Consider the following 224,690-nt stretch of genomic DNA (forward strand, 5'->3'; position numbering starts at 1 on the left):
AGGCTGTTCTGCAATTTCACATTTGAGTTGCTTGAAAACTCTGGCGTGAATCCCATCTGGCCCTTATTACGGTTTAATGTATCGATTTGTTTCAAAACCGCCTCTATTGACACCTCAATCTCGGACATTTCCTCCAATTTGTCACCTAAACAGGGGTGGGCATCTTCCTCACATTCTCTCCAGTGAAGACCGAGGCAAAGAATGAATTTAGCTTCTCTGAAACGGCCTTGTCTTCCTTGAGTGCTCCCTTGATCGGCCCAGACCCCGCTGCCTGTTCAGCAGGCTTCCTGCTTCAGATGCCTTTTTTAAAAACTGATGTTAGTTCTGAGTCTTTTGCTACTTGCTCTTCAAATTCCTTTTTGACTAATTATACTTTTGTTTTGACGTGCCAGAGTTTATTCTCCTTTCTATTTTCCTCATAGGACTTTGCCTCCTATTTTTAAAGGATGCCTTTTTCTCTCTAAAAATAGTTTTTACTTTGCTGTTTTACCATGGTGGCTCTTTTGTTTGTTTGTTGTTCTTACTGTATTTTTTATTTGGGTGCATATTTAGTCTGGTCCTCTATTATGGTGTTTTTAAACAGTTTCCATGCAGTTTGCAGGCATTTCACCTTTGCAACTGTTCCTTTTAATTTCCATTTAACTAGCTTCCTTCTTTTTGCATAGCTCCCCTGTTTGAAGTCAAGTGCTACTTCCATGAGTTACTTCCATTTTCCCCTGCAAAGATGTTAAATTGAATTACATGACGATTCAGATGCATTTATGTCTTAGATCAGATCCTGTGCACCACATAGGATTAAATCAAGAATTGCCTCTCCCCATATGGGTTTCAGGACTAGCTTCTCCAAGAAGTTGTCATTAAATGGCATCTAGAAATTTTACCTCTGCATCCCAGTCTGGGGATAGTTGAAATCCTGTTTTATTGCATTTTCTGCCTGTGTTGCCTCACTAATCTTCCGAGGCATTTCGCAGTCACGATTGCCATCTTTTGTCTCTTCCCCTGTTCCCTTGTTGGTTTTGTTCCTAGGACACCAGAGGGAAATGACCCACGAATGCTAGGTTGTATTCCTGGCCCTCCACTGACCAATTTTGGATCAGCCACTTTACTTCCCTTTGTCAGTTCCCCTCCCATGCTCGGTCTGGCAGGTGAGCTCTCTTTGTACAGCACCTAGCACAACGAAACTCGGATCTCCACTGGGGCCTTCATAGCATATAACAAACAATTAAAATGAATAGAACAATAATCAACTGTCTGGGTTAAAGCAATAGCTAAAAATGTCTTGAAAACAAGCAGCTGCCACTGAGTGTGAATTAAACACAAGGCTGCGAGGTGCGAAAGTCAAGAAAATGAAATAGAGGAAAAAAATAGCAATGGATATTGTTTGGGGAGGGTAACACAGGCCTCAGCCACCCCCCTCCTCTTGCTGTCTCAAAGGTCCCTGCTCCCCACCCAGCAAATCTCCCACTGCAATTTGGAGCAAGTTTTCCCCATGCTCAGAACCTTGCGTGGGGCCAGGTTCTCACATCAGTGCCGCAGGGAGGGTCCTGGCAGGGCTGCAATTGTGTCATTAAACATGGGGCTGCGGCAAAACCGAAGGGGACACTGCACCTGCCGCTCACAGCGGTGTCTGTCAATGGGCATCAGGGATCTTCACGACGGGCCCTGCCTGTGTTGAGTTATCTGCCGGGACCCTAGTGTCAGTATTGTACAGGCAGCGCCCGCTCCCCGTAGCCCTGAGCTGCCTGTGTCCGTGGGCCTCTCACCCGCTGAGCGCCTGGCCCGGGGAGCCACTCACCGCCGGCAGCATTCACGCTCACTGGGCGTCAGCTAGTCAGAGCTCTGGGATGTGCTGGGAGGAAAGGGGCCTGCAGACGGAGTCGACATGGGTATCGCTTCCCTGTGGCATGCAGCTCCCTCGGCGGGGGCACACGGCCGCTCTGAACGCTCCACAGCCATGGGGGGTTTCAGCCTCCCCCCTCGGGCGGCAGTGTACTGTGGGCAGAGCAGCAGCCTGGAGACTACGGCCACGATCCTCCAAGGGATTTAGGTGCCCAACTCCCACTGAAACCTATCCAGTGGTATCAATGGGAATTAGGAACCCCTGAGGTCTAAGTGACTTGCCCCAGGGTGCACACGGTGTCAGTGGCAGAGCTGCGGATAGGAATCGGGGAGGGTCTGATTCTCTGCTGCCTGCGCCTCGTGTCCTCGCTGCTGCCAAAGCCCAGTGGGTGTAAAACGCTGCCAGGCCGGGGGGAAGAGGGGGGAGGGAGGGGCACTTCATGCTGGCCATGGAATCCCTGGGGGCTTCTGCCCCTGCTGTCATGGCCACTGCAGAGGGCAGAAGCCCTGGGGTATAAGTTCACCCCAGCTACATGTCCTCCTGCCCCGGACATCTTCCCTTCCTCCCCCTGCCCAGAGCACTGTCCGCACCAGAGGACCCGTGGGCCGGGGGAGGGGCGTACACGCCGTGCTGTGAGCCCTTTGCACCAGGGCTTGGAGGCCTGGTTCTCGGATGTGCCAGGTACCTGCACCTCCAGTTGCAGCCTAGCCCTGGGGGTTACTAGAGAGCTGTGCTGTTCCCCTGCCCTCCCCCCAGGCTGCCACCCGCTGCTCCCAGGGACAGCGCCCCTACCAGCGGAGCACTGGGAGCACCTTGGCTGCAGGGCTGCAGCAGGGATCGGGACAGATCAAGGCCTGGATGAGCCGGAGCAGCTCGGGGGACTCACCTGCCAGCAGCCCTCGGCTGGCTGCTCCTCCCTGCGGCTCGGGGAGAGGCACCCAGGCCTTGCTCGTTACCCGCCCCGCCGATCCCGATCCCCCGCCGAGCCGGCAGCCAAGCGCCTTTCCCAGAATAGCTCTCCTGGGAAGGGGGTGATTAATCTTTCATTGTCAGCCTCGCCGGGGCTTTGTCTGGTGGCGTCTTAAACCGCCGTGAGCAAAACAAGCCCGCGGGGGTCCCCAGTGCCAGTCGCACGCCATGGGGCCTCCTCGGGGGGGGGGCAGTAATTAAAGGCCAAGGAGAAGGGAGAGCATGGAGGTCAGGCAGACGGCTGCCTCCCCGAAAGCACCGAGGTTCCTGCGAGGGGGCTGTCTCCGCCCCGCCCCGTGGAACTCCTGGGGCCAGGCAGTGGTGTGTGTTTGTCAGAGCACGGAGGATGGAGGAATGAGACTTGGGGTGACTGGTGTACTCCAAACTGCATGGAGCTGTCACTTTAAATTGGGGGGGGTCCTAGTCCTGCTCGCAGGTGGGGGAGCTCAATAGGGAGGCATGCAGCCCAGGCCCTGCGGCAGCCAGCCCAGAGCAGGGTGGGGTGACAGGAGGGGAGTTTAGCCAGGCAGGATGTAAGCAGGCCTGGTGTGAGGACGCCAGGCTGCCCAGGCGGGGTTAGCAGTCAGTCCTAGAGCAAGGGAGCCAGAGAGAACCACGGGGCCTCAATACAATATCCCCTTGCCCCTGTGTGGCAGGCTGCATCTCCTCCCTGCCCAGCCCTGACGGGCCCCGCCCCAGGTCTTGCTAGGAATGGGGGGAGAAAACCAAAGGAGCAGGCTCAGCCGTGAGACGGAACCTGCCCTGGGCTCCCAAACCCGCTGCAGCCCCACTCAATCGCCCTGGCCCAGCTGGAATGTCACACGACCCCTCGGCCGCGTCCCAGGGGCGACTCCCAGCTGCCTGGCTCCCACGGGCCCCGTTCCCGGCTCGTTTCCCTGCTCCATATCAAGCAGGGCCAGGGGAAATTCCCGACTCGGCCCTTGAGTGATTCCCTCCCTGCTCCCACCTCCAGTCCTGCCCCAAAACCCCAGAGGCCCTGCTGGTGGGCGCAGCTTCCACCTCTGGGTTTGGGTAGCTGCATGGGCCAGGGGAGGCGGAGCCTACTCAAATAGCCAGATGTGGCCCCACCCACACTCCGCCCCAGCCCCCCTCCCCCCCCCGCTTCCTGCCCTGCCGGTGGCTGGCTCTTCCCTTGTGCCATCGCGGCGCTGCACCGCCTGCCCTCCCATGCCCTCTGGTGCCGGGGAGGCTGGGGTCGTACTGCCAGGCCTTCTGGTGCTCTGGGGAGGGAGCAGGGAGAGCTGGGGCACTAGCCTGGGGCAGGGGCCAGCAGCCTCAGTGGGGCTGGGGTTTGGCAGGCACGGAAGGGACGGGGCTCGGGCAGAACGGGGGGGGCTAACCTCCCCGTGCCAGCGGTTCACCCAGCGGGCCTGCCACTGAGCTCGCTGCACCTCGAGGTATCCGGGACCCTTCCCTGGGAGACACTGAACTCCCCTGGTTTTCAGGGCTTCCCCAGCATCACTCCTAGCAAGCCGAGACCCCTGCGAGGAGGAAAGCAGGCCCAGCGGAGCTCTGGGCACGACCTCTCGAGTCGCTGTGGATCTCATCCACTCAGCGTCTAGCCAGCAGCTGGGGCAGGCCAAGAACGGGATCCACCGAGGCCTAATCCACATGCCAAGGGAGTCGCTGGCCAAACTCCCGATGCCAAGTGGGGCAGGACCAGACAGCCCTTCGGACACCTCGGCAGGTGCCTTCCACGTGATGCCTTCGTTTTATTTCTGCCAGCATCGGAGAGGAAAGATTAGCATCTGGCTATGGCTCCATCCCTGCCCCACACTCCCTGTGCGACTTCGGACAAGTCGCTTAGGCTGAAGCCTTGGCCTTATTCATATCAAAGGCCAAGCTCCCATTGACTTGAACAGGGGCTCAGGTTTCAGCCTTTGCTCCTCGGGGTTTTAGCTCCTCTGGAAGAGACATAAATGCTCTGCGTGTCCCCTCCTAGCCGGGGTCTGTCCAGCCTGGGAGTCCTTGCGGGCAGTGCTGGTTTCATGTACAGCACCTAGCACAGTGAGGCCCTGATCTCACATGGAGCCTCTGGGCACCCCCGTAAGCCCTGGTCTACACTAGGGCTTATTTCGAAATAACCCCCCTTAGGTCGAAGTTATAAGTGGCGTGTCCACACTACCAAGCCGGTTATTTCAAAATAAGAGGCCACTTATTTCGAAATCTGTACCCCAGCTTTCCTCAGGGAATAACGCTAATTTCGAAATAGCGGTGGTGGGGACACGCCGGTGTCGCTGTTTCGAAATAGCTCCTCCCCAGAGTCATTCAACTAATGACTCCCCAGCGCTTCCTGGGGCCCTAACGGCGCCTGCCGTGGGCTCGTTTCGAGGCTTCCCTGTGGTGGCGACAGGCTAGTTCAGTCGTCTCCAACCTTTCTAAGCACGAGATCACTTTTTGAATGTAAGTGCAATCCAAGACCTACCTCACACCCAAATATCCTGGCCCCGCCTCTTTGTACCCCTTCTCCGAGGCTCCGCCCCTGCTCACTCCATCCACCGGTCCTCCCCCATCCTCCCTCCCTTTCAGCACACCGGAGCAGAGGGTTGGGGTGCAGGCTCTGGTCTTAGAGGGAGTGTGAGGGGGGCTCTGAGCTGAGCTTGGGACAGCTCGCTGGGATGTAGGAGGGGGTTCTAGGTGCAGGCTCTGGGAGGGTGTTTGGATGCAGGGCTGCTCGGGACTGTGGCAGGGACTTGGGGTGCTGGAGGGGGTTCGTGCCTGGGGTAGGGTTTCGGGATGTGCTGGGCACTGCTTACCTCAGGTGACTCCTGGGTGGTGGTGCAATGGGGCTAAGGCAGGATCACCCCTGTCCTGACCCTGCACCACTCCCAAAAAGCAGCCAGCAAACTCCATCCCAAGTCCTGTTGTGCCCCCCACTCTGCTCTGTGGAGATAGGATCCAGGGTGGGAGAGGGCTGGGGGCGCCCTGACATCAGCACCCCCCTTCTCCCTCCCCTGCCCTGCACAGCAAGCAGGAGGCTCCTGGGGGTGGGGGGAGGCAGCTCCAAGGCAAAGGGCAGGACGTGCGCAGCAGTTGTGGGAGGGGCAGTTGAAGTGCCCACACTTGAGAGCCTCTTGGCCAAACCAGTCAGGATCTCCCGGTAGATCCCGATCAACTGGTTGGTGACCCTGGCCTCGTCGGGTTTTGTAAAATCAGGAGTTATTAAGTCAAATTTAGTTATTGCAAAATAGTTTCCTCATGGGGGCATGGCCTAAGGCCGCTGTTAACCGCCGGTTTATGCTGCTGCTCCTTAGCACTGACTCACCCGGCTGTTGGTAGCCATTTTGGCTCCCAGCTGGAGGAGCTCTCTGCTTGCTTGGAAGCGCTCGCGCACCAGGAGCGTGTGGCTCACAAGTGTCTCTCTGAAAGCTGTTGGATGTGGCTGACGTGCCGACCCTCGGACGGTCCCGGGGGCTTGTTTCTCTAGCAAATGCAGCTCAGCGGGGCCCGAAATGCCCCCAGCCTGCGCAGGCCGGCTCCGCTCCGTCCCGATCCCGAACTCGTCTGATGGACACCGGGCATGACCCACTGAACGTCATCGGGCCTAGCCTTCCATGGATGAGCTCCTGAGTGACCCCTTAGCCCTTAGCACCTCTCCCCAGTGGCCACGAAATGCTGCCACGCTGACAGGGAGTGGGACAGTCACTTTGCACTGGGGGCTCATTTTTCCTCTCCCCGAGGCAGCCAGAGCACCGTGACTCCGCACGGCCTCCTGCAGCGAGAAGGCTGCTTGCCCCCTAGGAGCCCTCTGCCCCCTTCAGACCCGGAGCACACATGTGGCCCCCAGCGCCTGTTGCCCCCCGCTCCGACCCTGTGTCAAGCCCAGCACCGCACTGACGTCAGCCAGCGACAGCGGGAGCAGAGGTGCTGCCCACCGGAGGGACAACACAAGGTGGAGGGCCACGGGGGAGCAGGCCTGGGGGGTCTGACCCAGCTCTGACCTCAGTGTGGGGGAAATCAGAATCCAGCCTGGCTGCCCTCTGTACAGGGCATGGGCCCACTCGTCCCAGAGTGTGGGGTTATTCCAACCTGGGTGAGGAGTGGTCTCCGTGGCAACACTTTCTTGGGAGTCCTTAACAGCGTGATCTGGGTATCGGTGGCTGATAACCACAGAGAGGCACTAACCCTGTGGCTAACGACCCTGACGCATGGAGTCGGACGACCCCCGGTCTTTGAGTGTGCCTGGTGTCGCCAGCGTCTCTCCGCAGAGCGCCGGGAATGCTGCCTTCCGCAGGCTACGTGGCTAATCAGGGATCTGAGGAATGATCTGATATGTGCCAGGTATCACCAGAAAAAGGCCCCCTCTCCCTCCAGCTAAGACGAGAATATTATAGCTCCTTCAGCCAGTGACAAATTAACCAGGTTGTGAGGAGTTTCCAGCTTCATCAGGGCATCATGAGGGGTCAGAGTTAAGGTGGTTACGGAGCTTCATTTGGGAACGGCAAGCTCAGCTCAGCATTTCCAGTGTTTCTAACAGGGGAGAGGTTTTTAACTCCCAGTTCTACTCCCGCACCAGATTTCCCCATCCAGGTGGGAGGCTGATAGATTTTAGCAAAGGTACCAAATTCTGGCTTCAGATGGAAACTCAGTTGCAGCCACAGGGACCAATCCTGCAAACACCACGGACTTGCTTCACTTCACTGCCAAGAAGGAGTCCATATATACTCATAAGAACATAAGACCATAAGAACGGTCATACTGGGTCAGACCAACGGTCCATCTAGCCCAGTATCCTGTCTGCCAACAGTGGCCAATACAGATGCCCCAGAGGGAGGGAACACAACAGGTAATCCTCCCATGATCCCTCTCCTGTCATCCATTTCCAGACAAACAGAGGCTAGGGACACCATTCCTACCCATCCTGGCTAATAGCCATTGATGGACCTAACTTCCATGAATCTATCTTGCTCTTTTTTGAATCCTGTTAAAGTCCCAGTCTTCACAACATCCTCTGGCAAGGAGTTCCACAGATTGACTGTGCACTGAGTGAAGAAAAACTTCCTTTTGTTTGTTTTAAATCTGCTGCCTACTAATTTCATTTGGTGACCCCTCATTCTTACATTGTGGGAATAAGTAAATAACTTTTCTTTATTCACTTTTTCCACACCACTCATGATTTTATTGACCTCGATCATATCCCCCCTTAGTCTCCTCTTTTCTAAGCTGAAAAGGCCAAGTCTTTTTCATCTTCCTTCATACGGGACCCGTTCCAAACCCCTCATCATTTTTGTTGCCCTTTTCTGATCCTTTTCCAAGGCCAAGAGATCTTTTTTGAGATGAGGTGACCACTCCTGCACTCAGTATTCAAGATGTGGGTGCACCATGGTTTTATATAGAGGCAATAAGATATTCTCTGTCTTATTCTCTATCCCTTCATTCACAGTAGGGAGTGAAGCACATGGCAGAATCAGGCCTGAATATGCCTTGGTCTTACTTCCTCACTGCCCAGGACTGTCTGTCTCATTTACTGATCGGGCGCCTCCAGTTCGGAGTTTACTCCCGATTCACACTGCTATAATGGAGTTTAGTCTTACCCCACTTCACATTCCAGGACTGCATTCCCCCCACAGGAAATAGACGCTACGGGTGCAATATTATTCCCCTCCTCCACCCACTGGCACACAGCACAGGGGTAAATGGTAATGCAAGATACAAAGCAGAGGACAGAGCCTGATTCTGCCCACAACCGAGTCAGTGGAAATGAAGGTAAATGGGAGCATTTTCATTGAGTTCAATAGGAGAAGGATCCATTCCTGCCAGGCCTGGCTTCCACAGGTAGCCACTTGCTGCTGGGCAAAGTGGCTGTAAAACACTCTCCCATCAGAACAGCAGTTTATGGGAGGAGGCTGCCCAAATTGCAAGGGGGTTAGGCCCCTAGCGGTTAGTTTGGTTCATTGGGGCAGAGGGGTGTCAGAAGACAAACACCCTGGCCTCCCTGCCAGAGTGTCCTGGTCATCACAATCTCATTGCATCCTACAGGGCGGAGAGTGAGAACACTTAGCCCTGGGCGAGTCGTATTCACCTTATGTCTGTTCCACTAATATGCTTTGGAATCCTTGGGGGAAACACGCTCTTAACGGCCACTCTTCATCACTTCCAGCCCGGCTCTGATCTGAGCGACAGCTTGGGTGAATCCACAGTGGAGTTATTCCAGATTTACATGAGTGCCACAGATCCTAATTTTACTCCTCATCAGCTGTGATCGCATCTCCCCCACACAAGAGGGAAAATAACCAGCATATTGCAGACATTACTTTCGTCCTACACCCACACCCTGAGAAATCATTCCACCGAAGAGGAAAGGGCAGGAGGTCTCCTTTTTGTCATCTATCCCCTTTCACTCACGTGTCTGGATTTTGACAGCTTTACAAGGATCACAGAGGATGCAGATTTCAACGCGGAGTTTTGCTTTGCAAGATGCCTTTGCTGAACCTTTACGCTTCAGTGCTTGGCAGCAATTTAGCAGCAGCCCTGAGTATTCAGTTTCTAGTTAACATATTAGCTAAGGGGACCCAAGAGTGGTATTTTTAGTTTCAATAGTATTTCTTAAAATGTTTGTTCAAATGCAAAGTAAGAGAATGGTATTTAATCCTCGGGAGCTATCACTGGGGAAAAAGTCCACACACACAAAAATGAAGACAACAGCAAAATCATTTGAAATAGGTTTTTTTGTTTTGTTTTGTTTTGGGGAGGGGGATTCTTCAACTTTCACTGGTTTTCAAAAACTACAAAAAAAAACCCAAGGACTTAACAATGTTGCATTCGAAAAAGGTTGTTGCATCCCCAAAACAAAGCCATGCTTTTGTTTTCTTTTACCATTTCTTTTTTCAATACTGGGCAAAAAAATCATTTAAAAAAAGAGAAACTCCTGGTACATTATTAAGGAGATCTCTGGCGTCTAAAAAACCCCAAAGAACATGCTTTTCCAGTTACAAAACTCTCGATTTACAAAATAACCCATGCTTGAGGTCCGAAATAGAAAGAGACAGGCACATTCATTAGCATGCAGTCTTGGCTTTACGACTCCAAGATCACCCCACTTTCCCTAGCCCCACAAACAATTTGTTTATTTGGCTTTCACGACACATTTTGCTTTTTTTTTTAAATTTGTTTTGTTGTTTTGTGAGGGTTTAAAAAAAGAAAAAAAGCTTAAAGAACAGAAACCAGTATCCAAGGTAACAACGGAACAGATGCCAAACCTTCACTTTGTTTTTGCAAGTTTTCATGCAAAGCATAAAACATTTCTGCATGCAACATCAGATGACAATTTTATTTGTGTGCTTCACACAGACCCGGAGAGATGTCTCCGTCCCCTTCGCCAGCCCGTTTTGCATTCAGCACAGCACAGAAGGGTGGATTTACCCGGTTCACCAGCACGTTGCAAGAAGTCCAGATTCCACACCCGGCACCCTGTTTCCATGGGATCACACCTCTCCACCGGAATTCCAGACCATTCTCTTGCCGAGAGAGACCCTCTCAGTACAGCCCCATGATGGCAGCGCCCACGTCCTTAGACGGTCTGCGGTCCTTGACCAAAAAGTTAATCATGCTCTCCGACTTGATGAGCAAGTTGCAGCCCAAAAAGAAGATCCCAAACACCACAGTCAAGGAGAGGACGCAGAGCACAGCAATCTGCACTACCCGTGTAATGTAGAGGCTCCTCTCGTCGGGCAGCAGGACGGAGGACCCGCCGTCGCTGGCCACCACCGAGCCGGTGCCATTGCAACAGCCCATCAACGTGCTCAGCTCCTGGGTCCTGTTGGAATACACCCCTTGCTCCATGACAGTCTGGTTGAAAAAGGTCCCGTTCATTTTGCCGTTTGAATCCAGAAGCTCCAGCCCCCGGAGGAGAGAACAGCCACTCCGGGGTTAGAGCCAAGAGAGGGTCAGGGAGAGGAGTGTCACCACCTCACTCTGCTCACCATGAAGCGCCAGGTATCGGAGAAACTTCCTCAAGGCAGCAAGGAACTCGGAAGCCAATTTGTGTGGCTGAGAGATGCTCACTCCCTGATTCCTCTGTGCAAGGACATCATCAACACGAGCCCCCACACAGAGCAGAGAGAGAAGGGAAGGGGGATACAGGGAGGGGAAATCGACAAGCAAACAGACAGGAGCTTGCAACTTACCCCGTCCCCGATCCCCCAGTGCTCTAGGGGAGCGAAGCAGAGACGCACATTTCCAGGAGTGGAATTAACACAGGAGGAAGATGCTGAAAACTGCCGGCTGGGAGCTCAACAAATGCAAGTTCCAATCGAAAGTCTAGGCGGTGTTAAAAAAATCATCTCATCAACTCCACCCCCTCCAGTCCCCCAGGACCGCCTCCCCCCCACTCACTGCCACCTCCCCCTCTCCCTGCTGCCCTACCCCACTCCTGACACCTCACCTCCACGGCTGTGATGCCCTCCACCCACACCTGGCCAGCTCCCGCTACCCTCCCCCACTGACAACTGCCCAGATGAGGCTAGCCTCTGTCTAACCTGACACATATGCCCATCGCTGTTACTGTCTCCCACCCACCTTGAGCCTCCATCCCCACGCCTGACCCTCGTCTTCACTCACTGAACATAAGAACGGCCGTACTGGGTCAGACCAAAGGTCCATCAGGCCCAGTATCCTGTCTGCCGACAGTGGCCAGCACCAGGTGCCCCAGAGAGGGTGGACCGAAGACAACGATCAAGCGATTTGTCTCCTGCCATCCCTCTCCAGCCTCTGACAGAGGCCAGGGGCACCATTTCTATCCCCTGCTCAATCACTCCTGCCTCCGCCCAGCTCAGCACTGCCTCCCCCGGGTCTCCCGGGCTTGGAGAGCAGCCTGCAGGGAATGTTGAGGCTGCCGAGTGGAGCCCTCAGAGGTTAGGAGGTTACATAATGAAGGTTGCTCTGTGCTCTCCTGCACATACCCTTAGCTCTGCCCCTTGGGCACGTGCATCATGATACCTGCTTTAACCACATGCCCACTGGTTACTTTGCTCAAAGGAGCCTCGCCCGTCCAGTGCCTGGGATGCACTGGAGACAGGGAGCAGAGACCACCCGAGGCTGGGGGAGAGCAGAAGGCAGAGGGATGAGAGGCTGACAGCTGACGGGGTTCTGTAGAAGCAAGAATTTGCAGGTGGGTCTCAGCAATGTCAAGACTCCCATTGACTGGGAAAGTAGCTTCCTAGCAACCCCCAAGCCCAGACCGCATCCCCACAGGGTCCTCCCATCCCGAGACAGTCCGGCCATGTATGGAGGAAACTCCCGCTCTGGTCTGTGCTGTTGGGAAGATACATTGGCCCATTGACTGGACTCTGCTGCTCCGTTGGCCCTGCTAGGGGCCTGCGATGTCTCACCTGCCCCAGGACAGGCTAAGTCACTGGAATACTGACCCACAGTTCAGAGACTGCTCCCCACCCCTGGAATCCGGGTAGGGACCAAACCCAGGCACAGCTGGCGCAGATGCTGGGGCAGCAGAGGAGAGCAGGGCTAGCCACGGCTAGAGCCTGATTTTATTATAACCTAATGAGAGAGGTTCCTTTGGCTTCGAGGATCCTGATCTAAAGTCAGCCCCTCTCCGACCTGCTTCTCTGCCTACTCCCCAGCGCCCCCCGTGCAGGGGTCCGGCAGGCGTGTGGGATGCTCACGCATGCACCAGCATCCCCTCGGGAGGGGGGACTCGGCGGGCTGGTTGCCAGTTGCTCTGAGCTCATCTCTCCAGCAGACAGACCTGCAGGGTTAATTTCCACGCTCTGGGCTCTGCGTCACAGAGCGCTTTGATCTCCCCTCCTGTCTGTTGCTGAGCCTTGGGAATGGTGCCTCTCAGGAACTGCGCTTTGATCCCTGGTTCCCGGCACGTCTACACTGCAGGAGACCCGCAGTCAACGGAGTCACTCCGGCTTCCCTCACTGGACTAGAAATTGCAGTCTAGACCAGGGCTACTCAACTTTGGAAGCCCTGGGGGGGGGCAGTGATATTCACAGCGCATGCTGAGGGCCACAACTTAGTTGTGGTTGTATATACATGCAAATATATATGCAAATAGCTTCTTTCACACTGCTGGGTGTGAATACAAAGATTAAGCCTTAAGCCGCGGCGCCGGACCCACACGTGGCCAGTGTGAGCCAGTCAGCACCTCTCAGGCTCTGCCCACGAGGCTAAGCAACCACAGTGCCCCGGCGCTCCTGGCACCTCCTCCTGGGGGACTAGAAATGCCGATACCCTGTACCCGTCTGTTCCAGCCAGGCGCTTGCATCTGTCAATGGTCGCCCTGCCTGCGAGACGCCTCGCCTGTGGAGCGTGAGCCCAGGGGCGGCCATGTTCAAAGGATCCCACCCGTGGGTTGAGCCCCACGGAAACCCAGACCACACTGCGGGCCACGTGTTGAGTAGCCCTGGTCTCGAGGTTCCTCGCAGTGTGGACATTCCCCCGCCCCTGCCCCCGCCCCGCTAGGTTTCAGAGCCCAGACTCAAGCCTGAGCCAGAACATCTGTGCTGCTATTTCCAGCCCCATGGCCCAGGCCTGGAGAGCCCCAGACTGTTGGCGAGGGCTATGGACATGCTGTGTTTTGCAGTGTAGACGTACCCTAAGGCACAGAGCCGTTTAAGGCCCGGATTGTCAGGTATGGCCACAGATTTGGGACGTCTCTGTTTTTTAAGGACCCAACTTGGGGTCCCCATGTGGGCATCCAAAATGCCCCCCCCCCAATCACTGCCCACGTTTCAGCCTATGCCTGTGGCTCCAAGGTCATGCAGTGAGTAGAACAGAAGCCGGGGGGCTCCATTCCCCACGACCCACCCCCCAGTGCTCTCGCTTCCACCAGCGCCAAGTGCCCCCAAATGAGACTGAGCAATTTGGCGCCAGTGCCAGGGGTGTGGGACTCCAGCCAATCGGGTCTCAGTGCTCCTGGCGCCCCGACCACTGATCCGACCCTGAAAAGCACATCTGTGCCGCATGCTTGGTCTAGAACCCAGGAGTCGGGCCTCTCGCTGCCAACCCGGCAACACGCCCTGTTCCTACGCGTCTCCCCCGTGCCGGCTGAGCTGAGCTGGCTGGTTAGCATTAGCCTATAGCTACCGGTGAACACGCTGTGGCACCATAAAAGGGGAGAATCCCTTCGGAGCCGTCGCTGGCTGGCTTTGTCGTCCTTTAGTTTCTATTTGCTTGGGGCTGGCAGACAAGTCTCTCTCGTTGCTCTAATTAGTGGATGTCTCTGCCGGGTGCAGAATGCAGGTGGCGATCGGAGCTGTGGGCTTTCAAATAGCATTAAATGGAAATGAATAGCGGGAGGGGCATTTGAGATGGGGCTGAAGCCGACTGGCTAAAGGAGAGTGAAGAATAACTTTGCAGCAAAACTGTACACTGCTAAGGTGTGTGTGTGGGGGGGGGGCTTTTCTTTGAATGGTGAATTGCAACCGTGGGACTCAGTGTCCAGTTTTGCCTCTTTGTGGCAGGTAGTGAACGCCCCATTTTAAAAAGTCGATTTGTAATTGTTTGTTTTTCGGCATTAGCTCTCTGGGCTTCATCTATCTGAGGAACTTCCTGCTGGAGAACATGCAGGGTTGTGACTAGTGCTGGGCAAAGAACTCATGTTTCCATTCGCGGGCCGTAGCGAACCAAACCAGCCCAGGCTTTCGGTCCACCCCACCACAAAAGGTTTCATGTCATCTCTAGAGCCTTTTAGCTTTCAAGTAGAAGGAAAAAACACTGATGAGGTTCAACAAGGACAAGTGCAGAGTCCTGCACTTGGGACGGAAGAATCCCAAGTATTGTTACAGGCTGGGGACCAACCAGCTAAGTATCAGTTCTGCAGAAAAGGACCTGGGGGTTACAGTGGATGAGAAGCTGGATATGAGTCAACAGTGTGCCCTGGTAACCAAGAAGGCTAATGGCATATTAGGTTGCATTAAGAGGAGCATTGCCAGCAGAGCCAGAGATGTCATTATTCCCCTTTATTCGGCTTTGGTGAGGCCACATCTGGAGTATTGTGTCCAGTTCTGGGCCCCCCACTACAAAAAGGATGCGGACGCATTGGAGAGGGTCCAGCGGAGGGCAACCAAAATGATTAGGGGGCTGAAGCATATGACTTATAAGGAGAGGCTGAGGGAGTTGGGTCTGTTTAGTCTGCAGAAGCGAAGAGTGAGGGGGGATTTGAGAGCAGCCTTCAATTACCTGAAGGGAGGTTCCAAAGAGGATGGAGAGAGGCTGCTCACAGTAGTGACAGATGGCAGAACAAGGAGCAATGGGCTCAAGTTGTGGTGAGAGAGGTCCAGGTTGGATATTAGGAAAAACTATTTCACTAAGAGGGTGGGGAAGCACTGGAATGGGTTCCCTAGGGAAGTAGTGGAGTCTCCATCCCTAGAGGTGTTTAAGTCTCGGCTTGACAAAGCCCTGGCCAGGTTGATTTAGATGGGATTGGTCCTGCCTAGAGCAGGAGGCTGGACTTGACGACCTTCTGAGGTCTCTTCCAGCTCTATGGTTCTATGATTCTATGAAAGCACATTCCTATGATTCTATGAAAGCAACGTTGTGTTGCTGTGAAAATGCCAAAGCAAAACACTTTGATTTTCAAGAATTTTAAGTAGATTTTAGTAATTGAACAACTTGGGGACTTCAAAACAAATTCACCAAACTTTTCAGCTTGACCTGAGTTTGCATTTTTCGGGGAAGAAAAGTTTCAGATAGAGAATGGTGCCAGGGATAGTTAGGATAGCACACGCACACAGGGAAGTTAAGAAGCAGACTTCTTCCCCAGGGTTTCTGCACCAGTTTACATTTTCATGTTAGCAAAGTCCTATCCGCTCAGCTGGGGCTTCTCACAGGCATACCCAATGTAGATGTCCTAAATCTTTGCAGGATCCAGGTGTGATTGAGTCAAGTGATGTTTATTCTGATTCTCAGGAGGAAAGTTATGTTGGGGAAATAGCAAACTGCTGCTATGCATCTCTGAGTCTTCCAAGGACACCTCCAATCAAAGTAGGAAATCCCAGTCTTGGCCTTCCCAACAGAAATAAACCCTTTTAAAAACCCCAACCTATCTCCCAGACGTCCCTATACTCTGTTAATCGGGGAGGGGGGGGGGAGTGCAAGCTTTTTGCAAGTCACCTTTAAAGTACCAAGGGGGGAGTATTTTAAAGTTCATAGCAAAGTGTCTAATCTCAGAGCCTCATGAGCCATGCAGAGCAAGGACTTTCTTTGGTGTTTTTTATATGTTGTATAAAATGATGTGTGATCTGGGGAACCACAGATGGGCCAGCCTCACCTCAGCCCCCAGAAAAATCATGGAGGGGATCCTCAATCCATTTTGAAGCACTTGGAAGAGGGGAAAGTGATCAGGAACAGTCAACATAGATTCCCCAGGGGCAAGTCGTGCCTGACCAACCCGATTAGCTTCTATCATGAGCTAACTGGCTCTGTGGACATGGGGAAGTCAGTGGATGTGATATACTTTGACTTTAGCAAAGCTTGTGATGTGGTCTCCCACAGTATTCTTGCCAGCAAGTGAAGGCCGTATGGATTGGATACATGGACTGTAAGGTGGATAGAAAGCTAGCTAGGTTGTCGGGCCCAACAGGTGATGATCAATGGCTCAATGTCTGGAGCGGTCGGTGTCAAGCGGAGTGCCCCAAGGGTCGGTTCTAGGGCCGGTTTTGTTCAACATGGGATGGACTGCACCCTCAGCACGTTCGCAGATGACACTAAGCAGGAGGCCAATCATAACTGGTAATGAGTTGCCCCCTGGTCTTAGAGACCTATCACAGCTTGCAATGCATTACCCCCCTGGCCTGGAGACCTATCATAGCTTGCAATGCATTACCCCCCTGGCCTGGAGACCTATCACAGCTTGCAATGCATTACCCCCCCGGCCTGGAGACCTATCATAGCTTGCAATGCATTACCCCCCTGGCCTGGAGACCTATCACAGCTTGCAATGCATTACCCCCCTGGCCTGGAGACCTATCATAGCTTGCAATGCATTACCCCCCTGGCCTGGAGACCTATCACAGCTTGCAATGCATTACCCCCCTGGCCTGGAGACCTATCATAGCTTGCAATGCATTACCCCCCTGGCCTGGAGACCTATCATAGCTTGCAATGCATTACCCCCCTGGCCTGGAGACCTATCATAGCTTGCAATGCATTACCCCCCTGGCCTGGAGACCTATCATAGCTTGCAATGCATTACCCCCCTGGCCTGGAGACCTATCATAGCTTGCAATGCATTACCCCCCCTGGCTGTAGACATCAGAGGAAGGTGACCTTGGAGCAGTGCACAAGGCAGCATGGGGGTGTCCCCGGCTCCAGGCTGGGCAGTGGGAAGAGCGGGGAGCACAGTGCAGGATCCCAGGAGGGCAGGGAAGGACAGGAACAGTGCCCAGAGGGTGAGCAGAGGAGTGCTTGAGTGAGATGAAAGAGGAGGGGTCCCTGGGAAGCCCTGAGCCCTACTGGTTACTGGGCAACAGCTTTGTGCGTTGGATCCCCCGGGGGGGGGGGAGTTGTGTTAATGGCTTCCCCAGAGGGCGCAAGTCACTGCAGCAAAGCACCTCTCCAGCAGGAGGAGGCTGAAGCTACATGTGGGGAAACTGAGGCAGGAGTTAGGTCACACCTCTTCCCAGAAGGGGAGGACTTGGAGCCACTCCTGCACATCTCTGCAGCCCACCACTGATGGGCACACTGACGGGATGGAGCAAGGGCCCCTGGGCCCAGCCAGAGCCAGGCCACGGGGAATGGCAGAGTCCCTGCGCCCACCAGAGCGGAGACCCCAGGACCACAGGGTGTGCTCCCTTAGCAAGCCTGGTCCAAAATCCCCCCCTCCCTGGGCCAGGCGGAGCAGGCGGGTAAGTCCTGGGCGAGGCCGGAGCTGTCCCTGCGGAATCAGAGGAATTTTGGCTTCCCTGCCTTTCATTTCACTCCCAATTTGAGAAGCTCTTGCCCCCTCTGGTGGCCGCAGCCTGGCACGTTCGTCCTTGTGTCTGCCAGGGAGCCGGCTGGTCAGATGAGCTGGTCCCCGGTCTCTGAACCGGGCTGGGGGGAGTGGAGAGCCCGAGTCCCTCACAGCTCCTGAGGGCAGAGGAAGGCCTCGCGCCAGCAGGCACTCAGGGACACCGGGCAGGGGGGCTCCACCAGGGGAGCCCCAGGCAGGGAGAGGTCAATGCCAATCCAGGTGTTCCAGACTCGCGGTGTGCACCATCCCGCAACACCTGAATGAACAGCTCAGCATAAGGAGGGGACCTGCTGGTGGGGTGAAAGGGGGAGAGGAGTCTCTGGAGCTCTTGGCGCACGACTGGGTTGATTCTCCAGTGGCTATGCTCTAAATCAACCCCCAGGTTATTGGTGGGGCCATGAAATCTGGTCTCCCCCCGTGAAAGCTGCTCTTGTGTGTGCTTTCCCCCTATGCTGTACAGATTTCACAGGGGAGGCCAGCATTTCTCACACTGGGGGGCCTGTCCCAAAAGGGAGTTACGAGGGATCACAAGGTTATTTTAGGGGGGTCATGGTATTGCCACCCTTAATCCTCCTCTGATCTCAGAGCTGTGTGGCCACAGAGCGGCAGCTGTGGGCTAGGAGCCCGGCTCTGACAGCAGCGCCCAGCCAGCAGCAGTGCAGAAGTAAGGGTGGTGATACCGTACTGTGCCAGCCTTACTTCTGCACTGCACCCTACAGAGCTGGGCTGCTGCAGAGTGGCGGCTGCTGACTGGCAGCAATGCAGAATTACAGGTGCCTCGTGGGATGAGGTTTACCGGGACGGTCAACAAATGCCTTTGATGTCGACCGCGGAGCGTCCAGACTAGTACTCTGAGCTGACAAATAGCTAATCGGCTCAGCACAGCAGCCATTTTAATTTAAATGAAGCAGTGATTATTTAAATCGCCGCTTCATTAGGGTATGTCTAGAAAACTAATCTACGTGGCTCTGGCGACAGAGCTATGTGTAGTCTAGACATACCCTTTCATATAACTTTGTATTAAGAGATTTTATATATATATATATATCTTGTTCAATCCTTGTATTGAGAGAAACTTTGTATCCAGTCTTTTCCATAGAAACTTTGTATCAAGCTCTTTATGCTATAGGATTTAGGAATAGTTAAGGTAAAGAAAAATGTCTTTTGCTAGGAGTAGAATTGATCTCTCCCCTTTCCTTGTTTTCCCTGTTGAAATGAATGAGGTGTGACTGGAGACTGAAAGGGGAGCACCTCCAGCAGCAGTTGCAAGGGTGGAGAGGGTCTGGAAGCCAGATCCAAGACAATACCCGTGAAGTGAGCTCTTTGAAAAGAAGACTAGACATACAGATGCCTTGGGAGTCAAGCAGCAAGTGCCTGCCCTTGGAAGAACTCTCTTTGAAGCAGCATTAAGAAAGGCCAGGTGATGACTAATTGGCTGCATGAGAGGGATAAATATGAGGCATCTTGCAGAGGGACCCCGGGTTTTTCATCTCAACATTGGAGCATCGATCCAGATCGGCAGAAGCCCGGCTCCACCCCTCCCCCATCTAACTCACCTGGCCAGTGCAGTTAGGGGGAGCAACTATTGGTAACAACAAGATGGAGTGTGCTTGTGTGTGTGTGTGTGTGAATGAGGAGTGCATGCGTGTAATGTATCAGGTGCATATGATAAAGTATGGATTGATCTATGTATGTTCAATGAATGTGGCGTGTTGCTTTATCCCCCTGAAAAAGATCCCAGATGCTTCTTTTAAGCACAACAAGGCTTCAGGACAGGAAATGAAGCAACTGCTCTGCGACCAAATCAAGAAGAGGATGTGGAGGAGGCATTTCTAGAACAAATCACGAAAAAATCCAGACCACATGGCCCAGCAGTTTAAATGATCGCGGCTTCATTTACATTTACATGGCTGCCGCGCTGAGCCGACAAACAGCTGATCAGCTGTTTGTCCGCTCAGCGCGCTAGTCTGGACACTCCCCTGCCGACATCAAAGCCTTTGTCAGCAGCCCCGTTATTCCTCGTGGGATGAGGTTTACCGGGGCTGCCAACAAAGGGCTTTGATGTCGGCAGGGGAGCGTCCAGACTAGCGCGCTGAGCGGACAAACAGCTGATCAGCTGTTTGTCGGCTCAGCGCGGCAGCCATGTAAATGTAAATGAAGCCGCGATCATTTAAATTGCGGCTTCATTTGACTTTGCCAAACAAACAAATCGACATGGCTCCGTTGACGGAGCCATGTAGTTTAGACGTACCCTCCCAGAAAAAAACAACAAATAATCTGGTAGCACTTTATAGACTAACAAAACATGTAGATGGCATCATGAGCTTTTGTGGAAACAGCCCACGTCTTCAGATGACCGGAGTTTTGAGTTTAGTATATGCAGACCCAAAATAAATACGAGAAAAGGGGGGTTATTACCGATAGTCCACAACTCAGACCCCTCCAGCGCATTATACACAATCTACAACCCATCTTGGGAAATGATCCCTCACTCTCAGAGGCCTTGGGAGAAAAGCCTATTCTCGCTTACAGACAACTCCCCAACCTGAAACGAATTCTTTTCATTAACCATGCCACACAAACACATCATACGCATCCAGGAACCCAGCCCTGCAACCAAACACGATGCCAACTCTGCCCACATATCTATACTAGCGAATTCATCACTGGAGCCAACAACATACGCTTGTGGCGTAGTGGGGATGTCTTGCTGGTTGCTATGCTGAGCACTGGGATGTGGGAGGCTATTTGTAGCACGGCGCAGCAGGACAGCAGATGAGTCACTAGGCAAGGGGCTCCCAACCTGTCCGACCAGTTGCCTCCCAGAGAGAGAGACAAAGGGAGGAAGGCGGGGTCCAACCCTTGGTTGGGGAGCAGGGCTGGAAGAGAGTTTAGTTTCGGTCTGGGAAGCAGGGGAAAAGGGGCTAGGGAGGGGGCTGGGATTGTAGAGCCCAGCCACCCCCCATCTAAAGGGGGGGCCCTGAGGCCTCCTAGCCCCAGTTCCTGTAACCAGATTACATCTGTGCTGTGCTGTGCTGTGCTGTATCTTGGAGAAGCAATAAACTCCCTCAATCCTACTGGCTGGCAGAGTCTGTTTGTGTCACTACGGGCGTGCAGGAGTGGGGAAACCCCAACACGCCGTCACAACGCTACCAAATCAAAAGGTCATTTGACTGAACATCCAATAATTTGATCTATGCCATCAAATGCCAGCAATGCCCCACTGCTATATATATTGGACAAACTGGACAGTCTCTGCAGGAAAGAATCAATGGACACAAATCAGATATACGTAAAGGGAACATACAGGAGCCTGTTGGGGAACACTTTAATCTTCCTAATCACTGTTTAGAAGATCTTCAAGTGGCTGTCTTGTCACAACCCAATTCTACTAGCCGGATACACAGAGAAGCATTGGAATTAGAGTTCATCTGCAAATTCAATTCTCATGCTAATGGACTCAGTCGTGATGAAGGATGGTTGGGACACTATCAGCCTAATAGTCAATGAAGGTGCAAACAGCTCTTTGTGTGGATTCCTATGTCAGGAGGGGTACTATCCATTGACTGATTCTTATCTGCTTCATTTTAACTACCCAAACTTCAGACACTTACTGAATCCCTCTGCCTTCCTGATTTTCTATACCCTCTGCTCTTTGTCACCCACCTGGATACATTTTTCCCCCCGGATACATTTTTTGGCAGACAACTTAGCAGTTAGCTGACAGGAGCACTGTATCTAATTCCTATGTAAAAGAAAAAAAATATTAAACCCACTCAGCTCTAACACTGATTGGCCTTAACATTGTAATGTATATTCTTACTTTGCTACTAACTCTGTGGAGGGAGAGAGATCCCGTCAGGACTCTATCTCAGTTCTGGAAGGGAAGTGGGGTCTGGTGGGTTACAGCAGGGGGCAAATACATTTCAGCTCTATATAAGAACATCAGGATGGCCATACTGAGTCAGACCAATGGTCTGTCTAGCCCTGTGCCCTGTCTTCTGACAGTGGCCAATGCCAGGTGCTTCAGAAGGAATGTATGGTCCGTCTAGCTCTGTGCCCTGTCTTCTGACAGTGGCCAATGCCTGGTGCTTCAGAAGGAATAAACAGAAGAGACAATCATCATGATCCATCTGCTTTTGGCTATTTTGTTTGTTTGAAATCTGTGCCTATACATGTAATTGGGTCATCTTCTTGTGTTATGAGAGTGAAGGAATGAATAACATCTCTTTATTCTATTTTTCCACACCATTCATGATTTGCTAGACCTCGAACACATCTCCCCATCCTTTAGTCATTTCTTTTCCAAGCTGAAAAGTCACAGTCTTGTTAATCTCTCCTCATATGGAAACTGTTTCTTAGCTCTAATCATTCCTGTTGCCCTTCTCTGTGCCTTTTCCAAATCCAATACATCTTTTTTTAGATGAGGTGACCAGATCTGCGTAGAATACTCAAGATGTGGGCATGCCATGACTTTAAAAACTAAACAGCTAACAGAATATTAGGAATCATTAGGGAAGGAATAGATAATAAAGACAAAATACCATGTTGCCTCTATATAGACTGCAACTGCATGTTGAGCAGATGTTTTCAAGGAACTATTCACCAGGATTCCAAGATCTCTTTCTTGAGTGGTAACAGCTACTTTAGATCCCCTCATTTTTGCATCTATAGTTAGGATTATATTTTCCCATGTGCATTACTTTGTACTTATCAACACTAAATTCCATCTGCCCTTTTGTTGCCCAGTCTCCCAGTTTTGTGAGATCCCTTCGTAACCCTTTGCAGTCAGCTTGGATTAGTCACTGTTCATCCCTTTTTCTAGAACATTTATGAGACGTGTAATGGCAGGGCTCCAAATGCAGATCCCTGCAGCCCCAAATGAAATGAATAGGCAGCAGGTTTAAAACAAACAAAAGGAAGTTTTTCTTCACTCAGCACATAGTCAACCTGTGGAACTCCTTGCCAGAGGATGCAGTGAAGGCTAGGACTTTAGCAAGGTTAAAAAGAGCTAGATAGATTCATGGAGGTTAGGTCCATCAATGGCTATTAGCAAGGATGGGTAGAAATGGTGTCCCTAACCTCTGTTTGTCTGGAAGTGGGAGACAGGGGAGGGATTATGTGAGGATTACCTGTTATGATCCCTCCCTCTGGGGCATCTAGTACTGACTACTGTCGGCAGGCAGGATACTAGGCTAGATGGTCCTTTGGTCTGACTCAGTATGGCTGTTCTTATGTACAACACTTATTCTTATGTGTGAACCCTGCACACCTCATTTTTTTTTAGGAAGAAGGGTTCTTTCAAAAAAGAGGTTGTTTTTTTTAAAGAACCACGTCTAAACTGCTTTGTTTTGATAAAACCTCTTCCGATAATGCAATTGGAAGTAGATATGCAAATTAGCTCCAAATTAGCATATCTTCTTTCCGCAGAAGAAAGCAGTCTAGATGTAGCATTGCAGAGGGGGAACAAAGAAGACCCCAAGAATTATAGACCAGTCAGCAAGAGTTTGACACCTGGAAAGATACTGGAACAAATGATCAAACAATTTGTGAGCATCTAGAGGATAATGGAATTACACGTATTGTTGTCAAGGACAAATCATGCCAACCCAATCTAATTTCCTGCTTTGAGAGGGTTTCTAGCCCAGGGGCTGGAGGGAAGCAGTAGACGTGATATATCTTGATTTAAATAAGTTTTTGACAGTCCATGTGACATTCTCATAAGCAAATTGTGGAAATGCAGCTAGATGAAATTACTATGAGGTGGGTGGTTGAAAGACTGTAATCAGAGCCTAGTTATCAATGCTTTGCTGTCAGTCTGGGAATCTACGGGCGTCCCGTGGGGGTCAGTCCTATGTCTGGTGCTATTAGTACCCTCATGTAATGTTTTGGATGATGGACTGGAGTGTGTGCTCCTAAAAGCTGCAGATGACACCAAGCTGGGAGGGGTTGCAAGCACTCTGGTGGAACAGATTCAAATTCAAAATGGCCTTGGCAACTTGAAGAAAGGGTCTGAACTCAACAAGATGAAATTCAATAAAAACACATGCAAATTCCTTCACTTTAGTAAGGAAAAATCAAATGCACAAAATGGGGAACAGCTGGCTAGGTTAGTACTGCTAAAAAGGGTGTGGGAATTAGATCACACATTGAGCGTGAGTCAACAGTGTGATGCAGTTGCAAAAAAAAAGCTCATACAATTGGGGGAGGATTAACGTGCGTGTCGTATGTCGAACACGAGAGGCTGGAGTCCTGTGTCCAGGTCTGGGCGCCACACTCAGAAAGCTGTGGATACATTGAAGAGATTCCGGAGAAGAGCAGCAAACATGATAAAAGGGTTAAAAAATCTGACCTCGGAGAACAGGTTAAGAAAACTGGGCATGAGCTTGGAGTAAAGATGACAGAGGGGGGACCTGATAATCTTTGAATATCTGAAGGGACTATCCCAAGAGGGCAGCACTCCATTATTTCCCAGGTCCACTGAAGACAGGACAAGACACAATGGGCTCAATCTAGGGAGAGTCAGGTAAGACAGCAGAAGGAACTGTTCTAACTCTCAGGGCAGGCAAGCTGTGGGCCAGGTTCCCCAGGGAGGCAGTGGAGCCCCCATCTCTGGAGGTATTTAAGGGCAGGCTGGAGAAACCCCTGCCTGGGTTAATTGGCCCTGCCTCAGCACAGAGTGCTGGACCTGAAGCCCTCTCGAGTTCCCATCCAGCCCGATAGTTCTATGATTCTGTGACCATGGGGACTGCCACGCTGAAGAAAGTTTGGCCAGGACCTCCCCAGTTCTTCAAACACAGGGGGATGGAGTCTTTAATGAGCCCTGGGAAGATACGGCAGAGAGGGGCAACCGAGGCTAGTGAGTGGGTCACATGAGTGTCCCTCCTTCTTCTCAGTGGCCCGCAAGATTGTCCTAGCCAAGGTGGTCTCCCAGGACGGGGTGGTTTTGCTAACGGAGCTTGCGTCCCTAGAATGCGCGGGCTGTGCCGACTAAACCCTAGCAGGGTTTTGACTGGCTGCAGAGGGCGCACACGGCTCTCAGTCAGTACTGTGTGCAATCCGCACGCCCCTCACTTCACAGGCCCTGGCTTTACGTGCATGTCGCTGTAGTAACACCCGCAGGGAAAAACCACCCCGAGAGAAACCAGCAGAATCTGCCAGCCCTGTGCGTGGACAACAGTCAACAAAGTCACATGGGCCACACGTGGAACCCACGTTGCCCTCCACTGGGCTAGGCCTCTGTGGGGCACGTCGGCCTAAAGACTCCACAGACACCAGCCCGCTGACACTGTTAAAGACTTTGCAGTGTTCAGGGCCTAGGGCAACCACCCCCCAATGCCCCAAGTGCAGACCTGGGGGCGGGGCAACATATCCTGCTGAAGGCCCCACCCCTGCTCCATCCCTTCACCAAGCCCTGTCCCCACCTCGCCCCCACCTCGTGGTCAGCGACTTCTCCTCCACCTTCGCAGTTCGGTCTGTGCGGAAATCCAGGGCTGGGGTTCCCAGCTAATGCTGGGGCCAGGGGCTCCCACAGGATTGAAAGCAGGGAACAGGCTCCTGTCAGGCACTGGTGCCATTAGCGAAGCGGGGGGCATGAGTAATATCATAACTGTGACCCCCCAGAAGGCTGTTCTGTGGCCGGATTAGGTGAGCTTTATGACTCAGACTAGCCCAGGCCTGCACAGTCGTAGCTGGAGTATATGGGCTGGGCCTGAGGCAGGCACAGTGCCCTGAGATCCCCAGGGGACAGAGCTGTGAGTGTGCAAGGTTTGTTTGCAGAGGGCAGGATGAAGCTAAAGCTGAGATCATGCCTCAGCTGAAGCCTTGTGTCCTGGGAGACCCAGGCGGGCCCTGATCAGACTCTGAAATGGGCCTTCTTCTCTCTTCCCTTGCACCAATGTGAACGCAGAGCAGTCGGTCAGGTGTGTCTACACTGCAGTGCTATTTCGGGATACTGGAGTATTCCAAAGCAGCTATCCCGTGTCTTCACAGCAAGCCCATTACTTGGGGCTCACTATTCTGATGTCCCTTTATACCTTATCCCACGAGGAGTAGGGGATGTTTCAGAATAGCAGGTTATTTCAAAATTTGGTGCTGTGCAGACAGCACCAAATGATGAAATAAGCTATTTTGAAATAAGCTATTTTGAAATAAGCTACGTAATTTGCATAGCATATCTTATTTCAAGCTATGATGCAGCGTAGACACGCCCTCAGAGGGTATGTTTACACAGCATTTATTTTGGAATAATGTCAGTTATTCTGAAATAACAAAATGCGCGTCTACACTATATGCCTTTATTTCGAAATAGTGTCGAGCTGGAGGACGTCTTACTCTGACTCACTGTAAGCTTCATTTCATGAGGAGTAAGGGAAATTGTAGGAAGAGGGCTCTTCCTTTGACTTCCTGCTGTGTAGACAGGGCCAAAAGCCAAATTAAGCTATTTCGACTTCAGCTACACAATTGACATACTGAAGTTGTGTAGCTTATTCCGACTTTTGCCCTGCTGTGTAGAAGTACCCTCTGATAGTGCCTCTACACTGCAGGGCTTAACTCGAAATAAGCTATGCAAATTGAGCTGTGTCAAATGCGTATCTTATTTCGAAATAGCTTATTTCAAAATAGAGCACTCTTCCTCCGATGTCCCTTACTCCTCGTGCAATTAGAGTTACAGGAGTTGGAGTAAGAAGTCCTCCAGCTTTACAGTATTTTGACACTATTTTGAAAAAAACTGCCTGCTGTGTAGATACGGACTAAGTTATTTCGAAATAGTGTTGCAGTGTAGATGTACCCTAAAGCTCCATCTAGGCTGCAGAGTTAAATCGGAAAAAGAAACGCAATTTGCACTATGCAAATGGTGTATCTTTATCTGATTTACTTTCGCGAGAGCCTTTTCCGAAATTTGGCACGTCTACACAGCACCACATTTCAGAAAAGGTGCTCTTTCGACACATCCTTTATGCCTTGTAGAACGAGGTTTACAGGGATGGCGAAAGAGCAGTCCACTTTTTCGAACAGTTTTTCGGAAAAGCGGATGCATTCCTTGGACTTTTCCGAGATTCCACCAGTGTCCGGGAAATGCAATTCAGTCTAGACGAAGCCTGAGAGAGCAGCATCCGGCCATGTGCCTTCCTGCTCAGCAGCAGTGTGCACATGAGGACACTAGGGGGCAGCACGAGCACACCATGGGAAGCACTGGGGGCAGCTGAGGGAACCAGGGAGGGCTGAGGACACCTATTTTGAAAGCTGGTGCCCCTGGAGAGGAGGCCAGGCCCCTGGGTAGCTCTGCCATGCACTTAGCTCCCACCATCCCCAGCTGTCGCAGGGGTCTGTGCATGCTACAAGGTGAGGATGGCCAGGAGCAGGAACTACAAGGGGATGGGGCAGAAAGGTTTATAACCACTAGTCTGCACTGCCTTGCAGACCCTGGGCTAAAATGCAGGCCCCCTGAGTCTCTGCATCCATTGCCAGCTACTATCTGTGAGACCCACAGTCTCCTCCTCCAATGATGGGTCCATATAGAGGAGACCATCCCACGGGGCGACCAGTTACTCTGTTAGCTTTAAGGCCTGAGCATGCTGATGACCTTTGTGGGCGCCAGTTGGGGTCTGCATGATGGACCTGTTGGAGGGGCCGCATTTTGCTTGTTTAAAATAGTTAGGAAAGGACCCACACAAACTCTGTGCAAGCTTAATTCATCCCCTTAGTCATACGCACTATGCCATGCATGAGAGACATGCATTGGCCGCTGTCGGCAGACAGGACACTATGTCTACACTGCAGGCTTCTTAAGCAAGAGCACATCCACACTGCAAAAGCACATCGGAAAAGCGATGCGCTTCTGCGAAAGAAAGCGTCCAGACTGAATGGACGAAAGGAAACTCGGATTGCTATGCACAGAATGGCCACCCGGGCACCTCTGCTTTTTTCGATTGCCTCTTTTTGTGCAAAGAAAACCCTGTTTCCCATCCACACACCAAAAAGGAGTTAGTCCTGTTCTTTTGGGTTTTTGCACAAAAACGCGCTTGAGGTGGGGACGCTCTGTGAGTTTTTGAGCAAAAACTCTGTAGTCTAGACGTGGTTAGATGGATCTTTGGTCTGACCCAGTCTGGCCGCTCTCATGTTCTTTAATTACATGAGTACACACTAGTTTTCCCACCGGATCCCTGCCTCATTCAGTGCGCAGCAGGAGCTGCCCTCGGGAGAAAGCCGGGATGTGCAAGGATTGTCGGCGGAGGCCCTTGTTGCACAACCTGGAAGGCTGTAGGGAAGGAGGCAGGGGACTGCAGAATCACAAAGGACCGTCTCATGCAAAGGCAGCTGACAGCGGCTCTGGAGAACTGGGTTACGTCACCAGGTTCCTGGCTGCCTGGTGAGTCCCTCGCATCAGACGTTCCACGAATAGGGTGTTCTTTGCTGTCCAGGTGCCCAGCTTTGCACAACGGGGTCTGAGGTGCAGAAAGGCTGAACACTGCCAGCTGCAGATGAAGAGACGGGAGATGTACTGTAAAAACGCTGGCTCCCTGGCCCATATGGTCTCAAGTTGGATGCTCACCCTTAGTGGGCGCTTTTGACAATTATGGCCTTAATCTCTCGTTTTCCGTCGGAAAAATGGGGCTAACAGACACCCTCATGTGAAGAGGTTGTGAAGACAAGTTCCTTCGTGTTTGTGAAGCACTCGGCTGCTGTGGTGAGCCAGAGCCCCTGGGGGAAATGAAATTCGGCGTTCAGTGCAGGCTTGGAGAAAGGGGAGTGGAACAAGACCTGGGCTGCCCATTGAGTGAGGAGGCTCCCAAGAAATATCAAATAACCGTCTCTTCTGCGAGCTGTCTATTCTGTGCACTGAGCGAGGGAGGGCCCGTGGCCGACAAAACAGTGTGGCTGTGTCTAGACTGGCCAGTTTTTCCGGAAAATCAGCTGCTTCTCCAGAAAAACTTGCCAGCTGTCTACACTGGCCGCTTGAATTTCCGCAAAAGCACTGACTTCCTACTGTAAGAAATCAGTGCTTTTTGCGGAAATACTATGCTGCTCCCGTTCGGGCAAAAGTCCCTTTTGTGCAAAACTTTTGCTCAAAAGGGCCAGTGTAGACAGCTCAGATTTGTTTTGCGCAAAAAAGCCCCGATCGCGAAAATGGCGATCGGGGCTTTTTTGCGCAAAAGCGCGTCTAGATTGGCCACAGATGCTTTTCTAAAAAAAGTGCTTTTGCGGAAAAACGTCTGTGCCAATCTAGACGCTCTTTTCCGCAAATGCTTTTAACGGAAAACTTTTCCGTTAACAGCATTTCCGGAAAATCATGCCAGTCTAGACGTAGCCTGTGTGTTCAGAACGGGTCAGTAAGGATTGAATCATCACCACTTTAAGTGCGTGTCTTTGCAACCTGGATTTGGATGCCAGTGTTGTTATGACACTGGGTCCTCATCAGGGCAGGAGCGGGCTGGGTTCTGGATGGACAAAAGGGACCCCACAGGGCAGGTGGGGTGGGAGAGCAAATTCATACAGAGATTCTGACCTGCCGCAGGCAGGGGCTGGAGTGCCCGGCCCCGCAGCTCTGGCTGAGCTAAGACATCCAGCTTTGATTACAGATTGCAAGTGATGGAGCATGCCCAGAGCCGTGTGCACAGGGCTGGTCCCCAACGGGTGGGCCAAGCTGCTGGGGGACCGGCCGATCTCCCTGTGGCTGAGCAGGGTGCTGAGTCCCTGCGCTAGAGCATTTCCGGGGTAAGGCCCTGCTAGCGGCTCATTTCCTTGTCCATGCTGAGGACAGGTAGGCTCCTGGCAGATCCCAAAGGTCAGAGACTCCCCAGATCAGACAAGTTCCCCCCCCTCCCGTTTAGATTCTTCCCCACAGCAGAGCTGGGTCTGCCACCCAACGGTCTGTGGCAACCGGGGCTGTAAAACGTTAACCATTAACCAGCAAACATCAGCCTTCCTCCTAGTCTATTCAGTTAACGTTCAAGAGGCTCCAGGAGGAGGGACCCAGAGCCGAGGCTGGGGCCACAACTGGGGGCAGGCATCAGGCCAGGAGTGGGAAAAAAAACCCGTGTAAAACAAGGGGTTTCTGCAGCACCTCCACACCTCTAGTTCCAGGCCTATGTTGCGAACTCGTTCACAATTAAACGGGTCACCAATATGCTCTTAAACACTTAAAGGGTTGCTTTTCCAAAAGGCTGTCTACTTCCCCAGTCGCAGCATGCAAATCTGGAGTGACTCCGCTCTTGTCAACCAGGTAAAAGTGGTGCAGGTAGGAGGAGAATCAGGCGCAAAGTTCAGAACTAGATCTAAACTTCTTGCAGCTTTGAGACAGCAGGATCCAACCCCAATCCCCCAACTGCAGCATCCTTCCATTCGCTCTCAGCAGCATCACTCCTGATTTACACCAGTATCTGCCAGAGAAGAACCAGAGTGACGGCTGATCTACACCAGTGTCAGTCAATGGTGAACCAGAGTCACGCCTGATTTACACTAGTATCAGCCAGAGGAGAACCAGAGTCATTTGTGATTTACACAAGTGTCAGACAGAGGTGAACTAGACTCACTCCTGATTTACCCCAGTGTCAGCCAGATGAGAACCAGAATCACTCCTGATTTACACCAGTGTCGGCCAGAGGTGAACCAGAGTCATTCGTGATTTACACAATTGTCAGACAGAAGTGAACTAAACTCACTCCAGATGTACACCAGTATCAGCCAGAAGCGAACCAGAGTCACTCCAGATTTACACCAGTGTCAGCCAGAGGCGAACCAGAGTCACTCCTAATTTACACTAGTGTCAGCCAGAGGTGAACCAGAATCACTCCTGATTTACACCAGTGTCAGTCAGAGGCGAACTGGAGTCACTCCTGATTTACACCAGTGTCAGCCAGAGGTGAACCATTCATTCCTGATTTACACCAGTGTCAGCCAGAAGCCAACCAGAGTCACTCCTGATTTACACCAGTGTCAGCCAGAGGCGAACCAGAGTCTGTCTTGATTTACACCAGTGTCAGACAGAGGAGAACCAGAGTCATTCGTGATTTACACGAGTGTCAGACAGAGGTGAACTAGAATCACACCAGATGTACACCAGTATCAGCCAGAAGAGATCCAGAGTCACTCCTGATTTACACCAGTGTCGGCCAGAGGTGAACCAGAGTCACTCCTGATTTACACCATAAGCACATAAGAACGGCCGTACTGGGTCAGACCAAAGGTCCATCTAGCCCAGTATCCTGTCTACCGACAGTGGCCAGCACCAGGTGCCCCAGAGAGGGTGGACCGAAGACAATGATCAAGCGATTTGTCTCCTGCCATCCCTCTCCAGCCTCTGACAAACAGAGGCCAAGGACACCATTTTATCCCCTGGCTAATAGCCTTTTATGGACCTAACCTCCATGAAATTATCTAGCTTCTCTTTAAACTCTATTATAGTCCTAGCCTTCACAGCCTCCTCTGGCAAGGAGTTCCACAGGTTGACTACACACTGTGTGAAGAAGAACTTTCTTTTATTAGTTTTAAACCTGCTACCCATTAATTTCATTTGGTGTCCTCTAGTTCTTCTATTTAGGGAACTAATAAATAACTTTTCTTTATCGGCCCTCTCCACACCACTCATGATTTTATATACCTCTATCATATCCCCCCTCAGTCTCCTCTTTTCTAAACTGAAAAGTCCCAGTCGCTTTAACCTCTCCTCATATGGGACCCGTTCCAAACCCCTGATCATTTTAGTTGCCCTTTTCTGAACCCTTTCCAAGGCCAAAATATCTTTTTTGAGGTGAGGAGACCACATCTGTACACAGTATTCAAGATGTGGGCGTACCATAGTTTTATACAGGGGCAGTAAGATATTCTGGGTCTTATTTTCTATCCCTTTCTTAAAAATTCCTAGCATCCTATTTGCCTTTTTGCCCGCCGCTGCACACTGTGTGGAAGTTTTCCGAGAACTGTCCACGATAACTCCAAGATCTCTTTCCTGATTTGTCGTAGCTAAATTAGCCCCCATCATACTGTACGTATAGTTGGGGTTATAGTATAGTTGGTCAGCCAGAGGCGAACCAGAGTCATTCGTGATTTACACCAGTGTCAGCCAGAGGCGATCCAGAGTCACTCCTGATTTACACCAGTGTTGGCCAGAGGTGAACCAGAGTCACTCCTGATTTACACCAGTGTCAGCCGGAGGAGAACCAGAGTCACTCCTGATTTACACCAGTGTCAGCCGGAGGAGAACCAGAGTCACTCCTGATTTACACCAGTGTCAGACAGAGGTGAACCAGAGTCACTCCTGATTTACACCAGTGTCAGCCAGAGGCGAACCAGAGTCACTCCTGATTTACACCAGTGTTGGCCAGAGGTGAACCAGAGTCATTCGTGATTTACACCCGTGTCAGCCAGAGGCGATCCAGAGTCACTCCTGATTTACACCAGTGTTGGCCAGAGGTGAACCAGAGTCATTCGTGATTTACACCCGTGTCAGCCGGAGGAGAACCAGAGTCACTCCTGATTTACACCAGTGTCAGATAGAGGCGAACCAGAGTCACTCCTGATTTACACCAGTGTTGGCCAGAGGTGAACCAGAGTCACTCCTGATTTACACCAGTGTCAGCCGGAGGAGAACCAGAGTCACTCCTGATTTACACCAGTGTCAGACAGAGGCGAACCAGAGTCACTCCTGATTTACACCAGTGTCGGCCAGAGGTGAACCAGAGTCACTCCTGATTTACACCAGTGTCGGCCAGAGGTGAACCAGAGTCACTCCTGATTTACACCAGTGTCAGCCAGAGGCGAACTGGAGTCACTCCTGATTTACGCCAGTGTCAGCCAGAGGTGAACCATTCATTCCTGATTTACACCAGTGTCAGCCAGAAGCCAACCAGAGTCACTCCTGATTTACATCAGTGTCAGCCAGAGGCGAACCAGAGTCAGTCTTGATTTACACCAGTGTCAGACAGAGGAGAACCAGAGTCATTCGTGATTTACACGAGTGTCAGACAGAGGTGAACTAGACTCACACCAGATGTACACCAGTATCAGCCAGAAGAGATCCAGTCACTCCTGATTTACACCAGTGTCGGCCAGAGGTGAACCAGAGTCACTCCTGATTTACACCAGTGTCAGCCAGAGGCGAACCAGAGTCACTCCTGATTTATGCCAGTGTCGGCCAGAGGTGAACCAGAGTCACTCCTGATTTACACCAGTGTCAACTGGAGGAGAACCAGAGTCACTCCTGATTTACATCAGTGTCGGCCAGAGGTGAACCAGAGTCACTCCTGATTTACACCAGTGTCAACTGGAGGAGAACCAGAGTCACTCCTGATTTACACCAGTGTCGGCCAGAGGCGAACCAGAGTCACCCCTGGTTTACGCCAGAGGAGAGCCAGATGGGAACTTCCCCGGAGTTGGGGCGGGGGTTAGACCAGCGGCAGACCCCCCCCCCCCCCCCCCGCCCCGGAGCAAGCTGCGGAGAGGACCCCGGGGTCGAGGGCGGGCGCCCCGGGCCGGGAGGGGAGCGGAGCGGAGCGGAGCGGAGCAGACAGGCGGGGGCACGCTGTGACTCAGGCTGACGGAGGATTTCCCGTGCCGATCATGCCCTGCTCAGACTCATGATTCATCCCCCAGGCTGCTCAAAAGCGCGGGCCGCCCCAGCCGGGCCGGCAGCGGAGTCGCGACTCGGCGGAGATGGGGGGCGCCGGCCTGGCCCTGCGGACCCTGGCGCTGGCGCTGTGCGCGGCCGGACTCCACGGTGAGTGCCTGGACCACGCGGCTGCCGCGCGCTCGCGGGGGGGGACTGGGATTTCTCGGGGGGGGGGGGAGGCATGGCCCGGGCTGTGTGCTCCCATCTCCGGGTGGGAGGGGGCATTGACACAGCCCGCACATTGGAGCCCTCCGGCTCGGGGGGTGTCCCTGGGGGTGGCTCTGAGCTGCCCTTGCTGGTGTGAATGGCCCCGACCCAGGACACGAGCTTGCGGTGAGCTGCCAAATACTGGGGGGGGGGGGTTACCCTGAGTCTTGTGACGTCCTGGGGCTTTCCTGTGCCTCCGGCCCCCTAGACTAAGGGCTGGCTGAGACTCGCTTTGAAAAGCCCGGGGCATGTCTGGCCCCGGGGGCAGCGGCTGCCTGGAAAAGGGGGCCCCTAAAGAGTGAACAAGAAAGAAGCGCCCCAGAATTGATTCTGGTTTTACAGTCTCACTACTTGAAAGCCAGTGGTTGGATTTTGGAAGGCTGGGGATTGGCCGAGCCGGGGCTACCAGCCTGTGGAATGGATTCCAGGGGTGTCCTAGGAGTCCCTGGGCTTGGGATGTTAAAAGGACGTGAGATCAAACAGTAATGGGGGCGGTGGGGTGTTACAGCCTGGACCCTGGTACGGACTGGGGGCCCGATACCTCATTTCCGTTTGTCTCCCAGCTCTAGGCTCCAGGAGTCCCTCTCTAGGTGTGTGCGTGATGGTGAGCGGCAGCATCCTGGGTGTGTGGGGAAGTGTGTGTCCGGATGTGTGTTGCAGCTGGGGTTAACAGATGTGTGTTTAGTGTGTGTGAAAGTGTGTGGGTGACGTGCTTCCACCGCTGGTGTTAGTGTGGATGTGTGTTTGGTCTGTGACTGCACCCCCGGCATGCGTGTGGAAGTGTGTGGTTGATGATGTGTCGGGTTGCACTGTTGGTGTTAGTAGGTGTGAGGTGCTGTGCAATTGCACCAGCAGGGTGAGTTGGCTGTGCACTTGCACTGTGAGGGGCTGATGTCTGGGTTCATGTTTGGATGTTTGGGTGTGTCTCTGCCTAGCAGGAATATTTCCCAGGCTCAATCCTGGAAAGAAATGCACTAGGAAATGCCCAGTGCACATCCTGCACAGGCAGCTGAGATCCATGCCAACTTTGGGCTTGTCCTGGTGCAAGAAGCCAAAGTCACATGGAAGCTGAATCCAGAATCCCTGAGCTGCAAAGCTGTGTGCAGCAGGCTCAGCCATTCCTACGCCTGGTCTCTTCCAGCCAGCTGGCAAGGGACGGTCTCTCACACCAGAAGCCAGCTCTGCTGCTCCCCTGAGGTTACCCCCATCCTGTCAAGGCCTGGCAGGACTGGTACTGAGTTTCTTGCTGCTGACCCACCTCCCGTGACGCCACGCCTAGCACAAGGGGCCAGGTGCAGAGAGCAGGGCTGAGGGGATGTAACCTGCCCCTGCCAGCCCTAGGTGAACCTTCCACTTCAGCTGAGACTTGCTGCGGTGTTGGTGGATGGGTGTGAGTCAGTGAGACCAGCACCAGCCTGTCTGAATTCCGCCCCCTCCGGCTGTGACTTTTGCAGATGAAATAGACGATAGATGTTTTTATAATGTGTGTGTGTGTCTGTGTGTGTGTGTGAGTGTGTGTGTGAGAGAGAGAGAGAGAGAGAGAGAGAGAGAGAGAGAAATAGGAGGTGTTTTTTATAGGGTGTGTGTGACAACCGCCCAGGTCAGAACACAATGCCGCCGACACCCTTTTGTTTTATCCTGAGGCGAACTGGGCATGGGCAGCCGCAGACTGAGGGTTTACTGCTGACCTTGCCTGGCTATCAAGCAATAAAATTCCCCGGGTCTTGTCTCTCCTGAGAACAACTGTGTGTGTTAATTACTTGGCTGTAATAAACCCCCTTGATGTCTGCAAAGCCACAGCCTGAGCTTAAGGGTATGGCTAGGCGGGAGACACAGGCCCTGCTTTCAGATGCGTTGGCTGCCCTGGATTTTCAATGCAGCTTTGTGTGGAGCAAGCTGTGCCGCAGCTGGTCCTGTGGGCTGGGTGATTCTGAATTAGCCACGTTCTTTACAGGGTGTGTTTTGGTAGGTGCTGGGTGCTGTACAAACAGCACCGCACAATGGTCCCTACCCCCAAAGAGCAGCGTTTGGCACTGGGGGAGGTGGTGACGTGAGGTACACAGCAGCAGAGCATTGTGATGGGCTGGGGGCTCCCCTTGGTGGATGGTCGGTAGCAGTCTCTGCTGTGTGGACCAGGCCAGGCCACGACCTCAGGGAGACCACGTGTGGGGCAAGTGGGCAGTGCAGGCTGGGAGCTAGAGATCCAGGCAGAAGGCCGGGGGCTGTGTGTGTCCAGCAGCGGCTGTGAAGAACCCCCTTTGCACTAGAACACGCTTTGCTAGAAACACGCTCAGGGAAGGTGGGAGTTCTGTACCATCTCGGGGTCTGCTAACATCTCAGACCTCTCCGACTTTGCTTCCTGGTGGGTGCACAAAGCGCACAGCCTCCCTGTATAGCGCAGCTGCTGCTAGCCGTCTTCTGCCTGGGCAGCGTTACAGAACCTGGCCGCAGCTGGGGGACGTGAGTCCTCTCTTGTGGGCAGCCCCTCAGTTAGCCCCCCTCAAACTCCTGTCCTCAGGCAGGCAGCAGCCGTGGCCTACGATACTGCCCCCGCCCCCGGCAAGCTGGCTGCGTTTGCCCTGGGGATAAAATGCCGCCAGCTGTGCCGGGAAGCGAGCAATGAGCACAGCCCGCCCGGCCCGGCTGGGAGAAGGGGCAGCTTGACAGCTCTGCGCTGCGGGCGCCCAGCTGGGGTCTGCTTGGATCCAGGCCTCAGAGAGGAGCGTGTGAAATGTGGGATGGTCACAGGAGCCTAACGGAGTTAGATGCCTGATTCTCACTGAGAGTCAACGGGATTTGTGCACCAACCCGTCCAAAAGGAGCCGGCACCAGGCACTTGGCACGGATGCCAGTTTCTCCCCACTCTCTGCCCGGCCCCTGGAGTTCCGCCAGCACCAGGGGCCGGAGACTCAGCACTCGGCGAAGGGAGACGCGGCTCTCGTAGGGTATGCTCTGCACAGTTGCTTGGGGGCCAGAGTTGCTGGGTCTGCCTCCTGCTCACTGTCCGCGTATAGCCAGCCCTGAAGCCCCCGGCTGTGAGTGTTGCTGGAGTGACTCAAAAGGCAGCAGGCAGGGCTGAGTGGTAGCACAGGCTGGAAACCAGCTGGGCACTGCATGGGATTCATCTCTGCTTGTGTTTGACTTTCCCAATGGGACAGGGAAGGACGGTCGAGGGTGGTCGACCTCCAGCATTTAGCTACAGCTGGGCTCCCTGGCGCCATGCGCTGCCACGGCCAGCTCAGCCCCTCCCCTGGCGGAGGCTGATGAACAACCTCGTGGAGTTCCTAGCATGCGAACCTCCCAGAGGAGGCCTGACCACACCAGGTCTCGGACGTGCAGTATGGGGAGTCGTTTGTCCTTGTCTTCATTAGCCCAGCATGACCCCTCCCACAGCATATTAGAGCTTTGTGTCCGACCAACAGCGCTTCCCCATCTCATGACGGCCTACAGCTTCGACAGGCACGGTGAGACTCGGGATAAGTGATTTGCCCAAGGTGGTACAGGAAGCCTGTGGCAGAGCCAGCCTTGGCACCCACATCGACCTGGCCTAGGAGGCTCCTGTCCCTTACGCAGCTGGGCGGGGCCAGGGAGCAGCCCCAGCTAGCCCAGTGTTGAGAACATCTGGGCAGAGCCCAACATCCACACCCGTCAACAGGCCTGCAACACGGAGGGGAGAAACCCTGCAGATCTGGCGCCCAAGGAGAACGAGGTGCCCCGAGCTCAGTGCCACACCGCAGGAACCGCAGCCCATGAGTCAGCGGGCGGATGTAGGGATGAGGAAGAGGAAGAGAGCACCTTCCCCTGCCTCCATCTCCACAGTGAGACAGGCGGTGCTGGTTCAAACAAACGTTGAGTTACGGGACGGAGAGAGGCAAGCGAGAGGCATCAAACCCAGCCAGGCCCCAGCCAGTGGCCCTCTGCTGGGGCCAGGTTCTGCCTCTTGCACATGCTGCTTGCTGGGCACGCTCGGTGCTGCGTGGCGGGGGCTGCGCTCAGCCAAGGGCCCAGCCCGAGACCAGGTCAGAATGGCCTCGTGAGGCCTACGCCGCTGAACGGCTCCTGCCTGGCGGTGGAAGCTGGCCGGAGCCTCGCTGAGCACAGCCCTGGCCACGCAGCGGGGAGAGGGGGGCCGACTGCACTCCGCACCTGGGCTGCCTCGCAGGCTTTGTTCTGGGGGGGCTGGACACAGGTGAGGCCTGAGCCTCCTTCGCTGTCTAAGACGCCCCCTGTGCTTTATGTATCTCCCATCAGCTCCGGTGCTTCGCGGCACCCGAACACTCAGGACTGCGCAATGGGGCTCCGCTTGGCCCCGCCGGCTGCCCAGCTGATACGCGCCCTGAGGTTCCCAGCACCTCGCTGCTCCCTGCGCCCCTTCCCGGCTGCATTCCCGCCGGGGCAACAGGATAATCCCATCCCGGGCCGGGAAGGCTGATGGGGACGCGACCGGCTGTACCCGTGTATCTATGCACAGGGGGCTGGACTGAATCGCGTGGTACGGACGCCTGTACCAGAGACAGGCGCTTGGTGATGTGTGCTCAGCAGAGACCATCCTGCTTCCTTAGGACGGGTGTCAGGGGCCTGATGGATGCACAGGGCTCTGGGCTCCAGCGAGCCCGGGTCCCGTCCCACTCATGCGGGGCAGGTTATTTCAGCCCTCGGGGCCCCGTCTGTGTCAGAGGGATGGTGCTTGTGACACATGGGGGCTGTGGGTGGAAAGTGCTGCCGAGAGTACGTGGTATCGAGAGCCCTTCCCTCCCCCCGGGGCTGGGCACTGTCCCCCGCGCAGCGACTGCCCAGGGCTTGCTGGGCACAGGGGCGATGGCTTTCCTAGGCAGTGGAATCAGACTCTTCTCGTTAAACTGCCCCCAGGCCCCGGCACCCGCTGCCCTGTGGAAGTCCTGGCCCCTCCAGAGCGCTGGGAGCTGTTGCAGGGGCCTCCGCCTGTCCCCAGCGCCCCGGCCCTGCGCGGAGCCAGGCGGGGGTGCAGCCGTTGGCCCTGCTCTGCTCGCTGGAGGCCCGTTGTGCCCTGGGCCAGTCCCCTGGCTGGGAGCCAGCGAGACACGGTGCAAGGGCAGGACCCCGGCAGGGCAGCCCGCTTGTTGCTCAAGCCACATCCCACCTGCCGTTGCTGCTGCACCCGGTCCCTTTCCTGTTCTGCATTCGCTTCCCTGCCTCCTCCCTCGCCCGCGGCTGCTGCTCAGAGACTGGCCCTTCCCCCTCCCCCAGCTGCAATGCCCAGAGTTGGGCCAGGCCCGGGGCAGCGAGTCACAAGCTCGCTAGGCGGACCAGCCTCCGGCCTGTCATACCCATAGGGGGCGGGGGACCCCCGGGGAGTCACACACCCAGCTACCTCATCACAGCGCCTCGGGAAGCGCAGAGGGCGTCAGGTCCCGGGTCCCCGTCAGCTCCCGAGCCAGCAGCCTCCTCTGGCTCCTTCCCCGCAGCAAGACCCATTTACACGCAGCCTCGCCGCCTGGGGCCAGGCCCGCCAGCTAGTGCTGTCTGTATCGCACCAGCCCCGTCCGACCCTGCCCCGCGGTTGTGCCAGGCGCTGTACGAACCCTGGCGAGAAGGGGCCTGACAACGGCAGCCTCTCTCCCAGGAAAGCGGGTGCGCGCCGACCCACAGAGGGCCTGAGGCTGTTCCAGCCCCGCCTAGCAGGGTCTGGCTCCTTAGCTCACCGCAGCAGCTCAGGTTTCACACCGGAGATCGCTGGCTCTGTCCCCAGTGTGACACCAATCACCCGTGCTTGGCCACCTCGGCGCACGCGCACAAGCAGCCGTGCAACCCAGTGATTCAGGTCGAGCTTGCAAGTGTTGGCCCTGACTTGTCCCAGGTGGGGATGCGAGGCCATGAAGCTGCTTCAGAGCCAACTCGCGGCCCTAAGCAGAGGGTTTCCAGAGAGTAACCGCATCACACCCGCCGGCCAGTAACAGCGGCTGTCAGCCACTTGTACGCGCAGCTCCTCCAGGCTAAGGTGCCCACTGACACAAATGGCACAATGCAGAGGTCTTGGGGGGAAACTGAGGTGCAGAAAGAGGCAGTGACATTGAAATGCCGTGGAGGGTAAGGCCAGAAAGGAGCACCAGATGATATAGTCTGACCTGTCTATCGCAGACCAGCAACACCCACCCCATCCCACAGTCCCCCTGTGACTGGCAGCCTGCCCCGTTAAGGGCTGGGACAATTAGCCATGTCGGGACATGTCCCACCACACCTCCACAGGGCGTGGGCCTTAAAAGGAAGAAAGCTCAGCTGGGAGGGGAGAAGAGAGTAGATAAGTGTGGGGGGGGCGGGGGAGGCGGAAGCAGAGAGTGAGAGAGATGGAGAAATTGCTCTGAAGCTTCTTTTAAGTTAGCAAGGTTAGTTTAAAAAGGATTTAAAAGCGGAATGGCAAGAATCAGTGACCGAGGAGAAAAAGGTCATGAAATAAGCTCCAAAAGGGAGGCTAACGTGCTGCTCCAAAGTGTGCCCAGCTCAGGGAAGGGTTGAATAAATCGCCGGTAGCCTGGAGTCATGGCCCAGATACAGGAATTTCTGTGGGGGGGAGATTTTTTGGTAAATGTGGAGTGCAAGGGTGTGAATGCACTCGCCTGTGGCCCCCAAGCAAGCGAGGAAGTCGGCCCAACCTTGCCCTGTCATGCTTACTTCAGGAACCATGGGAGGGGGGGTGCTTTCACACCCTTCACACACCCCCACGTACGGGCTGGGAGTCGCACCACCGTGGGTTGTGGCTCACCCGTCAGGTCACAGAGACCGCTCCATGGATTCTAACTCACGGAGCGCGCCCAGAGCAGCAGGGTCTGGAGGAAGAGGTTTGGACAGAGACCGTCGGTGACGGGATACTCGAGTATCGGGAGAGGCGCGACACTGACAAGGCTTGACGGTGATTTTTAGCGGCTCTGGCGCAGGGGAAGGGAGCCCGGGGCAGGGCCGCCTGGGGAGTCTAGGAGGTGGCCGTGGTAGCCCCGTAGGTGAGCTCCCTTTCTGAGTCCTTAGGAGAGGGCTGGCTTGGGCCAAGAGCCGGGGCGGGCAGTCTGCGCTGGAGGAGCGAAGGGGCGAGGGGGTGGGTTAGGTCCCTGGTGGCCGGGCTGGAGGAAGGAGTCCGGGTGTGTACAGTGGGGGCGCGAGAGCCATTGAACCAGCCTGTAAACCCTGCCTAGGAGGAAACGGCTTCAAACCGGGCTGCTGTAGCATTCCCCCTTCCCTGCACCCCTAGTTCCAGCACGGATGGCGTGAGGGCCCTGAAGCCAAGTTCAGAGGCTTCTTTACAGGCCCCAGTGAGAGAGGTGGAGAGGCGGGGGAAGGACTGTGGGAGCCGTGACACGGGAGGAAGAAGAACAGGAAGGTCTTGTCTGCACTGCAGAGTTGGGGCACTACGAGGCGGCGGACGCTGTACAGCAACCCAGCTATGGGAGTGCCGCTTCCCGCAATGTAACTGCCCAGCTTCACCGCATGAGGCCTGGAGGCACCGGTATCCTAGAAAGGGCAGTGCTGGATGTGGCTTAGCTGGAGGCCTAAGTCTTCGAAGTGGCCTGGAAGGTGTTGGAGGCTGGGTGGAGTCTTGGAAGACCCAGGGGAAACTGAGGCAAAGGTGTTATGCTGCCCTATGATGTAGCAAGGCCGGGGGCTCCACAGCTGCGAGTTTAATACGTGCACTGGCTGTGTCTGCCCTAGCAAACGTACCCGCTGGTAGGAACAGTTGTTGGCCACCTTGCAGCTGGGCTGGTGCCAAAAGGGTTCCCACGCGCTCCGGCCGGCCCCTGGGGAAGTTTGCAACAGTTTCCCGTGTCTCTCGCGCCGCTGCTGGGAGCCCTAGTGTAGACAGGCAGCAGCAAGCGTTTAAGCCCCATCTCATCAGACCCGATCCCACGCCCAGCATGGCTAATGCCCGAAGAGTGGAAGCCCCACCAGGATGTTTGCAAAGTCACCCTAGTGGAGACAGGACCGAGCAGCCTTCAGGTCTCTCGGCTCCTGGTGACGGAGGGCTCCGAAGGCGTGGCAGCGTGCGAGAGCTTGACAAGGATCCGGCTACACCAGGGCAGGCCGGGTCTGGCTGAGCAGGGGGGAAAAGCTCTCCTGAGCCCCACTCGACAGACAGCCCTGCTGTGCCCCTCCGAGACTGCTCTTCCTTCTGCTCTCTACACGGCCGAAAGACCTGTTTGCGAGCCATGTCGCTCCCTGGGTCCAAGGGCAGTGAGATCACGGCAGCCCAGCTTGGAGCGTGGGTCAGCAGCGCGAGTTCAACCCCAGGCTCGCCTAGGCTACGTCTACACTACGGCTGTGTCTAGACTGGCAAGTTTTTCCGCAAAATCATCTGCTTTTGCGGAAAAACTTGCCAGCTGTCTACACAGGCCGCTTGAATTTCCGCAAAAGCACTGACGATCTCATGTAAGATTGTCAGTGCTTTTCCGGAAATACTATGCTGCTCCTGTCTGGGCAGAAGTCTTTTTCCGAAAGACTTTTGCGCAAAAGGGCCAGTGTAGACAGCACAGTAGTGTTTTCCGCAAAAAAGCCCCGATCGCGAAAATGGCGATCGGGGCTTTTTTGCAGAAAACCGCGTCTAGATTGGCCACGGATGCTTTTCCGCAAAAAGTGCTTTTGCGGAAAAGCGTCCTGCTAATCTAGAAGCGCTTTTCCGAAAATGCTTTTAACGGAAAACTTTTCCATTAAAAGCATTTTCGGAAAATCATGCCAGTGTAGACGTAGCCTACGAGTTTTCTCGGCACAAAATATGCTACCGAGGGACTCATTTGCATGAGTCGCCATCTCATTTGCATATATTCTGCTGATCCGTTTTTGCGCAAAAACAAGCAGTGGGGATGTTTTCTTTTTGCGCAAAAACCCCCTTTTCTGCATAAGAATCTTGCGGGAAAAGGGGGTTTGTGCAAAAAGAAAACCTCCCCACTGCTTGGTTTTGCGCAAAAACGGATCAGCAGAATATATGCAAATGAGATGGCGACTCATGCAAATGAGTCCCTCGGTAGCATATTTTGTGCCGAGAAAACTCGTAGTGTAGACGTAGCCCGACAGGCTGGAACTGGCGCCGTTAACCCTGGCGGCTGGGCCCGCGCCGCGGTGGGCAGCCGAGCGACAGGCAGGCCTTTCTGTGCTCAGCAGAGGTGCCTGCTAGAGGCAGGGCCCTGGATTAGGCGATTGCCGGGGCAGCTCTGAGGTTCTCCGGCTGGCTCTGCGAAGGCTTTGTCCATTGTTCTTTCCCGTGCGCGCTCTCAGGAATTCCTGCCCCCAGCTGCACTGAAAGCAGGGAAGGAATTTAAGAGCCCTGGTGCTATGTGTTGCGCATTCACCTGGGGATTAGACGCCTTGGAACCTGGCCAGGCTCTCTGCTCAGCTGGAAGTAGCCGGTTGTGCTTGCAGCCGGACCGGGCGCCCGGTTTTGGGGTGAGGAGGGCTGGGGGGCGGGCCAGGAAGCCTGACTGCTCATGTTCGCCGGTTGCTGTCGCTGTCAAACCTCTTCCCCGGCCGCGTGGGTGTGTGACTGTCAGCCCGGATTCCCAGGTGGTTTCCAGCCGCACAGCTCCACTGACTGCTGGAGGACCAGCGCTTTGCCCCAGCTAGCGTGTCACTGCGGCCTGTTTCTGCCCCGCCTGCTCCGTGTCCAGCCACATGGCGAGGCTAAGGAGTGTTGGGGGTCACCCGCTTTGCAAGGGGGAATCGACCGCCTGAAGTGCAGGGTGAGCGAGCCAGGCCCTGCAGGCGTGTGGGTGCGCCTGTCCTCAGCTGGGCCGGCAGGGGGGCGAGGGGAATCCGACCGGGCAAGCCTGCTGAGAGGCAGGGGCTATTTGGCACTGGGGACGGAGCCACCCATAGCTCACTGCTCTCCGCAAGGCTGTCTCGGGACACTGCCGGACAAAGTGCCCCTCCCCCTGATTTGGTCACCAGCCCCTGGGTCCGGGAGCCACTGAACCTGCGGGATCCTTCAGCCGCAGGAGTTTGCCCCTCAGTTCACGTCCTTGGAGCGCCTGCCCGGTTCTCTGCAGAGCTAGCCCAGCGTGGCTCGCTCGCCCCTTCTCCAGAGCCTTCCCCGAGGGGACCCCGGCACCATGGAAGACAGGACCAGGGCTGGCACAAACCTGCCCCAGGCGAGAGGGGTGCTGCATTTTCCTGGGCTGTTTCTCCAAACCTTAGGGCTCCCGCCAGCCAGGGCCCCCCTCCGGCTGGTCTAGGCCCCGGGGTGGGAGAGCATTGAAGAACGGGAGCCAGAGGGAGTGCCAGATGCTCCCTTCTGAAAATCAGGCCGTGACGCCCTTCAGCATCTTTATTCCGGGCTCGCGGAGAGTCAGGCAGACCGGACTGCGGACTGCAACAGGGTCAGAGCAAAGCAGAGAGGCAGCGTGGCCTCGGGAGATGGTGCTAGACTGGCATGGAGGGGATGTGGCTTCTGGTCCTGCCAGCTGGCTCTGGGCAAGCCACTTCCCCTCTCTGTGGCTCTCCTTCCCATGGCTGAGTTTGGCTGGAGGCTGTGTGGGGCAGGGACGGTCTGCACAGCGCCTAGCACAATGGGGCCCTGATCTTGGCTGCGCCCTCCAGTTCGGACCAACAGTGACAGTGAGTGGCGGAGCCTTGTCGTGTCCTTGTGCCAGGAGAGCTGCGCCCTTCCTGACCAGCCGCGACCACGTCCACGCCGTGCGGCCCTGGAAGGCGCCTCTCCGCTCCCGCGCATCGGCATCTCGCTGCTGGGAGCAGGTTTTGAGCAGCGTCTGTCTCTCTCTCTCTTCCAGGGAGCAACATCTGTGCCACGCGTGGGGTGAACTCCTGTAAGCAGTGCCTGGCCGTGAGCCCGCTGTGCGCATGGTGCTTCCAGGAGGTAAGGCGACATCTTGGGACCAGCCCGTCTGGTTCGTGCCTTTGCTTGTGGAGCTGCTGCTGCTCACAACCCTGCTCTTCCCGGGGAAGGAATTCAGCTCTGCAGCAGGGTCCTGGGTGCTTCTGACCCAGCCGTCATAGGTGCTGAGTGCTTTTCAGCCTGTGGCCGGAGGGCTGTGGACAGCTGACGTGACAGTGTTCTCTGAGGAGCAGCGAGTGAGGATAAAAACATTGGCTGGGACGCGCAACCTCTGGCTCCGGGGTGAAGCTAAGCTCTGTCAGGGTCACACCCCAAGAGAAGGCCCACGTGCCAAGGCTGAGTCCAGGTCAATTGGCTCATAAGAATGGCCAGACTGGGTCAGCATCGTGTCCTGTGTGCTGACAGTGGCCAGTACCAGATCATAGAATCATAGAACCATAGAACTGGAAGAGACCGCAGAAGGTCATCAAGTCCAGATGCCCCAGAGGGAGGGAACACAACAGGTAATCCTCACGTGATCCCTCCCTGTCACACATTTCCAGACAAACAGAGGCTAGGAACCCCATTCCTACCCACCCTAATAGCCATTGATGGACCTAATCTCCATGAATCTATCTAGGTCTGTTTGGAATCCTCTTAAAAACGTAGTCTTCACCACATCCTCTGGCAAGGAGTTCCACAGGTTGACTGTGCACTCAGTGAAAAAAAACATGGGCCACCGAGCTACAAATAGCAGGGTGGACATTCTGCAGGTTGGAGCGAGGGGGTGTCCCAGCGGCTGGGGTCTATGGAAGGGTTTTTTCTATCCAGGTAGTTAGTCCAGATGAGGCTGTCGCTCCAGACGCATCCACACAGGGGGTTAAGTCGGCCAAACCCCAGTGCTCAGGGTGAGACACTTTCCACAGCCCTGAGCCACCGCAGCTTGGTCAGTATAACATAGGCATGGAGCGGGGCCTCGGGGTTAGTGGGGCTGTTGAAATGCGTGTGCACGTGACATGCTTTGTGTGTGCTTGTATCTGTGCGTGTGTTCAGGGAGACGCCGTCAGGCTGGGTGTGTCTGGCTGGGTGTGTCTGGCTGTGTAGGAAAGGAAGCCGTTGTTAATGGGGCCCATCTGATAACGAAGGCGAGAGCCCTGATATGTTGGTGGTGATTAGTCAAGTTATCTCTGGTGGTGAGTGACAGCTCTTGGGGAAACGTGGCTTTTTTAACTGACTCCAGCACAAGCCTTCCCCTCCCCATTCCCAGGCTGCGGGGGCGGCTTGATGTGCAGTGGGGGCTGGGAGTTCTTTCCCCGGATCCAGCCAGAATTTCCAAACAAGGAAATATTCCCTGTTCCTGCTGGGGGCCGTGTTTACGGAGACGTGACAATTAGGGGGAGAACCGCCTGACTGCCAGCAGCCAGCCCCCGGCAGGCTGGCCTGCGCAAAGCTGGCTCTGCAGCCTCCCACATCTGGGCCACATTGCCTTAATTTAGCAAATGAGCCCCCGCACACCTCTGTCCCACGGCCCACGTTTTTAAAGGGACAGCACCTTTATTTATTTCCCTCCTTCCTGCTGCATTTCTCTCTGTCCCAGCTACTTTCATTGTAAACACAGTTCCCCAGCAATGTTCCCTCTCATTTTTTCCATCTGCGTGTGGAATAAATGTTGCTGTGTGCACCGAGCCATGTGCGGATGTGCACCACCAGGAGAAACACATGCTGCCGGCTGTGGGCGCGCTGCCAAACCAGCTGAGCAGCATTGGAATCTCAGCTGGGCAGCCCCTCAAGCGCTCAGCGAACACTGCTGCCCGGTCACACTTACTCAGGCCTGGCTTTGAACCAGCTTGTTCTGCCTCTGTCATTCACGCTGAGTAGCACAGCGCGTCGGGAGAGGCCCGTCGCGAGCAGCGCGAGAACCCGCTCCTCCGGGGAGCTCCTGCGCAGAGCTGCACCCCGGGACAGTCTCCACAAGGGCCCGGGCAGAGGCAGGATTTGGTGGCTGCCGAATTTTGGCATGTTGCTGTTTCTTCTGCCCCGGCCCCTCTCGCACTGCCCGCGCGCCCGATGAAAAGCAGGGAGTGGGCACTGCAGTGAAGGGCAGGGACTTGCATGAAGACCCAGTCGAGGGAAACGCTGCGTCCTGCCCGGCCTGTGGCATCTGCTGCTGCAGGTCAGGGAGTCGCGTCTGGGGCCGGGTGATTTCGATGGCCGTTGATAACATTGACAGGGACCAACCACAGGCTTCAGGGCGTAAGCTGGTCACTGGCAGCATCAGGACGAAACTCCCCTCCCTACGAGCCGCTGTGTTATGTGGGAAGGACGGGGCTTCTGAGGCTGCGGCTGAGGAAATGGTCTGACCATCATCCAGGAGCGGCTGAATGTTAAATCGCTCTTCTTAGCACCTTCATCCTACACATCCCGGGGGGGGGGGCATTTGAGGGGGGAACTGGAGCAGAGTGACAGGAATTAATACGGGATTCCATGTCAGCCTCCTGGCTCCCCAAATTGGGCCCTGCCCGTAGGAAGACATTGCTTTCAGTTAGCGCAGCACACTATGGAAGGCAGGCCGTTCCCGCTGGTCACCGTGGGTGTATGCTACAGAACCGCATCACCCACACAGCCCGGCTTCCCGAGATGCAGCAAGGATACTGGGGGAGACTGTATCAAAAGTCTTGCTAAAGTCAAGGTATATTCCGTCCATGGCCTTCCCCGTGTCACAGGGCCAGTTCTCTCGTCATAGAAGGCAGTCAGGTTGGTTTCAGGTACGACTTGCCCTTGGGGGATCCGTGTTAACTATTCCTGATCACTTTCCCCTCTTCCAAGTGCTTCAAAATAGATTCCTTGAGGCTCCCCTCCATGATTCTTCCAGGGACTGAGGTGAGGCTGACTGGTCCGTAGTTCCCTGGATCGTCCTTCTTCCCTTTATTAAAGATGGGCAGTACCTTTGCCTTTACCTCCCCCCGATCGCCTCGAGTTTTTTAAGATAATAGCCAATTACTCTGCAATCACATCAGCCAACTCCCTCAGCACCCTCGGCTGCATTAAATCTGGACCCATGGATTTGTGTGTGTCTAGCTTTTCTAAATAGTTGTTCTTTCTCCACCGCGGGCTGCCCACCTCCTTCCCATACTGTGTTGCCTAGTGCAGTAGTCTGGGAGCTGACCTTGTCTGTGAAGACAGGCAAAAAAAGCATTGAGTGCTTCGGTATTTCCCACATCGTCTGTCACTAGGTTACCTCCCTCCTCCAGTAAGGGCCCCCCACCCTCTCTGATCACCCTCTTATTGCTGACATGCCTGTAGAAACCTCTCTTGTTACCGTTCACATCCCTTGCTAGCTGCAATTCCAATTGTGCTTTGGCCTTCTCGATTACACCCCTGCGCGCTCCAGCAATCGATTGATACTCCTCCCTAGTCATCTGTCCAAGTTTCCACTTCTTGTCAGCTTCCTTTCTGTGTTTAAGCTCACCAGGGATTTCCCCCGTAAGCCGAGCTGGTCACCTACCACATTTGCTGTTCTTGCTGCACATCAGGATGGTTTGTTCCTGCTCCTTCCATAAGGCTTCTTTAAAATACTGCACTCCTGGACTCCTTTCCCCTTCATGTTAGCATCCCAGGTGCTCCTGCCCATCAGTTCTCTGCTGCTTTTCTGAAGTCCAGGGTGTGTATTTTACTACTCTCCTTTTTTCCTTTGGTCAGGATCCCAAAATCCACCATCTCATGATCACTGCTTCCCAGGTTGTCACCCACCTCTACTTCCCGTACTAGTTCCTCCCTGTTTGTGAGCAGCAGGTCAAGCTGTGCATGGCCCCTGGTCTGTTCCCTCAGCCCTTGTACCAAGAAGTTATCCCCAGCATTCTCCAAAATCTTCCTAGATTGTCTGTGTACTGGCGTATTGGTCTCCTAACAGATGTCAGGGGGTCTGTCTACACGACAGCACTAATTCAAACTAGTTAATTCGAACTAAGCTAATTCGAATTAGTGCATCTAGACCTAAGAACTAATTTGAATTAGCGTTTTGCTAATTCGAACTAGCATGTCCACATTGAGTGGACCCTGAACCGGGGTTAAGGCTGGCCAGAACCAGTGCCGGCAGGGCATCAGGTTAGGACTTAGAGCGTGGAGCTGCTGCCTCAGGCTAGCCTAGGGCTGTGCTTAAAGGGACCCGACCCCCATTCCGGACAGACAGTTCTCAGGGGTTCCCCGCTTGCTTGTCTAACTCGATGGGGGACAGCAAAGCAGTCCTGTCTTGGAGTGCCCTGAGTGCCCGCACTCGGCACATCACAGCACTCGCCCATCAGCCTGGCTGCACTTGCCGCAGGCTGCCATCCGGGGGAGTCAATCGGGGGGCTGTCAGGATCCAGAGGCCCTGCAGAAGAGCTTCCACCCCGAGGAGACCGCAGAGTCACCCCAATCCGATGGGGCTCGTGCCCCATTCCTCCCTCACCTCCTTCCACTTACCCCTCCCTAGCCCCCCTTCCTGATGTAAAAAATAAAGGACACGTGTGTTCAAAAATAGAAACTCTCTTTATTTAACAAAACTGGGGAGGGAGGAATGAACCTCTGGGGAGACTGGGAAAAGGAGGTGGGAGAGGGGAAGAGAGAGGGTGAGAGAGGGGAGGGGGAAACCTGGGAGGAGGGAGCTGGAAGGGGGAAGCCAGGGGAAGAAGAAGAAGAGGAAGTATAAAACTATGGTACGCCATATCTTCAGTACTGTGTACAGATGTGGTCTCCTAATCTTAAAAAAGATATTTTGGCCTTGGAAAGGGTTCAGAAAAGGGCAACTACAGTGATTAGGGGTTTGGAACAGGTCCCATATGAAGAGAGGCTAAAGAGACTGGGACGTTACAGTTTAGAAAAGAGGAGACTGAGGGGGGATATGATAGAGGTCTATAAAATCATGAGTGGTGTGGAGAGGGTGAATAAAGAAAAGCTCCTCTTTAGTTCCCATAATAGAAGGACTGGAGGACACCAAATGAAATTAATGGGTAGCAGGTTTAAAACTAATAAGCGAAAGTTCTTCTTCACACAGCGTGTAGTCAACCTGTGGAACTCCTTGCCACAGGAGGCTGTGAAGGCTAGAACTATAACAGGGTTTAAAGAGAAGTTAGATAAATTCATCGAGGTTGGGTCCATGGAGTGCTATTAGCCAGGGGGTAGGAACTGTGTCCCTGGCATCTATTTGTGGAAGGCTGGAGATGGATGGCACGAGACAAATCGCTTGATCATTGTCTTCGGTCCATCCCCTCCGGAGTACCTGGCTTTGGCCGCTGTCGGCAGACAGGCTACTGGTCTAGATGGACCTTTGGTCTGACCCAGTACGGCCATTCTTATGTTCTTATGTTCTAAGCTCAGGACTCAGGGTCAGGGATCTCACTGGACCAACTTGATTTTCATGCAAACCTGCTCCTGGGTTCGCATGTGGCCTTTGGTGGCCAGGCTGGCAGCTATCTTGCCCTAGACGGCCGCATTCCTGTGCCTAGTACAGTGGTCGTGGACATTGGAGACTTCCCTGCAAACTTCAATGAGGTCCATGATCTCCACACTAGACTAGGCGGGCACCCGCCTCTTGCGGCCCCAGCCTGGTCCTGGGAAGAGGCGGAGGGCTGGGTGGCAGCGGGTGGCTGGCTCATGTCATGCCAGGTCCAGGGTCTGCTGGCTGGGTGTTGGCAGGCTTGCAATTGGCACAAGCACTGTAGCCAGCCCATGCCCCTTTAAGTGCTCCGGGGTCGGGAGGGGGGCAGAAAAGTTTCCCTGGTTTGGCCCAGAGTGGCCACCAGGGCAAGCTGGGAAGGGCTAGCCTCCCACTAGTTCGAATTAAGTGGCTACACAGCCCTTAATTCGAACTAGTTAATTCATAATTGGCGTTACTCCTCATAGAAAGACGTTTACCTAGTTCGAATTAAGCGCTCCGCTAGTTCGAATTAAGTTTGAACTAGCGGTTTGCATGTATAGACGCTATGAAAGTTAATTCGAACTAATGGCTGTTAGTCCGAATTAACTTTGTAGTGTAGACATACTCAGGGTGATTAAAGTCCCCCATGAGAACCAGGGCCTGCGATCTGGAAGCTTCTGTTAGTGGCCTGAAGAAAGCCTCGTCTACCTCATCCACCTGATCTGGTCTATATCAGACACCACCACAATATCACCTCCGTTGCTCCCTCCTCTAAACTTAACCCAAAGACCCTCAACGGGCTTTTCTCCCTCTATGTACTGGAGCTCTGAGCAATCCTACTGCTCTCCTACGTACAGTTCAACTCCTCCTCTTCTCCCGTCTGCCCTTCCTGAACCGTTTATACCCTCCCATGACAGCGCTCCAGTCATGTGAGTCATCCCACCAAGTCTCCTTATTCCAATCACATCATCGTTCTTGGTGCCAGGACTTCTCATTCTTCCTGCTTGTTTCCCAGGCTTCTTGCATTCGCAGGAATCAGGGGTCCTCCTTTGCTGCACCTGCCTCCTGGTGCTCCTTCCCAGTATCCCACCTCCCTGCTTACCTCAGGGCTTCAGTCACGGCCCCCCGAGAAGGGAGGGGATATATTATACAAGCAGAGGGAATATGGGAGCATCCCAGTGGTCAAAGAGGCTCTGGTTTTCAGAAGGTGACGCCTGCGGATTCTTTTGGAAAGAGGGGCAGCGTTGCCCAGTGGGTAGAGGGGCTGCACTGGGACCGAGGAGACCTAGGTTTTACTCCTGGCTCTATTCCACAGCCCTGCTGTGTGGCCTTGTGGCCGACATTTCACCTCTTGCTCTCCCAGCCCTTGCCGGCCTAGCGCCTCAGTGCTCTGTGGGTTTTAATCAAGGGGAGTTACTCTGGAGTCACTCGAGGAAGCAGACTAATTGGGAATCAGAGTATCCCTCCATGGCATTCAGCGAAATTAAGTTATTCTGCTATAAAGCCCCACCCCCACTTTATTCCGGGTTAATGTCCAGGTGTAGACAAGCCTGAGCTGTACAGCTGTGCACAGTGGTGCTGGAGCAATTGAGCCCTGCTGTGTGATAGAGCCAGGAATAGCCACCTTACCACTGTCTGCACCCTTCATCGCCCCCAGAGCTGCAGGTGGGGCCAGTGGCTGAATGGGACCTGGGACTGGAGGCCGAGCAGTACCCGGGGCCGACTGCAGACCTGGTGTCTGGGACCCCAAGCGGCTGGGCAGCCAGGACCCCAGGCAGCAGGAGCATGTGGCAGGATGCTCAAAACCTGGGTGCCCCCCCATTTCCACGCCTATGGCTGGACAGCCCCTGGCGCAGCACAGCCCTGGTGCTGTTGTGGTGCCAATGCAGCTTGACACGCCTGACTTTTGTCTCTAGCTGGCCCCCGGGCCTGGGAGGCAGGAGCTCCGTTACTGCACTAGCTCCTTCCTGAGACCCCATCTGCCAAGCCGGCAGCACCGGCCCCCGGCAGATTAGACACTGGCCTGGCAGGTTTCTCAGAAATGCCAGAGGGGCTGGAGACGCGGTGACTTTGCCACTTACATGACTGGTTCCTGCTTGAGAAGGGGGGTTCGGGGGGGACAGCATTTCCTCCTGTGGCTCTTTCAGCTCCTTTGCTCCTTTTTTGGTTCTGTTCCCCCGCAGCCCGTGGGAGGCTGGTGTTTGGAGATTAGGCCGCGGTTTCCTCCGCGGTTTCCTCAGCCAGGAATTAACCTTGTCAATGTGACAGGCGCCCCACAAGTGGCTGGCTTGGCCCCGGGGGAATTTCCGGCAGGGGAATGGGAGGGGTTGATACTTTGGAAACCTTCCACTGCTGCTGCCCCTGGAATGGGTGGGGCCCGGCAGGTCAGAATCCCATTTGGCTGCTGCTCCAGCCCGACTTTGTGGCTGCCTCTTACCTTCTCCCAGCAAGCCCAGATGCAGAGAGAGACCTGAGGCAGCAGCGCTTCTGGGTCCTTCTCAGCCCTGGGGACACGTCCCTCTAATTACAGGGGTCAGGAGCCTGGACTAGAGGGACCCTGATCCCAAGCAGAGTCAGAATTGCTCAGGACTCGAGAGCCAGCAGCGAAAGTCGACTGTCCCTTGCCCACAGGGAGCTGAAATCAGCACACACAGCCCATGGATTGCTGGGGATTTGAACCTGGACCCTTTGCATCTAAAGCACAGGCCCAAGCCCAGCCGAAGAGTCCGCAGGGCCAAGGCAGCATTCTGTGCTTGGCTGAGCCGCACGGCCCCGGGGCTACGTCTGCACTGCAGCGTTTTTGCGCAAAAAGTCTTTTGCGGAAGAGTCCTTGCGCAAAAGCGCGTCCACACCTCAAAGCACATCGCTTTTGCGATGCGCCTTTGCCCAAGAGAGCGTCCACACTGCATGGACGCTCTTGCGCTAGAGAGCTCTGATGGCCATTCTGTGATTGGCCATCAGAGCACCTGAGCTTTCTCGGACAGGCTCCTTTTGCACAAGAAACCCCTGTGGAGCATCCACACCTGCCTTTTTGCGCAAGAGCTGTAGCGCAAAAAGGAGTTATGGCTTGTAGAAGGGAGTTTACCTACACCGCCAAAAGCCCTCTGTTCTGCCGACTGACTGTAGATTTTCTTGCACAAAAATGTGCTTGAAATGTGGACGCGCCACGGTTTTTGTGCAAAAACCTCGTTGTGTAGACGTAGGGCAGGGCAGTGAGTGAGCGGCCGGGTGGGCGGTGCCCAGAGCTGGGCAGCCTAGGGACCTGAATGCGTGGGGCCGTGGGGCCATGAATACACAGGGCTGTGGGGCCCTGAATGCACGGGGCCCAAGGCAGCTGCCTCACTCGCCTTGCCCCAAGGCCGGACCTGCACAGGCCTTTACTGCTCGAGCTCCAGGAGCAGCCCCCTTCGAGCTACCCGAGGAGCAGGCTGTTGTGGCAGGGGCGGGGGGCACAGTCACACTCCCTCAGGGCCAGGTTTGTGACAGAGCCGCCCCAGGCCCGAGCACCTCGGAAAGCTGAGCCCCTTCAGCACGTACCGGAATGGGAGCGGGGCTTCTGGGGGTGTTGAACCTGCACAGGGGGGTGGGGGGGCCTGGACCTTGGTGCCGGGCAGGCTGAGGGGAGCACAGGGCGGGAACGGGTGGGTGGGGCAGGGCCCTCGGTGAGCTCGCAGGCCGGAGAAGAGGGCGAAGGGTTTGTAATGGAGCCCATGACGGGCCTGCGTAGGGGCGGGAGGCGCTCAGGGGCGAGAGCGGCGTTTTGCACAGACTGGAGGGGAGGCCGGAGAGACGGCGACTGGGTCCCAACGGGCCTTGTTGCGCCTGGGCTCGCTGCCTCTGGGTCTCTGTATTGCTAACAGTCCCATCCCATCGCTCTCCCCACCTCTTCGCCTCCTGTCCTGAGCAAGGAGGCCTCTCTAGTGCCCCCGACTGGCCCCGCCCGGCTCACCCCCTTCTCTGTGCGAAGGGGTGTCAGCCACAGCGCCTGAGCCTCTGCCCCCACTTCTAGCCTAACCAGTCAGCGCCACTGGGACTTCGCTTCTATCGCCGCCTTCTTCCCCTCAGGACCTGGCGCAGGGAACCTCTCGCTGCGACCTGCGAGAGAAGCTCCTCCAGACTGGCTGCGATCCGGACTTCATCGAGTTCCCGGACAGCACCATGGAAATCCTAGAGAACAGGCCGCTCAGCGACACTGGCTCTGGGCAGACCGCCACCACCCAAATGAGTCCTCAGAGGATCAAGCTTCGCCTGCGGCCAGGTAGGAGCCAAAGAACCCGCCAGGGCCGGGGGGGATGAACTTCAAACCTCTGCTCTCAAACCGTGAGCCGCTACTGCCTGAGCTACCAGAGCCCCCTCTCCCGGCCGGTGGCAGGTTCATCGGGGACCGAGCCGCGCACCGGGGGTGGGTTACGTAGGTCGTGTACCCTCCCACCCTGCAGCCTTGCACTCGGGAAGGCTGTGTGTGTGACAGGAACCCAATGCTAGTCAATGGATGAGCCCTGCAGGCCGGGGGAGCTGTTGAGGCCTTGAAACTGGGTGGTTGGCTCCAGTCCAGACTAGACACCAGATAAAACCTTCCGGAGCACTTCACCGTCTGAGGGGCCTAAGTCCTCATTTCAAAAGCCAAGTCGGTGCTTGAGTCTAAGGGTCTGTCTACACTAGCCCCCGCGTTCGAACTAGGGAGGCTAATGCAGGCATTCGAACTTGCAAATGAAGCCCGGGATTTAAATATCCCTGCAACGAGGAGTAACGGTAGTTCGAATTAGGAGCTTTCATTTGAACTACCTAGCCCGTGCCGCATGTAGCCGTGGGCAGGGAGTTCGAACTACGGGGCATTTAAAAATGGCGGCACCCAGGAACATGCAATTGACTCCATAAAAATAATAAGACCAAGCACCTCTGCAGCACTTTTCGCTGGTAGCTCTCACCAGGGCTGGCCGAAGGGAAAATAGCCAAATGGGGCGGGGCAGCTCCCCGTACCATGACACCTCCACCACAGCTAGGGAGCAATGGGGGAAACTGGGGGGCAGAGCTTCCTACAGCCAGCGGGGATTCCCGGAGGAGGGTCTGAGCTAGCCCTGGGAATGGCCCAGGCAGGGGAAGGGGAAGTCCCATTCCTCCCTAGTCCGGGTGGGACTAGCAGCTGGAGCCCAGCACATGGCAAGAGACCCCCCGAGCCAGGGCACCCAGCAGTGCCACTCCCCAGCTCAGGGGGCTAAAGGAGCCTGGGGCTGGCTGGAAGATGGAGGGGGCTGACCATATTGCCAGGGGCAGTCACACTCCTGGACTTGGCGAAAGAGGTCAGTATCATTATTCCCATTTGACAGAAGGGGAAACTGAGGCACACAGCCTAGGTCAGCTGAACTGAAAGTTGGGTGTGAAATGGGGTGTAGACTCTTAAACCAATTGTCTGCACGTCTCACATTGTCTCCTTTGCTTTTGCGATGAAGAACCCGGCTGCCCCCTTACGGTCTGGGATTCTGGTTCTGAAGAGCTGGGAGGAGACTGCCAGGGACTGAGAGCGGGCAGGGGCCCAGCCGGTCTGTTTAGGTCTCGGGAGGGTCTAGTCTATGCAGGTTCGTGTCTCGCCGTAGTCACCCAAGCGCCATGACTAACACCTGTCATGTGTGGTTTGCTCGTTCCCCCGTCCTGGGGGTTTCCGATTCCTCCTGGGAGGAAAGTTCCCTAACGACATTTCCATCAGACTCGGAGAGGCTGAGTCTCCGTCCTGCCTGTGCCGCTGGGATGATTCAGCAGCGAGCGCTCCTTGTCGGGCAATCCGGACGAGTGAGTTCCCGGTCGGAGCGAGAGGCTCTGTGGCATTGGACGCCAGCGACCTGCTGTCTGCATGTGCAATGCCCCCCACCCTCCGGCCCAGGGCACGAATCCGTGCAGCCCCCGAACAAAATGGCATCTCCAGACAGCAGGACTTCGCACGGACCGGTCGTGCTGCTCACGGGGCCGGGAGGACGCCTGTTTTGCATTCCGACATCGAGCAGCGTGCCCGACGGAAGCTGGTGTGAGAGGCGCGTGCCTTTCGCCCCGGTTCAGTCCCCGCTCATGCCTACGCAGGGATCAAATAATTCGTGGTTGATTGCACAGCCAAGGACTCCCTTGCATAATCCATGCGGGAGCCATGCATGCAAGCTCCTTGCGCTGTTGCCAGTAGGGAGTTAGCCCAGCCCATAGTCACCTAGTCTGGCCCCCTGTACATTGGCCGTGGGACACCCCTGCATTAATTCCTGTGTGATCCCAGGCACTGCGCTATGGTTTTGCCCCTTTTGTGTTTACCCTGGTCTGTCCCCCCACTGGGGTTTTCCCATCTCCTGCACCCCCGAAATGGCACGAACAGACTCCACCAGCCAGTAGAATAGAGGGAGTTTATTGCTTCTCCAGGATACAGCACAGCATCTGTCATCTGGTTACAGGAACTGCGGCTAAGAGGCCTCAGTGCCCCCCTTTGAGATGGGGGGTGGCTGGGCCCTACCATCCCAGCCCACTCCCCAGCTCCTTCCCTAGGCTGTTTCCTCCATGCTCCCAGACCGAAACTAACTAACTCTCTTCCAGCCCTGCCCCCCAGCCAGGACCGCGTTCCACCTTCCTTTGATTCTCTCCTTGGGGGGTAGCTGGTCAGACAGGTTTGGAGCCCCCTTTGCATAATGACTCATCCCCTGTCCTGCTGGGTCGTGCTACAGACAGCAGAGGTCGCCCACAGCGCTAGCAAGTTACCCCCACTACGTCACAGTCTCACCGGTCAGCTCCACCTCCTTCATCCCACGGGGATCCATGGGAGCTCTCCTCTTCCTGTGCCTAACCCCGCGGCCGTGTTCCCTTTCAGATGACTCCCAGACCTTCTCCGTGCAAGTGCGCCAGGTGGAGGACTACCCCGTGGACATCTACTACCTGATGGACCTGTCCAACTCCATGAAGGACGATCTCCTCAACATCCAGAACCTGGGCACCAAGCTAGCCACCGAGATGCGCAAGCTGACCAGCAACCTGCGGATCGGCTTCGGGGCCTTTGTGGACAAGCCCATCTCACCGTACATGTACATCTCTCCACCAGAAGCCATCAAAAACCCGTGCTATGGGTAAGTCCCAGCCCGGAGGAGCAGCAGTACTGGGGGCTCTGCTTTTTGTGGTACATTAGGGCACGAAGCCAACTGACTTTCTGGCACACGGCGCTTTGGGGTAGCCCTTCTGCCAGATCCCCAGCTGGCGTGAATCAAGGACTTGGCTGGTTCACGCCGGCTGAGGATCTAGTTGGTGGCAGAGAACCTGGACTCCTGGCAGTGCCGGCTGAAGCTCTTTGTGCAACATTTTTTCAGTGCAGATTGGGGTCGACTGAAATATTTCAAGAAAGATGGGGAGAAATTGAAGAAGGGCCAGAGAAAAGCAACAAAAATGATTAAAGGTCTAGAAGACATGGTCTGTGAGGGAAGACTGAAAGAACTGGGCTTGATTAGTTGAGAAAAGAGAAGCGTGAGAGGGGACAGTTTTCAAGTATCTAAGGGTACGTCAACACAGCAACATTATTTCGAAATAACTTAGTCCGTGTCTACACAGCAGGCAGCTATTTCAACATAGTGTCAAAATACTGTCAAGCGGGAGGACTTCTTACCTTGACTCCTGTAACTCTCATTGTACGAGGAGTAAGGGAAGTCGGAGGGAGAGTGCTCTGTTTCGAAATAAGTGCCATGTAGACACTCTCAATTTTGAAATAAGCTATGCAATTGACTTAGCTCAATTTGCATAGCTTATTTCAAGGTAAACCCTGCTGTGTAGCTTATTTTAAGGGTAAACCTTAAAAGAGTGTCACAAGGAGGAGGGAGAAAAATTGTTCTCCTTGGTCTATGAGGATAGGACAAGAAGCAATGGGCTTCAATTGCAGCAAGGGAGGTTTAGGTTGGACATTAGGAAAAACTTTCTACCTGTAGGGTTGTTAAACACTGGAATAAATTGCCTAGGGAGGTTGTGGAATCTCCATCACTGGAGATATTGAAGAGCAGGTTAGACAGACACCTGTCAGAGATGATGGTGCTTGGCCCTGCCATGAGGGCAGGGACTGGACCTGATGACCTCTTGAGGTCCCTTCCAGTTCTAGGGCTCTAGGATTTATTGAACTCATTGCAAATTTGCCAAGTTCTCTCAGTCAGGAGGGTAGGGGAGAAGGATTCTGAAAAAATCAAAAGGTTTCACTGTTTAAAATGTTACTTGTTTTCATGGCTCGCCAGCTGTGTGGTTCTGCACGCTGTGCATGCGCTGACCGCGCTGTGCATGTGCTGATCGTGCTGCGTGGTTCTGCACGCTGTGCATGCCAACCGCGCTGTGCATGCGCTGATCGTGCTGCGTGGCTGTGCCGGCTTGTAATCTGCTCGCCACGGGCGAGTAGATTACATTCATTGTTGAGCCCTGCTTGTTTTATTTTTTTTAAAACCCACTCAACCCCCTAAGTGAAACTTTTTGTTCCGGCTGAAGTGAAAATGTGTCAACACGTGTGGTTGACTGAAACCATCTTTTATAATTTGGTTCAGCCGCTGAACCAAAAACTCAGCCATAGACACAGCTCAGCTCCTGGGTTGTGCTGTTCCCTCGCTGTGGGACCGTGGGTGAAAGTCTAAATCGTTCTGCCCTGCATCTCTCCATCTGGAGGTGGATAAAACACTTCAACATCATTTTTTACCTGTAGATGGCCAGGTACCCTTACAAGAGCAAGCAATGTTGCTGCCTTTTGGTAGAACAACACTCTGGTTTTGACTAGTAATGTCTAGAGTTCAGAGCCAAGATGGGTCTCTCTTGGGCTGAGCACTATACAAACCCACTTAGCAAGTCACTATCAGGTGAGAGGACAGAACCCAGGAGTCCTGGCTCCCAAGTCAATGCTCTGTCACTCTTCCATACCGCTGACCTCAGAGGGTTAAGGAAGTGTTGATGGCATACTGCACTCAAACTCAGGAAACTAGGACTGTATTATGGGGCCTGCCAGGTGACTTTCCCTCCCTGTGCCTCAGTTTCCCCATCCCTAAGAAGGTAGTAATCAGATTGGGCTCTTGTGTAAAACACTTGGGGTGTGTCTAGACTACATCCCTCTGTCATAAAAAAATGTTATGGGTGTTTAAAGTAGATGGGTGTTTAAAAACGGCCAGGGAAGGGCACATGTTTGTGGTGTGTTACGCCGTAGTGACCCTGCAGTGGCAGACCCCCCTAAAGGGAGCTACATTCACTCAGTGGGGACGTGATGCCTAGCTTGTAGATGGGATGTGCCAAATTTTCCAAAGAGCTGAGGCCCAGCTGTTCCAGCCCTCTCCGCCCATAAAGAAGGCTTGATTCTCCAAAGAGCTCAGGTCTTGTTTTTCTCATCAGGTTCTTCTACCTGTGTCCATCACCATGGTATCTGGGCACTATCAAGGTGCTTTAAGCCATGTGACTATCTGGGTCTTTCTCCCTGCTGGCACCGAGGGGGATTTTCTGTGTAGATCCAATTTAGCACATGCACTCGGTGTGCCGTGTTTATATTGTGCCTTCCGCATGCAGCGCAGCACAATGCGACTGGGCACTGAGATGCTGCAGGAGTTTGCTCTGCAGCCTGGGACCAGCCCATTGCTCAATTGCTCTGTGTCCCTGAGGTGGGGTGGCCCTGCTTGTCCCCACTGCGACAGGGGAGCAGCCCCCACTAGTGGGGAGGGGAGTCCAGGATGGAGTGGGGGAGACAGATTTTTGCCCACAAAAGCTTATGCCCAAGTAAATTGGCCGGTCTCGAAGGTGGCACAGGACTCCTGGTGGCTCCAGACTCACACGGCCACCCCTCTGAGAGGGAACTGGCTGGGAAGGACACTGCAAGCCGCTCCGTGTGCTAGGCAGCAGAGGCGCTGCACTATCCAGGCACCTGAATGTCCTGCCTTCCCCGCAGGATCCAGCAAACTTGCCTGCCCATGTTCGGCTACAAGCACGTGCTGGCGCTCACAGACGAGGTGATCCGCTTCAACGAGGAGGTGCGCAAGCAGAGCGTCTCGCGGAACCGCGACGCGCCCGAAGGGGGCTTCGACGCCATCATGCAGGCGACCGTCTGCGACGTAAGGGCGCTGGCCCAGGGCGGGGGGTGTTGGAGGGTCCCCAGGAGGGATCCTATGGGTGGGGCCCTGCACAGTGCAGTGAGGCCGGTGGGACGGGCAGCGAGAGCAGATGGGAGGTGCCGGGAGGTGAACGCTGCACGTAGGAATTGGGAGGCGGGGTCGGAACAGCCAGCCCCCGGGTTCAGCCCCTGGGGCCTGTGCCAGATGCTTGGAGCAGAGGGCACAGAACCCCAGCGTGGACGATGGAACAACCTGCCCAAAATGGGAAATTCTTCCTGACCCCAGGCGGTCAGTGCTGCTTGGGCCCTGAAGCCTTATTCATTAGGAGAAGCCCAGACTTCCTCCGGTGCCCACCCCTTGCCAGGCACCACTTGCTGGCTTGCCCGCGGCATGGGTCCCACCTGGGTGCTCCCGGGTCAGGGTGGCCCCTGGGATTGTCCTGCAGCACTAGGCCTCGGGGCTCATCCTGCATCCGAGAAAGGGCTGGGAACCCGCTCCCGTGTTCTGCTGCAGGAGCAGATCGGCTGGAGGAACGACGCTTCCCACCTGCTGGTCTTCACGACGGACGCCAAGACCCACATCGCGCTGGACGGGAGGCTGGCGGGGATTGTGGAGCCCAACGACGGGCAGTGCCACATGGGCCAGGATAACCTCTACTCGGCCTCCACCATGCTGGTAAAAGCAGGGCCCTGCGTGGGACCCCGGGATGCAGGAAAGCGGCTGGGGTCCAAAGCACCACGTGCAAACCTGGACACAGGCGTGGGAAGGGGGGTCCTGGGGAATGTGGCCGGAGGGGCACACGCACACGAGAGCATGCGGGGGGGGGTGCAAACGCAGGCGCTCTGGGTGCAGTTGTCCATACATGGACGGCCGTGGTCCGTGCAGGCGGGGGGGGGGAGGGTGCAAACGCAGGCGCCCTGGGTGCAGTTGTCCATACATGGACGGCCGTGGTCCGTGCAGGTGGGGGGAGGGTGCAAACGCAGGCGCTCTGGGTGCAGTTGTCCATACGTGGACGGCCGTGGTCCGTGCAGGTGGGGGGGGGGGGTGCAAACGCAGGCGCCCTGTGTGCAGTTGTCCATACATGGACGGCCGTGGTCCGTGCAGGTGGGGGGAGGGTGCAAACGCAGGCGCCCTGGGTGCAGTTGTCCATACATGGACGGCCGTGGTCCGTGCAGGTGGGGGGGGGGTGCAAACGCAGGCGCCCTGTGTGCAGTTGTCCATACATGGACGGCCGTGGTCCGTGCAGGCGCGGGGGGGTGCAAACGCAGGTGCCCTGGGTGCAGTTGTCCATACATGGACGGCCGTGGTCCGTGCAGGCGGGGGGGAGGGTGCAAACGCAGGCGCCCTGGGTGCAGTTGTCCATACATGGACGGCCGTGGTCCGTGCAGGCGCGGGGGGGTGCAAACGCAGGTGCCCTGGGTGCAGTTGTCCATACATGGACGGCCGTGGTCCGTGCAGGCGGGGGAGGGTGCAAACGCAGGCGCCCTGGGTGCAGTTGTCCATACATGGACGGCCGTGGTCCGTGCAGGCGGGGGGGGGGGGGTGCAAACGCAGGCGCCCTGGGTGCAGTTGTCCATACATGGACGGCCGTGGTCCGTGCAGGTGGGGGGGGGGGGTGCAAACGCAGGCGCCCTGTGTGCAGTTGTCCATACATGGACGGCCGTGGTCCGTGCAGGCGGGCGTGCTTGTCTGCACACGGGAGACAGGAAACCCTCGCTCCACTGGGAGGCCGTGCACTGACCGCAGGGGGCATGGCCAGTGGGTCTGTGATATCCCTGCCCCCATGAGGCAGTGGCAGGAGGAGATGCAGGCTGCTGAGGGCAGACAGAGCTCCTGCCCCCACGTAGGGCTCGTGGGGAGGGGAATATCAGCTGGGCCAACAGGCCTGGTGAGGCGTATCGTGCGGTGAGGTTGGACGGTCTCAGCAGCTGCGGAGGTGCCCGTCCTCAGGGTGCGACGGCTCGTTTCTCTCCCCAGGACTATCCCTCCCTGGGCCTGATGACGGAGAAACTCTCCCAGAAAAACATCAACTTGATCTTTGCCGTGACGCAAACCGTGGTCGGCCTCTACAAGGTGACTGCTCCTTGCTGGTATCCCGCCGTGGGCGGGGCCACAACGGATGCCCTGCCCACAGCCTAGAAAGCTCCGCCCCCAATGGCAGGTCCCTCCCCTCCCCAACACCTGCGGTGCTCACCCTACCCGGAGCGACCCCGTGAGAGCTGGAGCTGGGAGCTGACCCTCTGGCACCTTCTTAGGCAGCCCCAAGAAACACTCCGGCTGATGATGAAAGACCCTGCATCTGCCCAGGTCTCCTCCCAGGTGGCTAGAAGCCCATTTGCTGGCCTTTCACGACCCTCATCATGCCCGTTCTGTAGCTAAGAGGGCGCCTGCCCAGTCGCCTCGCAGGGCAGCGGGTGAGCCGGGACAGGGCCCAGCTCTCCTGGCTCCTGGACCCGCGCTTCAGCCATGGCTTCAAACACTCTGGGGAGGCTTGGCCCCCGCCCTGGCACACGTGGGCAGAGCTCCGGGCCACGAGGCCTGTGCCAAGCGAGTGCCACGCTCCGGGAAGCTGGTGACGCGAGCTTAGCACCGGGCCTCGCGTGCCAGGCGGCCCAGGGCACCGCGTTCCCCCGAGCGCCTTGGCAACGCTGTGCGTTTTCTCGCCAGAACTACAGCGAGCTGATTCCGGGCACCACCGTGGGGACCCTCTCCGGTGACTCCAGCAACATCCTGCAGCTCATCATGGAGTCCTACGGGGTGAGCGCCTGCGGCACTTTGGGGGGCTCCTACAGAAAGCAGAGCCAAATGCCGCGGGGGCGGGGGGTCCACAGAATCTCGGCCTTAAAGAGGCACCTGCACTTCGGCTGCTCCCCTGCGCCATCACCTCAGCATGGAGCAGCCCGGCCACACTTGCTGGCCATTTGTGCCCTGAGCAGCCTCGCGGGACCCTGCTGGGCCCATTGGCCTGAGCGCTGCCCAGGGGAGTGAAGTCACTGCCTTGGCCCCTGCCCCGTGGCCCCCATCTCTGCCCCTCCTCCCGGCCCACAGGCCGGCCCTCTGGCTGAGGGCTCTGCGGCCCAGGAAGGACCTGTGGCAAGCAAGCCCCTTCCCTAGCGCCCCTCAGAGACGTGCACGGCGCGAGCCTCCCCCCTCGCCGGGCAGCAGCCGATCCAGCCCAGGCCGGTAGCGGAGGCACGTTGCCACCGTGTGACAGCTGCGTGGTGAGCCCTGGGGAGGAGCCGGCTGGCCCTCTGGCGTTGCCGTAGGCCCGTGTCTCCATGCGGGGAACCCCCCATCCCGCTGCTCGGCTGCTCCCTCGCCAAGCCCTTTCCTAAGCCCCAGTCGTGCCTTGTTCCTCTCTCCCCCAGAAAATCCGCTCCAAGGTGGAGCTGGAGGTGCGCGAGCTGCCGGAGGAGCTGTCCCTCTCCTTCAACGCCACCTGCCTCAACAACGAGGTCATCCCGGGCCTCAAGTCCTGCATGGGACTCAAGATAGGCGACACGGTGAGTCCTGCGGGGAGGGGAAGGGAGTGCCGGCGCGGGAGCTGCCCAGAGCTCGGGGGCTGGCCCAGGCACCAGCTTGGACACATGCCCCAGCCACTGCCCCTGCGGGAGAAGCTCACGCGCTGGCCGGGCTGAATGCAAGAGAGGGACGCTGTACGGACCGGGGCCATCCCTGAGCGCTCGCTGCCCCCCGTGCTGCCCCGTGTCGGCCTCCTGGTCCTGGCTGGGTGGAACGTGCCCGGAAGGGACTGGCCGAGGGCCCTGGTGCTTGAGTCGAACCCCGGCGCTTCCCTCCCCAGGTGAGTTTCAGCATCGAGGCCAAGGTGCGCGGTTGCCCCCGGCAGCAGCAGAAATCCTTCACCATCAAGCCGGTGGGCTTCAAGGACAGCCTGACCGTGGTGGTGGACTTCGCCTGCGACTGCGCCTGCCAGCAGGACGCCGAGCCCGACAGCCCAGCCTGCAGCCAGGGCAACGGCACCTTCGAGTGCGGCGTGTGCCGCTGCTCCCAGGGCCGGCTGGGCTCCCGCTGCGAGTGCTCCGAGGAGGACTACAGCCCCTCGCAGCAGGACAACTGCAGCCCCGGCCCCGGGCAGCCCCTGTGCAGCCAGCGGGGCGAGTGCCTCTGCGGCCAGTGCGTCTGCCACGCCAGCGACTTCGGCAAGCTGACCGGCAAGTACTGCGAGTGCGACGACTTCTCCTGCGTCCGCTTCCGGGGCGAGATGTGCTCGGGTGAGTGGCGCTCTCTTCGGAGGGCTGGGGGTCCCTGGGCGGCGCGCGTCCGTCAGTATTGGCACCGCTCCACCATGCCGCATTCGCCCAGGTTCTGTGAGGAAACGGGGGTTCACGCTCGTCAACTTGATCATTCCCCTCGGCCTCCTCCCGCGCAGCTGGATGCAGGGTTTCTTGTGTTGTACGGGGCTGTGTCGCTGCTCCCAGGCCCCACCCCAGAGGCGGCTGCATTTCCTGGATGGGCGGCACGAGGAATGCCCGAGGAGACCCCTGGTGGCAGGGCAGGGGAGCCCCAGTCGCCCGGCTCCCGCCTGCTCCAGCCAGGCGGGTTAACGCTGCATCTGCTTGTGTCCCTTGGCGCCTGTCACGCAAACAGCCAAGCAAAGCTGTGCCGAGTTCAGGGAGGGAGCAGGCGGCGAGTCTGACTCAGAACAGCATGTCCTGAAAGGCGGCCAGCGAGCCCCTGCCCAGCTCCCCGGACTCCGCTCCGGCCTTCCCGCCCCATCGGAGAGGAGCCCTGGCCCCTTGCGCCAGCAGGTCCAAGCCCTTGACACAGGGAGGGTTTGGGGGGCAGGAGAGGCCCCCAAATCCCCCAAGAGGCCTTACCCCTTGCCAGCCCCTGTCCCGAGGGTGCAGACTTGGGGTTCCCATCAGGGCCCTGGGGGTGCAGCCAGCTCCCCGACTCCCCTTCGCAGCCCCGTGGTGTTTGCCCCCAGATCGGAGCCCTGGCCGGATTGCCCTGAGCCCCTGTCCCGGGGCCCCCCTTGCTCTCCGCGCCCGCCCAGCATTGCCTCACCTCCCCCGTCCCGCCCCCCGGGGGCCCCTCTGCCCTTCCTGTGCTGTCCCCGCCCAGCAGGGAGGCGGGACAGGCAGGCTTGCGTGACTCAGGACGATAAGGGCCATTGCGTGGGGCTGGAAGGAATCCCCCCCCCATTCCCTGGGGGGCTGGCCTTGAGCCAGCTGCTCACGCGCTCCCCTGGCCGTTGTGCAATGCAGCTGCTCCCGACCTTTGGCGGGAGATGGGGAAGCTGGTTATCAGACGATGACAAATTGCAGCCTGGGGGGCGGGGAGCAGGCGCTTATCTCCCAGAGGTGGGTCTGTCCGAGGGAGGGAGGGACGGGGCGGCAGCATCAAAGACCCATGGGGGGGCCCTGCTAACACACCGCTGCCAATCACTCCAGAGGGTAAGGAGATGAGTCAGCACCCGCTGGGTGGGGCTGGGTCCTCGCCCCCCCCCCTTCCCGGCCATGGAGCAATTCAGTCGCGGGCGAGAGGTTTATCGTAACGTCCTTTTCTCGAGTGCCGGGTGCCCTCAGGGTGCCGCTCGACCTTCCCACCTCCATCCTGCCCCGCAGCCCCCCGCCCGCACCTGGCTCTCCTGCTGCCTTTCTGGCCAGCGTCCCCCACCACTCACCCCTGGTTCCCCAGTCTCGTACAATCCCCTGTGCTGAGCCGCAGCGGTGGGCGGAAACGGCAGCCCCACGCAGTTTCCCAAGGCAAGCCTAGCCCAGAGCTGTGGTGCAGCTCCCAGCCACAGGCACCGGCACAATTCTCCACTGCTTCAGGCCCGGGCATCCCACGCCACCCTCCTTGTGCATCCAATACGCCCACTAGGTAAGCTGGGCTCCCCTGGGCCAGCCCCGCAGCCCCAGGCTCTCAGCTCACTGCGCCGGAGCCTGGCTGTTCCTAGGACTTCGGAGCCAGGGCAGGAAACGAGCGAGAGTCGGGATTTCCAGCCAAGCGCCTCTGTCCCTCTCCCGGCTGAGTCCAAACTGACAGAGAAACCAAACTCCAAGCCCCCTGACGGCTGCCTCCCGTGCAGCTGAGCCCAGGGGTGGTTTGTTTTACAAAGGGCTGGGGCGTGGGGCGACCGCGGGGTGGCAGGGGGCTCCCCCGGGTGGGATGAGCACGGGGCGCTGCAGGCCAGAGCTAGGGGGCAAAGCTGCTGGAATAGCAGAGGGCGGGGCAGGGGGCAGAGGGGACGGTCAGGGCTGCCGGGTACTGGGGCGGAGAGAAAGCGCAGGCTGCCGGCGGCTCAGCGCGGCGCCCGTCTCCTGACGCCTTGCGTTCGCCCGCAGGCCACGGGCAGTGCAGCTGCGGGGACTGCCTGTGCGACTCGGACTGGACCGGGGACTACTGCAACTGCACCACCCGCACCGACACCTGCATGTCGGGCAACGGGCTGGTGTGCAGCGGGCACGGCGTCTGCCAGTGCGGGAAATGCGAGTGCCTCCAGGCCGGCTCCTACGGGGACACCTGTGAGAAGTGCCCCACCTGCCCCGACGCCTGCACCATCAAGAAGTGAGGGGCCGAGGGCGCGGCCGGGACTCCAGGGACGCTGCTGCTGGCCGGTGGGGCAGGGCCAGAGCCGGCCCCCGGCTCAGACAGGCTCATCGGGGCCACGCCAGGCGGTGCTCCCAGGGCTCTGCCCAGGGGCTCTGTGGGATGCTCCGACCAGCCTGGCTGCGAGGCCAAGAGGCGGCCGATCTTGCGGGTGACATAAGGGTGGGCAAAGGGGGATGCATGCCCTGGGGGAGCCTCCTGCTCACTCATGGGCTTGGCAGGAGCAGGGTGGAGGCCAGTGCCCGTGGCCGGAGCCAGGTCCCGTTGGGTCGGCCCTGGAAATAGAGGTGCCGGGAAGCAGGAACCACAGGACACAGGTCCAATGCGAAGCGGCTGAGGTCATGGGAGGAGCCCTTCCCCCTTTCTCCTGGGGGCTGGGGGAGCTGCCAGCTGCCAGTGATTTTAGGGGAGTCCCGGCCCTAATGGCTCCGCAGGGATCCCTGGAGCTGCCTGTAGCACCCCCGGAGCCTCCTTAACTGTGGTCCCTCCTCAGGGAGTGCGTGGAGTGTAAGAAATTCGAGCGGGGGACCCTGCTGGAGCAGCAAACCTGCAGCCGCACCTGCCGCGACGAGATCAAGGTGGTGGAGGAACTGGGTGAGCGAGGGAGGGGATGGGCTCTCGCCGGGAACACGGAGCCGGGGGGGGGGGCTGTCGGGGGAGGGAGGGGCACATGGCAGAGAAACGAAGAGCAGGCGGAAAGGGCTGCAGGCTGGCGGCGAGCTCTCAGATCCGGAGCTTCCCCTGGAGTCGGAGCCAGAATCCAAACCTCCCTCTGTGCATGCCGCAGGCAGAGGTGCAAGCGGGGGCGCTAAGGGCCGTGTGTTCCCGGGGCGACGCGAATGGGCGTCTCCCTGGGGCTGTATGGAGACCCCCCCCACCCCACTGAGGGCTGCGTGCGGCCCGGCGGCTTCGTGAGCCCACAGGCGCCGCCGAGCTGAGCTCAGGGCGGGCGTCCCACATCACCCGCGCCTGCACCACGTCTCAGCGCCGCCCCGAGGGCCGCCTCCCTTCCCTGGGCCCTGGCCTTGGAAGCCAGTGCAGGCAAGGGCCGATCCTGGTTCTCTTGCGCTCCACGGGAGGTGGGTCCCTGACCCCCATGACACCAGGACCAGGCTCTAACATGAGTGAAACCAGGGGGGAACGTAAAACGGGCAGGAAGCCAGCGAGCTGAGCTGCAAGCCCTGGGGCGAGCATGTGAGAGGGGTCTGGGGCGCCCCATGGGATTTCATGCCTTGCTCTGACACACCGGGCAGGGCCAGGAGCCTGGGCCCCATGGAGCAGCAGCCGCTCTGGGCCGGGGGCTCTCGGTCAGACCCCCAGGGCAGAGGCCGAATGGCTGCCGACGGCACGGGACAGGGTCCCCAGCCCCGCTTAGCGCCTGGGCCCTAGACAAGCCTCTGGGAGAGCTCGTGGGTCCGGCCCGGCACAGCAGTGTCTGCTCGCCCCACGGGCCCCAGCGTTGCGCTGACGGCCGCTCCGCCCGCAGGCGACACGGGCAAAGACGCGGTGAACTGCACCTACAAGGACGAGAACGACTGCGTGGTGCGGTTCAGTATTACGAGGACTCCAGCGGGAAATCCATCCTCTACGTCATCGAGGAGCCAGGTGAGGCAGGGCGCGAGTGCTGGCCACGGAGGGTTTGCCCTGGGCTTGCCCTGCGCCTGCCGGAGACGCGTCCCACCGGCGCACAGCCAGTTGGCACGGAGGTTAAGGCTGCACTTAGCCTGTCCGGGGGGGGGGGGGGCGGTTAAGGCTGCACTTAGCCTGCCGGAGGGGGGGGGGCGGTTAAGGCTGCACTTAGCCTGTCCGGGGGGGGGGGGCGGTTAAGGCTGCACTTAGCCTGTCCAGGGGGGGCCGTTAAGGCTGCACTTAGCCTGTCCGGGGGGGGCGGTTAAGGCTGCACTTAGCCTGTCCGCGGGGGGGGCCGTTAAGGCTGCACTTAGCCTGTCCGGGGGGGGGTGGTTAAGGCTGCACTTAGCCTGTCCGGGGGGGGGTGGTTAAGGCTGCACTTAGCCTGTCCGGGGGGGGCGGTTAAGGCTGCACTTAGCCTGTCTGGGGGGGGCAGTTAAGGCTGCACTTAGCCTGTCTGGGGGGGGCGGTTAAGGCTGCACTTAGCCTGTCCGGGGGGGGGCGGTTAAGGCTGCACTTAGCCTGTCCGGGGGGGGGTGGTTAAGGCTGCACTTAGCCTGTCCGGGGGGGGCGGTTTAAGGCTGCACTTAGCCTGTCTGGGGGGGGCAGTTAAGGCTGCACTTAGCCTGTCTGGGGGGGGCGGTTAAGGCTGCACTTAGCCTGTCCGGGGGGGGCGGTAAGGCTGCACTTAGCCTGTCCGGGGGGGGCGGTTAAGGCTGCACTTAGCCTGTCCGGGGGGGGCAGTTAAGGCTGCACTTAGCCTGTCCGGGGGGGGTGGTTAAGGCTGCACTTAGCCTGTCCGGGGGGGGGCGGTTAAGGCTGCACTTAGCCTGTCCGGGGGGGGGCGGTTAAGGCTGCAGTTAGCCTGTCCGGGGGGGGGTGGTTAAGGCTGCACTTAGCCTGTCCGGGTGGGGGCGGTTAAGGCTGCAGTTAGCCTGTCCGGGGGGGGCGGTTAAGGCTGCACTTATCCTGTCCGGGGGGGGGCGGTTAAGGCTGCACTTAGCCTGTCCGGGGGGGGGGGGCGGTTAAGGCTGCACTTATCCTGTCCGGGGGGGGGCGGGTTAAGGCTGCAGTTAGCCTGTCCGGGGGGGGCGGTTAAGGCTGCACTTATCCTGTCCGGGGGGGGGCGGTTAAGGCTGCACTTAGCCTGTCCGGGGGGGGCGGTTAAGGCTGCACTTATCCTGTCCGGGGGGGGCGGTTAAGGCTGCACTTAGCCTGTCCGGGGGGGGGCGGTTAAGGCTGCACTTAGCCTGTCCGGGGGGGGGTGGTTAAGGCTGCACTTAGCCTGTCCGGGGGGGGGCGGTTAAGGCTGCACTTAGCCTGTCCGGAGGGGGGGGGTTAAGGCTGCACTTATCCTGTCCGGGGGGGGCGGTTAAGGCTGCACTTAGCCTGTCCGGGGGGGGGGGCGGTTAAGGCTGCACTTAGCCTGTCCGGGGGGGGTGGTTAAGGCTGCACTTAGCCTGTCCGGGGGGGGGGCGGTTAAGGCTGCACTTAGCCTGTCCGGGGGGGGGGTGGTTAAGGCTGCACTTAGCCTGTCCGGGGGGGGGTGGTTAAGGCTGCACTTATCCTGTCCGGGGGAGGGGGGCGGTTAAGGCTGCACTTATCCTGTCCGGGGGGGGCGGTTAAGGCTGCACTTATCCTGTCCGGGGGGGGCGGTTAAGGCTGCACTTAGCCTGTCCGGGGGGGGCGGTTAAGGCTGCACTTAGCCTGTCCGGGGGGGGCGGTTAAGGCTGCACTTATCCTGTCCGGGGGAGGGGGGCGGTTAAGGCTGCACTTATCCTGTCCGGGGGGGGGGCGGTTAAGGCTGCACTTATCCTGTCCGGGGGAGGGGGGCGGTTAAGGCTGCACTTATCCTGTCCGGGGGGGGGCGGTTAAGGCTGCACTTATCCTGTCCGGGGGGGGGGCGGTTAAGGCTGCACTTATCCTGTCCGGGGGAGGGGGGCGGTTAAGGCTGCACTTATCCTGTCCGGGGGGGGCGGTTAAGGCTGCACTTATCCTGTCCGGGGGGGGGCGGTTAAGGCTGTACTTAGCCTGTCCGGGGGGGGCGGTTAAGGCTGCACTTTATCCTGTCCGGGGGGGGCGGTTAAGGCTGCACTTAGCCTGTCCAGGGGGGGCGGTTAAGGCTGCACTTATCCTGTCCGGGGGGGGCGGTTAAGGCTGCACTTAGCCTGTCCGGGGGGGGCGGTTAAGGCTGCACTTATCCTGTCCGGGGGGGGCGGTTAAGGCTGCACTTAGCCTGTCGGGGGGGGCGGTTAAGGCTGCACTTAGCCTGTCCGGGGGGGGCGGTTAAGGCTGCACTTATCCTGTCCGGGGGGGGCGGTTAAGGCTGCACTTAGCCTGTCCGGGGAGGGCGGTTAAGGCTGCACTTAGCCTGTCCGGGGGGGGGCGGTTAAGGCTGCACTTAGCCTGTCCGGGGGGGGGCGGTTAAGGCTGCACTTAGCCTGTCCGGGGGGGCCGTTAAGGCTGCACTTAGCCTGTCCGGGGGGGGGGGCGGTTAAGGCTGCACTTAGTTTGTCCGGGGGGGGCGGTTAAGGCTGCACTTAGCCTGTCCGGGGGGGGCGGATAAGGCTGCACTTAGCCTGTCCGGGGGGGGGCGGTTAAGGCTGCACTTAGCCTGTCCGGGGGGGGGGGGTGTTAAGGCTGCACTTAGCCTGTCCGGGGGGGGGGGGGGCGGTTAAGGCTGCAGTTAGCCTGTCCGGGGGGGGGCGGATAAGGCTGCACTTAGCCTGTCCGGGGGGGGGCGGTTAAGGCTGCACTATCCTGTCCGGGGGGGGGCGGTTAAGGCTGCACTTATCCTGTCCGGGGGGGGCGGTTAAGGCTGCACTTAGCCTGTCCGGGGGGGGCGGTTAAGGCTGCACTTATCCTGTCCGGGGGGGGCGGTTAAGGCTGCACTTAGCCTGTCCGGGGGGGGCGGTTAAGGCTGCACTTAGCCTGTCCGGGGGGGGCGGTTAAGGCTGCACTTATCCTGTCCGGGGGGGGCGGTTAAGGCTGCACTTAGCCTGTCCGGGGAGGGCGGTTAAGGCTGCACTTAGCCTGTCCGGGGGGGGGGCGGTTAAGGCTGCACTTAGCCTGTCCGGGGGGGGCGGTTAAGGCTGCACTTAGCCTGTCCGGGGGGGCCGTTAAGGCTGCACTTAGCCTGTCCGGGGGGGGGGGCGGTTAAGGCTGCACTTAGTTTGTCCGGGGGGGGCGGTTAAGGCTGCACTTAGCCTGTCCGGGGGGGGGCGGATAAGGCTGCACTTAGCCTGTCCGGGGGGGGGCGGTTAAGGCTGCACTTAGCCTGTCCGGGGGGGGGGGGTGGTTAAGGCTGCACTTAGCCTGTCCGGGGGGGGGGGGGCGGTTAAGGCTGCAGTTAGCCTGTCCGGGGGGGGCGGATAAGGCTGCACTTATCCTGTCCGGGGGGGGGCGGTTAAGGCTGCACTTAGCCTGTCCGGGGGGGGGTGGTTAAGGCTGCACTTAGCCTGTCCGGGGGGGGCGGTTAAGGCTGCACTTAGCCTGTCCGGGGGGGGGGGCGGTTAAGGCTGCACTTATCCTGTCCGGGGGGGGCGGTTAAGGCTGCACTTAGCCTGTCCGGGGGGGGCGGTTAAGGCTGCACTTAGCCTGTCCGGGGGGGGCGGTTAAGGCTGCACTTAGCCTGTCCGGGGGGGGCGGTTAAGGCTGCACTTATCCTGTCCGGGGGGGGCGGTTAAGGCTGCACTTAGCCTGTCCGGGGGGGGGCGGTTAAGGCTGCACTTATCCTGTCCGGGGGGGGCGGTTAAGGCTGCACTTAGCCTGTCCGGGGGGGGCGGTTAAGGCTGCACTTAGCCTGTCCGGGGGGGGCGGTTAAGGCTGCACTTATCCTGTCCGGGGGAGGGGGGCGGTTAAGGCTGCACTTATCCTGTCCGGGGGGGGCGGTTAAGGCTGCACTTATCCTGTCCGGGGGGGGCGGTTAAGGCTGCACTTAGCCTGTCCGGGGGGGGCGGTTAAGGCTGCACTTAGCCTGTCCGGGGGGGGCGGTTAAGGCTGCACTTATCCTGTCCGGGGGAGGGGGGCGGTTAAGGCTGCACTTATCCTGTCCGGGGGGGGGCGGTTAAGGCTGCACTTATCCTGTCCGGGGGAGGGGGGCGGTTAAGGCTGCACTTATCCTGTCCGGGGGGGGGCGGTTAAGGCTGCACTTATCCTGTCCGGGGGGGGGCGGTTAAGGCTGCACTTATCCTGTCCGGGGGAGGGGGGCGGTTAAGGCTGCACTTATCCTGTCCGGGGGGGGGCGGTTAAGGCTGCACTTATCCTGTCCGGGGGGGGGCGGTTAAGGCTGTACTTAGCCTGTCCGGGGGGGGGCGGTTAAGGCTGCACTTATCCTGTCCGGGGGGGGCGGTTAAGGCTGCACTTAGCCTGTCCAGGGGGGGCGGTTAAGGCTGCACTTATCCTGTCCGGGGGGGGCGGTTAAGGCTGCACTTAGCCTGTCCGGGGGGGGCGGTTAAGGCTGCACTTATCCTGTCCGGGGGGGGCGGTTAAGGCTGCACTTAGCCTGTCCGGGGGGGGCGGTTAAGGCTGCACTTAGCCTGTCCGGGGGGGGCGGTTAAGGCTGCACTTAGCCTGTCCGGGGGGGGCGGTTAAGGCTGCACTTAGCCTGTCCGGGGGGGGCGGTTAAGGCTGCACTTATCCTGTCCGGGGGGGGCGGTTAAGGCTGCACTTAGCCTGTCCGGGGAGGGCGGTTAAGGCTGCACTTAGCCTGTCCGGGGGGGGGCGGTTAAGGCTGCACTTAGCCTGTCCGGGGGGGGGCGGTTAAGGCTGCACTTAGCCTGTCCAGGGGGGGCCGTTAAGGCTGCACTTAGCCTGTCCGGGGGGGGGGGGCGGTTAAGGCTGCACTTAGTTTGTCCGGGGGGGGCGGTTAAGGCTGCACTTAGCCTGTCCGGGGGGGGGCGGATAAGGCTGCACTTAGCCTGTCCGGGGGGGGGCGGTTAAGGCTGCACTTAGCCTGTCCGGGGGGGGGGGTGGTTAAGGCTGCACTTAGCCTGTCCGGGGGGGGGGGGGCGGTTAAGGCTGCAGTTAGCCTGTCCGGGGGGGCGGATAAGGCTGCACTTATCCTGTCCGGGGGGGGGCGGTTAAGGCTGCACTTAGCCTGTCCGGGGGGGGTGGTTAAGGCTGCACTTAGCCTGTCCGGGGGGGGCGGTTAAGGCTGCACTTAGCCTGTCCGGGGGGGGGGGGCGGTTAAAGCTGCACTTATCCTGTCCGGGGGGGGCGGTTAAGGCTGCACTTAGCCTGTCCGGGGGGGGCGGTTAAGGCTGCACTTAGCCTGTCCGGGGGGGGCGGTTAAGGCTGCACTTAGCCTGTCCGGGGGGGGGCGGTTAAGGCTGCACTTATCCTGTCCGGGGGGGGCGGTTAAGGCTGCACTTAGCCTGTCCGGGGGGGGGCGGTTAAGGCTGCACTTATCCTGTCCGGGGGGGGCGGTTAAGGCTGCACTTAGCCTGTCCGGGGGGGGCGGTTAAGGCTGCACTTAGCCTGTCCGGGGGGGGCGGTTAAGGCTGCACTTATCCTGTCCGGGGGAGGGGGGCGGTTAAGGCTGCACTTATCCTGTCCGGGGGGGGCGGTTAAGGCTGCACTTATCCTGTCCGGGGGGGGCGGTTAAGGCTGCACTTAGCCTGTCCGGGGGGGGCGGTTAAGGCTGCACTTAGCCTGTCCGGGGGGGGCGGTTAAGGCTGCACTTATCCTGTCCGGGGGAGGGGGGCGGTTAAGGCTGCACTTATCCTGTCCGGGGGGGGGGCGGTTAAGGCTGCACTTATCCTGTCCGGGGGAGGGGGGCGGTTAAGGCTGCACTTATCCTGTCCGGGGGGGGGCGGTTAAGGCTGCACTTATCCTGTCCGGGGGGGGGGCGGTTAAGGCTGCACTTATCCTGTCCGGGGGAGGGGGGCGGTTAAGGCTGCACTTATCCTGTCCGGGGGGGGGCGGTTAAGGCTGCACTTATCCTGTCCGGGGGGGGGCGGTTAAGGCTGTACTTAGCCTGTCCGGGGGGGGGCGGTTAAGGCTGCACTTATCCTGTCCGGGGGGGGCGGTTAAGGCTGCACTTAGCCTGTCCAGGGGGGGCGGTTAAGGCTGCACTTATCCTGTCCGGGGGGGGCGGTTAAGGCTGCACTTAGCCTGTCCGGGGGGGGCGGTTAAGGCTGCACTTATCCTGTCCGGGGGGGGCGGTTAAGGCTGCACTTAGCCTGTCCGGGGGGGGGCGGTTAAGGCTGCACTTAGCCTGTCCGGGGGGGGCGGTTAAGGCTGCACTTAGCCTGTCCGGGGGGGGCGGTTAAGGCTGCACTTAGCCTGTCCGGGGGGGGCGGTTAAGGCTGCACTTATCCTGTCCGGGGGGGGGCGGTTAAGGCTGCACTTAGCCTGTCCGGGGAGGGCGGTTAAGGCTGCACTTAGCCTGTCCGGGGGGGGGCGGTTAAGGCTGCACTTAGCCTGTCCGGGGGGGGCGGTTAAGGCTGCACTTAGCCTGTCCAGGGGGGGCCGTTAAGGCTGCACTTAGCCTGTCCGGGGGGGGGGGGCGGTTAAGGCTGCACTTAGTTTGTCCGGGGGGGGCGGTTAAGGCTGCACTTAGCCTGTCCGGGGGGGGGCGGATAAGGCTGCACTTAGCCTGTCCGGGGGGGGGGCGGTTAAGGCTGCACTTAGCCTGTCCGGGGGGGGGGGGGTGGTTAAGGCTGCACTTAGCCTGTCCGGGGGGGGGGGGGGGGCGGTTAAGGCTGCAGTTAGCCTGTCCGGGGGGGCGGATAAGGCTGCACTTATCCTGTCCGGGGGGGGGCGGTTAAGGCTGCACTTAGCCTGTCCGGGGGGGGTGGTTAAGGCTGCACTTAGCCTGTCCGGGGGGGGCGGTTAAGGCTGCACTTAGCCTGTCCGGGGGGGGGGGGGCGGTTAAGGCTGCACTTATCCTGTCCGGGGGGGGGCGGTTAAGGCTGCACTTAGCCTGTCCGGGGGGGGCGGTTAAGGCTGCACTTAGCCTGTCCGGGGGGGGGCGGTTAAGGCTGCACTTAGCCTGTCCGGGGGGGGCGGTTAAGGCTGCACTTATCCTGTCCGGGGGGGGGCGGTTAAGGCTGCACTTAGCCTGTCCGGGGGGGGGCGGTTAAGGCTGCACTTATCCTGTCCGGGGGGGGGCGGTTAAGGCTGCACTTAGCCTGTCCGGGGGGGGGCGGTTAAGGCTGCACTTAGCCTGTCCGGGGGGGGCGGTTAAGGCTGCACTTATCCTGTCCGGGGGAGGGGGGCGGTTAAGGCTGCACTTATCCTGTCCGGGGGGGGGCGGTTAAGGCTGCACTTATCCTGTCCGGGGGGGGCGGTTAAGGCTGCACTTAGCCTGTCCGGGGGGGGGCGGTTAAGGCTGCACTTAGCCTGTCCGGGGGGGGCGGTTAAGGCTGCACTTATCCTGTCCGGGGGAGGGGGGCGGTTAAGGCTGCACTTATCCTGTCCGGGGGGGGGCGGTTAAGGCTGCACTTATCCTGTCCGGGGGAGGGGGGCGGTTAAGGCTGCACTTATCCTGTCCGGGGGGGGGCGGTTAAGGCTGCACTTATCCTGTCCGGGGGGGGGCGGTTAAGGCTGCACTTATCCTGTCCGGGGGAGGGGGGCGGTTAAGGCTGCACTTATCCTGTCCGGGGGGGGGGCGGTTAAGGCTGCACTTATCCTGTCCGGGGGGGGGCGGTTAAGGCTGTACTTAGCCTGTCCGGGGGGGGGGCGGTTAAGGCTGCACTTATCCTGTCCGGGGGGGGCGGTTAAGGCTGCACTTAGCCTGTCTAGGGGGGGCGGTTAAGGCTGCACTTATCCTGTCCGGGGGGGGCGGTTAAGGCTGCACTTAGCCTGTCCGGGGGGGGCGGTTAAGGCTGCACTTATCCTGTCCGGGGGGGGCGGTTAAGGCTGCACTTAGCCTGTCCGGGGGGGGGCGGTTAAGGCTGCACTTAGCCTGTCCGGGGGGGGGCGGTTAAGGCTGCACTTAGCCTGTCCGGGGGGGGGCGGTTAAGGCTGCACTTAGCCTGTCCGGGGGGGGGCGGTTAAGGCTGCACTTAGCCTGTCCGGGGGGGGCGGTTAAGGCTGCACTTAGCCTGTCCGGGGGGGGCGGTTAAGGCTGCACTTAGCCTGTCCAGGGGGGGCGGTTAAGGCTGCACTTAGCCTGTCTGGGGGGGGCGGTTAAGGCTGCACTTAGCCTGTCCGGGGGGGGGGCGGTTAAGGCTGCACTTAGCCTGTCCGGGGGGGGCGGTTAAGGCTGTACTTAGCCTGTCCGGGGGGGCGGTTAAGGCTGCACTTAGCCTGTCCGGGGGGGCGGTTAAGGCTGCACTTATCCTGTCCGGGGGGGCTAATGGCCATGCTTAGCCTGTCCAGCCCTCTGAGAGGCCGGCGGAGAACGCGCCTGATGGTTTCATGACATTCAGAGCAGACACTTCCTGTCTCTGTCTCGCTGCTTCGCTCAGCAGCTTCCCGGCTCCCCACGCCGGCCGCAGGGAGCAGACGTCTCCCCAGCCCGGCCCTGCCTCCTCCCCAGAGCTCGGCCCATCGGGTGCCTTCCCACGCGCGAGCTGCACGTCCCTCGCGGCGGGAACAGCCTGTCCGAGCGGAAGAGAGCCCCTGTCGCTCCACGCGCTGGCCGGGGGCGCTGAGAGCAAGGCGAGACCCGCGTTACCCGGCCCAGGCAGCCTGGCCCACTCACAGCACAAGAGCTCGGCTGTCTTCAGTGTCTGACCTGCGCAGCTTCCCAGCACCCTGCCCAGACAGTCTGGGAATCTCAGCCCTTTAAAACCCGGCCCCCGGACCCAGCCTGGATCGGCCTGGTCCGTCCTGCAGACATGGCTGGGGGCTCAGTGGAGCCAAAGGGAGGGAGGGTGCATTGCAGGGGGCTTTGGGTGCCAGGCTGCCTGCACAAGTACCTCGGGGGGCTTCAGTGCAGGGCCCAGCCTGCATGCCGGCACACGATGCTGCCCTCTAGTGGCATAGGATAACAGACCTGCTACTGCTGCTGGCGGAAGGAGCTCCCCTTCAGCATAGCTGCCCCGGGCAGGGTGCAGGAGCTAGAGCAGATGTGCTGGGTAAAGCAGAGAGTATCGGAGCACTGATTCCTTCTCTCCCTTGCCAGACTGTCCCAAGGGACCAGACGTCCTGGTGGTTCTGCTCTCGGTGGCTGGAGCCATCTTGCTCCTCGGCCTGGCCACACTGCTCATCTGGAAGCTCCTGGTCACCATCCACGACCGGCGGGAGTTCGCCAAGTTCGAGGAAGAGCGGGCGAGGGCTAAGTGGGACACGGTAAGAGGCGCTGGCCCCGGGGCTCCTCCATCACAGGGGGGCGGGGTGACTGTAATCGGCTGCCACGCCCTGCTCCCTTCTCGCGGGGGGGGGGGGGCAGGACCCCAGAAGCCCTGGGTATCCGGGGCTGGCGGGTCAGAGGGGCTGTGGGCAGAGCCACGAGGTGCTGAGAAGCCAGGAGATACTCGGTCGGGGGTGCTGGGAGGGGAAAATCCAGGGCACTGGGGGGGGGGGAGGGCCGTCCATAGACATGCCGGTCAGCAGGGCTGCACATGTGCAGGGGAAAGCGTCCCAGCCAGCGGCCTTTTCCTGTCCCCCCCTCCCCTGAGCACGTCTTTCTGACTCACACGCCTCCTGCTTTTCCATCCCCGAATGCCTGCCCGACGGTACAGCTGGAAAGGCTGAGACACGGGGGGCGGGGGGGACTGCGGAAGGCTCAGCCGCCTGCAGGATTCGAGGCTGCACTTCACTTCTCTGGGGCCCCCGGCAGGGCCCGAGCGTCAGCTGGGATCCTCAGGCCCCCTTCTGTGAAATGCAGCTGTCCCCTTGGCCGGACACTGCACAAAGCACACAGTGCTGACCTGCTGGTGCCCCTCACTCCCGACCTGCAGCCCCTGCACCCCAGCCCTGGGCTCCCCACACCCAGCTCTGCCAGTGCCATTCCTGACCAATAGCTCCTACCAGCCCAGTCCTGCCTCTAGCTCCCCTGGTGCCCCCCAATCCCGACCCACAGCTCCTGCCAGCCCAGCCCTGCTCCCCCGCCCCCGACTCCCAACCCACAGCCCCGTGCCAGCCCAGCCCAGGACTCTCCCATCTCTGCCAGTGTCCCTCTCCCCCAGTTCCACCTCTGCCACTAACCCACTCTGTGTCCCTGGTCAAGTCACTCTGTGTCACAGTCTCCCCATCTGTAAAGGGGAGATGGTGCCATTTCTTCCTTGGTGCTTTGTGAGTGGCTGGCGAGCAGGCTGGGTGACACGATGTACATTGTGTTTCTGTTACAGACCAACAACCCCTTATACAAGGGTGCCACCTCGACCTTCACTAACATCACGTACCGCGGGAATTCATAAGGAGGCCTGACTTCCCCTCCCCCGGCACCGGCCATGGGCACCGCTCCAGAGCGTGGGCGATTCATGTTTACAGAGGACCGGGCGTGTGTGTCCCCAACAGTGTGTGTCTGTAATTTAATGACGATCGCTCAGGCTGTCGCCAGGGACCTGGCGTCTGTGTCACTCCACTGTACCGCGGGGCTGGGCCTCTCTCCAGCCTCACCAGGGCCTGGCCGAGGGAGGCCTGCCTGGCGCTGGAATTGGCCTGCCCTTCCGCACACGCTGTGGGCCGGCCTGCCGGGACTGTGAGCTCTACTGCAGGCAGGAGCCTTCGGGCTGAGTCGGACGCAGGATGGACAAGACGAGCGTCCGGCTCCAGCCCAGAAGGAAAAGCGCTGACCTGCGGCCGGGGCCAGGAGCCCAGGGGTCCCTGGAGACGTGCTGGACCCTCCCCACCACTGGCCAGCCCCACTGCTCCCTGCTGGCCAACAGCACAGCCCTGGTGGGATGCTGAACTGTCTCCCCCAATGGGCCACTGGCCCAGCCACTCCCCCTAGGAGCCACGTGGCCCCCGAGAAGGCCTAGGCCCTGCCGTGTGCAGCTCCCTCACCCCCCATCGCCCCGACTTTGTGCCACGAAGCAGATGATTGTAGCATTGGCCCTGCCATTGCCCCAGCTGCTCCCGGACCCCCGGGCAGGCTGGGTTGTGCTGGGCCAAGACCCCACTGACCACAGCTCTCACCTCTCCCGCATGACTGTGACGCAGGGGACTGCAAAAGGATGTGACACCCGCTTCCCCGAGACCTGCTCAATCCCCAGCCAGCTCCACCAGGATCCCCAACCCGCAGGGAGTGGCCGACAGCCTGGGGCCCTAGAGCCCTCCCTGTGCCTCAGTTTCCCCCTCTGTGCCATGATGCTGATGCACCTTTGCAATCCAACGGCGGAAAGTGCTAGCCAGTGTAAATGCTAAGAAATGAATCCGGGGGCGCGCCAGCCACGGCGTGGGGCCAAATTCCCCCCGGTGTCACTGCAAGGGAGTGGGACACTGGGGCGTTGGCCCCTTGGACACAGCCCCTTAGCTCTCTCCTGGGAACAGCAGCCAGAGATTTGGGGGAGCTTCCTGCCAAGGGGCCAGTGCAAGAGACGGGGGCTCAGGACTCCTGAGTTCTCTTCATTCTGCCACCATCTCCCTGCACAACCTGGGCTGTGCCACGCCAGGCCTCAGTTTCCCCCCCACCTTGCACAGACTGGGTCTCAAGGGCCTGACCTACCTCCTGCGTGGCGTGCCGGGCTTTGTGAGTGGCGGTTCATGTGCTTGGAGCTCCTCAGCGGTGCTCTGTCCAGGCTAAGGAAGCATGTCACCCCTGACAGTGATTGGGGGAGGGTTGGCAAGGGGGGCGTCGCTTCCCAGACCCACGCTGGGGAGCGAGTTCCCCTCTGCGCAGGACGGCGGCCAAGGCCTGTTTCCGGGCGGGGCCTGGAACCCCGCCCTGCGCGGACGTGTCGGGGGGACTCGGCCCTTGGGCTGCTCTGCGGATCTAACCGTGGCCGAGCCAGGCGTGCTGCCTCCCGGGGACCACCTGACCGGGCGGGCCACAGGAGAGCTGGGCAGGGCACCTTCCGGGCCTCCCTGGGATACCAGGCAGCACAGCTGTTACTGAGCATGGCTGGCTGGCATCCCCCGCAGTTTGGACTTATGTCCAGTCCAGTGCCCCCAGCCCTCCCACGTGTTGGCTACAGCCCACCTCCAGCCCACGTTAGCTCCTGCGCGCTCCCAGGGGAGCCTCGGCTACACCAGCCACCCCCCACGGCAGCGCAGGATCCCCCGTCCTCCCACAAGCACCTGCAGGGGTTTGGCGCGAGCTTCAGAAATGAGCCCTGGGCACGACTGAGATCGGCCCAACCTCCGACTTTTTATACAGCACCCAATAAAAAGGTTTTGCACTATCGAGGGCTTCGGAGCACGTCTGGTCTTTGGCTGCAGGGCAGCGCTCGGCCCCAGCTGGCCTCTCGGGGGCCGCTCCGGGCAGCAGCGGGTGCTGGGTGAATGGTGGATGTGGCAGGCCGCTGGCAAGTTTGGAAAATCAGAAGAAAACGTGTGTTGGGTCCGACGGTGAATGCTCGGGACATTTTTAGCGAATCGAAATGGGGAAGGGGCTTGGATCGGACACGGAGGTTTTGTTTCAACCAAATCGAAGCAATTGGGGCCGTTTTTAACACGATGTTTTTAGCTAAATGGAAGGGAAGTTGGAACTGAACAGTGGGGTTGGCGGGGGAGGGGGTCTATCAGAGCCCGTCCGGGCATAGCAATGCATGGTAACAAGGGTGGCAAAGCTGCAGTCAGAGAGGAGGCTCCGTCTGGCCCTGGGCCAGATGAACAGAAAGCCCCGAGCTGTGAAGAGAAGCGCCAGATAGGAGGGGTCTGGCCTGCTCCTGCCCCAAGCCAGGGCACTCCTGGCCCCTCTGAGGCGTGACTCGCTTTGGGGCAGACCCACACGGTGCCTGGCAGCCGCGCGCTGGCCCGCTGGAGCTGGTATCGGGCTAGGACGCGGCGAGGCGTTCCACGTGCAGAACGACGGGGCCACGATGGGCAGGTCTGGAGACCACGTAGGAAATGACACTGAGGTCGGGGGCCTATCGCCTCGCGTATTTCAAGGACATTTCAGAAGAGCTTATTTCGTCATTGGCGCTGTCTACCCGGCGCCGAATTCCGAAGTAACCCGCTATTCCGGAACGCCCCCTGCTCCGCGTGGAGCGAGGTTACAGGGACGGCCGCGTAGCGAGCCCGTGATAGCCCGAAATACCGGGCTGGTTTCAAAGACGCAGAATAGCTATTTCGGGCTACTGGAAGTGTCCCCAGCTCGCGCCGCAGCGCAGACGTGCCCTGGGAGTTCCCATTCCCCGCCGGGGCGGAGCTAGGGGTGGCGTGACGTGGTTTCCATTCTAGGCAGAGTTTTGACCGTGTTCCCGGGGCGGGGGGAGAGGGAGGCCGTTCAAGAAAGCAGCCAGTGCCCGGCCCTCACAGCCCTGGCACAAAGGACGAGCCTGGGCCTTGCACAGGAGGGAGGCGTTTCCCGAGACGGAATCCAGGGCCGGATCGGGCCGCTGTCCGTTGGCAAAGGAGACTCTAGCTGAGGCCACTCGGAGACCCGTTTTCCTGGGGGGCCGGCAGAGAAGAGCTTGGCAGGGGCATAAGGCCTGGGCATGCCCTGTGGGGAGCATCTCAGCCCCCAGCCGGATGGGCTTGTGTATGCAGCAGAGCAGAGCAGCCGGTGCGGCGCCCTGGAGAATTCAAGCCCCGTTGCTGGCCACGGGAAACCGAACCTGGCCCAGGGCAGGGGCTGTTGCAGGGTTTATGTACCCTGGTGGGGGGCGGGGGAAATTGCCAGGCGCATGGAGAGAAGGGGAGAGGGAAGCCCCCCATCCACAGAGATCAAGTCAATGTCTGTGTCCCCTTAAACACCTCAGCACCACCTGGGCCCACCCCTCTCCTAGTGGGGGAGGGGATCGATCGATCAGACCGCCCCCCCCCCCCGCTCCTCATTGCCAGCTGGGGGTACTGAGCAGGGACAATGGGGAGCTAGGCAGGAAGATTCACGGCAATCGCACTCGGAGCCAGATCCAAGCCCCCCTACGGCGCCGTCGGTCTCCCTGCCGTGCAGAGCTGGCTGACCCCGGGAACGACACAGCAGGCCCAGCGGCCAGGCTGACGTGGGGGCACCGGCTGTATGGGGGCTGGGCATGGGGCTAGGGGGCGTGGCCACAACCTGTCCATTGGGGTGATGTGGCAGCGAGGTGCAGCTAGGACAGCCCTGAGGCTGCTCTAACGTGCTCCCAGGCTCGGGCCAGCGCGAAGAGGGAAGAGCCCCAGGCTCTGGCGCCTGGCACACTGTGACATCAGCCGGAACAGTGACATCAGGGAGCCAGGCACGCGCTCCGGGCTGCACGTTCCTCCAGACCAGGACTGTCACAAGGCCCCGCCCGGGCCCAGAGCCCCCGCCCGGAGCCAAGGCCGAGGTCGTTTTCATGATCTGGTGGCGGGTGAGTAGTCCTGGGACACCCATCGAGCCCGGCCAGGTGGTGCCAACCCTGCCCCATCGCCTGCCTGGCCACCGTCCCAGGCGGGTCGTTCAGGAGTGTGGGTGCCAGGCGAAGATAGATCACAGTCTTGCTCCTAATCCCAGGGTGAGTTGGGTGCAAAACGTTCACACGAGGGCCCATGGATTTGGGTGGCAGGGCCTTGTCCGTTCTCCCATAGACAGCTGAGGATCTGAGTTCAAGTCAAGGGTAAGAGGCACCAGCGGGTTGGGTGTGGGACAAGCAGGGTGGGTAGCGGGGGGGTGAAGGTTAAAGTTCAGGGGCATTGGCAGAGCTGGTGGGCGCAGGGCTAGGCTGGCAGGGGGCTGTGGGACAGGGGTGAAGGGAACCGAATCCTGGGGAGCGGATGGAGGCCGGGGTGGCACCCAAAATGGGCAGTTGTCATTGGCTCATCGCTGCTTTGCGCACTGGCTGGGGGAGGTGGCTTGAGAGCAGCCTTCTCGCTGTGTCAGGCCGGCCTCTCCGACCACAGCCCGGAGTCCCTGCCCTTGGTCTTGGGCAGGTGAGAGCCTGTTCCCCTCCTGCCAGGGTTTGCACGGAGGGGGGGGGGGGTGCGTTCCTCAAACCGGGGCGACCAGCCAAACGCTCATTGCGAACCCAGGTTTGGGTTGTGCTGGGGCTGCAGCAAACAGCCTGGCTCCATACATTTGACACGCTTGGTCCAGCTTTGACCTTCTCTCTCTTTTCCCTGCCCCTCTCTCCCTCGCATCGGCTTCGCTTTCTGCAAGCCAGAAACTCAGATTTGGTTTCCACTTGGAAGCTGGGGGAGTGAAACTTTCTGGCAACTTTTGAAACTTTTTTGCCTCCCTCCACATTTGAACCGGGAAGTTCACCAAGCCCAGCTCTGGTTCGTGGGCACGTCCTGGTTTGACAAAACACGGAAACGGTCCTGCGCCGTTAGGGCTGGTGTCAAGCGGCTCCGGGGACGGCCTGGCCGGGGCAGTTTCTCTAGAGCAGCCGGGGCACAGAAGGGCCCTCGGAGCGGAGAGGTTTCTTCTGCAGGTCCAGAACTCCAGCGAGCCCAGGGGTGGCCCTGTGACTTCCCCTAGCTGAGGATCTCTGCCCCGGCTTGCAGCTCATTGCTGGACCCAGAGCTGACCTCCTGCCGCGTCTACTTCCCGGAGCAATGAGCGATCCTGGAGCTGGAGGTGGCCTTGGCTTGTACTATCGCTTCCTAGAGGCCCACACGGGCATCTCCCCTTGAAACGAGTGGGAAATGTGCCTCGCAGGTCCTCCGCCGTCGCAGCCAGCACTAGGGATGTTAGATGCCAGTTGTTTCCGTAATCGTGTAGCCGCACCAATTGTTAGCGGTTACACGGTTATTAAAATACCCCCCCCCCCTCCCGGAGGTGGGGCTGGCGGCCAGTGTGCTCCCAGCTCCTGGCCCCACTCCCAGGGAGCCCTCGGCCCCCCCCACTGCTGTCTGTTTAAAAATCAGCTCTCCATGCACACTGGCTCCTGCCTGCTGCCCCGTCCTGCTGCCTTGGACAGAGGCAGCAGCGATTCCTGTCTGTGGGGGCCATCCTGAGCTTCCCACGGACTGAGGCTGGTCCCGCATCCCGCCTGTCGTGGCCTCCCCCACCTCCTGCACTGCTGTCTCCTGGGGGGGGGGGGGCAGCTCTGTGGGAGCCGATAAAAGCCACTTCCCACATGTACTGGCTCCTGCCTACCCCCCTCATCCTTCACGCTGCTGCTTCTCTATGAGAGGCATCAGCGCCGGGGAGGGAGGGACAGGCGGCTCCCTGGTGCTCGCGGGGAGCTGGCTTTTAAACCGGCTTCCCCCAGGCACTGGCTCCCCGCGCTGCTGCCTTTGCGGGAAGCAGCAGGGTGGGAGTAGGTGGCACCGTGAGAACCAGCACCCCACCGGCACCAGCTCCCACCTCGCCCCCACCCCGCTGACTCTAATACAGAGGCGCGGCGGGGGGGAGGGGAGTGCATGTCGTTTGGATTCATTGAGAAGCCCAGGCTTCTGGTTAATCGTTTCAATGTCTGTACGCTGACCTCCCTGGCCAGCACACACACCAGGGAACGCATTCCAGGGAGCAGCACAGATGCTGGCTTGCATTCCTGCCTGTCTCCACAGGGCTCCTCCTCCACTCCCCGCGCTTTGCATCATTAACCTTTCCTGGCCTGCCCAGCTCACCCAACTGTTGTTTAACCCCGGCTGACATTCCCAGCCGCTACGGTCAGCTGACGCTTTCTTCTCTAGCTTGGCCCACGATCAACCCAGGGCCCCCGGGGGCCACGGCAACCGGCCTTCCCTGGACGCTCTGATGGGCTTCTGTCTCCTTCACCCTGCCAGGTGTCTGCAGGAGGAAAGCCTTCCTGATGGGCTTTGCGTCTCCTTTGTGTCTCCAGGGCTGTGTCTAGACGACACCTCTCTGTCGAAAAAGGGTTTATTTTTTGAAAGATCCGCGTCAAGACTGCCGGGGGGGGGGGTTCGAAAAAGCTCCGTTTCAAAAAAAAGCGGCGGCCATGTTTATGCTAATGAAGCTCGGGATATTTAAATCCCCACTTCATTAGCAATTTCGACGTGCCTAATCTACAGCTCTCTGTCGACAGAGAGGTATAGTCTAGACCAGGGGTTCGCAACCTTTTTCAGTCCCCGTACCTCCTTGGCTTTTAGTAAACCTTCCCGTACCCCCTATTCAGTATGAAAGGAAATAAATTCTAGACTCTAGAATCCACAACTTTTTTCACTAACACGACTACTTTTGGAATATTTCAATTAGGATAATCTAGTTATTTACCAAATATTCCCCGTACCCCCTTGACAAGCTTCTCGTACCCCCTGGGGGTATGCGTACCCCAGGTTGGGAATCCCTGGTCTAGACGTACCCCAGGTGGCTGCTGGTGGAAAACCCTCACTCCTTCCCCTTTCAGGCCACTGGGGGAGAGTTCCCAGAGGTGAGGGAACCTTCCTCACTGGAGGCAGAAGAGAAGGATGGGGACCGGGACACGCTAAGGCCGCTCGGGCCATAGCAGGGGACAGTGTCATTAGCAAAGGCCTGGCTCCGGCTATGAGCCTACCCGGGCGAGCCCCTCGCAAGCAGCCTCAGGCCTGGTGTGCCCTGCAGCAGAGCGAAGACGGGAGTGACTGTAACAACTCCCAGGAGGGATCCCTGGAGACGGACAGAGCCCTGGTTCTCTTTGGCTCAGCTTGTGCTCCCCAGTGTCACCGCCCAGGGGCCTGGAGTCAGCAGTCCCAGATGGGACTCTGGTGCCTGAAGCCCATGGGCTGTGTGACCAGACCCCCTTGGGGGGTTGCTCAGAAGGGATGTGAGAAATGGAAGAGTTGCCCTGACAGCAAAATAGCAGAGAGGTGATCCCCGTGACTGTGCTAATTAACTGAGCTCTAAGCAGGGTCGTTACACTGCCAGGCGCTGGCCTGGGGTGGTGGGGGTGGATTTGCAGGCATAGGCACCAGCATGTATGTGCGCACGTGAGCCAACACTGCCCCCTACAGGATGGAAACAGTGCAGCAACCTGCCTTTGTGGGTGTCCATCGGTGAACGCAGGCCCCTGTATCCGCCTGTCTCCTCACATGGCTGCTAAGCAGCTCCAGGACAGGCTGCCCCCAGGAATGCTCTGCCATGTACTACGAGCGAGACACCGCACCCTGCCCCACACCCTCCCCAAGGCTGCTGTGCTGTGGCACATCCCTGGGCGGAGGGTTCCCCAGTGTGCAGACACTGTCTAGCTGCAGGGTCGGCAGCAGACTCTTCTAGTCTGTAAACAAGAACCCTTGGTCTAGGAGAGTTTAGCTTAATGGCTAATATCAATAATGTTAGCCCTTATCTCAGGGCAGTACAGCCTATCAGTTAGAGTCAATGGGGTAGGGGTGGCTCCCCCGGTAGGGGGACCCAGGCCCACCCTACTCCATCTGGTCCCAACCAAGGGCCCTGTGAGCGGCAGAGCGTTCTACCACTCGCTCAGCGGGGACTCCGACCGAAACACGCCGAGCTCACCTGGGTGGGAGATACCTTCCCTGGGTCACTCCCTACCAGTGCTAGGAGGGCGACGTCCCACATGGTCCCTGGGTCTTCTGGCTTCTCCCTGGGCTCCTCTGGTGCTAGGAACTCACAGCGGTCTCCTGGGTGCCCGCTGTCTAAGTCGCTGGCTGGTGCAGCCCTGGCAGTCGTGGTCCCGGTCCTGGTCCTTCGGAGGCCAGCACAGACTGAGCTGCTCTCCTGCCTTTTATACTGCCCCAGCAGTTGGAGCATGCCCAGTCTGGGTAAAGGGGAGGGATTTCCTCCGCCAACCGGGTTTTAACCCCGCCTGCTTCCGTGGGGTGCGCTGAGGTGGGAGCGCGGGCAGCCACAGCCAGGGATGTTCGGTCCTTTCCCCTTTATGCAGCGTTGAAGCGGCCGGGGAGCAGGCCGAGGCAGCCATGGACCTCTGGGAGCCGCCGGACCAGCACATCCGGCGGGAGCCGCCCCTCTGCTCCGTCATGCAGGCTTGGCAGCAGCCCTCCGGCCATGGCGCAGCCGGGGGCAAGGACGAGCCGCCGCTCTCCCCCGCCACCGAGGCGCCGCAGCAGCCCCGAGGCTCTTGCCCACAAGCCAAGTAAGCGGGAGGAGCGCGCGGCACGGATCCGTCCCGTCGTGGGCCTGGGCTGGCGCCTCTCCCGTTCCCCTGCCGCAGCCATGCCCCGGCCCGGGGTGCATCCATCGCACTGTACTGTGAACGCCAGGCCTGCGAGAGGCCGGGGGCGGGGTGGGGGGGTCACTCAATGAGATTCCTGTGGGGCAGGCTAGGGCCTGGCTCTGGGATCCCCTGCTGCAGCATCCTTCCCCGGAGGCGCCAGCTTGGGTCCCACCTCCGGCAGCTGGGGGTGAGGCGCAGGCAGCTAGAGACCGGCCCGGGTAATGGCCTTGAAGCCAGCGGGGCTTCCCTGTCCTTGAGGTGGGGCACCCCTGAGGGGAGGGTAACCGGGCTCCTTCCCCCACCCCCACCTTCCTATCTCTCTCACGCTTGCAGTAGCTGCGGGCTCGCTGGAGCTGCGACGGCCCTTCTCCCTGGGGCTCAGCCGGGGGCGTGCCGCGAGCTGACACGCCGTACGCACAGCCCCCTGGCCATCTGTGGGGAGGGACCAGGGGCCCCCCAACCTGAATGCACCGGCCCCTCCAGCTGCAGCCGTGGCTGGAGTTCCCCATTGCCACCTGCGACCCCCCCAGGGGGCATCTGGCGATGTTCGGTCAGTCCGGCCTCCTCCCTCATCACCAGCCCTTCCGCTCTGCACCGCAGCATGGCTGGGCCGCTCAGGCGAGCGAACCCTGGGCCATCCTCCCCCGTTGCCCTGGGCCTGACTGAGCCCCCGCTTAGCTCTTTGCCCGGAGCGAGAGAGGGGGCTCGGGCTGTGCCCTGTGCGACGGGCCCCGGCTTCCTGTGCAAAGATGCATCTGCAGGAAAGCACGTTCGGGGGTGCAGGCGAAGCTCCCGCTGAGCCCAGGCTGGGATGTTCTGGCCAGAGCGGGATCCCGGGTGAAGTTCCCCAACCGCTCAGGCCTCTGGAGTCAGATTGGGGCTCAGCCTGTTACATGGACAGTCCCATGTCAGGGTCTTGCGCTCGGCCAGGCCCCAGGTTCAACAAGGCCAGATCCAGCATCCTTGCTTGGTCCCATCTCTGATAAAAAGCTGCCAGTCTCTAAAAGCAGAAGCAGAAAATAGCGCCCAGACCCTAATCCCTGGGTGTGTCTCTGCAATTCAGGCCGTATTCTGCGCAGGCGTCGCCGAGGCTTGTGAAACGCAGGCAGCACGTCCCAAAGGCTGATAAAGCAACTGAGGTGAGACCGACACGCGTGTGAGCACACGTTTACACGGTGACGCACGTCGGGTTGCCAGGTGTCCAGTTTTCGCCCAGATTTCCTGTTTCCCTCGGACGGAAACTCAGCTGGAACAATTTTCCTCTGCCACATCTGTTGGGGGCGGAGGAGTGAGGAGTGCGGGGCTAATTAAAGGCACAGTGACCTTTTGTTGTTTTTGTTTAACAACTTTGGTGTCCCCCTTTTTTTTTCTCAACAAAATTTTTTCCCAGTGTTTTTTTGGGGGGGGGGGTGCCTGGTATATTTTGTTAAACCATCTGGCAACCTTAGACTCATGCGCTCTTGCGGGCACATATGTGAAGGCTCCCTGCTGCACCCAGAATCTATTTCCAGCTTTGTTCTCCAAACACATGGTTCTCAGGCACTGCGCCTTCTAATTTTTTCCATCCCTGTGCGGAATAAATGTTTATGTGCACCCAGGTATGTGCAGATGTGCACCACCAGTAGAAACACATGCTCGGGTTGTGGGTGCTCGGTTAATCAGCTGGGGGGCTTTTGAATCCTTCCCGGGTGAGCCGCCCAAGTGCTCAGCTTACAGGGAACACTATTCTCAAGGGCTTTTCCCACTTGCCCCTCTCAGTTGGTGCTGCCAAGGGCCCCTCTTCCCTCGTCCTGAACCCTCCCTGCCTTTTTTGCGGTGGGGCGCCCACACCCGGGCGCAGGACTCGAGATGTGGGCATGCCACGGATTTTTATGAAGGCAACAGGATATTCTCTGTCCCTTTCTTCATGATTCCCCACGTTCTGGTCGCTTTTTTGACCGCCGTTGCCCAGGGCTTGGACGCGCTCAGAGGACTCTCCCCGGTGGCTCCAAGAGCGCTCTTGAGTGGTAACAGCTACCTTAGACCCCACCAGTTTGGACCTACAGTTGGGTGATGTGCTCCAACGGGCACCTCTTTGCAGCTATCGGCACTGAATTTCACTCCTCTGCCACTTTGCCACCCGAGTCCTGCACACAGGTGTGGGCGCCCCATCGCAAAAAAGTCATCTCGCAATTGGAAAGGGTTCAGAAAAGGGCACCAAAAATGATTAGGGGTCTGGAACAGCTTTCCTCTGGGGAGACCTTAATAAGACTGGGACTTGTCACCTCGGAAAAAGAGAAAGCTCAGGGGATAGAAGAGGTCTAAAATCATGACTAGTGCGGAGAAAGTAAACAAGGGCCACACGTGTAAAACAAGGAGAAGGAATTATGTCTTTCCACAGTTCACAGTCAACCTGGGGAACTCCTTGCCAGAGGATGTTGTGAAGGCCAAGACTAGAACGGTTCAACAAAGAATGAGATACATCCATGGAGTCCATGGATGGGGTTGTGTCCCTGGCCTCTGTTGCCAGAAGCTGGGACCGAGTGACAGGGAGGGATCACTGGATGATTCCCTGTTCTGTTCACGCCCTCTGGGGCACCTGGCAGTGGCCACTGTGGGCAGACAGGACACTGGGCGAGACGGTCCTTTGGTCCGACCCAGTCTGGCTGCTCTTGTGTTCTAACGGGCCCTGCTCCAGCGGCTGGCTCATGCAGAGGCCACTGCGGTGCTGTAACTCCCCCTGGCAGTGGCTGGCCCCATAGGCACTGACTTCTGCTTTAGCCGGGGGGGGCCTGATCCCCCTCCGCCCCGGACCTCCCATGCACCTCCCTTCCCCCAAGCCTTGCCCCACCCTAGGCTGTAGCTCTTTGCAGCCCGCTGGGGACGGACCTGCCCTGAGTGGCTTTGTACCTAGATCACGCCCTCCTTCGAGGCAATGCTGAAGCGGCGGGCAGCGAGCCGGAGGAGGGAGAAGAGCGTGGACAAGGGGTACGGCCGGACTCGGCCGAGGAGGAGCACGGCCCACGCGCCCAGCTATCCCAAGCAGAGCTTCTCCCGGGCGCCCAGGTACCGAACGGCGGCTGTCCGCTCTCCCTCCCGGAGCAGGAGATGCTGGCGCACTCGCTCTCTGGCTGGCCTTCAGGGCCAGTGCCTGGGCTGCAAGGGGGGGGAGGGTGGCGGCCAGGGAAGCGAAAGGCAAGAGAAAGGGGCAGAGACGGAGCGCTGCCACAGCCGTCTGCTGGCCTCTGTGCTGTGGGGCTTGGCCCTGCCCCCTGCAATGCGGCGCAGAATGGAACTCGCCGTCGGGGATTCTCCCTCCAGGCAGAGATTGGTGGTTCCCCAGCCCTGCTCCTGGCCCAGCAGGGAGGCCAAGGATTGGGTCCGCCTCCTTCCCACTCAGTCCCTTTGGCAGTAGTCTGGTGGGGGGAGCACACACTCCGGCTTTCACTGCTCCCTGCGGGTGCTCCGCATCAGCGCCCGGGGCTCGCCTGCCTTTGTCCCCTCCAGGCTGTGTGGGTCATGGCGACCAGGGGGGGCTGAGCACTGAGTCACCAGGACCGTTTGGCACCAGGACTCTGTGTGCATCTGATTCCTCAACAGGATGAGTAAAGCCTTGAACAACCTCTACATGCATCTGTACGAGGAGGTCGGGGAGCACGAGCCTTGGGCTGTGCAGAGAGTTGAAGGTAACCCAGATTCCCCCGCGCACGCCCCCGAAACGCAGAGGCCAAGTGCAGCTGGTCAGGAATTGGTTTCCCGGGTCCTCCCACACACGAACGTGCTCGGCGGAGTGGAAGGGTGTTTCAGGTTTTTGTTGCAAAATGAAATGGGCAGGGGAGGAGAGGGAAGGAGGGGAAGTTCACCGTTTGGCACAATAAGAGCTCTAGGTCCCCTGCTCGCAGGCAGTCCGCGCGCTCAGGCCTGCTCGGGAAGATGATCTGGGTCATGTGCGAGTTCCTAAGGGGCGGGGCAATTTGGGAAGAGCAAATGTTCTTAGAAAACCCCATGGCTGTGTCTAGACTGGCCAGTTTTTCCAGAAAATCAGCTGCTTTTCCGGAAAAACTTGCCAGCTGTCTACACTGGCCGCTTGAATTTCCGCAAAAGCACTGACTTCCTACTGTCTGAAATCAGTGCTTCTAGCAGAAATACTATGCTGCTCCCATTCAGGCAAAAGTCCTGCGTAGAAAGCTCAGATTTGTTTTCCACAAAAAAGCCCCGATTGCAAAAATGGCGATCAGGGCTTTTTTGCGGAAAAGCGCATCTAGATTGGCACGGACGCTTTTCCACAAAAAGTGCTTTTGCGGAAAAGCGTCCATGCCAAGCTAGATGCTCTGTTCCGAAAATGCTTTTAACGGAAAAAGCATTTCCGGAAAATCATGCCAGTCTAGACACAGCCCATGGTTATGGGAAGGGGTGGGTCACTCTAGGTAGGGAGGCATTTGGCCTCGCAGATGGAGGCCTGGGTTCTATTCCCAGCTCTGCTGGGTGACGTGAACAAGTCACAGCCCTGCTCCGTGCCTCGGTTTCCTCATCCGTCAAATGGGACTAACGGCCCTTTGTAAAGTGCTTGCAGCTGGACCGAGCAAACGCCAGCCCTAGGGAAGTGCCAGGTATAAGCTTTGCACTGTTGCATTAAGTATCCCTGCTTGTAGCCTCCGGGGTCTGGCACATGGGTTCCTAGAGCCAGCCTTGTGCAGGTCCAAAGCCGGCCTTTCCCGTCACCGACCAGGGCTGCTGGGGGCAGAGTCTCAGTCCCCAGGGCTAGCACCAGAGCATGCGTTCCGGCCCAGAGCAGTGGGGTGCCCCTTGCCATGGGCATGTGGCACGGGGCCTGACCAGCTGTCCCCCGGCTTGCCTGCTCTAGGGTTGCCGAAAGCTTGCATGGTCTTCAGCGCCCTCCGCAACGGGAGGATCCACGTCAACGACCTGCTCCTGACTCTGCACGCGCTGGGGATCCTCGTGACCAGCACGGAGATGCGGCAAGTGCTCAAGGCCATTGACATTGATGGTGAGCGGCCCCGCCCAGCGTCCTGCCGGCCTGCCGGCTTTCTCAGCCCCTCCCCCTCTGACCCACACCCCTCTCTTGCAGCAAACGGGAACCTGGTCTTCACCGATTTCCTGGACGTTTTGAAGGAGACCTCGCCCTTTGCCCAGACTGAGGGTGAGTGAGAGGGAGGGAGCCATGGCAGGCGGTGGAGGACCCAGATGTGGCTGTGGGACAGAGCGTTGCAATTATCCAGCCAGCCACCGCAGTAACCGTGCTCGGTTTTAAGGATGTTCTTTCCAGTACACCCAGTAACATTTCCTAGGGCGATCTGAACACAGCATGACCCCCAGATCTCAGTGGGGTCAGAATCCACTCGAGACCAGCTGGGCTCTCCCGTGGTCGTGGCTCTGGTGTCCAGTCTGGATCATACGCCAACTCTACAGGTCCAAAGAGCCAACGGACTTGCCAATCAAGGAGGAGGGGGTGGAATCTGGAGTTCACCTTCAAGGCCCCATGCAAAAAAGCACTGATTATATGTGTGCGCACATGGCCCCTCCCACAGTCCACACCAGAATTTAAATACCCAGCACGTGGAACTAAAACCCTCCGTTATGCAACTAGACTGGAGCTCAGCAGGAACCGGAATTTCATTGTGCAGGAAAATCCAGGATTTGGAATTGGTTTCCATTCTCATGCAGAACAAGAACCAACATTCTCAAGGTTTCCCCTGGGCTGTGACTCCGGAGAACAAAAATCCATTCCCAACCAATTGAAAAGTTTTGCTTTGGTAAAATCAAACTGTGTTGGCCTGAGTTTGATTTTTTTAACTGGCCGTCATATAATAATGTAAGGGGACTGTTAGCCCCTTACTAAAACTCTGTGGGAGTTTTTGGTTCGCCAGCTCCCTGTGTCAAAAGGGGAAGGGTCCATGAGAAATCAGGGCCCTGAGACTGACAGACCCCAGAGACAATGGAAAGCAGCCAACACTCCAGCTCGGCCTGATTGACAGGTTGGACAGGCCAGTGAGGAAAGTGAGAGGCCAGGACCCGTCCTCCCTGTGAGCTGGGATTTTCCTGGGTCTCTCTGAGCAAGGAGAGAGCTGAGAGACAGCTAAGAGGAGCAAGCTGTGTGGAGAAGCAGCCCTGCAGCAACAGAGCCAGGCACATACAGCCCAAGGAGTACAAGCTGTGCTGAGGGGCAGTCCTGCAGCGACAGAGCCAGACACACACAGCCCAAGGAGTGCAAGCTGTGTGGAGAGGCAGTTTTGCAGCAACAGAGCCAGGCACACACAGCCCAAGGAGCGCAGACCCTGTGTTGAGCAGCAGACTGGCAGTTCTCAGAGAGCCAAAAGTGACAGAGAAGTAACGCAAGGAGCTGGAGACGGACAAGGCAGCACAGCCTGCAGCTGGGTGTGGTGAGCAGCTGGGACCAGCAAAGTGCAGGGAGAGGCTCTGGGCAGGGAGATATCACGAGCCAAGAGGCCCAGCAGGCCAGACTGGGAGAGGGGTCTGGCCACTTAGAGCTTGAGGCTGTGTGGTCACTGCCAGAGCAAGCGTGTCCAGCCTGCAGCCCCCCTGCAGCACATCCAGGGCCTCTAAGGGGCCTCTAAGGAAGAGACTGTGGACTGTCCTTACACTCTGCAGGCTGCTGTTTTGATGTCCCCGTGCTACAGAGCAGGGCTGTGTGTTCTCATTTAACCATTCTCATTGTTTCTTATTCTTTTCTCTTTAATCAGTTGATGTTTAATAAATTGTATTTGCTTTGAACCTGATAAAATGATCACTGGGCCAAGAAGGCCTGCAGTGTGAGGAGAGCACCTCGGAGTGGGGACACCCTAACTCCTGCCCCTAGTGACTACAAGGTCGGGGATTAAGCCCCAGGAAACCTGGGCCCAGCCTTGTTGGGGTTTCGAGGACTCTGCTACTCAGGAGAGTGGAGGGGGAGCCCTCAGGATCAGGGAGCCGTGGGGTAAAGGAAGTGGGAGCGGGGACTCAGATCCTTTCGCTGGTCCATTTCACCGGGGTGGTATAGAAGCCAGGAAAGTTCCCCACAATCATGGGACCATTCCCCCGCTTACAATAAGATGACCACGTGCATTAAAAAGGGAACCAGAAAGTCTTTTCTCAGGGCAGGAAATCGAACCCCAAAGGAAGCTGAGATGCAGGTGTTCAGATTTTCTTTCTCAATCATCTCGCGTTGAAACTGACCCGCGTCTATTTGCCACTTAGCTCTCAACAGCTGGGCGTTTTCTGCTGTAAACTAGACGCTCGGCAGCAAGTTCCTCTGCCAGAGGAGCCACTGGAGGGGGGATCTTGCTGCTGCCCCTGCTTCCTGGGCTTAGTAACCTGTCGGTTTCCTGCCTTGCCTGCAGCCTTCCAGAACACCTACCAGGCTTTCAGCAGGATGCGGAAGGGTCTGATCGCCGTGGACGACTTGCAGCCCTCTCTGCTCTGCCTGGGCGTGGGGTTGAGCTTGGAGACGCTGCAGGAGGCGCTGAAACATGTTTACGTGACCAGTGAGTCTCAGCTGCTGGTGCAGGGACGTGCCCCTGGGTGGCAGAGCCTGTGATCCCTTTGCCGGCACCTAGGGCCAAATGCTGCCTTAGGCTGGAAGAGCAGCAGGGTCCTGCTTGCATGGTCCCTGATGGTGCCTGCTGGAGGGGCGAGCTAGACACGCACGTGCCAGCTGCAGTGGGGCAGGGTCCTCATCCAAGGGAGCAGGCCGGGATGCCCTGAGGGCTCGGACACAGCACGGGTCCCGGTGGCTTTCAGAGCCCCCTGCATGTGCCGAGTAGCCAGCACACGGCCGGAGTGACTGAACCCTGCGCTCACTTACACCAGTGCAAACGGGGAGTGACTCCACGGGGATCCCTGGTGCCAAACCAGCGCTGGTGAGAAGAGACGCAAACACGAGTCCTGCTGCGTGTGGAGGCTCTGGGCCGGAAGGGGGCCGCCCCTCCCCACGCCCGGGGGCGGATGGGTGCAGACTGGACATTACCTCTAGAGGACAGAGTTCTGGGGCTCTCCCCGCCTGGCAGACGTGTCTGGGGAGGCCAAAGTCCCACGCTTAACGTGATCTGATAAAGCTGGGGGAGGGGTGGCAGCAGGTGTGGCAAGTCAGTGCCCGGCCTCCCTCTCTCAGCCCCCCAGCCTGGGTTTAGTTTTTGTGGGTTTGACTCTGGGACCCCCTGCACCCACTTATGACTCTGGCAGGGCTCCCAGCCCGGGTGTGGCTTCTGGACCCTCCTGTGCGATCTTTCCTAGCTGCCCGCTGGCGGGTGGGCATCGGGTTACCGTGCCACGTGCACTCTGGCCATTTGCCTTCATGCATCACCTGCCCTGGGTGTGTCTGGCTGCAATGCTCTGCTGCCTGGGCCCCCATATACCACCGGCCCCCCTTGATAGGCGGGGCCCTCGTGCGAGATGCCTGCTCCGCGCCTGACCGGCTGCCCCCTTGCAGAGGACAAGCAGCTGAACGTCTGGGATTTCCTGATGGCCGTGAGCGACCTCGAGCATCAGTACGAGGACGTGGGTGAGTGAGGCCCAGGCGGGCCATGATGTGGTGGATCGGCCCCGGGGCCTCTGGAGCTGCTGGAGAGCTCGGCGCTGCCACAGACTCACGTTGTGCCTGGCTCTGGTGCACAGAGGGGCACGTGGCCCACGCACCGACACGTGGGCCTGGCGTTGACGCTGCCGCGCTCCAGCTGGCGAGGTCCACGCGCCCTGGCTGTGGGCGTCAGCCCGGGCCCAGGGGCGCTGGGAGTTCAGCTGCAGTTTGCAAATTCACTCAAATCCGGAACCAATTTCATGCACCACAGCATCCGGCCCGGTGCACCTTTTCACAAGGGTTCGGTGCAAACCCGGCTGAGACCCACTGGCTGTCACTCAGCCTCCTGTGGCTCTTAGGCATCAAGCACAGAGCAGACCGGGGCGAGGGGTGCTCAGGAGCTCAGCCCCAAAGCAGAGCCCTGCCAGTGCCCCTGCACAGTGCCTGTGACTCCCAGCCCCCACGCTGCCGGGATTTCACACCAGCCTGTTGATTTTCTTTCCCATCTGAAGTTTTCATCCCAGCTGCTCCACGTTGCCCTAGTTGCGTGGTCGTGCCCGAAGCAGGCAGACTGAGAAATCCGGGCTTGTGCCTGCGGTGGCCTGGGGTTCACGTCCCAAGCTGCAGAACGGCTCCGGGAGTTTGTGGTGGCTTCTGTGGTCTGCAGCTGCTCCCTGCGCTGCCGTGGCTGGTCCTGGCTGCTAGCGGATGGTCCGTGCACCAGGCCGGCCCTTCAAACAGGGTTGGGGGAGCCCATTGTTCTCCCACTGGCCAGAACCCGCTGCCTTCCAAGCCAGGCCAGGCCTCGTGGTCACTAGGTTCCTGGTTGCTAGGGTCCCCCACACCTCAGGCCAGGGTCGGGGGTCCCAGCTGCTAGTCAAGGTCACACCTGATGCTCTGCAACAATAACCCCTTCCCCTTGTTAAACAGGCAGCCCCTCAGGGAAACTGAGGCACACATAGCCGCGCACATACCAATCATGTACAGCTCTTCGGAAACCCCCACTTCATCACACTTGGGTCTCAGATTCCCTCCCTGCCAGTCCCACCCAGGCCTCCCCTCGCCCCCAAAGCCCCAAGGGGAGAACACCATCTGCCAGTCAGGGACTGTGTGGTGTGCTCTGCAGCCATTTCATTCCCCCCTCCCCCCACCCTCCGGGCTGTGGCTGACTCCTGTCTGCAGTCAAGCAACGAGGCCTTCACCTGTGTGCCCCCTTTGCCAGCGAGGCCGAGGGACTCACGTGAGACCCCGCCCTGTCTCCCCACAGAATCCCTGGGCCTCTACGACACTTTGAAGCCCAAGAGGCCTGGGCGTGCGTTAGACTCTGACGCAAAGGCCAGGGCGAGGAGACGGACGCGGTTCTCCTTTGACGTCAAGTACCTGCAGAAAGCTGACGCGCCTCAGCTGGATTCCTCTTCAGCTCGCTCGCAGAAAGCGCCCCGGGCTGGTAAACAGCCGTCCTGCCCCCGGCCTCGGTTCCTGTCCTTCCAAGAGAAGCTTCCGTCTAGACTCGATGCGGAAGGCAGCCCCGAGGAGACTCCCCGGGCTCCCAAGAGGCGTCTGACCCGACAGAAGCCTCCTTGGAGCACTAGCATTGAGGAAGACATAGAGGAACCTCTGGAAGACACGGAGAGCCCTTTTGCCCAGCAGAGGAGCCACAAGACACGGCAATTCACAGCAGCCAAGGGTGAGCATTTCAGCCTGCCTGCACACGTGCTGAGGCTGCAGGCACATGCAGATGCACAAGCAGGTCCTCGTGCACAGGTGAACCACTTGTGCGAAACAAAGTCTGCTCTTTTGGCAACAAAATATTGTGTGGAAGCAATAGCCAGCTGGTTGGCTTGGAGTGGAGAATTGCCTAGTGCAGGGGTCTCCAACCTTTGTAGCCACAAGATCACTTTTTCAATGTAAGTGCAATGTAAGAGCTACCTCAAACCCAAATACCCTTCCCCGGCTTCCTTCCCCCCTTGTCTGAGGCCCCGCCCTTGCTCCACCCCTTCTCCCAGGCCTCACCCTGCTCACGCCATCCCCCTTCCTCCCCGAATCTCATTCACTTTCACCAGGCTGGGGCAGAGGGTTGGGGTGCAGGCTCTGGCCTTGGGCCAAGGGATGTGGAGTGTGGGAGGGGTCACCCTGAAGGTAGGGAGGTGGGGTAGGTTCTGGAGTGGACTAGAGGATAGGGTATTTGCCTGGGGAGCATAGGGTTGAGGGCTTGAGACCCTCTCCCCCCACTCTGGGAGCAGCTAGACAGCCAGCACAGGCTGCCCCAGGGATGGAGATGGCTCCTGCATTAGAAAGTTATTAGAAAAGCAGGATAAGGGGGCTGCTGAAGGTAGGGGGCTGGGTTCTGGAATGGACTAGGCAGATAAGGAATTTGCCTGGGGGAGCACAGGGTTCGGGGCTTGAGTCCTGCCCACCCTGGGAGTGACCAGAGAGCTGGCTCGCCTATTAGGAAGGGCAGGATATAGGACCCGAGGGAGGTGGAGTGGACTAGTGGATGGGACATTTGCCTCGAGAGTGCAGACTTGAGTCCTGCCCACCCTGGGAGTGACCAGACAGCAAACAGAGGATAAGGAGCCCTGAAGGTAGGAAGGCAGAGTGGGTTCCGGAATGCCCTAGGGTCACCTGGCATCAGTGCCTGGAGCACAGGGTGGTGGACTAGAGTTCCCTCCTGTCCTCCTGTCCCTGCTCCACCCGCCACGGTAGCAGCCTGGCAGCCAACCCCAGTTGCCCCAGGGATGGAGCTGGCTCCCATATTAGGAAGGCAGGAGAAGGGGTCCACTGAAGGTTGGGCAGCAGGGTGCATTCTTGAGTGGAGTAGGGGCTAGGGCATTGGCCTGCAGAAGGTAAGGTTGTGGGTTCAAGTCCCATCCACTGTGGGAGTGGCCAGACAGATGCCCCAGAAATGGAGCAGCAGAGCCAAGACAGGCCTAGCACCACTCCGGAAAGTGACTGCCATGTACAGCACTGGCGCCATGTGCTACCCCTCATCTACCGGCAATTGAGCCCACAGCCTCTACTTGCCACAATTCCCCATTACAGAGCTGCAGGTTCAGTGTCCGTAGGCAAGGACAGCATGTGGCTCCAGGAGCGCAATTACCACAGGGATAATCACTCCAGACATGATACCTTCAGGGTTTTAGAACTCACCACTCAAAGCATTACATTCCATTCCATTTCAGCCTGAGAGAGAAATGCAAGTTATGAAACGCACAGACCGGTCAGAAACCAAAACCAACCCACTTTGCAAGCAGTGAAACTATAACAACCCCCCTGCACGTGTTGGGCCAGGAGACGAGAGGGAAGGACAGTGCGTGTTTGTGAGAAGGACAGACACACACACAGTGTGTGGGAGTGACAGAGATTTGCACTGCCAAGCTCCCTCCATCCCCTTCTCTCTGTGAGGAAATGGGGTACAGGAGTGGGGGAAGGAGGAACACCCTGACATCAGCCTCCTCCCCTTCTCGCTCCCATGCCCTGCACAGCAAGGGGCAGCTCCGAGGCGGGGAGCAGGAGCAGCATGACAGTGGGTGGAGGGGCAACTGAAGTGCCAGCACTTGAGAGCTTCCCAGCCAAACCAGTCAGGATCCCCTGTCAGAGGCTCCAAGACCTACTGGTAGATCCCGATCAACCGGTTGGTGACTGGCCTAGTGGTTAGGGAGGGAGTCGTGGCTTTGGGAAGCATTCCCAGCGCTGCTATTGCCTTGCGACGTGAGCTTGAGTGAGCCGCAGCTCGGGATCCCAGATCCCGGTGGCCTCATTCCGAGCCATGCTGACGACGTCGGGGATCCAGTCATGTCTGGCAGGAGGGGGGGGAGGGCACAGAATCCAAGATGCAGCCCAGGCTGCTTGGGAGCTAGGAACCATCCCAACTGACTAGACCTGATGTTTATCTACAAACTGTGCCCAGCTGTGCTAGGCAGGCAGAGCGTCCGAGCGTCCCGGCCAGGTCACCTCTGGAGTTAGTGATGGAAACACCCACTGAACCGGTCCATCCGTCTCTCTGCCCGATCTCGGCTGGGCTCGTCCCAGGCTCTGCTCCCATTGCTGATTTGGGTTGTGGCCGTGCTCCCATTGCTGATTTGGATTGCGGCCGTGCCTCGTTCTGCGTTTCGGCTGGGAGGGGGCCGGGGCGCGTCTTCCCAGAACTGACCTGTTCTCTGCTCTGCAGAACCAGCCGGGGTGAAAGAACCAGGGGTGGCTTCTGCTGGCGGCCAGCGTGTCCCCGACTCTGAAGGTAAGTAAAGGAGCAAAGGCTGAGGGAATTCTCATGTGTGTGATGGACAACGGCGGGGGGGGAGGGGAGGAGGGGGTTCTTTAAAGATGCCTCAACACAGCCTCCAGTTTTGTGAGAGCAGTTTTACACACACACACCCAAGGGCTGTGTCTACACTGGCAAGTTTTTCCGGAAAATCATCTGATTTTCCAGAAAAACTTGCCAGCTGTCTACACTGGCCGCTTGAATTTCCGGACGATCTACTGTAAAATCATCAGTGCTTTTCTGGAAAAACTATGCTGCTCCCGTTTGGGCAAAAGTCTTTTTCAGAAAGACTTTTGCCCGAAAGGGCCAGTGTAGACAGCATAGTTCTGTTTTCCGCAAAAAAGCCCCGATCACGAAAATAGTGATCGGGGCTTTTTTGCCAAAAAACGCGTCTAGATTGGCCACGGATGCTTTTCCGCAAAAAGTTCTTTTCCGGAAAAGCATCCGGCCAATCTAGACGTGCTTTTCCGAAAATCCCGGGCTTCATTTGCAAGTTCGAATGCCTACATTAGTCACCCTAGTTCGAACTAGGATGGCGGTGTAGACAGACCCTCAGTAGCTAAAGATCCTGCCAACCCGTGGGTTGTTACACCCTGAGCCCTAGGAATTGGGTAAGGGTGGGTGTGTGAATTCACAGGGTTGCACCTTGAGCCTCACACAGTAATGTCCTTATCCTCTATTTATTGACAATTCCCAAACTAGCAGAATGCACATGCTAAGCACACAGTGTCATGCTCACCAATCCTGATAAAGGCAGGCAGGCAGACTTCCCCTGTTGGCCAGGCAATATCAGTCTCTCTGGTCTTAGGCTGTGTCTCGGAGGTGAGTTCCTCTTTTCCGGGTCTTCCTCCCTCCTCCTGGTCCTCTTCCAGCCTTTTCTTCCTTCTGTTACTTCTGATCTTCTTCTTCTCCTTCTTGAACCCCAGTTTATATAATGAAACCTGGGTTTTGTTTAGCTAGACCTTAACCAATTATTTTAATATAATTTTACTAACCAATCATAACAAAATGACCTAACCAATCATACCCCACCACCTTAATTGATTTACACCTAGCAAAATTAATGATACAGGAGACAGAAACAGTTACAAGAGACAGAGATCACACAGTCAAACAATAGGGAAGTGTAGTGACAATGATCATAGGGTGAGGATTCCACAATATGCTCTATGGATAAGCAATTTCTTGCCAGACAGACTGGTGTTACTTAAGTTTTCTTTACCCATCTTGAGATCTGTTTCTTTATCTGGTGACAGTGGGGGAGCGATCCGGGCAAAGTCCCCTCCTCACAGCCAGGGGTGACACTTTGTAATACCATTTAGGTGGAAATGTGAGTATGTGACTCCAGGCCTTACAGGAATGGCTGCTACTCTTCAGTCTGGCTGCAGAAGGTGGCTTTGGTTCAGGCCTAGCACAGGCCTTCCAACATGGCTACAGAAAAGCCATATTGTTACACTGTGATTCCTCCGGGATTCCAAGAGGGCCTCGTAATCCTAGTGCACGTCTACTCTGCAATGTAAGCCCGGGGTTTGAATTCAGGTTCAAGCCGAATTCCCTTCCATCCACACACAAATTGTGCTAACCCAAGGATTGGGATTGGAGGAGCCAACCTGAGTCACGCCCTATTGCTATGCAATGCAGGTGCAGCCTCGCCGGCCTTGGGCTCCAGGAGTCCATCAAAAGGATCCCTCAATCCCAGGAGCCAACATCCTGTCTCCTCTGACCAGCCAAGTGTGGTGGACAGTCAAGTTTTCCCACATTGCACCACACACAAAGGACTCAAGCACGTAGGAGGGCACCAGGCAGTCTGGGATCTGGGTAGTTGGACTCGGGGCCCCATTAAGCAGTGTAGCTGTTGGACCCAAAGTTCAATCAGTCCTAACCTGGGTTACAAACGTGTCGCTGTCCAAGCACTAAGGCGATGTCTACACAATCGGTTTTTGCCAGAAGAGGTAATGCAAATGAAGCACTGATTAGCATATTGTCGTGTTTCATTTGCATAGTCTATTCCGAGCCGGTTTTGCGCAAAAACGTGCAGTGTGGACATTTCCTTTTTGCGCAAAAACATGCAGTGTGGACGTTTCCTTTTTGCACAAAAAAACCCTTTTTGTGCGAGATCCTTACCCCTCTCCCAGAAGGGATAAAAGAATACAAGAAAAAGGGGGTTTTCCACAAAAAGGAAACGTTCACACTGCCTGTTTTGCACAAAAACCCCCTTGCACAAAAAGGGCTCGGAATAGATTATGCAAATGAAGCATGACAATATGCTAATCAGTTCTTCATTTGCATTGCCTCTTTCGGCAAAAGCCATAGTGTAGACAAAGCCTAAGTTAACTAACCCAGAGTCTGCTGACTTGAGTCCTACTGACCCTGGGCTTACACTGTCTAACTCGAGACAGACCTGGGCTGTGTCTAGACTGGCAAGCTGCTTTTGCGGAAAAATTTGCCAGCTGTCTACACTGGCCGCAATGTAAGATTGTCAGTGTTCTTGCGGAAATGCTATGCTGCTCCCGTTCGGGCAAAAGCCCTCTTGCGCAAATGCTTTGCGCAAGAGGGCCAGTGTAGACAATGTGGTATTGTTTTGCGCAAAAAAGCCCCGATGGTGAAAATAGTGATCGGGGCTTTCTTGCACAAAACTGCATCTAGATTGGCACGGACGCTTTTTGTTTTTGCGGAAAAGCGTCCGTGCCAATCTAGACGCTCTTTTCCGCAAATGCTTTTAACAGAAAAACTTTTCCATTAAAAGCATTTATGGAAAATCCTGCCAGTCTAGACATAGCCCTGAGGTTTAAAGGCCAGGCAGAGCCATCCTGAGCTTAGTCTGACCCCCTGCAAAACACAAGCCAGAGAATCCACAGCCATGTCATTGTCCCCATCCTGGGCTCTACCCTGTATCGGGGGCCTAGAATCCCGTTGTGGCAATGGAAAGAGTCCATGGCAGTGTTCCAGGGGAGCATGGTCACTACTCTACACACACAAACCTTCTAAGGTAAAAGACTCTATAACTAGACGTGTTACAACTTCTTATTGCTAAAAACCAAAATTGGTAACTTCAGCCAGAGCTGATCAGAAAATGTCTGGGTTTGTTCGCATGAGAAATTTCAGTTGCTCAGCAAAAACCCAGAAGCTGAACTGTTTTACCCAAAACATGTTGATCCCAAAACACTGCGGCTGTGTCTACACTGGGCCACTTATTCCGGAAAAGCAGCCGCTTTTCCAGAATAACTTGCCAGCTGTCTACACTGGCCGCTTGCTTTTCCAGAAAAGCAAGGACGATCTACTGTAAAATGGTCAGTGTTTTTCTGGAAAAACTATGCTGCTCCCGTTCGGGCAAAAGTCCTTTTCCAGAAAAACTGTTCCGGAAAAGGGCCAGTGTAGACAGCACAGAAGTCTTTTCCACAAAAAAGCCCCGATCGTGAAAATGACGATCGGGGCTTTTTTCCGGAAAAGCGCGTCTTCATTGGCCACGGACGCTTTTCCAGGAAAAGTGCTTTTCCGGAAAAGCATCCTGCCAATGTAGACGCGCTTTTTCCGGAAATACAACGGAAAACTGTTCTGTTTTAAGCATTTCCAGAAAAGGGTGCCAGTGTAGACGTAGCCTGCCATGGTACCTCATTGGAGCTGTGGTTCAGGAGCTTGCTGCTCCCATTCTCCTCTATAATCTGGGCTCCTGTGTCAGACTACACCTCCTGTGATGCATCATAGTCTCTCCTTGTGGTCCATCATGGGAGTCCTTGACTTTGGTGTATCATGGGAAATGTAGTCCAGCCTGGAAGTCTAGCCCATAGACAAGAATATGGCACAAGACAATGAGTGCACTGCGATGGGAGAGCTGAGGAGATATTATTTGGTTTGGGGACATGGGTTTTTTGGTGAAAACAGTCATTTTTCAGGCCAAGTTCAATGTAATCAACAGCCCGATTTTCTGTCACAGTAGAGTTGAGGCAGAACATTTTTGAGCAGCCTTGGAAAGCAGCTAGCGTGTAAACGAACCCCACCAGTGATGGACTGACCTGCTGTGCATTCTCCGCCCTGCAGCCCTACAGGATGCCTCTGAGATTGTCAACAAGATCAAAGCCGATACCATGGAGGTTGCGGAACTGCGCGGCATTCTGCAGACCATGGGGATCCCTTTCACTGACCAGGAGTTCCAGGAAGTGCTGCAGAAAGTGACGCTGGAAAGTGAGCCTTTCAAAAGGCTGTCCGTCCGTCTGTCTGTCTGTTTTAGTGGTGCACGTGTAAGGAGGGGCACATACAGGTCAGCATGTAGCCAGCTGGTGCGTGCCAGGCTTCCAACCTCCATGGGACCCCTTTGACATGAGTCCCAGAGCTGAATGCTAATGTCAGGCTAGAGCGTTATCCCAATTGACAGCGGTGTCGCTGAGAGCAGGACTGGGCCTTGCCCGTTCACCCCCAGCTGCCATCGCTAAATTAAATGATCCATTAAAACATCGTCTCTACACACCGCCTGTTCCTCATGTGGACAGAATGCCTTAGGGGTGCGGGGACCACCGGAGATTTGTGGGGGTCCTCCGGGGGGTCCGTGAGTCATGGTCAAGCCACTGATCTGGCCAATCAGATCCTCAGCTCCCCTGCCCTAGGTTTACAATAAGCAGTGGAGCCGACAACAACCATGGGCTCCGGAGCAAGGTGGGGAAGGGCTGGCTCCGCCCCCGGGAAGGGGTGGAGCCCCGGGTTCCCTCTAAGCTGCACGCATGCACGGCCACGCACCAAGAAATCGCTCACCCCGCTCACCTGCTCAGCAGCACGCCCGACCACGCACTTTCCTGCGGGACAGGAAGGTGAGTGGTGGCGGCGGGGGCAGCCTGGTGGGTTCTAGCAGGGCCGTGTGCGGAGAGCGGGGGCCCTGCTCCACCCCCATTTGCTCTGAGTGGAGCCAGGTCGCGGTGAAGCTGTCCCTGCTTAGCAGCCTCAACGGACCCAGTTCCAGCTACTATGAGTGGGACACAACAGCCCGGCCGGGACCGGAGCCGCCGCATGGTGGGAGGTGATTGCTCGGGTGGCCCCGGCCCGTCTCGGAGCCAGTGCGTGGCCCCCAAGCCTATCCCCCTGGCACCCTTACCCCAGGAACAGCTGGCTGGGAGTTCTGGGCAGCGCCGCCCCAGCTCCCCCCTTGCCCACCGGTTGAGGGACCCAGGAAGCCCACCCCCCACTTCCCCTCCCAGTGAGCAGCTTCCTGGGGGGGGTTGGGCAGCCCAATCCTGGGCCAGCCTCCCCCAGCGAGGAGCTGTCACTTCCCCTACCTCTCAGCCCCCCCTACTGAGTTCCACTTGCCCTGAATCTTGCACCCCCTGAGCCACCCCATATCTCCCACCCTCTGCCCCCTTGATTCCTGTACTGCAGGGTCATTACCCCTTGTGAATTACCCCTTGTTTGGTATTTTTTTCTTGTGTAACAATTTAAGTGTGTGTGTGTGTGTGTGTGTGTGTGTACATACATGTTGTCAGTAACTGGTTGGTGCCATGGTGGCACACATGATGTCAATGTTGATGGACAAGACAGAACTCACTCTGCTCATGGATGGGAAATCAGAGGGAACACTGGCAGAGGAGGCGGGACCTCAGTCAGAGGAGGCGGGACCTCAGTCAGAGGAGGCGGGACCTCGGTCAGAGGAGGCGGGACCTCAGTCAGAGGAGGCGGGACCTCGGTCAGAGGAGGCGGGACCTCAGTCAGAGGAGGCGGGCCCTTAGGCAGAGGAGGCGGGACCTCAGTCAGAGGAGGTGGGACCTCCGAGGCACACAGAGCACCAGATGTGGAGCTCCAGCACCCCAGCAGCAACTCAAAGGGGCCTTGGACTCCAGCTGGCGCCACTGGCAAATGCCACGACCCATGGCAATTGCCCCCCCACCCCCACCCCGTGGGCAAGCCTGACAGGAGGCCTCATGCACATGTAAAAAGCAGCACTTTATTATCAAAATAGGCTTTGATTCGGTCTAGTGGAACTTGTGCAGATCTTTAATGTTGATTCACTCAGTCCAGTTTGGGTTTGGCTCAAGTCAGAGTTTACTGGTACAAGCCGAACCGATTCAGACAGGTGGGAAAGGGTTAAGTGCCTTAAAGATGTGTGCTCCGAATCAAGGCGGCGAGCCCGCTGCAGGCTTTCTGATTTAGACCAGGTCTAGATTCTCCTCTCCCGGCGCTTTCATCCCTGTGTAACTCTGTCGATGTCAGCGCGGTGACTCCTGATTGACTCCAGTGGGGGACCTCATCCAGGCGTGGAGATCTGGATTCTAGGCACATGGCTCATTTGAGCAAAGAGCTCCGTGATTGCTCCATCAAAATCTGATCCCAGCACATTCCGCAGCCAACCCATCTGTTTCTCTCTTCCCTTGGCCCTGTGTCCTTCCCTGGCGCCTTGGCCTTTGGATCCTTCTTTACGCCGCAGAGGACGGGACGGTGAGCTTCGATTGCTTCCTGGCGGCTGCGGCCAACACGCGGCGCTTCTCCGAATTTTCAGGTGAACGGGGGCCTGATAGGGCGGGAAGAGGACGAGTCAAACTGTGCTGGGCTCCAAAGCCCTGCCCCTCTTGCACTCGGTCACACTGGTGCGAAGTATCACGCTCACTGTGCGCTGGTGAATGGTGCCACCCGGCGCAGGTGCTCAGTCGTCACTGGGTGCTAGCCGGCACTGCCTTCTTCTGAGCCTGCGTCCAGCCGCTGTGCAGCACGAGATCGTCACAGCGCCCGGCTCTCTGGGATTCACGGACAGGGTCATGGCTGGTCAGGCTCCATGGCACTTGCATTCTCTCCCTGCAGTGTGACGGGTCCTCATTAGAGGGGCAGAAACTTGTTTTAAACGGTAACTGCATTACCGCTAGTGACTGCAGGGTCACACGCTGCCTTGCACTGCAGAGCCTGCCGCCAAGTCTCCCCAGGAGCGGGCCCGCCTCCCAGGGAGTGGAGCCGGCAAGGGCGCCAGCCCCGCTGCCTGGGAGCCAGTATTGAATCTGTGATGGGGCCAGGCCAGGCCTGCCAGGGACAGGGATTACCCTGGCCAGCCAACTGGTGCAGCCCCTGCCTGCAGTGGGCCCTGCAGGGCTGGAGCAGCCCCCTGCCCGGGAGACACGGGGAGCTGCTCCAGCCCCTACCAGTTACCCAGAACCGATAAGCCTCGCCCGTTTAGGTTAACCTTTCACATCCTGAGTCCCCACACCCAGGCTCTGGCAGGGAACGGGTTAAGCTCGGGGTCTCGATTCGCTGGCAGTCGGTGTCTGATTGCCTGCGGGCAGGGTGCTCTGGCTGGGGAGGAGGAGCCGGCGGGAAGCCGGAGGAAGAGGAGCTGGCTTAGGGACCGCTGGTCTCTCTTTGCTTCTTCCTTCGCTGGGCCCTAAGAAACGGGACTTTGCAGCCACTCCCCTTGGAGCATCACCCGCACCCAGGGATGCTTGAACTGAGCACGGAGGCATTGTCCTCTCTGTAGCCCGGGACTAGGATCCCACTGCCAGATTGGGCAGAGCTCGGCTTCGGGGCCTTGTCTAAAGGCTGACGTGGCAGCCGAGCCCTTTGGGAAGCCCGGCCCCACCCGAACGCCGGGCGCTCTGTCCCTCCGTGTGTCTGCAGCGCTGAAAGGGGCCGTTGCCGCCGTCAGCAAGGTGCAAGGCGACAGGGTGGCTGCGAGCGACTTGCTGTCCTGGCTGCGGGACATGGGGATCCACGTCTCGGATGCAGAATTCCAGCAGGCGCTGGAGCAGGTGTCTGTGGATGGTGAGTGCGAGGGGTCAGACTCAGGAGCACAGTCCCACCTCCGCATGGGCAACTCTCGGGCTTCAAGTCCTGGGACCGGGTGAGACGCCGGGCGTCTGCTCGCTAAACCGGGAGGCTTCCAGCCCTCGGGTCTGCTGGGGAAAGCTCGAAAAGTGGCCAGAGTGCAGCCCAGAGCAGCGGTTCTCAGCGGGCCGCATACTCGGGGCTCCACCCCCTGCAGGGGGAGGGGTAAGCCCTGCGAGCCCGATCCAGCTTGTGGGGGAAGGAAGCGGCTCTGTGCACTGTCCCCCCCTCCCAGCTGCTCACCTGGAGGCTTTCCCTGATGCTCCCATTGGCCGGATCACAGCCAATGAGAGCAGCCGGAGGCGGTACCCAGGAGCAGCAGGAGGCACTGAACCAGGTAAGTGCCTGCCCATCTCCCTCATCCCCCTCACACAGACCCCTCCTGCTGAGACCCCCACCCCACTCCTGCACCCTCCCTCTCAGTCCCCCCACTCATGCTCCCAACTTCCCTCAGACCTTCCCACCCTCAGCCAGGGCCGGATTCAGACCTTTAGAGGCACTAAGCACTGAAAAGATTATGGTGCCCCCCCCTTATGCAATTCAAAATAAAAACAACACTAGACTGTCAAATCTCTCTCTTTTTTTGTGTGCCCCTGCTTTGCTGGTGCCCTAAGCACGTGCTTAGTCTGCCTATTGGGTAATCCAGCCCCGCCCTCAGCCCGCTCCTGCACCCAAACTCCTGGCCAGACCCTACCCCCACCCCGCACCCATTTCTGGCTGGTGGTCCGCAGAAAGGTCTGCATTGAGCGGGATGGGCCGTGGACCAAAAACTTGGAGAACCACTGAGCTAGAGGCCTAGAACCCAGAGAGGACATTCAGACCCCGAGTGCCTCACCGGCGGTTGTGTGGAGGCCAGGAGAGGAGAGGAGTGAGGTGTGTGTGGCTTGTGCCACGGGGGGGAGACGTGCCTCGGTGTTCCGTACAGTGGGAGGGACTGCGCGCTGACCGGAGGGACACTGCCGGCTAGCTTCCTGTGAGCGAGCAGACGGCATTCGACAGGCCGGTTCTGTTCCAAACTCCGCCACGCTGCTGCATGGGGGCCCTGCACGAGGCGCTCCCTCCGTTTCTTCTCCCACCCTTCGCTAGACTGTAGGCGACTCTCCCTCTTGCTGTGTGTCAGTGCAGGGGCACCAGCACGGCAGGGGCAGGGGACTGACCGGAAGGGTGAGCAACGGAGGGAGGGAGCCAAGACGAGCGAGCGAGCGGCAGACTCTTGAGGGAAAGAGGCAGCGCAGGAGGGCTGTGGGGGAAGGGGCAGTGTGAGAGCAGGGCCTCCGGTGGTTTGGTCAGCCTGGGAGAGGGGCTGTGAGGGGCAGGGCCACTGTTTGGGCCCCTGTGGGCCACTTTTAGGGTGCTTCTTCTGCTCATGCGTCGGTCTAGCGCCTCGAGGTGCCTGGGGATCCACGCAGCTGACTGAGCGCTTCTCTCCACTGCAGCTAACGGAAAGGTGAACGTCAGAGCTTTCATGGAAGTCCTGTCCAAAAGTCCGCGGCTCTGCCAGCTGCTAGGTGAGTGGGGGCGGACGGGAAGTAACACCAGCCAGGAACGTGGGCTCAGACGCTGGCTTGATTAGCAGATCCATTTCCCGCACTTGGGCACACGCGAAGCCAATTCCGTTAGGTGCGTGAACCACCAGCAGGCTGGATTTCCCTGCGGGGCGCGCCGCACAATGAGCGGGGCTGAATTTGGCCATAAAAAACAGGTCAATTTTCAGACTGCGGATGCAATCTGATGGATGCTCCTGGGGCCAGAGCTCCAGCTGGGGGAGGTCAATGTAGCACCAGTCCGGTAAGTAGCACCACACCGATTTAGGCATGATTTACAACCTGCCTTGGGGCATGTTCACGCCGCAGCATTATTTCGGAGTAAGAAAATGCGCGTCTGCACTGCAAACCGTTATTTCGAAGTAATGGCGAGCTGGAGGAGTTCTTACTCTGACTCCCGTGACCCTCCTTTCACGAGAAGGAGGGGCAGGCCGAGGGAGAGCGTTCTTCCTTCGACTTCCTGCTGCATAGACAGCGCCAAAAGCCGAGTGACGCTATTTCCGCTTCAGCGATGCAGTTGACAAGCTGAAGTTCTGCAGCTTCGTTCAGCTTTTGCCCGGCTGTGTAGAAGTGCCCTGGGAGTTTAAGGGTGTCTGTTAGCCAGCAAAATGCTTCCTGCCCAGCCCCAGTTCCCCAGCAGGACAAGAGAGACTGCGGAGCTCTGGGACCGCACGAGCAAAGGGAAGCGGGTGAGCAGAGGCACGTAACAGACCCGATGGTGCACTCAGTCACAAATCAGGCCTCACTTTACCAGAAATATCCCTGAGTCGCACCAGTGCACAATCCAAATCGGGCCCCTGGTTTCTGAGAGCACGAGGCGGTGGGAACTTTTATTGCTCTTCCGTTACATAGCCAAGCAGGGAAGGTTAAAAAGGTGGATGCCTTCGTTGGAGGAACCTGTGGTGTGTTTACTTGTCACTGACGACAAGCGGCGAGCTTTGGGCCTAATACAAAAATGGGCTCTGAACATTCCCAGCTCTCTGCTCCTGGGGTGACTGCCATGTGCATGTGGCGTGTACACGTGCCACTCGCCTTCTGCCAAATGGTGCAGCTTGTGTCTGTGTGTGTATGTGTGCGTTCGTGCACGTGCACGTGTGTGTGCACACGTGTAAGCATGCGTGCATGCAACAGTGCGTGTGTGTGAGCATCCGGGTGTTCTCAGTCCAGTCCCACTCAGGAATCCAGTGTCTTTTTCTTGGAGACCCAGGGTGGCTGTGATTGACGCGCTGGCTAACTCATGTTCTCAACCATGACTTCAGCCCCATTTCACCCCTAGCAAATGTATCCAGCAAGGCTTCTCTCCACGTACCCCAGAGGCAATATGGTAGCTAACACGGTGTCAGCCCCAACTCCCGTCCCCGGTCAAGACCAGGCCTGTACTGTGCGGCTGAGGACAATAAAGGCCGCATCAAGGGGCCAGATAAGAGCAGAGAACAGATTGGCCATAGTGAGCTCATTGGTGTGGCCCCGACACGGACACGCCTGTGGCGTATCGACTCTGGATTGCCTGCTACATTCTAGCTCCCACTCGAGGGGGGGAGCGGAGCCGTCGTGCCGTGACCCAGCCCCCCAGCAGAAGCACCCCACGAGGACTGGGGAGCGGCTGTGAGAACGTGCTGATTCAGCGCTCCCCACGGAGGGCCCTGTCCCCTCCCTCCTGCCCTTCCAGCAGCAAGGTGGGAAGAGGAGGCTGGTGTCTTGCCCCAAGGCATAGGTGTGCAGCCTGGGAGGTGTGACGGGTGCCAGCGAGGGGGGGTCTTGGGACAGGAGCCCTCACGTCTCTCCCATCCTGCGGCCTTGCAGCGGTGCAGGAGGCCCTCAGGGTCGTCAAGCATGTCAAGGAGGACGAGGTGGAGGCGAGCCGCCTGGACACCAGCCTGAGAACCCTGGGGCTGCGCCTGGCCAGCGACGTGATCGGGCAGGTGCTGCAGTCGGCTCACGTGGACGGTAAGCAGAGTGGGCAGGACCGGACCCGTGTCCGGGGGGCATCCCCTCCCGCAGCGACCTGCCCTCTGCCTCTGCCGTGTTACCCCCCCCCAGTGTGCCTGACTAAGGCTTGCACAGAGCATCTCTCACCAGAGGTTTGCAGACCCTGTGCCCACAAGGCAGGCGTCACCATCCCAGGTGGCCTGTTCTGCAAAGGGGCCAGTGGCCTGGAGTCCTACCGGGCCATCTCCTGCCTTAACCTCGGCTCCCCGGAGTGCAGCTACGGCCGCGCCAATCAAGCCTCTCTGCAGCCTGTTTGCAGTCCCTGTGGAACGTTCCTTGGGCTAAGAATGGCAGCCGGCGTGGTAGAGACACCAAGTGATGTCAGGAGCAGGACCAGCGCCAGACTTCCCCTGGTGATCCCCGAATGTGAAGAGAAGGAATTGCGGGGGGCGGGTTGGATATAAGCCAGGAAAGGACCCGAGTCAGGGCTGTACGCGTGGGAAAGTCTCCTAGCTGCCTGTAACGGTTCCTGGGAAAATTCTGAGAACAGAACTGCAGCGCCGGGCCACTAGGTTCTACTGCCAGCTTGCCACTGATTTCCCGTGCAACCCCAGTCAAGGCACCTCGCCCCAGATCCTCAAGGGTAGTTAGGCACCGAACGCCCATTTGAAATCAATGGGAGTTAGGCACCTGAATACCTTTGAGGATCTAGGCCTCAGTTGCTCTGTGCCTCAGTTGCTCTGTCTGTATAATGGAGGGGATGATGCTGGCTGATCCCCCAGGGCGCCTCTGAAGTGTTACGCGGAATGGGAGCCCCTGGACTAGAATGCAGGGGGGACCTTCAAATGTGTGAGGCTGTCGTTTGGCCTCCGGGGCCGGAGGGGGCTGAGAGTGTTATCAGACCGGCGGGACAAGGGTTTCCTGCTACAGAGCAGCATGGAAGAGGGTGCCTGGGGGAAAGGTTTGACTCCATGGATAACTCGGGCAGCAGGACATTGTGGGAGATCGGCCAGGTTTGTTCTCTTGTTGATCCCGGGGACCCGATCTCCCTGCTTTCTATCCAGAGCTGCCTTTGGGCCTCCCCAAACTCGGGGGGGGGGGGGGAGAGTCAGGGTGCTCAGTGCAAGCACAGGCCAGGCAGGGCAATGCCTTCTCCCCAGACACCTGCCTTCACGAGCTAGTCCTTGTGCCTGTTGGCCGCGCTGCCGGGGCCCAGCCGGGGCTCCTGTGCTGGCGGCCTCTTCCTTGAGGCTCTGGCTGAAATTCCCAGCAGGGCAAGACAGGACTCCAAGCAACGTAAGTTCCAGCCAGGGCGATTGCAGCTCCCCCCAGCCTGGTGTGCTCGGCACTCGCTGGCTGGGGAGATACTGTAACTTAGTCCCTCCCACGAGACTAGGGCGGCGGCCAGCAGGCTGGGCACCCCTGGGTCACACCAGCCTTTCTGCTTGCAGGGGCCGGGAGGGTGAAATTCGCCGATTTCATGACGGCTCTGTCCCGGAGCCAGCATTTCATCCTACCTGCAGGTGAGCGCCGGTCTCCTAGTGAAGGGTGGGCGAAGGGCAGGGAGGAGAAAAGGGGCCAGGCGTGTTCCTGGAACCGCCCTGATTTTAGTACGGGCAAGTGTGTGCCACATCCCTTCACTCTGCGGCACCAGGAGGGTGTGATCTCCACAGACCTCCAGCTGGCCAGGCAGAGACGGACGGGGGTCTGCAGCTCAGCCCTCCGTGCTCTGTGCTTTGAGTCTAGCGCAGCTAGACAGGCCAGAAGGGACCATCTAATCTGCCCCTGGCTACTGCTGACCAGAGTATTCCGGGGCAGCGCCTGCCATGCCCCTGCCTATCCCCCTAGAGCTAAGGTGGCAGCAAGAGGTAAGTCCTGGCCACTCGCCGACTCCCTCCGGCCCGTTCTCTGTGCCCGCAGCCCTGCAGGAGGCCTCCAGCATCCTCAGCAAGCTGGAGGGGGAGAAGATCAGCGTTCAGGACCTGCAGACCGTGCTGAGCTACCTGACCGTCCGTCTGTCCGGCGCGGAGCTCGCCGACGTGCTCCAGCTCTGTCCTGTGGATGGTGAGAATTGCCCCTGAGGCGGGGCGGGGAGAACAGGCTGTGTCTGCTCATCCACGTGGCCGTTCAGTGGCCTAGATCCCGCAATGCCGTGCGCTTCCCCACTTTACCATCCCCTCCCGTAATGGAACGCACTGGCAGCGGGCGGGGTCACTGCTGCAGAGAACAGCGCTGCCCTGTAGTGCCGGATGGGCTCTGCGCTGCTGAGGAGATTCCCCGGCAGTCCAGTGGCTGGGCTCTGAGTGTCTGATTTCCGTCGCTGCGCTGCCATTCTGCGCTGCTGCAGTGCGCAGCCCAGCACTGGCTGTGGATGCTGGGGAGCGGCCAGGACGGTACCATTGGAGCATTGGCACGTTTGCTAATCCCAGCCCCCACGTCCTTCCGTGCCTGTATCTCCCAGACAGCGGCAGGGTGAACCTGAGCGATTTCATCAGGGCAGTGACCTCCAGCCGGCGTTTCGCAGAATCGGTGGGTGAGTGAGCGCTGCGCTGCGCTGTGCTGCGCGGGGACCTTCGCTGGCTCGCCCTGCAAGGCAAAGCGGCCTGGAACGTGCTCCAGCTCCCAGCTGCTTTGTGAGGAGAAGCAGCCCAGAGCAGCAGGGGAATCCAGCGTCTGGACTGCGATGTCCGTGTCATGTCGTTGGGGCTGAGTTCGCACGGGCAGGCGCTGCCCCGCCCCCGCCTGCAGCAATATTTGTAGCCCGGCGCGCGCCTGGCAGGGTTTCCAGAGCCAGACTGAACAGCTGCCCTCTGACCAGGTGGTGAAGCCGCTGCTCCCCCGGAGGCCTGAATCGGCTTCTTTCCCTTTGAGGCCAATCCGGGAGGGCTCCTTTGGCAGGTGCAACGCCCTGACCATGGAGCCAGCCCCAACCCTGCCCTCTCTCCCCCTTTGAGTGTTGAGCCACTGCCGAACTAAGGGCCTGATCCGGCACTCGTGGGAATCTTGCCATTGACGTTTTCATGCAGCTGGCTTGTGGGGGAGGGAGGGAAGCTCATGCACCCTCGCTGGCTCCCCCATAGTCCAGGAGCCAAGGCCTGGCACCCCCTTGGGTACCTGGTTTCTGTGGGGCAATAATGTTTCAGTTACAGGTTCCTGGTAATTTGTAAGCATTGGCAGAAAACGCTCTGTAGTGTGCATTGGGAAGCAGCCGGTTACAAAATTCCCAGCAACTTCGGCAATGCAGGGTCAGAGGCTGGGGGGGGATGCTCCCCCTGCACAGGGCCCAGCATGAGGGCTGTGCATCGCTTCACCCTCGGAAGCCCTCCTGTGTACACAGGCCTGTGCACAGGGTGAATCTCACCCGCACAGCAAGAGCCAGTCTTGGAGCCTTTCAGCAGAGCACCCGGGCATGAAAACCTCCTTAACGGTCAGGGTGATTAAGCACTGGGATAAATTGCCTAGGGAGGTTCTGGAAGCTCCATCACTGGGGATATTGAAGAGCAGGTTAGAAAGACACCTGGCAGGGATGATGCAGACCAGGGCTACTCAACACGTGGCCTTTGGGGCCCCATGCGGCCCACGGCCTGTTTGTAGCAGCCCCCGGTGCGGTTCGGGTTTACGTGGGGCTCAACACGCGGCCCGTGAGTGGGATCCTTTGAACATGGCCTCCACTGGGAACACGCTCCACAACGGCGAGTCAATAGACTGGTCTTCTGTTGAGACGTGTTTTAGTAATTACATTCCTGGACTGTCATTGCTCATTTATGGTGCTGTCATATGAGTGGAAATTGGGTAGCTGTTGCATTTTATTAACATCAGCAGAACTGACTGAAATGGGACCTGTGTTGTGTCGTCTTGCCGTAATCTTTGTACTCATGCCCGTCAGTGTGAAAGAAGCTATTTGCATATATTTGCATGTGTATGCAAGCACACTTAAGTTGCAGCCCTCGGCATGTGCTGTGAGTATCATTGTGGCCTCTGGGGCTTCCAGAGTTGAATAGCCCTGATGTAGACAGTGCTTGGTCTTGCCGTGGGGGCAGGACTGGACTCGATGACCTCTCGAGGTGCCTTCCACTTCTAGGGCTCTATGATTCTGTGTGCTTTCCGCATGGGACTCAAGCGCATGCTTACGCACCTCCACGGGGGCGTGTTGCTGATGCCAAGGGCTGACTAGATGAGAGTCGGAGGCGTTTCCACCCCCACGCCCCCCCCCCCCCCGTGCAGACACAGAATCTCTCAGGACAGTGGATAAGAAGCTTCCTCTAGGCCTGGCCACCCCTTTCTCTTTGCTGGCCCTGAAGCCGCCGCAGTGACATTTACTTGCCCCTCTCCGTGCGTCGGCTGTGTGTCCGCAGGGCTGCAGCTCTCCTGCCTGGCCATCAGCACGCTCCAGGATGACCACTTCGACCTCCACCACCTGGAGTCCACCCTGACCAACATGGGCCTCCGGCTAGCGAAGGAGACGCTGGCGGAGGTGATGAAGGTCGCCAGCGCGGACGGTGAGCATTCCAGGCAGCGGCCTCTGTGTGTCCCTAAGGTGCCACGGGGGGACTTCTCCTTGTGCCAGCAGCTACCAACTAGCAGGGCGACCCCTGCGGCTGTCACCAGGCAAGGCTCCACATGGAGCTGTCGGAAGTGGGATCCATCCTGTGTCTGTGCTATCCACTCCGAGGCTACGTCTACACTGGCATGAATTTCCAAAAATGCTTTTAATGGAAAAGTTTTCCGTTAAAAGCATTTTCGGAAAAGCGCGTCTAGATTGGCAGGATGCTTTTCCGCAAAAAAGCCCCGATCGCCTTTTTCACGATTGGGGCTTTTTTGCGGAAAACAGTCCTATGCTGTCTACATTGGCCCTTTTGCGCAAAAGTCTTTCGGAAAAAGACTTTTGCCCAAACGGGAGCAGCATAGTATTTTCGGAAAAGCACTGATGATTTTACATGAGATCGTCAGTGCTTTTCCGGAAATTCAAGCGGCCAGTGTAAACAGCTGGCAAGTTTTTCCGGAAAAGTGGCTGATTTTCCGGAAAAACTGGCCAGTCTAGACACAGCCCGACTGTCTGACAGTGGGTTTTCACCTTCCGCCCCCATCAATCTGTGTCTCTGGGGGGCACAGGGCTTCTTGTTGTTCAAGCCTCAGTGGCATGTCTGCAGGTAAGTGCAGGCAGGTCCAGTCCCCTGGGGCTGCTGTGGACACTGGGGAGGCCACGTCTGGAGTTGTGTCCAGTTCTGGGGCCCCCACTATAGAAAGGATGTGGAGGGGCACCAGCGAGAGGCAACCAAAATGACTGGGGGGCTGGAGCACATGACGTGCGAGGAGAGACTGAGGGATTTGGGCTTGTTTAGTCTGCAGAAGAGAAGAGTGAGGGGGGATTTGAGAGCAGCCTTCAGCTCCCTGAAGGGAGGTTCCACGGTGGATGGAGAGCGGCTGTTCTCAATGGTCACAGGTGGCAGAACAAGGAGCAATGGTCTCACATTGCAGTGGGGAAGGTCTAGGTTGGATATTCGGAAAAACTATTTCCCTAGGCGGGTGGGGAAGCGCTGGGCAGGGTTCCTTAGGGAGGGGGTGGAATCTCCATCCCTAGAGGTTTTTAAGTCCTGACAAAGCCCTGGCTGGGTTGATTGAGTTGGGGTTGGTCCTGCTTTGGGCAGGGGGCTGGACTTAATGACTCCTGAGGTCTCTTCCAGCCCTGGGATTCTATGCATGGTCGTAGGCCGGGCCTACACACACACTGCATGTGTGAGACTGGGCTGAATTTCAGCCATATATATCTGCCATTATGTGTTTGGCCCTGTCTAACCGGAGAAGTCCTCTTGTGAGCTCTGCCCTTCTTAGCCCTGTGGGGTTTGCCCGTCCAGCTGTGTTCCCCAAATCACACCGATTGCAAGGCTGGAAAGAACACCTCGCCTGACCTCCCGCCTAACCCACACTGGAGCAGAATTTGACCCGCTGGGTCCTGGCTGGGCCCTTCTCCTTCCAGAAAAGAGTGTGTTTTTGGGCCCAGGAACTCAGTGTTAATCAATGGGAACCACCCTGCAGGCCCGGAGGAATTTCCAGGCTACATGGCTGTGTAGTGTAGGGGAAGATTTTCAAAGGAGCCAGGAGCAATGAGGGGACCCAGTTCCCACTGGAAAGTGAAGGGGAGCCAGACACTGAACTCCGCCTGGCACACTGGAAAATCTCCCCCAAGCTCTTTAACATTCCCCCTCGTTCACTCTTTTCCTCTTGCTCCATCGCTCCAGTTTCTGTCCATTGGTTTCTGTCCATCGTTCTTCCCACATGTGAACTTGGCTTTGCCTTGCAGACCACGGGAAGGTGAATTTCAGAGAATTCATAGCAGTTTTAACCCAGCTGCCTCACTTTCCTGACACTACCGGTGAGTCAGAGTTTTCTCTAGAAAAGAAATCATTATCGGGACGGGAGGTCAGGCGTGGAATTTCGTTTCGATCGTTTGGGGCCAGATCCTGCTCCGTGGCCCCCAGTGTGGATCAGGAGTAATTCCCACAGTGGCAGCGGAGTGCGACAACTGAGTTCCCAAAACTCTCCCCTGTACGCTGTCAGCTGTGGCTGGTGCTGCTGGAAGAGGACTGAGCAGAACACGCTGACTCTCTGCAGAAGGAGAGGAGCGAGGGTGTGGGCTGAGCAGTCCTTTGGGAGGAGCCCAGGCAAACATGCAGGGAAGGCTGGAGCAGAACTTGATGAGTCTGACCCAAAGCCCTGAAGTCTTTCCATCTGCTTCAGTGGGCTTTACATCAGGCCCTTTTGTTCTTTTATGGCTGGTTTCTTTGTGGAAGGTTCTCCCAAGGGGCCGGTGACACCATAAAGGCTCCTGAATTTCAGCAAGTGCCAGGCCCCTGCCCTCTGATAATCAAAGAATCGGTTTTCTTCTGGACACCTTTCCCTAAAACCAGGCCTCAGGCCGGGGAGCCGTCCAGCCTCGGCGCAGCAAGTGGGGGGGGTGAATGTGTCAGTCTGTAGAGGGGCCTGCGCACATGGATCCGTCCCGATCCTCTCAAGAAAGGCCGCGCCGGTGCGGACAGGACTCTTAGCCCTCTCTGTGCGTGTGCGTTGCAGTGCTGAAGGAGACCTTCGATGCTCTGAGCAGCATGAAGGACGCGAGCGTCCGTGTCGATGCGCTGGGCTCCACGCTGGCGAGCGTGGGGATTGTATTAACGGAGGAGGAGCTACGCGAATTGCTGGCATCCGTTGCCATCGCCGGTGAGTATGCCAGTTGGCTTTGCCCTGGTGAGCTGCGTGCTGGGGCCGGCTGGAAACGAGTGTTGGGATTTCCCGATGTCTGTGTGCGTGAGAGCTCGTGCCAGCCCCTGAAAGGGCATTCCCGCCATAGATCTCGGAGCGCTTTACAAGGGACGTCAGTATCATTATCCTCATGTTATGGGGGCAGGACTGCGGCACACAGAGCTAAAGCGACTGTCCCACGGTCCTGTCGTAAGTCAGTAGCGGGGCTAATGCTCAGCACGCCTGAGTCGTAAGCCAGTCTGTCTCGCTAGAGGGCCGGCAGGACACATCTCCTGCTTATGGAGGTCTTCACTGTAGCGGTGACTGCACATTCACGCAGCCAGAATTCTGGGCCTGAGTCCCTCTCGCCATGAGCCAACTTTTATGCAGGTGCAAAAGGCAGCCATTCACTCGCACCCCCCTTCATACACCGCTAGCTGTCTTCAGCCCTCCTGCGCCTGGCCAGCTCACTGCTCAACAGAGCAGGTGATCACACAAGATCTGGGGCATGCATCAATGGGCCTGATTCTCCCTGGAATGAAGGCCCCTTGAGCTGCCCCTGGCAGCAGTAAAGGGAGATTTATTTGCACTCCCAGCTCCCTCTGCCCTCCAGGGTAGCCTGGAGGGACCTCCATGTCACTGGGACGTGAGCCCTGAGAGAGGCGAATCTGGACCTTCCCCCAGAAATTAGTGATGAGGATTCTAGTGCGGCGCGACCTGCATCTCTCTGCATCCCCCGGTAACGTCTGCACTGGGCTGTGCCTTGCAGGAGACGGGATGGTGCAGTTTAAAGACGTCCTGGTGTCCATGACGGGGACCCGGCGACTCACTGAGTTTGAAGGTGAGCCGAAGCGCACAGGCGCTGACAATGGATGGAGGGGGATGCTGAGCTGGGGGCTCTCCCAGAAGAAGCCCTGGGAGACTCCAGGTGGGGGATAGCAGCAGTGCTCTCCGAGCAAGACTAGATCTCTCTCTAATGGCCGGTTGTCGGCCATGCGCTGGCCTCCATCCACTCCTGCAGGCTGGGATTTCCAAAGCCACTTGGAGGAATTTGGGGTCCAATTCCCATTCAAAATAAACGGGGATTCCAAATCCCACAGCAGCTCCTCTGCTGTCAGGGTCGGGAGGCCAGGACAGACAACACATTGTGCTCCAGACCTAAAAGCGCACGGTCCCTCGGGGAGGCTGCAACTGACTCCGTGGCCCAGGTGTAGAGCTGGGAACCTGTAACACCAGCAGGTGAGGTGACACAGGGATGCAGACGGAGGGGCGTGGGACATGGTTTGCAGCCATCCAGACCCGTGGGGGTGAGATGAGTGTCACAGTGTTGCTGGTCATGCAGCCAAAAAATAAAGATAGCACAGGAAAGGAGGGGAAAGCAGGGAAGAGGCAAAAAAGAGCAATGTCTCTGCTTCCAGCTGCTAAGAATTCACCAAAGGTTGCTAAGAGGGGAGGCCAAATCTCTGCAGATTAATCGTCTCCAATGCAGGACTCACTCTTGCTGCCAAGTCGCTGTGCCAAGCCGCTATCCCCGGCGGCTGTCTGCTCCTCCGACTAAGTAAGCAGAGCTAATTGGCTGCAAGCTCTGGTCTAGAGAACCACGCTTTCTGCTCGCTGGCACGCTTCCAGGAGGCGGGAAAAGCCAAACCACGGATCTGGGAAGCTGAGTCTTTCAGGAGGAACCCTTGACACTCTGTATTTGGAACCGTAGTGGGGTTGTCTGGCCCCATGTCTCTGTTGATGTAAGAGCAGAGGAATTCCCAGACTGGATTGGACCAAGCGTCTGTCTAGCCAAGTGTCCTGTCTCTTTCAGGACCTAGTATCCGATGCTTCAGAGAAAGATGCAAAAAAACCTAACAAAACCCATCATGAGTGACAAAGTAATCCAGGGCATTCCTGCCTCGCCCTCTCACTCGGTGCTACCTTCTGCCTGCAGCAGGCGGAGATTTAGTGCTGAGACTAGGTGATCCTGTTTAAGGGAAGAGTCAGTGTTCCCATCCATTCCCGGCTCGCATCCAGGACGTTTCTCACGTGGCTCATTCATTGTCTTATGGGCTCCGCTGTGCGGGGAGTAATTCCTGAATATGTTCCTGCTTAGCGCTGCCTGTGAACATTTTTGTTCCAGAATAAGAGCATCCACACATGGAGTTAATCAAGAATAGTTAATCCACTTTAAAGTCACACCCCCACATTACTCCAGATTAAATTTCAGCTGTAAATACATGTGATGGCGCATTGGGGTTTCCCATCTCCTGCACCCCCGTAGTGGCACAGACAGACTCCACCAGCCAGTAGACTAGAGGGAGTTTATTGCTTCTCCAGGATACAGCACAGCACAGATGTCATCTGGTTACAGGAACCGGGCCTAGGATGCCTCAGACCCCTTCAGATGGGGGAGACTGGGCCCCTAAATCCCAGCCCCTTTCCGTAGGCTGTCTCCTCCATGATCCCAGACAGAAACTAACTCTCTTCCAGCCCTGCCCCCCCAGCCAGGGGCGGCATTCCACCTTCCTTTGTTTCTCTCCCTGGAGGGTAGCTGGTCGGACAGGTTGAGAGACCCTTGCCTAGTGACTCATCCCCTGTCCTGCTGGGCCGTGCTACAGACAGCAGCCAGTGGGGGTCACCTACAGCCCCAGCATAGCAACCAGCAAGGTACCAACACTGCGTCACAGTACACCCTTACGTGGCTTTGGCTTTTCGAAACTGAGCCTATCACTGATTATCCTTTTTCTATACCAACCGTATCTCCGTAGTTAACAGAACCTTTCTTCTGGGGTCGTTTGCAGCTTGTGCCAAGCGAGTGTAAAACGCTGCCGGGCCGTTGCTGATCTAGTGACCTTCCAAGCCCACTGCATCAGCAACTGCCCCTGCCAGGCTAGCAGAGAGCCAGGCTCCGAGACGCACTAGCTGCCTCTCTGCTCGCGCAGCCTTGCAGGACGCGTTCACTGCCCTCAGCAAAATCAGCGGAGACAAGATCGAGGTGAGCAGCTTGCCGGCAGCGCTGAAAGCCTTGGGGATCCAGTTAACCCCTGAGGAGCTGCAAGAAGCCCTGCCCTCCTGTCCTGCTGACGGTGAGCGTCTCACGCACTCGGTTCTAGGGCTTGGCAGAGCACTGGGGGATGTTCTGCCCGGCCTGGGGGGATGCGGTACTGGCTGTGTGTGAGAGTGGGTGGAGGATGTAGGAACCTCTCATCTCCTGGTATGGCCAGGGGGAGGGCTGGGGGGTTTCTGGGACCCGAGGAGGAGGAGGAAAACCAGTGGGAAGCTTTGGAGCTGGGACGTGCATCACTCTGGTTTGCTACGGAAAAGGCAGGACTGTGGGAGGCTTAGGGAAAGGCTAGTGCCGCTTTCGGAGGCAGGGGCTGGGAGCATGCACACCTGGGAGGGATCGGTGGATTCTGGGTCACTGTGGCAGGGCTCTGCAGCTGGCACAGCTGTTGCATGGGCTGCTTGTGGCAGAGATGGATTGTGGAGGGGTCTGGAATCTATGGGTCCATTCAGCACTGTCCTTTTAACCTGGGCCTGACCTTAAACTTGGGAATCCCCCGGGAGGGGCCTTAGACAGAGGCAGATCCCAGCAGCTATGTGGGCTTATTTTTCATGCCATCCTGCAGCTGTTAACAGGTTCCCTGTTGCCAGCCCTTGCTCCGCCCCCTGGAGAGGCAGAGGTTTCCGGCCATGCGATAGGGCTGTGAACGTGCTAGTCCAAGTGCCTGTCTGAGCTCTCCAAAGCGGGGTCAGACTCCCAGGGAGAATGGGACTTGGGTCGCTGCACCCATCTTTCCGGAGGGAGGGGGGAGGGTATATCCAGACAAGACCCTCTGGGTCTGATTCTCTCCCCGGTAACACCAGGCCAGTGCTGCAGTAACTCCCCCAAAGGCCTGGGCCTTATTCCACCGGTGCGAGTCACCCCCGAAGGCGCCCACCTGTCTGTCAGTAGCGTTGCCCAGCGGTGTCTCTGTTTGTCTCTCTCCCTTCTGAGCCGTGCGCTGCCTTGCAGGATCGGGGAGGGTGAATGTGCAGGAATTCATGCGGCTGCTGAGCCGCACCCCGCGCGTCTCTGGAAGTGCAGGTGAGTGGCAGGGGATGGGAGAGGAAGCTCTGGGCTGGGGGGGTGACAAAGCGTAGGCCTGCCCCCGCTTGGCTCTGTTACGATGAACTGTTTGCAAGAGCCCAACCCCTACTCCGTGGCAGGCGGGTTTATCAACGTGGGGCAGGAGAAACGTTCGCCACACGACTCGGCATCTCCCAGGAGCCATCGCTGGCCCCGGTGTGAATTCGCCTGATGCAGGAGGTGTGCTCCCCGGGTGACTTGCCGCCGATGATGATTTTACAGGTTACACCTCACTAAAGTGCAGCCCCCAGCTTGGGCCAGTGCCCCAAGCCATTGTCGTGTTCCCACCTTCTTTGTTCTGGATCCCGGCGTTCCAGGGCCCGCTCCTCGCTCGGACTAAAATGTAGAATCAGAGAATCCTGGGGCGGGAAGAGCCTTCAGGGTCATGGAGTCCAAGCCCCTGCCCAAAGCAGGACCTCGAATGAATCTATCTTTATTTTGACACGGGCGAGGTTTTCAAGCTGGAGAGGCATCTGGCCATCAGCCCTGGAAATCCATCCCTCTGTGGAAGGGACCCGGAGAAGCGGGAGGACCCCCAGGCCCTTGACGACCTTCGGGCCCGGGGCGCCTTTGTTCGTCCTCGCATCTATCTCCTGCGGGGAGATACTTTCTTTTACACCCTGGAGAAAAAGAGGGGAGCTAAAAAAAAGCACTTCAGCAAATGCCAGGAATTACGGGATACTCCGCTTCCGTCAACAGGATTATGGGAGAGGCCAATTCAGGCTTTCTCATTGTTGCCGGATTTGTGTTTGTGGTTATTGGCACTTGATGCATATTATAGATATGTGGTGCAGATAATACAATTACTATGAGATATATTTATGTGCTGGCAACACACGTCAGTCGTCTGACATATGCTTAGGAGACCTGGGCTCTAAACCCAGCTCTGCCACTAGCCTGCTAGGTGTCTTTGGGCCAGTCACTGCCCTGCTTTGTGCCTCAGTTTCCCCTTTGCCTTGTCTCGTTAGAGAGTAAGCTGCTCAAGGGAGGGACTCTCTTACTACCCTGCTGATTGTGTCCGGGAGCTCTAGACAAAACTGAAATGAATTCCTGTGGAGCAGTCGCTTGCCTAGTCAAGCTTGAAGCCAGTGTTTTATACCCACAGCCCTTTAAGTCCGTTGTTGTTTAACAGTTTCCTTTGGGCAGCCTTGCTTTCATCAGCCATTGGTACTGTGTGTCTGTGTGTGCAGCGCTGCAGGCGGCTTTGGAGACTGTCAACAGGATCAAAGAGGAGAAGGTCCCTGCTTCTCAGCTGGAGCAGATGCTCAACAGCTTGGGAGTGCACGTGGCCAAAGAGTCACTCCTGGAAGGGCTGAAGGCTGCGGATGGTGAGTATCTCCCACATCAGTCCTTCTGCGGGAAGGGAGCCGCTGCTCGGGGGTTCCACGTCTGTACACAGCTCCGCGCCCGTGTCCTCTTTTGCCACACCTGCCGTGATGCTGGGCCATATTCCTGCCAAAAGCTGAGCCCGCTGGGCCCCGATCCATCAACATGCATGTGCATGCGCTTGGTATTCAACACAGAAACATGAGTCCCACTGCTATTATCCAATCCATACACCGCGTGGGCTAGGGACCCAGTCACCCCTGCGTGACAGTCAGATGCCAGATGTTCCCAGCTAACACCCAAAGGTCAAGAATTGCCCGTAAAAAATAATCAGACCTGGTTTATTTGCCCAGCAATTGCTGAGGATGCTGTCTGCCTGGGACCTTCTCAAAGGCCATCTCTGAATCTCCCAAACAAAAACTGTCAATACATTAATTAGGAGGAAAATGTGGGGGTAATTCTATAACTACTGTATGGCAAAAAGAGGCATTATGGCCTGACTGAGAGTCAGGAGGGCCGAGATTTAATCTATTTGAGCTGTTGACCTTGGGCAAGTCATGGCACAGCTATGTGCCTCAGTTTCCCCATTTATAAAGTGAAGATGATTGTAGGTACTTCCTTTGAAAAGTGCTTGAAGATCAACCTGTGAAAAGTAGTGTAGAAGGAGAGAACCTGTCTCTCTTGCACACCAATTTCCACAGATGCTGTAGCCTCTTTAAGAAGCACTATGCAGTAAATAGCTCTGTTATCCGGCATGTTGGGGGAACAGGAGGTGACAGTTAATCAAATATTCTGGCTAACTGAGAGTTTTTCCTTACCAACAGAATACCAGTGCTAAGAATTTGTAACGGGGCATCTGCCCATGGCCACACTGGCCCTTTAGGGGTTAAAGCCGAGCCCTAGGAAAGGACTGAGAGAGTGGAGCCTGCAGCTGAGGCAGATACAGACAATTAGGGCCCAGCTGGAGCTGTATAAATAAGGGCTCCTGGAGGGAGGATGGGAGACACACTCTTGCCCTAGCTGGGGGAGCAGTAGGGTTGTTAGGTGTCTGGTATTGACCTAGACAGTCCGGTATTTTTGCCTCCTGTCTGGTAAAAAAAATTCAGAAAATACCAGACACCTAAAATGTCCAGTATTTTATGATGTTTTTTCCCAGAAAAAATACCAGACACCTGGCAACCCTACACACACTCAGCAACCAGGCCCAGCCTCCACATCCCCCTGGTTCCACAGGGAAGCTGCTCTTTGGCTCCGATCAAGAAAACAAGATGGCCACCAGCAAAAAGCCTAAAGACTTTTCTTAAAGGGGCCATGCTGTTTTAATGCTGTTTTATTTTTTGTTTTGTTTTTTTTTGTTTTGTTTTGTTTTTTTGCTTAACTCTTGGGGTCCTTTTTTTTTCCTCAACAGATTTTTTTCCTGGTGGTTTTTTTTTTTTTGAGGGTGGGTGTTTGGTATTTTTGGTTAGACCATCTGGCAACCTTAGGGAGCAGGAGGGACCTGGCTGCCAGGGAAGCTGGAGGCTTCCTGAGACAGAGCAGGGCTAGGGAAAGGCAGGCAGGGCTGGGGAGCTCTGGCCTGACCACACTCCCAGGCTGCAGGGCCTAAGGCAAGGCCCGAGGTAGTAGGGCTGCCGGGAGTCAGCCAAGGCAGGAAAAGGCAGCAGGTCCACACCCCCTTTCCAATGCTGAGTGCTAGACTGCTAGATGATGACTGGCCATGGGTCACTGAGGCAAGGTGAGCACGGGGGGGGGGGGCGGGGGTTGGGGATTCCCTGGGAGGGGAGAACCCCAGAGTGCAGGGGCCATGACACAGGGTTACACTAGGGGAAAGAGCACAGTGGGCAGGAAGGCGCACTGGGCTGAACCAGCAGAAGACCTGCCCCAGGGGCAGGGGCACCGATCAGCAGAGGGCACACTGAGGTGGCAGAGCTGATTGCCGAGTGACCGACCGGAGGCGCGGGGGGGATGAGTTTCCGCCCCCAACAGAATTAGAATTCAGTACGTGACTAACGTGTCAGCATGCAGGCACTCACCAGTCCAACAGCAGTGCAGCGCTACCGAGTGGCTGGTTTCTTAACCGCTCGGGTGGCCACAGTAGGTTGGCTACCGCTCTGGGCAGTGCGTGGCAGACTCCCCGATCACTACTGCACACTACTGAACACAAATTCATCTCTCTTCCTGTTTCAGGAGCCCCGAACGCAGGCTCTTGCAGTGTCTCAGGGTCATTATTATCAGCCTCCGTTCCCACTGGAGATGTGCAGGTGTAGGAGATGGGGCTGCAGCTATAATGCCCCCATGACACAACCTGGACGGTGCTTTTTTGAATAAATCGATAGCTGCTTGCTTACTTGTCCTCTGCCTCCTCTGCAGACAAGCAGAGTGGGCAATTGCATCCCTCCTGGGCAGTGTCCTAGTCCGAGTTATGAGATAGAAGATTTGTATTGGGAGCAACCAAAAATGCCAGTCAATTGCGTTTTTTGGTTAATTAGGTGCCAGGTAACAGGGCTTTTCCTCTATACGAGCCTGGCATTGTACCATCAACAACAGTAATAGCCGTCCATTAAAGTTTAAATTGTATTTTACAGGGGATGGAAAGGTGAATTTTGAAGACTTTCTGACCTCCTTGGCCAATCCCCAGAACATCTCTGAGCTGGAAGGTAAGTGAAGGCTCTAGAACAGTGTTTCTTCAACACTGGTGTGCCACGGAACACAGTTTAAGAAACACTGCTTTAGAAGAAAGGAGGGGGAGAGGCAAACTGTATAAATAGAAAATGATCCAGTCCATTCGCTCTGACAAAGAACATCTTCTACAATTGCCCATCTGCTACCAGCAGTTTACATCGGCAAAACTGTCTCCACTGTGAACTTCAGGAGCAAAATGTGAATCTGATTTTAAAAATCAGGCCCGTTGGATGCAATTCAGCGCCGCAAAGGCCAGCAGGCCACCAAAATCCCACTTCCACTCTCGAAATGGCACTTCAGCGGTGCATGGACCCTGTGTACAGGATGAATTTCTCCTACGAGTCACTTGGCAAGGAGCATTGAAACCTTCTCACCCCCTTCGACAACAAATCCTGTCACGGCCAGTGCCCTGACTCACAGGGTGTGTCTAGACTACAGGGTTATGTTGACAAAAGTGACTTTTGTCGACAAAACTATACCTGCGTCTACACTACCGCCGAGTTCTGTTGACATAACGTCGACAGAACTCGGCAGTTTTATCGACGTATGTAAACCTCATTCTACAAGGAATAACGCCTTTTGTCAACAGAGTTCTGTCGACAGAAGGCGTTATTGCATCTACACTGTCCTTTGCGTCTACACTCTCATGTCAACAAAGCGGCTTGCTTTGTCGACAGAACTGGATGCAGTCTAGACGCTGTTTGTCGGCAAAAGCCTGTAGTCTAGACGTACCCCCAGAGTCTGCTCTTCATTATTACACACAGGAGCTGTGGCCATGTGTAATAAATCACTAGCACCTCGTGCGATGGCACAAGGTAGCTGGACCCCTTTGCCTGTTTAGCTGAGACAACGAACCTTCGTGTGCAGAAAGCTCCTTCGTCTGCACGGGAGATGTGGGACGAGTGAGAGGGGAGTGAACTTGGGGAGGAGAGCACCCAGCTTCCCAGTCACCCTCTGTGACGTAGTGGGGGTACTTGCTGGGCTGTGGTGACCTCTGCTGTCTGGAGCAAGACCCAGCAGGGAAAACCTTATTATGCAAAGGTGACTCCATACCGGTTGAACCAGCCAACCCCCCATGGAGAGAAACAAAGGGAGGTGGAATGCTGCCCTGGCTGGGGGCAGGGCTTGGAGAGGGGGAGTGAGTTCCTGGCTGGAAAGCTGGGGAGAAGGAACTGGGGAGGAGGCTGGGATTCCCCTATCTCAAGGGGGGCACTGAGGCCTCTTAGCCCCCAGTTCCTGTAACCAGATTACATCTGTGCTGTGCTGTGTCCTGGAGGAGCAATAAACTCCCTCTATTCTACTGGCTGATGGAGTCTGTTTGTGCCATTTCGGGGTGCAGGAGACGGGGGACCCCCAACGCGCCGTCACACCCTCCTTCTTCCCAGGGGTAAAGCAGGGACCTTGCCGCCCCCCAAACTTTAACCCTCAGCTTGAGAATTCCCCTTCCCTGTGTCTGGAACTGCTCGTACTGGTCGGAAAAGCCCACAAGAATTTCCATGGATCCGACTGTTTTATCCCACACACGCTGCTTTAGCTTCACATCATTAGCCATGTCCAGGAACTGTTCCTGAACAGCCAGCTCACACATGCCTCCCGAGCTTGTGATTCCTTTCCCCCTCACCTCCTTCTCTAGCCGATCTCTCATTTGGTTCATATAAGCCTCAGGGTACGTCTACACTACAGCGCTAGTTCGAACTAACTTAGTTCGAATTAGTTAATTCGAACTAAGCTAGTTCGAACTAACGCATCTAGAACTAAAAACTAGTTCGAACTAGCGTTTTGCTAGTTCGAACTAGTAAGTCCACATTGAGTGGACTCTGAACAGGGCTTAATGATGGCCGGAAGCAGTGCCGGCAGGGCATAAAAGGAGGACTTAGAGCATGGAGATACTGTCTCAGGCTAGCCGAGGGCTGCGCTTAAAGGGTCCCGACCCCCACCCCGGACACACAGTTCTAAGGGGTGCCCCGCTTGCAAAGAAGTTCTGGCTTGGAGTGCCCTGAGTGCCCACACTGGGCACATCACACCACTCGGCCATCAGCCCGGCTGCACTTGCCGCAGGCTGCCATCTGCGGAGAGGGAGTAATTGGGGGGCTGCAGGAGAGCTTCCACCCCCAGAAGCCCGCAGAGCCAGCCCAGTCCTCCCCATCGGGGGCTCGTACCCCATTCCTCCCTCACCTTCTTCCACTTGCCCTTCCCTAGCCCCCCTTCTTATTGATGTACAAAATAAAGATAACGTTTCTTCCAACATTGACTCTGTCTTTATTGAAAAAAACTGGGGGAGACTGGGAAAAGGAGGTGGGAGAGGGGAAGAGAAAGGCTGGGAGAGGGGAGGGCAACTAACATGATCAGGGGTTGGGAACAGGTCCCAGATGAAGAGAGGCTACAGAGACTGGGACTGTTCAGCTTAGAAAAGAGGAGACGGAGGGGGGACAGGATAGAGGGCTCTAAAAGCAGGGGTTGGGTGGAGAGGGTGCATTCAGAAAAGTTCTTCAGGAGTTCCCATAAAGAAGGACTAGAGGACACCAAAGGAAAGGAATGGGTAGCAGGCTTCAAACTAGTAAGAGAAAGTTGTTCTTCACAAAGCAAATAGTTAACCTGTGGAACTCCTTGCTGCAGGAGGCTGTGAAGGATAGAACTAGAACAGAGTTGAAAGGGAAGTGAGATCAAGTGATGGAGGTTGGGTCCATGGAGTGCTATTAGCCAGAGGGTAGGAGTGGTGTCCCTGCCCAAAGTTTGTGGAAGGCTGGAGAGGGATGGCACGAGACAAATGGCTTGGTCATTGTCTTCGGTCCATCCCCTCCAGGGTCCCTAGGGTTGGCCGCTGTTGGCAGACAGGCTACTGGGCTAGATGGACCTTTGGTCTGACCCAGGACGGCCATTGTAAGCTCAGGGCTCAGGGTCGGGGGTCTCAGTGGACCCCCTTGATTTTCATGCACACCTGCTCCTGGGTGGCCAGGCTGGCAGCTCTCCTGCCCTAGACGGCCACTTTCCTGTGCCTAGTGCGGAGATCGTGGACGAGGTCCACGATGTCCGCACTAGCCCAGGAAGGTGCCCGCCTCTTGCGGTCCAGGGCAAGCTCCCGGGAGCCGCCAGCCTGGTCCCGGCAAGAGGGGGTGGGCTGGGAGGCATCGGGTGGGTGGCTCTGTGCCGTGCCAGGTGCAGGGTCTGCTAGCTGGGTGCTGGCAGGCTTGCACCTGGCACGGGCACCGTAGCCAGCCCGTGCCCCTTTAAGGGGTCCGGGGCCGGGAGGGGGGCATAGAGTTTCCCTGGTGTTGGCCAGAGTGGCCACCAGGGAAACCTGGGGAGGGCTAGCCTCCCACTAGTTCGAACTAAAGGGCTACACAGCCCTTAGTTCGAACTAGCTAGTTCGAACTAGGCGTTAGTCCTCGTAAAATGAGGTTTTCCTAGTTCGAACTAAGCGCTCCGCTAGTTCGATTCAAATTCGAACTAGCGGAGCGCTAGTGTAGCGCATAGGAAAGTTAGTTCGAACTAACGTCCGTTAGTTCGAACTAACTTTCTAGTGTAGACATACCCTCATTGCTTAGCCCAGCCCCCCATCTGAATTTCACCCTGTAAGTTACAGGTGTGATCCAAAACTGTTTTACACCAGATCCCTGCATTTACCATCATTTGATGCATCAGCAATCAGCATCGACTATGTCCACGGCTCACCCTTTCAGGTTTGCAACCAGAGTGGGCATTTTCCGAGTCAGGAACTGAATAGATGACGCACAGTCTCTCAAAGCGGAAGTATCTGGCGATGTCTGAGGATTCATTATAAACTGGGCACAGTCGATCCCACTCCCGGATTTTTGGAGGGAGGATCCTGTTGAGTCGGGGTGCTGACTCTTCCAGGCCAGTTCACGCAGTCTCTCTTGCTCCCTCTCCTCTTGAGCAGCGCGTTAGGCTGCTGCTTCTTTGTCCTTTTCAAGCTTTGTCAGTTCCAGGGCTCTCTCGGGGGCTTCTCCCTGGGCTTCTAGGGCTTCCTCATGAGCAGCCTTTGGGCTCTCTCTTCTCTGTCTTTTTCAAGTCATTTCGCTCCATGGTGCTCTCATGGGCAGCCGTTGGCCCGGCAGCTTGCACTTCTGTTTTCAGCTTCTTTAATTCCATTTGTCTTTTCTGTTCAGCCTCCTTCCCTGCCACGTGGGCTCTGTGACGTGCCAGTTTCTTTTGACCCTCGCTCTCGCTCATTTTGTGGCTTTTCCTGCCTCTGTTTCCCTGACTTGAAATAAGCCAATAGAAAAAACCAACCCAGTAACGGCCCTGTCTGTCCTCTAACCACCACTGCAGGTAGAACTAGTCTGGCACTCTCTGGTCTGGCAACAGCCATGGGCAGCATGAGGTCCACTTATCATGGGTGTGGCCAAGTTTTCCATGGTCCCATAAGGTTTGTTTACAGCCACCAGTCCTGGCTCTTAGTGGTCTATTATTTAGCTCTAATTTACTCCTCAGAGCCCAGTAAGGAGGGAAATGTTGAGATATTCCTATCTCAGGGAGAGAGACAGGACCTTGAGAGGTCATCACGTCCAGTCCCCTGCCCTCATGGCAGGATTAAGTACCATCCCTAGCAGAGTTGCCCCAAATGGCCCCCCTCAATGATTGAGCCCACAACCCTGGGTTTAGTAGGCCACTGCTTAAAGCACTGTGCTACCCTTGGTTTGGCAAATTGCCCCTAGACAATATTGACCTCCTGTGGTTTGGCAAATTCTCTGGTTCAGCACCAGTCATATCCCAAGGGGGGAGGACTAGAGAGGTTCAACCTGTACTAGCATCCAGAGCACCCAGCTGTGCACATGCCCTGTTCGCTGCGCCGCTGTGATGGGGTGTGGTCACGAAAGTCCCCTTGGGATTGTTCCCCAGTGTGCTGATCTTGTTCTCTGGGACTCCCCATCACCTGGTCCTGCTGGGGCAGATCATTTAGTCTCCCCCAGACAAGGCACAGAGTTGGGGTTACAATCCCCCCGCAGAGCAGCATGGACACTGAACCACTTCAGCTTTGGGAAGACTCGAGTCTAAGGGCTCGGCATCCAGGAAACCGATCCCCAAATGGGACCAGCCCTCCCCGCGACACACACACACACACAAACACACACACACACACACACACAAATCCATCTTTCTCCGTGAAAAAGTTCTGTACAGAAAAATCTCCTAAGGTGTCTATCCTCTATCAGTGAAAGGGAGAGATGCACAGTGGTTGCTCCCCACAGGTAACAATTATTTACACTGGGCCTGATAATAAACAAAAGTGGTTTTAGTAAGTGCAAAGTGTAGGATTTCAGTGTTTGTAAGTGAAAACAGTCAAATCAAAGTTACTAAATTAAAACATAGAAAATACATACCTAGTTCTAATCCACTCAGAAACATATTACATGCAAATTCTTACACTAAACTGCTGTTCTTATTTCATATATATGCTTCAAATCAGAGTGGATCTCTTACTCTGAGGCAATGTCTATACTGTCGTTTTTTTGGAAGAAGATACGCAAATCATGCTCTCATTTGCATATCTTCTGCCGATCCTTTTTGCAGAAGAGATTTTGCGGCTAAAAAGCTCCGTGTGGATGGGGCCATTTGTTGGGGAAAAAAAAAACCCTTTTTCACAAGATCCTGTAAACCTCATTTTTTGAGGAATAAGGGATCTCGCGGAAAAGGTTTTTTTCCCAACAAGTGGCCCTGAGTACATGGGGCTTTTTAGTGTCAAAACCTCTTCTGCAAAAAGGATCGGCAGAATATGTGCAAATGAGAGCGCGATTTGCGCATCTTCTGCTGAAAAAAAATGCCAACGTAGACATAGCCTGAGTTGGGCCTACAACTTCTTTAAAGATCTTTTGTATCTTCTTGGGGTGGGCCAGGCAGTTCCAAAAGCCAGCTGAGGACAAAAAGCTGATGGCTTCCCAACGCTTAAACAGACTTTCCCCCAGGGCAGGAATCCTTTGTTTTGCATCTCCCATCCCCATGGAAAATTACCGGGTCCAAGTTGGACTCCAGTACCAGGTGGCATGATCACATGTTTTCCTAGAACCAACCATCTTTTGGACTTACAGGACAAACAAGGCTATTTACAGTCATTGAGCTGATCATGGAGCCATTGGGATTCTGGGGCACCAGTAATGCCATTAGGGCTATAAATAGATCCACACGTCCTGTTTCTAACTTCACATACAAGAATGAGACAGGCACAAAAATAGGCTATACAGATCCAGCAGACTGTAACTGTAAAATTGACAGGTTACATAAGGTATCTTCGAGTTTTGCATATTCACATTCACATGCCAATTTTCATGAAGCATGGGGGGGAGGGTCACAATTTGCTCCATAATCTTTCCAGGAACTGAAGTTAAGCTGACTGGTCTGTAGATGGGTATTCTGTTTGCCCTTTTCCAGTCCTCTGGAATCTCTCCCATCTCCTATGACTTTTGAAAGATACTAGCTAATGGCTCCGATATCGCTTCAGTCAGCTCCTTGAGTATTCTCGGATGTAGTCCATCAGGCCCTGGGGACCTGAAGACATCTGACTTGTCGAACTAATTTTTAATGTGTTCTTTCTCTGCTAGCCTCTGATCCTACTTCATTTTCACTGCCACGGTAGGACGCACCCCCTTGTGCTGATGCAGAGACATGGACCAGTTAACGTTTTGCTTTTTATTCTCTGCACATTTGCAGCGGTGCAGGGGGCCTTGGATGTCGTCAGTAGGGTTGAAGATGACAAAATGGAAGTTTCACACCTGGAGTCGGCTCTGGCTGGCATGGGCATCACGTTACCCAAGGGAGAGCTGGAGGAAGCCCTGAGACACGCTACCGTTGATGGTGAGCACCCTGTGTAGGGTGTCTGTGTTTGTAGGAGGCTGGCTGTGTGTATGGCACAATATGTGGGGTTGGATAATTTCTCTTTGGCTGGGGATATGTAACCGCTCAGGCCTAGGTATTGCCCAGCACCGGGGTCTGGAAAGGGATGTGTATGGGGCATGTTCCGCTGGGTCCTTTTGTAGCTGTGGGGAGATCGAGGAGCAAGCCTCCCCAGTATGCACGGCCAGCTCTCCCTAATGCTGGGTTCTGGGGCACAAGGCACCTGCGGGGGGCCCTAGCCAATGAGCAAACGCAGCTTTGCTGGGGTACGAGTGGCAGGGCCAGTCCCTCTGTGTGGATCCGAGCACGGGCCTGGGGCCGGGTCTCTCTCTTGGCCATGCGGACGCTGTGCTCTGGCCAGTGCACAGTGAATGGAAAGCGGCTGGAGAGATGTGCTGAAGAACCCCCCCACGCAGGATCACTCTGTGATGGCACCAAGCTGGCGACGGCCCCTCCTGCCACCGCCACTTCCTGCCCCAGACTCCCCTTCACTCCCGCAGAACAGGTGGCCAGAGAAGGGACGTGTCCGTGGATCAAAGGGCGCAGTGAACAGCTGAGAACCAGAGAGCCCTGATCAACCCCCCCGTGTGCCCCGGCCCAGAGGACTATTGAGCCCTGGTTCTAGGTTCCAATGCTACTGCTGTGGATGTGCGAGCAATCCCACTGAAACCCACGGCACTCACGGGGGAGTCAGCCGAGCGGGGGGCACGGCAGATCAGCTGTTCACCTGGACCTGGAGGGTCAGGAGACCTTCATTCTAGCCCGGATCTGACCTTGGCTGCATGCGACTTGCCCGTGCTCTCAACAGTGGCCGTGATTTCGGGCACCTGACTTGAGACAATCTGGGTCCGTGTCTCAGAGGTTTGAACTGCCCGGGCTCCCGTGGGCGCTGCACTTTCAGAGGAGGTTCCTAAGAACAGAGAGCCACAGCGGTGAGCCGCTGGTGGGCGTGTCTCACAGGACTTCTCCATAGCTGATCCACAGGGGATCTGAGTCTCTTACCGCCCTGGGCCTTGTGGCTCTGTAGCTCAAGGATTTCGCTCTGGAGGTCTGTGAACGGGTTCAGTCCCAGGCGTGTTGGCTTAAATGGCAGCAATCCCACAAAGTCAGTCGCTGCTTCCGAGAATGAGCTTCCCTCCCGGAGCCTGTTTTCCCACGTCCTGTAACTGACAGGCCGCTGGGCTCTCTCCACATCTGACCTGCGCGTTTTCTTGCAGGAGACGGGAAGGTGAACTTTAATGACTTTCTGAAGGGTTTGACCAGCACCAAACGTTTCTCCAGAACCCTCGGTGAGTGAGGCGCTGAGGGCAGGGCAGAGATGGATGGAAGATGCTTTGTGTCATGGAATCCAGGCTGGGTTTGCAAGGGTTCCCCAGGTCTCTAAAGCGTTGCATGTGCCCTGCTGCCATCTCCTGCAGCATTTGGGGCCAGATTAGAGACCGTTCAAGGACTCCTGTGCCCAGTAGATCCACGAGCGGCCAGTGCAACTGGTTCAGGGCTCTCCTGGTGGCTCCCTGGTGAATGAAATTTGCTTGCTATCTGACCAAGCGCCCAGGATGTGAAACCCGAGTGCCACACTGCTCTTCCAACTGGGACTGAGCACCAGGCCGGGGGCTTACAGAGCAACCTGTCTCACCCCTGGTTTCATATCGAGCTCCATTCGCCCACAGACAGCATGTGGCCCTCTGGGAGCTCAGCTCTCCCACAGGAGCATGTTGCAGACACCCGGCACACCCAGAGCAGACTCCTGTTGGCAGACTGGACAGGCGGCCGGCGTTAGGGTGCTGGGCTGTTGTCAGGGTGCACACCCCACCGTGCCTCAGTGCCCCCTGACCGTCCTCATCTAGCCCCTCTCAGGGCAAGTTACAGTCTGTATGGGTTGGTCATCATTGGCATCGGGGTTATCTCTACTGCCCCGCTTACCTAGGCTGCATCGTGATCCGCCTCCAAACCCTGGGCCTTGCCTCCGGCCCCTAGCCGGGGAGAGTCTTGGCTGGCCCTCTCCCAGCCCTAGCTGGCTATCCCCAGCTGGTCTCCCTCCTGGGAGCTCCTGCTTCCCCTGCAGTCAGCCCTTCACTGGCTCTCCTCTCTAAGCAAACTGTGCTTCTCTAGCAGCCAGCTGGGCTCTCACTAGCCCTAACAGCTTCAGCTGGCCTCTCTGTTCCCAGTCCCGGCTCAGGGCCTGAGTCCTGGTCTTAAAGTGCTAGTGAAGGGCAGGCGCCCTGTCACAGCTGTTCTTAACCCAAGCGCTGCTCTGTGCCCAGCAGGCTGTGCTATTACAAGGCGCTGTGGCTCCTGGACATGCCAAAATTATTACTCAGGCCCACCCGCTAGGCTGGGCCTATGGCCAGGCAGGATGCATGGCCTTAACTCCATTCCCCGGTGACTGCTTCCTGAGAGCTGGACCCAGAGAAGAGTCAGTGAAGGAGAAAACGCACTGAGCCGAGTCACTCTGAGCTTCCCTACAGCCCAGAGTTCACCCATCTGGTCAGCACCCCTCCCTGCGTCAGGCCGGGCAGACTGGAGTTCCAGAGAGAGGATGGGGCTGAAAATGGGCAGGACTCCAGGCAGCATCTGGCTGTCTCCATTCGGAACATCTCCCAAGGGGACACGCCAGTTAGGCTTACGTAGACAGGTCTGCTTCCAGGGCCTGAACCAACGTCCCTTTGTACGTGTGGCCGTTGCCTTGGTCGGGACTGGCTCAGGCCTCTAGCATTCGGTGCCGCCTTTGGAGCTCCTGTTGCGTTCTCTTCGGAAGCTAAGAACTTGGGTCACGTTTTCTTCTTCCCCAAGCAGCCTTCCCGACCAGCCCCCTCCTCTCTCCTGCCCAGGAGATGGCTGACTCTGCGGACCAGAGTCCTCACTGCACCTTCTTTTCACGCTCACAGAGATGGAAGGGGCTGTGAGAGCCATTGGTGCCATCAAAGAGGACACGGTGGACGTTCATCACCTGGAGTCCATCATGCGCAACATGGGAATTCATTTAACCCCCTCGGAGATTGAGCTGGCCCTAAAGCACGTGGCCTGTGAGGGTGAGCATTTCAGTCGCCTCTTCCTTGCTGAGGCTGTAACTTTTGCCTGGGGGCAGAGGGGCTGTTTGTACGCTTGGGAGGATACCTAGGGCTACTCGTTCCGTTTAAAACTGGCCCCAGGGCTGTCATGAGACACATCCCTTCTCTCATCATATTAATCTTGGACCTCACGCCTGTGGCTCCAGCGGTCAGATGAGGTCTGCAATGACTGGCCTATGTGACACAGTTGTCCTGTCCCCGGCTCAAGGATTTTCATGGACATGCTGACATCAGGGGGAGGCCTTGTCTTCCTCAGGGTCAGATCTGGGGTTTGGAGAAAGGCCCTTCCATATCTCAGCCCCTCAGAGCTCCACGGTTGGGGGACCCAAAGAACATTCAACAGCTAACGAGCTGATTCACCACAGTGTAACTCCAAGGTGGTGTGGACAGAATTCCATTGATCACAACAGACCTAACTAGTGTAAAACCAGTGCAACACAATGCTGAATCCAACCTTAAACATTGACTGCGTTTGCCTCCCTTAGGGTGTGTCTAGATAGCAAGGCTTATCTCGAAATGAGCTATGCAAATTGAACTACGTCAATTGTGTAGCTTATTTCAAAATAGCTTATTTTGAAATTGGGAGCATCTGTACAGCACTTATTTCGAAATAGAGCCCTCTTCCTCTGACTTCCCTTACTCCTTGTACAGTGAGGGTTCCCGGAGTCAGAGTGAGAAGTCCTCCAGCTTGACAGTATTTCGACACTATTTCAAAATAACTGCCTGCTCTGTGGATACGGACTAAGATATTTCAAAATAACATTGCTGCGTAGACGTACCCTCGGTGTTCATGAGCTAAACTTATCCCTGGTGTAATGCTGTCAAGCTCAATGAAGATGCCACAGGGATAAATTTGGTCCTATAATTTTAAGATTTTCAATAATTTAACTGAAGGTTTTCATCCAAAGCCCTTTGACAGCTTTGGAAACCTCCACTCCTACCCTGGCTCTGACTTTGCTCATCATTTTTGCCTTCTCCCTGACCCGGATATCTCCTCCAGAAGATGGGAAGGTGGATTTGAAAGATTTCATGACAGCTTTGACCAAGAGCCGGCGATTTTCCCAAGCTGAAAGTAAGTGGAAAATGTCATGTACAGCAGCGCCCAGCAGCAGGACTAGGATCCCACAGGACCTGTTGCCATAATAGCAGAAGCGGGTACTTTGGTGCAGGTGGGATTGGGTGGGCAAAAAAGCCAGTCTGTGGGAATTTGAGGGAAACTACTAAATCTCTTGGGAATTTGTCCTAAATAGAATTGCAGCAACATAAAGTAAGTTGTTTTTAAATTCAAAGTTTTAATACTTTTATCAGTGAGGTTGGGGAAAGATTTGGATGTTTTTCTAGCAGGCATTCAAGGAAACCTTGATGTGGTTTGAGCGAGAGTTGCTTTATGCATTTTGAGGTAAAAATAGTGTCCAAATTCCATGCATGTGTGTATTAACTGACCCCTCCACCCTTTTCTTTTTTCAACAAAACCATGGGGCAATCTGTCTCCCTTGTGGGATTTGCAGAATCTAAAGTGTGAGTGGGATATAAATGCAAGAAACAATGCGGGAGGTGGGAGTGAGTATTGCAAGGCAGAGTTAAAAAAATAGTCCGGTCCAGTGCTCTAGTATGATGGTTCTCACCTCAGCTTACACACAACCCTGGGGGAATGCAAAGGTTTGCCTGGGGGGTACATCAATTCATCTAGAATAGATATTTGCCTAGTTTTACAACAGGCTACATTAAAAAGTGCTATAGTGACATCAGTACAGGCTTTCATATGAACAGTAACTTGTATAGCTCTATAGACTATAACTATATAACTCTAGTAACTTATATGCGTATATATATATATATATATACAGGGCTCGACAAACTGCTGTTTTTACTCGCCCGTGGTGCGTAGATTTCAGCCAGTCACTCCGTGCACCCCATTCATCGGTGCTGCACGCATGCACAGTGCTGGTCTGGCACATGCATGGTGCGGGGTTGGCGAGTAGCTCTCGCTGCAATTTGTTGAGCCCTGTACATAGATATATAAAACTCTAATAATTCTGTAGACTGTACACTGAAGCATACGTGCAGTATTTGCATGCCAGTTGCTTTGTTCTATAATTATGTGGTCAAAGTAAAATGTTTTCAGTATCCGCGTGTTGAGACACTTTTGTATGTTTGTCTGATTTTGTAAGCAAGCAGTTTGTCAATGAGGGGAAACACGGGGGTCTGCCATACAAATCCGACTCCTTTGTATGGTAGTCTGGAAGGGCTGAGAGTCACTGCTCCGGAATAAGGAATTATAGATGGGGAGCCCTCTAGTGGCTCTCACCATATTCTGTATTTCGAGACGCTGTAAAAGCACCAGGATGTATGTTGCTAAGTGGACGGCGGGAGGGGGGGGGACAGAAAATTTTGGGGGGGTTGGGAGCCACACAAAAATGAGAAACAAAATTAAAAAACCTCACTGAAAAAAGACACTCCCCCATTCCCCTTGCACTCCAGTCCCGGAGCCTAAGGTGCCCCCCCCCAGGCTCTGGGGTGGGGCCAAAAACGAGGGGTTCAGTGTGTGGGGAGGGCTGCTGGGAAACTGGCTGGGTGGTGCGGGGGCTGGGTGGGAGGGAGGGTGCAGGAGTGTGGTGGAGGTGCGGGGTCTGGGCAGGGGCGTTGTGGGAGGGAAACGGGGGCACTTACCTGCACAGCTTTTCGGGGACATATATGGCTCTGTGCCCCCCCCCCCCCCCCATCACTCCCAGGCACTGCCTCCTGCTGCTCCTTGTGGCCGCAATTCCAGCCAATGGGAGCAGCAGGGGAAAGCCTCCAGGCGAGCCGTTTCCTGCACTGCTGTTCTCCCAGCCAGCAGGGAGGATGAGCAACAGTGCACAGACCCGCCTCCTCCCCCTGCCAGGCAGAGCCCGCAGGCTGGATCTGGCCCTCATAGGCTGGAGTTAGGCAGTCGGGGCTCGGGGCAAACCCCCTCCTCACCCACAGCAGGGAGCCGGCGCTGACACTCCAGTCACACAGGGGAGGGCCCGCAGAGCTGGAGTGCCACTGGGCCTCCCTGATGCTGGGGGGAGGGGAACCCTGAGCCTCGCAGGCCGGAGCTAGGCAAACTGGGGCCAGATCCCACCCGTGGGCTGTCGGTCCCCACCCCTGAGCTGAGCCTTGTACGTTTGGGTTGTTGGTAAAGGACCCAACAAAGCCTTTATGGCTTCTGCATAGTATTGGAGCCCCAAGAATTGTTCTGGGGAAGTTTTCTGGCCTTTGTTCTGCAGGTGGGCAGGCAACTTATCACAGTGGTCCCCTCTGGCATTGGAATTGATGAGTCTGCTGGGGGATAAAAAGCAAAAGATTCAGTCAGCAGAAACTTTACTGTACACGGAGCTGCTTGAAAAACAGTTTGGGGGGAAATTTCCTTGTGTGTGTGTGTGTGTGTGTGTGTGTGTGTGTGTGTGTGTGTGTGTGTGTGTGTGTGTGTGTGTCCATTTGGGGGGAAATTTCCTCTCGTGTGTGTGTGTGTGTGTGTGTGTGTGTGTGTCCATTGGGGGGAAATTTCCTCGTGTGTGTGTGTGTGTGTGTGTGTGTTCATTGGGGGGAAATTTCCGTGTGTGTGTGTGTTTGGACATTTTCCGAACAGCTGCTATTGATGGCTGAAAACCAAGGAGAACAATTTTGAGAAGAAAGGGGTGGGATTTTTTTAGGCCATCCCTTTGAAATGTGGATGCGTTCAGGAATCGTCCACTCAGCGAGGTCAGGGGGTGGAAGCTAATAGACAGAGCCACGTCTCAGCATTTCAAATGGTGTTCTCAGCATGGTAGCTGTGGTGTTGGTTTTTTCAGTGCTATGGGGTTTTGTGTGTGGTTACCTGGAGCTGGCAGTCTTGTAGAGTTCGGGTGCTGTCCAGACACACAGCGAGAGGCAGGCCCTCCCTGCCAGCAAGGTGTCTGAGTAGACCCAGAGTGGAGGAGAAACAGAGGTGCAGAGAAGGCCTGGAACACAACTCAGCTCTCCAGAGCCCCATTTCATTGTCCAGCACTGACTCCTGGCTGCTCTGACTTCATTGGTGTGATGCAGGCTGGTCTGGATCCCTTGAGCTCAGAACATTAAAAACTGCCCAGACGTGAGGGCCGCCAGGCCAGATCCCATCTCACTAGCCACAAGGGTAAAGAAAATCCGGCCCAATCAATCTCCTCCCACCAGTTCTCCCTGTGCCAGACTTTCAGGCATCTCCTTCTACTGAGTCTACCCCTGTTTGATTTCCCTCTGCCCAGCCTGCCCTGTGCTTACATGAGCAGGTCTCTGTCTCTCTCTGTCTCTCTCTCTCTCTCGCTCTTTCACACACACACACACACACACACACACACACACACACACACACACACACACACACACACACACACACACACACACACACACACACACACACACACACACACCCTTCTCTGCACAGTGCCAGGCTATGAGTTGGCTTCCCGGCCCGTGGCAAGAGCCAGCGGATTTTAGCTGAAGACTTGCTGACCCCTGCAGTCCCTTCTCACCCTGTGGTTCCAGGATTCTGTGCCGTTTGCTGACCCGTCTCTTTCCTTCCCCATCCAAGCGGACAGGGTCGATGTCCGGAACCTGGACTCCATCCTGGACAGCATGGGTATCTACCTGACGAACACGGAGCTGCAGGAGGTGCTGAAGCAGGTTGCGGTGGATGGTGAGTGTGGCAAACACTCTGGGGATGTTGGTGCAAGCGAGCCTACCCGGGGGCCTCTCTCTCATGACGGAGGAGCCGCAAGACCAAACCTGAGTGACCCCCGGGTGCCTCGTTCCACGGCCACTCACTCGTTTTGGCTCACAATGGGGAGCTATGGGGAAAACATGGCCAGTCAGTGGGGCACCCAGTGCTGCTGGTCCTCCTGCACCCAGGGGCCAGCCCGGCCTCATCCCACGTCTAGCAGCCCATGGTCCCTCACAAGGATGGAGAGTGACACTGTACCTGGGTGGGCCAGGCTGCAAGGCAGGGGCCGAGTGTGGCGTCGACTCAGTGGGCGAGGTGATAGGGCCAGTGGCTGCAGTAATGTTTGCACTGGGGGGAAAATCTGGGAGTGCCCCTGAGCTCCTATAGGTGGGGGGAGGTGTAGGGAAGTGGGTGTATCTGTGGGGGAGTGTCTGTGTGGGTTGGTATGTGTGCGTGTGGGGGAGTTGTGAGGAGGTGTCTTTCTGTGGGTCGATATGTGTGGGTGTGGGGGAGTTGCAAGGGGAAGTGTCTGTATGGGTCAGTATGTGTGGGTGTGTCTGTGGGGGTTGGTATGTGTGGATGCAGGGGGCTGTGTATGTGTATCTGTGAGGGTGGGGAGGTTATGGGGGGTGTCTGTGTGGGTCATGTGTGGGTTTCAGGAGGGTGTGGGTGTGTGGGTCGGTATTTGTGGGTGCAGGGCATTGTGGGGGTATGTCTGTGTGGGTGTGGGGAGGCTGTGGGGTGGGTGTCTGTGTGGGTCAGTATGTATGGGTGTGGGAGGCTGTGGGGGTGTGGGTCGGTATGTATGTGGGGGGGGTTGTGGGTGTTTATGTCTGTGTGGGTCAGTATGTTTGGGGGGCTGTGGGGATGTGGGTCGGTACGCGTGGGTGTGTGTGAGGTTGTGGGTGTTTGTGTCTGTGTGGGTCGGTATGTTTGGGTGTTGGGGGGCTGTGGGGCTGTGGGTCGGTACGCGTGGGTGTGTGTGAGGTTGTGGGTGTTTGTGTCTGTGTGGGTCGGTATGTTTGGGTGTTGGGGGGCTGTGGGTATGTTTATGTGCGTTACAATATGCGCAACTGTTGGAAGAAAATAGGCAATCCATTTAAAACAACCCCTCCACAGCGCCCCCCTGTGGAACTGTGGGTGAGTCCATTGGAGCCACAGGGCACGTGCCCACAGACCGTTCTAGTCTGCAGCTCACCCGGCAGGTGACTCGCACCACCTGCGTGGTCCTGGAGTGGGCAGGGTGAGAGGGGCCATCCTGCAGGTACACGGTAATAATGCTGAATATCTCCTGTTTGCTGGGTTTGTAAACAGCTGCACGAAGGAGACGAGAGAGAAACGGGCGCTGCTCCTTCAAGAGCTGGGAATCCCAAATGAACAAAGTTTTCCTGGACAAGCTGTGTCTTGGGATTGAAAGTGTAGCCTCGCAAGTCAGGCTTTGAGCCAGTTTAGAGCCATCTCGGCCCCAGGGCACCCCACAATATGTTAATGTTAATGGCCATGCCCCCTGCCACTCACTTCTGTGCACTCTGATAGGCACATGCAGTGGATCTGTCTGGTGGCTGCAAAGGCAAAATGCAGGTGAAAAAATGCCTTATTTGCACGTGTATCACCAGCAAGCAGATTTGAACATGGGACCTCTGGAGCTTAATGCACGAGTCTCTACTGCTCGAGCTAAAAGGTAGCTGGCTCGCAGCAAGGGCTGTAGAGCAAACTCATTCTTTCTCTGTAAGTGGTCTCTGTGCCAGTGCACGGGACTGTGAACCACACCCAGCAGGTGAGGAGGTTACACATGCACCGTTGAATGGTTCTCTTGTGCAGTTTAGAAGCATTTATTTAGAGATGCCAGCCACAGTGCCCCATCCCCTGGCATGTAACCCTGAGCTCTCTTCCTTGCACAGCGGACGGGAAGGTGTATCTGAGCAAGTTTCTGAAGGGCGTGAGGGCTCTCCGGAGATTCTCCCACGGTGAAGGTGAGCACCATGGACTCCCCATCAAAGAGGGACAGATCGCGATGCGTACAGCACCCTGCAGATGTACGTATTTTGAACAACAGTAGCCAGTCCTACAAGGTGTCCGCACCCTTAACTTCACTGGCAGCTGACGGCACCAGCACTTCACAGGATCGGGCCTATGTACTGGGGATCAGTTGCATGGTTGGTACAAAGAATCAGTAAAACCGGCCCCCTTTCCAATGGACCCTCCTGACCCCACCTCCTTCTCCGCCCTTTCCCTCCAGGTCCTGCCACATTCCCCACCTCTTATCCTTCAGATCCCGCCCCCTTCTCTGCCTCTTCCTCCAAGGTCCCACCCCCTTTCCCTTAAGGCCCCACCTCCTTCTCTACCTCCCCCCCCCCAAGGCCCCACCACACACAGTGGCAGCCTGTCAATACAGGCGAACTAGGCGGTTGCCTAGGATGCCAAGATAAATGGCCATTGAGGGCTTTGGAGGCGGGGGTGCTGATCACGCGTTTCGCCTCGGGCTCCAGTTGCCGGCAGCTCATCTAGGGCCGCTCCTGACCACACACCACTGCGAGCAACTCGAGCAGCCTGGCCCCTGAAGTGCGTGGGCTCCAGAAAGAAGACCTAAATCCAAGGTCCTGATGGGCCAGTGCTCCATGCCGGCTGCTATTTGAGATGCGGTGTCTGCTTTAGGGAGCCTGTACAGTTATGAGCAATACAATAGGTTCTAGTTTTTTATGTGCAACTAGAGCGTGACCTTTCTATCTGCAAATTGCGCCTCCCCTGTTCTAGCGAAAGACGCCATTGGCTGTAGACAGCTCCTGATACACGGATGATATTCAGCATTTGTAAAGGATTACCCAAATGCTCTGGCCAAATTACACTCTGAGGCTACGTCTACACTGGCATGATTTTCCAAAAATGCTTTTAACGGAAAAGTTTTCCGTTAAAAGCATTTTTGGAAAAGCGCGTCTAGATTGGCCACGGACACTTTTCCGCAAAAAAGCCCCGATTGCCATTTTCATGATCGGGGTTTTTTGCGGAAAACAAATCTCTGCTGTCTACACTGGCCCTTTTGTGCAAAAGCTTTTCGGAAAAAGACTTTTGCCCAAACGGGAGCAGCATAGTATTTCCGCAAAAGCACTGACAATCTTACATGAGATCGTCAGTGCTTTTGCGGAAATTCAAGCGGCCAGTGTAGACAGCTGGCAAGTTTTTCCGCAAAAGCAGATGATTTTGCAAAAAAACTTGCCAGTCTAGACACAGCCTGACAGTCTACAAGTCCTTTCTGGTGGCCTCTGGGGAGAGCACTCCAGCTTTCTCCTATAGCTTGCACCCACCCTGGCTGCTTCAGGCTTGTATGGGCCAAGTGAGAGCAGAGTCGGGCTGTCTAATTCCTGTGCACATTTGCTACAGCAAAGAACAGGAGTTTCTGTTCTTACCCCACATTTGCACCTGGTCATATCTGCCTCAACCTTCCAGCTGCCCAGGAGAATATTTTGGAAAGGTCATACCAATGTAAAGTGACTGCACAATGCAAGTAGAGCTTCCCCACTAAATTAAATGCTAAGCAGGTTTATTTGATTGTTAATTAGGGCTAATTAAACTTGCTAGGTTTGTGGGGGTGAATTATGCACAATTGTAAAATCATTCCTGAGGGTGCATTAGTGGCATTGGCTGTGGCTTTTTGCAGGACTCGGTTAAGCCTTGACCCTTTGGTGACATTGTGGGTCATTAGCCCTGCCCGTTTGACAGGAACAGGGGCTGCTGCTTGGACCCCTGGCATGATGGTGCAGAGCTATGGGGAGCCAGAAGCACAATGTAAAGGAATCAGAGAACCCCAGGGTTGGAAGAGACCTCCGGAGTCATTGAGTCCAGCTCCCTGCCCAAAGCAGGACCAGCCCCAACTCAGTCATCCCAGCCAGGGCTGTGTCCAGCCGGGACTTAAGAACCTCTAGGGATGGAGATTCCACCCCCTCCCTAGGGAACCCATCCCAGGGCTTCCCCACTCGCCTAGGGAAATAGTTTCCCCTAATATCCAACCTAGACCTCGCCCACTGCAACTTGGGACCATTGCACCTTGTTCTGCCATCTGTCACTACTGTGAACAGCCTCTCTCCATCCTCTTTGGAACCTTCCTTCAGGGAGTTGAAGGCTGCTCTCAAATCCCCCCTCACTCTTCTCTTCTGCAGACTAAATAAACCCAAATCCCTCAGCCTTTCCTCATAAGTCATGTACTCCAGCCCCCTAATCATTTTCATTGCCCTCTGCTGGACTCTCTGTAATGCATCCACATCCTTTCTGTAATGAGGGGCTCAGAATTGGATGCAATCCTCCAGATGTGGCCTCACCAGTGCTGAATAAAGGGGAATAATCACTTCTCTAGATCTGCTGGCAATGTGTAGTAGGTTTAAAACTAATAACAGAACATTCTTCTTCACACAGTGTGTAGTCAACCTGTGGAACTCCTTGCCAGAGGAGGCTGTGAAGGCTAGGACTATAATAGAGTTTAAAGAGAAGCTAGATAATTTCATGGAGGTTAGGTCCATAAAAGGCTATTAGCCAGGGGATAAAATGGTCCTTGGCCTCTGTTTGTCAGAGGCTGGAGAGGGACGGCAGGAGACAAATCGCTTGATCATTGTCTTCGGTCCACCCCCTCTGGGGCAGCTGGTGCTGGTCACTGTCGGCAGACAGGATACTGGGCTAGATGGACCTTTGGTCTGACCCAGTACGGCCGTTCTTATGTTCTTAACGCTCCTCTTAATGCAGCCCAATGTGCCATTGGCCTTCTTGGAGCATTAATGTTTATGAGGCTCTGGCCCTGTGACTCCATTTGTCCCTTTCAGTGTGTAGTCTGACTGCTGCCTTCATGTAAGTTTTGTGCCTTCAGTTCTTAGTACTGCCAAGCCTGCCAAAACCTGCCAGTGCAGCTATAGCCAATTGGAGATGCTTTCGGAGAAAAGCTGCAGGATTTAGTTCCACATTTGCAATGATGCAGAGTGACTCTGTTTCTAAACTCTTGGTGATTAAATCCAATGTCAAGCCACCCCCTTTCCAGAGTGGTACAAGCCAGAGCGTGAATTTCTAGACAACATGCTATGAGAATTCAGGCATTTTGCTATTATTTTCTGTGTTTCTCTCCATCTATCCCAGGGAAAAGGGTGGATGTCCGAGACCTGGATGCTCTTCTGGCTGAAATGGGGATGCACTTAACACAGGAGGAGCTCCAAGAGGTGTTGAAGCACGTCAGTGTGGATGGTGAGCTGTTTGGCACAGCAGTTTTCTCCGTACACCTGAACAATCGGATCCATGAGCTCCAAGATTTGGGGAGGGATTGTTCAAAATCAGCACAAGAAGCTGCAATTTTAAAGTCTCCCACAAAAGGAAAATTCAGAAAAATGTCAGTTTGGGACCATTGCAACATTTCATCTCAACATTCCCATTCTGGTTCACCTCATTTTTGCTCTTGCTCCAATAGCTGTAACACAGAGGCCCCTTCCAGTTCTATTCTGGGATGCTATGAAAAGTGTCCAATAACATTTACAGTCGCACTTTAATACCCCCGAAGTCGTAAGAAAAAACAACCCTCCGGCTCTTTCCCTTCCCATTAATACTCCTGTTGAAATTGACACATTGCCGTGAAAAGCTTTGATGTCAACAACCCCCGTTTGCGCTGTGGAAAGCCAGCTCAGAACAGACCACTGTCTCTTTCTGCCTGCCCGGCGCTTGCCCTTTGCAGGAGACGGCAAGGTGAGCGTGAGCGGCTTTACGAAGAGTGTGATAAGCACACGGCGGGCTTCCCAAGCTGAGAGTGAGTCAAGCCCTGGTGAGCCAGCTGGCTGAAACATTGGGGGACCCTATTTCCCAAAGGTCACCGCGTGAGGCTAGCTTGAGCCTTCACCACCCACCCATGGGCCTGGCTAAAGACACTCGCCTGAGGCCCCCCTCCCCTCACTCACTCGAACCCCATGCCTGCATGCGGGGCTGGCATTGCTGCTCGCCCAAGTCTTGCCTCCCTCCTGCCTGGGGCTGGCATCACCCCCCTTTTCTGTTTTGACAAGCGGGGGCATTTGTCCCACTGGCTCTTGCCAGCTGCCAAAGATCTCAGGATGGCCAGGAGATGGCTTCAAGGAAGGAGCTGTCCTGGGCAAAGCAGGACATAGGGTCACCCTAATGCAACACAGTAGCCCTCCACCTTCCTCGGATTTGTCTCAGCAGCGCGTCTGTAACCCTAGCTCGTTCACCGAGGCTTTGCCCATAGCCAGAGAGTTAGGATCTGCTGCAGCCGGGGAGCTAACAGATCTAACCCTTTAGCACGACTAGCGGAGGCTTTATGCCTTTAAATCGAACATTTCCAGGGTCACTAGTGCCGGACTAGTCACTTTCCTGGGTGCCCCGAATGTGACGCCTGTCTCAGTGCCCAGCACCAGGTCTGAGCAACAAGTACGTTCTATTTAACCCTCCACCGAGAAAGCCCCCTGTGTGCCCGGGGGGATTTCACCCACATCCTTGCGGGGAATCCTAGGGATGAATCAGCCCCGTCGCCCCATGGATTTACTGAGCCAGCAGCAGTTGCAGATCCCATGGCAGCCTATGTATGCTGCATTCCAGGTGTGACTGCCCTCCCGTAAGGATAGCAGAGCAGCTGCCGCAGTTACACTGTGGGTGGCAGAGCAGGGATTCCCTTCTCTCCCGTGTCAGTTTCCAGCCACGGGAAACCTCGCTAGGATCTTAGCACGTAATCCTTTGTCTCTGCCCATCCAAGGGGACAGGGTTGCGACGAGTCACCTGGACTCCATTCTGGGCAACCTGGGGATCTTTCTGACGGAAGAGGAGCTCCAGGCGGCGCTGAAGCACACGGAGATAGACGGTGACGGGCTTTTGTCCTGAGGCTTGCCCCAAGCGAGGGAGCTGGGGGCATCTGCGTGAAAGACCCTACTTCCCTTGCGAGTGCAGCCCGAGAGCCGGTTCCTGCTCACTGCACTCGCCCCGTTCCTGCTGGCTCAGCCAGATTTCCCCTTAAAGCCGTGCTAGGCACGTGTATCCTCTGCACTGTAGTGCAACGCACAAGTGAGTGCCCCTCTCCCCACGTGCGCCTTCACTCACAAGGGCACAGGTGAAATGGGCAGGAGTAAGCAGGAGCACCCAGGCTTATGCAGGATCCTCATCCTTGAGCAACATGGTCTCTGCTCAGGCTACCAGTCCATAGCTCTCGGTAACGCAGGATTTGTCCTTTGCATGTTTAACCTGCTGCAGAGTCCAGCCCAGAATGCCCAGGGCATGTGGTGGTGATGGAAATGCAGCTAAATCCCTTACAGCCATGGGCAGGGGTCAGAGGGTCTTTCCCATCCCCGGCCTCTCATCCCAGGGACAAAGGGGAAAGAGAAGAGAAAATTCTAAACCACATGATTGAAATGTTTAATGCTAATTTCAATGGGCCCGACCCCCTTGCATTCCACCCCATGGAGCCATTCACACCAGTAATGCGTGAAGTGCTACCAGTTACTTCCAGCCACTTGGCAAAGGAGAACTGGGATCAGTCACCTTCATTATTTGCACAAATGTAGGCCAAAAATTTCCACATTTTCCTTTCTGCAGGAAATTCCAGCATTTGACCAATGCAGGTTTATCCCAAACTGGGAGGAAAATTTGCAATTTGTTGCAGAACAGAAAATCTGAAAACATTCTATTCCAGAACTTTGGAACACTTTAATCATAGAATGCTGGGGCTGGAAGAGACCTCAGGAGTCATCAAGTTCAGCCCCTTGCCCAAGGCAGGACCAACCCCAACTCAATCATCCCAGCCAGGGCTTTGTCAAGCCGGGACTTAAACTCCTCTAGGGATGGAGACTCCACTACTTCCCTAGGGAACCCATTCCAGTGCTTCACCACCCTCCTAGGGAAATAGCTTTTCCTAATATCCAACCTAGACCTCTCCCACCACAACTTGAGCCCATTACTCCTTGTTCTGCCATCTGTCACTACTGAGAACAGCCTCTCTCCATCCTCTTTGGAACCTCCCTTCAGGTAGTTGAAGGCTGCTCTCAAATCCCCCCTCACTCTTCTCTTCTGCAGACTAATTAAGCCCAAATCCCTCAGCCTCTCTTCATAGATAAAACTTTGGTTTTATATCACTTGGTTTTACAATGTAAAAATGTTTTGGTATGGTAAAAATATTCACTTTGATAATGTCGGAACATTATCACATTAAATATACTGTGTCTATATATTGAATTAATATCTAAAACAATGTAAATGCCTAAAGAAAATGAACTGAAATGATGTCCAAGAAAAGTCTTAGCCTCACTGCTTTGAAATGTTTTGACAGCATCGAAACAAAAGGAGAGTTAAAATTATTTATTTAGATCAGTTTCCAAATAGAAAATGTCCTTGAAACTGACATGCTCTCATGAACTGTTTTGATTTTGACAAAACCACCTTTTCCACCGGGAAAACTGTTCCCTGTGAATGTGCCAACCCGCTCCCCCGGCCTTCGTTCAACGTTCTCTCTGCCTGTTCTCCCTGCAGCGGAGGGGAAGGTGAATTTGAGTGACTTCATGAAGAGCGTCCAGCGCTTGACGGAGGCTGCAGGTGAGTGAGGACTTTCTGACGGAGATGGATGGCGGATGATGACCAGACGGTGTCACGTGCTAGTTAGGGTTAGTTGCCTTTCTCCGGGTGTATGTAAGAGAAATATATGGCACGCCATCTCCTGGGCCTTTTCTCTGTACATAGCTGCAGAGCTGAGTGTAACCAGTGTAGGCCTTTTTATTTGCCAAAGTCACTTGATGGGTGGATGGCACAAAGGTTAGCTGGGCTACATCCTTCCCCCTTCGGGATATGTCTAAGCTGCAGTCCGAAGTGCAATTGCCGCCCTGGCAGACACATCCATGCTAGCAGTGTCAAGGGTGCAGCTTCAGCTGCAGCCAAGCTAGCACAAGCCCATCCAGGGTGCCAAAGCTTGTGCTGTTCGATCCGCACCCTGGTATTTAGCCGTGCTAGTGCACATACAGCTAGCACAGACCTGTCTAGCCAGACCACAATCCCCCCTCTACCAGCAGGGTGGACACACTGGAAACCAGGCCTGTCCTGATGTCTAAGCACCAGGCTCGGAAGAGATGCTGGGGATCTTTCCCAGGGATCTTGGCTTTGGCGGTGCACACAGCTCCGTGATGGAAACACCTCGGGGCCAAAACTGGAAGGGATGGGGCGATGCCTCGGATGCATGAGAACCGGAGCGGTCTGAGTCAGGAATGCTGAGCAACCACCACTTGAGCTAATATCACTGATGGGTCCTTTGGGCTTGATTCCAGTTTCCATCACAGTGGTTTTACACCACTCTGATGGGTCAGAAAGGCCTTGAAATGAATGTAAATGAAACAAACACCTGCCTGGATGCCCTTTTCTACCACCAGTGAGGTGTCAAGTGGCCTTTGGTCTCGTCTCCACACACTTCATGCACTAAGTTAACCTGTTTGGGAACGGATTAAGTAAAATTAGGGGGCTGGAGCATATGGCCTACTAGGAGAGGCTGAGGGAGTTGGGTCTGTTTAGTCTGCAGAAGCGAAGAGTGAGGGGGGATTTGATAGCAGCCTTCAACTTCCTGAAGGGAGGTTCCAAAGAGGATGGAGAGAGGCTGTTCTCAGTAGTGACAGATGGCAGAACAAGGAGCAATGGTCTCAAGTTGCGTTGGGAGAGGTCCAGGTTGGATATTAGGAAAAAGTATTTCACTAGGATGATGGGGAAGCACTGGAATGGGTTACCTAGGGAAGTAGTGGAGTCTCCATCCCTAGAGGTGTTTAAGTCTCAGCTTGACAAAGCCCTGGCTGGGTTGATTTCGTTGGGATTGGTCCTGCCTTGGGCAGGGGGCTGGACTTGATGACCTTCTGAGGTCTCCTCCAGCTCTATGGTTCTATGATTCTATGATAAAATCAGGGCAGCTCCCGAGTGTGGACACTCTGAAATGGGACTGAGAGTCTCACAGTGGTTTAGCTTATGGGGGTATTTTTTATTGACTTATGTCCTGTTTCTATATAGCATTCTTAATCCAAAATAAGTGTCCATCCATGGGAGCTGCATCAGGTTAGGGTATGTCTACACAGCAGAGTTTTTTTCAGAAAAAACAGCCATTTTTCAGAAAAAACTTCACTTACGTCCACACTGCAATCGTGTTCTTTCAAAAGAAAATCGAAAGAACGGGGGCTTTTCCGACATTGGTAAACGTCTTTCTACAAGGAAGAAGCCTTTCTGCAAAAGAGCTCTTTCAGAATAAGGCGTGTGTGGACGGGGAAGAGGGAGTTCTTTTGGAAGAAGAGGGAAGAGGAAAAAGCACAGGTGGCCTAGTGGCCACTCCGCCCATAGCAACCACAGCTGAAATGCGAGATAGTGTCCATTCAGCGTGGACGCTATCTTTCGAAAAAGCAGATCACTTTTTCGATGCGCTTTGGCAGTGCGGACGCTCTCTTTCGGAAAAGGGTTTTTGGAAGATCTTTTCTGGAAAATCTTCTTCTGAAAGAAGCCTGCAGTCTAGACGTAGCTTTAGTTACGTCAATGCACAGATAGTGTCTTGCCACCCCTTGGATCTGCGATGTTTTGTGGCCATACAAACCATCACGTGCTAGAATAAGAGCATGCAGTGAGCTGGCCAACTCTGGGCTGGAAAAAGACTTTCCAAAGCCCTGGCAATTCCTACCGGTGCACTGAGAGAGAGGACGCTGGGTGATGCCTGTTTTTCCCCATCTCCAAAGGGGAAAAGGTTGATGTCAAGAACCTGAACTCCATTTTAGCCAGCATGGGCCTCCCTATAACTGAGAAGGAGATTCAGAAGGCCCTGGGGAGCGTCGCTCGCAGTGGTGAGTAATGCGGCATGTCGCTCCGTGTGCTGGAGTCTCGGCTGGGGCTGGAGTGCGCGTACGCAGGTGCTCAGTGACCGGGACTGGCGCAGTCGGGCTCAGTGGTTGGGGCAGGAGTCAGGAATCAGAGCCCAGGGTCAAAGCCGGAATGAGACGTCAGGAGCCGGTGCCGAGGGGCGGGAGCAGGTCCTCTTGAGGACGCATCCCTGCAGATGAGGAACTGCTGCAATGAGTCCCACAGAGCCAGGGCAGGGTTTTGAAGCAAGGTTCCCTGGACGGCCGGTTTCATAGCGCAGCTCCCAGAACACAGAAGTCCTGCACTCTCTAGACCCAGCCACCACTGGAGGGGCTGCTGGACACAGACTCCCCCGACCAGCATGGAGCACAGCGTGGAGTCTCCACGAACACCAGGCTGGAGTGAGTCAAGGCTGGGACCATGGCAGGAGCAGGAGCAGGAACGGGAGCTATCACTGCCCTCAGCGAATGCTTTGGAGTCTGTGTCCTCTTCCACCCAGGCAGGCAGTAGCTGCTACAAGCCGACTGCACCTGTTGGTTGTCCAGAGCCTGGCTTGATCCCAGGGTTGTGTGCATGCATGAGTGTTCTGGCAAGTGCATACGTGTGTGCAGGGCGGGTGTGCACACACATGTGTGTCAGAACACGCAGGGCTGGTGTCAGTCTGCCTGCAGGATAGCTGAGCGTTTCAGCCCCTCGGTGATTGTTCACTCTTGCTGCGTTCCTCTTCCCCGGCACACGCTGCTGGCACTTTTCCTGCTTTTCAATACAGAGGGGAGCAGCCGTGTGACTCAATCCCTAACTCCCCCTGCACCAAGACGCAGAGAACTCGCCCTCCTTCCCAGCCCCACCTCCCTGTCTGGGAAAAGATCAAGGGGAAATGCCCAACAAATCATGCAAAATCCTGACTTCCCTTGGCAAATTCTCATGGGGTTAGTTCCAAATACCCCGAGGCTCCGAATCGGCCATCACAGAGGCCGGGGCAAACCCTTCCTGCACTGACTGCGGCCGCGTCCCGCCTGGCTTGTCCTCCTCCGAAACGGGCCCACATCCTTGCGCTCCTTTGGCCGCTAAGGTCACCTTTGATGTGTCTGGGCTTTGGATCCGGCCCTTGGAGCCGCTGGCTGGGGTGGGGCCATGGCGAGTCCGTGCGAAGGGGCCCCAAAGTGAGTGTGAATTATATCGACACTCACTTTTATGCTGCCAGGCAATGTAAACGGGCCCTAGCTGTGGGCCTGGCTGCCCTGCGAGCTGAGCCGGGGTGTATCCCAGCTGGAGGGGAAGTTCTCACAGCAGCTCTCATGGAATGTGCGAGAAATACTCTCAGGCGCACTAACAGCAGTGCAGCCACGGGTGGGAGGTGCTAGCTCCCCGGGGACAGGCCTGGCGTTTCACAGGGTCACTCGGGGTGGCTGGCCTCGCCCGCTGGCTGTGCTGCTGTGGCCACGCTGTGTTTTCAGGGCACAAGCTCAATCCGCACTGGCTGAGCCTGTCCCCCAGACTGTCTCTCAGGGGGGTTTCCTCTTGCAGCGGATGGAAAGGTGGATTTGAAACACTTCCTGCAGAGCGTGCTGGGCTCCCGGCGGCCTTCCCAGTGTGAAAGTAAGTGTGGGCTCCTGGCCCCAGGCGGCTAGGGACAGGATGGGAGGGGCAAAGCAAAGCTGCGTGTCAGTGGAACCGCTCTGAGACCAGCCGGCGTGACATTCCACACGAGTGGATGCCACGTGATTCCTGCTGTATGGCTGGCCGGAAACCCGGCCTCGGTGCTGAGACCCCTGCGGCTGGTGGCACAAAGATTCATCCTGGGATTTTCAAAGGGACCTAAGGGAGTTGTTGGCCATTGGCGTCTAACTCCCTTAGGCACATTTGAAAACCCAGGCCCAAATGGCAGCCCCCAGGAGGCCGTTGGGAGCTGGGAGCGTTCGACACAGCGGGACGTGGCCCAGAGACAGCCCAGAATCAGTCCCGCAGCCTGGCTGTCAGGACCACTGAGCGCGCTGCCTGGGCCCATGTCTGGAAAGAGACATTTGAAGGACGGCCAGGCCCCGGCCCGAGAAGTCCCTGCTCTCCTCTTCCTCTGGCAAGCCTGCCCAGTGCTTAAATCTTTCCCACCTGTCCCAGGGGATAAGGTGGATCTCCAGAACCTGGACTCTATCCTGGACAGCGTGGGCGTCCATTTAACCAACGCGGAGCTGCAGGAGGCGCTGAAACAAGCTACTCTTGATGGTTGGTCTTTCAAATCTCACTCTGTTCTCGGGGCCGGCGGGGGCAGAGATCAGCAGAACTGACCGCGAGGACGGGAAATCCTGCGTGTGCATCGTGCCTGTCAAAACGCAGCCGTGTGATGGGTGCCTGGGAGCTCACCAGGACAACTGGGCCGTTTCAAATAAATCCGGGGCCCACTTTCTGCTCCAGCTCACGCAGGGGTAAATCGAGGCTACCTGCCTGCCACCAGCAGAAGGACTAACTCCCGTTAAGGCAGCTTTACTCCACCTTGGCTGTGGAAAGGAGCCTTACACCTGCATACGTTGATATTTGCACCCACAATTGGAGCAGTGTAAAGTGAGCATAGTGACAGTGTAAATGAGAATCTAGTTTCGTGGGGTTAATCTGGATTCACGCCCCTGGAAAGGGGAGTGTGAGTCTGACCCTTTTACATTTCAGACCCTTCCCTTTCCTGATCCTTGCGCTCTGACTCCTTTCAAAGCTTCCAGCTATTTGTCTTTTAGAAAGAAGAAAGTTCTTAGTCCCCTAGGGTGCGTCTACTCTGCACCCTTACCTCAAAATAAGCAATTCCGGAAGAAATACTCTGAAATAGCTTATTTCGAAATAGCTCGTCTACGCTGCAGGGAAGCTGCAAAATTAGTCGGAGGCAGGTTTCCCTAATATGGACACACTACCTCGATTTAGAGCCCCAGGAGTAGTTACTTTGAATGGCCCTGGGAAGGGGCTATTTCAAAATAGCAGCAGTGAGCATCCACACTACGGCTCTTTCGAAATAACTATTTCGGAAGAGGCGTTATTCCTCATGGAATGAGGTTTTCAGAAGTCGGACTAAGCCATCCGTTATTTTGAAATTATTTCGAAATAACAGAATCGCTGTGTAGATGCTCGCATTAGAATAACAGCCGTTACTCCGAAATAACACTGCTGTGTAGACGCACTGTGTGGCCCACACTGAGAGGAAAAGTGAAGTCTGCTCTGCAGCCTTAGTTAAGGAGCAGCTGGCTTTTAGCTTGTGGGGTAGAGGCTCATGGTTTTAGCCCTTAAGGTCCCAGGTTCAGTCCTGACTGCCGACAACCCAGATCCATTGGCTTCATGTAGGGGAAAGTTGCTCCTTCTTCCAGTGCCAACTGACCTGATCTACAGCAATCTTGTCAATTCCCAGCTGTGCCCTTCAGTGTGTGTTATGCCCTCTGACTCCGAGCTCTTCTTTACCTTGCAGCTGATGGAAAGGTGAATTTGGGTGAATTTATGAAGGGGGTGAAGACTGTCCAGAAACTGCCCCCAAGTGAGGGTAAGTGGGGGTCTAATACTACAGCTGGATGGATGAGACAGATCTGGATGAGGCAGGAGATGCATGGGGAGAAGGGGGAAGTGCTATGTGATCAGGTAACTAACGACCATCCTATGAATCCACACAAGGGGGCAAAGTTAAGGCTGCCTCGGTGACCTCGGTTCCCCTTTCCTGACTCTAGAGTATCTGACTTAGTGCCCTTAAGCTTTGATGCTGCAAATACGCACAGGCTCCACTGTGACACAGTAGTGAGTTCTCCAGATACAAACCTAAGAGAAATGCACCGGCAGACAACTGCTTCTCTAAACGGGGAGCCTGAGCCATGGAACAACAGAGTGTGAACGAGCTTGGGAAAATTAGCCAGAAGAGCAGGGTTCGGCGTGGGGGGATTCTTTCCACTTCCGTTTTTATCATGAACGTTGAAAGTTCTTGCTCCGTTGGGTGCAATGACATGAGGTAAGTTCCCTGACTATTGGCAAAGACACAGAACGATTTCAACACGAGTCTCAAGAATCCTCCTGCCACGTGGCCACACCTAGTGAATGACCAACACCGAGCGCCGGAGTGCTTAAAAGCACAAGCTTATAAGGCGTCGGTATCACTTACCGTGTTGTGCAGACAGGAAAGATGGCTTGGAGCCAAATGCTAGACATAGACATAGATTTGTACCCGCCCTCTCTGCTGCAACCTTGGAGCCAATCACCTAAGGCCGTGTGACCTGGAACAAATCATTTAAAGCGCCCCTGTGCCTCAGTTTCCCTTCCCAGCGTGAGCGTGAGATTTAGTTGACCAATACGCGTCTAGCCCCTCCCATGGCAGGTGCCGGAGAAAGACAAAGGGTGATTGTTGTTGTTTCTCTACCATCCAATCTCGCGCACATCCTGGCTGCCGAAGGGGAACAACGCTTGCTTAGCTGTTGGGGGTGGCTGTTAAATGTACTGATGCGGATCCCAGTGTTGTTTCCTCTCCCTTCCCAGGGGACAAAGTGGACGCGGGGAGCCTGGGCTCCGAGCTGGCCAACCTGGGGATCCATCTAACCCCGGAGGAGCTGCAGGAGGCGCTGCAGCGCAGCCCCGCTGACCGTGAGCATGTCCTCTCCCGCTCTGGCTCTGGGGTGTGGCCGGAGCCGTTGCAGGGCCCTGCGGTGTGGGGCCAGGCCTCCCGCTGCCAACGTGGCGGTGGGCAGAGGCAGCGGGGGATTCAGAGCCCAGAATCTGAGGCCCAGCACATTCGGCTGCCCCGCTGCCCATGGCCATGTCCAGCCGCTGTCTGAGCGGTGCTTTCCCTCGCAGGAGACGGCAGAGTCAGCCTCGGTGCCTTTCTGAAGAGCGTGACGAGCGCGCGGAGGCCCTCCCAGGCCGAGAGTAAGCGAGACCAGACGCGCTCTTTGCATCCATTGCTGATGTGGCCTTATCAGGGACGGGCAGCGAGTCTCTCTCCGCTTTAGAGGACACAGCTTCTCCTGGAGCTGCGTGGTGGGCCGGCCCCTCCATTCCCCGGGGCACAGGATGCTGGAAAAGAGCAGGAAGCACTGGGGTTGTGGGGGCCTGATTCAGCAAGAGCCGGCTCCCGGAAGCCGTGGGAGCGGAGCCTACAGGACAGAGCTCAGCCTTTGGCACCATGGACTAGTTTAAGAGCCAGATGCATCACTAACCATGAGCATGTGGCTCCCAGGGCCTGCCCAAACTCCTATTAAAACATGAGACCCAGCCCAGACTGGCTGGGTTTGAGTCCCCGTGGCATTAGCAGTCTTGTAGCTTTGCAGGAGAGGGAGGATGGTCCAGCGCTCAGGAGACCTGTGGTCAATTCCCTGCTCTGCCCCAGACTTCCTGTGTGACCTTGGTCAAGTCACTTATTGTCAGATTTTAGAGGTGTTTAGGAATCTAAAGGAGACAGGCACCTAGCAAGAGTTAAAAAAAAACTGCGACTCCCAATAGACCCCGGTGTGCATCTGTAAGGCCCTGAGTGCCTTGTAAAAATACGGCCCTTTAAAAAAAAAAAACCGTTGGTGTCTCAGTTTTCCATCTGTAAAATGGGGATAATAGCACTGCTCTGCCTCTTCACTGGTATGAGGAAGAATACAGCAAAGATGGCAAGCACTCCGATAATCACTTTAAATCAACACGTCTGGCCCCGTGCATCCCTTCCATGCAGACCCCTAGGGCCGAGCTCACCCCCAAGCAGGGGGCTTGCTCTGTGTTAGCTGGCAGCCTTTCATGGGACTGAAGTGGCACTCCACCCTGGGACTGACTCTCTTCTCCGTCCGGGGCAAATCCCCCAATGCCTGCAGCATCTCCAGCCCAAGCCAAAAGGATCCTTCCCTTAATTCACTTCATTATTCATGTGTAGCAAGTCACCAGTGTGCATGGGTGGGAATCCTGTTCTCAGTTTCTCCAGCCACAGGGGTGTAGCTGAGAGCAGAACTGCGCTCAAGATGGGTGTGTTGGGGGCTGGGAGCGCAGTTACACTGGTGTTACGCCATTTTAATTCACTGACGCCAATGGAGCAACACTGGTTCTGGGGATGTGGCTTCAGCAGAGACTTCTAACCTGCACCGGTGTCCACAAGGGCCTTACGTGAGATTTTTTTACCTCTCAAAGAGGAGATGCCAAAAGGTCCCGATCTGCTTTGCGAAATTATGGGCTGCCGGGCAGCAAGGAGAAAAGTGCACGGGCTCAGAATTCGGAAGGGGTTGTCATAGCTACAAGAAGGAAAACAGTAACCCCCTCAATCCTTTTATCCACTTCAAGGGGATAGAGTTGATACCCGGAACCTGGACTGCATCCTGGCCCACATGGGCATCTACTTAACCAATGAGGAGCTGCAGGAGGCGCTTAAGTTGGCGACGGTGGATGGTGAGTCTGTCGGGCCCGCGGAAGCGTTCGCCTCAGTTCCACAACCCTGGGCAAACGCCTGAGCCGCGCTTTCCCTTACAGCCGACGGGAAGGTGAATTTGAGCGAGTTCATGCGCGGAGTGAGCGCTGCCCAGCCTTCCACCCAAGGATCCGGTGAGCGAGCGCCTTATTACCATGCCTGTCTCCCTCGGTCTCTCTGGGCCGGGTCCCCCTCTAGCCCGATCTGAAACCAAGTGTGTCTATAACTGGGCCCTTCTCTGGCCCTCCGTGCTGTTGTGTCTCGAGCCGGACGGCTTAGGCCGTGCGGCGCTGTGAGGTGAACTCTCTCCAACAGGGCGCCATGCATAACATGTGACGCCCGAGCTGTAGCTTTAGTACATCGACGTTTGCTTCATCCTTAGAGGAGAAGGTTAATGTCCGTGAGCTGGACTCCATCCTGGCCAGCCTGGGGATCTGTGCCGCCGACGAGGAGCTGCAGGCGGCATTGACGCACACTACAGTTAGTGGTGAGTGTTGGGAATCTCTCTCCATGGCGGCAGGCCCACCGACTGGGCAGGTGCCCTGGGGCCCGGCGATTCAAAAGGGTTCGAGGCTCCTGGCCACCGCTGCTGCTACTGTGACAGCGGTCGGCACGCTGGGCCCTTTAAATCACGGCCGGAATGCCACATGGAGCGCTCCAGGAGGCTTTGAGGGCTGGGGGGGTGCGCCATGGGCTGGATGGTGGTCCCGCCCCTTCCGCCTGAGGCCCCGCCTTGTCCAGGAGCGCAGAGCTGGGAGCCAGCAGGCGAAGCTGTCGGCCACCCAGCACGGCAGCCCGCGGATACACTGTCCCAGCGGCGCTGTGTGCGCACGTGCCCAGGCGACTCCACCTGGATCCATTTGGAACTAAATCCTCAGGGGTGGGGCCTGGGCTCCGCTCTGTGGTCAATAGACTTGAAACCCGCCAGGGAGCAATTCTCCCGCGACAGCGCGTTTTTGGAGGGAGCGCGTCGCTGTGATTGTCTCCTCGCCCCATGCCCGTCCTCTGCTTCTCTCACAGCTGCCTGTGCACGGTGGGGCTCTGCTCACACACACACACACACACACACACACACGGTGGGGCTCTGCTCACACACACACACACACACGGTGGGGCTCTGCTCACGCACACACACACACACACACACACACACGGTGGGGCTCTGCTCACACACACACACAGTGGGGCTCTGCTCACACACACACACACACACACACACACGGTGGGGCTCTGCTCACACACACACACACAGTGGGGCTCTGCTCACACACACACACACACACACACGGTGGGGCTCTGCTCACACACACACACACAGTGGGGCTCTGCTCACACACACACACACACACACACGGTGGGGCTCTGCTCACACACACACACACACAGTGGGGCTCTGCTCACACACACACACACACACACATGGTGGGGCTCTGCTCACACACACACAGTGGGGCTCTGCTCACACACACACACACACACGGTGGGGCTCTGCTCACACACACACACGGTGGGGCTCTGCTCACACACACACACACACACACCGTGGGGCTCTGCTCACACATACACACACACACACACACATGGTGGGGCTCTGCTCACACATACACACACACACACACACACACACGGTGGGGCTCTGCTCACACACACACACACACACAGTGGGGCTCTGCTCACACACACACACACATGGTGGGGCTCTGCTCACACACTCATATACACACACACACAGTGGGGCTCTGCTCACACGCACATACACACAATGGGGCTCTGCTCACACACTCACACACACACACACCGTGGGGCTCTGCTCACACATACACACACACACACGGTGGGGCTCTGCTCACACACACACACACACACGGTGGGGCTCTGCTCACACACACGGTGGGGCTCTGCTCACACACACACACACGGTTGGGCTCTGCTCACACACACGGTGGGACTGCTCACACACACACACGGTGGGGTTCTGCTCTCACACACACACACACACACGGTGGGGTTCTGCTCACACACACACACACACACACACACGGTGGGGCTCTGCTCACACACACACACACACACACACTGCCTGCATTCAGGGCCTGGTCACAAAGCCAACAGAAACTGGCTTCCTCCACTGTATCCAAATGGAACGGCCCAAGCCCGTCCTCAGTGGGAAAGCCAGCACTGCCATCGGAGGTGCGATTCCACACCCGTAGGCATCCCCACGCTGGCTGCTAGCTAGGAGGGCTGAAAACCACAGCGAAGACGCAGCAGCAGCTGCTTCAAGCCAGGAACATGAATATGTACCTAGAGGCCCAGGCTGGCTCGTGCAGCCCACCCTGAAACTGAGCTGCTGTGACTTTGCTGCTGACTTTCAAGCCATCTGGATGGATTGGAGCTAACATGGGGAGCGTGGGCTGCAGCTACACCTCTGCCTGCAGCAGAGACGTACCCGGCGCTATCCCTGGCTTCTTCCCAGTGTGGCTGCTTCTGCTGGCGGGTAAATGCCCCACTCTGGGAGTTGTGCGGCGCCAAATGTATTGTCCGCGCTTGGCAAATGGTAAATATCATCCGGGGCTCAAATCTGACTTGACCCGAAACATGGGACGTGCCAAAGTTATGGGGCGGAAATTCCAGTCAGAATCCGTGACCTGACTGCGGTGGTTGAAATACCTCCACCTGGTCGGGGCCCCGGCTGCCTCCTGGTGGGGGAACCCAGCCTCTCTTTCCTTTCCCTGCCTGTCCCAAACGGTTCGGTGCTTTGCAGAAGCCGGAACAGTGAACCTGACGGACTTCCTGAGGGCGCTGAACGCCACACGGTGCCACGCCAAGGCTCGGAGTGAGTGGTAGACACCAGGGCTAGTGAGGGGGTCGCGCGAGTGGCCTTCCTTCATCTCCGTGGGCCACGAGATGGAAATCGGGCACGTGCCCTCACCATGACCCCAGAAATTAGCTAAAATATGGTGCACTTGAGTCTCCTTCTTTCTCAACACCAAGTGATCCGTTATTAGGGGCCAATTAAATTGCCGGCAACAGTAACACCAAGAAGTGGTGGGAGCACGTGGCGCTCACAGTGCTGGGTGCAATCAGCATGCACCTCACTCTGGCCCTTGCTTTAAATGTGTGTCCTGTCTCATTTTGCCTCCATCCTCCTCTCTGCTGCAGGCCCTGCCCCCACGCCACCTCTTCCCTCAGACCCCCACCCGCCTCTTCCCTGCCTCCTCCCCCAAGCGCATCCCATCCCTTCCCCTTCCTCTCCCTCCTCCTCCCAGCATTTCCAGAGCAACACAAATTGGCCACTTCAAGCCCCGTCCTGCTCCTCCTCCTCCCTCCCCAGAGCTTGACTCCACAACTCAGCTGATTCAGACACTGGAAGGACCCAGGTTTAACTCTTTACTCTGCCACAGCATTCCCGTGTGGCTGTGTCCATGTCACCCAGTTTCTCTGTCTGCATTCCCCATCTGTCCTTGCTGACCTCCCAGGGGCTGTGGGTGGCTCTGCTACCCCAGGGGTCGGGGGCAGCTAGCTTGCAGCTAGAATCCACTAACAGTGGGCTCTGCACCCAGGAAGAGGAGGTGGTCCCAAGAGGACAGGGCCAGGACAGACCCTGCCTGGAAGCAGTGTTGCTGATGGGAAGGCTTAGAGTTCATCAATTCCCCTTGGCTCCATGTTGGATTGGCAGAAAGCCTGGCGTGCTGTGGTCACAAAGGGCTTTGTCAGCCGCGGTTACCCTCACTGACGGCCTAATTCCCCTCCCAGCCCCACGGGCGCGAATCGGGAGTCGCTCCAGAGTCCGTGGGCTGACCCCAGTGCCAATCACATGCCAGCAAGATCAAAACCAGGCTCAGAAGCAGAAGGGAGAAGCTAACACTAAGCCCCCAGTCACACATGGGGGGGGGTGGTGACACGTGCTCCCCTCAACAGGTCACCTGCCCCCCAGATTTTAATTGCTGACGCTGGGTGTCCTCACTCTGCACCCCCTCACCCTCCGACCCGGGACGTTGTGCTACGGCCGCTCTCTGGCAGTTCCCACGGTGACGTGCTTAGGGACGGGACCCTGCCAGGGGAGGGCGGTGTCTCTTGAATGGCTCCTGCTGCCCCCCAGCCAGCCTCCCTGGCTCACAAGGGTTGCTGGGGCTACAGACTGTTGGGGGCTGGGGTTAGGGATTGCCTGGACACCTGGTGTGGTGAGGTCACAATCCCTCGGTCTGAGCAGGGTCGGGAGCCGGTGAGTTGACTGAAGCCTGTGGCGATCACCTCTTGCTGGGACACGTCAGCTGGGGTGGGCAGGACCTAGGCCTCTATTTCAAGTGCCTCATGCCAGGCTTAGATGCTTGGCAGACGCCCCAGGGAGGTCGATAGCTCATGGGGGGGAGTCAAGGCTCTGGAGAGCTCCGCGTGCCTCAGGCCCAGGGCGGTGGGAGCCTGCCGCAGGGGATGATTCGGGATGCCAGTCACAGAGCGGACGGCCCCAATTCATGAGGTGAGGTAGCTGGGGAAGAACAGGGACGCTACTTCTCTTAGCTCAGTCTGCCCAGCAGTGCTTCTCTCGCCCCGCTGCCCAAGAATCTGGGCACCTCCCAATCCTTAATGCAGCCTTAATCCTTGGCCCACGGGCAATCTCCAGCCTGAGCATTTCCACAATCCGGCCGAGTCCCTGCGGCCCTGGGGGGGCGTCGTACCCTTCCCTCAAGCCCTGCCCCAGCCAAGTCCCTGCGGCCCTGGGGGGGGTGTCGTACCCTTCCCTCAAGCCCTGCCCCAGCCAAGTCCCTGCGGCCCTGGGGGGGGCGTCGTACCCTTCCCTCAAGCCCTGCCCCAGCCAAGTCCCTGCGGCCCTGGGGGGGGCGTCGTACCCTTCCCTCAAGCCCTGCCCCAGCCAAGTCCCTGCGGCCCTGGGGGGGGCGTCGTACCCTTCCCTCAAGCCCTGCCCCAGCCGAGTCCCCGTGGCCTGGGGGGGGGGTCGTACCCTTCCCTCAAGCCCTGCCCCAGCCGAGTCCCTGTGGCCTGGGGGGGGGGGGTCGTACCCTTCCCTCAAGCTCTGCCCCAGCCGAGTCCCTGTGGCCTGGGGGGGGGTCATACCCTTCCCTCAAGCCCTGTCCCAGCCGAGTCCCTGTGGCCTGGGGGGGGGGTCATACCCTTCCCTCAAGCCCTGTCCCAGCACCTGCCTCTTCCCATCACTGCTCTGCCCTCTCCCTCACCCCCCCCCCCGCCATTGCACCTCTTCCCTCAAGCCCCCTCCCCCAAGGGACACAGCCTTGGGGATTACCGGGGCGGGGCAGGCGTGGGGCAGCAGCAGGGGTTGAGCCCCCCCATGCCCACACTCACTGCAGGAATTGCAGGGAAGCAGAGCAACCAGGCCGTGGGGAGTACGGGAGGGGCCTGACCCCTGCTGCTGGCCCCAGCCCACCCAGGGCCCCGTGGGCTAACCTGAGTCTGGGGGACCATCCTGTCCCTGCGGAGTCTCCCTCCCAAAGCGCAGGGCCCAGGGCGGCCACCCCAACCCGTCCTATGGAGGGGACAGCTCTACACACACGTCCCCCAGGCCGCAGGGACGTGCCGGCAGTGGCGTGGAGCTAGCAGCAGGGAGCCGCTCTAGCCCCGCTGTGCTGCTAGGGGGTGGTGGCCGTGTCGGCCCTTGGGGCGTTTTAAACCAGCTGGGTGCAGCAGGCAGGGCCCGGGATGCCTGGGAGGGAGTGCGGGCTGGCAGGAGGCCACAGGAGATGCCTGGGGATCCCTGCCCCCCACCCCGCAGAGCCCTGCCAAAGGGGGTGCCTGCTGGCCCACTAGGAGGATTTGAGGACTGGCCCTAAAGTAAATTGAGTTTGAGAGCCCTGCACCAATGACCCCTTTGAGCGCCATTCTCGCCACTGTCCCCATGGGAACGGAGGCACAGAGCAGTGCCCCATTCTGGGGTTCCCCTGGCCGCCACCCGCCAGAATCTCTCTCTGGTCCCAAGTGCTGGGATCAAAGGTAAAGGGAGAGGAGCCTCTGACCCTCTGGGCATGTTTGTCTTCTACCCCAGAGGAACCTCAGACGACTGAAACCAGAATGACCCTGAAGTCCCTGCCCAAGAAGATGATACTGAAACCAGACCCCAAAAAGGCCAGCAGGTGAGTGTGGCGGTGCCAGGGCGACCATCGCTGTGGATTCCAGGTCTCCCCAGCAGGAGCCCGGCCTGCACTCCTGGGTAAAACACCCAGCACACTTGGGGCAACACTCCGCACTAATCAGCCACTTTGGAAACCGTGAACGTTCCAGCTGAAGGAGCTGGCTTCCTGGACTCTCCCGAGCCCCTGTGGCTGGGATGCTGAGAGCATGTCTTCCTTTCCCCCCTGCCCTTGGTTTTATAGAAAATCAAAACGCCCAATGGAGCCAGGCGCATGGAAATACACGCACACGCTAGAAGTAGCACGTCAGTCACAAAATTCAGCCTTTGTTATTTGCAAAACCTGGGGAGGCGGGGAGAGAATCCCAAACCCAATCAGGCCATGCAGGGAGCTGCTTAGTAAAGCAACAAAACAGATAAATAAGTGAGACCATAACCTATGAGTAACAGGAGATACTCAATTGCAAAAGTATGCGATCGTTTCACATGTGACCAGGCAGCCTCATATTTTTTCCAAGTGTTTCTTTTAAGCAGAGTCACTTTTTCCATGAACGCAGGGGCAGCGCTCAGGAAGCCAGTCTGTAAATGAGGGAGGGACTGCGAATTTCCAGTTCTCAAAAGAACTCTTTTGGCCACCACAGTAGTTACTGCAGGCCTGTACGCGGGGGTGTGTGCGCGAAGGGTGTGAAAGCACCCCCAATGGACCTCCAAGTAAGCATGCTCCAGCCGGCCAGGGGAAGACAGGAGTGGCGCGCTGCCCGAGCCTCCCTCCCCCATGCTCTGGGCAGCCATGAAAAAGCTGGGGCTTATTTCCCCACTTACTTGAGGGACCGGGGGGAGGGGAGTACATTCACACCCTTGCAGTCACATTTACAGAAAAAATCACACCCAGAAATTCCTGCATATGGGCCTGTACTGCTATCCCTTTCTTACAGGTAACACCAACTCATCCAGCACCCCTAAAACACACAAGCCATCGTGGATATTTGTTTAATCAAAGGAGGCTAGTCCATCATCTTGTATTACAGGTTTCATTTTTGTTAATCTGTTTCTATCTACTTTGTCTTAAACATGGCATTGGCTTTGATCCTGCTGCATAGCTTCTCCCATACCACAGAGGTAGGAGAAGAGAATTAATAAGACTGGATGCTTTAATTGTCTAAGTGCTTTGCAGGATGCAAAGATTGGGCTTTTCCTTAAAGGTGTGAGTAGCCTCTTCAGGTTTATAAAAGAACAGAGGGAACCACATGGCATAGCTACGCTTTTTTCTATCTTAAACCAGGCGGGTGTATACACAAAGCAACTGGAGAGAACCAACTTACACGAAGATGCATTTGGAATATAAATACAGATCTGACAATCCAAACGTTTCCTAGGATTTTTTTTAAGGATCTTAGGTTACAAGCGGGGGAGAGACCTTGAAAGGCAACAGACTAATGATATAATGTCAGTCTTGGGCAGATATTCATTCTGGCTATTTCTGTCTAAGCATACTGGGTGGAGACATCTCTACATTTTGGGCATTTGTTTTATTTATTGTCCATATTCACAGAAAAGATTAGGACAAGTCTTAACATCGAAATAAGTCATTTCCTGTTCTGTTGGAAATGGAAAACTCTGAGCCTCAGAAAGATCTGGTCTTTTGGATATGTTGGAGGCTTTGTGATTTATTCCGGTTATTGCAAAAACCAGAGGACTCCAGAAATGTAAGCTCCACGCAGTAACAATGAGATTCACGAGGATGGATTCTTCACTAGAAAAAAAATGACATCCTCAGCATACCACCTGATTTTGCATTTCTTCCTGAAAGGATGTTAAATTGCAGTTATCTGGCTAATTGTGTAGTCGATACATGATTAGTCCATAAGGACCACGCTGCAGGGCCACAGCCAGTGTAGCTCCCGGAGCCGGCTCGAGCTGGCACTGAGCAGTCCTGGCTCGTGCAGGCTCTGGGAGCCACCGGGCTCTCCCTCCATTTAAGATGCAGAGGCGCCGTGTCCCAGACCAGCGCGAGGCGGGACTGCTCGGTCCCAGCTGATGCCGAGTCCAGCAGCTCCTGTTCGTGGCAGCCAGGGCTGGTTGCAGACGGGAGCTGCTCCAGCAACAGTCCCTGCCCACAGCTAGCTCGGGCTATGGGGAACGGGCTGCTTGACCACAGCTCTCCACTGAGACCCCTGACGACAGAGGCTGCTTCACAGCAGCTTCCCCTATCCCTTCCCTCCCCCACTGCTTCTGATAGAGGTGATGGTGGGGCAGGCAGCACCGTGGAGACGGTGCTGGGGGGAACCAGCTTTTAAGCGAGTCGTCGACTCTTCTCTAACATCCCTACTTCCCTGTTGATAGTCACCTGCAGTGACTGTGGACACATGTATTTTGCCAGTGGCTTGAGAGAGATTAAAAGGGCAAGTCAAGAGGGGACAGCCCTGTTGTGTCCCTCTTTCTAGTTGACACATAAGAGAAATAATTCCATTGGTTGGCAATGTGGTGCAGGGAGAGTTGTGGAATACATTCAGCCAGTTCAGGAATATTGGTCCAAAGTTTGTTTTGTTTTTTTAAGGACAGCCATTCAATAAGGCCATTCAACCCCATCAAAGGCCTTCTCGGCACCTAGCGATAAGGCTAGGGAGGGAACGTCTGACATCTTGAGCTTGCTGGATCAAGTGAGGGTACCACTATTGTGCTCGGAGTACTGGGTAATCGGGTCTGCCCTGATGTCTGTCTAGTACAGCGTTCCAGCCACTTGCCAGTATCATTGGCATGTCATTTTCATTAGAAAGAATGTCTGCAATGTCTCTGGAAAAAATCAGAATTACCTCCACTCGGCCATAAATGCTTCCCAGAATTAACTTTCTTTGAATTGGAACACCTTCAAGAACATTACCTCCTTCAGGATCAAACAAAGCCTATCCACATTAAAAAATGATTCTTTTACGAATTAAGATGAATGCGCCTCTGCTGTTAGGATTCGATTATGAATGATACTCAAGACCTATCCACATCTTCTTAATTCTATTGGCAACTATTTCTGCTACAGGAGTTTCCTGCACTAAATCTACTTGGTACTTTTTTTATCTGAACTCTCTCAGGATTTCAGTTCCTTTGGGAGGCCGATTAAGACCCCTCACATTCCAGAAGCACACTAAGAAAATTCATGGCAAAATGTAAAAGCCATATTAAAATGTATAACCTTATTTTAAAGATACATATTTCTCCATTGGTATTGTAAACTCACATCTCTAGGATATGGTCTATGTTTGTACATATTAGACACTGATTAGTTTTCAATGAATTTGTGCCTTCATTTCAGTCTCTAAAAGTGTCAAGTATACAAAAAAGATAATGGCTATGTCTAGACTACATCCCTTTTTTGGAAAAGGGATGTAAATTAGACGTATCGCAATTGCTAATGAAGCGGGGATTTAAATCTCCCGCGCTTCATTAGCATAAAAATGGCTGCCACTTTTTTTCGGCACGGAGCTTTGTCAGAGAAAAGCGCCAGTCTAGACGCTGATCTTTCGAAAAATAAAGCCTTTTCCGAAAGATCCCTTATCCCTCTTGAAATAAGGGTGTGTCTTACAGATATACAATGTGTCTTACAGATATACTTTGGCCAGAAAAGAAAAAGAAAATTAAGATTTAAAACAAGCCAATGTGGGCACGTTTAGTTCCTGATGGCTGCAGTTCTATGTCTCCTCCCCTCCCTGTATTATCTAATGATATCCTAAACATCTCTAAATGCAAATACATTTTAAGTCAAATCTTATCCTGTAATTACCCATTGGGTTCTAAAAACCTGTGTAGTGTATTCCTATGAATAGTTACTTAGGCCTATGTATCTGCAGACTCACCACATGAAAAGTTATAATTAGTTTGGTAAATCAATTAATACAAAATCTAAATCTGAAAAATACAGCATAAAAAGTTTCATATACATAGTATGTCAAATGCCCTGCACCAGTTGAATGCCTAGTGCTGTTTAAGGTTAGGTTATGGGCAGTTTCCTTTATTGGGCGTACTGACCGTTCCGCCAGGGACTTGTGCCCATCATAACGCCATCCATCAGAGGCAAAGCTTGTGAAGTGGTTCTGTCCGGCAGTGTGAGCTGGGATGATTAGCGCAGCCAATACATCAGGCCATAGATGGTGCTGTATTCCTCAGCTTAGTGTTCAAGTGTTACTCTGTGCGTTGTGGTGCTAGACACCTGGTATCATCAGCCCTAAAGGTGATCAGCCCAAGAGTTCAGCCGAGCTGAACTAAATTTTGTACAAACTGACTTGCCAAACCAATCGTATTTGCTAGGAGTCGGATGTTTATGTGACGATTACCATATTGGCAGGGATACCTAGAAAAACCAACTGATTTTTAAACCAGTTGAGGTTTGCTAAGTATTGGATTAAAAAAAATCTATTTTTGGTCAGATCTGATGTCAGGCTTTGAAGCATCTGCCAGGTTTTCGAAGGGATTTTGCCGTGCCTGCTGAATCCATACGGCAGGTGGATGGGTCTTTGAGGCTGTGTCTGACGTTGGTTCCTCTCAGGATTTGTTTTATGCCACTGAAGACAACCCTCTTTTTCATTAAACTCAGCTGGGAAGTCAGGAAGCAGAGATGCTGTGGCCTTGCTGCGCGAGGGCTTCCACTTCTCTGGCAGCATCGATTGATGTTAATTGATCGCGCCGCTTCAGTGGCTTGAAGACGATGGTCTTGGGCGGCTCGGATTCCTGCCCTCTAGTACCAGGCATCCAAGGGGCCCTGTCAGCATCCCGCAGGGGCAACTGAGGGTGCAATTTAAATACGTCAGGAAGCAGCTTTTGAGGAGAGCGGATAATATCTGCCTCCTCCAGACACTCAGCAATAGCCGAACCTTTGTGTGTTCTCTTTCCTAAGTCATCCTGTCTGTCCAGACCAACGATCCAGAGGCACCGACAGCCTCTGGGGGCCTCTGGGCCAAGTCAGGGGAGGGCCCCGACTCCCACTTCTGGAAGGGGTGTGACTTTGGGGAGAAGGAACAGGGCCAGGGCAGCCCTGAGTGCCACCTGGAGTGCTCCATGCTGGCCCCCAGACAGCTCCGAGAACATGGTGCACCCTCCCCGCCCTGAGCACTGCCTGGAGTGCACGGCACCATGTTCCACCAGCAATTTAAAGGGCCAGGGTTCAATCTGCCGCCACTGCCGCAGTGAAGCAAGGGTGTCTGAGAGCCCGGAGTCTCTTTGAATCACAGGGCCCCGGGGCAACTGCTGTCTTTGTCCCCCGTTGATGGGCCTGAATGGCTCTCAGCCGGGGGGAACGCCTCCCCCAGAGTGCTCAGGGGGCTTCTAGATCAGTGTTTCTCAAGCAGTGGTACGAGTACCCTTAAGGGTACACGAGAGAAGTCGGGGGGGTACGTCCACACAACTGAAATTTGGAGAAAACTGAATTTTTCTTTTTAGATTTGACAGCGTTTTATTATTTTTGTACTTTTTACACCCAAAAATGTCATCGCCTGCCTGGCTCCGATTAAATTGTTTAAACAAATGCGCTGCAACAGTAGAAATAAATGTTGTGTGTCTGAAAACTGTAGGTACTGGAGGTACTTCTACAATTTTTTAAAAAGGGGTACTTTATAAATAAAGGTTTTGAAACACTGTTCTAGGGGGTACATCAACGCCTCTAGCTATGGCCTGGTTTTATGGGAGATGAGGTAAAAAGCCCTGGTGAAGTCAGGACAAAGTAAAACTTGGTACTTGTTAATACGGCTCTACGTACTGAAACATAAGGACAATATTTCTATTCCAATCGAATGCTTTTACCATTAGATGGCAAAAATGAGAAAGTCGGCCATTTTCCAGTCTTGGTGTGCGGTGGCACTTTTGTATTTTATGTCTGATTGTGTGAGCAAGTAGCTAAGTGAGGTGCCACCTAGGGCTGCACAAGATAAATTGGGGCACTGAAAGGGATCCAGGAGTCTGGAATAAGGATGTAAGCGATTACTCAGCCAGTCACTTCCCTCCCTCCATTGCTGCCTTTGTATCAGAGGCACCAAGGTGGGCAAGCAGGATCTGGTACTTAAAAGCCATAGAATCATAGAGTGGGAAGAGACCTCAGGACCAATCCCAACTACCGTATTTTCCGGCGTATAGGGCGACTGGGCGTATAAGACGACCCCCTAATTTTTTAATTAAAAGATAGGGTTTCATCTTATACCCCAGCGCCCCTCCGCCTCCTTTGCTCCCGGTGTCCCTGGTCTGCTGGAGACGGTTCCCAGCAGACCAGAGGCACCGGGAGCAAAGCCGCAGCAGCTTTGCAAAGCCTCGGGGGAAGCCGGCAGGGGGGCAGCCCAGGCGCGCCTGGGATGTATACCCGGCGTACAAGACGACCCCCGATTTTTGGGGGATGTTTTTTAACATCAAAAGTCGTCTTGTACGCCGGAATATACGGTAAATCAACCCGGCCAGGGCTTTGTCAAGCCGAGACTTAAAAACCTCTAGGGATGGAGATTCCATCACCTCCCTAGGGAACCCCTCCCAGTGCTTCACCACCTTCCTAGTGAGGCAGAGGGCAGGGGAGGCAGAGGCGCAGCGGGGAAACGGCGCAAGTGGTGACCAAAGCAGTCCTCGCTCGCACAGGGTCCGGATTGCTGCGCCTCTTCCTTTGAAATGGACAAGAACTGTGGGCCAGTGGGGACTGCTTCAGTCCCCCCTTGCACGAGTTCCCTTGCACAGTGGGCTAGCGAGCGCCCCCCCTTATCAACTAATCAAGTAGCCGATGGAAATTCCATCGACTACTCGATTAGCTGATTAATTTCCCTGGTATGGAAAGGTTGAGAACTGCTGGTCTGGTCTTAGGTTCAAGGAGACATTTCTTCTTTCACTTCCCTGGTTTCAGTGGGAGCCTTTCCAAGTGAGCCCTTTGGGATTTGACACCACCCCCAGCTGGAAAGAGGCTCCAGATAGCCTTGGAAACGGAATCCAAGTGGCCTGTGTCGCGATGTCGCCGGCTAGATTCTGCTGCAGCCTTCAAATCCCTCGGGCGTTGTTTGGGTTGGTGCAGGCCGCAGTCTTGTACTGCGTCTCATTCCTTCCTGGGGCTCCACATTCAGCAGTGTGACATGTATCTAGGGGAGGAGGACGGAACATATTGCCAATCTGCGAGTCCTTATGAGACATAGAGTGATGTGTGGAGAGGGAAGCAGCCCCTCACACAGGTCTCGTGGGACCCCCGAAGCTCATAGAATCCTAGAGCTGGAAGAGACCTAGAAGGTCATCAAGTCCAGCCCCCTGCTCTAGACAGGGCCAATCCCAAGCTCATTCTTTCTAACACTGTAACTTGGCTAAAGCTAAGGCTGCCCAGGTCCGTGCTAGTTGGTAACGGTGCTTTCTCCCCGCTGCCCGTAAAGTCTCTGTGCAGCCCTGAGGTAATTGCATAAGAGGGCAGGATCAGCCCCTAGAATTGGGGTGGGCAGGGGCGGCCCGTGACTATAGGCCGACTTGGCCGTCACCTAGGGCACCACCTTCAATGGGGCACCTGGGGCGCCCGATGATGATGTCACTCCATTGATGGCCGTGCAGGCGAGGGCGCCAATCGCACATTCCGCCTGGGGCGCCGCTGCCACAGCCTGCCTCGGGCCGCTCCTGGTGGTGGGCAATAATATGGCGGCGATTTATGGCCAATAGAGCCTGCGGCCACGCAGGTAAATATAGTGGGGGGAGGGGTACCACTGGATCCAGCCCACGTGCCGGTGTTTGCCTACCCCTGCCCTAGAAGTGACTCTGGCGTGACTCCCTGGCATCTCACTGATGTTTACAACTGTGTGAAACCGAAGTGAGAGCAGAATCAGATAACAAACTTTTCTTGGTTAAATTAATGCAACCCCGCTGAGCTCAGCATGGTTGCACGTGGGTCGCCGAGAGGCATTGGGCTGCCTGCACCATTGCCTGCCCTGAATCCACGCACTCGGCAGCTGGCCATCAGAGGTGAGAAGACTGTCCCTTTGCTCCTTTTAATTGTCCTTTCCATTCCGGACTGTTGTACGGCAGGGAGTTATCTGGCATCCTTCTAGACAGAAGCAAGTGCAAAACCGCGAAGAGCCTGACCAGAGACCAACTAGAAGGTAACAATGTCCCAGGTCTCGAGAAGCCGGCTGACGTCAGCCAGTTCAAAGTTTGTTCTTTCGCTTGTTAGATCCTGATTGTACCTGTGGGGACAGCCTGTGCTGTACAGACCCAGCTGCTGCCCCAAGCAGCTTGCAGTCTCAGCCCCCTCCCCCTTTTGCAGAACCAAGGTCATAGGCGCCCCATCACCACAAGAGCCGCCTGCCTCTCCTCGGGTTCCAGGGTTCTCCTACCATGCTGGCCATTGACCTGGGTAGAGTCTTTGCATTGGCATGAAGAAGCCCCCGTTGTTATGGCCCTGGGGTTCCAAACGCAGAGCACGAGACGCTCGTACATCCCACCCGACATCACTAGGGGCCCTTTTCCTCCCTGCCCACAGCTTTCCACCGTGCCTACAATTTCTTCAGCAAGGACGCAGATGGCAATATTGACCGGCAAGGCTTGAAGGCCACTGCAAAGAAGCTGGGGATTGATTTAACCGAACAAGAGGCCGATGATGAGCTGTTGTATGCTGATATAGACGGTGAGTGTCCACAGTGGCACGTTCCCAGGGGACGCGTCTGTGAGCGTGAGGAGTTGTGCTCCTTTGTGGAGCTCACAGCCTAACAGGCAAGACGAGGGGTGGGAGGCAGGAGGGAGCATGTCTGCATTTGCAGAGTTGCCGAAGGTGGTGACCATCTGGGACCTCGCACCAGATCTTCTGCGGTGCAGGCCAGTGACTTCATTCATTGTCTCCTGCAGCTCGTTGCAGAGTGTGACTGTTCTGGGGTGTACAAAGGAAGTGTATTGAGGCTAGCTCAGGGGTGAGACCCCATAACCCCAAAACACAAGTGCGATTCGGTACCGCAGATGGCCATGTCCACAGGGCAAACTCCCATCACCTGTTCCCACGGTGATCTGAGGAAGTGGGTCTGGCCCACGAAAGCTCATCATCTAATAAACCATCTTGTTAGTCTTTAAAGTGCTACATTGTCCTGCATTTTATGTCCACCCAGTTACTAGATCAGCATGGAGACAAGGAGGATTCCTTCCCAGGCACGGTTCCATCCTCAAAACATGTTCAGCAAGGAGATATGGGTGATCCCAAGGGCCACGATTCATTTTAGTTTAAAAAAACAAAACAAGTGACTCCTGAGGTGCATGTAGGCTCCAGACGACACTAGCTCCTGGCAAGAGGGAGGCGTTCTGCCGTCAGGAACTAGCTGAGCTTCCTCCTAGGGCGCAACAACAAGGATTCTATTTTCAGAATTTCAGCAAAAGGTGCCAGAACACCTTGAGCTCTGCCCCGGAGGGGTGGGTTTTGGGCGGGGGCTTCCCATTGCTCGGTGCCGTGCTGTGGAGCCCCAAGGTCTGCAGCCGGAGACCTGGCGTGACGGGTGTGTTACGAAGGGAGGCCAAGTCAGGCTGGCAAGGAAAATGGGCGAAGTGATGGGCAGCTGTGTACAGGCTAGCTCCAGCATGGGTGGGCGGTGCTCCTGGCCGGCAACATGCTGATTCAAAGGGGTGGGGGCCAAGGGGGTGCACTATGCCCCACCGCAGGCAGCACAACCGAGGGCACCGTGGGAACAGGTGATGGGAGTTTGCCCTGTGCCTGCCCCCTGGAGGGATCCTGGCTGGGCCCATAAGAATTCTTCCTTGGGCTGGCTGGTCAGTCCACAGCATGCACAGGCCATTCGCACACACAGACCAGGAGCCTGGCCGAGAGCCCCAGTTCTTCTGTATCCAAAGCACACCCCTCTTGGGTCTCTGGGGCACCTCTGAGTCACACAGAAAGACCCCTCCTCAGCCCTTCCCAGTGCAGCCAGTGGCTTAAAGCCACATTCGGGCCCCCAATGTACCAGCCCCTTAGGTTGATCTGGGTGTCAAACTGGGGCCTGGTCTGCACCAGGGGGTTAGGTCGAAGTTAGGTGCATTAGGGTAATTTTATAACCAATGAGTCTACACCACCAAGCCCCTTCCACTGACTTTAAAGCCAGGTCTACACTAGGCCTGGCAGCTCGGCTTTGGGAACTCAACTGTGGCTATGTAGAATGCCTAGAATTCTATGCAGAATACGTAGCTGGCGTCGACGTGACTTAAGCTGAGCTTGGTGGCAGCCCCACAGTGGAAGATAGACAGGAACAAACGCTCTTGCCAGTTCCCTTCCTCCTCACAAAAAGAGGAGTTCCGGATGCTGGTGGAGGTGCCCTCTGAGTTTGATTTACTGAGTCTTAACTAGATTCGCTAAATCAAACTCCGGAGGATCAATTGCAGCAGTGAAGATCCCTGTAGTGAAGACAAGCTCTAAGGGCAGTTAGTCAATTTCAGTACTTTTCTTTGATGAGTGGAGTAGAGCTAAATTCAACCTTGCATGGTCATTCCACCCCGCCTCCCAACCCATGCACACAGGCCAGCCATGCAGCTGTCATTCTCTGGCCTGGCCTGAGAATATGGTCAGACCCATGCCGATGACAACCAGTGGAGTGGGGAGGTGCAGTTGCCTAGGATGGATCCTAGTAACAAAGCCCCCTCTCCACCAGCGCTCAGAGAAAGATGGCTGTAGCCGGACTGGCCTTGGAGGGCGGGGGGAAGTCACTTGACCAGCAGGAAATGCTGTTTACCTTGCAGGAGACGGGAAGGTGAACTTCTCTGATTTTCTGACCATTGTCAGCGACAACAAACGCTTCATCCAGGCTGTAGGTGAGTGTCCTGCCTAGCCAGTGGAACTGGCCGCTGTCCCCCCCGCCCCGGTCATGTGAGTGTGGCCAGAACCCCACCTCCCTAGAGGCACCAGTGTCACCGCAACCTTGGGGCAATCAGAAGTTCACGTGGCATGGACTCAGACGTCAGTCTCTGGGGTTCCCCACAGATCAGCTTGCACACAGCTGACGCAATCAGAAACAGCTGCACTAAGCCTGGACAGTCCAGCTCGGAGGGAGGAGGCAGCTGCCATACTGCAGGCTGAGCACCGAGGAGCACAGAAAAGAGGGGCTGCACTGACAGGATTCCCCAGGGGAGCCTGGCTCCTGGGGAGGAACCACCATGAAAGGGGTGTGATAATGGGGAGCCAGGGAACCCTGAAGCATAGGCCTGGGATTCAGACCGCCGGGGGGGGGGGTTAGACCAAGCGGTGTCCCACATACTCAGCTGAGTCTCTCTGGCTGGGATGCCAGCACCAAACTGCCTCTCAAAGCAGAGGAGGAGCAGCGCTATCTGGAGCGGTTATGCCAGTGAGAAGCGTCTCTGGCTATGCTGGAGCTAGCACTGCCCCAGAGGCCCCAGCAGGGGACATGGTTTCCCACACGCATACACTACAGTAGACTTCCGATCATCCGGAACCTTTGGGACCTCGGTGGTGCCGGATTATCGGATATGCCGGACTATCAGGAGGTACTATAAGGCGGTTATATATATATATTGTATACAGTATATACTGTATATAAAATGTTTTAACCCTTTTTATTGTACATACTGTATACAGTAGACTGTGATGTTTTAGGTTTTTTAACCCTTTTTACCCTTTTCGCTCGGTTCAGCTGCTGCCACTGCTGCCTTGTGACTTGTTTTTTGCTGAAGCTCACTCGCTAGGCTCTTGCCATTTTGATGCCGGACAATCAGGAGTGCCGTACAATTGGATGACAGACTATTGGAGTTTTACTGTATATTGTGGCAGAATCCTGGGTTCCAGGCCCTTTTCTGCCCACTATCCCGCAGTGTAGGGGCCGCGGGACAAGTCCCACTTGCTCTTTCTCAGCATTTGGCCTTCTGTCCCTTGGCCTGAGACAGGGGAGTTGGGGGTGATGGTGAGGAGTAAACAGTCCTCAGCCACCAGCTGAAGTTTCTGGCCACCTGGGGGGAAGGGAGCCTCCAAACACTCCCTGTCAGAGTCCGGCACCTCCGGCAGTGCTGGTGTTGTTCTGCTCAGCTCCTCCGAGCCTCCTTCTCAGTTGTTCGTTCCTCTCCAAACTCCTTCTCCACTCTCCTCCCCCCGCCCCCACAGGGAAGGTTTTTAAAGAGGTCACCTGGTCCTTAATTGATGTATAGCCGCCCTGCCTCAGCTGCCCCTGATTAGCCAGGGCCACGGCTGCTTTGTTTGTTTAAGAGCTGCCCCTCTCCTCTTCCATCCTGCCCTTTCGCGATATTTTGCCCAGACAAACCCTTGCAGGAGGTCGCCAGCGCTGACTGGGGACTCTGAAGGAGACGGCGTGGTGAGGAAGATGGGCTTATTGCTCTGCTCCTCCTCCCCAGCCCCAGAGAAAGGCAGCACAGAGGATGTGGAGTCCATTGATGCCACAGGAATCTTGATGTTTGAGATCCTATCCAAGCTGGTGGAGCTGTCGGCTCTGCCGAGGAAGGCCATGCTTGAAATAGTCAGGTGAGCACCAAGCGCTCCACAAAGGGGAAGCCAGCTCTCCGTTTCACGGGCACACGCGTAAGCCAGGAGCCACACAGGGTCAGACCAAAGGTCCGTCTCGCCCAGTCTCCTGCCTGCCGGCAGCGGCCAATGTCAGGTGCTTGAGAAGGAATGAACAGAACAGGGAATCATCCCTGTGGCCCACTCCCAGCTTCTGGCAACCAGAGTCTAAGGACATCATCCCTGCCCACTCCTGGGTCATAGCCATTGACGGACCTACCTCCAGGAATGTAGCTAGTTCTTTTTTAAAGGCCCGTTATAGACCTGGCCTTCACAACATCCTCTGGTAAAGAGCTTGGCAGGTTGACGGTGCAGGGTGAAGCAATATTTCCTTTTCTTTTAAACCTGCTACCTATTAGTTTCATTTGGTGACCCTCCAGCTCTTGTATTATGAGGCCTAAATAACACCTTAGGCTGTGTCCAGACTCAGGGGTTTTTTCGAAAAAAGTAGCCTTTTTTCGAAAAAACTTCCCCTGCGTCCAGACTCAAGCCGCGTTCTTTTGAAATTAATTCGAAAGAACGCGGCTTTTCTTTCGATGGCGGTAAACCTCAATTTACGAGGAAGAACGCCTTCTTTCGAAAGTTCCTCTTTCGAAAGAAGGCGTTCTTCAATGTAAATAGGGCTTCTTCGAAAGAGAGCATCCAGACTCACTGGATGCTTTCTTTCGAAAAAGCAAGCCGCTTTTTCGAAATTTCTCCGTGCAGTCTAGACGCTCTCTTTCGAAAGAGCCTCTTTCGAAAGAGGCTTGCAGTCTAGACATAGCCTTATTGTCTCCACACCCATCAGCATTTTATAGACCTCTGTCCACCCTTGGTCGTCTCTTTTCCACGCTGAAAAATCCCAGCCTTCTTAACCGTGCCTCGGACAGAAGCTGTTCCCTACCCCTAAGCATTTTTGTTGGTTTTTTGTGTACTTTTCCCAGTTCCAGTCTGTCTATGTTAAGATGAGGTGACCGCTTCTCCAAGTGGTATTCAAGAGGCGGACATACGAGGACTTATGTAGCAGCAATGGGATATTCTTTCCCTTTCCTAATAACGCCCAACATTTCAGAGAGTCATGGTATTGCCACCCTTACCTCTGTGCCGTGCGGCTGTTGGCCAAGTGCCTGGCTCTAAAGGCAGCTCCATACTAGCAGCAGTGCAGAAGTAATGGTGGCAAGACCATCCCATGCGCCCTTACTTCTGTGCTGCCTTCAGAGCTGGGCAGCTGGAGAGAGGCAGGTGCTGACGGAGGGCTCAGCTCTGCGGGCAGCAGGGCAGTAATAAGGGGGGGCGGTACCGGGGAAGCAGGTTCGCAGAAATGTTGGTTGGTGATGTCCAGAATCCCCAGAGCCCACAGCCCTCCCCCACTCAAACGTCCTTCCCCCTCCTCCCTGCCTCAGGCTCTGGGAGCAAGTCTGGGATGCAGGCTCTGGGCTGGAGCAGAGGGGTGCAAGATTTAGGAGTTTGGATGTGGGGGGAGGAGCGAGGGGTCAGGCTCTGGAAGGGAGTCTGGGTGCTGGGTGCAGGCTCTGGCCCGGGACATGGGATGGGGTGCAGGAGGAAATGAGGTTCAGGCTCTGGAAGGGAACTGGGGACTGAAGGGGGTGGAGGGGAGAGGGTGTGTAGGCTCTGGGAAGGAGAGGGAGATGCAAGAGGAGGGGGTGAGGGGTGCTGAACTTAGCTAAGGCACCCCCCTCTGGCAGATGCTCGTGGGGGGAATCTTTGCATGTCCCCAGCCCCACTTGCCCCTCCTGCACACTCCCCTCTGGTGTTCCACAGCCTGCCACCAGCCAGGCGATTTAAAACACCCGGGGACCCTGCTGCCACCACTGGCAGCTCAGCAGGGCTACAGCAGCTGCCGGTCACTGTCTCCGCGCCACTGCTGGCATGTACATCCTGGCAGCCCCGCTCCGTGGAAAGCCTTTCCTGCCCACAGGGAGTCAGTGTCTGTAAACCGGAGATACCAGAGTTCTACCTGGTCTCCAGCTGCCCACAGAGTCTCTCAAGATACACAAGGGCTGAATTTATACTAAAGTAATAAAGGGGGGGGCTTTAAAATCCCCTCGAGCCTCCTCTAAGCAACATAAAGCAGTCAAAGGACAGAAGCTCCATTCCCCTCCCCCTGAAAGACGCTGGTGAAAAGGCTGCTGGTTATAGCTGTCCCGTGTAACGCGTCCGGAGACACTGAGTCCTCTTTTGTCTTCTAGTTACTACCGGCAGAAGTTCATGGCATCTACTGGCAGGAGGGCCTTGATAGACGATAGCAATTTAATGGATCGTGGGAAGAGTCGCCACACGTTCAGACATGCCCCTCAGAAAGGCAAAGTCACTCCTCAGTCAGCCTTTGCAGGTGCAGCCCGCATCTCCGTGATGAACAACAAAGAGCTGGAAGCCTACGTGGAAACCCTCAAGGGTAAGAACTGCAAGTGACTCTGCCGCTTGTGTGTCTAAGCGGGAGTCTTGTTGACGGTGCCAAAGGGGCAGAGGGCAACCAAGTCGCAGGTCACCGCCATTCACTGGAGCGTGCTCTGTCCATGGCAAGTAAGGAGAAGTCCTCTCTTTCTGCCTGACATTTGGGCCTTGGATCAGAGTCTTGGTTAGCGACTAAGTTTTTGCTTCTTGCAGATCATAAACCCCTACACTCTCCAGGGGTTGCACCAAGCTGTGAGTAATCGGAGGAAGCATCGTCTTGTAGTGAAAGAGCAGGGCTCCTGGGTTTCCGTCACCTAGCGAGGCTGTGGCAAGCTGGGATCTTAGGCAAATCACTTCAGATTTACAGGGGTGACCACTGATTTGGAATGCCTAGAACCCAGATTTGCAAGCTCCAGATCACTTATTCAATGAGGAATCAAATGGGGGCGGGGAGGACTAGCCCAAGCTGCACCCCTGTGAATCACCAGAGTGGTCCCATTCTAAATGATCAAAAATCTGATGGCACCGGGCACCTTGAATTTAGGCTTTGTTTACACTACCAAGTTTTGTCAACCAAACTTATGTTGACATCCCAAAGATCAGAACACACTGTTCACACTAGCTCCTCTGGTAACAGATCACATGCACATTGGGGCCACCATCATCGACATTGTGAGCAACAAATGCACTGTGGGTAGGTAGCCCACAATGCAAGTTAATATGTTCTGTCGCTGGGAGTTGTGGGAAGTCGGAGTGGATTGCAGCACACCTTGGGACCATGCTAAATGTCCCATGATGCATTGCATTCTGTCCCAGTCCTCCATGGGCTTCCAACTTTCTTTTGCGCTATATTTTCACTGGCTAGTCTTTGCTGTGCACCCCAGCATCTTTAGAGAGAAGGGATGATCCTGCAGTTCTCTCATATGCTGTCATGAAAACATTGTGCATGGCAATACAGTTAAGTTCCTAACAGGGGAAGACGTGTAAACGCCCAACGTTCTGCGTGATACAAATAGGAGCAATTTTGCATTGTTTTGGGCATTTCCAAAGCAGCTGCATAGGATAAACTGTTGCTTTGGGGCTAAGGAAACAAGACCGAATGGTGGGATGGCATTGTCCTGCAGATATGCGATGAAGAGCAGCAGCTACAGAACTTCTGAATGCGGAAAATGACCTTCCAGGAACTGGGTTCAGAGCTGGCCCCAGACTTGTGGCACAAGGACACCAGAAAGAGAGCTGCCCTCCTGGGAGAGATGCAGGTGGCAATCATTGGAGTCACCAGATTCCAGACAGACTGCCACCGGTCAGTTACGAACCAGTTTGGAATGGGCAAGTCGAGCATTGGGGCTGCATCACTGCAAGTGAGCAGAGCAATAAATCGCATCCTGCTACGAAGGACCATGAGGAAAATGAGTATGAAATAGTGGACATCTTTGCAGAAATGGGTTGCCCTAACGGTGGAAGGGCGATAGATGGCACACACATTCCAATTTTACTATCAGACCACCCTACAACAGAGTAAATCAATAGGGAAGGGTACTTCTCCATGGTGTTGCAGGCGCTTATAGATTGCCATGGGTGTTTCACTGACATCAATGCAAGGTGGTCTGCAAATGCGCATGACACGCACATTTTCAGGAACACCACTTTGTTCAGAAAGCTGCAAGTGAGGACTTTCTTTCCAGACAACGCGGTTAAAGAGGGAGACATGGAAATGCCCAGAGCAATCCTGGGAGACCAGGTTACCCCTTAGAGCCCTGGCTTATGAATCCTTACACAGGACACCTGGACAGCAGTAAGGCTCAGTTCAACAGACTGAGTGGCGCCAGATGAGAATTGACTGTTCCTTTTGGCAGAATAAAGGCATGCCAGCATTGCCTTTATGGCAGGTTAGACTTAATGAGGACAATATGCTTGTGGTCATAGCTGCATGCTGCATTTTGCATAATCTCTGTGAAGCTAACGATGAAATGCTCAGAAGTGGAGCACTGAAGCAGACCACTTGTCTGCGGAGGAGCCCAGAGGGTGGCAATTCAGATCAGGGAGGCTCTGAGGAAGCACTTTGATAATGAGCAGCAGTAATGTATATCTGTGTCATAGGTGCTTCAATTGTATAGTCCATGTAGTTTTCCTAGGAGGTTATGGTAACATTTGGGGGCACAGATCCCAGTGAGAAAATCTTTGAAATGACTGTTCAGGTGTGAGTAGTGCCTGCCATCTGAATTTGTAGAAAACAAAATAGAGATGAATTCCATTATAAAACTTTACCTTTATTGAACTGTATGCAGCTCACCTATGTGCCGCTTAGGTCCCTGCACAGGTAGTTGCAGAATGGGGTGGGAAAGTGTCCTACATTGGGGAGAGGAACCAAGCTGCTTTGCCATCGAATCTGCAGCAAAGAACTAATGCATGCCTCCAGGAACTCTCCTGGCGATTTCTCTGGAGGATTCCTGTGAGATATCGGCATGCACCAGCACTCTGTTCTGTCGCGTCAGCACCCTGTTCTATCACACCAATTAGCTACACAGGGAAATGTCCAGCCCCCAGAAACACATCCAGCCTCTCATATTTCTGTATCCTAAACCCATCTCTGCACTTCACAAGCCACAGCCACTCCCCACGGGTCTGATCTGCTTCCTGCTCCCCAGAGGACAACTGCCGAGACTGACTATGCACCACAGAAGAGAACAGTTCCTGGCTGCCTGCCCCATCAGGCAACCACACTGGGAGCTACGCATCCTTGTGTAACTCCATCTCATCCTCCAGGTTAGGTTTGCTTTCTGCCGCCTGTGCCCTCCAAAGTATCTACGGGGCTCTTTGTAATGGAGATAGCACCACACCAAGGATAGCATCCATCTCCTTATAGAGATGGCAGATCTTGGGTACAGCACCAGAGCAACTTTCCCTCCCTCACCTTATGTTATGCCTGCCTCAGCGTCTTTATCTTCAATCAACACTGCAGCTTATCCCAGTCACAGCCCTTTTCACACACCCCTCGAGAAATGTGTCCATAGGTTTCCCCATTCCTGTGGTTCAAGCACAGCTGGGACTGCATAGCCTCCTCTCCAAATGTACTGATCAGATCCAGCAGCTCCCCAGTGCTCCAAGCGAACAGCGTTTGGTGCAATAGCCGGACACAGTCCCGTGGGAAGATTCGATGAGATGCTCAGGTTTTCTTTTCTGAGGTTTTCTTTCCAATTGTAACAGTTAGGGAGTTACTTTAAAAAAATAAAAAGTTGAGATGCTAGAGAATGAGACACCAGCATCTCTCGCCAATTGCTACCCTATTCCATGTACCATCCCAGTTCAAGGGAAGAGCCCACTAGGCCATGCTGTCCTTCCAGGTTTCATTCAGACACAGTTTGCATTTTATCCAAAGCTCCAAAGTCTAGGGGGCTAGAATTTTCCCCTTTGCCATAGAGGACAGGACAGCAGTGAACTGTGTTTCTGGGAATCAGGCCTTGCTTGTCTGAGAAGTGACAAGGCGATGTGATGGGGACAGGCTGCCTTACAGCACAAAGGTTACAATCGGCCCCATCCAAACCCATGACTGCGATGTCTGGTTGGGCAGAGCTGAAGATGGAAATCAAGTGGGGGGATCAGCCAGTGAATGAGGGTGGCTCTCATGCCAACCATGTCTGGAGTATGGTACATCAAGTCCCTTTCGGCTGGACTTGATCTGAGTCAAACTAAGGTTTATGAAAAGCTGCTATGGACTTGGCTAAGAGGGAAGTGCTCTCTGCTAATATGTAGGCTGTCCCCCCATGGGCTGTCACCATGTAGAATAAATAGAAAAGGAGAGAATTACAGCTAGTTTAAGTTTGGTTAAAGAAATTGGTGTTGCACAGAGAGCCCCTGAAAGTAATGAGTTATTAGGCTGGAAGTGGGCCGGGAGTGCGGGGGCTGTCTGGTTCAAAGAATCACTAATGAAGGTAAGAACTTCTGACCAATGGGGTAACAATCTGTTTTAAAAAGAGGCAGCAAGGCCTTTCCCACATGACATACCAGTGTTATCTCAAAAATAGAGCCAGGTACAAAGCGAAACTTGTGGGTCAGCAAGAAAGAGGGGGAAGAGATAAGGAGGAAAGGCCTTGGGGAGAAAGGTGTTAATCTTATCTACATCCCAGCTACGTCTACACTGGCATGATCTTGTGCAAGAACTCTTTTGCGGAAGAGTTCTTGTGCAAAAATTCTTCCAGAAGAGAGCGTCTACACTGGCATGTGCTTTTGCGCAAGAGATGTGCTTTTGCACAAGAGCATCCGTACCAGTGTAGACGCTCTCTTGCGCAAGAAAGCTCCGATGGCCATTTTAACCATAGGGCTTTCTTGCACAAGAAATTCATGTTGCCTGTCTACACTGGCCTCTTGCACAAGAACAGTTGCGCAAGAGGGCTTATTCCTGAGCGGGAGCATCAGAGTTCTTGTGCAAGAAGCCCTGATTTCATACATTAGAATGTCAGTTTACTTGTGCAAGAACTCGCGGTCAGTGTAGACAGGCAGCAAGTTTTTGCGCAAAAGCAGATGCTTTTGCATAAGATCACGCCAATGTAGACACAGCTAAGACAGGAAACTGTCTCTAGTTGGCTTTTACCTGAAGTCAGTAATTGGCAATGACATCATTTGTTTGTTAAAGGGTATTAAAAAGTGAATTCTGAAAGGGTTCATTACTAATACCTGACCACATAGGAGCAAATTAACATGGGTCTAAGCAAACCATGGGTGTTTAGCCCATTTGTAAGTATCTTGGGGTATGTCTACACTACCACCCTAGTTCGAACTAGGGTGGTAATGTAGGCATACCTCACTTGCAAATGAAGCCCAGGATTTGAATTTCCCAGGCTTCATTTGCATAAGCCGGCCGGCGCCTTTTTTAAATGCCGGCTTGTTCAAACCCCGTGCCGCGCGGCTACACGCGGCATGGGCTAGATAGTTCGAACTAGCAAGCCATTCCGAACTATCTGTACGCTACACGCGGCACGGGGTTCGAACAAGCCGGCATTTAAAAATGGCGCCAGCCGGCTTATGCAAATGAAGCCCGGGAAATTCAAATCCCGGGCTTCATTTGCAAGTGCGGTATGCCTACATTACCCCGCTAGTTCGAACTAGCGGGGTAGTGTAGACATACCCTTGATTGAATACTTTTTTACTGCTTGAATGTAATCAATTGCTTATCAGTTAGGCTTTGTAGGCCTATTTAGAGCAATTGTATAAATGCCTTTCAGCCTCTGGCTTTAATAAAGGAATATTTGGTTAAATTACTGTTTTGACACTATCCTGTATAAATAATAACTTCAGCATATCACTTAGCCCAACAGAACCTTAATTAACTGATTCGTTCTTCTTGGTGGTTGCTCGAGGTATAACTCATGGCCTGTTTCTACATTGGCACTCCTTTCCAGAAAAGGGATGGTAATGAGACCAGTCGGAATTGCAAATGCCGCGGGGGATTTAAATATCCCCCGCGGCATTTGCATGAACATGGCTGCCGCTTTTTTCCGGCTCGGGGTTTTGCCGGAGAAAAGCGCCAGTCTAGATGGGATCTTGTGGAAAATAAACCCTTTTCCAGAATATCCCTTATTCCTACTTTCAAGGGATTCCTTGAAAGTAGGAATAAGGGATCTTCCGGAAAAGGGTTTATTTTCCGCAAGATCCCGTCTAGACTGCCGCTTTTCTCCGGCAAATCCCCGAGCCGGAAAAAAGCGGCAGCCATGTTCATGCAAATGCCGCGGGGGATATTTAAATCCCTCGTGGCATTTGCAATTCCAACTGGTCTCATTAGCATCCCTTTTCCGGAAAGGGGTGCCAATGTAGACACAGCCATGGGCTAACGAGGAGTCCGTCTCTCATTCTCAGAACGGATCACTAAGACCTGTGTTTGTATTATAGAGGTCCTGAGCACCCACGACGCTGCGGTTACTGAAAATGTGGGGGCTCAACACTTCTGGGAATTAGGCCCTCGATCTGTAAAGTTGGGCATCCAAAACTTGAGGTTTCTCTGGCTCACGTTTCCAATGTGTTTTGTGGAAAGGAAGGTGGGAAAAAGAGGAAAAGTGACTAGGGGAGATCTCCGAACTTGTGTAGTGCTGCCTTGGTTGCATTGATCATAGACTGGGAAGGGGCAAGGGCTAGGAAACCAATGGTGGGTGCTGTGTCCAATCAGTGATATCTATTCTCCTTCTTCCACCTTTGCCAGCAAGCACTGCCCCCTCTGACAGTCCTTATGCTCAGGTCCCCATCTTCCCGTTGCTTCCCAACCGGGATGGAATGACCGAACCGAAGCCAAAAAAAGACTTGCAGAAGCTAGAGATGCAGAGAAGGAAAGAGCCTATATCCTCATTTGAAAACCACTTTTTCCACAAAAGAAACTGGCTGCGCAAGGTGAGATAAGGAGAAGTTGCTAATCAATGTAACAACAGATGATACACAAAAGGGCGAGTCTTGTTTCGCTGTAGACTCCTCCCTGTTGAAATATGTGGAGCCAGCACAATCTTATGACACTATATAGGCTACATCTACACTGCATCTCTCTTGTGGAAGAAGAAATGCAAATGAAGTGCTCATTAGCGACATCTCGCACTTCATTTGCATATTCTCTTCTGATGCTTTTTGTGGAAGAGGTTTTTGCACAAAAAAGCAGTGTAGACGTGTCCGTTTTGTGCAAAAAAACCCTTTTGCGCAAGAACCTGTATACTTCATTTTTTGAGGAATAAGGGTTCTTGTGCAAAAGGGTTTTTTTTTGCACAAAACAAACCCTTCTACACTGCATTTTTTTGCTCAAAAACCTCTTGCGCAAAAAGCATCGGAAGAGACGTTGCTAACGAGCGCTTCGTTTGCATTTCCTCTTCCGCAAGAGGGATGCAGTGTAGACATAGCCTTTGTTTCCCTTAGACTTAGTGGGTCAAATTCAGTGATGCCAATGGGGTGACTCCAAGTAAGCTGGGAGTTGTCTAAGGTGGTGTAATGTACACATTGAGGGGGATGGAAGGAAGTGAAGTATGTGTGGTTTACGCTTCCTTCCATCCCCCTCAATGTGTACATCACAGCACACAGTGTAAACCGCACAAACTTCACTTTCTTTTAGACTCAGCTCTGAATATGGCCACTGGAAAATTGTTCCTAGAAATGTTCATGAAATGAGTCCATGTACACTGCTTAGTTTAGCTTGCACTTGATGCAGCTGATATACAGGGGCTATGCGTTTGAGATTACATACAGTGGGGAACTGTGGCAGACTGTACGTTCACTTGTCGTTCCCTATAGGTATCATGGTTGGAATAGCTCTTCCCCCTACAGCCCAGAAAACCTAATACCCTGGGTGACTATTCCAGGGAAAAAGTCTCGGAGGGGTAGCTGTGTTAGCCTGTAACTTTAAAAACAAGTAGTCCTGTGGCACCTTAGAGACTAACACAAACATAGTGTCATGAGCTTTCATGGGAAAAACCCACTTCTTCACGAGCTGGAGCGAAAAAACCGTGAACATAGAATTTATAACAGAAAAAGAAGGAAGGGGGGGGGGGGGAGTACAATTCTAGTGCTGGTACGAATGCGGCTAACTGAGTGGGCTGGATGTCTCTCCTACTTAGCTTTAGACATAAATGAGGAGTTAAATGTACGGAAGGCTGGCTTTATAATGGGACATCCACTTAGTGTCCTTTGTTCAAGCCCAGGGAAAGAGAAACTCACTTTTACAAGGAAGAATTGTTCTTAGAGTTACTAGGCTGGCTGAAAAAGTTGTGGGTTTGATTCCTGTTCTAAAAGCTTTGAGGCAGGAGATTCTAGCTGAATTCCCCTGTTCCCATCTGCCACAGATATCAGGAATGTATAGCACTGGAAGACTTACCTGGCATTGCTCAGGTCCTTCAGGGCAGGTAGATAGAAGTAGAAGGGGGGAGGGGCTCAGGCGAGAGGGCTTAGAGCTGGGGGAAAGGCAGCTACTGTCTTCTCCCTGGAGCTGGCCCAGGGTGGGTGTGGGAGCTCAGGCTGCCCACCATGCTACTGCCTGGGGCCAGCCCAGGCAGGGGGTCATGCTCCTCAGGGGAGCTGGCCTGGGCTGTGCAGCACAGTTGCCTGGGGCCTGGTCCAAGACACCAGAGAGGAGGAGAGGGGAGCAAGGTTGCCTGAGGGCCAGCCTAAGGCCGCGGAGGCTGTGTGATGGCTAGCGGCTACTCCCCTGTGGTCATTTGTGAGTATAACAGTCCCCCATGCTTGCTGCCCTCCTGTGGTCATTTGTGAGTATAACTGTCCCTGCTATCACACCCCCGCTCTTTCTGCTTGATGTGAAACAATCCCATTCCACACACGTCCCATTGTCCTGGCACAACAAAACTCTCACCTTGCTTTAAGTTATGATAAGGGGAAACTGCGTACTGAATGCGGTGGTCCTAACGCTTACCATTTAGGAGGAGTTCTTGAACAAACAGACTCACAGACAGACAGCCGCACATTTCTAAAATATACGGTAGGATGGTAGTCTGCTCGGGTGTCTTGGTAGCAAGACTAAAGGCATGAACACTACCATGAGTGCAGCAGAAGATACCAGCCAGCAGAAGATGTCCCTTGGTCTCCCACTTCCCAATCGCAGGATATGATCAAGTGACCCAGCCCACACAAGACACTCACAGAGGATGTCTGCTTTCTCTGTTGTCCTCCACAACACACACACACCCGCCCCCCAAGGCATAAGGACGCCTGATGGGAAACTATGGTTGTACGTGACAACAGGGAAAGATCCTTTCTAAGCAGCAGGCTGTGCTTCCTCCTCTGGGGGGCAGCACTGGGAGATAGCAATACTGCAAGTAAGTGGGGCCAAACCCAGCTTTTGTGTATTGCAGTGTAATCAGATCTCATGCTTCAGCCTGACTCATGCAGGGCGGGATTTCCCCAAATGTGCTGGAGTAAATAACTGACCAGGTGCATTAGAGTTTTGTCCCAGACAGCAATAAGTCACAGACACTGCCAAAGGCATGTCACGATGGCCTCTGTGGCTTTTTCAATTAGGCAGCTGCGTTCAAACCGCCTGGTGATTTCAAAGGTCAGAAAATCCCCCTTTCTCTCAGCCCTCACTTGATGGAGAGGCGTCACCAGCTCACCATAGACGACCTGCAGGAGATACGACTAGATGTGAGTACGGACACATGCACCCCTTCCAAAGAATTCCTCATTCTCCCCCGGCAAGCCCCTGGCAAGCCACAATGATTCCTCCCTTCTGTGTATAGTGTTACATGAGAGAACCAGTTCTGCAATGTGTTAGATCCTTGTCACTCTTCTTCCAAGGACTGGCTGATCCAAGGCATTAGAAATACGGGGGCCCTTTCATCTCCAGGGTCCTGCTTTGGATGCTGGCTGGGTTGCTCGAGCTAGAAAGAGGGCTATTTTGTGGTGTTTATAAAAACAGTTCAGTCCTGGTGAACAAGGACTACGCCACACGAACCAGCATCCCAGGTGGCCTCATTGCTGCCCTTTTTGGGGGCCAAAGGAGAACCACAGCCACCTAATATTACCCTTTCACCTCCCTGCATTCCATTCGGACAGGCCAAGATGTGACTGGGGGCAGCATCTGGATGTTTGCCTTGCTGAGATACAGCTCCCAGTGCTGTCGCTCTGTCTCCGTCCTTCAACACGGGAAGACACAGAGTACGAGCTCCACGTGACTTCCTGAAACACAAAACTGGGACAAATGCAGACCTGGTGTAAGGAAATGCAACTGCCATTGCAATTGCAGGAAGTGCAGGGTGCTCACCATTAGAGATGTGGATGGGTTATCAGGTCAGCGTCCCCTTACTGGGTGCTGCTTATCGGGTACAGGTTAACCTGTGCTTGGGAGCAGCCCCCGGCCTGTGGCCTGCCATGGGCGGAGGGCTGCCCCATTGGGGTCAGGAGCCAGCAGCAGCCCCATCCCCAGGAGCTTCCTGCCCCCAGCCCCGAGACCAGGAGAGTCCAGCTGCCACCGGCAGCAGCAGCCCCAGTCCCAGGATCCTGTTTACTCAGTTAACTGGTTAAATATTGGGTTAAACGGATGAATCGGTATTTTACAGCCCCACTTAGCATATCTCAAGCTGGGGTCCCTTTAAGCAGCCTGGCAGCCCATTTTCACAGGTGATTAATCAGCCCCAGCCAGTCAGCTCCCTGCATGGAGCCCTGAGCCTCTGTCTGAGCGGGGCTGATTAATCACCTATGAAGCAGGGCTTAGAGGGAACACTGAGCTCAGGGCATGTCCCTTTACAACCCTTCATAACACAGTGGATTTCCCATGTAATTATAAGGTGTGATCCATCCAATTAACTTTCTGTTGAAAGAATTGTAACTGCCCATCTGTATAACTTCATAGTAATTTCAGGGAATTTCAGGAGGGATGAAACCAAAGTCAGTCAGTTAATTCTTTCAGTTACATGAGCTGGAGACATTTACTGGCATCTAAATGCAATGAATGACAAAGGGCATCCAGGCTCTGTCCTTTTTTTCCTTGTGAACATCTCCTGCCTGACTTCTGCAATAGCTGGTTTCCATTTGGGTGAAACTCTGGCTCCGTATTACTCTGCAGCCTCTTTCAAGCGCCATTTCTTCTTCACAGGTGAAGAGGGTAACTGAAATGTACAAGGAGGGGATGGCACTGAAGGAGAGGAACAGGATGTTGAGACTGTGGCAGAAGTTGCATGGGGGCCAGATTGGACTGAAGCCAAGGAACAACAGCTTCTACCACACTTTCTCCACCTACACTTGGTCATGGAACACCCGCCAGGAGCTGGTGACACCCAATCAACTTCAGGAGTATGATAATAAACTGTACCACAGAGAACAGTCCTCAGCCTGTTCAGATGACAGTGAAGTCAAGGATGGGACAAGGAATGGAAAAGAAAGGAAATGAGAAGAAATAGGCATACTGCTTCTTTTTCTTAACATCGCTACTGAATACTCACCTCTGCCCCATTATTTTCCCCTGTAACAGCCTCAGACCATCACACTGTCTGAGGCTAGGAAAGAGAACTGGTTCCCCTTTGAACCCTGGATAATACAATGAAAATTAAAACACCCTTTTTTTCTTCTATTGGTCTCAGCTCTCTCTCTATAACCACTGATTTCAGGAATATCACCACAGGGGTTAAATTTGGACAAGAGGATACATTTGGAAGGATGAGTGTCAAGATTCTTCTATTCTGTTTCTACTCTGCCACTGACTATTCCTTGTTTTTTTCATCTCTGAGATGGGGCTCACACTAGAGATGTCAACATGTAGTCGACTACACGATTAACCGATAAATCTGGGCTTATCGGTTAATCCTGTGGACTACCCACACTCCCCCACCCTTGCAAAGGGGGTGCAGAAGCTGGTACCTGTGACAAGCCAGTTTCTAAGTAGGCTCCCCACAAGCACCAGATCCCATGGAGCTAGCTGCCTGCCCAGAGGCAGCAGGGTAGGGTGAGGAAGACTGCCTTGGAGCAGCCTCTGTCAGCCACAGACAGGGACAGGGACTGATGCCACCCTGAACTGAGGTAGCACTGTCATCCCACGGAGGCAGCAGTGTGGGGTGACAGGCAGCTGGTCTGCGAGGGGAGCTGGTTTTTAAACTTTTAAACTGTTTTAAAATGCCCCCAGGGACTACTGACTAGCCATGGAACCACTACAATTTGACGCAGTTAGACAATTATTTAATTTACGCTAACACCCCCAGCTCGCTGACCTCAGAGTGAAAGAATCTGCACAGGGTTCAGTGACATTACACATTGTAAAAATTATTATTTCCCACTCTTGCTTGTACACCTAGGAGGAATGGGGACAAATACAGACTTGTATCTACCTAAATCCCAGGAGATCTCTGCACCGTACCATGCTACAGCCTTTCAACTCCACTAACACACGCGCTACATCAAGCCTTGGAAAAGACATAACCCTTTATACTTTAGGACTTACGCCAAACTCTAACTGGTGGAGGTAGGAAGGAAATCCATCCATGGCCATGTTATTTCACTGTTGCCCACTTTGGAATGTCTTGTACCTTTCTCTGCAGTGATACATCACTAACATAGAGGATGTTAGTAGACATGGGGTCAGATTAGAAGCTAAAATAAAAGAGCAAGTTAAAAATTATTTAGAAAAGTTAAATGTCTATAAGTCACTAGGCACAATCTAGACGCGCTTTTGCGCAAAAAAGCCCCGATCGCCATTTTAGCCTTCGGGGCTTTTTTGCGCAAAACAGTACTGTGCTGTCTACACTGGCCCTCTTGCGCAAATACATTTGCGCAAGAGGGCTTTTTCCTGAACGGGAGCAGCACAGTATTTCCGCAAGAACACTGACGATCTTACATGAGATCATCAGTGTTCTTGCGGAAATTCAAGGGGCCTGTGTAGACAGCTGGCAAGTTTTTCTGCAAAAGCAGCTGATTTTGCGGAAAAACTGGCCAGTCTATACACAGCCAGGGGGTTTTCTAACATTTGGTCCAATCTAGACAGGGCAAATGTTGGAAAAACCTCTTCCTACATAAGAATTGGGGAAAAAAAGTGGCAGTGTAGAGCATATAAGAGCTTGGGATAGCAAGTGATGGAGAGGAGACTAGAGAGAGTGGGGCTTCAAGGAAGGGGTGGAGTCTTGGGGGAAGGATGGGGCGGTAGATCTTCACTTGTTCTGCGATTTAAAAAGTGAGCTTGGGTGTAAAACGTTTGGAGACCACTGATCTAGAGCATGACAAGGCGTGTGCCCACTGCATTCCTTTTCCAATGGGCTGTGTCCAGACTCAAAGGTTTTTTCGAAAAAAGTAGCCTTTTTTCGAAAAAACTTCACTTGCGTCTAGACTACAGCCGTGTTCTTTCGAAATTAAATTGAAAGAACGCAGCTTTTCTTTCGACGGCAGTAAACCTAATTTCACGAGGAAGAACGCCTTTTTCGGAAAGTGCTCTTTCGAAAAAAGGCATTCTTGAATGCAAACAGGGCGTTTTCGAAAGAGAGCATCCAGACTGCCTGGGTGCTTTCTTTCGAAAAAGCGGCTTGCTTTTTCGAAAGTACTGCTTGCAGTCTGGACACTCTTTTTCGAAAGAGGCTTTTTCGAAAGGCTTGCAGTCTAGACGTAGCAATGGGGGAGGGGGGAGCGGAGAAGTGCCTTGTGGACACGGGTGTAAAGAGGAGCCCTTGTCAGCACCCCATGACTTTTACTGGACCAAGCGGACACTGGGGCTATGTCTACACTGGTGGGTTCTTGCCCAAGAATCCGCAGAGCGGCCACGCTGCCCGCCCGCTCTTGCACAAGAAGATTTACAGCAGGCGTGGGAAGAGAGGGCTTCTTGCACGAGAGCTACGCTCTCTTCTAACAGGTGCAAGCTCTCTAGCACGAGAGGCAGCGTGGACCCGGGGCAGGGTTTCTTGCACAAGAGGCAGCGTGGACCCGGGGCAGGGTTTCTTGCACAAGAGGCAGCGTGGACCCGGGGCAGGGTTTCTTGCACAAGAGGCAGCGTGGACCCGGGGCAGGGTTTCTTGCACAAGAGGCAGCGTGGACCCGGGGCAGGGTTTCTTGCACAAGAGGCAGCGTGGTGCGGGGTTTCTTGCACATGAGGCAGCGTGCCCGGGGCAGGGTTTCTTGCACAAGAGGCAGCGTGGTGCGGGGTTTCTTGCACACGAGGCAGCGTGCCCGGGGCAGGGTTTCTTGCACAAGAGGCAGCGTGGTGCGGGGTTTCTTGCACACGAGGCAGCGTGGTGCGGGGTTTCTTGCACAAGAGGCCCCATGGCTAACACAACCCTCCGCGCTGTTTGGCGCACGAGCCCCACGCTGCCAGGGACGCACGTGGCAGTGCTGGGCGCGGCTCCGTGAACGTTCTCGCCCGGCTGAGGCCTCCCCCACCCGCTAGGCTTGCTCGCCAGGCGCGCGGCGGCTTCTGCTTCCGGGTCGGCGGCGACTTCCGCTTCCGGGAAGGCCGAGGTGGTTGTTTCCGGTTCCGGGTGGCTCGGCTTGTCATGGCGGCGCCCGGCGGGCCGGCGGCGGCGCCTGGGAGGAGGCAGCCGTTCGGCACCCGCTTCCTGACCGACCCGAGCCGCCTCTTCCAGCACAACGCCTGGTGAGAGACCCCCCCCTCGCCGCGCGTGCGCAGCCTCCCTCCCCCCCCCCCCCCCGCAACCCGATTCCCCCGCCCCTGGCTGCCGCCCCCCCCGCGTCTTTTGCGCGTCCGCGCAGCACTGCCCCCCTCGGGAACCGCCCCCCCCCCCGAACCGGCCCCCCCCTTTTCCATACGTTCCCTCCCCCGCGTGGCAGCCGCTCCTCGGGCCCTCCCGCTCCGGGTTTTGCCTCCTGTCCCTGCTGCCCCGTATCGGAAGAACAACCCCCCCCCCCCCCCCGGGGGCCTGGCTAATCCTGCTGCCCCGCGTTCTCCTTTGTCCTGTCCCCTTGCCGGGGCCGTGCGCTGCGCGGGTAGAACCCTCCCGTTCATGCCGGTGCAGCCCTGAGGGCGCCTTGAAACTGGCAACAGCGTCTCACCGTCTGGACGTTTCCCTCTGTCCAGCGCCCGCCCTGGCGCATTCGCCCCCGTCGTTCAGCATCGATGCTGTTTAGGAATGAAAGATGTTTTAGGATGTGACAGGAGAGTCATCTGCTTTGTCAGCAAAGGGCGCCTAGTCGTGTCGAATAGTACTCGAGATGCAGCCGTGCTAGTCTGGTCGTGCTGAAACAAAAGACAGGACTATGCCGTACGTTAAAGACTAACAAGATGGTTGATGAGCTTTCATGGGCCAGACCCACTTCCTCAGATCAAATTGTAGAAGAAAATTGGCCACCAACCAAAGGGATACAATCAAAAAAAGTGAACCCTTATAAAATTGACAAATCAGATTTTAGAGTGGGCGTAAGAGTGTCTATGAGATAATGATATTAGGGATGATAATTGGGGAAGCTGTCTTTGTAATGGGTAAGATAACTAGCATCTCTGTTAGTCTTTAAAGTGCTGCATAGTCCTGTCTTTTTTTTTTTAGTCGTCTCAAATGTGAGAGTGGTGTTTATGGTGTGGATTTGTGTCCATTAAAGCTGGATGGGCATTCAAAACAATTCACATACACCTCTGAACAGCCATTGTATGTTGATCAGCTTTAGATTACTACCTAGCTGGACTAAATTTGAACTGGAGACCTACAGATAAAACCTCTATTATTACCAGTTCAGTGAGTCATCTAATTTCCTCCTTTTGTTTGCTTATTAGAAGTGGTTTTGGTTTATAATTTACTGGATATTGAAATGCTATTACACTGCCCAGCAGCTTTCTCCTCTTAGCTAAGTAGCTCATTTTATTTTCCCCAACAGGGATAATGTAGAATGGTCTGAAGAGCAGGAAACCAATGCAAGGAACAAAGTTCAAGAGAACAGCGAGCAGCTTGTGCCACAAGACAAACAAGGTACTTCTAGATGTCACTTTATTTCTTAGAAATCTTGATATGTCAGTACAATAGCTGACAATTCTAGCAAAAAAAACAACTTCATTTATTTCCCCCAAAACTTTTCTAAGATCATGTTTAATCAGAAAGAATTGATGTTTTTGATCAGACTCAGGATCTGTTTAGTATGTGCCACTAGATTATAGCCTTTAGAATTTTCCCCATAATTCACCTAATTAGATTTGATGTCATCTTGTATAGGAGGAGGATGTTGGCCTGGCATTACCATGTTGATGTTTTATGTATGAATAGGAAATGCCAAAAATCATATAAACAAACTTCTTCCACTATAAGGGTACGTCTACACTGCAACATTATTTCGAAATACTGTCAAGCTGGAGGACTTCTTATTTCAATTCCTGTAACTCTCATTGGGAAGTCAGAGGAAGAGTGCTTTATTTCGAAATAAGTGCTGTGTAGATGCTCCCTATTTCGAAATAAGCCACACAGTTGACGTGTAGATGCACCCCAAGACGAGAGTTCTGATCCTGTTCTGCCTTCACAGTTGTCTGTCTCTCTATCAGCTGAATGACTTCTAACATTTAATCTTGAAGTGCCTTTCATGATGTTACGCTGCTTATAAAATAAGCTTAATTTTTCTCTTATTAAACTATAGGCTATATTAAGGGTAGCCATAATTATTTACATTAAATTAGAAAAAGAACAAAAAAACTAAGAAAACTGTGAGCTTATCCAGGCTAAGAAAAATGTGAGCTTATCCAGAACCTTGCATTGAATGTTTGGCATCAAATCATAGTAAAGTCGTACATTTAAGGCAGGACCAAGCGTTTTTAAAACCATCTATGACAGACATCTCTCCAACCTACTCTTAAAAATCTCCCATGATGGAGATTCCACAACCTCTCTAGGCAATTTTATTGCAGTGCTTAATTACGCTGTCAGGAACCTAAACAGCCCTTGTTGCAACTTAATCCCGTTGTTCCTTGTCCGATCCTCAGAAGTTAATGAAAACCTTTTTTCTCCCTCATAGCAATATTTTATGTACGTGAAGAACATTCTGTCCCCCTTGTCTTCTCTTCTCTAGACTAAACAACCCCAGTTTATTCAGTCGTTCCTCATAGGTCATATTTTCTAAACCTTTAATCCTTTTTGTTGCTGTTCTTTGGACTTGCTCAAATTTTCCACGTATTTCCTGAAGTGTGGCACCCGGAACTGGACCCAGTGCTTTAGTTGAGGCCTAATCAGTGTGAACTAAAGGTCTAAGAACTTCTTTCAAATTCCCTTCATTTGCTCAAACCTTGGTGCAGGAAGTATTGGCATAGCCATCACTTCAACTCACGGTAATTATCAGGGCTCGACAAACAATGTAATCTAGTCGCCCGTGGTGAATAGATTACACCCTGGAAGAGCCAGCGCAGAGCGATCTGCGCAAGCGCAGAGCACAGAACCGCGCAGCTGGCAAGCAGGGCTCGCTGCCTCTCGGTGAACCCTGGTAATTATAAATCTGAATCAGGCTGGAGAAGTATAGCTGTGCAGCTAATGTTGGGTTAAAGCTGCTCTGAAGTTCACCCAGCACCTTTCCTCTCCTGCTCTGAGATCTTCTTCTACTGTATGAAAGACAGTGAAAGTGTTCTGCTGTCCTCTGGTATACCTTTCTCTCAAGAGCTAAGCTAGGGATTTGATTGATATTTCTTGTTATATTCCACCTCACTCTTGTGTGTAGCTAAGTAAATGTTGGTATTTCTAAAGTAATCTGCTCCTGGGGATCAAACTGGACCTGCTTCTTGAATTAAAATTCAAGGGGCACGAGCCTATTACATCTATAAGACAGAAATGCTAATTCTGATGGAGCTATTCAGGCCTTTTCCATGTAGCATTCCATGGTGTACACAATTGCAGGTACTTTACTGCGTCTAAAACTAACCTTCCTAAACTCTTGGGTCTAGATTCTCAGAAGTGCTCAGTACCCAGCAGCAGCCATTGTGATATCTAACATGCTGAGTTCATCTGAAAATCGGGCCATTGAAGAAAACTGCCCAACTACCCACTAGCTTTGCTAACTCAGAGAGCAGGGGAAAGATGGTAAATGTGACACATCTGTGGGACCTTAGCTGCTATATATTTGAGACATGCATCTGTCTGTTCAAGAACTGCACCTAAACGGTAAGAGCTAGGCCCACCAAATTCAGTATATAGCTTGAAACTCTCCCCTGATTCTTATGGGAACATTTCTGGCTGTTCCCTTTCATCAGGGAGCAAGGGGAAAAGTGCACAGTTTGCTGCATTCCTCACTCTGGCTGGGGAGAGCAGGGGGTAGATGAACCTGAACCTGCCGTAGCCTGGGAACCTCCCCTCCCGGCTGTTCCTGCTGCAGCAGCCATAGAGAAGTGCTTCTTGCCTGTTCCCATACTGCTCCTGTGAGAGAGGGCTGGAGTAGTCCTCTCTTCCCAGGGCAGCCTGCATATGAACCCCTCATCCCCTTCCCACCCCAGAGCAATGATTTAAATAAAGAAAAACAAAAATTCATTGAGTTAAGGACCTGACCAACGACGGGTACATCTTCTAGCATTGCTATAATTCAGTGCATAGCACTCCATAGCCGTATTCTGGACAGAGTGGAATCCCTGGTGAAGAGCTTGTAATCTAAAGCATAGGCAGTTACAGTACAGAGCAGAACAATGCAGAGTAGGCTGTTGGTCGTTACAGCTGCAGCATCTTATAGCCTTTGGACTTTATTTGAAAGGAGAAAGGAAGGTGCTTGATGAATGCGGGTAGTGGAAGGATATTAACTAGCTAGAGACAGAAAAAGTAATGTGACTTTCACTCTTTCTCTTTGGAGGACAATAATTCATTGTGTCCATGGAGTCCCTGATTACTTCCTCATCTTCTGTGGCCAGTAATTTTTGTTTGGGACCATACTTACTTCATCCAGGAGATTCTTTTAGTGGGAGGAGTGAGTATGGACTGAACTTCGGGGTAGTTCTCAGAAGCAAGAGCAGAGAGATCAGGACTTCCACTTAGGGATGTAAAATCTATTAAATGGGTTGGGCTGGAGTGGAACATCTGCCACAGGTGGGGGCTATTCTGGTTGGGCTGGAGCATCCCTGCCCACTGTGTGCCCAAGCTGGACCCACCCGCACACAGCGGGGCTGGAACAGCCCCCTACCCACAATGGGTGGGGGGCTGCTCCAGACCCATCAGTTAAGGGTAATCGGTAAGTCTCGCCTGTTAAGGGTGAGGCTTACTGGTTAACCATTAACATCCCTACTTCCAATCAAGGAAAGAGATCTGCATGAATTCAGCTCATACGTGGACATCCTTACACACTAGTGTTCTGACTAGAAGGAATATTTTTAATATTCCTGATCTTAAAGCAGGAATTATGGATGAAGATCATTGGGCTGCACTATGGAAAACATCAAATTACATAATTATAATGGACCTTTCTTGTCTTAAAATCTATTTTTTGAATGATATTTATCATCTGGTCCTTGATTTCTTGTTCTTACATTGCTACCAATACGCTGCGTGTACCTGAGGTCTTTGCTGTTTTACAAACAGTAAGTTCCACGACATCTCTGAGGTGACTAAGGCTAAATAATACAGGTATACCAGAAGGACAACCATACCTCTGCAATAGAAAATAGCTGGTGTTCAGTAATGCACAGCCCTACTGCACTGCTCTTCAGGCTAGAAAGTGCATAATATCTTATCCAGCAGTTCTCACCGGAGGAATTTCAGTCAGAAGTTCTCAGTAAGGAATGCACGGGTTCCTGGGGAACACAGAAGTATTCCAGGGTCTACATCAACTTATCTAGCTGTTTGTTGAGATTTACAGCAGCTACATAAAAAGCACTAGCAAAGTCAGTGCAAAATAAAATTTCAGGCAGGCAATGATTTGTTTATCCTGCTTTACATGCTATACACTGAGCTGTAAGTACAATGTTTACACTCCATTTGTTTTATTTTATTATATGGGAAAATAAGAAAAGATACAACTCTTCAGTAATAGCATGCTGTGACATTTTTGCATTTTAATGTCTGATTTTGTAAGCAAGGAGTGAGATGAAATTTGGAAGTACACAGGACAAATGAGACTCCTTGAAAGGGGTACAGTAGTCTGGAAAGGTTGAGAGTCAATGATTTAGGGAATTAAAAGGTAGAGAGCTGAGTTGGAATCTTGCCAAGATGCCAAAGTTAGCATCCCCTGCTTGTATGAAAATGCTGTGGAATGTTATCAGCACCTGTGTTTTCTCTGAAAGATGGCACCCCTAGCACTGGACTTCCTGGCCTCCACATTAAGAAATTGGTTCCATGGAGCTCAAAAAAAGCACCAGCTACTGAACCAACAATACTACTTCCTCAGTGTTAGTGTTCCTTGAATGTCTCCTATGGAAATCCTAAATGGGCTTCCCCTGCTCAGTTTGAGATCTGATCAGATCACAGCTATGACTGCAGCCTACTGTCACATTAAAATCTCCCCTGACTTGGGTTCTGAAGTCATGGCTCTTTACAAGGCCCTTGTAGCTGGAATAACGTTAGAGCAATTATTTCTATAGTTAGCACTTCATGCTTCAGGATGAATCCTGCTAAAAGTACACCCAGAACTAACTTTTCAGTTCTTTGCCAAAACAATTATTTTCTCCTTCACCCAAGCCACCTTTTAGATGGAGATTGTATTTCTCCCTAGACATGTCCAGCCTTCTTTTCTTTGTCCTCCTTTGCCCATCTTTCAAACCATGAGAGAGATTCCGGCTGAATTTTCTGTGTCCTAGGCTGGCATAAGACTAAGTCCAATTTTAAAGCCTCCAGTCCTTGGTGGGTGTCAGAGAAATAGAGTGCGAAGTGTAGAAGAGGGTGAATAATCATCATTGTGGGTGTGAGTTCAGTAAATAACCTATCGCTGTCCAAAGCTGTTTAAGGACTTGCATGTTGTTGAAATGTGGCTGGTGTCTATGGCTCAGGGCACTGACATTAGTTCTCTATTCTCAGCACAATAGGACAGGACTGCTCTTGCCAAAACCTCATTCGATAGAGAGACCCACCACACTTGGAAGATGCTAATCAGTTCCTCACACTGAGTCCGTTTCCCAAGAAGGGAAGCAACTCCAAGAACTGTACTGGGTCTCTCAAATCTGTGCAGCCAGGTGGTGGAAATTGTACCAGGCCATTTCTGATCTCAGTAGAAACACCATCTCACTCATCTCCACTCCACCTCCTCAACAGAGGGGAGTTCTTCCGGCTCTTGCTCTATACTGTGGTGGTCATCTCATGAAATTGATCCAGTAGGCCCAAGCGATTAGACTCCCCACTTACATTTCTTTCTTTAATATATATATTAATCCAAGCCCTTAACCAACATTGGGTGCATGGGAGAGCAGACAATGGTCTCCCTGGTCTCCTTTTCCTGTCAGCAATCTCAGGAACGTCTGATGCTCTATATTGTACCAAGCCATGGAAATAAAGTACAATAGGGAGCAGTCCTGTACTGGCAGTCAGACTACATTATTATAATGTTTCTAAAGCACATTCCACTCCACAATTTCAAAACATAGTGTCAATACTAGCAAAGCCTTCCACAACCCCTGTGAGGTAAGTACATTCTATCCCATTTTTCAGATAGGGAAGCAAAAAGGCCCGATTCCAAAATATACTAAGCACCTTCATCTCTCGTTGACTTCACTGGGAGTGGTAGGTGTCCAACACTTTTCGGGGCGAGGCCCTAAGTGACTTCCCTCAGGTCCCAGAGAGTCACTGGCAGAAATAGGGAACAGGATGATGCCGAAGTTAGCATCCCCTGCTAATAAAAACATACTGTGAAATGTTATCAGCACCTGTGTTTTCTCCAGTTCTCTGCAAATAGAAGAGGCCTATCTCAAAGTTTCCATGAAATCCAGACAACTTCTTTCTCAAACACTTTCCTTAATAAGTTGCTAACTTCAGCATGGAGCCTGACACACCTGTCTGGTTAAGCTGATCTTTGACTTGTCTTCTGTTGATCCTTCTTCTGTGTCTTTCTGTACAGATGAATATGAGCTCAATGCTAATGAATACTGGAATGATTTCTATAAAATCCATGAAAATGGCTTCTTCAAGGACAGACACTGGTTGTTCACTGAATTTCCTGAACTGGCCCCAAACCACAACCTAAGTCAACCTGAGGCTTCTGCATATGAAAATGATAGCACCAGACACGCCAGGCTGGGGAGGTGTGGAAATGGTCCTTGTTCATTGGAAACCAGAATACAAGAGCATCATCAACTGGACTTGATGAAAGACAGTAGCAATATCATCCACAGACTCAGCACAGATTGTGAAGCAAGACTAAAACTGGGTGACGTGAAACAAAGTGATGGTGACTTCCCGGGATCCTCTGCCACTTACCGTATACTAGAGGTAACTTCAGTGAATGGGGGACACTGAATCTTTCCCAGTTGAATCAAACTTGGCGTGAGAGTCTTTGGTCATCTAGGTGACTGACTTTAAACTGACAGGCTGACATGTACAACTTCACCAAATCCTACAGCACAATGCAACTTTCCATAAAGAACTATCTTGCATACAAATCGATCCCAAAGCTCTTAACAGAACTGAATAATAGGAGAGAAGCTGAAATATAGGCAAGGGGAGAGCTTCATTTTCAGGAAAGATTCAGGAAGGCTGCTACATAGGAGAAGGCTCCTATACCAGCAATAATGAGACTAAGCAAAGGGATGGGGTAGTCACAGAGCTGGAGGCTGGAAGGACTCCAGATCATCTCATTTGACCTCCCCCCAACCACAGATTTCACAGGCTACTACCCAGCAGCTGTATATTAAATCCAACAACTGAAATGAGACTGAAATATTACAGCCCATGGGTGACTAAACTATTATGTGCCACAGGTAGAGAATGGGATTGCCCAAGACCTGCAATGGAAATAAAATGATTGTGAGATTTGCTCAGATAATCCTGGAAAATGGTTTGTACAGATATACTTCAGAGGAAAGGGGGAAAACACAAGAGGCAAAGTATGGGGGGGAGGGTAGAGAGAGGATAACATTTTAGAGGTGAACAGGAACAACGCAGTGGAGAGTGTTTAAAACAGTGGTCCCCAACCCTTTGGAGCTGCCGCGAGGCCGGGGCTGCCCACGCGCCGCATGCCCAGGGCTGGTCCAGATCATTCGGCGGGCACACATAAATGCCCCGGCGGGCGCCATGGCACCCATGGGCACTACGTTGGGGACCACTGGTTTAAAAACAGAGAAGGCAACTTTGAACTGAATTAAACCTGTTGGGTTTTGGTTTAGATTGGTCTTTGTCACCAACTAGTTTTCAAAGTGGTCTGACGTTATTCAGAAATAACAAACAGTGTGTCTACACTGCAAGCCACTACACTATTTCGACATAATGGCGAGCTGGAGTATTTCTTACTCCCAGCCCCTGTAACCATCATTTTACAAGGAGTAAGGGAAGTTGAAGGAAGAATGATCTTCCTTCGACTTCTTGCTGTGTAGACAGTGCCAAAAGCTGAATTAAACTATTTCAACTTAAGCTATGAAGTTGATGTATCTGAAGTTGCATAGCTTAATTTGACTTCTGCCCCGCTGTGCATACGTGCCCTTACTGTGCAAAGAATTGGACTGTGAACTGTGTTCAGAAAGCTTCCCTCTGTCCCTGACTTTGAGTTCTGACCCCGATTCTGTGTCTGACTTGAGTGACGTACAGTTCTGAGAATCATATTGCAGATTTAAAGAAAAAAACCAAACCTGCTCAGTACAGCTAAGGAGTTCTCAGGAAGTTGTGAAGTTTCGAAATGGTGATGCTGCTGAAATCCCCTTAAGCATTCCTAGAATAGGTTCTATAACCTATCAGGCTAATAAACTATTAAAGCCAAATTATTTGTACTGTGTTTTCCCCCACAACTATTTGTACTGTGTTTCCCCCCACAACTTGTCACTGTGGACAATCTGTGAACATATATCTGTGGCTGGTTCAGTTTCTGTTGTATCAGTAGTGGTGTTGGAGCCCTATTCTCCCAGAGGTGAGTCAACATAAATAACTCTGGATCTTTCTGCAGGATCCTAGCACCTAAAACTGTATTAGAGGCAACTTTCCATACTATTAAACCATCTCTACTTCCATAATCCGCTTGTATTCTTTCTGCACCCGCTGTCATTTCAAACATCCACTGGTACATTCCACTCTGCTTACTTCAGTCCTTCCACAGAAGTCCCTAAACATTCAGAAACAAAAGCCGCTGAACTAAGTTGTGTGGCTTATCTTCTCTTCAAATGAGTAGTATTGCAGGCCCAATCATAACTAGGGATAGTAGGAGAATCATTTAGAAAAGGTGTCGGAAATAACAGGTTGCAGCTATAACAGAAAAAAAAAGAGAGCAAAGCAAATTTCCTTCTCCTCCCCCACTCTTCCTCATTGTCTCTGTATGGAAATGAAACTGACTAACCCCTGGCCTTTGAGACTGCTTGAGTGACTCATACTGGTTGTTATGCTTGCAATTCCAGCAGTAACAACTTTCAAGAATATCAGTGATCTTGGCAAGCTGTCGGACTGGTGGTAGAATTAGGTAGCTAGATCGGTGGCTTCCTGTGGATGCTTAGATGCAAGGCCTGATCCTGAAAGGTGCTGAACATCTTCATCTCTTGTTAATGGGAGTCACAGGTGTTGTTTGGGAATGGTCCCCTGTAGGTTGCTGGAACATCATTTTGTGGCTGAAGAGTGATGTTTTATAACATCTGCTAAGTGCAGACTAGAAAGCAGGAGTTGGTGAGGAAAGCGATACCAGTGTGTAACAGGCTGCTCTGTGTTTTGCAGGTTGGCTGTGGTGCTGGAAATACAGTCTTCCCGATTTTGCAAACCAACAAGTAAGCAGCTCTCATTATTTACTTGTAGAGAAAAAATGAATGACTGGAAAGGATTTTGTGCTCTGCTCTTCTTTTTAATGCATAGACTCGTGGCATATAGAAGAGGCTAAAACACAAATACACCCACTTGTCAATTTTGTCCTTTGAATGATTGAATTGAGATTATAAGGTTGTTGAGGGTCCATAGGAAGCATTTGATGCTCATGAAATTCTCCACATCCACTCATCTGTGGCTTTCAAAGCACTCTACAGCCGTCTCCTCCAGGACTATAAGGCTTACTAACCCCATCACTGTACAGATGGGGATGACAGAGGCATAAAGGTGCTAAGTGACTCATCCATGGTCACATGGCAAGTCATTGGTAGAGATGAGAATAAAGCCCAGTGCTCTTAACTCCCAGCTGCATGCTCTAACCATTAGCCCCACTTCTTCCTTAAAGTTACTCTGCAAGGTGACTTCATTTAAATTAGGGCTGTCAGGTGATTACAAAATGAATCGTGATTAGTTGCACTTTTAATAAGAGAATGCCATCTATAAAAATATTTTTTGATGTTTTACATTTTCAAATGTACTGATTTTAGTTACAACAGACTACAAAGTGTATAGTGCTCACTTTTTATATTTTGTATTATAAACAGGGCTCGACAAATAACACAATCTACTCGCCTGTGGCGAGTAGATTGTATCCCAGAAGAGCCGGGTTTGGATGATCTGCGCATGTGCAGAACGATCTGCGCATGCGCAGATCGCTGGACAGCGCGGCTGGCGAGTGGGGCTCGCCGCGGTTCGGCGAGCCCTGATCATAAATATTTGCACTGTACAAATAAAAATAGTATTTTTCAATTTTTAATGTAGTGCAATCTGTTTATTATGAAAGTTGAACTTATACATGTAGAATTATGTCCAAAATAACTTTTATTTTTGAATGCAGTGTAAAACTTGAGAGCCTACAAGTCCACTCAGTCTTCCTCCTTGTTCAGTTAACTGCTCAGACAAACGAGGTTGTTTCCATTTGCTGCTCGCTTTTTGTTTACAACATCACCTGAAAGTGAAAGCAGGCATTCACATAGCACTGTTGTTGTCAGTCTTGCAAAATATTTACGTGCCAGATGTGGTAAAGATTCACACATCCCTTCATGCTTCAATCACCATTCCAGAGGACATGCATTTCTTCTGATGACGGATTCTGTTTTGATAACAATCCAAAGCAGGGCAGGCCAGTCCATCTTCATTTTCATCATCTGAGTCTGATGCCACAAGACAAGGTTGACTTTCTTTTGGGTGGTTTGGATTCTATAGTTTCCACATCAGAGTGTTGCTCTTTTAAGACTTCCAAAGCATGCTCCACTTCTCGTTCCTCTCAGATTTTGGAAGGCATTTATGATTCTAAATCTTGGGTCAATTGCTGTAGCTATCTTTAGCAATCTCACACTGATGCTTCCTTTCCACTTTGTCAAATCTGCTGTGAAAGTGTTCTTAAAACAAACAACGTGTACAGGTCATCATCCAAGACTGTTGTTATATGAAATGGATGGAAGAATTTTTCCCCAAAGCGTTCAGTCACCAATTTATTTAATGATTATTTTTTAACACGCATTATCAGCATAGAAGCATGTCGTCTAGTGGGATATTTCCACTACATGCATCTGATGAAGTGGGTCTTTGCCCACGAAAGCTTATGCTCCTACACTTCAGTTAGTCTATAAGGTGCCACAGGACTCCTCGCTGCTTTTGCAGATTCAGACTAACATGGCTACCCCTCTGATTCTAGAACAGTGTTTCTCAATGTGGACTGTGGGCTGCTAACAGACCACTCTGGTTTGTTTACTTACCCGCTCCTCAGTCATGGAAGTGAGATGCTTAACACATTTAGTATATAAAACAAACTGATTTATTAAACATATTAAGTATTGTCTGTAACTAGTGAATTGAATGTTTCACCATTTCCTGAAGATTTTAGGACTAGTAGTTTTCACCAACTCTCACCTTGTTTTTAATCCCAGATCGGGAGATGAAAAAGCAGGAAACATTTTGTTTTATGGTTCCAATCAGTTTCTCAACTTTGAATGAACTAATCATTAAACAAAAATGGTTGAGTAAATTGAAATTGAAAAAAAAAATGTTTTCTCTGCACCTGCATAAGAAATTGCTGTTGTCAAAAGATAGTTTAGCACTTCAACAAAACCTACTTATAGGGGCTTAACCAGTGACTTCCACCAGTTTAGTGCTTTGATTTTCTTTAAAATTTTGGCAGCAGACATGTAGTGTGTGAATATTTTTGACTGAATATTTTAACAGATTATAGTAAGTGTAGGTCTTAATGTAGATTGTCATGATTACAAATTTAATTTTAAATAGGTCTTTTTAAAAAGATAAATGTATTTAAAAATTGAGGTTTCTTTATGATCATCAATTTTTATCAATGCAGACGACTATTTCCTGTTTCTTGTATATTTATTTCAGTGATCCAGGGCTCTTTGTTTATTGCTGTGATTTTTCCAACACTGCTGTGGATCTTGTCCAGGTAAACTAAATATTGAATAAGTTCTAGATGCTGTCACAGCTAGGGATGTTAAATATCGGTTAATTGAATAGTCGAGTAACCTCATGAAATTTTATCAGTTAGTCGACTATTCGGGGCGGGGCCGGCAACCACTATATCAGAGGCAGCGGCACAGGGTGCCAGGTAGGAGCTGAATTGTGAGGGGAGCCAGTTTAAAAACCATCTCCCCTCATGGACTGGCTGCCTGTTGCCTTGTGCTGCTGCTTCTGAGAGAGAGGCAGCAGCATGGGGTGGCAGCAGTCCCTGTCTGGGGTTGGTCTGAGCTCCTGGACCCCATGCAAGCCAGAACTGAGCTGGGCTGCCTGCCCACCCTGGCTCTTACTGCACTTGAAATGCAGAGCTGAAATGGGGTAGTCCCAGACCCAGCATGAGCCAGGACTGAGCCGGGCTGCCTGCCTGCTTGGATCCTAATACACTTTGAATGCAGCTGTAGCAAGGGTAGATCTCAGACCAGTTGCAAGCAGCACTGAGCCAAGTTGCTGGCCAGCCTGCTAAAAATGTACTGGCAGAGAGAGGGGGAGAGGGAAATGTGTATAGTCTATAGCATTAACCTGTATGCTTTTGCTTATCGCTTAATTGACTATACTGTTCCATCCCTAGTCACAGCTAAGTGCAGCTTATGGAAAGATCTACAATTAGCACTAGTTCAATTAGCATTAGTTCAATTCTTGATAGTTAGCTAGAACTGGACAGTACTTGCCTCATAGTGCAAGTAGATTGGGGATCTGACCATTGGAGGCTGCAGAAAGGAAGGGGACAGGATTGATTTTAAAAGGACAGTTTGACGGTGGTTCTGGAGAAGTGATTATTTCTTGCAGCCCCAATTCATTAATGTGATTCTTGATTCACTTGTATTAGAGCTATAACCACAGGTCTGGAACTAGTAGTTGATTGGGCTAGTGTGTCCTGATGGATGCTGGCTTTGTTATTTTGGCCATGGAGTAGCAGATGTTAACAAACAAAAACTGTAAAGAACAGAGTTTGGAAAACTTAGCTAGAGTGTTAAATTTGCCTGCCAGTTTGCTATGGGAACTCGTGAGGGGGGAGGAGGGTAGAGGCACGGGGCAGCTGTTCCAGTATCACTTCTGGTGCTCCCTTCCCCCTTCCCAAACAGTGACAGGGCGAAACTGACCAGAGTCTGCATATTAGAGGGAGCTGGGGCTGCTCCTCAGGTCTGTAAAACAGACCCCTTCTGTTTAGGAATCTAAATATGCTTTTAGGAGCCTGGCATTAGACTTCCTGGTTTGACCAGCAGGAGTTTTAACCATTGATTTGGCCCTTTGTTCTGCTATAAAGGGGAGAATTCCAACGTAATGGTGTAAATCAGCCATTTCTATTGATCGTTTGTGAGACGTTTGACCTTAAAGCTGTCATTGGTCCTGTAGCTTGGCACTGCTTTGTATGGCAGCAGTGAAGGACTGACTAGAACGAGGGGAGAACTCTTATAACTGACGTATCCATTCGATAATTTTCCATAGTTCCCCTCCACTGACTAGAGATGTTAAATTTTGATTAATCAGCTTATCAAGTAGTTCCATCAACTACTCAATTAGTCAGTAAGGGAGGCGCTCACAATCCCACTGCGCCTCTCCCTTTGGCTGTGGCTCTTGTACATTTCAGAGAACGAGACACAGTAGCAGGGATGCCTCTGCCTCCCCTGCTCTCCCCACCACCACGTGGAGGTGGTGTTGGCGGGAACCAGCTTTTAAGCCAGCTCCCCTCAGCGCCAGCCCCTTCTCCCCCCCCCTTGCTGCTTCTAGAGACAGCAAGGGGCATGTGTGTGAAGCGACTAGTCGAGGGACTACTTGACTATCCAATAAGCTGACGCTTCCATCACTACCACTGACATCACTCAACTATTCTAATTACATAACTGTACACACAGATTATTTCAAGATGGACTCCTGGCCTTCGGGGGTATCTCTCTGATGCAGAAATGTGTGCGTCTCCCAGCCTAGGTACATGGACACATGCTAACGCCATTCGACCCAGTGCACTGAGTGTAAACGTTGCAGGATGGGCGATGGCTCAAGCTAGCTGGTCAGGGAGGCTTGGACTTGGATGGCTACCCCAATCCATTGCCCTTGCCACTCTGTCCACGGTGCTATTTTTAGCATGCTAGCTTGAGTGGAGCTACCGCGAGTCTGTCATAAGAACGGCCATATTGGGTCAAACCAACGGTCCATCCAGCCCAGTATCCTGTCTGCCGACAGTGGCTAATCCCAGATGCCCCAGAGGGAGGGAACACAATAGGTAATCCCTGTCCTGGGTTGAGTGTTGCTCAGCCTACTGTGTAGACGTGCGTTGGCTCTTCCAGCTTTCCCTCGTGAAAACACAGTTTAGACAAGGCAACTAGGTAGCTTTGGTATTTATGTCTGCTGGTGTCTGTATCCTCTTGTGTGCCCCTCTTTTAACTACAGAGCAATGCAGAGTATGACTCTTCCCGCTGTTTTGCCTTTGTTCATGACCTGTGCAAGGACCAAAGCCCGTACCCCATGCCAGAGGAGAGCCTGGACATTGTTATTCTCATCTTTGTCCTGTCAGCCATTCGCCCGGAAAAGTAAGTCACCATCTACTCCAGCTCCAGCACTTCCCCTCCCACCTGCCTACCACAAAGGCAGCAGCATGGTAGGGAGGCCGGAGCAGTGCTCACAGGGAATTGGCTTAAAAGCTGGCTCCCTGTCAGTACCTGGTCCCATGGAGCTGTCTGCTGCCCGCACTGCTACCTCTGATACAGAGGCAGCAGCCTGGGGGGAGGAAATGGGAGCTGGTACTAGAGGGGAGCTAGCTTAAAATCTGGATCCCCCCCCTCTCGCTTATTAATGTCTAACTGCTAACAAATTCAGTGGTTACATGTTGAAACAACGACCCACCTGCCGAGTACTGACACTAGCCCTGGTCTGTTCTGCAGTAGAATACCGTGCTCTGGGTTGGAGCCCAATCCCACACACCAAAATTAACTTGGCTCTTCACATAATCTGTGGTACCCTCACATCCAGGCCCAGGCTACCAGGACTGGCTAACACTGAGCCAGCAAATACCTGCCAAGATGCCATGACAGGGAATACAAAAAGCTCGTGGCAAATACCCCGTTCCCACTCTGCCCTGACCTAGCCCCTTGCCACCGACTAAACCAAGAAAACCCCGCTAGCCTCGTGCTGGAGCCTCCTTGCAGAAGATGGTCTATGAAGCCTGAGCAGCTGCAGACATGCCCAAAAAAATCGAAGGGATGACCCAGCTGTGGAAGTGCTGGGCTTCTCCTCCCCATGGTGCCCGTGCACACCTTCAAACTGCTCAGTCGCACGCGCGGACCGTTTTTTAGTTCTGTGTTTATGCAATGCATCCCAGTCCATGACGGGGGCTCCTGGGTGCCATGATGACTGCAACTGGAACTGTGTACCCTTGGGATAACGTTCTTCTCTGATAACCAACATGGCAAAGCCTCCTTAAATGGCTCACGCTCTAGTGGAGATGTTGGGTTGGGTCCCGTGCAGCGGCGCCTGTGCCAGAGCATGTGGGGCTAAGACTAGCCAGCTTGAAGATAGGCTGATGTGAAAGCTAAATACACTGAGATGGGAAGGCCTCTTGTGCGTCTGGCCGGGCTGTGATTCACTCTTCTGAAGTGGGGGCTCTGCTCCCGAAAGATTGAGAGATCCTGCCTTGCACTAGAAGTATCAGGGCCAACCTCTGCTTTCTGACCTACCTACAAACTGCCGACACCAGGGTTGTAACAAAAATGCTGGATACTAGGGAGCCTTACGTTTTGGGGCAGCACAGATCTGAGTTTCAGTCCATGTTGGCTGCAAGTGCTGAACGCGTCTGAAAAATCAGGCCCAAGGTGCCGCAGGTTGGGCACTCACAAAAACGTCATGGCCGTGTCATAGGTTCTAAGGCCAGAGGGGGGAAACCTTATCTAACCTGGTCTCCTGTAAAACACAGGCAAGAGCACTTCACCCAGTAATTGCTATTGATACAGCCCATGTGGTTGAGCTGTGTAACAAATCCTTTCAAAAGGCCTTCAGCCCTGACCTTCAAGACTTCAATTAACGGAGAATCCGGTGTGTGTCTAAGCGCGTTGTTCCAAGGTTAATTGCCCTCTGTTAGAAAGGTTTGCCTCCTGTCTAGTCTGATTTGGTTTTGTGTGTAGGATTCCTGCTCAGGCTCTCGCAGGAAATCTGTGCAGAACCATGGATAGCACTTGAGGCTTGTGCGTTAAACCATGTGACCACTTTCTCTCATGTGATGCCATTTTACAAAGACTTTTTCAGATATTTGTACAACCTACAAATCTGTGTGTCCGGAGGCAGCCCCGTTTATAGAGACAACTGCTGACAAAACCACAGCATCTTCATATTCGCTATTACAACCCTCCGCCTTAAAAACCATGCAGCTACTGAACTGATTAAAATGAGAATTTTTCACACACATCATAAGTTGTAAATAAAGGTCTAATCAAAGGAGCATTGTCTCTGGTCAGCTCAACTCATTCTAATGAAGCATAACTTTGAAGGCTGATGAATTTGCCTAATTTGCCCTTTTCCAGGATGCAGTGCGCCATTAACAGACTGAGCCGGCTTCTGAAACCCGGGGGAATGATTCTGTTACGAGACTACGGCCGTTACGATCTGGCGCAGCTTCGGTTTAAGAAAGGTATTTCCTTCTGCCATGCGGAAGCCTTTGCCATATCAGTGATGGGTGATGTGAGAGTGTCTGCGTGGAAGCTGCCATGTCTAGAGACGGGCTGAAAACTCCCCCTTCAGCACGGTGTGCCATAGAGGGCAGGGAATTGCCATCTGGCTTGCCATGCAGCTGACTGGCTGATAGAAAATGAGTTAGGTGGGTAATGCTGTCCGAACCATTCTTGCCCTCAGGTCGGTGTCTGTCCGATAACTTCTACGTGAGAGGTGATGGGACTAGAGTTTACTTCTTTACACAAGGTAGGAGATTCGATATCGTATTCCCGACCTTCTCACCTTCCTCATTCCTGCCTCCCCCAGAGGCAAGCAACTGACTGGGCCTCTCCCCTCAACCGGCCTGACACCTTAGAGGTTTGTCAGTTACATGGAGAGCTGTGCCAGTTGAAGGTTGTGAAATAAGGTCTTCGTTTAGCGGGAAATCCTTTCCCGTCTCCCTTGCGTGCAATGGAACTAGTGTGCTTGCTACCCCCGGGGTGGGGAGCAGGCTGTGGGGAGCTGGGGGGAGGGGCATTTCCTGGATACTGTTGCGTGGGGGAGGGTGCGTGGATATAGAGCCAGAGGAGACAGTGCTTTGAGGATCTTGTCTTCTACCTCCCCCAATCTGGCGGCACTGCAGACTCTTCTGGCTGCTGGGCAGGGGTAGCCTTAGCAAAACAGCTGTGCCACTGCTCCCTGGCACCTGTATTCTCCACCTGTCGCCCCTTGCCCTCCACATCCCCAACCAAATGAGTGTTGTCAGGCTTAGTATGAGCTAAAATGACCGGTGTATGTGGCAGAGGTACATTCGGTTCACTGCCCAGGGGGACCGGTCACAGTCCATACATCTAAAATGGGTGTTTGGAAGGAGGCAAATCGCTGTCTGGCAAAGGTTTCGGCATGGCGGGGATGGGATAAAAGAGCACAAGCTGGGACTTGTTAGCCCTCTGCTACAGAAACGCTGTAAAATCATGTGCTCCCAGGGCTGCAGTTACATGGGATCTCTCCCCGGCACTGCTAGGTTTCTAGCTTTACATGCAGCCGGCGTGTTGGGTCTCCCTGTCACCAAGGGCTTCCTGCCGCCTATCGCTTGTGTTTGGACCACTTGGCTGTAGCGTGGTTCTGGCCTGGAGGCACTCAGTGTCTCGCTCAGCCTCTCCTAGGTGTGGCTTTTCTGGACTGGCTTTGGATTAATAGTCCATATCAGACAGACAGGACTGTACCCCTAGAGCTTCACAGCACGGGCCTGATCCTGGTGGGTGTTGAGTGGCCTCCATTTCCAGGGACTTGGGGATTTGAGGGTGCTTAGCATCTTGATCAAGCCCCAACACATTCCTGCCTCAACTGTCCCTAGTCTCAGAAAGTCCCATCCCCGTTGACATTCGTGCAGGGACAGTGCCTTGCCTCTTCATTCTCGGGCTGCTGCTCTCTTCCCTTCCTCCTGCCCCTGGCTCTCCATGAGGCCTGTTGTCCAAGCACTTCCCTGCCCCCTCAGTCGGGCACAGCAGAATGTGTTCCCCAAGGCCAGCATTAGCTCTTGCCAGGAGATGACAGCAAGGGTTGGCAGGCAGTGCAGAGACCCTGACAGATCCAAAGCCAGGGATCACCTGATCCTTTCATTTGACTGGGGGATCAGAAGCACTGGACTTCCCTAGCTCTTCCTTGAACCTTCAGAGGAATCTTTGGGCCCCCACTCAGAGCAGTTAGCTGAGAAATTACTTGCTTTTGCTACCTTAACCACCTCCTCCCCACTCCTCCTAGATGAACTGGATGCTCTTTTCACCACAGCGGGGTTGGAAAAAGTCCAGAATCTAGTGGATCGGCGCCTGCAGGTGAACCGAGGGAAGCAAGTGACGATGCATCGAGTGTGGATCCAGTGTAAATACCGCAAGCCCTTCCCCGCGGGTCATGGGGAGAATGGGCATGCTCGTTAGCCAGGCGGGCTGGATGCACGTGCCAGATTCGGACATGCTGGCAACTCTGCTCCATGAGGGGTGTAGCACTGAGCCGACCAGCTGGGCGCTGAATTCCGGCGCCTTCTGGAAAGGCCAGACAGGTGTAAGTTCCCATGCGTTCCATGCAAGGTGGAGTTGTGCTCAGGACGACCCCGTGACGCTACCTAGTTCCTAGTCTGGTTTTAAAATGAACGGTGACGACCAGTTTACATGAGGCGCGAACTTGCTGTCTGCTGGTGAGTCTGAGCAAAATGAGCAACGGTTCCTCCATCCTCTGAGCGTCTGCACAAAAAGGAGCAGGTTGGACCTTCTCATCAGGTTGGGAAGTTGGCAGGACAGTGCGGTTCATTCCATCCACCCCACGGGCCTCTCATCCTCCTGCTGCATCACTGTTAGTCGCCTGCTGCTCTGGGCGTTGAAAACCAAAGTCACGTGACCCGCAGATCAGCTACATTGAGAGGTGGGTTGCTCTGACAGGTTTAAAAACGTCAGGCTGGCTAGTGAGTGCAGGTTCGTTCCAGCCCTGTGCCGCTCCGAGATCGCCTTCCGCCCTCCATAAGGTAATCAGCTGGCTCGCTGTGGCGGACAGTACCAAGTAGAAGCCAATCACAGGGTTCAAAAGCTCCTCACTTTGGGAGCCGGGTTGTGTTGGTGTGCTTTTAACTCTGGAATCTGTTTTAAATTGAGTGTGAGGTAGCGTCTGTGTTCCAGTTGTACCGCACAGAACTGATTTTCAGAAAACCCTGCCGGCCATGGCTTACACCACTCCTGAAGCCTTTCCAGGCAAGCGAGTGTGCTGTACCGCAGCTGATCTCTGCTGTGAATATCAGTACAACCCATTCAGTCAAGCCGGGCACATGGTGCGGTAGAACAGCACTCCCCAAAGGGAGCTACTCCCCGTCTATCTTCCACCACGACCGTTCCCCAGTGCCGACCCCTCGCGGGATCTGTGTTGGGGAACGCTCAGCCTGACAACTTCCTACTGGCTTGTTTTGGCCAGCGTTGCTGGGGGACAGCTGCCCCCAGCAACGGTCACTTCCCTCTCCATAGGGTGGTGTGTCCCAAGGCTGGGCCCGGGCGCAGAGATGACCCAGCACATCCCTGGAGCCGCTCTTTGGGTGCTGCACATGCTGATGCTGTTTTCATGTTTCGAGTCAGACTCTGAACCGGACCTTTGCCTGTAAGTGAAGAGCTGGAAGGGAAGCTCCTGTTATGTGCCACGGTCCTGCTCCTGCAGCTCAGGCTTGCAAGAGCTCTCAGCCCACGTGGGCGATGGAGGAGAAGCTGACTGGACTCCAAATGCCTGCTGTTTGTAAGGCCAAAATCATGGGGGGAGGCCCATCTTTCCTTCACAGGTATTTAGGTTTGCCAGAATCCATTTTTATATTTTACTAGGGGGCGGTGCCCCATGCTCGCTACGCTCGCCAACTCCCCACCCTGGTTCCCCCGGTTGCTGGGGAGGGGCAGGCCTAGGTGTGGCAGCCCTGGCTCTCCCCTTTCCCCTCCCCCGCCCCCCAAGGCCAGGCAAGCACCAGCTCTCCCCCCCTCCCAGCCACCTCGAGTGTCAGGCCAGGCTGAGGCTGGCCCGGCTCTTTGGCTCTTTCCCTCTGGCCGTGGTGGGGTTGGGTCAGGCTGAGGCTCTCCCCCTGCCCCCAGGGAGGGTCCAAGGCTGCCTCAGCCTTAGCTCTCCCCCCAGCCCTGACCCCGCCCCACCACTCCTACTCTCCCCCCCTCTCCTAGCCCAGCTCTTTCCCTCCCCACCCACCGGCCCTGGCTTTTTCCTCCCCCCAGCTGCCAGGGAGGGGTCCTCAGCAAGGCTGGCCTGGCTCTCCCCCAACCTAGGGTGTGTGTGAAGGGGCTGGGGTGCAGGAAGAGGGCATGGCTCCCCTGAAACACCGGAGAGGGGAAGGCCCCCTGGAGCACCGGGGGAGGGGGAAGGGAGAGACTGTGTGACTCCCAGTTCTTCTCCCCCCCCCCCCCAACCCAGGAGAGTGGGGGAGGAGAGAGGCCACAGCTCCCAGGCTTTGTGGCTTGTTCCCCCCTCCCCGAAGCACTGGACGCGGGGGAGAGGAAAGGCCATGTGACTTGCGGCTTTGCCCCTCCTCCCCCCCCCCCCCCGGAACACCAGGGAGGGGGATGCTCCGGGGCCTCCCTAGGCCCTGCGCAGCAGCCGAGCACTGGGGAGGGGAGGGGAGGGGAGGAGGGTGGAGGAAAAGGTTTTTTAATACAGAGAAATTATTTAGCTGGATATTGATGTTTTATGTGTTATCAGTTTTCGCAGTTGTGGATAATTGAAGGCGGTAAGATAATAGCAATTAAATGACAGCAGATGTTGAGATTTAAAAAGTTCAAGCTTTGTGTTACAACACAAATTGTCAACCTCACCTGTCAAAATATGCGGAGTAAATATTGTGAAATCAAACTCCTAAGTTCTCAAGCAGCATTTTTATTTCTTTGTCTAGCTGTAAATGTCAGTTCTTATTGATGGAAGCATTTTTGTATGTGTGTGTGTATGTGTATGTGTGTACACAGTGAAATCATTTGCCAACATTTACAGATCAAAATCTACTCCTTCCCAGCCTCCAGATGTTGTAAGAAGCAGAAAAAAGCCCCCGTGCAATTTGCCCTTTCCTGTATGGGTCCCCTTTGATGGGGTTGGGTTGCCCCTGGTACCATGCTGGCCGCATTGCCGATCCAGAGCCCAGAGAGAACTCAGTACTTCAGTTAGCCTTAAAAAAAGGCAGCCGGGCTTGGACGAGATTTTACTATTTATAGAGTTAGCGCTTCAGTCATTGAATAAACCTTGTCTCCGCCCCGAAGTGCTTGCAGGGGGATGGACAATGCCTAGACCTAAGGGTCTGCTTGAAACTGAGACTGGAAGAATGAACGTCTGCTTTTAAGGTACCATTGGGCACAGGCGCCCCTTTCTCTCTGAGTCCTGGTGATGCTGGGCTCAGCCAGGCGATCGAGTCAGCGCCATGATTCTCCAGCATGACACCCCTTTGCTGTGCTTAGACGTCTCCTTTCCAGAGACTGCTGGCACCTGAGCCCGTTCCCCTCAGTCCCTTCTCCCTGCTCCCCAGAGGCAGCTATCCCTTTCGGGGACAGTGTTCTCTCCCTTGAAGGAGAGTTATTTTTCTGAGGTAAACAAGCAGCATAATTGGGAGGAATTAAAATAATTAGAAAAATTCCTTATTAATCACCCCAGGATGTGTTGGGAGACAAGGCTGTTTCTTTATTTGTAACATATTCATTGAAAGCTGATGGAGCCCTTGAAAGCAGTTTTAAAAAGCAAAACAATGATTATGATGATTGTGCTTAGGTTTAACCTAGGCAAGAACTCACAACCCTTTAAACCTGCAGCCAGGAATGGAGCCGTATCTGTTTTAAAACCCTTGTTCCTTCTGCTTTGAGCATTTTAAGAGGCGCATAGAATAGAACCGTGCTGGGTGAACATGTTTTTGTTGTGGACATTACAGGCTTAATGGTCTTTGTTTGACCCAGGCCTGCTGGTGGGGGGACCTCAGAAAGCATCAGTCTCTAGGATCTTTGCTCCTGACCTGCACAACTCCCTGCATGTCTAGTCCTGTGTCCCCGCAGCTCTGCTTCTATGCGACAGTTCTTGGCCTATTCCAGTCTCATAGACTCATAGACTTTAAGGTCAGAAGGGACCATTATGATCATCTAGTCTGACCCCCTGCACAGTGCGGGCCACAGAATCTCACCTACCCCCTCCTGGAATAATTCTCTCACCTATATCTCAGATATTGAAGTCCTCAAATGACGGTTTAAAGACCCCAAGATGCAGAGAATCCTCCAGCAAGTGATCCGTGCCCCATGCTACAGAGGAAGGCGAAAAACCTCCAGGGCCTCTGTCAATCTACCCTGGAGGAAAATCCCTTCCCGACCCCAAATATGGCAATCAGCTGGACCCTGAGCATGTGGGCAAGACTCACCAGCCAGACGCCCAGGAAAAAGTTCTCTAACTCCTATCATCCCACCATTGGCCTATTTACCACTGATAGTCCTGGGCCTGCTGAGCAGAGAATGCTGATAGGACTAAATTGCATGGTGGTTTTCTGAGGCATAGAGACAAGATCACTGGAGTGGCTTGGAGGGTTAAATGCTAGGTTAGCTGCCCTCGATTGGGTAGGTTAGCAGCATCGCGTTGGCTTAAAACCATTCCAAATGTGATGGTGCTGCTGATGGTGTTGGGTTTTATTCCCAGGCCTCCAGTCCTCTGGCATGCCAGTGCCACCTCCTGTCTCCCCAACAGAAGAGATGTCTTCATATCTCTTAATAGCTCTAGTCCTGGAGCCATCTACTGCTGTGCAGTAAAGAGTCTTTTCCCGTCTGCCACCAGCAAATTGATGGTGAACGTAGTTGGTTTCCTCAGAGATCAAATGGCAGAAGGGACCATTCTTATCAACTACTCTGTTCTCCTGCATAAGATAGGCCATTGAATGGCGTGATTCTTGCACTAAGACATAACTTAGAGCAGGGCTACTCAACACGCAGCCCGTTTGTTTGCGGCCCGTGGTGTGGTTTAGGTTTGCAGCCCAGGGGTGGGACCCTTTATTGAGGTGGGGGGAGTGTTTTAATTAATTTGGAACACGCTCCACAACAGCGAGGCATCTCCCAGGTGGGTGAGCACTGAAAGACGCAAGCGGACGGGCTGGCTGGAATAGACGGGTACAGAGTATCGGCATTTCTAGTCCCCTGGGATGAGGTGTCGGGAGCCCCAGGGGATTGTGGGAAGTACTTGCTGCTTAGCCTTGTGGGCAGAGCCTGAGAGGTGCTGACTGGCTCATAATGGCCACGTTTGGATTCGGCTTAAGGCTTAATTTTTGTATGTGTGCACATCAGTGTGAAAAGCTATTTGCATACATTTGCATTAGGGATGTGAATGACAAGTCAACTATCCAATAAGCAAATACTTATAGGATAGTCAATTAGTCGCTTCCCCCCTCCTTGCTGCCCCTATCAGATAGAGGCAGCAAGGGGGGGAGAGAAGGAGGGGTTACTTCAAAGTGGCAGCGCCGCACGGAGCCCAGGGTCAGCTGCTCCGTGCAATGATGAATGCCAAGGGAGCCTGGCGTCAGGCTCCTTGCAGCATTTCGAAGTGGCAGCACCGCATGGAGCCCAGGATGAGCTGGGGAGCCCCACGTGACCCTAGGCTCCACGCGGCGCTGCCACTTTGAAATGCCATGGGGAGCCCACATCAAAGCTATTGCTACACTTCAAAGGCGGAGGCGCCCTATCGACTAATTGTATAGTCGATGCAAAAATGCTTCGACTATTTCATTAGTCAATTACCCGATACTGAACATCCTTAATTTGCATATATATTTGCATGTACATGCGACCACACTTGAGTTGCAACCCTCTACAACAGGCCTCGACCCCACAGCCTCCACTGGCCACAGCTCTCCATCACTGATCAATGGGAGCTACAGGAGCCAGTGTCTGCAGGCAAGGACAGCACATGGAGACCCCCTGTGCTGACCCTCCCAGGGCCTGGAGGGACATGCCAGCCACCTCCAATGTGAGTATCATTGTGGCCTCTGGGGCTTCCAAAGTTGAGTAGCCCTGACGTAGAGCCTCCCGCTGGCATAGACCCACTACACAGGAGACCTTCTAGCAGCGCAGCCACAGCAGTACAGATTCATCCAATACTAGAACTGGAAGGGACCTCGAAAGATCGAGTCCAGTCCCCTGCCCTCAGATGTGCCACTGAATGGTCCATAGAAAAAGCTTTAGAAAGGCATCTGGTCTGGATTCAAACTGCAAGTGATCAAAAAGCCACCTTATCCCTAGGTCTGATCTGGTTGTTTATCCTCCACTCGGTGAATTTTGCATGGAAAGTTGGTATGCAAAGCGGGGAAGAGAAGCGGATGTGCTGCTTTGTTGTTGTCTAAAGACAACCTGAAGGGTATGTTTTGTTTTGCTGCTTTTAAATGGGGTAGTATCATAAATGTTAAGCGTGGGCTTCCCGGAAAGATTCATTGGCGCTCTTATCACATGTCGGTGCCTTCTCCACCCTTTATTGAAGTGGGGGGAGTGTTTTAATTAATTTGGAGCTAACCAAATATTTCATCTTCATGAATCTAGCCTCACTTCCTTACTCTCTAGGCTGTCATAACCCTGCCACTTCTCCGGTGGCCCCTAGACAGGGCCAACAAGACCAGTATTTCGGAAGTAACGAATAAAAATCAAAATTCACAAAAAAAAGCCCAGCAGTTTGAGGCAACTGTACCTAACGTAAAGAAACAAGACAAGACCCACCTTTCTTCTTTAGCCGGATGGATTGGGATAAGTCAGTAGCTGCTCCCAGGGAACATCATTGCAACAAATACAGCAATTAAACATTAAATTACTGGCAAAAAGATTGGCGTAGATGGAATTAAAACCGAGGGATCAGCGAAGAGCATCATGTTTGGGCTGCCACCGCTCAGGAACTGGAGGAGGAGCCCTGTGAAAGGACTGACAATGGAGGCACAGGGAGGTGGATGGAGGATACTCTCTTTTTATGCCTTTTTGCTACCTTAAGCAGCCATCTGGAAACCAAACTACAGCAGGGAAGGAGGCAAACCTGCGCTTGCTTCATACCTTTTTGAGGCATCCTGGTCCAATGGATTAGTAGATGTGGGTTCTGTTTCCTGCTCGGCTACTGACCTCCAAGTGATCATGGCCAAAACACTTCCCCTCTCTGTGCCTCAGTTTCCCCACCAGCCTTGGGGCCTGTCTCCATCGGTAAACAGAAGTGTTCTGTACAGCAGGGGTTAGGTCCGCTTGACTCTGCCACTCAGGGGTGTGGTTTTCTCACATTCCTGCGTAATGTTGTTAGGCCAATCTCATTGTCAGACATAGGCCACGCCTGAGGCTACCTTCTCTATTCAGATGGTAGTTCTTTGGGGCAGGCTCCCAAACTCCTTGTCTCGCAATGTGCATCTGACAGTGACTAGCCCAATGGTGCCTCTGGACACAATTGTGATGCAAATAAATATTTAAAATCCTCACTCTAGTACAAACGTTGGTTTCAGAATGAATCTCACCCAGCAATAAATGCAGTTGCAAAAAGCAGTTGCTGATTGGCTGGCAGACGGCTTCCTCCATCAAAGGCCAACTCCACAAGCCTCCTTGGACTACTATGGCTATGGAAGGAACACGTAACATAGAACCAAAATGCACGTGCCTGGCTCCTGCAGGCCTCACTCTGACGAGCGGTCCCCAACACTCAGGGGCCTTGCATGTGTGCCTAAAGACATGAGCTGAATGCAGCATAAACAAGAACAAACCACGTGCAGCTGCACTTGTTACCAGCAACTGTCCCAGTTTATAGTGTGGATGCGACTTTGAGTATTAGATCAACTCCTATGTAAAGTCTTTATTCTTTAAATTCTGCAGGTACTGCTGGAGAGGATTGGGATGAAAGTGTGCGTGTCAGTGTCCGTATATATGTATATTTGGCTTTGCAAAGACAGCTGCATACACAGTTTGTTGATTAGGGATGTGGGGTTTTTTTACAAGCACTGGTGTCAGTGCAATTATGGTTTATTCCCTTTCCCACATCGGAAGAGCTGTACCTGTATAAGCACATTATGTGATATCACTGTTCACACCGGGGGGGTGGAGCAGTATCGTTACAGTGGCACAGCTTTGGAGGAGGGGATGGAAGAAGTTACCAGAATGCTGGGAGGGAGCGACAAATGGCAGAGAAATATTGTGCCGAGTCAGGAGGCCTAGTGGAAAAGTGCCTCTGAACCATGCTCTGACTCAGCAAAGCATTTGAGCGTGACTTGAGTTTCACTGAAATCAGTAACTTTAAGCTCAGAGGGAAGCCCATGTTGAAGTGCTTAGCTGAACTGTGCATCCTGGAAAGGACAAAAGCGACGAGGAGTCCTGTGGCACCTTATAGACTAACTGAAGTGTAGGAGCATAAGCTTTCGTGGGCAAAGACCCACTTCGTCAGATGCATGTAGTAAAATTTCCAGAGGCAGGAATAAATATGCAGGCCAGGATCAGGCTGGAGATGATGAGGTGGATCCAATCAAGGAGGATGAGGCCCACTTCTAGCAGCTGATCTGGAGGTGTGAATTCCAAGAGAGCAGAAGCTGCTTTTGTAGTTAGCAAGCCATTCACAGTCTTTGTTTAATCCAGAGTTGATTGTGTCAAACTTAAAGATGAACTGGAGCTCAGCAGTTTCTCTTTGAAGTCTGGTCCTGAAGTTTTTTTGCTGCAGGATGGTTACTTTTAGATCTGCAATTGTGTGTCCAGGAAGATTGAAGTGTTCCCCTACAGGTTTTTGTATGTTGCCATTCCTAATATCAGATTTGTGTCCATTGATTCTTTTACGTAGGGACTGTCCTGTTTGGCCGATGTATATAGCAGTGGGGCATTGTTGGCACATGTTTACCGCCATCCCAAAAGCCACGTTGTACATGTATCATTTCTTACATTCTGTAAAACCAACCTGTGGCACTCACTGGGCTTTGACAACAAGCTGAAAGTGGGTGTGTTTGAAAAGATGGGCTGGTTACAGAGACTGCGGCCATCGCACGGAAATGAACGCTGATTCCAATGCATCCGCTGCCCTTGGAACTTCGACTCTCGCTGTGATGCACGTTACAGCCACGCTGGCGAAAGGCAAGAACAAACTCAGATCCCGCTGAGGCTCCTCTGCTATGTAACCTAAAGGAGACTCTATTAACGAGGATCTGTACAGAACATGTGATACATAACTGAGCAGTTCCGTGGTGCTAGATTACATCAGGAGTGGGGAGCTGGTGGTGACTCCCCTATATTTAGGCTGCCCACCTTTCCACTACAATGCATGAGAAGGGATCCCACAGCAGACCTTTAGCAGGGTATCCTTGGGCCAGGAGTGCCTTTCTTTGGCCCATGAAATTCCATCTCAGAGGGAAACAGGCAGCTCACCAAAATCCTGGAGCGTTCCTAGGCTGTGCTCGGGTGTCTGCAGAAGCACACGCTGCCTTGAGAACACCATGGACCTGTTGGAGCAGCCGTAATGGAAAAGGGGAGGAGGCAGCTTTCAACCTGCTCCTCAGGAGCACTAGATGGGACTGGAACTGCCCCATCTCTCAGACAGAGGGGAAGTGAGAACCGGCCAGACTCTCCCAACAACCCCTGGATCCAGGAATAACACACCAGCAACCAGGTCTTTCATGATACAATCGTTAATTACATGATCACTTACTATTTTACCACAGCTAGGCTATGTCTACATGTGACGTAGTGGGGGTAACTTGCTAGGGCTGTGGGCGACCTCTGCTGTCTGTAGCATGACTCAGCAGGACAGGGGATGAGTCATTATGCAAAGGGGGCTCCAAACCTGTCTGACCAGCTACCCCCCAAGGAGAGAATCAAAGGTGGAACGCCGCCCTGGCTGGGGGGCAGGGCTGGAAGAGAGTTAGTTAGTTTCTGTCTGGTAGCATGTAGGAGACAGCCTAGGGAAGGAGCTAGGGAGGGGGCTGAGATTGTAGGGTCCAGCCACCCCCCCATCTCAAAGGGGGACACTGAGGCCTCTTAGTCCCAGTTCCTGTAACCAGATGACATCTGTGCTGTGCTGTATCCTGGAGAAGCAATAAACTCCCTCTATTCTACTGGTTGGTGGAGTCTGTTCGTGCCATTTTGGGGGTGCAGGAGACGGGGGAACCCCAACGCGCCGTCACACTACACTACAGAGTTTTTCTAGGATGCTGGAGGTTTCCTGGAAAAACTCTGCCGCGTCCAGGGAACGCATCCGCTTTTTCAGATCAGATCAGACAATTTTATGAGGAATAAGGGCTCTTCTGAAAGAGGAGGATTTTCACACATTTGGCCCCAGATGGGCCAAATGTCGGAAAAGCCTCTTCTGAAAAAAGAATCAGAAAAAGGTATGCAAATTGCGGCTCACAATTTGCGTACCTTTTTCCAAAAAATAACTGCAGTGTAGACATAGCCTCAGTGTTCTCTGTAAGCTGTGTGCTTGTGCAGCCACTCAGGAGAGAATCCAATATTGCCCGGCTGATTAGCAGAGTGCCCACTGCTTGCTGTTTATTTGCAGAGACCTCTGTGCACATGGAAAAAATTATTTCCCACGTGGAAAAAATGAAGAGGGAACATTGCACGGGACTGCTCCTTCGTTCAATGTATGCACAAAGCGCTGAATTAAGGTTGTATGGGCAACTGTAAATCTGGTAGTTCCTAGCTTCTGAGTATTTATAAACATCCACCGACTCTTGCAGTAACCTGGCTTTACAATAGGATTTAACTTACCGTGTACATAAGAGCTTTTGATCAAAGGTCTAAGAAAATAAAAAGTTTAATTTAGCCTTCCCACGCTCTGCAGAATCGTAGGGTATTAATATACCCATTTCACAGGCATATATGGGATATATAGGATACCCTACTCTGTGCTTAAGTGGAACTTAAGGACATAAGAATGGCCATACTGGGTCAGACCACATGTGAATCTAGCCCTATATCCTGTCTTCCAGCAGTGGCCAATGCCAGGTACCCCAGAGGGAGTGAACAGAACAGAGAATCATAAGTGATCCCTTCTCTGTCACCCATTCCCAGCTTCTGACAACCAGAGTCTAGGAACAGCATTCCTGCCCATCGTGGCTAATAACCATAATAACAATGGCCGTACTGGGTCAGACCAAAGGTCCATCTAGCCCAGTATCCTGTCTGCCAACAGTGGCCAGCTCCAGGTGCCCCAGAGGGGGTGGACCGAAGACAATGATCAAGCAATTTGTCTCGTGCCATCCCTCTCCAGCCTCTGACAAACAGAGGCCAGGGACACCATTTCTATCCCCTGGCTAATAGCCTTTTATGGACCTAACCTCCATGAAATTATCTAGCTTCTCTTTAAACTCTGTTATAGTTTAAACAGAGCCGCCTCTGGCAAGGCGTTCCACAGGTTGACAATGCGTTGTGTGAAGAAGAACTTCCTTTTATTAGTTTTAAACCTGCTACCCATTAATTTCATTTGGTGTCCTCTAGTTCTTCTATTATGGGAACTAATAAATAACTTCTTTATTCACTTTCTCCACACCACTCATGATTTTATATACCTCTATCATATCTTCCATCGATGGACCTATTCTCCATGTATCTATCTAGCTCTTTTTTGAACCATGTTAGTCTTGATCTTCACAATACCCTTCGACAATGAGTTCCACAGATTGTGCAGTGTATGAAGAAGTACTTCCTTTTGTTTGTTTTAAACCTATCTATTAATTTCATTAGACACAAAGATATTAAGTGATTTGCCCAACGGATCACCGGAGACAGTAATATCCTCTTGTGGGGTCTGGGAGCCTAATAGTGAATGAGACGTTCTTTCACACAAAGGGCAGTTAGCACGCTTGACGTGTCTGTGCAGATGAGTAAATGAAAGCAGATGCATTCGCCATGTTCATATCCCTTGTTCATGCATCTTCTGAATCCCTATAGGAACTGGCCAGAGGCATGCTGAAGCTCCAGTGCATTTCTTTTGTATCAAATTCAGGGCTGTCTCTGCCATCCAGAATAGAACAAGTGTTTGCTTGGATCACAGAACATTTTAGTGACGGTACATTGGGCAACAGTTGTGGTACGTCCCTGTCTGTGTAAGCTGGTGAATGAGAGGAAGCAACATAACTAAAAATCTCCATTGTGTAGGGGATTAGAGGCATCTCAGCCCTGGTCTACACTAGGGAGTTATTTCGAAATAACTTCCCTTATTTCAAATAACAAGCAGGGCGTCCACACTCCCAAAGCCCGTTATTTTGAATTAAGGGGCTGGTTATTTCGAAATAATAACTCCTGCTTTCCTTGGGAAATAAGCTTATTTCAAAATAGTGATAGAAATGTAGCCATGTTAGTCTGGTGTAGCTGAAACAAAATACAGGACTATGTAGCACTTTAAAGACTAACAAGATGGTTTATTAGATGATGAGCTTTCGTGGGCCAGACCCACTTCCTCAGATCAAAAAGTTTTTGATCTGAGGAAGTGGGTC

At 54.6% G+C, this 224,690-nt stretch overlaps 4 protein-coding genes across 18 annotated transcripts; 3 read left to right on the plus strand and 1 right to left on the minus strand.

The window, feature by feature from the left end:
• Positions 1-9,480: 9,480 nt before the first annotated feature.
• RPRML (reprimo like) lies at positions 9,481-11,057 on the minus strand. The gene has a single exon (XM_006125764.4). It carries the CDS (start codon positions 10,640-10,642, stop codon positions 10,307-10,309), a length of 336 nt encoding a protein of 111 aa, XP_006125826.2. The 5' UTR covers positions 10,643-11,057; the 3' UTR covers positions 9,481-10,306.
• Positions 11,058-33,250: 22,193 nt separating this feature from the next.
• ITGB3 (integrin subunit beta 3) lies at positions 33,251-80,261 on the plus strand. The gene is given in 16 exon segments (XM_075911709.1): positions 33,251-33,465; positions 44,307-44,392; positions 53,811-54,003; positions 56,584-56,836; positions 59,656-59,818; positions 60,332-60,493; positions 61,796-61,891; positions 62,486-62,575; positions 63,187-63,321; positions 63,621-64,050; positions 66,130-66,352; positions 66,888-66,988; positions 67,881-67,943; positions 67,946-67,999; positions 77,097-77,263; positions 78,265-80,261. Coding segments are annotated over 16 exon segments (2,349 nt in total). The 5' UTR covers positions 33,251-33,401; the 3' UTR covers positions 78,334-80,261.
• Positions 80,262-80,406: 145 nt separating this feature from the next.
• Positions 80,407-190,308, plus strand: EFCAB3 (EF-hand calcium binding domain 3). 14 transcript variants are annotated; one of them, XM_075911695.1, is made up of 56 exons: positions 80,407-82,353; positions 86,767-86,976; positions 88,121-88,196; positions 89,951-90,102; positions 90,637-90,722; positions 91,901-92,044; positions 92,126-92,197; positions 94,395-94,538; positions 95,483-95,554; positions 96,837-97,256; positions 99,741-99,806; positions 103,869-104,012; positions 106,237-106,308; positions 107,412-107,555; positions 109,055-109,126; positions 110,966-111,109; positions 112,543-112,614; positions 113,012-113,155; positions 113,553-113,624; positions 115,447-115,590; positions 117,393-117,464; positions 118,163-118,306; positions 119,097-119,168; positions 121,255-121,398; positions 122,328-122,399; positions 123,632-123,769; positions 126,353-126,424; positions 133,116-133,259; positions 134,516-134,587; positions 136,187-136,330; positions 137,370-137,441; positions 140,943-141,047; positions 142,973-143,044; positions 146,187-146,291; positions 146,773-146,859; positions 147,799-147,903; positions 149,562-149,624; positions 151,781-151,885; positions 153,429-153,500; positions 154,020-154,124; positions 155,344-155,415; positions 156,393-156,497; positions 156,708-156,779; positions 158,166-158,270; positions 158,352-158,423; positions 158,672-158,776; positions 161,051-161,122; positions 164,306-164,393; positions 172,403-172,476; positions 172,857-173,000; positions 175,085-175,156; positions 176,705-176,831; positions 179,060-179,265; positions 185,458-185,642; positions 188,262-188,384; positions 189,835-190,308. In XM_075911695.1, the coding sequence occupies exons 2-56, from the start codon at positions 86,801-86,803 to the stop codon at positions 190,126-190,128; spliced, it is 6,297 nt and encodes a 2,098-aa protein (XP_075767810.1). In that variant the 5' UTR covers positions 80,407-82,353; positions 86,767-86,800; the 3' UTR covers positions 190,129-190,308. The 14 variants fall into 14 exon arrangements, 13 of the variants coding, with proteins under 13 accessions (XP_075767810.1, XP_075767813.1, XP_075767812.1 ...); XM_075911698.1 differs by having other exon boundaries at positions 146,773-146,844; XM_075911697.1 differs by having other exon boundaries at positions 137,373-137,441.
• Positions 190,309-193,149: 2,841 nt separating this feature from the next.
• Positions 193,150-214,401, plus strand: METTL2A (methyltransferase 2A, tRNA N3-cytidine). 2 transcript variants are annotated; one of them, XM_075911377.1, is made up of 9 exons: positions 193,154-193,305; positions 194,538-194,629; positions 200,655-201,025; positions 203,444-203,493; positions 205,958-206,018; positions 208,478-208,617; positions 210,601-210,707; positions 210,929-210,994; positions 212,492-214,401. In XM_075911377.1, exons 1-9 carry the CDS (start codon positions 193,205-193,207, stop codon positions 212,662-212,664), a joined length of 1,161 nt encoding a protein of 386 aa, XP_075767492.1. In that variant the 5' UTR covers positions 193,154-193,204; the 3' UTR covers positions 212,665-214,401. The 2 variants fall into 2 exon arrangements, with proteins under 2 accessions (XP_075767491.1, XP_075767492.1); XM_075911376.1 differs by lacking the exons at positions 205,958-206,018; positions 208,478-208,617 and having other exon boundaries at positions 193,150-193,305.
• Positions 214,402-224,690: the final 10,289 nt, after the last annotated feature.

Source organism: Pelodiscus sinensis, chromosome 29 (assembly GCF_049634645.1).
Source record: "Pelodiscus sinensis isolate JC-2024 chromosome 29, ASM4963464v1, whole genome shotgun sequence".
In the NCBI taxonomy this organism is placed as follows: Eukaryota; Metazoa; Chordata; order Testudines; family Trionychidae; genus Pelodiscus; species Pelodiscus sinensis.

Bases quoted from the DNA above. Each gene is read 5' to 3' on its own strand.
- METTL2A (XM_075911377.1), top strand. From the start codon at position 193,205: ATGGCGGCGCCCGGCGGGCCGGCGGCGGCGCCTGGGAGGAGGCAGCCG. The intron at 208,618-210,600 runs GTAAGTCACCAT...GCCCTTTTCCAG, and splicing joins TCAGCCATTCGCCCGGAAAA to GATGCAGTGCGCCATTAACA. The intron at 210,708-210,928 runs GTATTTCCTTCT...TCTTGCCCTCAG, and splicing joins GCAGCTTCGGTTTAAGAAAG to GTCGGTGTCTGTCCGATAAC.
- EFCAB3 (XM_075911695.1), top strand. From the start codon at position 86,801: ATGGACCTCTGGGAGCCGCCGGACCAGCACATCCGGCGGGAGCCGCCC. The intron at 117,465-118,162 runs GTGAGTCAGAGT...TGTGCGTTGCAG, and splicing joins TCACTTTCCTGACACTACCG to TGCTGAAGGAGACCTTCGAT. The intron at 146,860-147,798 runs GTGAGCCAGCTG...TGCCCATCCAAG, and splicing joins TGAGAGTGAGTCAAGCCCTG to GGGACAGGGTTGCGACGAGT.
- RPRML (XM_006125764.4), bottom strand. From the start codon at position 10,642: ATGAACGGGACCTTTTTCAACCAGACTGTCATGGAGCAAGGGGTGTAT.